The 288,358-nt window shown below is 35.9% G+C and overlaps 1 protein-coding gene across 1 annotated transcript; it reads left to right on the forward strand.

Annotated features, from left to right (window-relative positions):
• The first annotated feature begins 1,054 nt into the window (after positions 1 to 1,054).
• On the forward strand, positions 1,055 to 155,741 carry LOC149549878 (protein BREAST CANCER SUSCEPTIBILITY 2 homolog B-like). The gene is made up of 20 exons (XM_089793096.1): positions 1,055 to 1,348; positions 22,048 to 23,934; positions 24,177 to 25,275; positions 25,393 to 25,451; positions 25,579 to 25,697; positions 25,807 to 25,967; positions 103,352 to 103,474; positions 103,568 to 103,816; positions 103,890 to 103,971; positions 104,099 to 104,149; positions 104,251 to 104,326; positions 104,425 to 104,536; positions 104,663 to 104,734; positions 133,390 to 133,582; positions 133,730 to 134,094; positions 134,267 to 134,329; positions 134,520 to 134,721; positions 134,881 to 135,048; positions 135,147 to 135,500; positions 155,366 to 155,741. The coding sequence occupies exons 1-19, from the start codon at positions 1,183 to 1,185 to the stop codon at positions 135,198 to 135,200; spliced, it is 5,301 nt and encodes a 1,766-aa protein (XP_089649222.1). The 5' UTR covers positions 1,055 to 1,182; the 3' UTR covers positions 135,201 to 135,500; positions 155,366 to 155,741.
• Positions 155,742 to 288,358: the final 132,617 nt, after the last annotated feature.

A 288,358-nucleotide genomic window follows, 5' to 3' on the forward strand; every position in this document is an offset into this window, starting at 1 on the left:
AGAACAAAGGCTCCAAATTCACTATAATGTTACATGGGAAAGAAAAAATGTTGAAGTTTAGATTTCTTTATACCAAAGTATGTTATATATATTTTACTTTATCAACTAGCTAGAGGATTTTGATTCATTTAATTGGACAAATTGACAATTTGACTCAAGTGAGTTTGAGAAATGTTACATTTAAAATTTGTTCATGTTTAGTGATGAATGATTTTATTTTAAATTTCAAAAGATATTTTAGTAAAGTAAAATCTAGAGTTCCATGTTTGTAAGCTCATATTTTTAGGCGGAGAGTAATGTTTTAATTTAATTATTATAGTTAGGGTCAACGAAATAAATATTTTCTAAAATTTGGTAGTGTTACAAATTTTATAAATCTATTTTCTAATTTAAGATTGGCTTGTGGTTTTTGAAGTTTTTGGTTTCCCTTTCAAAAATAAGGGAAACAATTCCTAACCAATTGTGTCTCCAAAGATAGGATGCTCATTCATGTTTCCTAATATTTTCAAGTTTTATTTCCTTGGAGAACACATGAACCTACTACTAATTATCTGGTATGTAACGTGCCTTATCTATGCTTCGAACAATATGCATTCATGCACAGAAAGAGAGCTACATACATAATAAGGAAAACATCTCCTTTTCAAAAATTTCATATGTATCTATAGTTTTAGTACATTGTGACAAATAGTATGTATAATTCAATATAAATAGAGAGAGACGTCAACTTTTTATGATATAACTATACAAAATACTCAATCTTATTAGATTTCCACAATCCATTGGAAATCCATTGGAAATTATATACAAAATACTACCAATATACCCATTGCACCCCTCAATGGTAATAGTTATATAAATCACTACTACAAAAAATAACGGGAAAACTGTTTGAATTTTATTATGAACGTTAAAAGAGTGGCCCACCGTGGTCGATCTCGAGACACACAAATAAAAGCTATTTTATATCACATAAAGCAAACACGGTGCGTCATAATTCGAAATACGACTCATTCTTTTTCAGACTCCCGCCAGTGCTACGGTACATTTTTCATTTTACAAAACTAACCCTCTGCCTGCACACGCAGAGGGAGTCCGAGCCAGTGTGCGAAAACAATTTACCAAACATCTAAAGATCGATTCTAAAGGCCACAGTATGCCTAATTGGAATTCAGTACTAGAATGAGAGTAGCTAAGCAAGTGCCGACGTGGCGCGTGACCCCTGTAGAAGGGGAGAGTGGGAAGTGGAAGCTCGAGAGAGGACAAAATTTTGTCTCTAATAATGGCGGCCCCATTGCAGATGAGGATCAGAACAGCATGCCTTCCCTCGGTGAATTAATTGCTAAAGGTATGCTAAATGTTTCATGTCTTGTTTATTACTTGGAATTTGCTTTACAACTTTTTTTGGTTTACGCCGAGTCTTTTAGTGTTCATCCTTGTCAGATATTTAAAATCTGCAGGCAAAAATCTTTCCATTCTTGTTTATGTATGTATTTATGACAGAAGCTTGGGCAATTTACGTTTTCTTTATTTAATTTCTTTACATTTATTTATCTTATTTGCTGGCAAGTTCTTTTATGGTTGCCGAATCCATATGGTTTAGTTTTTTCAGATAATTCAAAAGGTGCAAACCGGAACAGTTATTTCAATGTTAATGAGCAGTATTTTTTAATGAATTGCACGAGATTGGCATATTCTTTAGATTTATCTCAGTACCACTAGTTAAGTTTTTCACTAATAGTCTTGCTGGTTAAAGGACGCAGAATTCTGCAAGAAGTTCAATGACAGTAAAATATCATCTCCGATATACTATTCCCCGGCGTTAAAATGGTTTACCTTAGGCATATCGTTAATGCTTTAAATAGGATAATTAAGTTATTCCAGTGTATGCGCATCATAATTTTTACCCGCAGGAATTCTCAAAGCATTTTTAGTTTGACTTTCGCGTAAAATATTGAGGTCGTATACCGTTTGCGATTTTAACATAAATTTGATTTTCCTCCTGTCCAACTTGTTTCCTCATAGTTTTTAGGCGTCACAAGGTTTTAGGGCTTGCAACTTCACCTCATAAATTTTTTCTGTTCATATAAATATAATAGGTTTTCAAACGTATTTGAATAATTGAATGAAGGAATTTTAATGATATCCATGAGACCCTGCGGTCTAAGAGACCAACAGACACAGATTAATCCTTTTTCAAATTCTTTTCAATGCTAATTATGGACTTCCACAGAAAGCAATTGCCCCACAGATTACCTGACATTCTTCTGAAAGGCCATGCCCGAAATCTTGTTGGTTGAAGTTCCCTACCAATGGACATGGTATAGGGTTTTGACAGAATTTAACAAGAGAGCTAGTTTCAGAGGAGAATTAAGACTGCAGTTTAAGTGATCCTGAAGCATCTGCTAGACGCTTGCTTACATCTAGTAAAAATGCAGAAAGAAGGATGGTGTACCAGAAATATAGCAGTAAATGGTCTATGTTCAAGCGATCTCTCAGAACAAAAGGATTCAGTTTTTGCCATCACTCAAAATTTGAGGCACTGGAGAAAGTTAGTTCTACTGGAAAAGCCAGTGCAGATGTTTTTAAGTATCCTGAAGAAGCTGGTGAATTTGTGGCAATGGTAAAAATTCTTCAATGTTGTTATATTATCCACATTTTAAAAAGAGCAAGATCTGGTCTTGTTGACAATCTTAGTTCAGACCTAATCGACAGTGAAAGTGTTGGCCCTCAGCAGAGTACTGAGAGGGTGGGGCTTGCTGCTGGAATTCCTTTAGCTATCTCAACCTCCTCTAGGAAAGCGCAGTCATCTTGTTATAATAGCCTTGCATCAGGAGAATTGGAATCACAAAGTATCCTAATGCCCTAGACTAAGAATGATACAAGAACAACATCTCAAACTACCGAAGTAGATTCAGTGGCAGTTCCATCATCTTTAGCACATGATATGAGAAATCATCTCAAACTACTAAAGGAGATTCAGTGGCAGTTTCATCATCTTCCATTAAGATGGCACAGTCTATTATTTGTGAACATCCTAGTGTGGACTTGTTTGAATCACATGACAAGTCTGTGCATCAAACAGGGAATCAGGACAGGAAAATATTAGACAAATATTGGTAAAATATTGGATGATTGTTAACAAAGAATGAATCTTTCTTCGACACTTTTTTAACAAGAAACATACAAATAATAGGAAAAATCTATTATACAGGATATTTACAATATCTAGATCACCATTGAAATAGAAATAGAATAACTTAGGAGATATTAATTTAATACCCTCCCTTAATGATCAATTTATCAATGACACCAAGCTGCCCGCTTAATTTGACAAACTTCTCTGGAAGTAGGGACTTGGTGAGTATATCAGCTGTCTGGTCAGCTGTAGGTACAAACTGCAAATCCATGGATCCATCTTTAACCTGTTAATGGATAAAATGACAATGAGTGTCAATATGCTTAGTGTCCTTATAGAAGACTGGATTTTTGGCAAGTTTGAGGACTCCTTGATTGTTGCAAAAGAGAGGTGAAGGGTCTACCTGAGGCATTGGATGTCGAAAAGCATCCTATGAAGCCAAACTACCTCACAATTAACTTTGACAGTTCCTCTATATTCAGCTTCTGTTTAGGAAAGAGATACAATCTGCTGCTTCTTACTGATCCAAGTAATATGTAATGTACCCAGCTCAAAGCAAGACAATTAACCACCGAAGAATGTATCACAATTGAGGGGCTTCATTGGTTCATGCACATACTATAGAAGGTTTGTTAAGGGATTTTCTTCATTAACCACTCCTTTGACAGATTTGACCAAGAAGGATGCCTTTGTTTAGATGGATGAGTCTCAAGGGATCATGGATCATGGATCATGGATCATCTTAAGAAGGTAATGAGTACTTGTCCTGTTTTGGCTTTACCATATTTTTCTAGGCCTTTTGTATTTGAATGTGATGCATCCGGTATTGGTATTTGTGCTGTTTTGATGCAAAACAAGCATCCCATTGCATAGGAGAGTAGAAAATTGAATATAGTGGAAAGGATGTTTTTTAGCAATGATAAGGAGATGTTGGCAATCATGGACACACTCGAGAAGTTTCACCAATATCTTGTGGGCACAAAATTCTCAGTGAAAGACCAATCATAGCAACCTCAAGTATTTCATGGAACAAAAAAGATTGAACGGAAGATAGCAGCGTTGGGTAAGCAAGTTGCAAGGGTATGATTTTGATATTGAATTTGTTAGAGGGGAAAATAATGTTGTTGCTGATGCATTATCTAGAGATCCTACACTTCCAAAACTTTCAGCCCCTTGGAAGGATCACATATTAGCAGAATATGCCAAAAATCAGCATGCTTGTGACGTTTTAGATGTTAAATAGATGATGAAAGGTATGAGGTGCTAAGACATCTTCTTTTACAAGGAACAAATCTATCTAACACCAGAAAGTGAATTCAAATACAAAATTCTTGTTTTGTTCACAATGACCAAATGGCTGGTCACCCTGGTTATTTGAAGACATACATATGTATTTATGAAAGAGTCTCATGGAAGAAAATGAAAGGTGATGGTCTTAAACATGTAAGAGAATGTGTTGAATGCTAAAGAAACAAGGCTGAAGCTTCTTTTCCAGCAGGGAACCATATTCAAGCTTTATAAGAGAAGTCATGCTCAAATGGGAAGTTGAAGAGTGAATTTTAAATCATCATTGATTTAGGGTTTGAACACATAATATACTTTCCATCAGTGTTTGAAGATGCAATGGTGATATACTTATAGAAGAAACTGATTGAAGTCCAAAAGAAAATAAAAGACACATGGGAATTTGATCTTGTTGAAAGTTATAGAGGGCTGGGCGACTTCTTAAAACATAAAGGTGGGGATTTCTCATGCATAATGTTAGCAATTTTTGGTGATATCTGGGGGCAAATTTGGAGAAATCAGAGACAAATCTTTGATTTTGTCTAATTATAACTGTTGTCACAAAAGCTTGCTCCCTTGCCTAAAGTTTTACCTAAAGGCATCCTTGTGAAGCATGGAAACAATCTCCAAGCTGTGGGACTTGAATTGCGAGATTGAGTCTCTGGAGAAGGCCGACTTCCTTACTATCAGAGTGCACCTAATTACTCTTTGAGAGGAAAAGGGAGAAGGAATCCATGAAAGCAAACTACCTAATCTAGTCTAAAGGGGCGATACACCAAAATAGTTTGTTCAATCTTATTTCTGCCTGACAATGCACTATTCATCAACATATAACCAAGATACACTGACTCAACCTTTGTTTCAATCCAACAGCCACAAATAGATTAGAAACCAAATGAAATGCTACAAGGAAGGAATTTCACTTTATAAAATCCGAGGCAAAATAGATACTGTTCTGCAAATTGAAGGATAGAAGACAAAACATCAACAAAGGCAAGGAAGTTCTACACTTTTATTAATGGGAGAATGAGGTAAGATAGAGAATACATTTATACATAGACAAAAGGAAAATTATAGTAGCAGAGCATAAAATGCAATACCAATCAATCAGAAAAAGGCCAACCCTAAGAAGGGTTACAAAATTTGCTTTTATAGTTCAAGCATAACTCAAATAGCTTCTACCCTAAGTCAAATCACAACAACTGCATTTAAGGTTGCAGAGAACAATCACTGCAAATTTGGGAAAGATTTGATCATAGCAAACATCTAGATGTAGGAAAATCATATCATTCCTCAAATAGAGCCTTGAGAAGACAGAAACGACGACCACTAATGTTTTAACTGAGTAGATCCGTAACCAGGCGGTGATGGGGTGTCCTTTTACATTTATCAGGCATAGAGAATGTTCACAAGTGGTTGTAGACGATCAAGAAGATCAAATTTGCCATTAAAGAGTTGTCTTTCTTTGTTCTCGACACCCCAAGTCAGCCTGTCATCAGTCAACTGGAGTCAATCCTCACGCTTCGCCACATAGTCCAACCATATTAAAACATTTTTCCACCTCATCCCAACATTCAAACTTATGTTGACCTGTGCCTTTGCCCTAGTCGCAACTTCGCCACCTTTCATTCTTAATTAACTGTTTAACCTTGTGAAACCGTGAACCCATCCAACTAATTGTTATCGCTGCTTCACAACTTGCTTTCTCTTCATTTCACTAATTGTTGCTACCCAACAACTACATGAATTTTGTCCTTCGCATCGTCACCGCGGTCTTCTTGGATAACATCAAATGTCAGTGACCTTGAGAAACTGTGATCATAATCGCCATTGCTCATTTGCCACCTTTTTTCTTCGAGTTTGCTTACCATTCCCTGCTGACTTTTCAACCTTCTTGGAGCATGGCAACGTGGCGACATTTGATTTGCTTTCCTCTATTCTGGCTTTACCACCTAGGCCCGTAAGGACACATGTCAACCTGTCATTATGTTACTATGACTAAAGATCTAGCAGTTTTTCTAGCGACATAACAACAACCCTTGATCTGTCTTCAATCTAACGGTGGAGAAAATACAAAACCTTGTGAACTACTTGGACACGTGTTGCATTGTCGCTATCTCGCTATGAATTTTCATCGTACAACTTTCCATAGTGACAAGGCGACAACCATTGATCTTGGAAGATTAGACGACCATTACAAAATGCCCTTTCTCTCATGTCTATACCTACAACGAATAGGAACCTGACAGTTGGAGCTTCATTTATGGCAGAAAACCTTTGGCAACTCCATGCATGGGCTGGTCCTGCCACTTCCACGTGTCAAACTGTTGTTATGTCGCTATGACTAAAGATCTTGCATCTTTTCATAGTGACAAAACGACAATCATTGATCATCTCCAAATCAATGACGAACAAGGGTACGTTAAGAAACTGGCCCACTTCAAAAGGTAGTGAATGGAATTTTGACAATTGTTACCTCGTCTGACAACTCCACCAGTTGCAAAGAAGAAAGGCCCACCTAGGACACGTGGCATGCTGTTGTTATGTCGCTATGAGTATTCTTTGTGCAGTTTCCATTAGCGACATAACGATGTCTTTTGATCTCATATCCGATTGATGGTGCTGGTTGAATATTTCAAGAACTTGGCTCAGTTGTAGAACGACTAATTAAACAAGAACACTTGTCGTCTTCTCTAACATCCTTACAAGCTGCAAAAGGAAGTGGCCCACAGGGATGTGTGGCACGTTGTCGTTATGTTGCTATGACTAAAGATCTTGTAACTTTTCATAGTGACAAAACGATAACCGTAGATCTATCTTCAACCCGTCAATGTTTCACTGACTATTGCGCATGACTTGAAACAGGAGACCCCACTCAAACGCATGTCATAATGTCATTATGTTGCTATGAAAATTTATTGTGCAACTTTCCATAGTGACAAAGTGACGTTCGTTGATCTCTTTAAATCGGATGGCTGAGAAGATGCGGGCCTGTCGAGGTGTTTATGACATGAAACAACTTGAAGACTTCAAATATAAAATGTAACCCAAGGTTTATATGTCCCTTATAACATTTGATCATTTGAATATTTGAAAATACGACCGTTGGCCATGCTTGACAGGCAAAACTCAAATTTTGGCGGGAGGGCAAAAATGGCTAACAATAACTTAAGATTTGCAAAGAGAAAGTGATCTGAGCATAGGAGACAAGGAAATTCAGATTTACAACTGACCAAAAGATAAAACTGGGCTAAAAATGAAGAAAAACAAAATTGAAGTGAACCAAAAGGAGAAATCTGAGCAGAAATTAGAAAAATCAAACCTTAGAAAGTTGAGAAATCTTAATCAAATAGAGGAAAAAGTTGATCATTTTGTGAGTTTAATGAGATTTCTCTTTTTGGTTTTGCAAGGTAAATATGAAGGAGATGTTTTAAGAGCAAAAAGATGACAAGGTCAAACTCAAAACTTCAAGTAGGAATATAGTTTGAGTTCAAGGGATACATTGAAGATGCAAATTGAAAGGTCAAGATCAAGATGGATAAATAATGAATTTGTAAGTTTAAAAGTGAAAGGAAATTATCAACTTGAATTTCCTCCGGAAATCCAAGTTCACTTTTAAAGATCTAGCTACATGAAGATTTCATCACCAAGAAGATAATGGCCAAGAAAATCAATTTGTCTCATACCAACAAGTGCAATGAGAAGATTCCCAAATTAAAGATGAAGGAAATTTTGTGAAGATGAAACAATTTGGGAATATGCCACCACAATCGAAGGCTTGATAATGTTGAGTATCAAGAGATATTTTTCTCATCACGAAATATTGATCAAGTCTACGAGATAAGGACGTTGAGGTGGTGCCCCCCTGTCTTCAAACTATCAAAAGGCTCCAATCACAGACATTCAAACACATTTAATCATATCATGCCAAGCGTAAATGTGAAAGGCATCTAGATCCTCTACCATATCTATTTCTCATTGGCTCTCCAAAGCATTGCAATTTTCCTATTGGCCCATTGGGTAGTATCTTCATGTAAATTGGATGACAATGGTGGCAACCCTAGTTTAGGTTTATAATGGATTAATCTTGGCCCTTAATCTTAAATCGATCTTAGCCCTTCATTGTAATTGAACAACTATAAAATTCCCAAGCCTTCTCATTAGTATCTTATTAATATTAGATTAGAGAGGAGAATAAATTAGAAGTAGAGTTGGGGGAGGAGACTTGTTGAAATTGTTGCCATCATGCTATCAAAGTAACTGTGGATTACTTGTGTTTCTTTGTAGGATTGTATGGTTTCTATGTTTCCTCAATTAGAATAGATTTTCATTTCGTGTTGTTTGCAAGTAAGTTTTAGTTTTAGTAAGTTCCAAGTGACGAAAGGGGGTAAAATTCAAATACAGATCAAAGAGAAGATGATAAAAAAAAGATGATGATTTTGCAACTGCAGATTCGTGAGAAAATCTAAAAAAATCAGACTAAGATTAGAGAGGATCATTGAAATAAAAGGGAGAAGTTAGAAGATAATGGAATCAATGAAGTTTAAGAGGTTCGTGTAGTCAATTGAATGGTAAGACAAACCCGAGAGGAGTTCAGAATCTGACCACCTCTCATAATTCATAATCTCTAGAGCTATCATAATTCTGCCCCAATCACCTTGCAAAATCCCAATTTACTTCAAATCTCCGCATCGAACATGATGGCTCTTCGATGAAGATTCTCAACTCCAAATTTGATAAAGTGATGAAAAAGAAGTTGAGGCAAAAGATGATGAAGTTTTAAGAGGAAAATGGTCAAGTTTTGAACAGGAAATAGACTGAAATGGAATTAATTTAGCCTTCAATCAGTTGAAACGAAATAGAAACCATAAGGTGGAGTTTTAGAGGGGGTTAAAAAAGCAGCACAAAATCAAAGAAATTCAGAAATTATCCTGACATAGGGGTTGAATCCGTCCTCTAGTCAGGATTCCTACTATGAAGACCCCTTGAATCTCCACCGTGACAGATTAGGATGACAAGTTTGGGGTGAGAAGATTGGATGCTGCCCCTACACAAAGCACAACATGAAAGGGACAATCTCAATTAAGGGGCAGAATCTGCTCCATTGTTGAGATTCTCAATTTTGACCAGTGCCTAATGTCCACTTAGAATTGATGGTAGGATAGTTATCAGATCAATGGCAGAGAATTCTCTTAGAAATCAGATCAATGGGTCGTCTATTTGGTGGTTTAGAACTTGCATTTCATCCTTGATGTGGGTTGGTCTCTTCTCAAGCATTAAATGTTTAATTTAAAATTGATTGATTGGCCAAAACCATGCTGGTCCCTAACTAAGAGTTGTCACCCTTTCATTCCAAATGCCCATATAAAGGGGGTGTTTTAGTTTCATTCTCACTGCTCAAGTTGTCATCTTCATAAGCATATCAAAGTTACAAAGAGGAGCAGCAAGTTTTATGACTAATGGGGGGTGATTTCAAGAAGAGTTTGAGAGGCAAAATTCACTGATTTCAGAATTGTAAGGTGCTGAAAACAGACAAAATCTGGGTAGAAACTAAAAATATCAGACCCTAGAGAATAAAAATTCAAAAGGGAATTCACAATCAACACCCAGATTTTTAAACATTCCTCAACAGTCAAGGAGGTTGAATTCATTCGAAAGGAAGACAATTAGATGTTGCGAATTCAGAAGGCCAAAGTCAAAGTCCAAATTTGGAGATATCAGATGCGTGTAAACAAGATAGATCCATTTAGATGCAACTTTAAATCAGGGTTATATTATTAATAAATAAAGAACTGTTTTTCTATGGCAATATTTTAATTTTGATTGTCATTACCATCTCGTGAACTTAACTATGAATGAGGGAGGGCTGAATTGAGTTTCACTCATTGGGGCAACTTAATAGATCACAACATATATGGTATGCAAATCCTCAATAATACGCCAAAAAATGGATGCTACATGATCAAGCTCAAAACTTCAAACAAGGAAGTTGTTTGAGATAAAGAGCAAGCTGAAGATGCTTGTGGGCAAGAAGAATAATGCTCAAAGTAAAAATATTCAAATCCAAGTACATTGAGTACCATCTCAAGTTCAAATCATGGCAATGAGAAAATTTCCAAGAACAAAGATGGAGGAAATTTGAGAAGATGAAACATTTGGGAATATGCCATCACAATTGGAGGCTTGATAATGTTGAGTATCAAGAGATATTTTCTCATCACCAAAGAATTGATTAAGTCTATGAGATAAGAATGCTGAGGTGGTGCCCACTTGTCTTCAACCAATTAGAAAATTCAAGTTACATGTGTCCAAGCACATTCAATATATTATGCCAAGTGCACATACTTTCTCACTGACTCTTAAATGCATATCAATTTTCTTATTGGCTCACAAGGTGGTGCCTTCATGTAATTGTATGATAGTGTGGCAACCTTACTTAGGGTTTGCAATGGGTAAATCTTGACCCTTGATCTTAAATTGATTTCATCCCTTCATTGTAATTGAAGAACTATAAGAGGCCAATGCCTCCTCATTTGTAATTCATAAGATTAGGAGATTAAAGTAGAGTAGGAGACTTGCTAAAATTATTGCCATAATGCTATCAAAGTAATTGTTGATTCATTATTGGTCTTTATGGTGGATTACTTGTGTTGCTTTCGAGTATTGCATGGTTTCTTCCATAGTTGGCATACTTGCCAATTAATGGCAGAGTAATAGAAACTCACAGAGTTTTTCTCAGTGGCGAGTAAATCAGACTAAAACTTGTTAGGAAAACTTGCCTGAAAATTGCTCACTTTTCCTAGAAAATTTAGTGAGTCCATGTCAAGTACTCGACCAGTGCTGTGCATAGCCACTTAAAGCAGGAAAACGGTACTCTCATTTCAGTTTTGTGTTTTTATTGCTTGTGTTTTGTAGTGAGGGAAGAATAAGCTTGCAAGCCATTAGTAGTTGATTGCAATTGATTAGAAGCTGTTCAAGCAGATTTCAAGTGGTTTTTGAAGAGAAATCACATTCCCTTGTAGGTTTTTTGATTTTTGTTTCTATGTTTATTTAAAACATTTTGTTTATTTTTTGTTGCATCCAGTTGAATATTAAATAATTCTTGAGTAGTTAGAAATGTTTTTGAATCATTAGAATAAGGTTAACCTATTTTGAATAAGTTTTGTTGAATCTTTCACTAGTTTTTTGCAAGAATATCTAGTTTTTTAAGCCCATGCAGGTTGTAGAGTTGGCTTGAAGTTGTGGCTAGTTCCTGATGGTCTCAGGTTTGACTTTGAGGCTTGGACTCACCAAATGGATCTCGCTTGCAGGCGGCTTGGTCCATTCCTAGGGATTATTCTCGCCCTTTTATGAGCCCCAGCTTGGCAATAAGTAAGACCAAGGTAAGGTGTAGCTAGTCACATGAGTAAAACATTTTGTCTCTTTACTTTCTATGTGTAGATCAACATTTTACCATTATATATATATGTGTATGTATTTATGTATATATATGGCATATCTAGAGAATGATTGGCCACTAGAACCATGCCCATTTGGATCTATAGTCACCCGTTCTAAAGGTTCTAGAGATAAGACATGAATGTACGCGGTACGACTATGAAGGACTAGAGCATGGGCAAGTGATTTGCATAAAATGTGAGAAAGTAATTCTTGGATGCATAAACCTCCTCAAATACAACCTTGTAGGCATTGATAAACACAATACTAAAAAAATGTGATAAAACCACAGAAGAGATAAAAAGATTTGTTAATGCCATAGTTGCATATGGGGAAGAGAAAAACTAGCAAGGGAGAGAGGGCAAGATTAGCTATGAGAGCAACGACGACTGAATCTCAAGGTGCTTCAATTAACATTGAAGACGAAGAGACATTTTAGAGCACAGTGAGCTCTCATCATAGCTTGTATATTTGCAAAACAAGCATCCTCGTTTACCACTTCAACTTCCTCTAGTAGAGTGCCTCCTGCTTCATCACCATCAGGGACACAACCTATAGGTTGTTATTTTGTGCCCAAGAACACACCTCCAACACAACCATCATTAGAGGCTATTGGATGGAATACGGACTTCAACAACATCCCAATGAATGTAGCAGAGTCTCCTTATTGGCTTAATTTGGTGACCACAATAACTGTTTCAGGAAGAGAGTACAAGATCCCTTCTCGCAAGGATATGGGTGGGAGGTTAGTGAATAGTCCACTTGGTCTCATTTTTAAATTTTAATTGTTTTTCTTGTTTATTGCATCAAAATTATGTGCTAAGGCCTAATTTCACATTGTTCTAGTAGGTTGCTCACAAATGTAGTTGATAGGGCAAAGGAAGTGGTGGAGTAAAAAATGGATCACAAAATTTATCTACAATCACCCTTGGCATTTGATGAGAGAGCACATTTGAAGGTCTCTTGAGATTCCCAAAATATGACTTTTAATTTTCAAATATAACTCTTCGTGTTTCCATGCCTCAATGCATATTGCAAGACAATTTAATATATATAATATTACAATAATAATTCATAAATCTCCTCTTCAGCTGAAGGTGACCATAACGGTATTAACACCCAGAGATAAAGATCTTTATCGCAGCTATGATCTCCAACACTCCCTCTTAGTGTAAGAGATCTTTGGTTAAATAGTCACATGAAGTTGCAACCAAAATGTCAATGATCAAAATCTAATCAAAATCACTCAACATGAAAACCCTGCAAGAAACACAACCAGCTTTTATCCTACAATATATGAATAGTATAAGGTGCTTCACATTTTTCACCTTATACAAAAAAGGCTGAAGGAAAGGCTATTATGACCATAGTCTTCGATAACCATTTTGCACAAATGACTGAGAAGATTGTGTAGGTAAATTAAAGGCTGAAATTTTTAATTATTCTTGATTCAAATCTCTTATTAATAATTTGTAGCTTACTAACTTCATTAATCAATCTTTTTATAATTATATTTTTCAATTATAGGTGTCCAAGCCCCTGGTTAGAGTTTTGTGCTTGGTTGATGGGGATCAAACCCTAATTGGGTATCTTTATGAGGCCATGGATAAGGCTAAAGAGTCTATGAAAAATTACAAGAGAGATAAATTCATATTTGATACCATTTGAAAAATTATCAGTAGAAGGTGGAGCAATCAATTCCACTAAGCCATTTATGTAGTAGGGTACTTCCTCAACCTTTGTTTCAATTCAATGATTCTTATTCATAACTTGATGGAAAGGTCATGGAGGGCCTCACTATATGCATTCAAAGGATGACAAATGATGACGTGGAAAGAGACCTCGTTGTGGCTGAATAACAAAAATATGTGGAAGCAAGGGGCAATTAATTCGCTTCAGAGCTGGCAAAGAGAGCAAGATGCACTCAAAACCCAATTAAAACATTTGTTATTTGGATTTTGAGGTTAAAAGTAATTGCCAAATTGCTAAATTTTGTTTTTGCTTTTTTCTTTGCTTTCTACCTTCTCAATATTTTTGTAGATGCTTGGTGGCAAAGTTGGGGTGAAAATACCCCTTATCTTAAAAAATTTACCATTAGAATCTTATGCTAGCCTTGTAGCTCATCTAATTGTGAGTGCAATCAGAACTTATTTGAGGTCATCCACACAAAGAAGAGAAACAAATTAGGCCAAAAATGCCTCAATGACCTTGTATTTTTGCAATACAATCTTCGGTTGCGCATAAGAAAGGCACAAGAAGCAACAATTGGTCCGACTGATTTGGACGATATAGATCCTTGCAGTGATTAGACATCACACGATCGTCCTCCATTATTTATAGAGGATGACATCATTGAATTGGAGAGAACAACTATGGAGGAGGGGTGGATTTGGTTTCACATTGGATGACATTGAGGAGGATAAGACAAATGAGGAGTCATTGCCATTTCTAGGAGGAGCTACATCTAGGATGAAGGATGGGCCACACATATCATTAGATATACCGAGCGAGGAAGCACAATCACACCCAACACAAGCTTCTAGGACTAGATCCTCTAGCTCTACTACTACCTCCCTTACTTTTTAGCATAGTAACATAAAGATGTGTCCCCCTCCCCCCCTTTTGCTCCACGTCTTGGGGATGAGGATGCATTGGGGACTCTCCCTCCCCATCCCTAGCGGTGCCACCAAATTCGGCCACCTCCGCCAAGGATAGGGGGACGTCCTAGTGTTGATTATTTGCTGATTCAACTATTTATGTACAGTGTTCAATATTCCAATTCAATGCAATGTTCAAGTATTTACTCTTTTACATATTTATATCTTATATTGCAATACATCTTTTCATAACTAGCATTTTAAGTACCATATGAATAGTATATACACCCCTGTCCCTTGCCACCGCTTCAACGCCTTCCCCAAGTTAAAGCCTCTTTGATCCCTCGTCTTGGAAACTTGTCCCTCCTTTTTGCCGTCCCTTCATCCCCCAAGGCTGTGTAACTTTTTTTTTACCACAAATGGTAAGACAATGTAGTTGTAATGATTTATCTAGTTTTAGTTTTACATAAACAATTTACTATTTGGCTTCTAGGCTTCCAACCATCAACATTCCTCACGAGAGTGCAATTTTGTACCCACTTTGCATATAAATATATCTAGACTCTACTTGTTTATTTTTTGTTCTCATGAATTGACTCAGTGGATGCATCTTCTCATTGAATTTTGCAAAAAACACATTTCTAATTAGATTTAAGCAAATTTTTCAATTCACAAGTTTTTTGCCGAGTTAAAAAAAAAAATTTGGTGGAGTTTTATTTCCAACTATGTTTTCTTCAATTTTTTACTTAGATTAGATTTCATTTCATGTTGAATAGAAGCAAGTGGTGGAAGATATTGTTGAATGGTGATTAGCGGTGGAGCTATTGTGTACACCTTATAGTATGTGCTGATTGTAAGTAATAGTGCAAGGTTAGTCTAAGCATAAATTGCAAGTGTTTAAACTCTATTGGAAATTTTCATTTAGATTGCGCCTTCGTAGGGTATTTGCATGAGTATTGACAATGTGAAATCTATTTTTGCATCCTTAGAAGATAATGCCCTCTTATGCTTAGTTGATATGACAAGGTAGGGACTAGTTAAGAGGATCACCCCATCATCAACAATATCTTACATAGAATATCTAAACCCTTTCTCTTTGCAAGTTATTTGTTTGATGAAGAGTTAAAGTCAAGTTGATAAACACTGATTTACCGACATAAATCCCTTTGTGATAATTAGCATATCACATCATAAAACTGAGTGAAGGCCACGATTAAGAAGGAACCTTGAGGTTGCCTCATTTGATCACACAATTTAGACACAATCTTTAGCATATGCGCATCCTTATTCAAGAGAGAGTTGTAGATGATGAAAATATTGTCATTGATGTCAAAGGCATTTAGGAGATAGATAGATATTGCCATTGATATTAGAGACGGACAAGATAACTAGTGCAAGTATCATCAATGTCAAAGTGAATTAATATACGAATCGATCGACTTCCTAATGATGAAATGGTAGTATTAAGAAGATAAAGCTATAGTGATCATGTCAACAACAAGATTCATACCTCTTATAAATATGGCATAAAGCGAAATGGATAAAAAGAAAGAAGTCTCCATTATAAATAAATACGTATTAAGAAAAGAAGAAAGCATTGAATATGGAAAGAAGCATTACGATATGAGACTTGACAACAGATGCATTAAACAAAATATATGGGAAGAAAGTTGAACATACCTTGGTATACATATTACCTTGGCAATATATAAAAGATGAATCATGATAAATCCCCATAAGGAGAACAAAAATTATATATGATGCATTTTGATAAAGACATTTGTCATGTCCCCACTCTAGCTCAGTCTAACAGAGACATGTGAGTCAGCTTATTATGGGGTCTTGTAGGCTGACAGGGTTGGATAGAGACCCAGTATGGTTATTCAGTGTTGGGGACTTGGTTTTCTGGTGGGTATTGATCAGTTGGGTGACGTTCCTTGTTTTTAGGAGGCAGTTCCTACATTTATGGGGTTCATTCCTACTTTTTAGGAGGTTCGATCGACTTCCCAATGATGAAATGGTAGTATTAAGAAGATAAAGCTATAGTGATCATGTCAACAACAAGATTCATACCTCTTATAAATATGGCATAAAGCAAAATGGATAAAAAGAAAGAAGTCTCTATTATAAATAAATACGTATTAAGAAAAGAAGAAAGCATTGAATATGGAAAGAAGCATTACGATATGAGACTTGACAACAGATGCATTAAACAAAATATATGGGAAGAAAGTTGAACATACCTTGGTATACATATTACCTTGGCAATATATAAAAGATGAATCATGATAAATCCCCATAAGGAGAACAAAAATTATATATGATGCATTTTGATAAAGACATTTGTCATGTCCCCACTCTAGCTCTGTCTAACAGAGACATGTGAGTCAGCTTATTATGGGGTCTTGTAGGCTGACAGGGTTGGATAGAGACCCAGTATGGTTATTTAGTGTTGGGGACTTGGTTTTCTGGTGGGTATTGATCAGTTGGGTGACGTTCCTTGTTTTTAGGAGGCAGTTCCTACATTTATGGGGTTCATTCCTACTTTTTAGGAGGTATGATCATGCCCAGGGTTGGGTTTCCATGAGATGACCCTTTGAGTTCAGTTTCAGAGGGATAGGGCTTGTTTCCTAAATTTTAGGAGCATCCCTAGATTTTAGGGATGAGACTGCCAGTGGATCCTTGATTTCCGACTTTAGTCACAGACAGGTGACAGGATGATTTTATGATTTGTGATGTCAGTTGGGCAGTTTGTGGCTATTTGGGTTATATTTTTAATATTTCCTAAGTTAGCGTTTAATATTTAAATAAGGCTACGTTAATAGCCATTTTGGAGTAATAAGGGAATTTTGGCCTCATCTGGATGCATATCCCATGTTATGATAGCTCGTTGGAAAGGTCTTGAAATTCTCTAAATCTTTCTCTTTGGTCTCAGGGCAATTCGGTGAGTGGATTTATTACTATGGTGGAAAAGGTCATTTTCTAGTGACATGGTCACTTTAAAATAAGATTTAATTCATTTTTATAGCCAACGCCAATTGGGGGTCACTTTAGGGTTCGAATTGCTTTGCAAGGGGTTATAAGGAGATGGGCGCCATTTCTCATGATTATGCATATTTTTCAAACACTTCTTTTCAGATTTGCTCTGCTTGAGCGATTTGCATTCTGGGATGCAAACCCCAGGGTAATTGCTGGCTGGGACGTAACCCTCAGCAGCATTGGGTATTTACTGGCTAGGACGTAACCCTCAACAGTATTTGGTCTTGGAATTATCAGTGGTATCAGCTGTTATCAGGGAAGGAGGACGCCATTTCAGCTTGGGTCTGCAGTATTGTTTAGCTGGGCACGATTATTGGTACATGGGAAAGTGAGCCTTGCAGCAGTAGCCGCCATTTGTAGCATTTTGAAATATAGAGAGTCGGATAATCAGCAGTAGACATTTGCATGTTCACAGTCCTTTCCATCAGCCAGTTTGGCGTCATTGTTAGGGAAAATGTACTGGATCCTTTATTTGGCTCTATAATTCAGAGATCTGCCTGGTGCGATTTGTATCAATTCTGATTTTGCTGCATATTGTTATTTATTTTCAAACTCTTTTCATATCATTTGCTCCTTCTCATTTCTATGTTGAATAATCATCAAAAACGCAAAAACAAACAAACTATTCTGCATTTCCGTCTAGTTCTGCAAGAAAACTTTAATAAACAAGAAAAAGAAAATTAAAAAGAAAAAATATAATGAAGCTACAGCAGATTAGCGGCAGAGATCCATCAGGGATCTTTCAACATTAGAGATGAAATTAATACAAAATATGATGGATATATTTAAGGGTGATCACATGCACCTATAGAGTTCTATTACAAAAGAAAAATATATATTGAATCAAAGAAATACATATGCCACGATAACATGATACAGAGGAAGAGTATTGCTACAAGCTGTTTCATATAGTAATAGCATAAATGTATCATCGACAAGAAGAAAATCTACAGCAGTGATTTATTAGAGAAGAGATGAGAGCGATATATTGTTCCAAGTCAGCATTTGAAATCCATATGATGCGCACGGCATATCACAAAGACAATAAAGTGACAGGGATGGAAGAAATGATAACATACGTATTAATGATTCTGTGGAAGTAATGTCTATGCTGCAACGAGTATACATGACAGACGACAATGATGCATTGAACAGAAGAGTCGGGTGTTTCCTGATAACTACAGGTCAAATAATATGCAGTGACTTATTTATCAAGATGGCCCATTGGAGGCATATTGGCAGCGACGATAGTCAAAGAATCAACAGCAAAATTAATACGTGGGTATCCAGTCAGATTGTAATCTGCCAAACATTGAATAATAACCAAGATCTGGTGTTGCATCTAAAGTATTAGAGAGATTATATATGATTATCATGAAGGATGAAAATAGAGAAGCGGTGAAAGACATAATACAAAACAAATGTAATAATAATGTTAATTAAAATCTGATTAACATTATTTATTGAAATTAATTAAAAGACCATCTCACAATGAGATGAGATATAGAAGAGGTTATTTTGAGAGAAAAGTGATGAATAAGAAAGTAGCTGCGTATATGAAGACTATCATTCTCTATATCAGATTAAGGGAAGGCTGTAAATGAAGATATTGTACTGGATTTAGAGAAGATATATGTAAGTGTGTGTGAAAAGAAAAGAAGAATATGTGAGTTGTGAAAGAAAGGGTGCAGTAAATAAGATACGAGTGTGTGATGTGGAATAAGATATTTAAAGTGAAGTGAATAAGAAGTCAGATACAAGGAGAATAAAGAAGTGGAGTGAAATAAAAGAAAAGAGATATAAAAGAAGATAAGAAGTGTGTGAAGCAGATAAGAAGTCAGAAGTGAGAAGAAGGGATAAGATAAAAGGAAGAAATATAAAAGGCATATATTCAGATTTTTAAATCTGATAAATAAATATACATATCTTTGTAAGGAAGAATATTTGTCTGACTTCAAGAAGAGAGAAGACTATATAAATTTATACGTAGAAAGAGTGTGAAATAAAAGCAACCATCATTAGTTGTAGTAAGCGACATCATCAAGGTGTAGAAGAAGTTCAAGTGCTGTGGGTTGGTGCTCACAAAGACAAGCAGAGGGAGTTTGTGCTTCTTGTAGGTTGGTGACAAAGTGTGGGAGTTGGAGCTTCTAGTGAGTCGGTGCTCATAAACATAGGGGTTGGAGTCTCTAGTAGGTCGTAGCCTACAAATTTGTGTAAAAAAACAAGTTTTTATAAAAGCAGTTATTTGCTGTGATTTTCTCCTGTATTGGGTTTCCACATAAATCGTTTCATTGTGTTGATGTGCATAATTATTGATTTCAGCATCTAAAGTTATTAAGGCAATTTGTTTGGATAAAAAGTTTAAAAGGACAACGTTGTTATTATATTGATTCACCCCCTCCCCCCCCCTCTCAGTATAATTGTGGGCTCTTCAGTAGATTTGGTGTTTCATCCTCAGATACTGAATATTTGATTCTGCATGTAGTGGAACAAAGCTCACATCAATACTGCCCTTAAGCACTTCCTAGGTGCCGGGTTTGTTGTGGGTTCTTCACAAAAGAACCCACAGAGAACCCAAGGACTGTAAGAAGAACCCAAGAAGAACCAAAATCAGAATCGAAAGCATACTTGAACTAGGATGGGCCTAAATAGTTGAAACTGATAGCATAGCAAAAATCTTATATTTGGGTCATGTTATCAGTGCTTAGGGCATTCAGGTACATCAAGAGCAGATACACACAATTATAGATTGGGCGTACCAAGGAGAGTCATAGAGTTATGGAGTTTTTCTGGGCTATGCTGATAGTACAAGTGTTTTATTAAGCTGTTTTCACAGTTATGGCCACCTCTAATAGACCTCACTAAGGATCTTTCAAGTGGACAGACCAGTCTCAATAGGCATTTGACAAATGTAAACAGGTGATAAACATTTGTCCCATGTTAACTCTACCAGTCTTCACAAAGTCTTTTGTGCTGTAATTTGATGCTTCAGGTGAGGGGATTGGGGCAAAATTGATGCTGAACAGCATTCTCATTGCCTATGAGAGCCAGAAGCTCAAAGACATAGAGAGGCTCTACTTCATCTAGGAGAAGGAAATGCTTGCCATCATGCATGTGCTGGCAAAATTTAGATGGTACTTGGTAGATGGGATATTTTTTTGGGGTCTAAAAAATGCTGGGTAGAAGACTAAAGTTCAATGTTAATTTCACTTCATGATGGGTTTCCAGATCAGTCCAAAGAATGGGCATGTTCTCAGTAATTGAACTAATCTTAAATTAGTTTACTATTTGAGAATTTGTTTTTACTTGGGAAACTAGGATTAGGAAGTGTTTGTCATGGTTAGAAAACCATTCAGTGTTTGACGCTCATTGAAAATTTACATGGAACAAATTTATTTTGATATACAAATTTTTCCATGGCCACAAACCGTAAGTCTTATGTGTCCAAATATGTATTGGTGCTTGCTTCTCCTTAAAACTCAACAAATCTGGGGCTTATTCAGACTGATCTATTGCAATCGAAAGGGCATGGACTCAAATTCTTCCATGAAAATCTTTTTGATAGAGAAATATTTAATAGAATCAAGTTTGAAGGCATCTGAAAGAACTGATTGAATATAAAACATTACATTAAGATTCAAGAACATCTGAGAAATCTTGCTAAGTCGAAATCTTCTGTGAAGGCTAATATAGAAGGGAAAATTTACTGTCTACTTTAGAGGTGTATATGTGTGCCTAATCCTTAAGCTCAAAACCTTAACTTGTGGATTGCCTGTGCAGGTGATGCAATTATGGCCCATTATTCTATTAATCCTTATATTTTGAATTTATGTTGTATATGTATCTTGTTTATGCTAAATCCTTGGGGGTTCAGGTTTGCTTGAAAATTAAAAATTTGTGGTGAAAATAATTACACCTTGAACTTTTTTTTATACTGTTTGTAGAAGTTAAAGAATTTTACTGTCTTTATTTTTCGTTTCTCATATGTTTTAGCTTATTTGCTTTTCAAAGATCTTATATGTTGCATTGCATCCATATGTTGTAGGGGTTCCAAATGATAAAAAAATTGTAAACTGAAAAATTATTTTGCTTTCAATGAGCTGTAAATTTCACAATGATTGCCTTAATCTGTAATCTGGAAATGATAAAATTTCTCGGGATTGTATCATGTAAATTTTTCCATATAAATGGGATCAACACTGTTATTTCTGGAATACACTGAAATGGAAGGTGAATGAAATAGGATAAAACACCATCGGTAACAGATATATAAATCTCATTATTTATTTGTAAAATTCACGAAGATTTTATTGGGTAATTTTTATCTATAAAAGAGGATGAAAGAACAGATTATATATGTGAAAATCTTAGGGTTTATATAATGCAGTTTTTCAACACAAAAATGAGGTCTTGTCAGTGCTTCCAATAATTGCTTAGATTTGATTATTTACATGTTCAATGCATTTATTAATGGGTTTTTGAGGTTACAAGATTTTGATATGTTGTAGAGTCCAACTCTGATAAACTTTCCTGTATCTATAATTTTGACAGGCTTTGAAACTTCTGTGAAGGAAACTAGATGTGACAAATATTCTTCAAAGGAAAGTAGATTGGATGGATCTTCATTGAAGGAAAATGGATGTGATGGATCTTTGCAGAGATCAATTACCTTGCAGATGACCTCAAATTCTGTTGACATACTACATTTAAATCCTTATCATTCAGAGTTCCTTGTCAATGGACATGATACAGAACACGAACAAGATTATTGTAGAAAATTTGTGGCAGGGCAGGATTCAAACCTTCAAGCCAGTAGTCCACAGATATCTGCTAGTACCTCACCCCCAATTTGTAACACTGCTGAAATAGGGAAGCTGGGCAAAAAATGTAGCAGGAAACAGGCAGTGTTCAAATCATCTTTTCACAATGAAGAGTTGAAATTTAGCAATTGCTCAAAACCTGATGTGTTGATTAAAGATAGGGCTCGTGGAAATTCTAGTGCAGACGGTTTGACTTCTTCAAAAGGAGCCAGTGATTTTACTGGAATGTTTAAGAAAGCTTCAGGAAAATCTGTCAGTATGTCGTCTTCGTCCTTGGAAAGAGCTAGGGCAGTTCTTGGCAAGGATTTTGGTTCAGAATTAAATGACCCTGGCTCTGCTGATATTTCACAGAATAGTGAAGTTAAGGGACTGTTACCGACTGCTTCCATAATCCCTCCAGCTGTTACAACCCCATCTATCAAGAAGGCACAGTCTCTTTGTTTTGAAGATGTTACATCTGAAGTGTTGGGATCCCACAGTATGCTAGTGCCTCAAACTACTGAAGGAGAAGATCCTGTAGTAGTTCCAACATCTTCTATCATGAGACTACAATCTGCTATTTGTGAACATCCTACTTTTGAGTCGATCAAATCACATGACATATCTGTTCCTCAAACAAGGAATAAGGATATGAAAATGTTTGGTGCTCCCAAAGAGAATCATGTGACAGTGTTGTTTTCTCCGAGTCAGACCACATCAAATTTTGAAGTTGGCAAAGGAAATCCTGTAAATGATTCCTCTTTGTCAATCCAGAGAGCAGGAAATAATTTGGAGGAAGACACGTCTTTCACATTTTCTGAATTGCATACTAGATCCAAGTCACAGACTGTAAATAAGGCAACTGCAATGTTTCAAACTGCTTCTGGGAATCCAGTGACAGTGCGTCCCTCATCCATCAAGAAAGCCCTTGCTATTTTTGGGAAGTCCTCAACAGCAGATTTACACGAGTCAGACACTGGATCCACTCCAGAGAAGGCTAACATAATGTACCAGACTACACCAGGAAATCCTGTGTCATTACAATCTTCAACTGATAAGAATGCAAAACATATGACTGGTAATGAACTTTCAGAAACTGTGGGTCATGTCAAACCAAAACTAGTTGTTAATACTTCTTCAGCAGTGTTTCAAACTTCCACAGGGAATTGTTCAAAGACATCTTTTACTGGTAAAAAAAAATCAGAGGCTAATCTCCAGAAGGCAAAGGATATCCAAACAGGGAACAATAATAATGAGAATGCTGTAGGTTCTAACAATGGAATTTGTCGAACATCTCTGATCTTTCAGACAGCAGCTGGAAAACCCGTGGCATTGTCAACATCTTCAGTGAACAGGGCCTTATCTCTTCTTGGTGATAATGACAATCTAGATGTCAATGGAGGCAATGTTATGACTGGAATTTTTGAAAACACTATAGAAAAGTCTGCAGAAGCACTATTTCTCTCTGATGAAGGAGGAGAGACTATTCTTGGAAAAGATAAAATGGATATAAGCCAGGGAAAGGATGGTGAAAAGAAACATGAACTCCAGTTGGGAAGTGGTGATCAACCTAGATCATGTGACAGTGACAACACTGCCTTTGAGTTTGCAAGGAATCCCACAAAGTTATCTTTATCAGGTATTCTCCTTGTCGTACAGGAAACGACAACTTTGAATAAATTTTCCTTAAGAACTTGTTACTTTTATGAATTGCTTTGTTTAATTTTCTTGCGAAGTGCATGGGGGAAAGGTGTTCAGCACTAAGGTTTTGACATGGTTATTTTAATGTCTAGGTAGATAGATTGAGAAACATGTACATTTTTCTTTAATTTCTCTCTATTCTAATTGATGAATATCCAATAATATATTGGCTGAGTGCAGGTGAAATTACAGAAGAAAGCAATTTTGCCGCTTGTAATACTCTTTGTCATCAGCCCTTATTTCATACAGGCACTGGGAAGCCTGTAAATATCTCAATGTCTGGTATCTCTAAAGCTAAGGCACTGCTAGAGGCTCAAGGCCCTGAAACTTCTATCAAAAATAAGGCTTATGAGATCCAAGAGAGTTTTGCTAATGCGCTTTCTGATTCAGCATTTGACCAATCGAACTTCTCATCTGACAGAGCACCTACAATCTCTGTCAACTGTCATGATATCTGCTTAGTAGGTAAGGTAGACTCTGGATCAAGTCAAATGCATCAATTTACATTTCAAACTGCAGCAGGTCGATCAGTCAATGTATCCACACATGCAATGAAACGAGCAATGGATCTTCTTGGGGATGAAGCAAACAATAGTGATGTGGGGATGAAGTCATCGGGTAGTGCAGAAAATAACACAGTTGTTTCTTGTGGACCACCTCCTTTACTATTCCAAACTGGAGCTGGGAGATCTGTTTCAATTTCTAGTGCTGCTATGAAACGAGCTAGAAATATTCTTGGTGAAATGAGTGATATATCCAATGCCGCAACTGATCAACAAAGATTGGGTGCAGGTGTTGTCAACTCCTCTGAAGATCCTACAAGATATTGCAATGGAGTCGTATCAAACAAACAAAGTGTTCCTTATCCCAATCATGCCTCCAGAGCCATTTCCTCGGAGATTAAGTTAAAAAGATCGAGTGCAGATTTTGATAATGCTTTTGCAGTTGTTTCTCCTCGAACTCCTAGACATTGCCAAGATGCTGTGTCAAACAAAGAAAATATTTTCTATGGAAATCAATTGTCCCATGCGACAACTGAAGCTTCAATTGGAGAGTTGATATTAGTTTCTGGGGACTCTAGAGCAAAGAAATTAGGCAAACGAAAAGTCTGCATGAGTCCGTTGGCTGAAATTTCCAATAAAAGCCCTATTTGTAATTATGATAATTATTCGCAACGACCAACTGCAACTCCTACTGTGCATAAGTCCTTGTCAGGAAGCAAGCGGGGATTGTTCCATTCAAAACATGTTACACCATTCAAACAGCCTCGCCGTTCTATGTATGCTGCTATGCAATATGCATCCTTTACATCTTAGTGTTTTTGAGTTAATGTAATTTATATTTTGAATATACGAGCTTTCTTATATCCAAGGCCCTAACTTCCTTTTCACGTCAGGTTCTTGACTCCTTTTGACAAAATGCCCAAACCTCTTGGTACAGAACCCAGCTTATCTGGTAAAGCCTTTTCTCACAAGTTAATAACTTTACCTTTTACATTTTATAATTTCAACACCATATGTATTTTATTTTCCATTCATTTAACAAGACTGATACATGTGGAAATCTCAATTTTGATATATAGTACAATCCTTCTCTGAGGGAACACCATGTGAAGTAAAGTTTCACTTTCGTTACCCACCATCCCAAAAGAGAAAGACAATACAAGAGTACTTTGGTGGTCCTCCACATCATCAACAAGCGGTATAGGAAATAAAAGCATGTCTTTGGCATCTTTGATATGCTGTCTTAAAGTTAGTTGTTTTTTGTTGTTTTGACAAAGTTAAAGTTTTAATTGATTTTCTGTTTGCAGTTGTGGCATTTGTCCGCTGAGATTCAGTCTATGACTGCGGATTCTGCTCAACATTACAGTTTCCATGCAAACTGTGGTTCAGGTTATGACAACTTCACAGCCAGGAACTTTTGGAAAATGCTGCTTGAATCAGGTGCTGATCCACGGAATGCTACCATTGAGTAAGTGTGCTTTGTTATATACCATATGTGTTGTCATTACTGATCAGAAATCATGCATTGTTATAGCTCCTGCGGTACCTGTGTCTTGACATCAATATGGACAAGCCTATGTTAAATGGTGTTTGACAGCAGTATGTTCAACTTATGTTGACTTCCTCTGAGCCAAGGAAATGTATGATGTATAAATTGGTCAAAACCCACATCACCAGTGGAAAATGCAATAATAATATTTCAAGAAAACTTTAAAAAGTAACACTCTGAACTGAGCTGTAACAAGGATGGAGATTATGGGAATACTGACCTAGATATGCAGAACTGTCAGGCTAACGACATGAGATAGCTAACTATAATATCAAATGCTACATCTTTTGCATATATAAAATATTTCTGGTGAACAGAATACGTAAAGCTGAATTATAGTACAATTTAGTTTTTAGATAATGAACTACTGGAGTTATATGCTATTGATGGCATATCTCTTGTGATTGTTCAGGGAAAACAGGAACTTATGATGTTTGCGACAAACCTAAAAGATTTACATGATATGATTTTTGTTTAATAATTTTAGTTTGTAAATTTGTAATAGGTGATTGTAGTTTGGAATAATTGCATAAGTTAAAACCTATGGTACTAGGTTCTTTGTATTTGATACATGCGTGGGTCTGTAACTGATCCTGGTACGATGCAGGTTTGTCCCTGGGTATGCACAAGGTGCTGTCTGTTTTCCTATATAAGTTATGCCTGTGTTACATGGGCATGTACTCCCAATTCTCAAACCTCTGTCATTGTCTCTTGAGGTGTTTCAAGGACGGGGAGATTAGGGGACATCCACTGGCTGTCCCTCACAAAGAAAATGGGGAAACATCCCTGAATGTCTCCCAAAATTCAAGGACGAGGAAATGTGTAGGGGATGCTTGGCCATCCTTGAGGCAACGTGGGAATTCTCAGATGTCCTTCAACTGTCACGAGGATGGCTAGGCCTCCCTGGAATTGAACTTTTATAATGTTTGAAAAATAAGTCGTTCATAACATTAAAAAAATGACAAACATATCATGATAGCATTATTGAATAAAAAATAAACTGTTAGATGTATCGTGACAACATTATAACAGCCAAAATAAATATATCATGACAACAATAGAACAAGTACATTAATCATGACAACAACGACAACAACAACAACTATGGCATAACAACAATAACTATATCATGATTCAGATTTGTAGTTAATGATATGAGTCATGGATGGATGTTGGTCATCAATATATCAAGTAGAAGGGGCTTTATCAACAAGATTTTTGACCTTAGTGAGTCGCAGCTCTTGCAAGTTGGCTGTTTGTTTAGTTGTGTTTGCTTGGTTCTGCATTTTTCTGTCGCATGTTCATCATGTCAAGTTTTTTTCTCTCTCTCCCGTGACCTTCCATTTCCTCTAGTTGCCCATGTTTGCTTTTGTGTTCAGTTTCATGTTTTTTCTCAATTGCATTCTCTTGTTGTTGGTTCTCACTTTCTAGTTGTGGATTTTTCTAGGGCTTTCAATTTTCTGGCCCCATTTTTGTGTCTTATAATTTGTATTGTTCTCTTGTTGGTGTGCAACTAGGTTTTTTTTTTTTTTTGGTGGGTTTTTGTCTATGTTCAAACTCTTTTATTGATTGGTCATTAAATTTTTATTTCTTACTCACTCGATGGCTTGACGTGTGTAAAGACAATTGATATTCTGTAATGAAAATAGAGTTACATTATAAAGGCAATTACATTCACATTTTTGTAAATGAAAAAAATGTAAACTAGTACTGAAAATAGAAACTAACTAAATTCTCCTGTATTCTGCTTCCTGTCCATGTGTCTGCACCTATCCCCAACTGAAGACATGCCTAGAAGTAGACTCTCTATCATCAATAGAGCCTAGCAAATGTGAGTTGTGAAACCAATAAGCCTAGGATCTTTGCTTCAGTTTTACAAAATGCCAAAGTCAAGAGTGCCCGTTGAATATTTCAGCACATGCTTTTCTGCAACCTAATGTTTAGCTTTTGGGGCTGTCATGAAGTGAGAGATGTAGCTTACAACACAACCGAGATCAGGTCTAGTGGCAGTGAGATGAATGAGGCTTTCAATTAGTTGCCTGAACGTTGATTCATTCACCACAATGAGTTCAATTTGGCTGATAGTTCAGCCCTTTCTCCATAGATGTAGATGTAGGTTTGCAATCATGCATTCAAAACTTATCCAACAAACTTTTGGCATACTTTGACTAAGAAATAAAAATGTGGCCATGTGTCTGCCAAACCTCTACACTGAGACAATAATGTGGAAGTCCCAAGTCTGTCATATTAATTGACTAGCTCAAATTTTGTTTGATTAGCTCGATCGAATGTGTTGCAATAATAGTGACGATTAGGACCATATATGACAAGAAGAGGAATATCATCACCAATGTTATTAACATACAAAATGGAAATGAAAGGACTCCTTTAAAATCTTTGATCAACTAAGTACTTTTCAATTTTATGTACCAAGCTCGGGGAGCTTGTTTGAGGCTATAGAGTGCTTCCATCAAGTGCTCAGTCCCGTATGATATCATGCTAAGTGAAACAAGAGCTGCCCCTGTTGAGGCTTTTGCTATGATTTGTCTCCTATGTTATCTTAAAAGAATCCAACAAATGGAAAATTGTAGATGGCCTATTTGACGATCTTTAATGATGTTTTATACACAAGGAAGAAGACGTGGATGCAACAAAACATCAAGTGGATGAGTAGATGGAACATTCATTTCAACATGTGTCCCACTAATAGCAAAGAAATTGAGGCCTTCATTTTGGATAAATTATATAAGAGGAATTGGGGTAAAGGCATAGGCAGTAAGAAAAAATACTATTTTAGTGAGTTTAATCCCACAACAAACTTCAAAAGCCTTACAATGGGGCTAACATTGCTTGGAAAGCTAAACTTCTTATTGCTCCGTTGAGGACTAACTCGCATCAGCTCTGCAGTGAGACCAAGTGTTGGAAAAGGCCTAAAGAGGCACGGGATAAACGGGTTTGTACCTTTTGCAATTCTGGAAATGTGGAAACTGAGCACCATTTCGTTGTTGATTGTGCTTCTTTTAAGGACAACAGGGTCAAATTCAGGGATTTTCTAACAAATTGTTCTTGGCATAACTTATTCAGCGAGGAGAGCATTGAGAAACTTGGGGTCCTTAGCGTCATTTTGTATAGGAAAAGACTTGATCTGCTGACAACAACAGGCTGTCCCATTGACTATGTTTAGTCTTGCAGACGTTAAGCTTTTCTTCTTCTTCTTGGTGTAAGTTATTGAGAATCTTAAAACTTGGAGGTTGTATCATATAGACTTCTTCCTGCAACTCACCATTGAGGAATGCACTCTTGACATCCATTTGATGGACTTTCCATCCAAACTGGATTGAAATAACAAGGATAAGCTGAATGGTGTTCATTTTGGCTATGAGAGAAAATGTCTCCTCATAGTTGACACCCTCTTTCTGTGAGAACCCTTTGGCTACTAGCTGAGCCTTGTTCTTATCAAGAGATCCATTAACCTTACACTTGACTTCATACACCCATTTGCACCCAATGGGTTTCTTCTTAGGTGGAAGATGGTACAATACCCAAGTGTTGTTCTTCAGAAGACGATACTGTCTAGCCTCTATGGCATGTTCTCACTTAGATAGTCCTTTAAACTCAAGATATGTTTGAGGCTCATAAATATTGTGAATGCTGGACATAAGAGCAAACTTAACTTTGTTTTGCTGCTTGCTCTTACATCAATGACAACCATATCAACTCCTCAATTACTCTAACAACTCATTTTACTCAATTTTGCAACATTGCCGAGACTAGTAAGTTTAGGCCAACATTCTTACAGCCCTCTATCTCTATGGAGTCAATGAGAATCCTGGAAATGAACTATGCATCTTTCACTTCCCCTTCACAGTCAACCACCCTCAAAAACATTACCCCTTTGGTGGACACCACAATAACATTGACCAATGGATGATTTTTGCAATCTTTCCATTCATTAGAAACAATAGATACACTTGTTTGAACCCAACTCTGATTGGTTTTAGCTGGGCCTCTACATATTTTCTCTTATTTGTAGTAAGGCGATACACCTTTTCAAATCCAGGACTTGTGTAACCAGGAGGTGCATTATTTATTGCTGACACCATTTCCCTCCATAATGGTGATCTCAGCAAGTCGAATGGAAAACCATTCACAAAGAGGCAACATGCAAATCTTTCCTCAGCAATATCTCTTGCTGCTTTTTTAAATGCCCTCTTTAATGGACCTCTCTTGCGGGTGGAGACTTATGGTTCTTCATCTTCATTTTCAGCAGAGGGCATGGGCGAGAAGGGATGTTTGGAGGCCATAATTGGTTGAGAGGGTGGTGTCATTGTTTTTTCCCCTGAACTCTACCACTTTTTTTTTTCCTTTTGGCAACCAATCTGTTTCTCGTTATAAGTGCTGCTATATGTGAGGTCCCATATAAGCTTGGAAATGGTGGAAAGGGTGCTGCGTTGGGTATGCAGTGAATTGTGTGTGCTCTACATACAAGGAAAAGGGAAAAATCAGGTCTGAACTGAGTTTTGGGCAGCAGAAAGTGGTATGGCAGTCATTATTCTTGAGCATTGTATGCTATTTCATTGTATCCATTGATGATTAATGACAAAACATATCAGACTTGGAATATGAGTTTACAATTTCCATTTACAATTTAATGGTTGCAAAATATTGTTTGTTTTAATTTATATTGCTACTATATGTTCAGTGTATTGGTTGGTTTGAAATGTCATGTTTATTTGCCAGAACAAGCAACAAAAAAACAAACAAACTGGTAGTACAAGGGCAACCATTACAGGAGTGTATAATTTGACTGTCTCTTCCTTCCAAGGGATTGCCCATTCTCTCTGTTCTTAAAATCAGAGATGTTCTTGTTAATGTAAGAGTGCTAAAGTTTGGAATGATTCTTGGGACAGGCTTCTGTTGTTAGAAAATAAGGTTTATATTCAATAATATAATTAGTTTGTAGTTAAGTTGGTTGGGTAGCTCGCTCCTATAAGTTAATACACAGAAACAATAAGGCTTTATAAATCATTTGGCAAACAATGTACAATCATCATTGTATGCAATGTCAATTTCAGTTGATTGCTTTTCCCCAATGTTTTGATCTTTAAACTACAATGCTCACCATTCTGACATTTTGAAAATGGGCCATGGAGAAGACATAATTTGTAGTTGATTACTTGCTGATCAGAAGAAAGTTTGTTTTGTTGGAGAGATATATGGCATTTTGATTTTTTTCAAAGAATAATTGCATCAATAATGTAGACAGTGAGAAAAAAATCAATGGTTTGTATATGTTGTGTGAACAACTGTGGAGAAACTATGCATTGCACATTGCACTAAAGGTTTATCTTTTATGAAGGCTTAGGAATTAGTGGGTTTGCAACAAGATGAAAACATGAAAGCTCAACAATCTCCAAACACATGAAACACCAAATGTACGCAGAAAATCTTGTGAAGGCAAAAATCAAATAGAAGATTACTCTGAAATATATAACTAGTTGTTAGGGTGACACGGGTTTGAGTTGACTTTTACAAAGAAAGGCTTATGGCCTAAAGAATTAAGGCTCACCTACAGAGGGATCACTGCCCAAACAAAGGATAAAAGAGAATAGGCAAACCATTGATGTGCAAAAGCAACTCAATCGATTGATTAGAAGATAGCTTTGGCTTGCCGCTTTTGGTATCTATCACATGAATATTTTACATTGCCCTTAAACATTCTTTATAACATTTCAAACATGCATGGAGACAAAATTTCATACATCCTCTTCGCATAGGTACCCACTTGCGCAAAACCCATACAAGTATACATGAACACCAGGCATCCTGTACATACTACAATGCTTGGACCTTTATTTTTAGCGATCTTTATTCATGAAGTGTACCACTGTCGGCCATGCTAGTAATCGAATACAATTTGAATTAGGTTGCCACTAAAAATTCTTGTTGTAATGTTCCCTTCTCCATGCTAGGCCTTCTGGCACCTTGTTGGTCTATCTTTCCATTTGGATAGGCTAACAACATTTATCTTAAGGATGCCAACAAGTCATAGGATTTTGTTTGGTTTAGTTGGGGAGATATTTAAGCTGTGGAGCTTCCTATAGTTAAGTCACTTATTTTATAAAGTTGATTTATAAAGTTACTTTATGACTTGAAGTCATTTTATAACAAAAGTAACTTAAGTGACTAAAAATAAGGTGCTTGCTCAGGATGCGGGTGATGAGAATGAACTTAAGGAGATGGATCTGGATAGGAACAAACAGGGGGAGCACGAGGACTACTTTGAGCATAACAAGGATGAGGATGACCAGGGGTTTCTCATTGATAACCCGGGGACAATGATGAAGGATATTGGTATCCTAAAACAATAAATGCAGTATATATGAAGGGACTTTGATCAGCTCAATAAGACGGCAAGCGGGGAGAGAACACTGGGTCAACACATTTATAGACTATCGGAGGTTATTGGCAATGCAAAAGAGATAAAGAATTTGATGAAGCGTGTGCCAACACTTGAAACCAAGAACATGAATTTAGATTAGTTAGGCAAAGTTCTTCAAAAAAGGATGGATGGTCTGGATACTAGAGTGAGTAACATGGAGAAAACAGTCAAGAAACTGGCAGATCAAAACTGCATTATTTTGAAGATTGTGGCGGACAACTTTAACACCCTGTTGAACAAGTTGGAGCAGAGTAAAGGCCAAGACTACCATGCTGTGAATGAGGACCAGGGCCCGAGCAAGTGCACAACGACTAATTCCAAGAAGAATGAAGGAGCGGAAGCAAAAAAGTTGGATGACATGAAAGCTTCTGCTGAAAATATTAACATCCTGGCAGACCAAGTAGTGGACCTTTTGAAGACTTTGTAGCTGTTTGGGGGCTGTTTTTTTGCTTTCCTTTTTTTTTTCATTTCATGCATAGTTGTTTTTTGGACTATCTGGCTCGTGCGATTTTAGTGGGATTCAGCCCTCACCCTATTCCGTTGTTGCATGTAATACTTCGCTCAGATCTAGCAAATCGGAGCATTATCTTCTGGCAATTTTTATTCGCATTTAAATCTCTATTATTGTGTGGTTTTCATCAGGATCTATTGTGTTTATGTATGAACAAGGGTGTATTCTATTTTGGTCCCCGATACCTATTCATGTAGCGTCCTGTCATTTTCCGTATTGCTCATACCTTGATTGTACGACCCTCATCCCTCCGTCATCCATATCATTTAACTTTGCATTATACGACTTATGCCCTTTTTGCCACTATACGGCCTTTTTTCTCACCCCTTACCTTCTTACTCCCTCCCTTTTCACCCACCATACGACCACCTTATCTTGTCCCACCGTATGACCATCCCTTCCATCGTACGACCCTCTCTTGACATTGTACGACCAAGTATTCCTCCCGTACAGTCACTTCTCCATTGGGTGACATAGACTAGATTGCCATATGGCCTTCTTGGCATCAGTACAACCTCTTTTGCATCCCATACGGCCTCTTGTGGCCGTCCGTACGAACTTTCCTAAGCAGATTTGTCTTTATATCGTTCATCATCCGTACTCTTCCACACAAGTAAACCATTTCATCCATTCATCTGATCATAAAAGAGGACTGGAACATTACAGTTGTATTAGAGCGTGTCAATCCTGCCAACCTGTGGACAGTGAATGAGAGTTTATAGCCGGAAGGGAAGGACACATTCCGTTGATCGAATTGCTGCTGAACAGGAACCAACCGCTGCCGAACTAGTGGCACTACTGAGGGAACTTGCCAGGAATCAGGCACAAATCACTGATACACAACGACTCATGGAAGAAACTCTCAAGAAGTTGGTGGAAAACAAAATATCCAGGGACCAAAATGGTCATAGCGCGGACTCGGTGTCGGGTAAATCAAACCCTCATCCAGCACGCTCTCGACCTTCCATGCTGACTTTTTCATCACGGACGGAGGCACAACACAGAGGAAAACAACCAACCTTCGAAGAGATGCAAGAACAACTGAGAGAAGACTGGAAGAATGCAAACCTTGAAAGAGATATATCCTACAAAGTTTACACGGATCTAAAAATGAGATATTCGGGAGGTGGAAATATAGGATACTTTAACGATGATCTTAGAAGAAAGTTGAATAAGGTAAATCTGTTTCCATTTGACGGATTCGGTTCTATATCTGCGCAAGCATGGGTAATGAAAGCCAATACCTACTTCTAGTTGAATCCTATGCCAGAGGAAGAAGCAATCAAATTTGCCGCGCTGCACTTGGAGGGAGTTGCGCATGAATGGTGGCACCACGACACCATCACATTATGGCATGATCAAATAAATACTTATGTAGAATTCATGGAGAAATTGATAGAACGATTTGATGGTAAAGATCCAGAGCTCAATTTCAAAGATTTGGCACAACTGAGACAAACTGGATTGGTCAATCAGTTCATTGTGGAATTTCAAAAACTCTCTGTTTTGGTCATGGACATTTACGAAAGGAGATGGGTAGTGCTCTTCATGGACGAACTGACAGAACCTCTGAATGGTTGGGTAAAGGGGTTCAATCTTGTCACCATGTCGGAAGCAATCAATAAAGCACGAAGTATGGCATTGTCTTCGACATCATCCTCTCGAAGTTACTCACATTCTAAATTGTTGACGTTTTCGAGGGACAAACCTCCGCCCAAGAAGCCGACGTTGAATGAAGCTACTAGACAGGAACTCCGAAGGAATAAATTGTGTTTCAATTGCAAGGGACCTTGGGAGCCTAGCCACCGATGCCTCAGGAAGGGGAAGATCCATTACATTGAGGTCGTGTCCGATGATGAGGACGAATAGGAAGAAATGTCGGCCAAAGATAACCAACCCCACAATGACACCAACATCAGTTTAAAACGTACGGAGAGAATTGCCGCTTTGGTACAACGTAGAGGAACCATTGCCTTGCCCGACAGCCCGAGGTGCATAGTTTTTTGTGTACGGGGTACCCTTCAAGGACAAAGGGTTACGGTGATGTTGGATAGCGGAGCTACTTTAAATTTCATAAACTCATCCTTGGTAAAATGAAGAAGTCTACCTACGAAGGCGCATGCAAGCTTTCAAGTCAAGGTCGTTGGAGGGACTTTCCTGCCTTGCACGCACTTTGTTCCTCAGTTGAGTATCACAATGGTGAATTACACGGTGACTGAGGACTTCTTCATAGTGGACTTGGCTGACATGGAAGTTATTCTTGGCATATAGTGGATGGAGACCTTTGATGAATACACTTAGAGTTTCAAACGGATGGACTTCATTTTTGTTGTTAACGGAAAGAAGGTTGTCCTCCGAGGAATGGCAAATGAAGGTTCGAAGGAAGTGTTTGCACATCGGATGGAGGCAATTTTTCAGCACGATGACGTTGCATGCGCTGTGCATTGTTTTATCTCGGCAAAACCTATAAAGGGGTGTCGAACACCTCCACAGGATGATGAACTTTAGGATGTTTTAAGTAGACATGATAAAGTTTTCATGGATATTCCTCTTGGCATACCACCTCATTGGGGGTTTGAACACTATCGAGTTGGAATCAAGAGCAAAGCCAATCATAACCACATCGTACCGCCACCCCACGAAATTCAAAGATGAGATCAAAAGGACGATTCAAGAATTGCTAGAGAGAGGATGGATCCGTCCCAGTTCTAGCCCATTCGCATCATCTGTGGTATTGGTCAAAAAGAAGGATTGGATGATGTGCATGTGTGTGGACTATCACGTGTTGAACAAAAAACAATAAAGAATAGATATCCCATTCCAAGGATAGATGAGTTGCTGGATGAATTGCATGGTGCGGTCTATTTTTCAAAAATAGATCTTTATTCCAGATACCATCAGATCCGCATAAGGGAAGAAGATGTGGAGAAGGCGGCTTTCCGTTGTCACTATGGACATTATGAGTTTTTGGTCATGCCGTTCGGATTTACCAATGCACTTGCTACATTTCAATCATGCATGAACGGCATCTTTAACAAGCAATTGCATAAGTATTTATTGGTATTCTTTGATGATCTTATTTATAGCAGGACATGGGAGGAGCATCTGAATGAAGTTCTAAGTATCATGAAAGAACACTCCTTGTTCGTCAAGTAGTCCAAATGTGAATTTGGTATGACAAAAATATTGTACTTGGGGCATGTTGTCAGTAAATACGGAGTTCAAGTGCATCAGGAGAAGATTCAGGCTATCCTCAACTGGCCTCCCCCAAAATCACTCATGGATTTGCGAGGATTTTTCGGACTGTGCAGTTACTACAGGAGGTTTGTTAAAGGATTCTCTCAGCTCAGTGCACCCTTAATGGATCTAACAAAGAAGGGGTCTTTCCAGTGGAATGAGAAGGCACAACTCACCTTTGATAGGCTGAAGGAGGCCATGAGCACTTGTCCTGTACTTGCACTACTTGATTTCACTCTACCGTTCATTTTGGAGTGCGACGCGTCTGGGGAAGGCATTGGAGCGGTACTAATGCAAGATAAACACCCCATCGCTTATGAGAGCAAGAAGCTTATGCCAACAGAACGCCTATATTCCATCCACGACAAAGAAATGTTGGCCATCGTTCATGCATTAACCAAGTTTTGACAATATCTGGTGGGTGCAAAGTTTGTTGTCCATACGGATCACAACTGTCTGAGATATTTTCTTGAGCAACGGGACTTGAACGAATGACAACAAAAATGGGTAAGCAAGGTTCAAGCTTTTGATTTTGACATTGAATATGTGAAAGGGAAAAACAATGTGGTTGTGGATGCCTTGTCCCAAAAACCCACCATCTGCTCATTAGACTAGATTTCCCCTGAATGGAAGACATATTTGTTAGTGGAATATTCCAAAAATACATTTGCCTGTGAAATAATGGATGGTCACACCCACGATGATTGGTACAGAGTGGTGGATGACATCATCTACTATAAAAATTGGATATATTTGGTGCCAAAATCCAAACTAAAGCAAAAAATCTTGAAGGAAGTACATGACTCACCCCTAGCTGGACACTGGGTTTCCTCAAAACTTACAAAAGTTTTCGAGAGAGGTTTTTATGGAAAGTACTTAAAGGGGATGTGTTGCAGTATGTAAGAGAGTGTATAGTCTGCTAGTAGAACAAGTCTGAACATACTCTACCTGTGGGCTGCTACAACCTTTGCCAATTCCCAAATGTAAGTGGGAAAGTATATCGATGGATTTCATAATAGGGTTTCCCAAGGTGAACGAAAAGGATTGTATTTTCGTGGTGGTTGACAGATTGACAAAGTATGCACATTTTTTCGCCATCCCCTTCGACCTACAGGCCGCACAAGTTGCTGATCTGTTCTTTAGAGAAGTCTTTCGTTTGCACGGGTTACGTCGAAACATCGTAAGTGATTGGGATGGACGATTCATTAATATCTTTTGGACATAACTGTTTCGGATGGCAGAGACAAAACTATGACCAAGTACAAGTTACCACTCGCAAAGAGATGAACAAACAAAGATTGTGAACAAATGGCTTGAAGGCTACCTTCAGAACTACGTTTCGGCACAACAGCGAGCGTGGGTAAAATGGATCCATTTGGGAGAATATTGCTACAATGCCACGTACCACATGTCCATCGAAATGGCACCCTTCAAAGCTCTGTACGAGTACGAACTCTTTTCCTTCATTGAGACAGTGCTAGGCGACAGTCGCGCACTAAGGGCGAGGGACTGGCTTCAAGAGGGACAAGACATTCTGAGATGCTTGAAGAAAAATCAACAGAGGGCACAAAATCAATAGAAGATGTACGCCGACAGACAGAAAATAGAGAGAAGTTTCGAACTGGGGTATTTGGTCTACCTCCGGCTCCAGCCATATCGACAATACTCACTAAGGGAAAAGGGAAAGGAGAAATTGAAACCTCGATTCTATGGCCCTTATCGTGTAACTCGCCGCATTGGTGAAGTTGCTTATGAGCTGGAACTTCCAGAGGTAGCTGTATTTATAATGTCTTCCATGTCTCTTGTCTGAAGAAAGTCGTAGGGCAAAACGTCACAGTTGTTACTGACCTTCTGCCACTCAATGAAGAAGGAAAGCTCATTTTGGAACCAGTCGAGATCCTTGAAGTACGTGAGAGGGCCCTGCAAAACCGCATTGTGAAGGAATACTTGGTACACTGGCGACACTTGCCGTTGGACGATGTGACGTGGGAGGGCGAGCACATTCTCCAACACCCGGCGTTGCATTTGCTTGAAGAAAAGCAAAATTTGGGACAGGACTGTAATGTTCCTATTATAAAATAAATAATAAATCAAACTTTTGTAACGGGCCAATTTATTTAATATATCTCGGACCCATTTTTACTTTTGTTTCCGTAGTCTGTGTCGCCGTCGGCTATCTTTTTACACCCTTGGAAAGTTTCCCAATGGGTATTTAAGCACGGTTTGTAGGGTGTAGTAGTTATGCTTTTTGGATTAATTTCTTTGTACTGCGAATTCCTGTTGGAGTTCAAGATTGTTTGCCATTTCGGAAGTGAAAGATCTTCCCTATTTGGCTTGTGCAGTTTTGGTGGGATTCAGCTCTCACCCTATTCCGTTGTTGCATGTAATACTTCGCTCAGATCTGGCAAATCGGAGCATTATCTTTTGGCAATTATTATTCACATTCAAATCTCTATTATTGTGTGGTTTTCATTAGGATCTATTGTGTTTGTGTATGAACAAGGGTGTATTCCATTTTGGTCCCCGATACCTATCCGTGTGGCTTCTTGTCATTTTCCATACTGCTCATACGTTGACTGTATGACCCTTATCGCTTTGCCATCCATATCATTTAATTTTGCATTGTATGGCTTATGTCCTTTTTGCCACTGTACGACCTTTTTCCTCACCCCTTACCTTCTTTACTCCCTCCCCTTTCACCCATCGTACGACTTGCTGTACGGCCACCTTGGTCTGTCCCACTATACGACACTCTCTTGACACTGTACGACCAAGTATTCCTCCCATACGATCACTTCTCCATTGGGTGGCATAGACTAGATTGTCGTACGGCCTTCCTGGCATTAGTACAACCTCTTTTGCATCCAGTACGGCCTCCTGTGGCTGTCCGTACAGACTTCCCTAAGCAGATTTGTATCCATATCGTTCATCATCCGTACTCTTCCGCACAAGTAAACCATTTCATCCATTCGTTTGATCATAAAAGAGGACTGGAACATTAAATCTTTGTTTGGTATTGTGAATCTTCAAAAGCATATAGAATCTACATTCTATGTCAAAAGAAAATTGAAATCAATAGGGACGTTTCTTTTGATGAAGATGTAGCTTGTAAGGAATCCAAAGAGTCTAACATGGAATTTGATAGAGAAGATTTTGATTATCTCCAAGACATAGATATGACTGATCCAGATTTACATTATGAAATTCTAAGGGAGAAGACAAATTTAGAGGACTCTGCTGATCCTGTTGATTTGGCTGATCCTATTGATACTTCTGCAGGTCCCAGTAATATTTCACCCAACAAGAAAAGACCATTGTGGGCTAGACACACTATGGAAGAGGTTGAACAATATGCAGCCGCTTGTGACACTTGCAAGTTATGCATCTTTGATGAGTCTCATTATTGCATCCGAGCCTTCTAATTTTGCAGAAGCCTCTAATCAACAGGTGTTGAAGGATCCTGTGATGGAGAAGTATCAATCCATCATAAAAAATGATGTGTAGGAGATTGTTCCTAGGCCCAAAGGTAAATCAATTATTTTTTCTAAATGGTTGTTAAAGATTAAACATGTAGCTTGTCATGTCCCCACTCTAGCTCAGTCTAACAGAGACATGTGAGTCAGCTTATTATGGGGTCTTGTAGGTTGACAGGGTTGGATAGAGACCCAGTATGGTTATTCAGTGTTGGGGACTTGGTTTTTTGGTGGGTATTGATCAGTTGGGTGACGTTCCTTGTTTTTAGGAGGCAGTTCCTACATTTATGGGGTTCATTCCTACTTTTTAGGAGGTATGATCATGCCCAGGGCTGGGTTTCCATGAGATGACCCTTTGGGTTCAGTTTCAGAGGGATAGGGCTTGTTTCCTAAATTTTAGGAGCATCCCTAGATTTTAGGGATGAGACTGCCAGTGGATCCTTGATTTCCGACTTCAGTCACAGATAGGTGACAGGATGATTTTATGGTTTGTGATGTCAGTTGGGCAATTTGTGGCTATTTGGGTTATATTTTTAATATTTCCTAAGTTAGCATTTAATATTTAAATAAGGCTAAGTTAATAGCCATTTTGGAGTAATAATGGAATTTTGGCCTCGTCTGGATGCGTATCCCATGTTATGATAGCTCGTTGGGAAGGTCTTGAAATTCTCTAAATCTTCCTCTTTGGTCTCAGGGCAATTCGGTGAGCGGATTTATTACTATGGTGGAAAAGGTCATTTTCTAGTGACATGGTCACTTTAAAATAAGATTTAATTCATTTTTTATAGCCAACGCCAATTGGGGGTCACTTTAGAGTTCGAATTACTTTGCAAGGGGTTATAAAGAAATGGGCGCCATTTCTCATGATTATGCATATTTTTCAAACACTTCTTTTCAGATTTGCTCTACTTGAGCGATTTGCATTCTGGGACGCAAACCCCAGGGTAATTGCTGGCTGGGACGTAACCCTGAGGAGCATTGGGTATTGGTTTGTCAGTAGTTTCAATAGTATTCAGGAGGAAGGTAGACGCCACTTCAGCTTGGGCCTACAGTTTGTTTTGTTGGGCATGTTCTTTGGCGTATGGGAGGTGAATTCTAGCAGCCGTACACTGCCATTTCTTGCAGCCGTACTCTGTCATTTGCAGCACTTGGATACATAGAAAAATCGGTTACTCAGCAGCAGATTTTTGCATCTTATCAGCCCGTTTTCATCAGCCAGTTGTGGCGTCATTGTTAGAGGAAATGTACTGGATCTTTTATTTGGCTCTATAATTCAAAGATCTGCCTGGTACGATTTGTATCAACTTTGACTTTACTGCATATTGTTATTTATTTTCAGACTCTTTTCTTGCCATTTGCTACTTCTCATTTCTATGTAGAATAATCGTCAAAAACACAAAAACAAACAAACTCTTCTGCATTTCCGTCTAGTTCTACAAGAAAACATTAATAAACAAGAAAAAAACAAAAAAATAAAATAAATCTACAGCAGAGATCCATCAGGGATCTTTCATAGCTGATGGAATTAGAGAAAAACATAATGTCAGATTTGTAGCATTAAATGTTTTTCATAAAAGGAAGATAGAGTATGTAGAGACACTTGCACGAATAGCTCGCCAGACATCCATCAGAGCCATCATAGCTATTGTAGCAATGAAGGGTTGTAAACCTCATCAAATGGATGTGCAAACAACCTTCTTAAATGGGATACTTGAAGAGGAAGTAAACATTGAGCAGCCATAAGGCTTTTTGATTCATGATAGGGAGTTGTTGATGTGAGTTTTGTTCCACTACAACATTCAAAATCAAATAATGTTTCGAGGAGAAACATCAAACACTCAATCCTCTCTTGATATAAGGTTATCTCTCATGCTAAGCTTGCAAAGTTAGATCATGAAATGATTTCAAGGTTCCTTCTTAATCTTGGGCTTCGCTTAGTTTTATGATGTGATATGCTAGTTATCATAAAGGGACTTATCCTATTCATTCAATGGACATCAACTCTTGCACTTTGTTGTGAGGTTTTCACACCATTGCCCCAAAATTTTTGAGGACCCCCTTTTCGGGCAAGCCTTGGCAATTTTTGCAGATTTTTTTGAATTTTTTGGTTGCCTTAGCAAAGTTTGGAGTGGTCCAGAGGTTTTTTTTTTGAATTGACAATTTACACCTTGGATGCCTTCAGGCTAGGAGAGGGATTTGATTTGTTTTCACCCGGTGCAAAACTTGATTTTTCGGAACATGTAATTTTATCCTTAGGCCAAACAGGTTTCAACAACAACATTTTTTCAATGGTTAAAACGATATTTGCTAGGATATAATGGCAAATTTTGGACTTAGATGGATTTTTTAAAATTTGATATAATTGTACAAGCTTGAGCATTTTCAAAATGAATTTGTTAGATTTAGTTATTTTGGAAATCTTGAAATTCAGTGAAAAGAAATGTTGATAGTGAAATTGGATTTAGAGTTTGAATTTCGATTGCCAGGAAAAGGATTTATTTTGTTAAAAAATTGAAAGTGTATTGCAAAATTGAAATTGGACTAAATTGTAAGATCTCATTAATTTGGTTGATGTTTTGCCTAGAAGATTTTAGAAATGTTAAAGGAAATTGGTAATTTGGAATTGAAAATTGATTTTGGCTTGCTAGATTCGATTTTAATGATATTTTAATTGCCAAAATGTTGTTAAATGAAAATGTTGACATCTTGCCTTGTTTTCCAGTTTGCAATTCTGGATCAAACTGGCAAATAAATGAGCCAATTTCAATATGGGGTTTAGTTATTTTCACGTTTTATTTAAAACTGGGCCATCTTTGGAGGTCTAACTTAAATTTTGTTTCCCTCTAGGCAGGTCGGCCCACTCTAGAAATCAATTGGAGAATATAAGAAGGGGCTTCCCCCCTCTTATTTCCTCATTCTTTCCCACTCTCTTCCTTGGTTGTCCGAATTTCACCTCTAGTTGGCCAAATTTTTTCTTGGTGACGATTGTTGGGGGCAAATTTTCCAGTTTTTTGAGTGCAAATTTCTCCTCTTTGGATGGGTGATTTCTGCCGTAAGGCTATTTGGAGGAGTAGATCCGAATTTCTGCCCTAAGGAGATTTTTTTTGGGGTCTGATTTTTCCTTCTTTGGCAGCGATTTCTCCTCCAACTATGGCGATTTTGTTTGGTGGAGAGGCAAGGCAATTTGAGATCTGATTTTTTGCATTTGAAGGCGAATTTGGGAAGTCGAAATTCTAATTTAGGGTAGATTTTGCAAGCAATTAATTTGCTAGGGCATCATATTTTGGAGGATTGAAATTCCTAAGATCAGATTTGAATTTTAAGAGTCTCAATTGTTGGTAGAAGGCAGATTTAAGATAAGATTCTCATTCATTTTTAGAGGTGAAGATTGGTTTTAAAGGCGGATTTTATTCCTTGTTCTTGCTTGGTTCATTTCTCTTAGCTTCTTCTTGCACTTTTCATCCACCACTTTATCATTTTCATTGATAGGCTGAAGTTGGGAGATATAAGTTTAGATTTCATGATATGATACTTGGAGAGGCAGAAATAAGCTAGACCACCCAAGGATTGAAGTTGAGAAATATAAGTGTAGTCCATCCTAAGGTAACGAAGAGACAGAAATAAGTGGTAGTCCCACCCCTAGGATTGAAGTTTGGAGATTGATAAGTGTAAAGATAGGATTTGGAGACGTAGAAATAAGCTAGATTCCATCGATAGAAAGAAGTTTGGAGATTGATAAGTGTAGTCCATATCATTTAGAACGAAGGGGCAAAAATAAGTGTTTAGGATGGTGGATGTTAGTGCAAGCAAGAACGCAAAGGGAACAGATACCAAAAAAGACAAGGAAGACATGATCCAGAAGACCACCTTTTTATCGAAAGTGAGACAAATAAGTAATACCAATATCGGCACGTTGAACATGGTATAGTTGAGGGATAGATTGAAGGAAGGACAATCGCCCATGGCGAATAAGATCTACAAGAGCCGAATTGTACATGCGGTGACTTTCCCTCCTACCTTGCCTTGTCTGGAATGGAGTGTGCATCCCAATTTGATGTTGTGACCAAGTCCATTTTTGATGAAGGGAAAAGAGTGTTGGCTAACATCAGCGGACAAGTGGTTGAAGAAGTCTTCAATATTCCCTAGCATAAAGGCATGACAGTGGTAATGATGAATCAAACAACCAAGTTCTTTCAGGGTAATCATGGGAATGGCTCAAGGTATGCAATTCGAGAACTGGATGTAATATTTTATTGATGAAATTGAAAATGGAAAGAGAAAATTTGATTGGGCTAGAATTATAAGTGAAAATTGTAATAACCTGTTTGGTTATAGCTGAATCAAGCATCAATTTCTTTCACATTTCAATGGTTTGACATTTTGTCAAACACTTGGCAAGCAACCCAATTACCACTGAATATATGATGTCTTAAATTTTCAAACACAATATCAGGATGTACAGGAAACTGATCACAAATTTATTTAATTTTCACTTTATAAGTTTTGCATAAATAAATACCAAATGCAAATAAACAATTTTGAAATGATTCACACCAGCTTTTGAATTCATTCACCAACAAACCATATAGCAGTATAATGAAAAGGGAATTTAATTGTTGGCTGATTATAAATCAGAATTTGAAGCTAGCCTGTTTACTTCCAAATTATGTAATATTAACAGAATTTTACAAATTAAGAACCTGGTCTTTGCTATAGAATGTAATTGCAAAGTCAAATTGAAAGCCGCTTGGTTCAATTTCAATTTGGCATTCACAATCTACCTTTACAAATGCTGCCCAAAACAAACTCCAATCTGCAGACTAAACCCTCATCCAACAATATCGAAATTATAATATTCAATTGTATAAATGCTCCTCAGCCACAGTTAATACAAAAAGAGGAGACGATAATAAAACTCAAAAGTTAACAATACCTCAGTTGTGGATTCTCAACATTAAATCTACGATACATCAGCTATAGATTCCAAACCCTTATACTTCAGCAAGGGCACAAACTTCAAACTTAAAAATTTCACAAAGACAACAAGAGCAAAATAAGATAATCCAATAATTGGATGCTTTGCTCATCAAATGAGCTCATATTTATAATCTCCAAATGGTACAAAGTTTCCCAAATGAACTTCACTTAAGAAGCTTCCCACACACAACATTAAAATATAATAAAGTGCCATTATAATTTGATTTATTCATTGCTTTTGGCTCCGAAAATGGCCATTTCCACCATAACTTAAAATTTTGACACGTAAGGCTACTGTTTTTTGTTCCCATGATTTAAAACTTTTCGTCTTGGTTCCAACGAGCTATGATACTGAGGTGACCAACCAACAACACTATCAAAAATAACAACCTCAGCATATTTGTATGAATAATAATAATTCACTCATCTTGCAAAAACAATTGAAGAAGCATCATAATCGAAATTTGACAACACCAAAGTGATCTTGGTGATGAAAGATGATGAATGAACCTCATGGGGTGACTTACTATAAATAGATGCTCCTTTCAAGATTCTTGTTGGAGGCCCGAAATAAAAATTGAGAGCATCCTCCAACTCCTTTGACTCAATTGAGCTCATCAGAACCAATAGATTGACTTACTATAAATAGTAAGTCCCTCAAACAGAGCCAAAACACACCATAGGCTACTGGAAAGCCTACAATCAAACAACTAAGATCCTCAAATCCTATTGTCAGTTCACGAGGGTTGCGATGATGAATTGACCTGGCCAATTTCAGGAACTTGCTAAAATTGGGGATATTACAAAAATTTAGAGTTGCAACCAAGGACAATACAAATTCAAAAGCAATTCTACATGGGATCCTATCTTTTCTATTTGATTGCAAGATTATATGAAAATCCTGGACTTAAGGCCTTAAGAGTGATTGGCAATGGGTTGGGGCAATGTTTGGTACATGAGTGTTATCCATAGCTTCATTTGCACAACACCAAAGATTACAAGATGTTTTATGACGCCTTTGCCATGAAGACGGTAAGGGTATTACAAGGGACACTTGCTAAGAGGCTCTCATCGGAAGTGGAAGCAAAAGTTAAGAAGTATGGGTGTTGATTCATTCAATTTACGCAATTCACATATATTAGAGTAGTAGGAAGTATAGTTTGTCCCAAGAGACTTCCAAGGTACAATGGAGTTGGCTAGTCAACTTGAGCATTTTGACAAGATGATGAAACTTAAAGGCGAGACAGGGATTACCTTCTCATTTGGAATAGGCAATGATACTTGCCCCAATCTTGTCACCTTTGCAGTTGCGAAGGAGTTAGAATGGTATAGAGCAAGACAAGGATTCGATCATAATGGTCTTATTAAGACATCTCATGAAAACACATTCAAACATATTCGTACTATAGAAGATTTTTGGGCGAATGCATAGGATGACTTTCACGTGAGGAAGCTAGCTTTCTCAAGATTGTCAGTGGGCATGATGAGGGCAATCAAATGGAGAGGCCTTGATATTCTTGATCAACTTGAAGATGATGGAAATGTGCTATAAGGGAAGATTATGATACAGTGGATTGAACGGAATTGGATCTAGGCAGTTACAAGGATAGTTGATCTAGACATTGAGTCATGGTACAATGAGAAGTTAAGACAATTACAAAGTCAGAAGGTATGCCTCACTTATGAAAAGATCAAACCAGAGGAAGAAGGTCCAACGAAGTTAGTTAGACAGAGTAGTAGCCAGCAACAAAGAGTAGTTAAGAGCAAGAAGAGAAATTTGGAGGTCGAGAAAAGTAAAAGAACATCAAGAACTTCCAGCAAAAAGACAAAATGCAACACCATCAAGGAAGAGCATAATTGAGGCTAGGAGTCAAGAGGTTAATACAAGTGGACAAAGGGTCTTGATAGAGGTGAGCTCTAATTCAGAATCAAGTGGTTACACTGACAGTACTGAATAATCTTCTCTTTTGGAGAACCAACATGGAGATGATATGACAGTCACTAGTGAAAAAGAGGATAGGCCAATTGATATTGAGGAAATAAGCTAGGCACCAGAGGTCGTTGGTGATGCTTTGCTAGTTGAATTGAATCTAGATTTGGGGAGATGCACTGCACCCCTATGGTTAAGGCAAATGCTTATGCCAAGAGGCGAGGTGGTGAATGTCCGAATAGTTGAATATATTCAAGGGTTAGTGGAAAAGGAAGATAGTGAGAAACATAAACAAATTGCAAGAACGGTGGCAAAGGTAATCAAGAGTGATGATGAGGGTCGACGAAAAGTTCAGATTGCTATACCAGGGTTAGCAAGGCAGTGGATGAGATTGTAGCCCAGGAGTATGAGATAGTAGAGCATAACTTGGGAAGAATCACAGATGACATGGAATGCGAGGAGATCCAGGAAGGCATGGTTTCAATTTGAGAAAGGTTGAGGAAGGCAAATGAAAGGAGTTTGAGGCCGAAAACATGTATTGGAGAGATTGCCAGCCTATCCAACAGTTGCATTAGGCAACCCTTCGGCAGGACAATGGGAGTAGCATAGAAGAGATATCGGCTTATTTACACAAAATCTAACATTGGATCAATGATATAATTCAAGATGGGCAAAATTTCTTGTCTTCCTTTATCTCGACATTTAGGTCATTGGTGGCTACTAGGGACAAATTCAGAACATTTGAAGTGGAGTGGAAGGATTTCCTTCCGGTTAAGGACTTAGCCATTCCTAGGCTACGAGCATTTATTGGGCTACTGGAGAGATATTTGGAAAGAACCAAGTTGGTGGATGAAGGAGGAATAAGTACAGTGGAGTCTTGGTATGTTGCTTTTGTTTACCACATAGGGTAAAAAGTTCAACACATGTATAAGACGATTCAATTCAGAATAGGTACTTTATTCATGTATGTACTTGCAGATTACAATCCGATTACAATGATCAATGATGATTACCACGATGATTCCAAAGTCCATCTCGGACGTGTACATATACCTTTCCGAAGGGGTGACTCAAGCGTCACGCGCCCGTTCGGATACTACTCTACCCGTCGGCTACACTATACATTTTACCGACAACATCATCCCCCCCAAAAGAAAAAGTCATCTCCGGGCGACAATACAACAAAATATCTTAGACAAATTAACAACAAAATACATTAACTGACTATCTACAACAAGATAGATCTGTTTCTGTCACATCACTTTCACATTCATCTCGTGCTTACACCAAACTGGTCTCCAAACCACGTTGCATCTGTAGCCTTTGCTAACACAATACTGTCTCCTTAGCTGACCTTGATAGCCACCCGTGTTGCTTTCTTTGTTTCCAACTCCTGGTTACACTGAGCCAAGTGTCACCGTACTGCCTTCAATTGGATGATCAGCTCCTCTCGAGCTCTCAATGCATCCACCAAGACGGCTTCACGCCCAAACACCTACTCCGAGTGCCACCTCAGACACACAGACACTTATGCCTACAGCAACAGCTCCAGGTCTCATCAACTAGTCACACTTCCCATGATTGATATCCGCAACGACTGGGGGTCCCAGCGGGGTCGAGGGGCAGTGCCCCCGCGGGGTCTTGGTGCGCTGCCCAACTGTTTAACGCATAGGGTAAAAAGTTCAACACATGTATAACATATTTCAATTCAGAATAGGTACTTTATTCATGTATGTACTTGCAGATTACAATCCGATTACAATGACTACAATGATCAATGATGATTACCACGATGATTCCAAAGTCCATCTCGGACGTGTACATATACCTTTCCGAAGGGGCGACTCAAGCGTCATGCGCCCATTCGGATACTACTCTACTCGTCAGCTACACTATACATTTTATCGACAACAGCCTTGACCATTAGATTGAGGATACTTGAAGAGATATGGAATGAGATTGCATAGCACAGCCCAGGCGTTGACACTTCCATTTCAACCATGATGAGCGATGTGGGGGCTACACTTGATTTTGAAGATATCAAAGAGGAGAACGTCAATGAGATAGAGTTTGGATCGAGATTGACCATTGCCTCCCTTAATGCCTTTATTGCATGTGCGAGAGAATATGAGAAGACACTGCAAGCAACGAGCAACATGATGAATACAACGGAGTTGAAGGTGAAGCATATACCTTGCCCTCCAATGAAGGAAGTCAGCGATATGCTAGCCAAGTTTATTGCCTTGGCTAAGAAGATGAAAGAAAAGGGTAGAGTTATATTAGAGGATCATTTGATGTGAGCCCAAGTGGCAAATTCTCCTTTCTTCTTGGATAGGATAGGTGTTTGATTCTGATTGGCTACTATTTTGGTGCCTTCTTATTGGTTGCCACTTTTTCTTTTTTTTCATTGGTCCATTGATGAGGTGGCATCTTCTCATTGGCTGATGGGATGGCAACCCTAATTAGGGTTTCTGGGATTTGATTTGGATCGTTGTTTTTGCCTCTTAATTTCTACTGTTGGTTGTAATTTTGGCCCCTATATAAGGCCATTTGCTTTCGTTTGTAAAGGGTTGAAGAAAATTGTTGCTTAAGATAATACCAAAATTGCTTCTTTATCATTGTTGTGACTTGCATGGTGATTAAGAACACTAGGTGTTATTGTATGCTTTCTACTTCCAATGGTTAGAGTTAAATTTCATTGAAGTTGTTAAAATAGATTTCATTTCAAGAAAGTTGTTAAGTAAGAGTAAGAATAGATGGAGAGTTGTCTGGTGATATTAGTGGATGTTTGATAGGGATCTATAAACTAGGCCACTAGCATCCTAGCTGTTGGTTAGGAAGCCTTGCGTGGTAATCTAGTCTTTTTCCCTTGAATCATTGCATCTATGGAGGTAGAGCCGCTGGTAAGCTTTCATCAGATTTGATCCCCGTCCATTTGCTAATCTTTCCATTCATAGGAGTAGAGGTAAATTAGCAAGTAGTTTAGTAGTTGGAGTTCATTCAAGAAGAAAGTTAGAAAGGTATAAGTCATTAGTGGACTTTCCCTCCATCATCACCATCAACATCATTTGGCGCTAGTATGCATTGCAAAGCTAGATTCATCACCATCACAACAAAAGTCCAACATCCTTGAAAGAACAACGTAAGCCTGCCTACATGATTAACTAGTAAATCACATTAATACAATTGAGTTAGTATCCATAGGTGTAAGGAACCTTGGAGTTTTTCTCATGTTCTTCATGAGTATTTACTTTTCAAGAGAGGGATTGAGTGTTTGATCTTCCATATCAAGTATTCAATTGCTATATGTTATGTAGTGGTACAAAACTGACATCAACACACTTCGAAAGATTTTTCTCTACAATGTGCAATGAAAATATATCTAACTTTTCCTCTTCAACCCCACCTTAAACTTCTAACCTTTATTTCTATTTCTACTTCTACTATGAATGCAAGGAATCATGGATGAACTTGGACTTTATTGGATGTAATCTTGCCAACAACTACACTCACTTAGTGGAGGCTTCTAAGGATATACTCAAATCAATATCTACCCTCTTCAATCCCATCAATGGATGCAAACTAAAGATTGGATATCAATTGAAGTTATATACATTCAATCATCGACTTACCATTGTAACATGCTATTTTCCCTTTGCTTTTTTAAAACTATAATTCAAGATACATCTCTATTCATAACAGAATGACAAAGTGATTGTTATAACATCTACTTCATTTGAAAGAGAAATTTGTAATTCATAATTAAAGAGATCAATAATGAACTAATCTAATTCACATGAAATACAATTATAACTTCCATATCTATTTCTTTTTCATTCCTAATAAAATCTTTCAAGTGATAACATAAGGAATGAACAAACTTAACTATCATGGTTACATAATATTATGTCAAATGATAAATGAAGAAAATACAAAAGAATCAAGTACCAGATATGAAGCAGTTAATGGTTACTGCATTGAGCAAGCCTGGGCATTTGGTGGAGAAGAGGAGCATTGCTGTGGGCTTAACCTCCCAACCACAAACCTTTATTTATCCCCGCACAATCTCATCTGAGAAAGGTCCTCTCTACCCTAGCGTTAGGCTTGGGGCACCACGGTCCTGCCACTTGAGCATCCTTGCGTTAGAGTGTCGACTAGACAACAAACGAGGCTGTGGATATCCTCCAGCAACCTACCCTCCATCAGCCAACACTCTGACCTCTAGTGATCGCAGTGACAAGCACTACACTAACCTACCTTGGCCAAAGATTTTAGTTCGCTACTAATTATGCTTGATATATTTGAGTGGGCTACTATATATTGGACAACCATGAGCACTCATTTATTTAATGCTGTTATATATAAGTACATTACTGATTTCGTCTTGTTTTTGCAATTGCTGGGATGTTCTCTCCTGACCATTCCGGTCCTTATGGGTGCTTCCTAGGAGATCCCTTCAGTAAACCTCTGTTCTGATATCAATTTACATTTCTAAATCCATATCATTATACATAAATTTTATTCATAGCATCAAATATTGTACTTATCTCAGAGGCATATTACCATCACCTTTGTACAAGAAAGGGTATTTTATCAAAATGTACAATAAGTACTTCGGTGCTTTGAAATATCATATCATACACAGATTTGTAAATAACATATGCATAGCGAATTACTTGCAGTAATACATTGACAACATATGAAGTTCACATCCATGATATCATCACTCGATCCTTTTGTTCTAGCATAAATACAGGAATAATGTAATGCATAACTTGCTAGAAAGAGGTGCGTTGCCTTGTGCGGGTATAAACTGTTATCCTCGTCTGGTAGATGAAAATGCAAATCTGCAATAGTGGATGCTAAGAAGGACTGGGCATGTTTGATACCACAACGCTTGGCTTCTAAAAGATATGGATCTCCCACACAATGCTAATTGCAATGCTTGCAATCTTTGGCTTATGATTATTGCTGCAAGAAAGGAATGAAATAGCAGAGGTAAAAACTGGAAGAAGAATGCTTACAAAGTTATGGTGAGAAGATATATAAAACAACTTGCAAATGCATGCTCAGTTACAAGAAGGGCCGAGGTGGGCGGACACATAGCCAGGCATCAGTTCCAAAAAGAATTACATTTCCATTGATTTAAAAATAAATAAACTCCATAGGCTGAAATATTTGAAAAGAGCATTTGAAAAATAAAAGCCCGATGGAAAGATAGGCAATCACTCAAATCGACTAGGAACAATAATAATGACAATTATTAAGGTTCTCCCTCCAAATAATTTTTAAAATATATGGGCATCATGGTATCAATGCCACCTCTATTTGTATGTACACATATTACATACATGTGTGCAAATTTTATTCATTTATTTCTTTTGTATCATCATATTGATTTACACACACATATACATGTATGTGCAAGTGTAGGTATCATGATATCACGATGTTGATAGATGAAGTATAATAGGAGGTTCTACAATGATCTCAGAAAAAAGGTAACAACTTATGTTTTAATTAAATGTTTAATGCTTCCATTTAATTGATAAGAGTTATGAATTGATTGGTTAGCTCTTGGTCATCCAAGATATACTCTTGCTTGCCTAGTCATTAAATCCTTAGCCAAGATGGTTAGAATCCATACCTGATGGCATGTCAGTGGACTTTTGGTTCCCTAACCCTAGCTCCCATTTTGGCAATACTTCCCCCCTCGTTGTGCTTTGCAACCAAGAAGAATTTCCACGATAATAACATATTTCTTAATATAAATCAACGTAACTATGCTAAAAATCATTTTTATAATCATCATAACGCCTAACCACCATTTCAAATAAGCAACTAACTTTTCCAACTTCCTTAAAATAATAAATATTTGTTTTTTGTTAAAAATTTGTAATGAACAACCATATTTCCATTTCACATGATCATAATATTATACTGATTTACTAGCCAACTAACTTCACATGAAGTACATAACAACTATATGTTTATTTAAATTAAGCAAAAATTTGAAATGTAACAACTACATAAGGCACTCTTACCATCAGCAAGAGGCTAGTGGCCTGGATTTATTTGAGTCAAAGAAGTAAACATCCACAATGACTTCCATCCAACTAAACTACCTCTAAACAACTTGAAATGAAATCCTAAATTAAGTGAGCAAATTTGGATTATCATGCAATAATGCAAACTTGATCACAACAATTCACCATGCAAGACACAACAATGAAAAGTAGAGCAAATTTAGCATCGCATTAGCAACAATTCTCCAACAATTCACTTTTACAAATGAGAGGAGCAATCCTCATATAGGGAGCTCAAATACAACGAACGACCAAGATTGATTTGAAATGAAGGGCCAAGATTAATCCATATCAGCCCTATTTAAGGAAACACAACCACCTGCTACAAATATTAAATGCCCACCCAATTCCAATGAAGCACCACCTTGTGGGCCAATGAAAAATTACACTCCCTTCATAGGCCAATGAGAAAATTCAAATCCATAACAACTTGATCAAGATGAATGACACGCGGACCAATGAGAAGAAACCCATGTAGACAATGCCACCTCATCACTTTGGGAAATGAGTTCCTTATCCTGCAAGATAAACAACCATTTGTAAATAAGTATCAATTTTTAAATAATAATTGCAATAAGACTTAGAAAATTATCACAAACTTCCCATTTTAATTTTCAATAAAAAAACAATTTAATGGGGTATTGTGAATTTGATTGGAAAATATTTAATTATTACCATTTTTGATTTATTTTCCATTATTTTAATTTCCCATTTGTTAAAACCAATGGCATTTGGATAATTTCAATGCAACAATGGATGAATTAATTAATTCATTGAAAATCAATCCATATTTTGCAAAATCAGGGTAAATCTAAAGCACATCTTAAATTAAAACCCATTTTTAAAATCATTTTCTCTCAATTTTTTTTTCCCTATTTTCTTAATTTTTAATTTTTAAGTTAAAACAAATGGGTCTTACCGCAATTCAAAATTAGTTTCTTTATAAAAAATGAATCCAAGGCATATTACTTCCCCCATGCTCATACAATACCATATATTTAAAAGCCACATGCATTTACAACAAACTTCTAGGCTCAACTTCCATTTCAAGGTTCAAAGATCATGTCTCTAAGATGAGACAAAATTAACATAGGTAGAAAATCAAGTTCCAACTCAAGATGAAACAACATATACTTGGGTGACGAAACATATCTTAGCCAAGCTGAGACAACTTTTACGTAGGTAGCGAAACATGTCTCAACCAAGCTGAGACAACATTTACTTGGGTAGCAAAACACATCTCGACTAAGCTGAGCTAACTTTTACTTAGGTAACAGAACACGTCTCAGCCAAGTTGGGACAATGTTTACTTAGGTAGTCAAATATGTCTCAGCCTAGTTGAGACAACTTTTACCTGGGCAGGGAAACACGTCTCAACCAAGCTGAGGCAATAGTTATTTGGGTAGTGAAACACGTTTCGGTCAAGCTGAGACAACTTTTACTTGGGTAGTGTAACATGTTTTGGCCAAGTTGAGACAACTTTTTCTTGGATAGTGAAACATGTCTAGACCTAGTCAAGAGAACATTTATTTGGGTAGTGAAATACGTCTCAACTCAAGGTAAATTTTATACCTAGCCAAATTTAGGTCTTCTTCTAGCACCACTCCCAATTTTGTTCCATCTCTCATACTTAGCCAAATCTCCATTTCAATCCAAACAAAAACCCATTCTCTTCAAATAGAACTCCAATGCCAAAAATTTATAACCCCACTACTACCACGACAACCTAAGCATAAAATGAAAGAGGGAATCCCCATTTGCAATGGGGTGATGGTGTAAATACCTCACAATAGGAGTCACATGTGTGCAAGCTGAAAAGACCTTGTATTGTCTTAAGCAAGCTTCCTGTACTTGGTATGAGAAAATTGATCACTATCTTTTGAGTTTGGGCTTCCAAAAGGATGATGTTTATTCAAATTTAGGTAAATGATGTTAAAGTGCTGGTTTTTGTGCTTTATGTTGATGATTTGTTCCTCACTGGGGACAGTGATCTCATTATCAAATTTAAGGAGTTAGCTTTTGAATTTGGAATGAAGGATCTTGGTTTATTGCATAACTTCCTTGGGCTAGAGGTGTGGCAAAGATCAAATCAAACTATATTGAGTCGGGGAAAATATGCTATTGATATTTTGAAGAGATTTGGCATGTTGTAAGCCTATGATGACTCCTTTGGTAGCAAATCTGATAAAGTTGCATGAGATTGCAACCACTTTAGATTTAGTTGGTCCTACGATGTATAGGGTGTAGTTGACTCTTTAATGTATCTTGTTAATAGAAAGGCTTGATATTTGTTATGCTGTAAGTAACTTAATACCTCGAGTCAGTTCTTGAGTGAACCAAGACAAAATCCACCTTGTGGAAGCCAAACACATTGAGATTTGTTTGTGGGTTTAAAATACTTTTCATGTGTAGGGATGAACTAGTTGGGGTTCTTTGATTCAAATTGCGTGCCTGACAAGAAGAGCACTTCAGGGTGTTATTTTAGGCTAGGTTGAACTATGATTTTCTTGTGTAGTAGGAATCAATCTTGTGTTGCTCATAGCACTATTGAAGAAAAGTAGGTTGCAACTTGTGTAGCCGCAAGATTTGTGTGGCTTTACAAGTTGTTAGATGGGTTGTTTGAGCAACCTTTGAAACCTTTAGGGATTTTGTGGGGAATCAAGTTTTAATGGTAGATCCAAACATGTGGAAATTAAATACCATTACTTGAGAGATATGGTTCAAAGGAAAGTAGTTGAGCTTAAGTACCTTAAAGGAGAAGACTGTGGACATTGTCACCAAGCCACTTTCGAGATAAGCTTGGTATTGTAGAGAATGATGCTCTTGTTGAGAGAGAGTCTCAACTTCAGTGGTTCTTTATATATGGTTATGAGTTCTTCTTTGCAAGAGAAGTTCGAGGTGCAATCAATTGTTAATGAGTTCTTATTAGCAAGAGAAGTTCGAGGTGAAATACCTTGTTAATTAGTTCTCTATGAGAGAAGCTCAAGGTGAAACCCCTTGTTTCACTTCTTGACAGGTCACCCATACTAGTACTACTCCAACACAAGCACACTTAATCATAAAGTTTACTCCAAGGTTAAGCCCACTTTTCTTACAATCCATTGCAAAACCTTAAACAAGTGTTTTGTGCCTTATGAACCATTCATTAGAGAGCCCCTTTAGTTCATCAAATTTTAAGTAAGATATATTTTCCACAAGTCAAATTGTGATATTGCTATCAACATACACAGTTGTGTAATTTTTGAGTTAAAACTCATTGCATCTAGGTAATGCTCTTAAAGGTGAAGTTTTGGAACTTCCTGGGAGGTCATTTATCCTAGTATTACAACTAAAGCATGCTTAATCATGGAGTTTCCTCCAAGGTTAAGGCCACTTTGCGAGCAACTCCATTTGCAAAACCTTTAGCAAGTGTTGTGCCTTATGAACTATTCATTCAAAGCCCCTTATCTCATCAATTGATAAATGGGAGGATTCATTTTCTAGAATTCTCTCAAGTTCCTTCTTATTATATATTTTCAATAAATAATTATATGCAAAGTTGACATGATATACACAGATGTGAAGTGATATATACACATGTATATACCAAGACAAATTTGTATATGTTGAACTTAGAGAATGAATTGCATGAACTTAATAATCTAATTTTGTGGAATGTTATAAATATCTAGCAATTTGATTAATTCTAAGAATTTATGTCATTATTAACAAGCCTAAAATGACTATAATGATCATTATAGGGTTCTTTATTTTCTCCAAACTTAATAAGGCAAAACTTTGTTACCTTGCTCTCTTAGTTTATATCAAAACAAATAAATATGGCAACTTTGTTGCAGTCTTCTATTGTTTCACACTCCAACAATTTTAATATTAGAAATTTATACAAGAAAAATCAATGTTAAAAGAACGAAAAGAACATTTTTTTTTTAGTTGCCCATCATTCATGCTACTTACCGACTCTGTAAAACTTTAGGACTTTGCAACACTTTTGACCCAACTTTTCTAGCCATGTCTTCAGCATTGCGTGTTGATTTTGTAGAGGATCACGTTACTTTACAAGATTTTCCTGCCAATATCGCGTTTAGAGTTTCTCCAAATTTTTACACTTTTTCATTGATTAACTGTTGCTTTTTGCTAATTATTCATCCGATAAATTGCAAAAAAAAAACATTGAAGTTTTTGACCAAAATTCTTTGATTTTTGGGGAATAAATCACTGCACATACCGACTCTTGATCAATCACATATAATCATTTTTTTTTCCCATTTTCTATCTATATGCTATTAATATATATTAATAGTCAATAATAGTTAAAATTTTGAAACTACTTTATAATATTAATTATAATTAGTAGGGGTTTGTTGCTTACCCGTTAAAGGGCAATTTACAATAGTGCATAATAATTATAATTTTACAAGTATATGATATTAATTGTATTGTTAATCTCATCAAATTCCAATGGAGAAGGTGTGCAAAGAGCACGAGTCATATTGAAGTATGATTTAAAGCAAACTCATTAGCTGCTTTGACACTCTCTCACATGCCATTGATCGTCCTGCTCCTGTAATTAGGGTTTTCGAGAGGTTGGAAAGAAAACTAAAGGGAAAAAAAAATACTATTTTTTACAATTTTTTTCCAACCCGCTTCCTTATTGACTTCACTTCCTCTTGGAATTGTTGGGAAGTGAGTGTTGAATGAGCATTTAGATGTTGTCATTGATGACAACTATATCATTTACATGGACACTTGGAGTGACAATTAGTTTTGGTGAAGTTTTGATCAAAGACGTCAACAGAGTTATCAGATATGTCTACAACTTTGGGAATATGATATGTAGTGTATATGCATTACTGATATGGTCTCTTGTGTTAATGTGATGGATAGTATATGTTTTGGTGATGCAAAGTATACCTAGTTCAGTATAGTAGTGTTATAAGACAAATTATGTGATAGGGCTTTTTGTCCAAGCAAATTGAATTGTTTGGGCAATTGAATTGCTTAGCAATAGAGGGACGACATCGAAGGTCTTATTAACTCTTGGATAACACGATTCTATTTTTGTATATAGGCATTTATGTGGACACGTTTGGTGAAGAGTTTTGGAAGTCGACAAAATTAATTATTCTCAAGGTTATAAAGGAAGGACTCATTTTGTGTGCGAGCATGGGATATATAATATGTGATATTTGTGATATATGATGTGTGAGCCTTGATGCTGGATCATAGCAGATGCGAGCCTCATTAGGACTAGGTGGACATTGTGATGTCATGTATAGTTCTATGTTATTGCAATACTTTCTTTGTAATTGGACAATGAGTCAAGAATGTAGATTTAACCTTTTTGCTCGAGCTAGTGTGCTCTCCTTTTTTGTTCTCAGTCCTAATAGGGTTGCAAACCTCTAACAATGTCTTGTCCTTTAACATGGACCAATGTACTAAATTCCATGTAACAACTTCTGTAATGTTCCCTTCTTGGGGCATTGAGAATGTAAGGCCAGACATATATAATATTAAATTTGGTAATTGAGAGCTTAGTGTAGAATTAAAGGGAGTTAAAAGGTGACAAAAGGGGAATAAGACGAAAGAGAGAAGAGCGGAGCTGAAGAGTCATTGTTGAGCATTAAAAGAGGAGGTCTCATTCATTTTCAGCTATGCATAGATTTGGAGTGTTTTCAGTTTTCCCTTGGGAAGTGGATGCTTGGTTTTCAATTTCATGATCCTGAGGACTAACAACTTTAGGTTCTTCTGGCGAATTAGACGCAAACTTGATTCAACCTTGTGGTGGATTCTCGACAGAGTTCCCATTGTGCATACAGATTCTTGCTTGGTGTTTCCAATCTCACTGTAATATTGTTTTTAAGATTGGGTTTATGCACGTTGTTATTGTATTGCTGATTTACAATACAATAACTAGTTTGAAGTTGTATCAAATTGAATATTTAATGAGCATTTATTAGTTCATTTCCTGGTTTAATTTGCATGAGTAATCTATTATATGCTGAAATCTGTTTATGAGAAAAAGTTGGTAGAATATCAGTTAGGGATATTTTAGTGGTATTAGAGCATTCAACCTGCAAACCAGTTGGCTATAATCTGAAAGGTTTGATCAGAGCTTGTGTATTCAGTCTCGAAGGTTTTTAAGATTTACATTTCATACCCAATTGCTAGACATAAGGTTTCATTGATATTTATTCCTTGGAAAATTGGACGCAGAGAAGTATATTGTCGGGCATATACTTATCAAGATTTATAATTGGCGATCAATTTTTGGTATTGGTTTATGTTTTTTTATTTGGGGGCCGTCTCTATTTTTTCTGAAACTAATTTTTTCTTTCTTTGCAAATGAAATATTGTGTTGTAGACGCAAGGATATCAAATTTTACCATGAACGATATATTTCATTCAAATATCAGGACCTCCTTTATGTGTGGTGGCGGTAAAAATGGCAATAATTATTATGATAAAGGGGAACTATAATCGACCCAATTAAAGTTGCTGATCTGCAACGTTATTGGCTCATTTTGCTGGATACAAATATTAAATTTATTGCAGGTTTCTTATTGTGGAAACAACAAAGACTTGTATTTATATAGATTCTTTGGAAAAAGATTATAGTTCTTGGTTTGATATTTGAAAGGCAACGATTTCCTTTGGAAGAAGACCATCATTGTGTAGGAGTTGATGAAATCCAACTCCACAGTCGCCAAGATCACCTGCAGTGCAAATAGCTTGCCAAAGAGAAACCTAAGGAGCAAGAGCTTGAAGGAAACAAAGCAAGAGAAAATATTTCACAATAGGAAAAATGAAATTGCTATGTGAATGGATGAATTTACAATGAGAGAGAGCCCGCTTATAAAGGCCTCAAGGAAGCTTGTAGAACAAGTTGGAAGGAGGTAGAAGATAAGGTTGACAACGAAGCACTCTTCCACAAAAAGGTGGAACATGCTAGAAGGGAACAAACTCCCGTGTTGTCAACAACTCATCACTACAACTATTAACTACTAAATATTAAATAAATGCATTAACCTAAGTAAGCTTAAGTAAATAGAATAAATAATAAATAATAAATTAATTATTTACTCCCTTAAGTGCAACTTAGGGGAATGCCTTAAGCTCATAAAAAACTAAGAGAAAATGCAGAATGGGTCCTGGCAACAAGACCATGTTAGGTACCCATGTACAATGCAAAGAAATGCAACCTCTGAAAATGGGGAAAGAGGGAAAACCTCATGGGAAAAACCCTCCCCCAAAAAGAGGTAAAAAACATGCTGAAAAAAAAATGAAGTGAAGGAAGGAAGGCCTCAACCAATCCCCCCAAGGAAAACTTCCGTCGGAAAAGAGTCAAGAGACCCGCTCAAAACCATAAGTACAACTAGCCCCCCCATGAGAGATACTAAAACCTCCCCAGAATAAGGGAGCCCTTGAAGGAGGGATCGAACTAATGTAACTCCAATGTGGAAGAAACAAGGGTACATAACAAGGGAATCCCTGAATGAGAGGCAAAACTGGAAAGCCTAGTTGTTGCCCAGAGGAGAATGTATGAAGAACCGGAAAGGGAATCCCCAAGGTAGGTGTGATGACACTGTCATGAATGTCCACTGTAGTATCTGCAACAAGTGCACCTAGAGTCTCAATGAATGAAGCTAGAGGATCAGGCAGAGCGGAAGAAGAATCCTGTAGAGGAGAAAAGTCCTCTATTGGATGTGGTGTCGCAGTCAAAATAGGGATCTCAAGAACAATACAAAGGTTCAAGTATCCTGACTGCACCACATGATGCTCCTGTGAAAGAGAAGTAGTGTGCTCCAACAATGGAGATGGTGGACCAAAGTGTGAGAAGGTGTAGAGATGAGTGGAAGGATCAATGGCCCCTGTAGCAATAAGACCTCCTGTTACACGATCCCGAATGAAGACTGAATCGACAGTGAACTCAACTGTCTTCCCTGATCCACTACGTGTAATCTGAGAAATTGAGCGAAGGTTTGCAGACAGAGATGGAACATACAACAAATCATTGAAGGTGCCATCCTAAATGTGAACTAAACCTTTCCCACAGACTGGTAGTGTAGTGTTATTCCCCATGAGAATATGAGGAATAGGAGAAGCCTCAAGAGTAGAGAAGACACCTTGAGAAGATGTCATATGGTGAGAAGCACCTAAATCTAGTATCCAAGGAACCTGTGAAGGAGATGTAATGGTAGCCAGTAGTGCATGACCCTTTCCAAGATCCGACGTAGATGGCGAAAATGTGGAAGAAGATTGAAAGGCAGACCCATGTGAGGTAGAAGAGGATGGAGAAGAAACAGTGTTCTTCTGAAGAAGAGCTTGCAAATCTGCAATTTGTTTCTCATAGCCATCAAATCTCTTCTGAAAACAATGTGCTAGATCATGAGATCCTTTCCCACAATAGGAACAGGTAGGAGTCTCAATCTTCTTAGAAGAAGATGATAAACCAGTAGAAGAGGGATCTGATATCTGCTTCAACTTCTGCTCCTGTGTATCCTTGACAAGCAATGCCTGTGACTGTGAACTTGAAAGTGAATCCATTTGATTGATCTTGGATTGTTCACGAGTTAATCGATCACAAAATATCTCAAATGAAGGCATCCTGTGTCTGTCACCCAATGCATCCATAGTGGAGTAGAAAGTAGAAGAGAAGATCTGATATTGTCCTCTCAACTTTGAGAGTATCAAAAAGATACACTTATCATCTGTCTTGGTTTTCCCACATTCCTACAAAAGTGTACGCAAAGATTTGAATTTCATCAAGAAGTCCTCAATGGTGGAAAAGCTATTAGGTGTCAAAGAAGTCAACTCTGCATCAAGTTGCAATGCCCGGAATTCATTCACTGTGCCAAACAAAGTCTGAAATTTGAGCCAATAAGCCTGAGGAGTGGTCAAACCATTTAAGTGAAATAGCAGATTGTCTGAAATGTTTAGTGCAATCAATCCCATGGCCTCATCCATTTTGTTCTTGTGTTGAAGAACCTCAAAAGCTCGTGTAAGAACAGGTTGATTCTCATCTAGACATGACCATAAGCCCCTTTATATGAGAAGCCGTGTCATTTGTGCCTTCCAGGTGTGATAGTTGTGTGGTGTACAACGGGTCACAGATGGATCCGCCATTGAGAGAAAGAAGAAGACAGAAGTAGAAGGGTCTTATTTTAAAGTAAATTACAGAAAAGAAAATGCCCTTCCACCCCCACAATGTATAAATTGGACACTCTTTACTTAGTGCGATTACAATAGCCAATTTAGGGCCTATTTCTGAAAGTAATATTTCTGTCCATAGAACCTATAATCTAATTGTAGGTTTGGAAAGTAAACAAAAAAATTGCACTTTAAAAAAAAATAGAACTTGATTATGTGTCTAGATGAGCCCGTACAAAGCATTTAAAGTGGCAAAAATTGGAATTTGTAAGTTGCAGAAAAATTCAAGAACAAAGATGTCAAACCACCTGCACCAATGTGTAGATCACGAAATTCTACCCAAAAAAAAAAAAATTGCTTGAAAAAATGAGTTCGTATGAGGGAGATATCGCTGTTTAAAAATCACCTATGTAGTTATTTTTTCTAAATCGCTGCCGTCACACCTTCAGAAAATAAAGAAAAAAGCCCAAAAAATATCAGATATGTTATGTCAAATCCTCTTTCTCATTTTTTTCCAAATACTGAAAAAAATGCTCTTCCTCCCGTTTGAAGAAAAAATCACAAACAAACTAGGGTTTATGTCTCCGAATCACGACTTCAGAAAAATCCTTCGAACAAGAAGTAGTAGGGAGGCTCTGATACCATGTAGGAGTTGATGAAATCCAACTCCGCAGTCACCAAGATCACCTGCAGTGCAAATAGTTTGCCAAAGAGAAACCTAAGGAGCAAGAGCTTGAAGGAAACAAATCAAGAGAAAATATTTCACAATAGGAAAAATGAAATTGCTATGTGAATGGATGAATTTACAATGAGAGAGACACCGCTTATAAAGGCCTCAAGGAAGTTTGTAGAACAAGTTGGAAGGAGGTAGAAGATAAGGTTGACAACTAAGCACTCTTCCACAAAAAAGTGGAACATGCTAGAAGGGAACAAACTCTCGTGTTGTCAACAACTCATCACTACAACTATTAACTACTAAATATTAAATAAATGCATTAACCTGAGTAAGCTTAAGTAAATAGAATAAATAATTAATAATTAATTAATTATTTACTCTAACACACTGAGCTGAGATGGAGGTTTACGACTTATGCAAGCAAAGGGTGAATAACTAGGGCCAAAGGCTCACCTAGCTATCCAAACCACCCTGCAAGAGTTAACACAATGGAAGGAAACAAAAAGAATAGCAACCAAAGGAGGAAGAAGAGTGAAATACTTTTATTGATTCATCAAAATGTCTTCATACATGCCCAGTTGTAAGGCCTTCTGAGTTACAACCAATTACAAATATATTTACATTCAAAGCTCCAACTGCAAATTTGCACGTTCAGTTCTGCTCTCTAATCTTCTTCCCAAAAACTTGCCCAACTCTAAGCCTAAACACTTTATATATACTTGCCAAAATGGCTTATAGATTATTCTAGAACATTGCATAGGAGGAAGGCCGACCCAACAATGGTCTGGACGCATCCCAAGAAAAGATCTTAACATAAATGTCACGATCAAAATAAATTCCGCAAGTTGGCTCGCAGAAATCATGTTCAAATGCTGACACTCGGTATACACTAGGTAATTCAGCACATGAAAAGTCACTTGGCATACACTGGGTAACTTGGCAAATGAAGAGTCACTTGGCATACACTGGGTAACTTGGTGAATGAAGAGTCACTTGGCATACACTAGGTAACTCGACGAATGAAGAGTCACTTGGCATACACTGGGTAACTTGGCAAATGAAGAGTCACTTGACATACACTGGGTGACTTGGCGAATGAAGAGTCATTTGGCATACACTAGGTAACTTGGCGAATGAAGAGTCACTTGGCATACACTGGGGCTACAGTAACTCTGCATCAACATGCAGAATGAACAAAATGAGTAGGATAACAAAGCAACCTAGGATGCTCTTGCATCAGACAACCGGGGTTGAAAGAAATGATTCTTCCGAATCATTGAGATGTCACAATCTGAGCGGAATCCAACTCAGGTTGAGAAATTAATGAAGCATCTTCAATAGGCTTGTTCTTCTACTTTACCAAATATTCATCGTAATCTTTTCCTCTTGTGCTCTTGCCAACTCTCTGATCCAATATTTGTTCAACTTCTTCAATCTGCTTCTTAGGATAATCTTCTAATACAACAACTTCATCATTTGGCTCATGATACTTATACAAATCAACAATATTGAATATAAGAGATATATCCATGTCATCAGGTAACTCAACTTCATAAGCATTACCACTGTCAAATTTCTTCAAGATCTTACAAGGTCCAAATTTCTTCATCTTCAGCTTACTGTATATTCCAATTGGGAATCTTCCTTTCTTTAGATGACCCATCACCTCATCACCAATTTGAAAATCACGGTGTCTTCTAGACCGATCAGCATTCTCCTTATACTTCTGATTATTTTGTTCCAACCTCAACTTCACTTCCTTATGCAAAGACTCCATGAAATTAGCAAATTCTTCTCCTGCAACGCTTTTCTTTTATTCACTAGCAACATCTCTCAAATCTGATATACCTCTACGATGCATTCCAGTAACAATCTCAAAAGGTGTCTTCTCTGTACTCCTATTCACAGAATTATTATATGCCAATTCAGCTTGTGCCAATACCATCTCCCAATTACTTGACTTATTTCCAATTAAACATCTTAGCAAATTGCCCAAGCTTCTATTCACAACCTCTGTCTATCCATTTGTCTGTGGATGGAATGTAGAACTAAATTTCAGCTCAGTACCCATTTTCTTCCACAAAGTCTTCCAAAAATAACCAACAAACTTATTGTCTCTGTCTGAAATAATACTTCTTGGTAATCCATGCAATTTCACAATCTCTTTAAAGAAAATTTCAGCAACATGCTCAACATCTGATGTCTTTTTACATGGTATGAAATGAGCCATTTTAGAAAATCTGTCCACTACAACAAATATGGAATCATACCCCTTCATTGTCTTAGGCAATCCAAGAACAAAATCCATACTGATGTCCGTCCAAGGTTTCTGAGGAACAATAATAGGTGTATACAAACTAGTATTTTGACTCACCCCTTTTGCAACTTGACAAACTCCACAACTCTTTACAAATTTTTGAACATCCTTATACATTTGTGGCCAATAATGCTTCTCTTTCAGCAAACTCAATGTCTTATCAATTCCAAAATGTCCAGCGAATCCACCACTATGCTTTTCCTTAATTAGATTCAATCTCATAGGACTTTTAGGAATACACAACTGAATACCTTTGAAGAACATACTTTCTTGAACATAGTTACACCGCCCTGGGAGACGGGGGGACGGGGGGACAAGTTTTCGAGACGGGGGGATAGAGGGGCTTTGATTTGGGGACGGCAGGGGGACGGCGGGGGGACGGCGACGGGGGATCGGGGGGTGGCAGAAGGAGTAGGGGTGTATATACTATACATATGGTATAGCATATACCATATCAACTAGAATATCATGATTCATGATCAAATGACAAACAAACAATGAACATTAAACATTGAACATCAGCAAATAATAAATATTAGTCTAAACTCAATATATCAGCCTTCAAATCAATAGTATGAGTATCTAAATTCTACTATCTAATAGTAATCAATGATCATATGAGTCATGACATAAAGATGATTACAATAAGTATCATGTGCCATGAATCATGATATCAAAATAAGTATATATTGCAAACAAAAACTACAAGTCTCCAAGAGTCCAAATCAAAATGTCAAATCAATGGAGACTCCTTGGCATCCCCCCACAATGAAGGAGACTTCTTGGCGTCCCCCCTCAATGAAGGAGACTCCTTGGCGTCCCCCCGCACCCCCACACTCGGAGACCTCTAGCCGTCTCGGAGATGTCTCCCCCGTCTTGGAGACCTCTAGCCGTCTCGGAGACGTCTCGCCGTCTCCGGCAGCGGTGGCGCTCTAAGTGGCGCCGCCCGAAATGCCGAGACGCCGTCCCCTCGTCCCGGGGACGTCCCCATCTCCGAAACGGCCTAATTTTGGGGGGGGGACGCGTCCCCGTGTTACACTGTTCTTGAATGAAATATTCATCATACTTACTTATGTGGTCTGTCAGATTTGGTGCTTTGCACTCTCTCCACGCCCCAGAAAAATCAGGATTAGCATCATACAACTCTTTCATTTCATCAAAACTAAGAACTTCAACCTTCATTTCAGTCAACCAAGAACGTCTTCTACTCAATGCATCAACAACTTTGTTATTAACTCCACTCTTATGTTTGATCACAAATGTAAAAGTTTGCAAGTACTCAACCCACTTTATATATCTCTGATTCAATTTATGTTGACTTTCCAAGTGTTGTAAAGCTTTATGATCAGTATACAACATAAACTCTTTAGGAATCAAATAATGTCTCCACTTCTTCAAGGCTTGAACAATAGCATAAAACTCTTGATCATACACAAAATATTTCTTTTTAGCATCATTCAACTTTTCACTAAAGAAAGCGATGGGTTTACCTTTTTGACTTAATAAAGCTCCTATTGCATTACCACTTGCATCACATTCAACTTGAAATACTTTGTTGAAATCAGGCAAAGCCAATACAGGTAATTCAACAACCTTTTGTTTCAAAGTCTCAAAACTCGTATTTGCTCTATGTGTCCACTTGAATTCTTTTTTATCTCCCCTCATTGTTTCAGTCATAGCATTACAAACAACACTGAAATTCTTTATAAACTTTCTATAAAAACTAGCCAAACCATGAAATTATCTTACCTCACCCACATTCTCAGGTGTAGGACATTCCAAAATTGATTTAACCTTCTCAGGATCCATCTTCAATCCATCAGCTGAAATCACAAATCCCAAATACACAATCTTCTCTTGCATAAAAGAACACTTTTTCAAATTAATTATCAATTTTTCCTCTTTCAACCTCTGCAATACTTGTTTAATATGCTCAAGATGTTCTTCCTTAGTCCTTCTGAATATCAAAATATCATCCAAATAATCAATCACAAACTTACCCAAGAATCTTTTTAGAACTTCATTCATCAACCTCATGAAAGTACTAGGTGCATTAGTCAAACCAAAAGGCATAACCAACCATTTATACAAACCGTCTTTTGTCTTGATAGCAGTCTTCCGTTCATCACCTTCTTTGATTCTGATCCGATGATAGCCACTCTTCAAATCAATCTTGGTAAAATACATTGCTCCACTTAGACAATCCATTATGTCATCCATCCTCGGCATAGGAAACTTATATTTCACTGTGATTTTGCTAATAGCTCTGGAATCAGTACACATTCTCCATTCTCTTTAGGTGCTAATATAGTAGGTACAACACATGGACTCAAGCTTTTTCTGATCAAACCTTTCTAAGCTCTTCATTCTCTGTAGGTGTCAATCTATATGGTGCTTTGTTTGGAAAACTAGGTTCAGAATCAGATCCATACAATGACTTATACTTCTTACTGGAGGTAAACCATCAGGAATATCATCAGCAATAATTTCTTTATACTCATTCAACAATTCTGTAATTTCTACTGGTATACGGCTATCACTATTTGTTATTACTCGGTCATTACTAGCTTCTGCTGCTCGTTCATTACTACCAACACTCGGTCCTATAGGAATTGTGGCAAAATAGGCTTGATTCTTTTTGATTTCCTTTTCAAATTGTTTCTCATTAACCATGCAAATTTTTACAGCAGTACAATTAACCTCATCTGGACTTTCGATCAAAGACATCAATGTTTGTTTCTTCCCCATTTACCCAAAGAGTATATTGATTCAATCTTCTATCATGTACAACATATCTATCATATTGCCAAGGTCTACCCAACAAAATATGACAACAATCCATAGGCATAATATCACACAAAAATTCATCAAAGTAATGTTCAATTTTGAACTTCACAAAGCATTGTTCACTTACCAATATCTTATGCTCTTCTTTGATCCATGAAACATGATAAGGTTTGGGATGTTTCAGCCTCTGCAACTTCAACTTGGTAATCAGCTCTTTTGATGCCAAATTTGTGGAACTTCCACTGTCAATGATCACTTTGCAACATTTTTCAGCCATCTTACATTTGGTCTTCAAAAGACTTATCCTTAAAATAGGTTCCTCATCACTTCCCTTATTACATAAGGTTCTTCTCACCATTAGATTTTCTCCAGCTTCAGGTCCACTTGGTGAACCGTCATCATCTTCTTGAATCACAATATTTTTGTTACCTTGCCTACTTTCAAAAGATTTACATTCAAAAGATCTATGTCCCTCTTTACCACATCTAAAACAATTACCATGAAATCCACCTCTAAAATATGAATTACCTCTTCCTTGGTAAGAATTAGTGCTTCTTCAATAAGAATTACCACTTTTCCGTTCAATCTTGCCTTTGTCATCATTCTTCCATTCAGATTTGCCTTTATCCTGCATAGAACTGTTAGATCTGCCACTTTCTCCATAAGAGCTACCTCTGCCTCTCTTTAATCTATCACCTCCACCTCTTTGTTTTTGTTCATGCTTCTTTGTCAAGATCTCCTCAGCTTTCAAGGCGTACTGGTATGCTTCTTCCACAGTTTCGAACTTCACAAAACTTATTTCATCTTGTATTCCAGATCTCAATCCATTAATGTACCTTGCAATTTTCTCAACATCATCATCCACATGTCCAAATTTGATGTCCAATCTATAGAATTCCTCGGTATATTCTTTCACAATCATATCCTTTTGTTTCAAATTTTGCATCTTTCTCAACAGGCTAATTTGGTAATCAACATGGAGGAATTTGTTCTTTACCTTGTTCACCATCTTTGGCCAAGTTCTGATTTTTTGCTTTCCTCTCCTTTGTCTATCAATTTGCAAGTGCTCCCACCATAGTGATGCATGACCTTTCAACCTAGTAACTGCAATATTCACCTTTCTATTATCAAGATTGTTTTCATACTCAAAGAACTTCTCCATATCAGATATCCAATCCGACACAACATTGGTATCCAATTTTCCATCATAAGGAACAACTTCTACAATAAGCGGACTATATTGAGGGGGGACACATGCCCAGCTGTAAGGCCTTTTGGGTTACGGCCAATTACAAATATATTCACATTCAAAGATCCAACTGCAAATTCACACTTTCAGTTGTGCTCTCTAATCTTCTTCCCAAAAACTTGCCTAACTCACTCTAAGCCTAAACACTCTATATATACTTGCCAAAATGGCTTATAGATTATTCTAGAACATTACATAGGAGGAAGGCCGACCCAACAAGGGTCTGGATGCATCCCAAGAAAAGATCTTAATATAAATGTTGCGATCAAAATAAATCCCGCAAGTCGGCTTGTAGAAATCACGTCGAAATGTTGACACTCGACATACACTGGGTAACTCGGCACATGAAGAGTCACTTGGCATACACTGGGTAACTCGGCAAATGAAGAGTCACTTGGCATACACTGGGTAACTCGGCGAATGAAGAGTCACTTGGCATACATTGGGTAACTAGGCACATGAAGAGTCACTTGGCATACACTGGGTAACTCGGCGAATGAAGAGTCACTTGGCATACACTGGGTAACTGGGCAAATGAAGAGTCACTTGGCATACATAGGGTAACTTGGTGAATGAAGAGTCACTTGGCATACACTGGGGCTACAGTAACTCGGCATCAACATGCATAATGAACAAAATGAGCAGGATAACAAGGCAACCCAGGATGCTTCTGCATCAATGACATAAATGATTTCATTTTGCTATTGTGGAAATCGTGGATTTTATTGAGGAGGCGCAGATTTTGTGAAAACCATGTTGCATGTTGAGGGGATTACAAGTGATGCAGAACAAACAATAAGAAAGAGGCAACATGATATCTATGTCTATCAGTCGTCATCTACAATCCATTATTTTTATTATTGTGTTTGGAAAGGTGGAAAGATTAGGGAAAATGGGAGCAAAATTGATACAAAATTCTAAGTTGCAAGAGTTACACTTTGAACCGGAGTTTGGCAGATTATCGGTCCTTTGGCATCATTGTTTGCATACAAAGACAAACATTACTAGCGTTTCAAGTTGGCATTGACTGACTACAATACATGTGGAATGAGATTTCCTATTATTCATTCAAGCGTGAGACAAATAAAACTTGGTAACAGTCCTTCCCTGTTGGATGCAATTTAGAGAGTACTATCATCCCTAAAGATGTATGTTTAAATGTAACAAGGAGAAATACTAGAATTGCCCAATTGATATTTTTGGGCATGCTTATTATTCCTTTCCACGGTCTTCACATTTTAAATTTTTTTGCTAGATATTATCAATAGCTCTGTGCAAGACATTACAACATGCATGAGTTGTAGATTGCCGTCCTTGAGTGGAAATTTATAGAGACTACTGCGGTAAAGGTTCTTGTAACATCCCGATTTCTCGAGTCTTAATTAACAAACAATATACTCAACGAAATACAATTATTACTTCAATTTCATAGGAAGACAGTTATAAGAGTCATGTTCATGGTAATGAGATTTACCTTTAAAATCAGTTAGACAAAATTTTCTAAAATAAGAACTTAAAATACCATTAATGATTTACTATAGAAACTAAAATCCACATACCGTGAAATTTGAACCAAGACACATTGTAGGGATGCTTCTGTAATCACCGAGATTAGTCCACAATAACCTCTATAACAATATCATATAACGACTTCCATCCAATACTACTAAATCAAAATCAAATGACAATTATTATTAAATACCACTATATAAAAATTAGGGCATCACATACCATGGTATTAATTAGGGCATCGATTACCATTGGATCATTTTGGGCTTCTGATACCATTATATCACTTAGGGCTTTTGATACCACTGATTCAATTTAGGGCTTCCAATACCATTGATTCAATTAGGGCTTCTGATACTATTGTATCATTTAGGGTTGCAGTTACCACTGAATCAATTAGGGCTTCAGATGCCACTGTATCATTCCTTTCCTTTCGATTACTTAACTATGGCAATAACTCAAGATTAGAAAATATGCTCATATTTGATGTTCATATAAACGAAAAACAATTCATAAATCTATCTCTCGCATGTAGGTGTAAAATATTTGTAACAATGAAATAACTCAATTAATCTTACCTTCTTGCATATACATCATAAAACTAAAATACCTGTTTTCGAAAACCAAAGGAATGTATAACTTATCTTTGTCTATTGTATGCCTGACAACTTTGGGAGTGTTGAAACATTGCCAGGGGCTTAACCACCCAACCTCGGACCTCAACTTTATCCCCACACAATCTCTAACGAGAAAGACCCTCCCTACTCGGAATAGATAGGGACCATCTTGTCATTAGCTGAGCAACTTGGTCCACAATAACATCTATAACAATATCATATAATGACTTCCATTCAATAATATTAAATCAAAATCAAATGACGATTATCATTAAATACCACTGTATAAAAATTAGGGCATCACATACCATGGTATTAATTAAGACATCGATTACCATTGGATCATTTAGGGCTTTTGATATCATTGTATCACTTAGGGCTTCTAATTCCACTGATTCAATTTAGGGCTTCCAATACCACTTATTCAATTAGGGGTTTCGATACCACTGTATCATTTAGGGTTCCAGTTACCATTGAATCAATTAGGGCTTCAGATACCACTATATCATTCCTTTCCTTCCGATTACTTAACTATGGCAATAACTCAAGATTAGAAAATATGCTCACATTTGATATTCATATAAATGAAAAGCAATTCATAAATCTATCTCTCGCATCTAGGTGTAAAATATTTGTAACAATGAAATAACTCATTTAATTTTACCTTCTTGCATATACATCATAAAAGTAAAATACTTGTTTTCGGAAACCAAAAGAATGTATAACTTATCTTTGTCTGCTATACGCCCGACAACTTTGGGAGAGGTGAAACATTGCTAGGGGCTTAACCACTCAACCTCAGCCCTTAGCTTTATCCCCACACTATCTCTAACGAGAAAGGCCCTCCCCACCCGAAATAGACATGGACCATCTTGTCATTAGCTGAGAAACCTGGTATCTAACCATACCCCTCGACTTGACAATTGGAGATTACATTAAACGGAATCATGCATGAGCTATTAAATAATTCATATTAAAATGATAAACATTAATATGTCATAACTGATTATTGTTTCATGTTATTTCAGATTCCTTTCTCTCACCTCATCACCAATTTCCTTGGCTACATAGCCAGACGAGTCCCAGGTGTTTGGAATTCTCAAAACAACCAATTTTGCCAATTATACAAGAAGATTACATGCAACCAGCATTTCACAATCTGTGATTACATGATTATGTTCTTTAAAGATCCCAGAATTTGATTGTTTAATTCTAATATCCATCGGTATAATGATTGTGGATCCATATTATGTTTTTCTTGGCTTCAACAGAAGATTCATAGTACTTGTCTTTATAAGAGTACATAAACATTTTATATTCACAGCCAATGCAGTGTGCCCGACCTGGGTCTATGGATTAGCAGGATTAAAATTGTTTTGTAAATTATTTACTGCTTCTTCTTGAGAGTGCTATCCCTTATCTCAAAGGTATATGTAAAGTACTTTTGTATAAGCCTGCACTAATATGACTTCCTTTTAAACAAAGTTCTGATATAAAATCTATATTCTATTATGGAATCAATATTTTGATTATAGAAACATGATCATTGATGTTGGTTCATTCATACATCCAGGTTTTTACAATTATCATAAGGTTATTTAATTAAGACCTTCCATGAATTCTATATTAAGTCGGAAGCCAACAGGAAGGTGTTATACTCTAGTCTCAATCTATTAATGTATAGCTAGCTATGGTTTTAACATTCAGACTAGGAAAGAAAAGGTTATGAATATGCAAACCCCTTTGCATTATTTCTAGCTTTATCAATATGTACTTGACAATAATCAATTACAGAGGAACTATGAATCACAAACGCATATGTCATATTTCTTATAGCTGATTAAGTTGGAAACCAATAGCAAGGTGTTATAATCTAGTCTCAATCTATTAATGTATAGCTGGCTATGGTTTTAACATTTAGACCAGGAAAGAAAAGGTTATGAATATGCAAACCCCTTTGCATTATTTCCAGCTCTATCAATATGTACTTGACAGTAATCAATTACAGAGGAACTATGAATCACAAACGCATGTCATACTTCTTATAGCTAACTACAATCGACACATGCACGGTAAGGAAGGAATTTCTATGAATTATGTTGGCGTTTAATCATGACCTGAGTTAAGATTGCAGTTGGTCTAGACGTGGCTCCTCCGTCCTTGGCCGGAACCCCTGATTGGCGAATTGCTTTACCCACTAGCTCTGAGACTTGATAAGTGTTGGTGGAGCTGGAGAAAACAGAATGATATGGGATCAGAAAAAATGGAAGTTCGACTAAGAAAAGACTCACGGCTTGAATGAAATCGTAGCAAACACAGAGAAAGGTCATTCTGTTGGGTTGATTCATGGCTTGCTATAAAGAATTGCCGAGACTCCTCGGCTTCCATCAGTTTTAAAAAGATTATAAAACCATTCGAGTTCCGAGTATTAAATCGTTGGAAAAAGAGGAAACAAAAAAGAAAGTTAAAAGAGAAGTTGAAAAGATTATAAGACAATTTGAATTGCCAAATATTAAATCAATTTATCATGCCAAGTGTTAATCGATTAAAAGAAAGAATATTAAAATGGAAAGAATAGAATTGGAAGATTATAGTTTGAATATTATTAAAATTCAAATGTTATTATATCAACTGTGAACTACCATTGTTACAAGTAAAGCATTGCACAAGCCGTCAAAATCCCAGCTGGAAGGATTATTTTTTAGGGAGTTTGTCTATTGGCCTTAAGTAAAAGGAGTTTGGATTTAGATATTCCTACTATGTAAATATATCTTTGCCACAGTGGGATGAATAAAGACGGTTGTTTGAACAAGCCAACCACTTGGTATTTTATGTCTTCATTTGGTGCATTTATATCATCCTTGGAAGCATGACGAAGACCAAAGAAAATATTTTCCAACCACTAGAAGGTCAACACAAAAGAAAAAGATTCCTATAGAATCGAAGGGCATTCATGGAACAAAGCAGTCAATTTTAGTATGAAATATGAGGGCTTACGGTTAGGGAGGTTACACAAAATCTTATAAATTAATAGTCAGGGAAACGACTCTTTTAGTCGCAACTTCTAGGGTGGTGCTACATTGTTGGCTTAAAGGAGGGATTGGAAAATTTTAAGCAATCCACCCATGACCTTGCCATTTTCCTTCGCGATTTGTCTCTTGCTCTCTCTTGCAACGATCGTCTTCATGGCTATCATTATTTCTTTATTCTCTTTCATTTGCTTGTCACGGCTCCTAGTTCTTTCTACTCTTTTGCGTGATCCTCTCCCCGATGATTATGTACCTTCTTTCGCTGTGGGTGGTCGTGACTGTTACTAGCTCGGTGTTCTCTCCAGTTGCAGGTTCTTCTTTTCCATGATTTCTCTCTGCCCTATCATGTTAGCTGTTTACAGAGGTTTAAGTGGGTGTGCTGCGACCTATGTTTGCTTCACAAAGTTATATGGGGTTTCCGAGCATCTTCTTGTTTTGCTGATTTTTTTCTTGCTATGAACAAGGGTTTGAGCGCTTCTTGTCTATGTTCTGTCATTTGCGATTTCAATTCCTTGTTGCTGCAACTAATGGCAACTGTAATTGGAGATACGTCACAACCTTTGATCTATTAGAGGCTCTCAGATCGGGTCTCTAAGCTAGAATCCGACAATTAGGAGCTTAGAGAACAAATCCAAATTCTAAATGAGGCCAACCTCAAGCTCAGACATGGTATAGGATCAAATACTTCTCAGATTAATCATTTCTCTAATACCTTCACTTCTAATACAGCAGGGTTAAAAATGAATCTGAAATCCATTATAGAACAGTTTTAGGGGCTAGATACAATAAAAATACAACAAACAGAAATGGCAGCAAAACACTCTTCTCTCATCTCAGAAACAAAACAAAAAGTTAAATCTTGGGCTTCTATCTACAATGCCTCAGCTGTTACTGCTCCTTCACCAAATTTGGATAAGATTGTGAAGGGGAAGATTGAGGATGAACGTGCGAGACATGCTCGTGAGCTTAATCTATGAGTCCGTGTTCTCCCTCCCACTTTCGATCCTCTCTTTGTTAGACACTCTTTCCTTATTGATCAGCTTGGTATCTCCGACATTGTATTGGACAACTGCTGGATTGGTCATGGTGACACCCCTTCCATTCGGTTTCTTAATTTATTTGATAAACTCCATGCTCTTAGAGCAAAGAGGAAGCTACTCTCTCTCTTCTAAGATATTTCTAGATGAAGATCTTATGAAGGCTTAGATGACAGAGTTGAAATATGCTCGTGGTATTGTTGTGGAAGCCAGACGTGCGGGTAAATGGGCAGTTATTAGGAATCTGAAGGCAGTTGTTCAGGATTCTCCACCCCTCCATTGGTTGGGAAGTGAGACAAGTTAAGACCAAATGACGGTCTCACTAGCAGTTTGACAAGAGGGAGACTCCCACTTGCTCTCTTCTTGTTAACTGCTGGAATGGTTATGGCTCTTTATGGTCATTACCCGTACTTCTGCATGATGCGGTGGGGTCCGTTGATATACTTGTCATCATTGAGACCAATGAGAGCCTTGCACGTGCTCTTTCGGGGTTTACAGGATATCCGTGGTTATCTGTTTGCAGAGAGGAAGTGCGTGCTTCTGGTGGGGTTTGTTGGTCTGGTGGTGTTGCTTGTTTGATCAGAGATTCTATTTTCAGTTGTGTTTCTATTGTCACTCAGATGCATTTGCCAGGTTCATGTGGGTCCGTATTGATCGTAAGTGTCACCAATAGAGAGATTTCTTTATTGCTGTCTGTTATTTCCCGCCAACTTCCTCCCATTATGCTATTCATGGTATCGAAGACAAAGACCATTTTGTTGACCTCAGTGAGTATTTCTTAGTTTGCTTCTTTGGGTGACCTCATCATTCTTAGGGATTTCAATGTGAGGACCAGAGAGCTTTAGACTTTGATTTTTGACTGTGGCTTTGATTCCATCTGTTCTATTGAGATTGATTTGACTACTATGGGACTCCAACGTGTTTCTAAGGATGTTCTTGGACTAGTGTCCTATTATGGTTGCCATCTTTTGGAGCTTTGTGATTCATCTGACCTTGTTATCTTGAACGGTCTCTCCTGCTTTATTGGATTTGAGATTTTTACCTGTTGGCCTAATTGTGGGGGTGCTAGTGTTGTTGACTATGCTCTCACCTCTCCCTCATTCATCTACTTCATTCATAGCTTCACCATCTTGTGCCTCCCTCTTGTTGACCATGCTCTCCTTAGTTTTCAGATTCGTGTTTCTGCACATTCTTCACCTTGCCTTCTATCACCTCATCTCGTCTCCTCTGCCTCTCGACCCCCCACTCACTTCTATTTCTTTGATGGTGACAGTGAGTTGTTTTCCTTCCATCTTTCCAAACTTCTTAGTCCTGATTGTTTTGTTGATTCCTGCAACGCGTCCTCCATGTTTGAGATGCTTTGTTTAGCCATTTGGAAGTCCGCCATCCTTTCCATGCCTCACCGTCCGTCTTTCTCCCTTCGTTGCAAGCATTGTAACACTTGCCCTATGAATCAATGGTTTGATGATGACTGTAAAGATTTTCATCACACTTTGCGTGTTGCTTTTGAGACTCACTCTCCTGACCTCGCTCACCTTTGGTTTACATATCTTCGCCTTCTTCGCTGCAAGAAACGTTCCTTTGTTGCCTCCTAGTGTAAATCCCTTTGTTCCATGTTGATCCATAATCCCTAGTTGTTCTGGTGCACACTTTCTCCTCACTGTACTCCTCCATCTTCCACTCTTAACTTTCGCTCCCTAACCTCTCACACCATGGCTCTTTATGATATTCCTGGACAACCTTCTATTCATCCCATTCCGCCTCCTTTCTCCCACTTGTTCACCCCTTCTCACATTTACGAGGACATTAGATCTATGAGATGCAGAAGAGTGGTAGCTGAGGAGGGGTTCTAGGCTAAACTTTTCAAGTTCGGTGCCTCCATTCTGGGCCTCTATCTCTTTATTCTCTTCAATAAGGTGATTTGTACTAGGTTTCCGGTTTCCTAGTCCATGCAATTGATTTACCCAATTCATAAGATCGGTTCTGTTTTTGACCTTGGGAATTATAGAACCATTATGATCGAACACACATTTGCCAAACTGTATGCCACAACCCTCAATGCTATGTTATCTAGAAAGCTTGACAGGAAAGGTTGCAATGCCAAAGGGCAGGTTGGTTTCTGAGCTGATTATCAGACCATGAATCAGATTTTCACTTTACGGGCTATTATTGAGCAAGCTAGACATAGATCGGAGAAAGTTTATTGCTGCTTTGTTGATTCTCGCAAAGCTTTTGACTCTATTCCTAGGATGGCTTTATTTTGGAGGCTTTGGGAGATTGGGATTTCTGAAATGTTACTTATTGCTATCATGAGATTATACGAGACTGTGGTGGGTAGATTCAGGACTCCTGATGGTTTCTCAGTTTTGATCCATAGCACCATTGGTGTTAAGTAGTGATGTCCTCTCTCCCCCACTTTGTTCGGTTTGTACATTGATGAGCTTGAGGGTTTTCTTTTAAAATCTTTGCTCTTGGGAGACAGTTGCTACTTATAAGCACTAGGTCTTGATCTCCATTCTTCCTTTTGTAGATGATGTGATTCTTCTTGCTTTTTCTCTAGAGAGTTTACAAAGATTCCTAGATGGTTTGGCTTCATTTTGCATTCAGAGATAGCTTGCAGTTAACCTAGGTAAGACTTGTGCTATGGTCTTTAATTGCCTTATGACCTCTCATCTTCACTTCTATTTTCAGGGACAGGAGATTCAGATTACTTCGTCTTACATGTATCTTGGAGTGAAGTTTTCTGGGCCCCGCTTCAGTTTGACGCTGGCTATTTAGTCTAGAGTTAGTAAGGGTATGGGTTCTCTTGCTATGCTTGAGAAAAAGTGTTTCAGACACCATTTTGAGGACACCTCATCCAAGCTATCCCTCTTGGATTCCTTGGTTCGGCTGACTGTTCTTTATGGTTTTGTGGTTTTGGGGCCTTCTCTTCTAAGTTTTGATTGGGCCTTGATCGAGACGGTTCAAACTTTGCTTCTTCGATGCATCATTAGATGTTATAGGTTCACTCCTCATACTATTATTTTTGCCGAGTTTGGTGTTCATCCTTTCTGTCTTGCAGCCATTTTTGATTTGATTTGGTTCCTTCATCGCCTACGTGGTTTTGCGGATTTTGTTGGTGAGCGTGATAGATACTTCTATTTGGCCTATTGCTCTTCTGTTGCTATTGCGAGTTTTGATACTAGCTCTCACGCTCATTGTTGGTATGCTCAGGCATCTTCTCTGCTCAGCTCGATTGGTATTGATATTGATCGTCTTCCTCCTTATTAGTTCTCACTGAATGCTCTTGCTCATCTCCTCCCATCTCAGCAGTAGTTGAATGAGCATGTCAGACTTGATATTTACAGATAGTTTATTACCGCTACCTGGACCAACCCTCATGGTGGTTTATGCCCAAGGATGGCCTTCTATGTAGAGCATTTTCTAGAGATTAGGGATGGGATTATTGTTCGTCCTAGTTATCTTTCTTGACTGTGGTGTTATGCCTTGCGTATCTCTCTGAGGTCATTCAAAGTTGGTTTTCATCTTCTTCATGCTTAGATAGATCATCATATTGACAGAGAGGAACGTATTTGTAAGTTGTGTACTCTTAATGAGATTGATATGCAGACTCACTTATCTTTCGATGCGCTATCTTTTATGAGATCAGAGGGAGATTCCATTGTTTCTTCTGCGACTGCTATTCTCTCTCAACCTTCTTCTGTTATTGTGACCAGCAATGTCTTGCTCTTTATCTTCAAGAAGCTACTTTGCTCCGTGCTTGTACTTTATAGTCTACTTGCTCACCGACATACCTCTGATCAACTCATTACTGCCTTTTTCACACTCTTATCTCCTTTGCGGGGTGTGAAAAGGTCATCTAGTTTTTCCAACTCTACTTGCCACTCTATATCAGTTAGGCCCCGCAACGGTTATTTACGTTAGCAACATCCTTCCACGAGTTCATTGAGACGGTCTAGGGCTCGTATCTACTCACTGTCTTATCCTTCTGTGACTGCTTTCCTTTTGCCAAGGAAAGACTCCTAGTCTTCGCCTTGGCCGCTCTCTCTCTCTCTCTCTTTTCTTGTTTCTTGTTTCGCTTTTCTCAGACACCGTTTGGTGCTCTTGTTGTTGTTAGACTCTTGGTTGTAGCTCTTAGTCCCATTGAATACAAAAGGAAGAGCTTATTCAAAAAAAACGTGAGTGAAGAAAACTCTTCCAGAGCAGGGACAGGCAACATTCTCACCTACAACCATATTAAATGAATTTTGGAATTGCTACTATGTGCTTAACGATGTAGAATTGAGATGTTACCAGGAAACAAAATTTGCAATGGTTATCTATTGTAATCTCCATAAAATTTAGAATGTTTCTAATATTTAGTTTTTTAGTTTCTAGAATAGAATTTTTCTATTATCAACGATTGTTTCCTAAGGAAACATCATTCAGTCTCTTGTATAATTTGATCTCTTGATTGCTGTTAATATCAAACAAATATTTACCAATTACTTCATAATATGGTATTAGAGCCAATACTCTAGTTTTTTTTCAAAAATAATTAGAAATTTTTGGTTGAAATTATTTGCCTTTTATATTTGAATTATTTTCATATTTGCTTCCAAAACCTTTGGTTCGACTAGAGTTTTTTGCCAAAAAAAAAAAAATCGTGCCATTTTGTCTGTAACTCGGGCGATGTTTTCCGCTTTGCGAACTCGTGCCCTTTTATTTGCAACTAGCACAACTAAATCCTTTGAAAATTGTGGGTTATCCTTTGTTGTTCACGTGGAGGTCTATTTTTGCCACACGTGTCCAGATTTCTCTGAAAATTGCACCACTGTTTTGTGGCTCATTTTTTCATTTAAAAAAAAAAGTGGTTGTTTTTTGTCTATTTAGTGGCGCCTAGATTTTTTACCAACCTCTGCTATTTATTCGCGTATAGATTTTGCAATTTTCTCTACAAATTTGCCATCTTTCTAAGCTATTTTGTAGCTAGGGCTGTTTTTGTTCAAAACCCTAAATTTCTGTACTAGATCAGTTTTATTTTTATAGCTTCTTGGTGGATTTTTCAAGAGCTCAATTATGTTTGTTTTTTCTGGGTGCCTTTATTTACGATCTAGTAGATTCAAAATTTGACAATATATTCCTTTTGGGTTTTTTGAACTCTCTTAGGTACCTCTTTATTTTTTTGGGTCTTTTTTTTATGCCTCGAAGTATGTGTCATCACAGTTCACTGAAAATGTGCTATGGCATCTTTGACTAATATTTTGCTCGAGGGAAATCAGAAGTTCAATAGTTGCAATTATGGCATGTGGAAACAACTGATGCTAACCATCTTTGAATATCGCGACAACAATAAGGTGCTTTTGGTTCACAATAGTCTTCTCAGCAGAGGTCCTGCTCTAGCTTCAGAAGGCTCTAGGAAAAAGAACATTCAATGCAACTATTACCACAAATATGGGCACATGAAACTTAGCTGCCCTATCTAAGCAATCTGGTTCGCAGCTCACAATGAACAATGCGGAGCACTCTGAGTAGACATAATTTGCCTTTTACGCTTTTTGACAGTTTCGTGCCCTAGATAGATTAACTATTAAGGGAGGGTATTACGATAATAGATAGTTTCTATTATCTCTATTTAGTATCTAATGGTTATCTATTGTAATCTCTTGTAAATATCAGAATGTTTCTAATATTTAGGTTTTTGTTTCTAGAATAAAATGTTTCTATTCTTTACACGATTGTTTCCTAAGGAAACATCGTTCAATATAAATTGATCTCTTGATCACTGTTAATATTAAGAAAATATTTATCAATTACTTTGTAATAACATGGTATCAGAAAAGGTTGATGGGATTTCATAAAATTTGGCAAATTTTTTAAGAAAAATTCGAGTGTCTTTTAATTTGAATTTTTTTCTTTCAGAAATTTGCTTTTCGATTTAAAATAAATAAATTGTTAGAGGTATTTTATAAAACTTTTGTGGTTCATCTTCGAGGATTTTTTGTTAGAAATCGCAAGCTTGGTTAAGGGCTCGCGATTTCTTGGTTATAGTAGAAGTCTCTGATTTATGAGGATTGCATGTACTTGCATGTGTTGGTTTATCATGCAAAATCTTGTGTTTTGCCGGCTTTAAATTTTTTGATGTGTTTTCATAAATTTTTCTCTTAAAAAATTTCTGATGAGTTTTCATAATTTTTTCCTTAGATGATTTCTTATGGATTTTTATAATTTTTCCCTAAAAAGTTTCGGATTTTGTAATTTGCAAAGTTGTGTGGGATTATAATTTTTTCCCCAAAAATTATATGGTGGGTTTTACCATTTTTTCCTATAAAAATGAAGCTTTGTATTGTATGGTTTTGATCAATTTCACCTCAAAAATGTCGTTCGGTTTTTCCAAAATTTCTCTTAGAATATTGCACCTTTTTGCAATCTGTTCTAGGGTATCATGCTCATCTGCAAAGTTTGGAGGGTTTGTCGATTTTTCCTCAACATCGTGCTAGCGATTCTCAGTGTTTATCTTGACCTCTAGGGAAGAGCAGCTTCGTTATCCAACATTAGATTGGATGTTTTATGATGATTTTTGATCAGATATTTTGCTGATTCTAGGAGGGCTTGTGGCAGACTCATCTCAGTGGCAGGCTCTTGTCTCATTTTGCAAAGCATTCTGAAGAAGGGGACACCCTTCTCTGTTCTTTAATGGATGAATTTTGGCTTTCTAGTTATTAACATTTTGCAGATATAGAGAGGGCCTCAACAATAGCAAAATGTTTTGAAGCATTTGGGACCAAAAGACATCAGTTAGACAATGACATTAACGGAGGTTATTAGAATATTTTAATGTTTTTTTAATAATCATCTTAGTTAAGTCTTAAGTCTATTAAGTAGTTTTTATTTTCGTCTTTAGTTCATGATTGTTTCTCTTAGAAACATTGTCTTTGTAAGCCTATATAATTAGTTTGCATCTCCTCTGTTTAATACAACTGCGACAACATTGATCTACCATCACAAGGAGCAACATTACTTTTTGTTATGTTATTGAATTTTTGACTTTTGGTCGTTGGGACTACATGCTAGACTGAATACCAATAGTTTTAGGAAAGATTTTTAGTCAAGATTTAATTCCTGAGAATTAGTTACAGTCTGATCAGGAAGTAATTTAATAGATGCCTTGAAAGGAAGAGGGTGTTGCCATGGGAAAAACATGTGGTTTTGAAGGAGTCAACAAGATCTTATTAAATTACAACAACAATTATCTCAAGACTCACAACTTGAAGTAAAAACAGAGGTACTTGATATGTATGATGAGTTTAAAAAATTCCCTCCACAGATTTAGAAAGAATTACCCTTCATGGATTATGCGGACATTCATCCAAAGCTGCAAATCAAGAGTGATGTAGAAAAATAGAAATATTATTATTTAGCCCAGGTTCTCCTTGCAAAAAACAGGCGCAAAAATTCATATGACAATAATCAGCTTGCTAGTGATCTAGAAAAGGAAGAGCAACTCACTCACGATCATGTGAAAGGTGTTAAACATGGTAAAAATCTATTGACAGGTAGTATGGAGGTAGAGGGCTCTTGTGGGGCCACCGACAATAGTGCTCTTGATGAGCATGTTGATAACAAATTGGAGAAGATTGTCCAAACAACCAATGACGAGGACTCAACATTTCTTCTGACTGCTGATTCAGACCTACTGGCCTCTACATATGGTACAAGTTCTTGTGAAAAATTTATTTCTGAATATGATGTTGCCCCTAAGTCGTTCTCACATTGGAGTATAAAAGAGGATGTTGAGGATATGGATATGTATGATGAAAGTACAAGGATCAATGGTTTCCAATCAGCCCAGGGGAATAAGATGGAAGGACTCGTCAACAAAGGTGAGGTGCATTCCAAACTTTTTATTGGTTATTTGCAGATCCATATTGGCGAGGAGGGAAACTCCTTTGAAGATACTAAAGATGATCGTATTGTTGTCCCACTTGCGTTACATGGAGAAGGCATGACTCCAGCCATAGAAACAATTATGGTGATTGTGTTGCTCCAACAGTTGAGGATAAATCAGAAAATGTGTCACATGACAGCCCTTACCTTGTAGATGAATTTGGAATACAACCTTTATCATCGCAATATTTGAAGTAAAGATTGCTGGTTACGGAGGAGAGGGTTGTACAAGTTTTAACAAGGGTAAATGATTCTCACAAATACATTGAAGATCTTATGTGGAAAACTAAAATGGACAAGAGGCAAATTGGGACTCTGTGTGGGATAGCTAGTACTCCATTGCACACAATCAAGGACGCTTTTGAAAGGTTGAAATTAGATTATTTACATGTTTTGAGGTAAGGATCTTGCTATCAAGTTTGCGGAAGATAAGGAAAAAGAGGTTGATGAGCTTTATCTTCAACTAAGTAGGGCACATCACTCTTTATCAGGCTGAAAACCAGACTTCTACTGTAGCCATTCACAAGGAAGATGAACTTAAAGATAAAACTATGGAGATGGCACAAATTGTTGAAGGAATCAATGCCATTTGTGGGCATGAAAACAAGAACAATGTATCCACCATTCTCCATCATGTCGAGGTACATTTTGCTAATGAAGACTGCAAGAACCAACAAAGTGTCAATACATAAGCTCTGATTTTTACAACAACAGTAATATGATCTCACCAGATCATGAAGTAGAAGATGAACCAAGTGACTTTACTTAAAAAACTATGTGTGAAGATGATCATTTTGTTGATGAAGATGTTGTTTTTAGTAGTTCAAAGTATTCCTTAGTGTGCCTTAAGGGTTTTTACAGCTTACTTAGAGATTTATCACCACGTTCTTATCATATGGTAGCTGCCTACTTATTGATTGGTGATATTATCCTTCTGCATACTCCAGTTATCAGTGGCTGTCCTGCTTGGGCTATCTCTACATTTTCAGATTTGGTTTGGCCTACAGGGGATAGTGAGTTGCATACCAATGAGTGGGAACTACACATGTTGCAATATATTCTTTATGAGATGTTTACCTTTCTGGTTCAGCTGCATATTGGTGACAGTATTGACATTCTTGATGTTGATTCAAGTTAGGGAAGCAAAATCTTGAGGCATAATGAGTTGGTTCCCTTACACTTGGGCAGTATGTTGAGCTAGTTGATTGAGGAGGTTGGTGACTCACTGATCATCTATTTCTACACCCAGGATTGTGTTGATAGGCTGGTTTGGGATCCAAGTGCTAGCAACGTGCTTGATTTGCATTATGTGGATTGTGTTGTGATACTACACAGTTTGAGATTTGATGTAGTTATGATTAGAGTCTCTATCTAGGAATTCTATTGATTGTAGAGATGCATTTAGACACTCTACTCTACCATGTGATAGGCTATGTTTTCAGGTTTGGCTAAAGAGCTACTTGCAAATTTGTATGGGATCTTGGTTCCGATTGTTTGAGGGCAAGCAATCTCAAGGAGTAATGACTGCAATGTCTCCTTTTTGGGGCATTGAGAAATGTCAGGCCGAACATATATAATATTAAATTTGGTAATTGAGAGCTTAATGTAGATTAAAAATGGGCCAATTTAATACTATTAAAGGAAGTTAAAAGCTAAGTTACTGATGTGTTTGGGAACAAGGGGGATGCGGATGCGTTCTGGTGCATGAATGCGGGGGATGCTGCTAGGAATCACACCTTTCTCTTGTGGATGCGTGCGAGGTGCTTGGAAGAGCATCCTGAGAGCATCGGTTGAGCATCCAGGTGCATCCCGTGAGCATCTAGATGGTTTGAGCGGCCAGTCACTTAAGTGACCAAGTAAAACATGTGTGTTACCAATTTAACATGCCTCTTAAATTGTTATGTTTTACGCTAAACTAAATATGTTCTATCTGCTGACTAAGTATGTTTAGCTGCTGAGAATATACAGTACAGAACGAAAAGAGTGCAGTAAGCAAAGTACAAGAATCATAAAGAAGAGAATTGATCACTTTTTCAGGATACAAGTGCTAAAAATAATACTTTTTATTCAAGTATTCAATTTTTTTTTTTTTTTTTACAAAGTGTTCATGCTTACACAGTACTTGAATACAATGCATTCAGATATTACTAGTGCTTTCAGCTCCTAACATAAATATCTGAATTAAACACATTGTACAAAACAGAAAAGTACTTAAAAGGAGATAAAAGGAAAGGCATCTATTGCCTGAATGGAAGGTTTCTTGCCGAAGGGCTGATCCTGCATCTCCATCTGGGAGTAAACCTGCAAAAAATGAACAAAGAAATGGGTCAGTTCATATGAACTGAGCAATGGAAAACTTTCCTATCATCTATACTCTATTGTTTCTACAACATGGTGATTCAGATATCTATGCTAAAAGGCAAGAAGGCAAGAAAAATCCGATGGAAGATAAAATATGTTTTTTACTAATGAGTTTGTTCCATATGCAGATACAGGTATGAAGACTTGAGGCTATAGAAGGATCATGCTAGTTACATGCATAAAGCCTTTTGGCTGAGTTTATCTGGGCAAAGATAGAAGATATTGGGGAGACTGTTGAGGGGGTATACATAAGTTTCAGGTATGGGACCTTCCGGTTAAACCAATGTAGCTGATTAAAGGCATTGAGGAGATCATTGAAAGGACGTGCATTAGTTACAAGCATGAAACTTTCTGGTCAAATCAAGGAGGGGCGAAGACAAAGGACGAGAGGAGACTGTCGAGGGTGCATACATAAGTTTCAGGTATGGGACCTTCCGGTCGAATCATGGAGGACATGTAAAGTTGAAAGTCTTAGGCTAAAGAAATTTCAAATATTTCTGCAATTATATTTCAGCATATATCAAGAAAGTACGGATGCAATCAGTGACAAGGTTAGTCAGAACTAATTATCAGTGCCAAATCAATAGAAAAAGAGGAAAATCTGCTATAGGACAATATAAATGTATATAAATAGGGGCATCAACATCAAGAAGATCATTAATGCATACTGGTAGAGACATTACGGTAACAGAAAACAGAATTTGGGTGGAAAAAACTTTATTTTCGTGCTGCAATTCTTTCTTAATATATGATATATCAATGAATAGAACAAGGAGTATCAGCAATTTGAGCTTTCCATGAGAAGTTAATCACAAAGGATCACTTGTATCTAATGTCATATTCGAGCAAAAAGACAAATAAAAGGAGAGAATCTCATCATACAAGTCTGCGAGTGCATAAGGTAAAATTTTAAAAATCTGATATGTATATAGATAACAAACCAAGAAGAGTGCCACAGTCATAAGGATGCAGCAACCAAGGAAGTTGAATTTTTTTAAAAAACAAGCACATTACAGCAGGTTTATCATCCAGGTCAGAAAATCAGTTATTATTCAGCCTAACCAGCATTCAATCTCAGACAGGTAATAAGGAAGGAAAATAGCAGCGAGTAAAGATCTAAACCAGTTTACCAAAAAAGAGGAAAATGAAGCCATTAAAGAGAAGAGAGACACAACAGGGGTGTTCATATAGTGTGATGACTTGTTTTTTTTTCCAAGAATGGCAAACTTGAAGAAAGGTAAAGAAAATCTCGTGCAAATCCGTGAAAAATATATACAATGTTCATATGAAGATTTGGGAATTTTATTTTATATCTCTCCATATTCATAAGACCCACGAAATAAGGTTTTCATAGATCACAGCTAGCAGATAAACAATTTAATGAGCAACATTGTGCATATTCAGCAGAAGGAAACCCTTATTTGGCAAAAAATCATTCAAATATACAAATCCAGGTACAGATTTAGTGGTATTACCTCATGTTTTTAACAAATGCATAAAAGAAATTGTGAAAGGAAGAAGGCTGTCATATACTTACAGCCAGCACATGGAGAAGAAACCTTTATAAATAGTGAAGAAATAGTGCCCAGATATATAAATCAGAACTGAAGAGCTTAACTCATACAGCTCACAGCCATGAAGGAGCGCCCAGCAAGAAAAAATGGCATCCAAGGAATGATGGCCAGCCAGCACGTGGAGCTCATGCATGGAAGGCTTCATATCCAACAACGAAGCAATGAAGCCGTTCATGTCCATACAACCCAGCAAATAAAACTCATGGCTGGAAGGAAAAAACCAAAGAAATACGTCCATGGCTAACAAGAAATAGCCTCTATCAGTAAAAAACATGGTCCGAGCTCCAACAAGAAGAAAAAGCGAGCTCACGCAATGAATGCCCGGTCAAAAGAATACTGGTGCCATGACAAAAAACGCCTAGAATCTACATCAAATATGGCGTCACAGCAAGCCATCCAACAACTAAAATCCGCTGCCCAAAGAAAAAAACATGGAGTCCTCAGCAAATATTACAAGAACCCACAGCCAAAGAAGCAAAATATGGTGTCCAAAGCCCACCAGTAAGAAGAAAATCGCAGCAAAACTTCCTTCATACAGCTAGGGTTTTGAAACCCTCTATGCAAGCACTCTCCCTTTGTGTGAAGGACAACTGAAGACTAGATTTACTTGTCTTTTGCCTTTCATTTTTAGTCTTTCATACTTTCGACCTTTTGTTATATTGCATAAGTATTTCGGGTCCGTATTTGGACTTAGATATTTTGAAAATTCTTAAAATATAAGTTTTATATGCATGTTTTATATAATGCCAAATATCATTGATATGACAAGAAGGCATATAAAACTTATATTTTAAAAAACTCCATCCTTTGATTTAGGCCTTATATTAATAAATATATTTTATAAATATTATATATGTTAAATGAGTTCAATATTATAATCATTTAATATAAATAATATTTGTAAAATATATTTAATAAATTCCCTTTATTATATTTAATACTAACATGTTTATCAAAAATAAAATAAAATAAAAATAATAAACACGTTAATATTAAATATAATAAAAAGTAACTCTTAATTGTAAAATTAATAAATCAAGTGGTTGTAAATATAAAACCATTGATTTTATTAATTATTTAAAGGGAATTAAGGGAGTTAGTGTTTTTTTTTTATGCCTATATGCAAGGAGGGAAGGTTGGAAAGATATTTTTGGAACAAAGAAGTTCAGTTCTAGTTTCACATGTAGATTTATGGATTATTTGATGATATTTTTAGCAGTTTATGGGGTAGTTGAGATCACTTATGCATACAGTTCAGATTGAGGGCTTATTTTATGAATATATTGCATAATTAGGAGCAGTTTTACATGCTATTTTTGTGGGTTACTGAATGCATCCGAGTTTGATCTTTTGTGCATGATTTTGGAGAGCTAGAGGCAATTTTTGAGTTATCCATCAGTTGGGCAGGTGGTTGAGTGCAGTTTTCAGAGGCTCCTTCATAGTTTTCATCATTTTTTTGATTATCTTGCCTAGGCACGATTTTGGAATCCGAGTTAGGGTTTATTTTCTATATATTGTACTTTCACCTCATTATGAAGGACCTTCTTTTGGATTCAGATTTTTGCACATTGCAAATTTTGAATTGTTTGTAAGGGCATTTGTAGCAGAGATTATTTTTCTAGCATTGATTATAGAGATTCAGTGGTTCCTTCTCATAGATTCTTGTGCAATTTTGTGAATTTCTTACTTTAATGTTGTGTTCGCCTTCATTTTAGTTACGTTCCTAGTTGCAGATTTGAATCGTGATACATGTGATTGCAGGTCTATGTTTGTGATTATTGTTTTCTTGCAAAAAATTGGTGAAACTTAGGTATCCCTTTCAAAGCAAGAGGTTCCAATCCTTACATAGAAACACTTTTGTGATTATATGATTGTCTGAGTATTGTGAATCAATTGTCTTTTCGTAGTTTGCGCTGAAGTGGTCAAAGTTACATTCAAAACCATTGGTGTATCACCTCATTTAGATTAGTTTTTTCATTATTCATTCGTTCATTTCTTACTCTTATCTCGAGTATAATTTAGGATTAGGTGATCACAATTTAGGAACTGGCCTAGCTTCTGGAGATTCTTCTCTCATTTTAGGACAAACCACCAGTCGAGAGAGTTTCCATTGTTTCAGCAGGATAGCTAGATTTTACATCTTGCTATAGGCGCAATCCTGATTGACAACAATGTTCTTAATAGGATTTTTTAAAATATTTTTTTCTCCTATTTGCTTCACAATCCTAAAATGGCCCTAAAATAGGTCATTATTGCCCATTATTTCCATTTTCTTTGCAACTGGGTTCTCTTCTCATTTGGTCTCTATTGTCGCATTTTGAAAGCAAGGTCATTAGTTTTGAAGAGGATCATTCATATGGTCTCTATTGAGCTTCCACAAAGGACGATTAAGCACCTAAGGTAAGCATTTGATCCATTTCATGAGTTTTTTTAGTGATTTTTTTTAGATCTTCATGATTTTTTTTAGTATTTTAGTATTGTATATTTGCACTTGTATGTTTCATGTTCATAGTTTTTTTAAACATTTCTGAGTTAATTTTTTTCTATTTTCTTATTAGATTCATAATTTCTATTGTGCAAGAATGGCTACTACTGATAGTCAAAGTTCAGCAGTAGGACAAGCTGAACAGAGTGATAACTTCAATATTGATGTGGCATCTCCATTATGGAGACACACCACAAGATCATCACAGGTTTTTAGAGGTGGGTCATACATTTGGAAATGTAATGTATGTCATAGTAGACCATTTGACAACTCATATTCTTGGGTCAAAGCTCATTTTATGGGTCCTATTGGTAAAAGAATAACATTGTGCAGGAAAGTAAAGATGGAAAAAGGTTGAGTGATGCACAATTAGCCGGATTCATAAAAGAACAAGAGGTTGCTTATCGTTTAGTGAGTAAATAAAAAAAAAGTTTGTGCAAACCTTCATCTTCAGAGAGCAAAGTGAATGTGTCCATCGATCATGTTGCATCCTCCAAACATCCATTCTTGGAAGTGGGAGAGGAGGATGATGAAGTAGAAGTTATTACTTGCAAAAGAGGTCAATTGGATCAAGCATTCAAAATGAAGGCAAGAGATATTGCTGAGGAAGCAATTGCATGTTGCCTTTATGCCAATGGTCTTCCTTTCAATTTGATAAGATCACCATATTGGAAGGAAATGGTTGCAACCATATTTAGAGCACCAACTGATTACATTAGCCCTAGGTTTGAAAAGGTGCGTACCACTCTTTTGCAAAAAGAAAAGATTTTTATAGACAAAGCTCTTCAACCAATTAGGACATCTTGGAAAACTTCTGGCATAACTATTGTGTTTAATAGATGGAAAGACACAAGAAATTGACCATTGATAAATGTGATTTCAATGTCTCCCAAAGGGGCAATGTTTTTGAGGGCTATTGATTGTGAAGGACAAGTTAAGTATTCACAATTCATTTCTAGAATTCTCATTGAGGTAATAGAGACGGTGGGTAGTGAGAATGTGGTCCAGGTGGTCACGGATAATGCCACGAATTGTAGGGGGGCAGATGCTTTTCTCGAGTCTTGATACAACCATATTTTTTGGACACCATGCACTGTATACTCTCTAAACTTCGTCATGCAATAAATTGGCACCCAAATCGATTGGGTGAAGCAAATATACCAAGAGGGAGAGGAGATGCACGTGTTTGTGAAAAACCACCAAATGTCACAATCTATATTCAAATCATTCTCCAAGTTGGAGTTGTTGAAGGTAGATTCAAAATTGTAATTACTTAGTTTCATTTATTTATTTATTTTGAATAAGTTTTATCTTCATTTAATTATTAAATTTCTTGTTTATAACTTCGTTTTATATTTGTTGTCATATTGTCAACTTGCTTATAGGTTGCTAAGATTAGATTTGCATCTCATACTGTTGTTCTGAAATGAATCCTCAAGGTGGAATTAACATTGGGCCAAATGGTTATTTGTAACCAATGGGCTATATGGAAGGCTTCAAATTCAAAGAGAGCCTTAAAGGTTAGGGGTATAATCTTGGATGAGCATTAGTGGGCTCGATTGCAATTTGTATTGGATTTCACTGAGACTATCATGACTATGCTACGCTTTGCCGATATAAATGCACTTTGCTTGGGGGATGTGTACGATGGCATGGACACTATGGTAGAAAAGGTAAAGCTTTCTATTCAAGCACATGAGACTAACCCCACAAAATGTGAAGCCTTGTGCAAAAGGTGGAGGATATCATTCATCATCGGTGGGAGAGGATGACCACCCCATTGCACCTCCTTGCATATGCCTTATCTCCATGGTACTATAGCCAAGAAATACTTGCTATATCGGATAGAATTGCATCATATGCGGATGAAGAAGTTGCTACTAGGTGCTACGCTGCATTTGTGAGACTCTTCCGAGATGATGAAATGCACAAAAAGATGAGGCTAGAGTTTGTCTTATTTGCTTTAGGATCAAAACTCACTCCATATGCAATAAAGGACCAAAATGACATGGGAGCTATCACATGATGGTACATGTATGGTCAACCATTCAAGCATCTATAACCTCTTGCAATCAAGATCCTCTCACAAGTAAGTTTTCATTTATTTATTTATTTAGTAATTGTATTCTACACTTTAGTGTTTATCATTCTCTAATTTGCTTTTTATTTGTACGTTTAATTTTAATTTTTTATGAACACTATTCAGGTTGCAAGTTCTTTTGCTGCTAAATGGAATTGGAGTACATACTCCTATATTCATTCAGTGAAGCACAATCGGTTGGGCTAAAAGAGAGCTGATATCTTGGTTTATATACATACCAACTTGCGTCTTTTGTCACGTAAGGAGGATGGATACAAGGAAGTGTCAACCGAGCTTTGGAATGTAGCCCTTGATTGTGCAAACTTGGATGCAACACTTTAGGATCTTACTGTGATGACAGATGATGATGTTGATAACATCAAAGCACGTGCATCTAGCACAATTGGAACCATGCATGGTTCAAATGAACTTGCAAGTGTTGCAGTTGGAGGAGATGATGAGAATGTGGATTTTTTTGAGAATCCTTATGATTCTAAATGATTGAATGTGATTTGTGAATCTTGAACCTTGACTCTTGATTGATCAACATTGAACCATGAACTATGTTTTGATTTTGTAATTCGAATTGCATTGGAATTTTGAACTCGAGTAATTTACTAATTAGACATACTATTATTTCAATTTGATTGTGATAATGATTCAATGAATGGTTTATTTTTGTATATTTCTTGTATTTCTTTGCATACATAAATTATAGTTGACAACTTTATATATATATATATATATATATATATATATATATATATATATATATATATATATATATATATATATATATATGGACGCACCCAAGCGCATTCAAAATCCCCCATGGACGCACCCAAGCGCATTCAAAATCCCCCCAAAAAATTTGCCAATCCAAACATCAGCACCCCACACCCACATCAGCATTAGAACCAACATCAATAACTTAGGTTAAAAGGTGACAAAAGGGGAATTAGACGAAAGAGAGAAGAGTGGAGTTGAAGAGTCATTGTTGAGCATTAAAAGAGGAGGTTGTTCATTTTTAGCTATGCTTAGATTTGGAGTGTTTCCAGTTTTCCCTTGAGGAAGTGGGAGCTTGGCTTTTAGTTTCATGATCCCAAGGACGAACACCTTTAGATTCTTCTTGCAAATCGGACATTAACCCAACTCAGCCTTGTGGTGGAATGAAGATGGAGTTCACATTGCTCATACAGGTTCTTGCTTGGTGTTTCCAATCTGACTGTAATACTTTTTTAGGATTGGGTTTATGCATGTTGTTATTGTATTGCTGATTTATAATACAATAACTAGTTTGAAGTTGTATCAAATTGAATATTTAATGAGCATTTATCAGTTCATTTTTTGGTTTATATTACAGGTTTAATTTGCACGAGTTATCTATTATATGCTGAAATTTTTGTATGAGAAAAGGTTGGTAGAATATTGGCTAGGGATATTACAACTCCTAACAAGGTTAGATCTCCTAACAAAGATATTTTCAGATTAGTATATCTCCTACTTAACAAAGATATTTTCAGATTAGTATACCATCTTGTGGGTATCATCCCCACCAGGTTTTCTCTTGGCCAGGGTTTCCTTGATGTTTACCATACTGGTAAAAGAATCAACGCATACACAATGGAACAGAATAGCAGAATTATATTCGCACATGCCAGACATACATTATGCTTGATAAGATTAATGATAGAAGATAGCAGATTGAAGATTGATCCCCCTTTACAATGATCCCCGACGGGATATAAATACTACCACCGAACCTTCCCGAAGGAGTCTGTCGGCCACAACATTACATCTGCTACAAACTATTTACCGATGACGTCGGCTACAGAATACAGGAATACCGCCGACCATCACCCCGTCGGCTGCAAAATACAAAACACTGACGACAATCATTCCGTCGGCTACAGAAACACCGCCGAAACCATCCAGTCGGCTGACACCATCCCCCTCAAAAAGAAAAGTCGTCTCCTGACAACTAACAAAATATTTTCGTCCCGTGCCTGTAGCCTTTGCTAACACAACACTGCCTCCTTAATGAAGCTGACCTTGATAGCCACCTGTGTTGCTTACTTTGTTTTCAACTCCTCGGTACCTTGAGCCAAGTGTTGCTGCAGTGCTTCCAGTTGGATGATCAGCTCCTCTCGAGCTCTCTACGCATCCACCAAGATAGCCTCTCGGCCAACACCTACTCCCAGTGCCTCTGGTACACAGACAGTCCATGCTTGCAGCAACTTCAACTCTTCTCAACTGGTCAGACTCCCATGACTAATATCCGCAACGACTGGGGGTCCAGGGGGCAACGCCAAGACCAAATTAGCACTCTGAAACCCACACAAAACTGCACGGAACACACCATTTCTGTCATTTTTTGCCGATTCTGCACTCTTTCTGGCAGCCACTGATGCTTCCCCTTCCCTTTGGCATCATCTGCTACTCATTCCGAACAACTTGAATGTCATCGTTTTTTTTTTTTAAATTTTTTTTAATTTGTATAGCTCCTCCATACACCTTCCCGGCACTTCGAATCTCCAGCTCAAACACGCACTCCTAGGGCCACAGAGCAACTCTTGCGGACTGCAACTTAAGGCAATGAAGGCGAAGGAAAACACCAAATATGTCGATCCAATTCTGCCAATGATCGATTCAGATTAAATTGAAAGCGGATGAAAGGCATATTCCTCGCTTGGCCACAAGTCACGTGTTCGAATTCTGATTTCCCCCATCCAAATCACCTCAAACCCTTCAATACTAACGGCACAAACCACGACAGAACCTAGCACCCCTGCGATCTTAAAAAAAATGGAATTCCAAATGCTGAGATTTACAAGTTCTTGTCGCACTGTCGCAAGATGAATTCGCAAGTCTTTCAGGAACAGATCTTCGACAGAAGAGGCACAATTTGGCTTTGAATCGATGCTGCCAAAGGCCAAATCGAATTGGTGTTCAAAATCCCCTTCGGATTCGCTGAGTATATAACACAGTCTTACATAGTTTCCGCGGACAAAACAATCGCGGACATGTTATATAGCGTGAAAAAAATGACCCCCGCAGATTAGTTCCTGCGGACTACTTGCTGGAGGTTTGAGACAAGCCGCGGGGAAAAGCTTCCAATTTTTTTTTTTGTTTTAAATATTTTTACAAAAAAGGAAAACAACATCTCAATTTTGCCTCCAGGCGTCGCCATTTTGCAATGACGAGGGAGTCAGCTAGCCATTCTGCAACAGCGACGGATTCCTAGCACCATATATTTGCAATTTAAATCCGTTGACTACCGGAGGCACCTCTTGCTCGTCCAATGTCTCCAATTTTATTGATCCATTGTTGCCGACCTTTTGGATCTGATATGGTCCAACCCATCTGGCCTTAAATTTTTTCAATTTGACTTCATTCCGACCGTCGTACTTGAGTACCAACTGCCCTGGCGGAAACTTGTTGAGTTTGAGATGTTTGTTATGCCAGGCCTTACGTTTGTTCTGTGTTACCTCCGTTGCCCATTGTGCCTGCGGTTGTCGCACATCTAGCTTATTTCCTTGTTGTCGGCACCCTTCAACCAATTTTATGGTGCGATGCATTCTTTTCTTCTTGTGCGGTTCGTTCACCGTGTACCGGACGATGGAATTTTTCTTTTTTCTGGGTCTGTATTGTATGTCCTTCCCTTCTTCAGCCATAACCTCCTTTGTGTCATCTGCTTCTCCATATTCCTCCGGACACTCATTTTCCTCCTTTTTCTCACCTTCATCGACCCTTAGCATATTACAACTCGAAAACAATTCGTAGTCTTCTATTTGCCAGTGGAAAAGGCCATTCATCGAGTCCAGGTCGTCGTCATTCGATCCTCCGTCAAGTCTCAATACTCCTCCTTCGTCTGGTTCCATTCTTCTCTTTCCTTCGTCATCACTCTCGCCTTCACTTTCCGAATCTGACGATGCTGCCTCCTCGCCGACCATTTGTGTGTGCAGGTCAATTGTGAATCTTTTGCCTCCGCCCTCCATTGACAGGGTATTTCGTTTCCAATCATGTTTTACTTTTGCTTGCACCAACCAATCTCGTCCCAAAATAGCATTATATCCTTTTCTTTTCAATGGAATAACCACAAAATCCAATAAAAATGGTTGCGTTCCAATAGTTACCGGTTGCGCTTTCAAGATTCCCAACGGTTTGATTCCGTGTTGGTCTGCCGTGAGCAACTGGAATGCAGGTGGCCATAAGGTCGGCTTTCCCAACTTCTTCCAGGTATCCTCCGGTAACACATTCACACCGAACCCTCCGTCGACAATTGTGTCTGTCAGAACCTTTCCCAAAATTCCCATCTCGACGATCGCCGGATGCCTTCCCGTCGTGAGAGCCAGAAGCATAGGGTCTATTGCCGTCGTTGCACTACTGTCCCTTCCTGTGTCCTTCGTTGCTTTCGGAAATGGTGCATGATTTAGAATGGCTGTCCGTAACTGGGGCATTGTGAGGTCACTTATCTTGACTGGTACCTCCGTTTGTAAGATTTGTCGTACGATGTTTTGTTCTGCGAAGTTCCTTGCCAAGGTGCTAGTGATGTCCTTCAACTGAGATGTCTCCGTCGACGATGCCTTTGCAATTTCTGCCTGCGCTTCCCCCGATTTTCTCTTTTCCTCCGCTTGCCTCCGTGTAATTGCCAGAACCTCGTCTACATCCGTGTCGACAGTGATCAAGTTTACTCCAGACTTTGGACACTTGGAATCTTCGTGATCGTCAAGTCCGCACCATCTGCACAGTAGTTTGGGTGTGTTTGCCGTTGTACAATCCCACGCAAAATGACCCCACAAATTGCATGCTCGACATTGAACGATCGGTCGTCCGTTTGCATCATACTAGGTTCGACCTCGGCTCCCATTATTATTGGTATTGTTTGCATTGTTGTTATTTTGCCCTCTGCTATTATTCCTGTATCCTCCGGATGTGGCACCTGCGCTATTTGTATTTCCGCTACTGCCCGACGGAGAAGCCTCTTGTTTAAGAAACACCTGTGGAGATCCTCTTGTCTTCATGTTAAAGGGGCACTCTTTTGTCGAATGGCCCATGATCTGACAAATGTCACAAAATTGGTTCTTTGGACACGATCCTTTAGTATGATTGTCGGTCTTACACTCCGTGCACCATAGCTCACTACCTTTTGGCTCCTTCTGAATGTTTTTAAACTCCATCATGCGGATTATATCCTTTTGTAGGGCACGAACTTTCTTACTGCTGCCTTCATCGTCGTTGCTATCGTCTCCGGCAGGCTCGTTGTCGTCAGAATCAGATGAGCTAGTTTTCTTCTTCTTTGTCTTCTGCTCACTTTCGAGGTCCAGTGCTCTGTTATAAGCGTCCGCGTATGATGACTGTGGCACAATTTTCATTTTCCTTCGCAACTTTGAGCGGAGGCCTTCCACGAACCATCTTTTCTAAAGTCTGTCCGTCGGCTTGCTTTCCATTTTGTTTATTAAGTCTTTTAATCTCTTGGCGTAGATGCAGACAGTCTCATTCTTCCCTTGCTTGGTATTGAAAATCTCTGCTATGATTTCATTATCATCCCGCAACAGTTTAAATTCTGCTAGGAACTCCTTTTTAATGTTATCCCAGCTATTTAGCTTTTGTGGATCCATATCTGAAGACCAATCAATCACTACCCCTCGTAGGGTTGCCGAAAATTGCCTCATCCAGTCATCTTCATCAGTTATCCCATTTCCCTTTCAGATCGTTTCACATGTTTTGCAATGTCGAATGGGATCAGCCGTACCATCGCCATTGAACTTCAGCAGTTTTTCTTTGGGTCCTACCATCACTCCTAGATTTTGTGCACGAGTGTTGTTTGTTCCTGCAACACTGGCACTGTTCACTCCCGCACCGGCGGTCTGCACTCCCACATTGGCGATCTGAACTCCCACATCGGAGGTCTGAACTCCCACACCAGAGGTCTGCACTCCTACACTGGCGGTTTGAACTCCCATATCGGAGGTCTGCACTCCCATACCGACGGTCTGAACTCCCACACCGGAGGTTGGAACTCGCACACCAGAGGTGTCAACAGCTGCGAACCTTGGTGAAGCAGAAGGATCTTCTGAAGTTGTCTCCCGTGGAAGTGTATCTTGGACGAAGATGTCACTCTAGGCTCGTGCTCCCTCGGCACTCCGAGCCGTGCGAGTCGATGCTCTTCCGTCTGAAATCTCTTCCCTTGGCGAACACAAATTCAAGAACGCCTCCTGTGCTTCTTCCACCAACTCCACCCGCTGTCGAGTCTCCTCCAGTGATTCCTCCGCGCTTCGGTTTCCGTCGGCAATCTTCTGGAATCTCCTCTGGTGCTCTGCCTGCTGTGCCAGAATTAATTTAGCTCTACTTGCGCGAATCTCATCTTTATCCTTCACTGTGTTCTTATTTTTATTCAACAGATTTGGCATTTAATTTCCATCCGCCTGCTTGCGTACCAGGTCCATCAGGCAACGGCGCCAAATGTTTACCGTACTGGTAAAGGAATCAACGCATACACAATGGAATAGAATAGCAGAATTATATTCGCACATGCCAGACATACATTATGCTTGATAAAATTAATGATAGAAGATAGCAGATTGAAGATCGATCCTCCTTTACAATGATCCCCGACGGGATATAAATACTACCGTCGAACCTTCCCGAAGGAGTCCGTTGGCCACAACATTACATCCGCTACAAGCTATTTACCGACAACGTCGGCTACAGAATACAGGAATACCGCCGACCGTCACCCCGTCGGCTATAGAATACAAAACATCGACAGCAATCATTCCGTCGGCTACAAAAACACTGCCGGAACCATCCAGTCGGCTGACACTTGAGAACAAACTCATGGTGTTATGAATTCTCTTTTGATGTGTGCTTTACTTCTATGCATTGTGATTTGTGGATGCTTATGGTTAATTTGTAAAGTACTGAATTGGTTTAAAAGTGCTGCAACACTTATTCACCCGTCTTATTATTGCCCTATCCTGATAGGAATCAACCCTATTTCTGAGTGATTTATCAATTTTATGAGTTTTTGTAGGGTTTTGTAGGTTTTTGCAGTGATTTTTTACAAAGTTTTGCCATCTTTCAGAAATTTTATTATGATCTTAATGTGCTTTAAATGCAAAAAAAGTTATTGAAAATGGAGTCAACAATTTTTTCATAAATCGGAAAATTTTAAGGGAAAAAATCAGCTAGCTTTGGGATTCAGGATTAATCAGGCATAATGGGCATTGTTTGCAGATTTACACTTCTATGCTTCAAACATGAAACACTTTCTGCCATACTTATCTCTCAAAGACTTCAACTTAATTTATAAACATTTATGTAAATACTCAGATATATCATTCTAAAAATGCACTAGACTTCTCAAAGATATTCCGTCATGCAGTTTGCATGCAAACTAACTGCTGCTTTAAGTATGCTGGTGGTTATTACAATCTCAGTAAGAAAATTCAGTCACTAGTGACAATTTTGAAACATAGACAAAATCTCAAATGGTGATTAATGTAGTGTTCAGCTTACTAACCAGGTCGTTGACATAGACCAGAACTCTATTAGATGGTTAGGCTACTTCCAAATTAGTCTTGAGGCCTTCATAAGAATGTCTTCAATGCCCAACAATGTAGAGGAATTACCCAACACAAGGCACTCATCTCTCCACAAACTGACCACTAATTTATGGTTGCACAGATCTCCAAACAACATGATCACAAATGTGAATCACTAGGAACTTTGTGGGTTGTGGCTGAGAATGCAAATCCTCATTTGTATCCCTTATAGATCTTGTTACTTGTGCTGCAAAACTAAGTACCTGAGAACTGTAGCTGGATGTATCACTGCTCTTCAAATGACTGTAGTCTCTGCTATACAAGAAATCCAACTTAAAGTTTGATTCCAATGGTAGACTCTAAAATGAATCTACTTGAAAGAAGGTCGGGCTTTGCATCCAACCTTCAGCTTACTGATCATTTTTGTCATTAAAAATCAGTCACTGACTTTCAGCGACAAGAGGAAATGGCTTCATAAAATATTCTCATAACATATCTCAAGTGAAAGGATAGTCTTGCTTATATAGCTTCTTTCGTTAGTGAATGCTTGTACTTTTAGCAATGTGGGATAAAACATTCTTTACTTTAATTTCCTCCTTACGAAGTAGCTTCTCAAACAAGTTGGAAAGCTTTAATAACTAAAGTGACTTTAAATTTGAACTTTATTACAATCACTTGTGAATTCAGTTAATAATATGCACTTGGTAATTAATTATTATCGAAGTATAAATTTAATAATAATTAGAATATTATAGCTCCATTTTTAAGCATCACAAATCAATTCTGACTTCACTAGGAGGTAGCCGACTGTATTCACTACTAATTGGGTTGTCTTACCATAAACAGAAAGTGTCCATCTCTATCAACCCTTGAATTATTATAAATATTAAACTCTTGAATCTCATCAAACCAAAGGTGCCAAAGATCATCGCTACAATTGAGGCCAAACTCAACCAATCAAAGAGCAATATTGAATACTTTTATTTGTAATCCAAAAGGGGAAAAGACTTACGTTTTTCCAATTAGTACCCTCTAACCATTTAATTTAGCATACAAGGGCCAATGATAGGCTAAGCCAAAACTTTGATGCTTGCAAAGTAGGGACTTTACATCTTTCCCTTGGGAATGTACTCTCATCAAATGTATAACCCAAGTGTGATTGTAGATGTATTTCGTGATCCTCCTTGCATCCTCTACAACTGGTGTCACCCAGTTTAGTTTGCCTATGTGCTCCAAAAGAAGGTCAAGGATATGTGTTGCATAAGGTGCCCAAAAAAGTGTCTTGTATTGGAGGATTCTACCGACTACCACATATGCTGCTACATTATCAATTATTATTTGTACCACATTTTCGGTTCCCACCTCCATGACAACATACTTCAACATTAAAGTTGAAGTTTCAACATTTTTTATTTTGTTGGATTCATCCACCCATTTCAAGATATCAACATTATTTTTATAACCAAAAAATGAATGATGGTGTGGTTTTTGCCATCCATACACTCATTGGGAAGAATAGTACAACCATATTTTTCCCTTGTTTTCTCTTTCACCATTTATCTTGTTTTATCAACCGCATTCACAAACAACCTGAAAATATGACATGAACTTAAGTACACAATAAAAATAGTAATTACTATAAATCAAATAAAAAAAAACGTAAATTTGGTCTAAATTTTAAATTTGACATAAGTTATCAAAAGTAAAACTTAAAATAATTGGACTAACCTCCCACTCAAGTGTTTTTAATAATACACCTTGTAGCCTTTTCCCAAAATTATGAAACACTGAAACCAAATTATGCCAATAATGATTGTCGGCCATATCGAAAGGGATTTTGTCAAAGCACGATAAATTGGAAAATGCAATGTTTTCTTGTTGATGCACCTCCCTATTCCTCGTAATTGCCCACAATGATGGTTGTTCTCTAGGTGTGTTTTTGTGCACAAAATAATCACTTAGCGCTAGTGGCATTGATCATGGTGCTCAACTTGAAGTAGTTGAAGTAGTGGCCAAGGTCGTTAGGTATCCTTTATGAATAGGATTTAATAATAAATAAAATAAAAACAAATAAATAAATTACAAGAGACAAAATTGCAAAGAGTATGTTCCCTTTTTAAAATAAGATTTAATATTAAAAATAAATATATTAAAATATAACTAAAATCTAAATTAAAATCTAAAATAATTAAATTAAAGTATAATTGATATATAAAATAAATATAAATAAAATCTAAACTAAAATATAAAAGAATTATATTTAAAATAATTAAGTATAAAACAATTGTAAATAAAATTTAACTTAAAATATTTAAAAATAAAATAAAAATATAATTAAGTTTAATAAGTGGTCAAAAGGCATGAAACGAAAAGATGTGATTCCCTCAAAAATGAGATATAAAATGAAGAATATTATTTTATTTGGAGGGGGAAGAAAAGAGAGGAAAAGGAACATACATCAAGAGAGTAGTATATAGAGAAAGGATATGTCTCTTCCCATTAAGATGCAATCATCGAATTCAAGGATATTTAAGGAGGATTGAAATCATTTCCAATGAGGGAATAAGAGAAGAATATATATTTTGGATACTCTTCATGGAAGAAATAAGAAAGGAACAAGAAATTATAATTTGATAATAAATTTATTTATGGTAAATATATATATGTATATATGTGTGTATGTCTATAATATATATATCAAAGTAACAAGAATCGGAATTGGCAAGGCTGAATCGAATTGTGAATCGGCCATGAATCGCAATTGAATCGGCTACAAATCGACAAATTTAAATAACCCTTAAAATTTAGTGAGTAACTTATTTCATAAACTCTTTATCGCTGATTCGATTCACCGATTCACAAAAAATCCTTTGGCTTGAATTGAATCGCTGAATCGCACGAATCGCCGTGATTCTCGGAACTATGATATATATATATATATATATATATATATATATATATATATATATATATATATATATATATATATATATATATATATATATATATATATGTAATGGAAAACTATGTTTACCTAATCATGTTTCTTTCATGAATACCTTTGGAAGGATAGATTGGTTGGTATAGGGAGAGATGGGTAAATTCATCCCAAATTAGGTGACTTCCAAGAGTTTTTTTTGATAGGTATTCATGAAACCCTTGGGCCAAGTGGTAATATTGATAGACGTTCATGAAACCCTTGGGCTTAATTGTGGAGGTCGTTTCAAGCATCTTATAGCAATATATCCCCATCCTCTATTATGGGTAAATAAAGAAGTAAGGGATATGTTCAATATAGCATTTACAATTTGTTTGTATTATGGGTAAATCAACTCTTTCTTAGTCAAACTTAAGTACATAATTGCATAGTAATAGATAATTATACATATTAAACAGAAAATCTCTAGTAGGAATCATTACAAAGATGATGGTAGATATGTGGATAGGTGGGCCAAGAAGAGAGCCTGCTATGCTCTAAAGTACTTCTTCTACTTGAAAATTGATTTGAGCACCATGAGATTCAGCTATGGATGTTCTCATGGCTAGAACCTACTTGGAAATCCAATTTTGCTTTGAAATCCACTCTAAATCCACTCAATTTTCTGGAAATGATCTTGGAGAAGGTTGGGAAACTGTTTTTTTCTCATGAGGAGCGGAAGGGAGAAAACAAAATGAAATAAAAATGCCCTTTTTGCTGTCTCCGACCTTTTCTGTTGTTGTCCGTGATTTTTTGTCTCGGACTCACCAAGTTTTTTTCAAAAGCTTGTGTAATACTTGATGAGTTTTTCAGAAGTAGTGCATCTATGGTACAAACAAACAATTGCAATTTTATATTGCTGCTGTTATTGTGCTCTTCATCAAATAGTAGAAATCTCTCTCTCTACACACAGACACACATAATATTTATTCCATTCCCCTTGGATCCCCTCAAAAACCCCCTGGACTGCTTTACCCAAACATGTACCCTGCCATCCATCCAATCCCAAATTGAAAACAGTGTGGAACATAGGTAATGCCATTGAAGCAATCTTGATGTCAATGTGTAGGACTTGCTTTGTGCTTTGAATAAAAAAACATTTAATTTCCTTTTGTTGAAAAATCTGACTTATCAAATGATATTTTTTCTTGAATTTTATTATAGCGAAGTTATACATGGATTTTTTTACCAAGCACTCTAATATTTGAAACTGTTAGATTTGCAATCTTTTATACATTGATACTATTTCAAACAACAGCCATTTAGACGTAACAAATTTATTTTGGTAGTTCTTTCTCATATTCATGTTTATTCTAAAATTTTGTCTAGGTGGGTGGAGAACCATTACAAATGGATAGTTTGGAAGCTGGCTTGCATTGAAAGAAGCTACGCAAGACAAGCTGCAGGGAAATTCTTAACCTTGCAAAATGTTCTTGAAGAGTTGAAGTACAGGTAAACCCATTTTTTCAGTTAATAGATGATTAGTAGTATCATGTATCTTAGATTACGGGATACTTTGGAATGAATTCTTGTTACGTTCTGTAGATATGAAAGAGAAGTAAACCGTGGACATCGTTCTCCGCTCAAGAAAATTGTTGAAGGAGATGCAGTAGCTGCAGGCATGATGGTTCTTTGTGTTTCAGCAATACGTGTATGGCCCCATCAAGAACACAATGAACCATGTCCAGTGAAGGGTTCAATGGAGGTTTCCAAGGAGTCAGAGAATCACACTAGTAATGGCATTTCAAAGCCATCTGGTGATAATTTGGGAAAGATAGAATTAACTGATGGATGGTACGCAAACATTGCTGCTTAAGATTTTGCAGTTGATCAGATTATTAAAAATCTCATTGCTTACATTGTTCAGGTACCGTCTGAATGCAATTTTGGATGAACCGCTTTGCAAACAACTCTTCCATAGAAAATTATTTATTGGGCAGAAACTCCGGGTACAGTGGTCAGGATTATCAGACTAAGGAGTTTAATGAGTTTGTTAGAATTTAAGCTAGACATACTATATTAATTTTCCTTCCTTACGTCTTGGTCTTTTATTACTGATGTTTTCTTGCCTTTTAGATCTGTGGTGCAAGCTTGCATGGTTGGGTTGGACCATTGTCTCCCCTGGAGGTAAAGAAAAATTCTCACTTGCTTCAATGATGCAAGACAAGTGATCTGCTATGCTATGATTGAAGAAAGTGGCACTTATGTCTTGTGGTTTTTTATTACAGGCATTTCGAACAGTCTCATTAGTACTGCATGCAAATGGAACATACAGGGCCCATTGGGCTGAACGCTTGAGCTTCTGTAAGAAATGTTTGAACAATGCAAACCATAATTTTTGATTTAATTCTTCAATTTGATTTCTTTCTTGCATAATCTGAATTCTAAGGTTTTGTTTCTAGGCCAAGGCCTTCCTATGCCCCTGGCTTTTAGGTGCATTAAAGAAGGTGGAGGTGCTGTTCCCAGGACACTTGTTGGAATTACACGCATTTATCCAACTCTATATAAAGAGAGGTCTTGATATTAATGTTTCAATGCTTCATTTTTTGATACTTTTTTTTGGCAATATATTCTATTGTAATTTAGAAGTTAATTAAGTAATTCTATTTCTATAATTTTTGAAGATTCATTCTATTGCAGGCTTGCCAATCGAGCATATATTATAAGGTCTGAACGAGCTGAAGACAAGACATTGCATTTGTACAATGAAAGGTGACCGGGTTTTCTTCTAAACTGTACAATATGACAGTCTTTATGTACTCAGTGAGATCTCACATGGAAGAATCTACCCAATAATCAAAGTAATATTCAAAGCTCCCGCTCAATTTATATCTAACAGAGGAGAACACAAGATGCACACATGATTTTACATGCAAACCCTTGAGGGAGAAAACCACAGAAAAATATTGTTTTCATAAAGAACTTCTTACTATTTGGTAGGCACCAACCCAGAGGAGACACCAATCCCCCAATGAGGACCAACTCAGCAAGAGACTTCAATCTTGAGTAAGAGGTTCCAAACTCAGATCTCGCAAGTTAGAAGGCCCCAACTTTAAAAATGCAAAGTGTATATTATGTAAGTTGATCTGCCCTAGATCCCCTTCATGGTCTTCAACAAAATCTATCTTGAACTTTTGAAAACTCCATGCAGATCAGCAACGATCCTTTTCAAAAGATGTTTTCAAATCTGGAATGTACCTTTACAAATATTTTGTGCCAATTGTGCTCAATCTTAACAACATACACTCACTGAGCTCTCTAAATCTGCTCATCTGTATGTCTGATTCTCCTTCATAGATCTTTTCTCTTACTCTATATCTCTGCTGCAAATCTGCTCCTGGAAGAGGAAGGATGCGCTAATTGAATAGATGATCAAATGATCTCAAAACAACCTTTATTTATAAATTATAATCCATGAAGCTTTCATTTCACCTAATTGTCATAACCCTTGGATCATGTTGGCCAGCAATGAACAACTTTGTTTTTATTTATTTAATATATTCGGCCAAAGATGGGTGCACATCTTCCCTAGGTCTGCCAGATCAACTAATGATTATTTTTATATTGCATTTAATCATTCTTCAATAGAAAACTTGCCTAGAAGGATGTCTCTCGTGGGAATGTATAAAAATAATTTATAATCTTTTTTGCAAACCTTTTCCTTTGGGTTGGTTTTTGAAGGGCAATCATATGCTGTAATACGTATTAATTTATTTTCTTGAAGGGAGATCCATGACTAACTCGCACATCAATGGCAAAATAAATCAGAATTTATTTGGTTGTAGCTTTCCTTCTTGGTTTTCAGCTCCATCTTATGCTTCATATCTTGGTGTATTTGTTACATCCCAAATTTTTGATCTTTTAAAATAATCTTATAGCTGTTGTAATGGTTAGTTAAAAACTCTCAGATGTCATGATCTTGTGATATGGAAGTTATGGTTAATCAGTTTGATTTATGTGAAAATAACTTGCTAGTTGTTTATTGTCATTTCAACTAAAAATGAATGCTTATATTTTAAGAAAAATGTTAGTGGTGGTTGGCTGTTTTGACAATTATCAGTTATTGTGTTTTCTTGGTATTTAGATTTAAAATGGAGGAGCATGTTATTATTGTGGAAATATGCATTTTGTTTGTAGGAGCATACGGAGGGGGAAGCATTGGTAAATGGTATTTAAGGAATGGGGCACCAATTTAGTCCCTCGTCAGACCATCAGGTTTGAGTTCTAACTATGTTGGTGAAGGATTTAACGACTAGGCAATAGGGTATACCTTGGGCAATCATGAGCTACCCGATTGATTCCTAAAACAAGAGAAACATTAAACATCTAATAACATGAGAGAAACTATTATCTTCTTTTATTTTGAGACCATGGAGCAGTCCTTAGATGTAACAAAATATATATAGATTGACATCATGTTTTTTTTGCTAACATCTACGATTTGCACTTACATGTATAAATACATATATGCTTGCATGCACGATTATTATATTGATAAAAAGAAATTATATGTGCTCTCATAATTACACACACACACACACACACACACATATATAAAACAAGACTTGTCGTGAGTCGGGCAAGTCGGCAAGTTGAGTTAGCCCAGCCAAGTCAAAATGTCGTCGGTAGAAATTGTGTATTAGCCGACGGGTCCCTTCGGAAAGGAAATTGTGTATCAGCCGATGGGTCCCTTCGGAAAGGAAATTGTGTATCAGTTGACGGGTCCCTTCGGAAAGGAAATTGTGTATCAGCCGACGGATCCCTTCGGAAAGGTTTTTATGTAACGACATGTATGTGGCCAACGGACTTCTTCGGGAAAATTCTTCGGAAAGTATTTATAACCCCTTTGGGAAGCATTGTATTCATCTTATCGTCAGATCTTATCATGAAAGCATAATGTAATGTTTGAGCATATGTGAATAATAATAAGAGTTCTGCTATTCGTGCTCGTGTCCATTATCCGTGTGCAATTCTTAATTAACCTATGCGGTAAACATTTGGCGCCGTTGCCCGATGGACCTGGTACGCAAGCAGGCGGATATGAATTAAATGCCGAATCAATTGAACAAAGATAAAAGTAAGCTGAAGGAAAAAGATGACATACGCGTTGCGCAGGAAAATTTAATTTTGACTCAGCAGACAGAGCGTCAAAGGAGATTTCAGAAGATTGCCGATGAAAACAAGAGCGCGGAAGGATTGTTGAAGGAGACTCGACAGCGGCTCGTTTTGGTGGAAGAAGTGAGGGAGGAGTTTCTGAACTTGCATACGCCACGGGAAGAGAATCCTGACGGAAGGAGATCGACTCGCACGGCTTGGAGTACCGAAGGAGCACGAGCGTGGAGTGACCTCTTCGTCCGCGATATGCTTCTGAAACAAACAGCTTCGGTTGACAAAACCTCTTCTTCACCAAACAGCGCGGAAGTCGAAAATAGCGCGGGTGTAGAAAACAGCGTAGGTGTCCAGAATAGCGCAGGTGTGCAGAACAGCGCGGGTGTTGGAAACAGGGCGGGTGTGCAGAACAACACGAGTGTCCAGAACAGCGCAGGTGTGCAGAACAGTGCGGGTGTCCAGAATAGCGCGGGTGTCCAGAACAACGCGCGTGTTGGAAACAGTGCGGGTGTGCAGAACAGTGCGGGTGTTCAAAACAACGCGGGTGTGTAAAATAGTGCGGGAGCTCAGAACAACGCGGGTGCTCAAAACAGTGCGGGTGTTGGAAACAACACGGGTGTGTAGAACAGCGCGGGAGCTCAGAATAGCGCGGGAGTGCAAAACAGCGCAGGTACACAACAAAAACCCCAACATACAGTGATAATGGCAGGTCCGAAGGAAAAGTTGCCTAAATTTGATGGTGATGAAGCAGCTGATCCCATTCGACATTGTAGAACATGTGAAACCATCTAGAGGGCAAATGGCATAACAGATACAAATGAATGGATCCGACAATTTCCCGCAACTTTACGGGGTGTTGCGATTGATTGGTTTACTGATACTGATCCACAAAAGTTAAACAGTTGGGATAACATTAAGAAGGAGTTCATCGCAGAATTTCAACTTCTGCGTGACGATAATGAAATTGTAGTGGAGATATTCAATACCAAACAAAAGAAGAATGAAACAGTACGGGTCTTCGCTAGGAGGTTGAAGGACTTAATCAGTAAAATGGAGAATAAACTGGTAGATGGGCTCCAAAAAAGATTGTTCATTGAAGGCCTTCACCCGAAGTTGCGGAAAAAGATGAAGATCGTGCCACCATCGACATATACTGAAGCATACAATCGGGCATTGAACCTTGAAAGTGAACAGAAGACAAAGAAGAAGAAGAAGACCAGCTCATCCAATTCAGATGACGACGAGCCTTTGGGAGAAGATAGCAGCGACGATGAAGGCAGCAGCAAGAAAGTCCGTGCTTTTCAGAAGGACATGCTTCGGATGATGAGGGAGTTCAAAAACATGAACAAGGAGACTAAGGGCAACGACCTATGGTGCACGGAGTGCAAAAAAGAAGGCCATACGAAGGGATCATGCCCGAAAGATCAATTTTGTGAGATTTGCCAGATTATGGGACACTCGGTAAAGAAATGCCCTTTCAACTTGAAAACAAGAACACCGCAGCAAGTGTTCCTGACACAGGAGGCATCCTTGTCAGGAGGGAATGGGAACACCAGTACGGAAGGTGCCACATCGGGCGGATACAGAAACAACCGGCACGGTCAAAATAACAACAATAGCAGCAACAACAATACAGGCGGAAGGAGTCGAATTCAGTATGATGTGAATGGTTGACCGATTGTTCAATGCCGCGCATGCAATCTGTGGGGTCACTTCGCCCGAGAGTGTGCAACGGCGAACACACCGAAGTTGTTATGTAGATGGTGTGGACTTGGTGATCATGAAGATGCTAGGTGCCCGTAGTCCGGAGTAAACTTGATTATTGTTGGGATGGATGAGGAAGAAGTTCTGGCAATCACTTGGAAGCAAGCGAAAGTGTACCCCGACCCAGCGGGAGAAAAGAAGAGATTGGAGGAAGCACGGGCAAAGATCCAAAAAGCAACACAAGCAGAAACAACACACCTGAAGGACACGCCGAGTACCTCCGTACGGAACTGCGCAGAACAGAACATTGTATGGCAAATATTGCATGCCGAGATACCCATCAGGATAAGTGATCTGTTGCTCACTATGCCTCAGCTCCGATCGTCACTCACAAATATTGTTCCCACTGCTCAACTACCAGAAGAATATGGAAGGAAGCAGGAAAGTGGAGCAAGTACAACGGGCAAAAAGGAGAAGGAAAGTGGCGCAAGTGCAGGAGACCCGATGCTGTTAGCTCTTTCATCTGGACGCTATTCGGCGGTTGTTGAAATGGGCATTCTCGGGACTGTGCTAACGGACACGATCGTGGACGGAGGATCCGGTGTCAATGTGCTGCCAGAGGATACTTGGAAAAAGTTGGGACAACCGACATTATGGCCACCTACCTTCCAGTTGTTAACAGCCGATCAACATGGAATCAAGCCATTGGGAGTACTCACAGTGCAACCAGTGACGATTGGAACACAACCGTTCCTGTTGGACTTTGTCGTGATCCCACTGAAGCGGAAAGGATATGATGCCATTCTGGGTCGAGGGTGGTTGATACAAGCCAAGGCAAAACACGATTGGAAGAAAAATACTTTATCACTTGAAAGCAAAGGCTGGAAGTATGTCATCGATCTACACACTCAGATGGTTGGAGAAGAAGCTCTATCGTCGGATTCCGAAGGAGAAGATGATGAGAGGAGGCAGAGTATGGAACCCGATCAGGAGGGAGTCCTACGATTGGAAGGAGATGATGATCTGGATTTAGTAAATGGTCTTTACCACTGGCAGATAGAGGATTACGAGCTCTTTCGAAGTTGTAATATGCTAAGGATCGACGAAGGTAAAAAAGAAGGAAATGAATGTCCGAAGGAACACAGAGAAGTTGAAGGAGGAAATGAATGTCTGAAGGAACACAGAGAAGCCGAAGGAGGAAATGAATGTCCGAAGGAACACAGAGAAGCCGATGGAGGAAATGAATGTCTGAAGGAACATGGAGAAGCCGAAGGAGGAAATGAATGTTTGAAGCAACACAGAAAAGCCGAAGAAGGAAACGCGGGTATGACTAAAGCTGAAGGATAGAACATATAGTACGAACCCAAAAGAAGGAAAGATTCTACTGTATGACTGCGCTAGAAGAAAGTATTACGTCGAACCACAAATATAGCAAAAAGGTACCAGCAACAAGGAAGACACACGATACGGTCTGCACAGGCAACAAAGAGGAAGGGTTCAATAAAAGTTGTAGCAGTACAGAATGAATGTGTTATTGAGTACAGAATGAATGTGTTATTGACGGACAAAAGGGGCAGCTAACGGAGTCCATGGTAGCGAGCTTCGGGAACAAACTGGGCAATATGGAGATGACATAGAACAGGCGTAGCAGGTTTCAACTTGGACAGTGGGTGTTGAAGTATGACGACCGGAATGAGATCAAACCAGGCAAGTTCAAAGTTAAGTGGGTTGGGCCGTATTAGATCCGGGAAGTAGGGGACAATGGAGCAATAGAATTATGGACTTTAGATGGACAGGAAGTGCCTCAGGCAGTGAATGGCTTGAAGCTGAAGGTATACCACGGTCGGAAGTCTTCTGCATCAGAGAATGGCCTTCGGGCGACCCCTTCGTTGTTGCAGACCGACGATGCCGACGGGCGACTCCTTCGTCGTTGCAAACTGACGACGTCGACGGGCAAAGGGAAAATTAACTTTCCTATTGAGAACAAAAAAAAATTTTAAAAAAAAAAAAAAAAGAGAAAGAGAGAGAGAAGTATCGTACGGTTTTCAGGGAAAAGTACCATACAGAAAAGTGTCGTACGGCTTCCATATGTACCATACGGATTTCATAGTTGAAGGGAAGAATACCATACGGCTTCCATATTTACCGTACGGTTTCATATTTGAAGGGAAAAGTGTTGTACGGTTTCCATTTCTGAAGAAAAAGGTAGCACAGTACGGTTTTTCATATTTGAAGGTGTATGGTTTTGCTGTAGTACGGTTTTTAATACAATGTACAGATTTTAGTTGAAGATTGGTGTACGGTTTTAGGTGTAGTACGGTTTTTTAAAATGAGGTACGGTTTTTTAAGAGATAATTGTTGTAATTGGGACTACCGTACGGATTGTAATAGCTTGAGAATGTATGGACTTTTGCACTGTATGGATTTCCATCATTCCTGCCGTACGGATTCAGAGAGGGAAACTGTTGTATAGATTTGTGGTCTTTTGGTGATACGGCTTTGTTATTTGATTTTCCTTCTAAAGAGTACGCATTTTCAATCTCCTCTTGCATGTACGGATTGTGAAAATCATTTCAAGGGTTGCAATTTACCATACGCGTTTGAAAGAAATCTCCACTGTATGAATTTTCAGTATAATATGGTGTACGGGTTTTGCATAAATGATAAATATGGCGTACGACTTCTACCTGTTATTGCATTCACACTTTGGAGGACGTTATAGGATATTGCATAAGGAAGGAGTCAATACAGTGGCAGGATGTATGGTGTAGCTGTACATTGGTAGCACAGAAGGGTGATAGGAGGTTTTCTGCTAAAAAAAAAAAAAAAAAAGTCGACAAATCAAGAATCAGAATGAGTATCAGATGATGCCATAGGGAAGGGGAAGCATTAGCGATTGCCAGAAAGAGTGTAGAATCGGCAAGAAATGACAGAAATGGTGTGTTCCGTGCAGTTTTGTGTGGCGTTGCCCCCTGGACCCCCAATCGTTGCTGATATCAGTCGTGGGAGTTTGACCAGTGGAGAAGACTTGGAGCTGCTGTAGGCATGGAGTGTCTATGTACCAGAGGCACTGCGAGTAGGTGTTGGCCGTGAGGCTGTCTTGGTGGATGCATAGAGAGCTCGGGAGGAGTTGATCATCCAGTTGAAGGCAGTACAGCGACACTTGGTTCAGTGTACCCGGAATTGGAAGGCAGAAAGCGGCACAAGTGGCTATCAGGGTTAGATGTCAGATTGGCTAAGGTGACAATGTTGAAGACTAGTTAGTCAGTCAATGTATTTTGGTTGTTGATTTGTCTCAGAGATTTTGTAATAGTCGTTAGGAGACAACTTTTCTTTTTAGGGGGATGATGTCGTCGGTAGAAATTTTGTATCAGCCAACGGGTCCCTTCGGAAAGGGAATTGTGTATCAGCCGACGAGTCCCTTCGGAAAGGAAATTATGTATCAGTCGACGGGTCCCTTCGAAAAGGTTTTTATGTAACGACATGTATGTGGCCGACGGACTCCTTCGGGAAAGTTCTTCGGAAAGTATTTATAACCCCTTCGGGAAGCATTGTATTCATCTTATCATCAGATCTTATCATGAAAGCATAATGTAATGTTTGAGCATATGCGAATAATAATAAGAGTTCTGCTGTTTGTGCTCGTGTCCATTATTTGTGTGCAATTCTTAATTAACCTATGCGGTAAACACAAGATAACCGTGACCTTGGCTGAGCGGGTCAACTGGGTTGACTTGCTTGACTCGGTTGACTCGGCTGACTCATTTGACTCGGCTGATTGACTCGACTGATTCATCTGACTCGGCTGATTTTTAATTTTTGTTTTCAAAATTTATTTAATACATCTAAAATTTACCTTTGTACTTATGTATGTGGTCAAATAATCTTCTATTTCATGATTTTTGTGTCTTTAAGCTTTACTCAATAATGGGTGCATGGAACTTCTTTAAATCTTAGAAAATCTCTAAATTTCAAGGGTTTTGTCGCTTTGCCGAGTTATTGCCGAGTCATAGGCGAGTCCGAGCCGGATCACGAATCGAGTTACCCTTGTTTAGTCCAGGTCGGGTCCGAGTCTCATTACTCTGATATATATATATATAACCTTGAGAATACAATCTTTAAGTCTTTGTTTTGGCCCCATGACGATGAGCAATTGCCACCTTTCATATCGGCCTTTATTCTTTTAAAATTTTTAAAATGTTTTGAGGAGCTCTTGTAACCAAAGTTGGTCTTTCTTGGCTCCTTCTTTGTAACCAATGGAGCATGCGGAGTATCTAATTCACATTCTGCGGCTAAAGAGAGAGCTTTTGGGTGATGCCTTTTATTTTGGCATATGTCTCTCTGAACTTAGCAGCAAGTGATCATCCTTTATGCCAACTCTTTTTGAAGACTCAATATCATTCTTGTTACATATCACGATACTGTAACTGCAGTATCAGTCACACATTATCAGCAGTATCAGAAGCTCTTTCACGTGTTGATATTGCATTGTCAGACCCGACAACAGATCTTCACCATCATATTTTCAGGTCATGAAAATCTTTACTTAAGTATCCTTCCATATTCATTTATGCTATGTCTTTTTCAAATGATCCTTTTTGATCTTCCATTAAGGAAATGAGGGAATGAATGCTATGTTAATTCATATCCACGATCACGGATGAGCATATTAGCTGTAACCAAGAATCAAGAGTGTATTGAATTCTGAAAACACAAGAATTGTTTCCATCTTATTTTGTTTCTTTTATTATCCATGCGTATCAGGTGCTAGTACAGACCCACACAATCTTGTTTGGAATCAACTCCGTTTTTGTCATTAAACATCCACTTGTAAAATGCATAATCATGTATGATTTATATAGAGAAGGTTCCTTTATTTTTCATGTGGCATAAGTCTTATTTATGCAGAGGTATTATCCATATACTGACTACTGACTAAGATAGAATAAGGTTGGTGTTGATAAATTTCTAATTGTTAAAACTGAGTGCATATACTAGAAACTCTCCCAGGATGCACCCAAGACCAGCAGAGTCAACATAAATGGGTGAAGAGGAGAGGTATCCCTGCAAGAATAAATTGAATGTTAGTAACTGGAGTAAATGAACACTTAAAACTGTTAGACCAAGTCAGCTCATGGATTGTCCAAAGTATATTCTATTGTCAAGTCGAGCGGTGGTGATCAGGTTATTCTTTTGCCCATCTAAATCCTTGGCCAAGGTAGATTAGAGTCTTGTTTGCGACAATTGATCACTGGAGGTCTGGTTGCTAGCCAACAGAGGGGAGGTTGATGGAGAAACTCCACAGCCTTGTCCGTTGCTTCGTCGACACTAACATTGGAATGCTCAATTGGCAGGACTAAGGTGCTCCAAGCCTAACCCCGAGGTAGAGAGGGCCTTTCTAGTATGAGATTTTGTGGGGATATGACAAGGCTCGTGGTTGGGAGGTTAAGCCTATGTCAATGCTTCTCTTCACCAAATGTCGAGGCTTGCACAACATATCAATAGTTATTTCGATGCATGTATGAATTCTTAATCTTTTGCTTGTACATGCTTTATGTGTTACTTTGAAATGTATAATTGTATATATGGTTTATTAATAAATTTCTTTCAAGTGTAATTATGGAAGTTGGTTATGGAAGTTATATTAGTTTCTTTCATACAAATTTGATATAGGCATTGCTTAATTTCTGATTACTTATTCTTGTCTAATAAATTCAGTTGATAGTTTTCTCTCTATATGAAGTAACATATACAACTACCTTATGTCATTCTATTATGAAAGTCAGTTATAATCTTAGAATATGTTCTCTAATTTCAGCTTAGTAAAATGGTATGTTACATATTGCTTAGACAGTTGTGGATTCATTGCCACTGCAATGCTTAGTACTTTCATTATCATTTGTTTTTTCATTTTTTCCAAGAGTATGTTTGGCTTTGCTTTGGGTTTCCATTGCCTAGTTATAAGCATCAACATATGATGATGAAGGTGTCATTTTTGTTTTAATGCATAGCGAGGGGATCAACCCTGCAACAAACCATTTTTCCTTCTGACAGTCAACTGGTTGGTTCTCTAATTTGACCAGCAACTCTTTGACCCTACGATTGTAATCTCATACATTATGATGCTTCCCTTGTTTAATGTTGTAAATTTTGACCGCAATCTTGTTGTCATCTCTCAATAGTTTGTTCAAATGTATTTTTTGGAGCTTCCCAAGAGTCTATAAATTCCTCATGTAACTTTGTGAACTAGTCAACATGCATTCTCTTTAATGTTGGACAAAAACTTTTAGCCAATAATCTTTTCCCTCTTAACCACTTTCTATCCAGAGAGTTTTGCACATCTTGTAGTGCCTTACCGGGTCCTATTGTTGTGTATTTTACGATCTACCAACATTAGAATAAAATTTTGAGATATTCTATCTTGCCTTGATCAAAATCATGTGTATGCTTATATCGTGAAAGATTATTCAGTTGACTCCAAGGTTCCTTTTATGTCAATTCTTGACTTTGGATAAGCTCAACGGTTGATGTGATATACTCGTATCACGAGGGGCCTCATGTTATATTCCTCAAGTCGATTTCAAACATTATTGGCTACGAGAGCTTTCAAATGATATTGCAATAAGAGTACTTTTTGAGTTTTCTACAAATATGCAGAAAGTAAAAGAGAGTAGGGTTGAGGAATTCTATTCTACTCCAAAGAATTCGAAAAATGATCATTTCTACGTTGAAGTCTGCCAAACTTTATCTCACCAAATTTAACAACTATGCAAAGTTGGTGCACTCTTCAAGGGTTGTGAAAAGGATTATCATATCCTGATGAATATTGTCATAACAAACAATACATATGAAAGGTAGAAGTAAAGAATGCACAAATGGGCTTAGAACCATCCTTATATTGTGCTTAAAAATCACTAGAGAACAAAAGGTATGAGAAAAGTGGCTTCACGACAACAATATTTTTAATCACATTCATCGAAGTACTTGAAAGAAAATTTTAAACTAAATGAGGGAACAAAGAGAACATGGAAGCACCAAGATGCATAAAAAAATCACCAAATTTCAATGATAACTTTATTATCTCAATAGCTCATAGAAACAATCTCGTGAACTCCATCCCTTACAAATGAGAAATGAGAACTTTATATAGGTCCCCAATTACAATGAGTGGCTCACTGAAACAAAATCAATGGCCCAGAATGTGCTACCTCATCTCTAATTAGGGTAAGAACAAGGAAAGATAATCTACAACTAATGCTTGGGTTCACACGAGCCAATCAAGAGAAAACCACTTAGTAGAGGGTAATAAAAGCCCACTTTGCTAGTCTATTCAGTAGGAGAGTGGGGTGAAATGAATGCCTGCTATGCATTAAATACTCCGTTGCCAATTTAGCCTATACCTGATTATGTTCCTTGAATGCACAAATCTAGACAACACTACCTTAAACTCATCTATGGTGAGACTTTGTACTAATTCTTGCTTGATCTCTTGAACAAGAATTTTTTGTTCACACTAGCTTAAACTGTTCTCTCAATTTGGAATTGAGTCTTCAGCTGTGTGCATAACAATTGAGAATATGAAAAAGCCCTCAAATTCACCCTTCATGAAGAAATTTAATTGCAAAAACTCCTCAAGTTTGCATCTTAGGTTATCCATAGTTACATCATTCTTGGTTAGTCTTGGTGTTAATAAAGTTACAACGGTGTTGGGGATTCTTTGCTAAATATTTTTGACAAGCTTTCTCAACCAAGTGGATTCCTCATTGAAATTTCCAAACATTTCCTTTTCCATGATTACTGTGTTGTACTAGTTAGTGAAATTATATGCTTCCCCTTCTCTTTTCACTCCACCATCGATCAACATCTGCCTGGGTGTTACTATGAAAACTTGCAATTGTGAGATTACTTCATCTTGATAAATATGCTCATCATCCCACAACTCATCTATGCATTGTATCTAGGAAAGGATGGTCAATACCCTTTTGTATATTTGTACTAGGTCCTCATCAAGTCTGTTTTCTTCCTTCTAGATGTCCTCTATCCAAGCCTCTATAGTTTGAGAAATCTGCCTCATTCTCTCAATACCTTCCACCGAATCAATTGGAAGAACTGTAGAAGGAACAAAAGCATGACCTTCTCTCACTAGATGGGATAAGTTGTTTAGATATTCACACAAAACCCTATTCTTTCTTTTCACCTTGTGGTATTTTTCCTCCAACTTCCTCATCTTCTCCTTCATTGCTTGCGCAAAATCTTCAAGTTCTTCAATGACTTGCTCCCTCAAGGCATGTCCTAGATTCAGTTCTATCCTGATGTTACAATATTCTTCTTGACGACATATTGTCATATTTATAATTATCTGGTTTTATTCAACCAAAGGATTCTTCGATGTCCAATATATTTATATTGTTATTATATTGTTGAGATATAATTTCTAGTTCAATGTAATATCCCTTAGATATTTGTTTGGTTTTCCTGCTTCTACCTTCTGCATTTGCAATGGTGTTAGTACTCAAGTAGAGATATGAATCAAAATATAACATTATTTAACAATTAAAGAATAACCTAAGTTCCTAATCTCAATTACTTTCCCTTCTTAACGAGAGGCTGTGATTAGATACTTAGTTACTAAGGGAGGGTTCTCCATAGCTTTTGCCTTTCTAGGAAAATTCTCCACTAAGTATCATCTCCTCACTATACCTTTCCTTGTTAAGACCTATGGATAATCGTTTCGGATTTACCCATCCTTCCTATAAGATTTATCAATCTAGGCCTTATGGATAACCTCAATGGGTAAATCCATTGTTTCATATGCATATGCTTGTATTTTCTAGTATACTGACCTTCAAAGATATGATCTCTGCCTTAATCCTGATTCTTTGTTTGGATTTTGAGTTTTCTAATCTTTCTATGTCAATATGATCCCTAGTCCAATGTATGTCAGATTGGGACCTATTAATTTACAATGTATTCTAACTTTATGGTTAGTTCTCTTGGTTCTGAAATATAGCAACTGATAAACACTTTTATCTCTTTTGCGGTTATGTGGATGTTGTAGTGGCAGAATGGATCACTACGTTAAAAGTAAACTTTTCTTTCTTGGCTAAGGATGACTATGACTGCAATAGTCGTTACTTGATGTGGTGCACTTGTCAAGGATGAGGTAGTGTCGTGATTACTCCCTTGCTCGACTCCAATCGTATCTTCCTACTAGTGCTTGGCGGGTGTGATGTTTGGTCTTGATTAGTTTGCTGACTCTTCAACGATTGGTGAATATGCTCGGATTCACCTTTGGTTATTACTTTTGAGTTGTCCCTTCCTATTATGCTCGTCAGAGATTGGACAGAGGTTGGGCCTTGGTTGTTATAGCAGAAGATTGATGGCTTGGCAACGTTTGCTTAGACTGTGATAATATGAATTGTTTCTTCCTCCGACACGTCGTATGCTCTGCTTCCCTTCCTATGCTATGGCGTATGCTCTGATTTTACTCTTTGATACTTGGTCTGTCATGTTTTCTTCTACTTTCCATGCCCTTTCTTCACTCGTGAAGGCTATTTTATATGTGGCCCAGGGTGTATATGAAAAGCTACGATAGTTGATCGAGCTCCTTTATTAAAACTTAGGTTCGAATAACCATTATATTTGGCCTTAAACAATTGGAATTTGCCTTATTATATGATTATTACATTTAGCCTTTTAAATAATAATTATGTTTGCCTATTTATAATAACCACCTTTTGTCTTAAAATAATAACTATGATTGCCTTAAGAAATATTAATTAAAATTAATCATGATTACTTTATTGTTTTTAATGTTAAAATGAATGGAATAATTAATTATCTAAAATTGATTCAAGATATTAATGATAAAATATAGTTTCTAAATACAACATTCTATTTATCATCCTTGACTAGTTTTTTGAGGGGTTATCACATTCAAGTATTTGTCAATAGATGGAAACTCCTTAAGCAATATTGACTTTCCTCATGAGAGAGACTAAGAGATGTGTCTGCCACATTTACTAAGAATGGTTTTACCCATAGTTTGCAAACTCTGTGAGTACTCTCCAAGTTGCCAAATACTCTATTTTTTGGCTGGGCAAGTTTTCACATGCAAAAAAAGCATGGGTAAAAATATCAACCAAGGTAAAACTCTGGTTAGAATAACACATGTTTTTGCTATTAAACCGTGCATTCTCTTTCGAGATGTCAACTTTCAAATAATACATTATGTCATTGATTGAAAAAAAAGGTCTATTCAAGATATTTTGAAGTACTTAAGCTGCCAAGTTTCTGTTGAGTATTTGCCAAGTTGAAAATTTTGTGCTTGCTGACTACTCTCCAATTCTGGGTCTGCAAACTATGGTTTTAACAATACCAGATTCCTAATAAGCAAGCTGATATTTGATTGTACATAATCATATGAGATATGCTCAATCCTAAAAAGTTATTCAGATTTATACCAGGTTCAAAAGGACACTTAGATCCATATCAGAAAACAAATACATGAAGATATACATATTCATAACAGAGTGAATTCTCAAATGGTATACTGAAATTAGTAAATTACAGATTCATAGAATTACGGACAATGACGAGAAATACATAATTTACCATGATGAAAGGATTCCTAATAGTTATGTGTGACGTAAGTTTATACTTTTCTTTTGGCATTTCCCGACCTTAGGGATTCACCACCCTAAATAGAAAATATTTTGCCTAACAATCATATGCCATGTGATCATATACCTAACCTCTAGGTTGATCACGATTTACCTTGATAAACATTCTGTTATGGTTCAGATTAGTTAGCATACTATCCTACCTCAGACATAGAAAGCACTAATCTCTACCCAAGATTAATTAGTATTAAAGATTGGTTGTAATTGAATCACAAAGAAAACTAGATTATCCCAGTCCAGACTTATCTATAGATAAATTACCGACAAAGTTTAGATTAATACAAGACTGTCCAACATGCAGAAATTCAATAGATATTAACTGACAAGAACATTATTCTAATTATTGGTTAAGAGGTCTCATCCTCATGTGGTATTGATGATTCAATATACCTGAGATTATAGGAATATTTCCAGGGTTCCTTGCTTGATGAAAATGATGATCATGCAACATAGAATAATTCAAACTAAGCCTTATTCAAACACAGCATAGTGACTCTTTTCCAAGAACTGATTCATTGGTATGAATATGTTATTGCTTGAGTATGCACAGCAGTATATCATTACAATGATGGATATGATTGCATGGTCACAAATGTAAATCAGTGCCTAGATTGGAATGCAACTAGAATGGCATTTCTAGTATGGTTCAATCAACTAAATATGAACCAGTGCAACCTCAACATGATGATGATTGGAACAACAAGTAGACATGATTCTTATCTCAGAGACAGTGCGACATATATTCAAGCCTGAATATATCTCATAATGCAGAAAAGAGATCACTGAGATATTCCATGATTAACTGTCATATTGCATAAAAAAAATGGAAAATCCTACTTGATTATCTTGAGGTCAGTTCTACACTTGGTGCGTTGATCCAGAAAAAGTACTGTAAACCAAAGCTGTGATGATTACTTCACAATGAAATTCGAAGACAGCATATTCAGAGTTTTCAAGATGCTAGCAGCCAATGAATCAAATGAGCTGTTGAGCCAAGAAAAGGGAGGCTGGATCACAATTTGTAACTCCTTGCCATTGCATGGCAAGAGTAGTTACTTAGCCACACAAGAAGCAAGTACCAGTAAGAATACTTGATAAAATATAAACCTCAAGTTTGGTTTGACTATTAATGCTAAATATAATATTAATAATAATATTGGGGTAGACTCCCTTCTTACTGCAGGTGGCTTCAATAGGAATTTAATTGAAATTACAAATGGACGGTTCTTAGTCAATTCCTCTTTTTTCAAGAGTGATTTGCAAACAAATTCAACTTTCCAACTTAACAAAAAATGCCTATTGCTACGATGATAGTGGTGGCTCAGTAATTGACGTATGGACAACTCTTCAGACGGCAATTTGCTGTTTTATTTTGGTAGACTAAGAATAGGAACCCAAAACCTCTTGCGATTAGTTTGAACTAGGGAACAATTGGAACAACTAGTAAGGTACAAACTTTCTTACTAATTATGTTTAAACTAGAATAAAACACCTCAAAGTCTTCAATTCTCAGTGTTGCAGCCATTATTTAACTATATCAATCTCGTCTCTTAAATCACAACGTCTTTAGGAAACTAAATTGAATGCCCAAATGATTCACACAAGGAAGCTAAAGTTGAATTCAAGTAAGATTAACTAATGCAACATAAGAATACATTAATCAATCTCAAGATCTAAAACACAAAGTTTGAAAAATCTTGCTTCTTTTATTCAATCTAGAAAAATGCAACATGAAACTCAAAGCCTTCAAGATACAAGATATCCAAGCATAACTTTCTTGCCCAAAACCAAAGATGATTATTTATAATGAGCTCCCTCCTTATATAGGAAAAGAGGAGAGAAAAAGGTAGAGAGAAAAGGGGAAACCCTCAACCACCTTGACTTATTCTCTGAAAAAATAACTTACTTTGACTTATTCAATGCTACAAGGCCTAAAGCACTTGCAACCTGATTACATGGCAGTACTATACAGGTACATTTTTCCTTGTATTTATAATGTGTTCATGCCTTGCATGTAATCTTTGACAAAAACTACTAAAAGAAGTTAAGTTTACATGACACTTGGGAGGTCCATTGCACTTGGGAGCTATCTTCAAAGAGAGTTAATGAAGGTCTTGAACCTATTGAGAGTTTCATGTACAATAGCTAGACCTGTCATTCTTGTGTCTGTGCAATAATAATTGTTTTACAAATTGTGTACGCCCTTAGAGATAAGCTTGTTGCACTCTCTTATACTCTTTTGAAGATTTCTCAACATCTTATAGTCTATCAGCTTGTCAATAGCTGTTGGCGAATCATCACTACAAACTCTATCATTATTGCTTCTTCACCCGTCAATTCACCGTCCTCAGTAGCTAATTTGAGCGTCAACTCTTGAAAGCCTTCCTTGATCACGTGTTCTTGTTTGTTACACAAGTCAGCTGCTGCCCCTAGTTCTGTTATCAACCCTTGGATAATGTTGCTTGTTTGCCATTAGATACAAGTAATCATGTTACATGTGCAGTGAAGGAATGACATTATACTCTCGAAGTAATGCAGATCAACATTTGGCACAAAATCTCCTCGGTTGGCTTGTAAGCTGAAGGCTCAACTACCTCAACATATTTGACTCTTTTCTCTTCCAACACAATCCTAGAAACTGCCTTTGCTTTATTAATTCTTAAAGTCCTTGAGTGGAATCTCTTCTTTCTTCCTCTTTTCTGTAATAGAATAATAGGAGTCAACAATGGAGGTAAGGAGAAAGAGGATGACCCTGATGTTGATGTTGTTGCTAATGTAATTACTATCTCCACTTGTGCAACAATGGTGATTATAGTAGGGGCCTCTGTTTGTAACTTGTATGGCTATTTGTGGCTATAGCAGGGGCCTCTATTTGTAATCTTGGCCATGAATTGCTCAAACGATGCAGTGGTAGTATTTGACAATGTTAGGAGGTGGTTTTGACATGGAGGGAAAAGTAGAGTATGCACCAAACACATTCTCTAAATTTCCATATTGATCCTCCAATTTAAATACAAGAGTAGCCAAGGAGATGGCTTGGCGGGTGTAATCACAAAAGGATCCACAAAAGGAACATGCACTGTGGAGAATGAATCCAAGTCTGTATCCAAGAAAGAGTTGGGAGACTCATTTGACACTGGTGTGAAATTTTAGAATGTTGTCATGATTGATGTGTCTATGGAGCGATGCACCTCAGGAATAGGTTTTGAATGCATCTCATCATCGCTAGACTTGACATGTATCCTTTCAAGATCCACAACCTTGACTTTAAGAACCTTGACTGTGGGCTTGCCTCCATTTATGATAAGCTTCAAAATGTATGGAGCTAGTGCCTTAGTGTAGAACTACCATATTATCCTTTTCCCCTAATTTTTGATCTTTGGCCTCTCGAAGCCGTAGGATCAAAGCATTTGCCTGACTTGATCTTTATGCATTTTAGACCCCTCCACTTTAACAAGAAGTGTGTGTTAGTAAGGATGGGCTGAAATCTATCCCAGATGGACATGCTTTCCTTGATTGACCATAGAGGCGACAAATTGGGCAAGTTCTCAACTTTTGTCTTCTGTACTTGGGATCTAGAATATGTCTGTCATCTTCAACTCCATCAAGAATCTCCAATAAGTTGAAGTTTACAATTTGTTTTAGAGTCAACTGACGATAGTCCATTTTTCCTAACGTCAGCCTCTGTGCACAAATCAATCCAAAGGTCCTCAAGGTGGTGTACTTGCAAAAACTGTCTCCTCATGTTGTCATTCACACCCCTCCAGTTAAAGAAACTCCTAGCCGTGAACTTCTTTAGAGTGATCAGTTGAAGTTCATACTCCATGTTCTTCATGTTTAGAATTGTACCCAACGAATTCCCACCAATTTTAAGTGGATTTCATGAGGAAGTCCCCACTTGGCTTATCCAACGTGGACTGATATGCTTGTATCGCTATGAGTTGCTTTGGCACTCCATGAAAATGATTTTATCGGTAAGATTTCGCGGCAAGGTATATGGCTCACCTTGGAAATAACCAATTCTTAAGAGGGTATGTGAAGTTGGGGGATTGTAGGAAGAGGCGGCCATATTCATTTACCTTATTGCAAGCCTAATTAGAAACATGCTTCTTAGGAAGCTCTTTATCAAAGAAGCACATGTAGTGCCCATAGAATGCATCCTGCCTAGCTGTAATGTGCTCAACTAAATCTCAGAGGCAACTACTCAGAGTTCTCGACACATGCACAAGTGACCTACCTCCCTTGGTCGAGAAGCCAAAAATGATCCAAGGGCAGCAATAATGTATACGAAGTACAAGTTCATATGGAATGTACAAGTGGAGGAAACTTGAGATATTTGCTCACACAAGATGTCACTAATCATCTTTTCTAAAAATATTTTCTGTTTGGACCTGATTGTTAGAGAGATGAACTTGTATAACCAAGGCTCGAAGGTGTTGGATTCCCCTAGGCCCTGCTATCATGCTAAGCAATGTAATGATATCATTGATCTCTTCTTTGAACCCCGAGCTCAATTAATGTAGAGACCAATAATTGTAATCAGTCATTTGCATTTTCATTATAATACAATGTTTAGATTTTTTCAAGACATTTGCAAGCATTTCTATTGTTACCAATTGTGGTTAAGCATATTAGAAGCAATCTGCAAGATATCCGTTTGTGTAAAGTATATTATAAGGACAAAAATCATAAATATTACGCAGATTAATGCCATTGAGGCCAAGAAAATTATGGAATTTGAGAGATTATAAAAGAATAAACAAAGAGCCTCATCCCACAGCTTTTCAGAACAATGATACTCTTATTTTTTGTGATAACTAGGCTCTGATACCATGTTAACTAGGCTCTTGGTATAGAGGCCAAGTTGGTATGACAGAGCTTTTGAGCTCTGTCATACCAAGTTGACCTCCTTGAAATTTGAACATATTTATACCAATGTGAAAGATTGAATATCTCTCACCCAAATAATTGCAACCCTTTGGAGGATCTTTCACCACCTCAGTTATGCTTATCAATAGGAGTGATCATTCCCAATGACTAATGATGTAACTTTGTAGAAAGCCTTGGCTCCACAAATGAACATATCGAAGCAATTTTCAAGAACTCGATGATCAAAATCTTAATTGTCCCCCCTATTTATTCTTTTTCTCGAAGAGGAGGTGGATGCTTCAAGAAGCTTCTAGGAACATTGAGGAGGTGGATCTTTGAAGAAGCTTCTAGAGACATGAGGAGGTGGGTCCTTCAAGAAGCTTCTAGAAACATTAGGAGAAGCTTCTAGGCACATGAGGAGGTAGATCCTTCAAGAATCGTCTAGAAACATAAGAAGCTTCTAGGGACATAAGAAGCTTTTAAAGACATGAGGGGGTGGGTCATTAAAGAAGCTTCTAGAAACATAAGAAGCTTCTAGGAACATGAGGAGGTGGATCCTTCAAGAAGCTTCTAGAAACATAAGAATCTTCTAGAGACATTTTATTTTGTTGTTTTAACAATAATTAAATGTAAGGTTATCTTTTAATATTCATATAATTGATAACCTTATAAGTAATTGATTTCTCCCTTGTTTCTCCTCTTAGCCTTTAGCGGATGAAAGGCTAACAATTCCATTGAGATGCTACAAAGATGGGGACATTACAATTTGTTTATAAGCTTGCAATTATTTTGATTGTCTTTCAATCCCTTGTTTCAAGGATGCATTTGTGGTTTCGTATGAAGGGCTCTTGAACATTTGGGATTGGGATCTCTATTATTATTGCTGAACGTGCCAGTGAGGTCCATTTTCAAGAAGTGGTGGAATAGTCCTGCTGCTTCACAAATTATGAGACTTCCTCTTGGATTGGGTGTCTAGATGTGGATTGTGAAGCGGGTTTTGTGAGATTGAACCTCTTGCTGAAGACTTACTTGCCTATGGTGTTTGCTGCAACCTTCAGGTTGAGCTCTTAGAAATTTACATCTTCTCTTTTGACTTTGAGGATGTAAGTTGTGCGTTCCATGAGGGGTACTTGATTGGCTTCAACTTAGTTGGTGCAGAGATTGTTGTTCGCATGGCTCTCTCTTGCAATCTGTGAAATGATGGTGGACGTTTTGTGTAGGAATTTTGAAGCATGCAGATGGAGCAAAAGATCAAAAGATAAGTCATGTCTTTCATCATGAGTGTGTCGAACCCGTCTGTCTCTACAAAATTTAATTTGTTTGAAATCGAGAGAAGGAAAGTTTTATTTTTTTATTTTTCTGTTATATAGTGTAGGTGTTTCCGGGAATTTGAATTTTCAGTGAGCACAGTGATTGAATGTCCAAATTGATTGTCTAAAGAAAATTGATAGTCGACTATCGGATGTCGCTGTGAGTGGTGTTTGGGTTGTTGAAAGCTACGAAGTCACTTTTTTAGTAAGCTTTTTGTTTGATGACATCGCCTAGCCCATGACTTGTTCAAGTATGGTTTGTTCGATTGTTGGGAGTCCATTGATTTTTAAGCTATTCTTAAATTCATTAGTAATTGCTAACTCTTCGATGTCATTTCTTTCACTTGAAGATTGTGTTAAGCAGTTATGTGTTGCATCAATTTTGTGTTTGAATTTATCATCTCGGTAGTTTTCACTCTGATATCAATTGTATTGAGAGTTGTAACGGAATTGCCTTGCATGTCATCAATAGAGGATTCCTTGCCAACTCTTCGTAACTCTCGATAATTCTTTTCACAACTACATTCTTTCGGAGGGATAGAAGTCTGGTTGATTGCGGATTGCATGTTGACGAGAGAGATACCTTATGAGCCTTCAAAAGTTAACAATAGAATAATTATTGCTGGTTATTGCAGAAAGGGCCAGCGTTTTGCAGGCACACCCTCAAACAAAGCATCTTTTAGGGAAATTTGAAATTCAAGGGAAGAGGAAAAATTGAAGCAGAGCGAATGCAATTTTTGTGTTGCCAGGTTTGTTGTCTCAAACCACAACAAAGATTGCCAATATTTGTTGGTAGAAGCTGCAGTTAGGGAGTCACAATTTGTTTGTGAGAAGAAATTTGATCAATAGGTTCCTATTTGGTTTGGAAATAGGAATACGTCTAGCTATGCAAGAAGTCTAGCTTTCTTCAGTCATTCTGCAATTCAAATCCATGCAATGGCATAACAAGAGTATGATTTCACCTTGAATGATGGTCATCGTGTTAACGTTGTGTTTTTTCTTCTACTGAAGTATGTCTTTGAGATTCATCAGATGATTGAAGAAAGCTTTTAGAAGCTCAACGAGTGCATGTTCAAGGAAATCCTGCCAGACTTCTATCAATGTCATTTTCTTGGAAGCCCATTATGGAGTGATTGGTGATGAGTTTGTGATTAAAACATGCATCTAACCAGAGTGGAAAATCTATTGATTTTAGGTTTGCAAACTTCCTCCAAAAGGAGATTTTGGGCATTTGTGTCTTGTTGTTTAAGCACCATCGCATATCTCACACAGAGGTGAAGGAGGTTGGTAAGGAACATCTTTGGCATGAGTGTAATCTGTCCAAAGGAGACACTTTTTTTTATGCAATTGCATCTATGGTCGGGTTGTGCTTAGCAAGTGCGAAGACATTGCTTTTCATCTCTAATTTTGATAGTATTCTGAGGAAAATAGAAGAAAACATGTTCTATCCTAAAAGGTTGGTAAGGAACATCTTTAGCACGAATGTAATCTGTCCAAAGATGACACTTTTTTTTATGCAATTGAACCTATGGTCGGGTTGTGCTCAGCAAGTGCGAAGACATTTCTTTTCATCTCTAATTTTGATAGTGTTCCGAGGAAAATAGAAGAAAACATGTTCTATCCTAATAGTTTTGGACAATTTTTTAATTGCTGCGAGAAATCCTTAGAAACGATGGCTGCAATATCAACATTAGGAAAGATTCTCTGTTTTGTTTCTTCTCCTTATATAGATTTTAACCGTCCTATGACATTAAGGGGTAAATTAAGTGAAATATAGTGTTCTGTAGGGGTTCTCTCTTTCTATAATTATGGATGGAGTTCCATAGTTATCATTTTCTTATATTATCAGTGGCATCTTTTGCAAATTTCAGATTAATCAAGAAGCCATATTAGTGCTTAGTAATTACTTGCTATAGAAGCCATAGATCCTAGCTTACTTGAATTGTTTCAGATTGGCTTTATATACATATATATCTTTTATTGAATTTGAATCTTAAACCATCTGAGATAGATCACTGGATTGAATTGTTTATTATAAATTATTAATGATGGTTAAGATGTATCACTTTGCTAAATAACAAAGGGACAGTGGATGCATGTTTGGGCATACATTCTCTCGAAAGCAAATGAATTCAAAATCACAAGCAGGGAGTTCTTCTTGAACTATTTAATCTGATCAACATCAGGACGTATCAAAGGGAAATTATCAACAAAGCACAATGCTAGTGTTGAAACTCTTAGACAAGAGCTTTGTTCATTACATCCAAATGTCTCTCAAACTGTGGTTCTTGAGCACGAAGTATGCCATGTAAAAGGGATAATTCACGATTGATCAAGAAACAAACATGGAAACAAATGTATGCATCTACTTCATGTGTGTGAAATGAATAGGAAAGTACATTGGGTCTGAGTATTATAGTTCTTATGGTTTTGAGTATTGAGGATGCATGAGATTACCTATTGCTTTTTTTCTTCATTACCTTGCCATGAGCTTTACTATCTTGGTTTAAAGCTTCTCGAGTCTTTGTTCTAGGCATACTGGGTCTATTTTTGGTGCAATAACTAGAGTATATGGCATGGTTAGCTTCAGTCTGTTTCCTTAGTACATGCAAAATCCTCACCGATTTAAGCGACTTTTGGTAGCAAGGATCTCACAAAGATTGACAGACGAGTTTTTGTAATTTAATCTCTTTCCACATAATTTTACAGGGTTTGAGATTTAGATACCTTTAATTCACATTTTTTAACTTAGGATTATAGTTATTTATTCTAAGCACATTTTCTTGCATGTTCTTTATAATAATATGAATTCTACTTATATTTTAGCATCTTCTAAAACTTGATTGCCATGATATAGTTATCTATGCCTTATGCATTCAAAGATATTGCATTTGTTTCAGTTATGTTGGTTTTGTGATTTCATTAGTTATGACTAGTGTTTCTCCTGTTGGAGGATGAAGTGTGTAGTAACATTGAATGATTTTCTCTTTTGAGAATATAGCAAAGGCTCAACAAACATTATTCTGTTTATATCGTATCAAGGATAGTCAACTTTGAGATTGTATTTGTTTGTGAGTATTATAGTACCTGTTATCATTGATTCTAATTCGAAGAATCATATATTTTGTATCATGTGGATGCTAACATGACCTTGTGCAGAAGTCTGTGATTTGACTAGCAGGTGATTCCTGGAAGATTTCGGTTCTCATTTTTCTTTATGGTAACACCTTCATTGAGTAATACATTTTGTCCAACAAGGTTAATGATTATCATATGAATGCTGGTCTGTACTTATTCAAATATTGTGTATATGTGTTGAGATTAGACTTCAAAGAGATGAGTTTTCTATGATGTTTGCATATCGTTGGAAATAGCATATATCTTTTCATTGATCTCTATGATAAATGGATCATATGAATCTCTCTGGGTTGCAGGATGCAATGGGATGGCGAGAGATTATGCAATGTTGTTTGCAGTCTTGATACTAAATTGGTGGCACATTATTAAAAGAGGAAGATCATAATTAGAGAGAGACAATACAGCCTTAGAGGGAGGTTATGTGACAAAGGGAGATGTCCAATCCTTTGCAAATTTATGCAATAGTCAACTATCTTATTGTAGTGGTTAAAGTTGTCTTTGCTAAGAAGAAGTCTCTATTAAGAAAAAATCTCAGTTATTAATGCATTCTTCTCTAGGAGAAGTTTGAGCTGAAAGCCCTTGTTCCACCCTCTGCGAGTAGGTATGGTGGACCACCCTGTGCGAGTAGGCGTGAAAATACACTCTTCTCTAGGAGAAGTTTGAGGTGAAAGCCCTAGGGTGGATCACCCTTTGTGAGTAGGTATGGTGGATCACCCTCTGTGAGTAGGCATGGTTGAAAGGCATTCTTCTCTGGGGGAAGTTTGAGGTGAAAGCCCTTGTTCCACCCTCTGTGAGTAGGTATGGAGGATCACCCTCTGCAAGTAGGCATGTTGAAAGTCATATGTGTGACTACATTTTTGTGTGCTTATGAAGTAATTATGGGGAATTATGTTATGCTGAGATAACATGTTTATGTGATGTGAGTTCATCATTGACATCTTTGGTTGCAGCTATGTGTGCCTCCATAGGTACAATAGAGATCTATATCTCTAATCTTATGAAATAAAAATATAATGTAATGTCCATTATGGTCACCTTCGGCTGAAAGAGATATTTTTGATAATATGTAAGATAATATCATATAAAAAGACGTGTCATACATCATGCATATGGAAATATGCAGTTTTGTATATTTTGAAATTTGAAATGTCTTACATTTGAGAGTTGAAGAGACCTTTGTGTGTAATATGAATAGTCAAAATGCAATCTATTTATGTGATTGCTCAGTTTATTGCAAGTCTTGTACTTCAATATTTTCTTTATCAATAAAAGATATATTTTTCTGGTGTGGCTGGGTTTTTCCCTCTAGTTGGAAGGTTTTCCCAGAATAAATCACTTGTGCCTTTCTCTATTTTCTTGTTGCTGTTTATCTTTCTGGGAAAATCTTAACAAAAATGACCCATACAGGTTTTTCCACTGTACGTGCATAAAATAAAATGACAGTGTTTTGATAAAAACAGGTTTTAGAAACTTTAATACAAGTTAGAATGTTCAAAATGGGCTTTGTATTAGAGATTCCATATGATACAAAGGCATTTAAAATGTGTAAGTGATATAAAAACCACCACCTTAAATATTGAGAGTCAAAACGACATCAAAAATGTGATTTTAAGTATACATGCTAATATCATAACACATTTTGGATCATTCTTTGCATACGTTTGGATGCTTATCAAAACATGTAATTAATTTGAAAATCACTACCTTTGACTTCAACCAGATTTTAAATGCAAAACACATACATATTAATATTTTTTTATATATTTGTAGCATGTGTATGCAATGAGATGAAAAATCACCACTTTCAGACTAATTACGGACTGTTTGGAGCTCATTGTAGGTTTTAGACACTTTTAAAACACATTTAATGCCTTCATAAATTGCCATCATGGGACTTAGAAGATGGAATACATATTCAAGTTTGAATTAAGATATGTGATTGCTTAGAAAAATGCCACCATTACAAGAAACCATTTAGAAGAGAAGGCATGTATTTAGAGGAAGGTAACGAGAATCGGAATCCTATTGGAATCAGCACGGCCGAATCAAATTGTGAATCGAGGGTGAATTGCTGGTGAATTGGCGATGAATCGGCAAATTTGAAAAACCATTTAAATGTAGAGATTTTAACAATTTAAGATTTATTTCATGCACCCTTTATTGAATATAACTTAAACACACTATAACATCATCAAATAGAAGTTGAAACTTAACATATATAAACATGGAAGTTTGTGTTTACCACATGGGGTAAAGAGTTTTTATAAGACAGCTTCACATCCAACACCTACTCCAAGTGCTTCAAAGCATATCACCCCTCTCGAAAGGCTTGCTTTGTTGTTCTCTCCACCACAGACACTCCATGCCTGCAACAGCTTCAGGTCTCATCAACTGGTCAAACTTCCCACGATTGATAACCGCAGCGACTGGGGGTCTAGGTAGCAACGCCCCCAGTGGGGTCGAGGGGAAGTGCCCTTGCCGCCAAGACCAAATTAGCGCTTTGAAACCCACACAAAACTACATGGAACACAGTGTTTTTGTGATTTTCTTCTAATCCCACACTCGTTTTGGGAACCGCTGATGTTTTACTACCTGATTATGTCTTTCCCTTCCCTTGGGCATCGTCCATTATGCATTCTAAACATTTTTTATTTGTCGTCGTTTATTTTATTTTATTTTTTATAACCTATGGTTCTTCTTTTCTCTTCTCCTCTCTTCTAGTCATTCTTAACAATTAGAAGGCCCTTTAGGGTTATAACAAAGAGGAAAGGTAAAATAGAAAGCAAAAAACATAAGTGATTTTATTATTATTTCCAACTAAACATGTTTGCTGCTGCCAGCCGATTTTTGGCGATTTCTAATGGCGATTCAGGCGATTTTTTGAGTGAATCGCCGATACATGTGATTCACCCGATGAAATCGCCGATCACGATTTTCCACACCAAAAAAATCAGCGTGCATGAATCTGATCGCTGAATCGGCGATTTACGCGATTTCAGTGTGATTCTCGTTACTATGATTCAGAGTTTAAAAGCCCACCGTTACCTCAAAAACTCATTTAAAGTTCATATTTCCTCATGCAAACATACAAAAGTGAAGTTTTATTTCCATTTCACGTATAAATACTCCCAACTTGTTATGCAATGGTTAATGAAAAGTCCACTTAGGCGAGATTTTAATTAAAGAATAATGATTTGCAGTTAGGCCAAAAAAACTTACCTGCTGAATGCTTAATTCTTTAATATCTTTTGACAGGCAACTCCGATTGAAACCTAAGATAGCTAAAAACAAGCAAAATTGAAAATGAAATATTCCTAGGGTGAAAACAAAATTAAAAATAAACCACACAACCGAGAAAATCATGAAAAGACTTGAAGGTTGCCAAAAATCAAGTTTTTGCAGTCAGAATAAAAACTCGTTCTGGCAATCAAAATTGTGATAAGTTTGATGGAAACTTTTAAAAATGATGTTCAAAGGACATCAGATCTAGGACAATTCAAGGGATAATGAATTGCCTTCATAACACATCATTCAAAGCACCAAAACTCAGAGGAAATACCTTTGAATTCATCAGAAAATTGCATAGGACTGCCTCAATTTTGTGATGTCAAAATGAGGACAACAATAGAATACAACTATATACATGTGTCTGCATATGGTTTTATAATTAGAATGCATACATTTTATGATGATTGGCATGCATGTATACATTAATTTATATCTTTATGAGTATTTGTATATGATCATGTGTGTAGGTGTGTGTGACTGAACAAATATGAACAATGAGTATACCATGGTTGTTTCTCTAAATCGACAGGGAAGGATCTAATGCACTTAAATAAATTTAAGGATCAATATCTCTTTATTAGACTCAAGATTAGAAAAGACAGCCAACTCGAAATAGCTAAGACAACAATCCAACTCAAGACCTAATGACTAGATGTTCAGTTATGGTTTCTGCTCGGATGGCATTTCCAATCTTCACCATGTGTCCACGTTCTGTCAGTCCAGTGACACTCTTCTCCTGCTGGCAGGATTGATCTTCTCCTGCATCCAGAAACAAGGAAGGATTAGTCACCTTCATCACCATAACATTGTAAGCAATAAACCATTTATAACTTTGTAAAACACATTTATGAATAAAATCCCAGGGGTAAATAATTGACTAGAATTAGATATTCCACTGTCAACATAAATGAAAACCTGATGATACTAATCACAATTCTCTTTTTAAATAAATGAAATTGACATATGTATCTTCATATTTAACATAATACAGTTATTACAATTATTAAAAAGGTCCTAAGGGAAATAATGTATCAATGGTGCAACACTTTTATAATCTTAGATTGTCCTCTACCACTGTTGACATCAACAATGAAATCTTTCCCTTCAGTTCATATGATGTGATTTGACTTATACTACGTTATGCATTTGAAAACTATGGGTGTATCTTCTATATATCAATGTGAAGATTAATTCAATGCCTTTTTTATTATACATAATTTGTTTTCTTGTAAGATAACAATTAATTGTTTAGACTTTGCCTCTTCAGGCGCATAAACATTGTGGAGGATGTTATGTTGAAAGCAGAGAAAGAGAATTTCCATTCATCTCTTGATTCAAACAAGGATGAGGGAGCGCACCTTTATAGTGTTCTGGAAAATGCTTGCGAACCAGAATTGATAATGGCGGATATGACTTCAGCGCAACTTGCCGCTTTTGCAGCGTATAAGTCTAAACAAGAGGTTAATTTTAAAAAAAATGCCAACTTGTCTGATTAAAACCTGACAATTGGACAATGTGGAGATTATAAATGATAGGTCAAGTTTTTGACATTTCATGGAATTTGGAGAGCATTGCATCTGAAATTGTAAAGGTATTTGTTTTGTCAGGCAATTAGGCAGGTTTCCATAGAGAAGCACATTCAAGAAGCCCTGGAGAATGCTGATTTGAACTTGAGAAAAGTTACTCCATTTATGAAAGTAAGGATAGTTGGTCTGGCACGCAAATGCTCGATGGAAATAAAGGAAAAAGAAGAAAAAAGAGGCCTGGTAAAACAGGAAGGCTTGGTCACAATTTGGCAACCAACAGAAAATCATGTTCTCAACCTTGAGGAAGGGGGCATCTACTGTGTTTCTGGCCTTGTTCCATTGGGTGGCAAATTGGGTGATAGCTACAGTAGGAATATACTTCAATTTCAAGCAAATAGGTCAACAGTATGGCATCGAATTCCACAATCAGCATGTCATAACTTTGAGTGTGTTCAATCTCTTGTCTCCAAGTTGTAGTTTGTGCAAAAATCCAAAATTATTTACTTTAGGAGCTCAATCTTTTATAAGAAGTAAGCATAATTGTTTTGCATTAACTATCTATCATATTGACTTTGAGTCTAAAGTTTGGTGATCTGGGTTAATTTTCTTTCCCTGTAGATTTCTGTACAACCCAAGGAGTGCAGTGCAACTTTCGGACTTAGGAAAAGTTCCTCTGTGCAGGTTCATCTGCTATTTCTTATATAGGATTTCCATCCCATTTTCTGGTCATTGCTTTTTGATCATTTATTGTGTTTTATTTATTTACACTTGCTATTCTTATGTAAGGTTTTAGGGATTTCCTGCTCAGAGGTTTATTAATGATCATAATTCATTTGATTTTAAACTGTATCGTAAATATGTTGATTTGCAGTGAGTTTGATGTTGCTGTTTTTGTTCTACACATCGGAGAACCATCTATGTATGGTTTGCGAAAAAGGCAGTGGTTATTTGCTTCTGATGGTTCGGTACAGTTAGAGTGTGGCAAAAAACAATCAGAGATCATTCTTGCTATTGAATTTTCATTACCATGTGATTCATTTATTGCCCTTGATCCCTCTCTTGCAGGATCCACAGTAAGGGTTATTCATTTTAAAATTTAAATTTAGATTTGTACCACTAAATAATTCAACATTTTTTTAATATTTACTAGTCTGTAAGCACTGAAACCTTGGAGAAGTCCTTGCTGCATTATCAATTTGGTTGATCCTTTTCTTGTTGATTTCCTATGGAAGGTGGGCTTATGTAATTTGGTGAAACAAAAACGGGATCAGAAAAACAGTCTTTGGGTTGCGGAAATGACAGAGATTTCCACATATTCTGTAAATTTTAACGCTCATAATTTTCGTCATTTAAAAGCTGCAGCAGATTTGACAGATAAGTGGGCTAAAGTCTCGATGCATGTGAGAATTACTATTCACCTCTTATGCAGCTGTTTTGATAGCATTTGCATGGCTGTGAGCTAACTGTGCTGCATGATTTTTATATGTGATGCATGCAGGCAGTAGAGAACCTCTGTGAGAGGGTTTCCAATATAATTAAGAATGCAATGTGAATCACTCAACTGGAGATAGGATATTAAATGATTGTGTATTCCCTACTTTTGTCCGGGAGGCAGTTTTCTCTAGAACACATACGGGAAAATAATATCCATTTGGTTGGAAAATTTCATTTGCAGAATATATATTGGTATCTGCGATGCATTCCACAATTTCACAGATGATGATATTTGGATTTTGAGTTGTACTGGGCGAGAGCAGCTCTTTTGATAACATACCATGTCTGCTACTCTCTTCCATCATCCAAGCGTTACTGTCTCACATGATCATCTCTAAGACTTGTGGGACTCATTTTGGTAAGTATAACTGCATGCATTAGTAATATGATAATTATTGCTTGTATTTTTCCCTTTTTTTAATGTAGAACCTTATAGCATGTTTTAATAATGGGCTGGTTATATCATTGTTTGTCAGATATGTATGGATTTTATTTAGTGCAAGTATTTTATCTTTGGAGACATAGAAGGACATTTCAAAATATGTAGAATAGAAGAGTACCTATATATGGATATTTATTTTGGTATGCATGTAAACTAAAGAACTTGATAGGATACATCAACTAGGCATGTTATGTACATTACAAGCAGTTTCCAGTGATCCATATAACTATGGTTCTATGGACCTAGTAGTCCGTTGCAATTCTGGGAATTAAATAAAGACCATGAAATGAAAGGGGAAATTTATAATGAGACAAATCACTTAGCAAGAATTTCATTGTAAGAAAATATATTCTAGGAGTTATTGTTTTATGATGCATGATATGTCCTCATTTGGTTAAGCCATGAAGAAATGATACTTTGACAAGCTCTTCTTTTTTTGAACCTACAAGTAAATGGAACCTGTGTTGCCTACTCAAGACATGAATATAAATTTGAAAAAATGATAAAAATATCCTCAACTAATGTGCACTAATCTTCAAAAATATCATTGTGTATTTAGTCACTCATGGTCAAATTTAATTACTAGACTAGCTGAAAAAAGTTCTAAGAAAAAGTCTCATAATATCTGCCATTATGTCAGAAAGGAAAATCAGCTTTACATGTGAAAGATCGCCAACCAGTCTTTTGTGCGAAAATTCTGACGTGTTTTCTAATGACTTTGGCTGGTAATTTGGAAAGTGTCCAACTTTTTATTTGGTTTTTGCTATATGTTCTTTTTTTTGTTTTTCTGATTTTACGAGATTCTTATAATGCTGATTGCAAATATATAAAACTACTAAAGCTGATAAAAGCTAATTAATGCTGGAACTAATGAATCACTCAACTCCTCCATAATATAGCAAATAAAATCTGTAATGTCTCCATTTTTGTGAGCATCAACTTCGAGAGGTTTAGCCTATTTTCTTACCTTAATATGCTAATGGAATTGTTCAGAGGGTCCAGATTGGGCATCACAAAGCTTTTCAGGTAGCAGTTCTCAGCCTTTGTCTCGAGATCTTATTTATATTCTGCAGCTAAGCTATTCAATGGTTTTTGACTATGTTTTGAGGTACTTACTATTAATAGTAAGTGATTGTTTGAGAGGGACCTTTAATATATTATGATGGGTACCATGGTTGACCTCTAGGTTCAGACAGGATGGATAGATGATGAGTTATTAAGGAGATATTAAAGTTTATAATAGCATAAATGGTATTATCAATTGATGGTTATATTATAAAGTTATTATTTAATTTTATAAAGTGACTTTAAGTGTGGGCCATTGTATATTATTAAAAGTTACGCCTTTATCACATAATAACTTATGGTTGACAACAAGAGCAATTATAAAGGTTATTTAATGAAGGGGCCAAATGACTTAGTCATGTGCATTTAAATGTAACTTATTGAAGGGATGCCTCTTTATTATTAATTCCCTAAGTCAATGTGGGCACATGAAAAACAAACATTTAATGAATTAAATAAAAATGAAGCAGAGTCTTTTTCATTGAGTAATATAAAGGGAGTTATAATTTAATTATGAATGCAATCTCCATCAAAAGCAAGTATATTTTCAACTTATGTGAGTAGTGAAGCAAAAGATACTTGATCAACTTGTTATGGAGACAATTAAAAGCCAAAAGCCAAAAAAATTGAACCATTCTATGATATTGCTTTTTGTTGATTGTGTGAAAGGAGTTTGTTCAAGGGTTTGCAACAGTGTTTGGTCTGAGGAATTCTGAACTTCTCCAGTTATTGGCACTTTCAATTTGTGAGCTATCTAGTGAACTTGTGCAATGGTGATGACTTTATATAAGAAGCCATGATTGTTCTTAAAGATGAGAGGTTGGGATTTGATATCATAATTTGCTATCAGTTCTCAGTTTGCAGAGTTTGAATACTCTTCAATTAATACAAATCGTAACCTTCAAAGTTAATGTTTGAAGTTACTAAGGCTGCCACATGGAAAAAGAAAGCCATGTGAGTCACCAGCAGGTGACGTTAGTGCTAAAGAAGGCTTTTTTTGGATTTTCATTCTACATTGGTTCAATAAATAAAGGTGCCATGGATTCCTAGCCTCCAAGTTTCATCAGTGCTTCAAATTGGCCCATAAATTCATAGCTGCAGAAATTTCTAGGTTTTAAAATTGCAAATAAGCTATTTGTCCACGCATTTGATTATCATTGTATACATTTCAACTTCTTGAATCGCAATAAGAGAAATGCTTGTGAATAGTTTGCAGCAGTGAGTTTGTATGCAAACTGTATGGCGAAATGCCTTGGAATAGTTGGCAAATTTTCAGAATAATATAAGTACCAAGTATTTGACAAAATGCCATGCTGAATATTAAGATAATTTGAATGATATTACATAGCTGTTTGTAAGTCTATCTCATTCAAAAATCAGATGGTGAAACCAATATGCATGCAAAGTGTTTGAGAAATTGTCAAACATCCATAATTGAAGTTATAACCCATTGGGTTTATTACAAAAAAACCCAAAACCTGAATTTTATTCTTCCAAGAATGAAGTCAGGATACCTTTTCTCCAGTTTGTATGGATCAGATCTGTATATCAGCAATTCATAGGACATTGAAATTACAAACAATGTTGATATCCCTGCGCTAACTCCTCTGCTGATGCAATCCACAAATATTTATTATGTTTTGGTGCTGACTGGTGCCTCTAATGCTGATTTTATTGACTGAATGAGACTATGTGGCCAGCTAAGTGTAGAATAAGATTGAAAGGTACGGTTAGCCAAAATGAAATGTGTAGCACTCAAATCAATGTCTCTCAACCTCTGATCTGAATTGGAACTCAATATCAGCTCAAACCCTAGTCCGCAACAATAATTTATGATCTGCAACCCTGATAAAGAATTGGACCACTTCTTCACGCAAATCTCAACATTCTCTAAAAGAATCCAATGCCCATGTACTCTAACAACTGATGAATTAAAAAATCACAATCTACAGGCAAGCTGGGGGGAGGTCTAGCCTGACAACATCAAGAGTTTTCGCTGTTGAAGCTTCAATCTGCTGAAAACCTTGATCAGAGAGCTCTCTCCACAATATGCAATCAAAATAATAAACGTGGATAATGGAAATGAGCCTCCTAAACTTCTTCTATTCTTCCTGAAGAAAAATTGACAACCATTATAGTTTTCTCATTTTATTTAATTGACTTTTAAAACTTTAATAAAATAATTGCCTCATAAAAAATTGACCACCAAAGGCATTATTTACCATTATTATAATTCGTGCCCTTTTATTTGAAATAACTTGCATTCATAATGTTGGTGTTTGGTAGCTTCAGTTGGATAAATCTATGAGACTAAACTATTGAATACACACACACACACATATACATACATACATACATACATACATACATACATACATATATATAGATATAAAATTAAAATTGTCATTATATTAATTAATAGACATGTGCCATGAAGGGACATGTAATGTCTACATTTTTAGTAAGTTCTTGCACTTGGTTTGGTCAATTCACCATTGCGACCCTCGTGAGCTAACAATGGGATTTGAGGGTCTCAACTGTGGGGTTAATAGGCTTTCTAGCAGCCTATGATGTGTTTTGGTTCCGTTTGAGGGGCTTACTATTTATAGTAAGTCGATTGTTGGTCCGGATGAGCTCACTTGAGTTAGAGGAATTGTTTGATGCTCTTAGTTTTTATTTCGAGCTTCTGGTTTGGACTCCAAGAATCTTAAGGGATCGTCTATTTATAGTAAGTCACCCCGTTAGGTTCCTTCATCGCCTTTCTTCATCAAGATCACTTTGGTGTCGTCATATTTTGATTCTGATGCTTCTTCAGTTGTTTTTGCAAGACGAGTGAATTATTATTATTCTTCATCTAAATATGTTAAGGTTGCTATTTTTGTTGGTGTTATATGTTGAACACCTCAATATAATAGCTCATTGGAACCGGGTTGAAAAGTTTTAAATAGTTGGCACAAAAACCAGTGGCCTTCGGAGTCAGAATATTATGTTATGGTGGAAAAGGTTATTGTTGGGAGCCAAAGCAATTAATAAACTATATTATAATGGCACTTTATTATATTTTAATGTTGTGTTGAGGAAGCTTCTTAAGTGGAGTTCGTTAGGGAAACTTGTGCCATTTGGAGATTATAAATATGAGCCCATTTGAAGCATCCGATTAAATATTATTTGTTCTTTGTTGTCTTTGTGACACTTTTGAAGCTCTCAAATTTCGTGCCCTTACTGAAGTATAAGGGTTTGGGATCTACAACTGAAGTATTATAAATTCAATTCTAAGAATTATTCTGAGATAGCTTGGCAAATTGTGCTGAGGTATACAATTTGTCATTTCTCCTACTGTATTAATTGTTGTTAAGAAGTTTAATTTCTCTTGTTGTTGGAGGTTGCTCTGGAATTTGTGAAGGGATTCACTAGAATTGTTATATCAAATTGTGTATTGGTTAATTTGGAGTTGGTTGAGCGCCTATTTATATCTATTGTTTGGAGTTATTTTTTATCTGCACTTTGGGAATAGCGTCTTCCATATTTGTAGCTACATTTGTTTGTTGAAGAATTCTTTTGCTGCTGATAGTTATCATTTCAAAGGGTTTCAAGGCATGTTTTACTTGTAAGCTCATGGATTGTAACTTCTAATTTTTCTCGGTATTGTTGATTTAAATGATAGGAGATATTTTATCAATTGGGTTGTTGGTATTATGTGATAATACTTAGTGTCTAAGTTGATATAAAAATTTGGAATTTTCAGCTGTATTCTCCCTATGTAATTTCCAAATATTTGACTTGAAATTATTATTGCAGTGTCTTCTATTTTGCTGCTATATTGTTTTATCAAAAAATTGCAAAACCTCAAAAACAAAAAAAATAAACCAATTCTTCAACACAGATTGTTTGAGAACCAACAAGGCTCATTACAGGACATGTCTCTTCTTAGTGTTGGGGTCCTTTGATGTCTACCGGAGGCCTTCTTTGTGGAGTCTTCTCAGTGCACCCGAGCTACTTCAGTTGTCTATAGTCCCTTTTCCCTTGTTTCTTGTCAGTGGTGGTGGCCTGTGGTTATTGTTGGTTGTGCTATTGTGTGTGTTTTCTCAGCTGCACCATGGTTGCTAGTCTTGATGTATCGTCAATCCACTGTAACATCTTGGTCCAGATGTTCATTGGTTTCTCTATGAACAATATAATCAACAATAAAACTTGGCAAGTAGTTTCCAACAAGATCGTTAGCCAGTAGAAATTCCAAATAGAAATTTTATCAATTTATCTCAAAAACAACATTCAAAATTCGGATAGAAGCAAAATGGAAAACAATGCTATAATACGACCAGCAACTTTTCCATATGAATAAAACCTATTATTCCACAATAACATCCAATGTGTCGAACATATAACTTGAACTACAAACCAAAAAGGTAAAACCAACAACTCTAGACTTCCCCTAAATACATTATTGCATTATACATCAGCAATACAATAACTAGGAACTATAAATCCAATCTTAAACACAGTTCTACGGTCAGATTGGAAAACTAAAGAGAAGAACCTGTAAGCACAACCGAGACACCTGAAATGATATCTCCCCTGACAATGGGTTTTCGTCCACTACCTGCTTGCACGAGTGGCTATGTCCTCACACTGGCTGAAAGCTGAAGCTTTCTGAAAACTCTCACAAGAGAGAACTGGAAATCTAAATAGTAAATTAAGCATACTCCTCCATGAGTCTTTCCCCTTTTTAACACAAAATTGAGACCCTTCGACTTCCCTCTGGCCGTCGTCTTATTCCTCCTTGTCCTCATGTGACCACATGGAATATTAATTTGTCCTTTAATAATAAATCTCCAGCTTATTTAATATTGCAAATTCAGTTCTTCTTAATAATTCTAATGTCCCCAAAGAAGGGACATTACACCCACCCTTCTCTCACCTCTCAGAGACTTTTTGATCGGCTGATCAGGATCGAGGTTGAGAATCTACAACTCAGAGACAGTCCAATCTCTCTTAGAATCGATTGCTGAACTCAAAATTCTAATAGATTCTAACGCTGCAATCTTGGATAGTTTTTCAACTACTTTCATTGCTGAAACAACAAGCTTCAAGTTTAATGTGGACTCTGTTATTGGGTAGCTCGAGGAGATTGACTCCATCAAGGAGAGAAGCTGAAATTGTGGCTAGGTATTCCTCTCAGCTGATTGAAACTAAGCACAAGGTTAATTCATGGGCCTTGTATTCGGAATAAAGTAACTATTGTGTTTAGTACTTGTTAAAGTTTGGTTGGGCTGGGTAGTTAGGAGGTGAGGGAATGTGTTGGTTGGTTTTCCCAACCAACCGACCTTCTATAAGTACTTGGAATATTATCAATGTACTCATGATATTTTTGGTGTTAATAAATAAACCATTTCCTCGCCTACTAGTATTGTGGTATTATAGGTACATTCTATGTTTTACTTTATGTGTATCTCAATTGCATTATTCTGAATGATTGGCATATCTCTGTGAACTTGAGTCATATTTCCACTCTACATTTTTGGCGCTATTGCCTAAGTTCGAACTTGGAGGTCAGCAGGATGGAGTAATGGGAAGGCCCTTTGTACTGCTCATCCAAGTAACAAATGGTGATGGAGAAGAGGAGGAAATAACCAGTGAAGATTAGTTGACACGTGATTTGATGGCAGCCTGGGAAGTTGCGGTCGATGTACGTACGAAGGGATGCTCGTGAGAGAACGGTCCCTGAAGGTAAAGTACGCATTGAATTGTTTTCAGCCATTCGGATTTGATCAATACAAATATTGTAGGATATATAATCTTTCCTATATTTGTAGCTGTTTTATCCATATTAAGGTTAAATTATTACAGACTGATTTGAATATGCAAAAGTGAATCAATTCGTGGCATTGTAATAATCAAGTCATTAACATATATAATAACATCAATATCATTAAGTTGTATGTAAAGAATATACGTTTGACTCTATTACCCATTAAGATTTGGCACTGGTCATTTATCCGTTCATAAATCCTTAGACTTATGCGCTGGTAGTCTTTTAACTCTTTTCTTATGAAGAAAATTAGATCATATTTATAACAGTAATTTGTTTTAAATCTTTTTCTTTTCAGCAACATATAAACATCTTAAATAAAGTAATTGAAGTTTGAAGATAAATAATTCAGCACATTTCCTTGATACTTGCCAATTGAGGAATTTATTTTCTTGAATTTGCTATAATACATCTTGCATCCGAGTTTTGGATTTGGTTAAACAAGCCTTGGTCTAGCGGAACCTAAAGCGCAAAGGATTTGATCCTGTCACGTTGGCCAAAATCAGTTAGATACCCAACATCGAGCGGGCAAAGCTCATAGGTTTCTAATCTGTGATTTTGATAACCAACAGTACCGACCTACGATATCTTCCTTGTAGATTCTCAATGCATCATTTGAGGCTACATTCATTGTGTGTTTTATGAACAAAGGAGTGTCAGCTGACTGGATGGTCCTGGCGGTGTTTCTGTAGCTAACGGAATGATTATCGTCGATGTTTTGTATTTTGTAGCCAATGGGTAAATAGTTTGTAGCGGACATAATGTTTGTGGCCGACGGACTCCTTCGGGAAGGTTTAGTAGATAGTATTTAATAATTTATATCCCATCTGGGATCATTGTAAATCATCTTCTATCATTAATCTTATCGAGCATAATGTATGTCTGGCATGTGTGAATATAATTTTGCTATTTTGTTCCATTGTGTATGTGTTGATTCCTTTACCAGTACGATAAACATTTGGCGCCGTTGCCCGATGGACCTGGTATGCAGGCAGGCGGATGGAAATTAAATGCTGAATCTGTTGAATAAAAATAAGAACACGGTGAAGGATAAAGATGAGATTCGCGCAGCTCAAGCTAATTTAATTCTGGCACAGCAGGCAGAGCACCAGAGGAGATTCTAGAGGATTGCCGACGGAAACCGAAGCACGGAGGAATTGCTGGAGGAGACTCGACAGTGGGTGGAGTTGGTGGAAGAAGCACAGGAGGCGTTCTTGAATTTGTGTTCGCTAAGGGAAGAGAATTTAGACGGAAGAGCATCGACTCACACGGCTCGGAGATGATAATGAAATCATAGCAGAGATTTTCAATACCAAGCAAGGGAAGAATGAGACTGTCCGCATCTACGCTAGGAGATTAAAAGACTTAATAAACAAAATGGAAAGCAAGCCGACAGACGAACTTCAGAAAAGATGGTTCGTGGAAGGCCTCCGCTCGAAGTTGCGGAGGAAAATGAAAATTGTGCCACCGTCATCATATGCGGATGCTTATAACTGAGCACTGGACCTCGTAAGTAAGCAGAAGAGAAAGAAGAAGACTGGCTCCTCTGATTCTGATGACGACGAGCCTGCCAAAGATGATAGCAGTGACGATGAAGGCAGTAGCAAGAACGTTTGTGCCCTACAGAAGGATATGATCCGCATGATGAAGGAGTTTAAAAACATGCAGAAGGAGCCAAAAGGTAGTGAACTATGGTGCATGGAGTGTAAGACTGATGGTCATACTAAAGGATCGTGTCCAAAGAACCAATTTTGTGACATTTGTCAGATCATGGGCCATTTGACAAAAGAGTGCTCCTTTAACATGAAGACAAGAGGATCTCCGTAGGTGTTTCTTACACAGGAGGCTTCCCCGTTGGACAGTAGTGGAAATACAAATAGTGTAGGTGCCACATCCGGAGGATACAAGAATAATAGTAGAGGGCAAAATAACAACAATGCAAACAATAACAATAATAATGGGAGCCGAGGTCGAACCTAGTATGATGCAAACGGAAGGTCGATCATTCAATGCCGGGCATGTAATTTGTGGGCTCATTTTGCGCGGGATTGTACAGCGGCAAATACACAAATTATTATGCAGATGGTGCGGACCCGGCGACCATGAGGATACCAAGTGCCCAAAGTCTAGAGTAAACTTGATCACTGTCGGCACGGATGTAGAGGAGGTTCTGGCAATTACACGGAGGCAAGCGGAGGAAAAGAGAAAATTGGAGGAAGCGCTGGCGGAGATTGGGAAGGCATCATCGGCGGGGACATCTCAGTTGAAGGACATCACTGACACCTTGGCAAGGAACTTCGCAGAACAAAACATTGTACGACAGATCTTACAAACGGAGGTATCGGTCAAGATAAGTGACCTCTTCACAATGCCCCAGTTACGGACGGCCATTTTGAACCATACACCATTTTCAAAAGCAACGGAGGACACAGGAAGGGACAATATTGCAACGGCGGTAACAGACCCTATGCTTCTGGCTCTCATGACGGGAAGGCATCCGGCGGTTGTCGAGATGGGAATTTTGAGAAAGGTTCTGACAAACACAATTGTCGACGGAGGGTTCGACGTGAATGTGTTACCGGAGGATACTTGGAAGAAGTTGGGAAAGCCGACCTTATGGCCACCTGCATTCCAGTTGCTCACGGCAGACCAACACAGAATCAAACCGTTGGGAATCTTGAAGGCGCAATCGGTAACTATTGGAATGCAACCATTTTTATTGGAATTTGTCATTATTTCATTGAAAAGAAAAGGATATGATGCTATTTTGGGACGGGATTGGTTGGTGCAAGCAAAAATAAAACATGATTGGAAACAAAATACCCTATCAATGGAGGGCGGAGGCAAAAGATTCACAATTGACCTACACACGCAAATGGTCGGCGAGGAGGCAGCATTGTCAGATTCTGAAAGTGAAAGCGAAAGTGATGACGAAGGAAAGAGGAGAATGGAACTAGACGAAGGAGTATTGAGACTTGATGGAGGATCGAATGATGACGACCTAAACTCGGTGAATGGCCTTTACCACTGGCAGATAGAAGACTACGAATTGTTTCCGAGTTGTAATATGCTAAGAGTCGACGAAGGTGAGAAAAAAGAGGAAAATGAGTGTCTGAAGGAATACAGAGCAGCGGAAGAAGGAAAGGTGGTTACACCTGAAGCTGAGGGGAAGAACATACAGTCCAAACTCAGAAAAAAGAAAGATCTCACCGTCCGGTACACAATGAACAGACTGCATAGGAAGAAAAGAATGCATCGTACCATAAAATTACTTGAAGGTTACCGACGGCAAGGAAATAAGCTAGATGCGCGATGACCGCAGGCACAGTGGGCGATGGAGGTGACACAGAACAGGCATAAGGCGTGGCATGACAAACTCAACAGGTTTCAGTTGTGGCAGTTGGTACTCAGGTACGACGATCGGAATGAAAGCAAACAGGAAAGGTTTAAGGCAAGATGGGTTGGACCATATTAGATCTGGGAGGTCGGCGACAATCGGGACGTTGGACGGGCTATAGAATGATCAGATGATTCCCTTGCCATCGTTGTTGCAGAATGGTGATGCGTGGAGGCAAAATTGAGGTGCTGTTTTTTAAATTTTATTTTTGTCAAAAAAAAAAAAAGAAGAACAAAAACAAATTGGAAAAAAAAGAAAAAAAAGGGGGAGCTCTGCGGGAAGGGGAAAAAGTCCTGTGGGAAGAGTCTGTTAGTGGGTGAAAAAGCCTCGCGGGCAGAGTCTATTCGTGGGTGAAAAAGTCTAGTGGGCAGAGTCTGTCTGCAGGTGAAAAAAGCCTCGTGGGCAGAGTCTGTCCGCGGGTAAAAAGAAGCCGTTGTGTGGGTTCCGGGTGAAAAAGAAGCCCTGCGGGCAGTCTGTCCGCGGGCAGAAAACAAAATAAATCCCGCGCACTTCAACCTCCAATTTATCAGCTGCAGAGTTCAGTTTTATTCCTTTCCTTTTGCAAGTGGTCGCGGATTTCAATCTTGCTAAAAGCAGTAGATTGTCGTAAGAACAGTGGGTGTTGGATGCATTAGTGTTGTCCTCCCTTTGCCTGCACTCGGGTTTCTTTCAATTACCGCAGCCTGTCTGGAGGTCCTCTTCCCGTTGGGTATTCACGCGCCTTGCGAAGATCTCTTTCCAGTCTGCGGATGGGTGAATGTTCACGGTTTCAATTGTTGTAAGTTTTTGAGAAAAAGAAATATTAAGCCAGAGGTATTGTTGGGGTTCCGCACAGAACATGGCCGCGGAAAACAAAAGCATTGGAAGGAGGAACTTGTAGAGAGTCAAAACAGCAACAGACAAACAGAAGCAAGAGGGTTTGCAAAAAAAAAAAAAAACGACGAAGATTGATGCAGTTCAGAATGAGTAATGGAGGATGCCAACGGGAAGGGGAAGTATCAGGGGTTGCCAGAAAGAGTGTAGAATCGGCAGAAAATGGCAAAAACAGTGTGTTCCATGCAGTTTTGTGTGGGTTTCGGAGTACTAATTTGGTCTTGGCAGCCCCGCGAGGTTGTTGCCCCTGGACCCCCAGTCGTTGCGGATATCAATCGTGGGAGTCTGACCAATTGAGAAGACTTGAAGCTGCTGCAGAGCGTGTGTGTACTAAAGGCACGAGGCACTGGGAGTAGGTGTTGGCTGAGAGGCTGTCTTGGTGGATGCATAGAGAGCTCGGGAGGAGTGGGTCATCTAGAAGGTAGTACAGCGACACTTAGCTTAGTGGACCCAGTGTTGGAAGTAGAGAAAGCAGCACGGGTGGCTATCAAGGTCAACTTGAGGAGACAGTATTGTGTTAGCAGAGGCTACAGATGTAACGGGATGAATGTGGAAGTGATATGACAGAAGTAGATTTTTCTTGTTGTAGTCACTGTGATAATATATTTTGTTTGTTAATTTGTCTCAGATATTTTGTAATTGTCGTCCGAAGACGACTTTTCTTTTTAGTGGGGATGGTGTCAGCCGATTGGATGGTCCCAGCGGTGTTTCTGTAGCCGACGGAATGATTGTCGTCGGTGTTTTGTATTTTGTAGCCGACGGGTAAATAGTTTGTAGCGGACATAATGTTTGTGGCCGACGGACTCCTTCAGGAAGGTTCGGCGGATAGTATTTATATCCCGTTTGGGATCATTGTAAATCATCTTCTATCATTAATCTTATCAAGCATAATGTATGTCTGGCATGTGCGAATATAATTCTGCTATTCTGTTCCATTGTGTATGCATTGATTCCTTTACTAGTACGTTAAACAAGGAGTGTCAATCCGATGAGAAGATTACTCATTAAATGTGAATGCCCTTATTAGGTTTTCTCTATGGCCATTGCATCTGTTGTTTACTTATGATTTGCAACTCCTCTCACGAAATCCATTAACATTTATAACCCGATATCTATTAGGCTCCATAATTCTTTATTGTATATGCTCTATTTATCTCTAGAACATGTTGGATCTATATCAAATCTTCTATAGTTTTCACTATTGTGAGGTCGACTGTGGTACCGACAATGATTATGGGAGCATGTAGTATGTTCTGCCATTGGTTTTGCAACTATAATTGTGCCTATATTGGAATGATGACCGTAGGCTAGTTAATCAATTTCATAATGATATCTGCATTGTCTATGCATTTGTTTCTCTACCTCATCAACTTTGATCGTCATAAGGGTCAATATAATACATATTGGGGCCAAATGGATCATCTCGGAATGGGCAAGAGTTACAGCTATGAGATTTTACTATTATGTACTACGTTGCACATAGTAGAGACATCGGTCCCTTTGCATATCGACATTTTGTTGAACAGTTCAGAGTCTTTGGACACATTCTCGTGTTGTCTGCTAGCTATCGAGCAAGAAGTGAATTGGGGGCCATGTCGATGACCGGGCTTGACAATCATATGATTGTCGATTTTAACGAGATCCGTTAAACTACCGTCTCTATATCTTTACAGCTAGATGTTTGAGAGTATTTTCATCATCCACGTGCATAGATTATCTAGTCCAATTTCTTTCATCTATCAAGCCCTTTCTTGTACTCACAACTGCTCACAAAATACTGATCAAATCTTATTCCAATGAGTTAGAACGTGAATTCCAACTGTGTAAGTGTCAATGGCCCATCATTATTGGAAGGCCAATAATTGACATATATGTTCTTATTGCTTCAAGAATTTCCTCAACATTACATTCCGAGAAAGTCAAGCCATTAGGAATTCAGTCAAACAAATCTCACTCATTTTCTACACTCCCATGTATTAGGTTCAAGTAAACAATGTGATTGCCTAGCTTGGGAACGAATTCAAAATGCTTAATTGAGCATAGAAAAGCCGATGTAGAGATCGATATCGCTCGCTTCTCTCACAAGGTCGACCAAATCTGCATTGTCCCCATAATCCGATGTTCATATCCTCTTTATATAGATCCTTAACTATAATAGATGACTTCATAATGCATTATAATGTCCTTTTTCTATATGTCTATCGAGTTAGATTTTATTAACCATAGGCTATTCCTTTCTTTTGAAGAGACATGCAAGCTTTCCTCGAGCACTCGATCTTCGATATGAATCAGTTGGAAATATATTATTCATATCTTCAAGTTAATTTCTTTATGTGTCCACCTTTGGACTTTGAGTTTGAACTTGAATCACCTTATAACTGCAAATCTACACTTTAGACCTTATAGAGTGAACTTGATTTGATTACGACCTAGGATTTAGGCAATTATATACTAGTGAAAAATTGCAGTATAAGTGTACAAATGCTTAATGTCTAATGTTTAACTAAACATACATTAAACATTAAGAATGACAGGAACTAGAAGAAAGGTAATTACAGAGAACTGATTATTCTGAAACCTTCGATGTGCTAGTGCAATGTGTTAAAACACTGACTCTATGCCAATTTACTTAACAACTTCGATTTAGTTCAATGCGGAATAAAGAACTTAATGATAGTTAAGTAAAACTTAAAGCACATTAACACACGAAACAAAGAAAGAGAGAGAGAACCGATTTGATTTTGGAGTTCATCCGGCTAGGCGGACTATGTCTCTTGGTCTAACTCAACTGAGTGACTGATGTATAAAACGATGCTCTGAAAGTTGATTACAATGTGCTACAGTTCACCCACAAAGTCGCTACACAAATCCTGACTCGAAACCATCTTGTAACAAGCTCCCAAGGCGCAAGATCGATTACTGAAGAGCCGGGAAGACTTTGCCTAAAAGGGCTTAACTGCAGACTTAGAACATCAACATCATGGAGTGGCTCTCAAAAATTCGCTCCAAATATCTCCTCTAGAATTCTCTCCTTCGGAATGTCGTCGGGATGCTCAGGAAACCGGAATGGGTGTCTTCTAAGCAAAAGTATACAAAGAAATGTGCCAAAATTGGACTAAGACAAATTGTTTTAAATATAGGGCTTATTAATTAACCCCATATCCGAAATGCCCCTTTGGCTATTTTACAAATTCGGCTTAAAACCAAATTGGGGTATAAAATCCCAACCATATAACAAAACCCTTATTTAGAAGAGGTTGGCGGGTTTGTTAAGGTTTAAGAAAAACCTTTCCTATAGTTATCTTAAGTGTCGAATGTGGTGCAACGGCAACGGCAATTTTGCACGCCCGACCGATCGGGGTTCAAATCCCGCTGGCGGCCTTTTAGCAAAGGAAATCGGCGCAGACAAAGGTCAAATAAAAATTGCGCACTATACATTTTGAAGCGCTGATATAGCGCAATGGTCAAGGTTAATTTTGGGTGGCCGGTGGTTAGGGGTTCCACCACCGCTGGCCACCTCCTCATGCACCATTTGTGCATAGTTAATAGTTATAACTATTATTACTCGCTATATTTAATAAAGCACTACATGGTGCAATGGTGGAGCGCAAAACTTGGTAAAGGGAGGTTGTGAGGTCAAATCCCATAACAACCCAAATTTTGCTTCAACTACCTAACATGTCCTGACCTTGTCACGTGTCCATTTCCTATTGGTTGAGAATAATGTCATGCTATGCCACGTGTTAAATGATGATTGATGGAGGCTACCATGTCACTTTCTTTGCTACATCATAACGCTGATGTCATCACTAACTGTACATGCCACATGTCATTTTAAGCTGCCATGTCACCATGCTGACATCATCGTACGAACATGCCACGTCGCTGGTTAACCCTTTTCCTGGGCATCTTTGACTGTTCATAACTCCTGCATATGAACTCCGTTTTCAGTGCAACAAACGTCATTGGAATCATGGTGATGAGACCTTCGAATTCATGTCATTTTTATCCAACTCAGAGATGGTGAAATTTTCATGCCTATTTTTGGTCAATCCTTGATTTGCCTATTTGACCACAACTTTGACCGAGCATATCTTTCGCATACGAGCTCCAATTTTGATGAAACGAACATTTTCAGAAAGCTCTTGACGAACCCTTCAGTTTGACGCCAACTTTGACTTTTTTGGGAAGTTTGAATTTTTGCTTGTTTAACGGCCTCTGTACCCGAGTTTGACCCAACTTTGACTAGCCATAACTTGAGCATACAGACTCCTTTTTCACCTGTTCAAGTTGTGTTGGGTCCAAAATTTCAAGTACTTTAATCTGATGCCGATTGTTAGAGTTTTGAGGATACTTCAAATTTTGACGAAAAATATCCCCCGGATCAGAACTTTTGAACTCAAAGCTCGAACTTTGATTTTGTGAGTCTAGCTTTGAATTTCAAACCATGAACTTGAGGTTCGCGGTTCAAGTTCAGCCATCCCCTCTAATGCATCTTCTTCACCAAAACATGACATTGATTATTAACCTAAAACCAATGTAACACGCTTAAAGAAATTGAGAGTGTTTCCTCTTGGGACTTGATTTTAAAAGTTTAAAAGTTGGGTGACAAAGGCACGCCGACATAGGTAAAGACAAGTTTAGTTGCCTTTGATAGAGGAATCTAAAGATAATTATTGGAGTATGATTAGAGTATGTTTTGTTGAAGGAAATTAGTTCATTAGGGATTTGAAGAAGGAAAATATGTGTTTTGCCTTGATTCCTAGGAAGTCAGAAATGAAAGATGAGAATGAATAAACACTTGAAATTGAAGCATTGTTGTCAGATTTCCATGTCATTATTTCTGACAATGTACGTGATGGATTACCACAAGTTGGGAGTATCAATCATTGTATGGATTTTATACCTTGAGCTAGTTTGCCTAACACAACACCACATAGATTGACACATGAAGAAAATGAAGAATTGAATAGACAAGTTCAAGAATTGTTGTAGAAAAATTTGATAAGAGAAAGTTCGAGTCCTTGTGCAGTACCTACAATATTGACATGTAAGAAGATTAGAGAATGAAGAATGTGCACTGATTCTAGAGCTATAAATAACATCACACTGAAATATAGGTTTCCATTTCCTAGGATGGATGATATCATGGATTGTTTGAGTGGAGTATAATATTTATCAAGATTGATTTGAAGAGTGGTTATCATAAGATCAGAATCAAAGGAGATGAGTGGAAGGCTGCTTTCAAGACTAACGCTGATTTGTATGAATGGTTGGTTATGTGTTTTGGTTTAACTAATGCACCTAGTACTTTCATGAGACTAATGAATGAAGTTCTAAATAAATTCTTGGGTAAGTTCGTGATTGTTTACTTTGATGATATTCTGATATTCGATGTTTATATTATAATGAAATAGTTAATTTTCGATTCAATGGATTTATAATTCATTAAGCTCGCTATTGGCTGACCTGTTTAGAGGCTTGTCATTTTGTTTTCTAATTGCAAATCGATCTTTGAGAGGCCTCTGAACTGAATCCAAGAATTTGGGAAGAGATCTTTGTGTTATTGGGCGTAAGCCCCAAACTTTGGCAGAAATCAGCTATCACATAGGCTCCAATTCAAATCCTTGGGCAGAAAAATGCATGCGCTTGGGCTCCATTAACTTAATTTGAGTGGAATTGAGGACTATTTGGGGTTGTTTTCAAGTTTGGGCAGAATTTGTGCTTGGTGTGGACTTGAAGCCCCAAAATGCCATCGAATGTAGTCGGATGAATTGTAACCATTGGCCAACCATTTCTGATATTCTCCTTTGTGATGAATTCGTCAGCAAATAAAGATATATTTTAATCCAGTATCTGGTACACACTGCTGTATTTATTACTATTCCATGAATGTAATTAACTAGGTATTGCTGTAAACAATAGCCTACTAATCAACAAGACTTGAGGTGACCTGTATGTTGAAGGAACTCCAGTAGTTTCCTTTTTTCTGTGTTGTTCTCTGTGTCTCTGCTGTTTGTTTTCTTGTTGGTAAGCTGTTGGGGTTGCTGCTGGTTTACTGATGATTTCTCTTTAGGTGGCATTTTGTTTTTAAGGATTTCAAGATCCTTTCAAAACCTACTTTACTTTTAATAGAAAAAAGTACACACTATTTTAGTACGTATCCATCAATTAATTTAATTTGCAGGCAGGCCTTGCATTTCCTTTTTCATCTGGCTCCTTAGTTTATAATTTTTTGATGCTAAAGCTTTTGATTTCAACCTGTGCCTTTTGTCATTCGAATTCACAAAATTATTGCCTTCATCTACAAACTTACCTTTATGCTGCCCACTTAATACAGACTATGCTATAGAAAATAAATGCTTGTGGCCTTTTAGATTTAGCAATGGTCTCTGTGATTCATGCTACAATCTTGCTTCAATACCAATCGTTACAGTCAGAGAGCACTCTATCTTTGGTCAGTTTATTTAAGGATCCAACGATCTGTAAAATAGAATATATACATAGAGACGTGTTTTTATGCATAGACACGGGGATTATGATAAGTAAAGTTATATTTTGAAGACAGACCCTCCATAATGAATGCATAATAGTGATCTCTTAATAAAGAAGGTGTTGAGTTTTATAGCAGCGAGAAAGATCTGTACCTGAAATGGGCCAATAAATTTGTCTCAGAAGAGGATTCTTTCCTTCTATGTTGCCAGTTCTCAGTTTGTGTTAGCATTTCTGTGTTTGTTGCAGCAGTTCAACATAATATGTTTTTTCTGTGAATGGAGAGTTGTCGTGCCTTTGTTATTCTTGGCATATTTGATGATATGAGCACATAATTTGTTATGTCCCAGTAACCATGTTTACTTGGTGTCATATGTGCTGGCAGCATGCATGCAGACCCTGCTGCCGTGTTCTTCCTCATTCATCAGTTTATTTTCTTCATGTATTATAATTGCTCAAGATAACGTTTGCTGTTTCATTCCCTTTGTTTGTTGCTAGTAAAGTTTCTAGTCTGCAAAACAAAGATTTGAAGCAGCATAAATTATTATTCATATTTCTGTACCTGTGATTATCAGGCGATGCAGTGAAATCGTGTGGTTTTAGTCTTTTTTCGTAAGCTCATATAATATTTTATATGTTTGAAACTTTGAAGGCTCTGATCTTCTTTGAGTAAGTTTTGTGCACATATATAGTGTTCTGAGGTTGTAATAGCTCCAATCTTTGTTGTGTAATTCAGAATTTAGCAGTTGGGCTTACATATTATTGAGTCCTGTGTTTCGGCAGACACACACACACAGACATATATTATTAGCGGCAATATATTTGCACTTATTATTGAGTAAACATAAAAATATTGAAGACTTCAAAGGGAGCAGAGATTTATTTGTAATCTGATATTGAAGAGTTCAATAAAAGATCTGATTTTGGTGGGCTGTATTGTTTTGCTCATCTAGGAGTGTTTTTCCCAGGATAATTGTTTTGTGTTGTTTGTTTGCTTTCCATTGAATTTGTGTTATTTCTGGTTCTATTTCTAACCGAAGGTAGAGGAAGTAAAAGTTGACAACAATCAATTTATGAGCCTTTTCTTTCAAGAAAGGAACTATTTATAGAAGACAAATATAAAAGATAAAATGAAGGTGAACCTTGAGCAAGGATTAAGTTAAAAATAAACAAATTTACCAGTTGTGACATTTCTTTTGCTTTTCTGTAAGCTCAGCTATGTGTTTGTGATACCTCTGAATACCTTAGATTGCTGCATCTTCATTTTACCATATTCAATCTTATTAAAGAATAATCGCAACAAACTAGGGTATTATTAAATAAAAATCATGTTCATTTCTTGTGATATTATGATTCAAATGAAGCTACCATAAGTACTTGTGTCTGTAATTTTGAAATTTGAAAGGTAATGACACGCTTCAAGACCTAAAGAGAAGCAATTAGCCATCATCTTTACATGCATCTTGGAACATATTTTGAATCTTTTATGTGCAACTCCAGTTGGATAGTTTGGTTATTTTGGTAATCAAAACAAGAGGCAGGTCATGATTATAATGATACTTAGGACTCGGGAGTTTTACTAGAAAAAACAGGTGTTGTTTCGCATGTTTAATAGATTTTTCATCTTTCTGCTCTACACGATATCTATGTAGTGTAGTAGGATTTTTTATTGGACCATCATCCCATATAGAGCTTCCTAAATATAAGTATCCTTTGGATATGACAATAGATTCTCTTCACTAATAAACTTCTCGAGTCCATAAGAAGTCTCAAGAGTGATGAGTTCTTGTCCAGCAGTGGTTTAAAATTCAGCTTCTCATGCTTACAGAATTTGATCTCTTTTGCTCATGTGAGATTCTGTGGGTATTTCACCTGGGATATAAAGATATTTTACACTAACCTTACAGGTACCCATGAATCGTGATTAAGAGGCATAGGCTATAACTATGAAATCATATTTAGTGGCATTTCTTAGTGAACTGGGACACCATCGGTTGATTTACGATAATGTTTTAAGCCATCTTAGTACTATTCATTTGAAAATATGGCAGCTTCTATTATGGATATTTACATGTTACTGGGGCAGTGTCTTTATATTCTTGCATTGATTCTCAAGTTGATTCAAACTGATTTTATTTGTTTCAGAGAGATGGCGCAGCATATTTGGAAGGAACTTGGCAAAGCTGGAAAGCAATGAAATATTGCAGTGCTGCACATTCAAGTTAAAATTGGAGCAATGCACGAGTGTATCCATACAAAATATGTTGAGTATATTCATTGAGCTTATCTTGTAAACTGGTCCTTCGGAAAAAGTAATCATTGAGTTGCAAGTGGTTTTTTACAAACAGTTTTCCTGCAAGGTATCTTCTGTTAAGAGGTCTAAATGGGTTCTCATATATGTTTGTATCTGGAACATTAAAAAAAAATTAAAAAAATCCAAATGGTTTACTACATCTCAAAGGTGTAAGCCGTTGAATCTTTTGCTTAATCTAAAAACTTTCTTACATTTCCCTACAACAAATTGAATTTCATAATGTTCATCAGGTAGAGCCATGCATCTAAACGTTCATGTTCAATGCTTATGATAATCACTTTGATTTATTCCATGCATATAAGTTCACATTTTAATGATGAAAAATAAAACATCTTAGAAAGCAAACTGATACAACATCTCATATTTTTTGAAGCTGTGAACTTTATTTATCGAGTGTTTATTATGCTTCACACATGTCGTGAAACTAACCAAAAAAAATATTCGAAGCCCAGTCTAGTGAACATAGATACAAATGCAGAAAACATGAAATGAAGAGGTTCACGGGAGGCAACCATTGCCTGGAATGATTGGCCATGTTGCTGGTCGTTTGTGCACTTTGCATTCCTGCTATCCCATTTTTCCTTGTCCCATGCCAGATCCTATAAGAGAAACAAAAGAGAGTTACATCTAAGCAATGGCTAGCTGACTCACATCCTACCCCACACATGCATCCATATTCCTAGACCCCAAATCATGATCTATTTTTCTAACTAGTTGGTTTCTGGTGCAACAAAAAGGAATTAATGACACAAGGATGTAGAATGTGGCTTCCACAAGGGTTTGAGCTTAGCGTGTCATTGATCAACATATATAAGACATAAGCAAGAGAGATATAAATATCAAAGGGACATGCATTACGTATGAAACTTTTAATTTATGTCACCCAACATAAAGACATAAAGAGAATAAGCATTAAAGGGACAAGCTATTTTGCTTGAAATCTTTTGTTTCAATCATCATAAATGCAAGTGATCAATAGGAAGGAAACAAACTAAAGATGCTACAAAACTCAAAGAGTATGAGGAGCTCTATTATAGTCAAACAAATGCAACATGGAGAGTAAGATATTAGAGTGGATGTCAAAGTGTTGTAAAAGGGTACCATGCCAAACATGATGAATGATAAACACTATTCAAGCAAAGGTGTTAAGTGAATGTTAGCAAAAGGTAACATTTGCATGGTATCAAAAGTTATGGTAAATGCCAAATCCATGATGATGCAGAAGTATGATGATATGTGTTGTGGATATGGTTTAAGTGGAAGTCAAAGCATGAACATTCAATATGTCAGCACTAGAACATGACGACAGATGGTGTTGAAAAGGCCGCCATCAACACAATTTAAACATTAAAGTAACCTTAGGCATATATATGTAACCTATAACAAAGGAAAGAAGAGCAAAAGAAAGTGCATAACAATGAGTATTTGGTTGCAACTGAAGCATACTTCAATAAAAGATGCAAAAAATTGAATCCTATCCGAACATTATAGATAATAGTGATCAAGTTGGCATTATAACATGGTCATCAAAAAGAGCAGTGAACATTTATTGAATTAAGACATAATCCCAACCATAACAACATTTTCCCCTACCACAATAACATGTTGACAGAGCTAGATGTATCCAATTATCTCATTAAATCTTTTTTTTTTAAAACAACAAAAACGACAAGGGAAAAGAGGAGATGATTTTGGTGACATGAAAACATCAAAATATACCCTCGATAGTAAAGGAGGTTGTATGAATGTTTTAAGGTCACATTGTGAGTTAAACTAGTGGGAGTAGGGTCCCTATAATAGTTGTGAGCATTAAAGAGACCCAGATTAGGAGAAATCTTTCATTATTGAAGAAACCTATTGAATAAATGGTCATAATGAGCTCAAGAGAAAGCATCTTTGGGTTATGTAATAGATAAAGGTATTCTTTAAACAATGAAACCAAGGGATTGCTACGGAAACAAACAAGGGCTAGAATTTTCTATAAGCAAAAGCAAAACCATCGTGACATCTAGAACAAAAATTTAGGCTGTGATAAATAGCTGCCCTATGAAGTTTCAAGCAAAAAATCTGTAGTCAAAATGAGGAAGAATGCTTACCAACAAAGAATTGATCGTCTATAGTAGGAAGATGGAAATTCATAGTAAACAGAGGAGTTGCAATTTCAAATAGCAAAATGCAATACAATTCACAAGGACAAAAGAAAAATAATTGAACAAGGAAAAACCATCCAACTGGTTTTAGTTTGTGTAAGCAAAAATAATGGAACTTGCAAGCAACGACCCTAGACTTATTTATAGAATGTGAAACAAAACTTATTTGTAAAAGAGGCCATGTAATTTTTTGTAACAAGGTAACACATAAAATGCCATATAAAAGAATGAAGCCCCTTTGTGAGGCGACGCTAAGAGAAGCACGGTTCACAACCAAAGTGAAATGAAAGTATTAGAATTTTCCTACAAAAAAATGTCATCTTAAACAAGGGTGTGAATGGGTGCTACTAGAAACAATTTTTTTTGGGGGTCATAGTAGCAAAAACAAATATCCATATTAGCTTAAGGAAAGATCCAGGTCAAGCAAAATGAGATAGCATAGCAAGGAATAAAGGGAAGCAAAACCTCATGCTTGCTTTGATAGAATGAAAATAAGCTATTTAGATGAAATACATAACTATTGTTTGCAAGGAGTCAACTTGAAAAGATTGGTGCTAGACCTTGTAGTAAGGATGTATAGCTAGGTTGGGTTTCATTAGAAAAAGGAAGCTCATGTTATTTACGAGTAAAACCTAGATGGAAAATGACAGAGCTATGCGGGTCCCTAGTCATTTGCGGCACAAATTTTCTTCAAAAGATGGTATCTTAGCTAAATATATAATAATCATGCAAACAACAGATTTTATATAGGCAAAATTATCAAAGCAATAATTCTCCATGTATTGATTGCAAATGATAGAAGTTGGGCGAGTTGCACCACAAAGAGGTTTAAACTGCATATGTATGCATCTATTATGGTTAATTCAAAATCTGAACACAATCTTGTATGAAAACGTGCAAAAAATGAAGGAAACTAGAGTAACAAGATGAACATTGACAAATGTCAACATAGATTTATAATTTTGTTCTTATTCTTTTGTTGATATTGTTACATCTACATGGGTAAAATCCTTATTAAAATAGGGTTGTTCAAGCTGCAAAAATGCCATCAGGACAAGGGAGAGATCACAAAATATGCTTGGTGATATATGAAGAGGTACATCCATCAGGCATGAGCTTTATCAAATTGAAATAGTTGTGAAACGCTGAGGGAAGCACAATGGGAAAGAACATGGAGACCTTTATCAACAATGGATGCCAAAGTTACAGTGTGTCTGCAAAAATCGTAGGATTGGTTGCACTTGCATTTGTCTTCAACATTCCAGAAGATTAAAGAAGCAATGAATGTGTTTTGAGTATAGGGTTATGTTATTATACCTATTAAACCATTTTATCAAAGTCTTTGGAGTCTGAGAACAATTCTTTATGTGATCTATTTCCTTTTCACAAAAGTATTGTAGGTTTGGTTTAAGTATTTTTTAATCACTTGCTATTGACTTTCATATTTGCATGTCTATAACGTAAAATAGAATTATTGAATGATAGTTATATAAACCATTTTCTAATCCTATTACCTAAATGCAAATATTTATGACTTTTTTCTTAAGTTGTATCTTGTTTTCACCTCATTATACCATGATATTATTGGCTTTTAAGTCAAAGGTGACATGTGTCATAGAGATTGAGCCTAAAGGATAAATCAATCATTATTTGTTGACCAAATGTTTGAATCAATTTGCTGACATATGGATCTTTTAGGAGTTGAGGGAATCTAGCTAGAAGTTAAGATCAATTTTTGACTTTGCCTTGTCATTTGAAGGGTCTTTATTGCTGGTTATAGCTTTTTGTGGACAGTTTTTGATGAGTAATAGGGCGTCAATGACTTGGTGGAGCTTAGAGAATGGTTAGACTTCATTTTTATTGTTTCTAGACTCTCTTTTGCTGGCTATTGTTTTGGATCCGACCCCAAGAGGTTTAGAGTTGTACTTAAGTGTATTTTTGACTCATTATTCAAGAGTTCTGATTATTGATGGAAGTGGACTTAGTGATTTCGGCTATCCTTTGTTTTTTTCCTAATTTTTTGTATAATTCAATGATTTGGAGGTGAATACATTGCATCCATATCATTTGCAGAAATTGATTTTGTCCTAATTATTATGGTTTAGTGTGCTTTCAGTGATTGATCAGGTGAAGATTGGAAGTTTTGTCAAAACCTTCTTTTTTAGCCTTTGTCTTGTGTCTTTTACATCCTTCTTTAAGTGATCATTGGGTAGGTTATTAACCATATTACCTTGAGTGTTTAGGTGTTGTTTTCTGTGAAAATTACCTTTCCTCTTCAATAGTTGTCATTTTCAACTTGTTAATGGAATATTTAAGCACCAATGGTTCATAATAGGTTGTGATAGTTAGAATAAATAGTCCACCAATATAATAGAGAGGGGGTGGGGGGAGGGGGTGAACCAATTATACAACTATTATTACAATTATCAACCTTATTAATTCTTAACCATATGAGTAATATAATCAACAACCATAACAAGATACTCATGCACAATAATACCATATATGTTAACTAGGGAAACCCTTGATTAGAGGGAAAACCTCGGTTGGGATGGTACCCATAAGATGTACTAATATAAATATTTCTTGTTAGAGGATGGACACTGTTAGGAGTCTATAAAAAACATTTAGTACATATTAGTCCCTTTTAGGAGATTCCAACCTTGTTAGGAGTTGTAGAAGGCAAATGGACCAACAGTCAAAGCATCTTTAGGGGCAAGATCAATGAACTCACTATCCAAATGATCTCTGTAATGTTCCTTATAGAAAAATAGAATTGAACTGTACTTACTCTTGCTCTGTCCGATCAACTGGTTGCTTTGCTTCTTCAGATCTAGATACCATATCACCAACTTTGCATCTAATAATCCCTTGATCCCTTATTCACATTTACGAAAACACTCTGCTCTTGTTCACACTTATTAGCACTCCATTTGCATCAACACACTTTTCACACTTCACAATTAAGGAAACTACTTTCCTTTATATCGTGTCCTTAAAACAATTCCCTGAGTCGGCCTTGAGGCTTTCCTAATTAATTATAATAAAACTACATTAAGATAACTAAATTTAATTATAATAAAACTACATTAAGATAACTAAATATTTCGCAACCTCATAAGACTGTCAGCTCACTGTCTTTGCAACTTTTCACACTTGTGACTTTGGACTTGTGCACTCGCTAACATCATCATTAGAATGCTTTTTGTCACTATCTAACCTCATATAACCCGATCTTATCTTTGTTAGGAGATACGACCCAATCAACAAAAACTACTCAACATATACTTTGTCACTATACCTCTTCTTTGTAAATCAACCATATCTTTGACATGTCTTCGACTTAATGCACATTTGACCGCAACATCAAGACATAGTGTAGAACATGTTCTTAACTGCACTTCACTTGAACATCAACTCTCTATCTGTATGACCACAATCTATGTTTGCTACTTTGTTTGTGTTTACAGAAACCACACTATGTTGTCATCAATGACAAACATAGTTATGAATGCAACATGTCAATCATGAAACATACTCACCAATGCTTAGCATACTTCCCCAAAGGAATATCGTCAACATTCATGCTAACAATATTCCCCTTTGGCATTGATGGCAACATAGATAAAAAACATCTAGGTTCCAAGAACACCAAACAACACTCTTGTTGTTTCTGTTCTCATCTTATCAAATCCTTTGGAATACTGCTTTGTTATGCATCTCTTGGGATTGGCATAAGTTGTTCACACACTAAACAACTCTTAGCTTCTCCCCCATTCAATGTTAATCTTAATTGACATTACTCTATACTTATCTTCCCCTTTGGCATTAATAACTCTTCATGTTGTGTATCTCACCCATAGAGATATTCCTTCTTGTTTACATGAATCTCTCAAAATATCCCTAAAAGATATGCTCATCTCTCCATTAGGAATTCTTCTTTTATACATCTCCCTCATTGGTATACATATAGATGTTTTTCATGTACATATCTCCTCAATTGATATCAATGACAAAGGCTTCATTATTTCAATCATCTGTGCCAAGTCTTCAACCGACTCAAGCGTCCAAAGACTTTGCTCAAGACCAATTACTAAGAGTCCTAGATGATACTGTTCATGTAGACATCTCCCTCATACAAGAAGCATCAACATTCAGTTTAGTCAAACAATAGTGCTCTGTACCATTGGACTAATGCAATCTTTGCATCATTTACTCTAAAGTAGGCAAGGCATAACCCCCCAAAGACATAACATACCAGTATTAGCTCTCAAGAGTATACCTAAGTTTACTAGTGAAACTTATATTTCCCTCTTAGAACATATTCAAGAGGTTGCAAATTTTTGTAATATACATGGAATATCTGAAGGTGATGTGGCACTTAGGCTTCTAGTCTCATCCATGAGAGGAAAAACACTACAATGGTAGAGAGGGTTGCCTCATAACTTTGTAATAGATTGAGATGGGTTACGAGCAGCCCAGTGCAAACATTTTGAGGATAAGAGTGACTATATTTCACTTTTAGAGCAGTCGACTACTATAAAGAGAGCCCCCCATGAATGCATGACTAATTTTAATGATACATTTCAAAAGATATGGGATAGAATACCCACTATAGTGAAGCCTACCCATAGTAATGCATTCTTACATTACCTCAGAGCTTTTAACAGTGATATTGCCACTATAATCCAAACTATGGGAGGAGATAAATTACCTTATGCTTATGAAATAGAAATACAAGAAGAAAACATATTGATACAAGGAGAAAAGTTAGCACCAAGGCCTCCTATGCCCTTCTTCCCTGATATCTCAAATCACCAACAAAACCATAGCCCTTACTCCCATACCTTCCATATCATAACCCCTTGCTCTATCACCTTAAGCTTCCATATCTTCAAATGGAATGGATGAAACTAAGGAGATGATATAGTCTATGATGTTGAACATAGATGAGAGAAGAAGTTTGAAGATAGCTTCTATATGAAGCAAAAGGTGAGTAACAAAGTGGTGACTTTGGAGAGATAGCAAGCTTAGGGTTATAAGGCTCCTCAACTACAATATCAAAATCCAGGCAATGATAGGCCTCAAAATCATAATCATGGGTGTGCTCCTTTTGATCAAAGTAAGCAGAGAAATCATGCTTCTACTTCAAATACAAATCAAAGTAGGGCCTTATTCCCTCAAAACAATATGGCTAAAGATCAAGATTTTTGTCCCTATGGAAATTACTCCTATACATATTTTATGTCTCAAAAGGTTGAATCCTATTTAGCCTTGACCACTCAAGAGCCTATAGTGGGGCAATCATACAAGGAGAACCAATATAAGGATGCCTCACATTTGCAACAACAAGGTGATTTCTCCTTCATGAATCACCAAGTAGAGGAACATTGTAATGTAAACTAGACTTCTATTGCTCACAACACTAGGAGCAAGAGAAAAGTTGTTGAAGATGCCCCTACTTCTCCTAATCAGGTTTCAACATCAGATGCAATACCTTGTGTACAAGCAAAAAATGATTGATCCAATGCTCCTCAATAACAAAGATAGAATAATAGCAAAGGAGATGTGAATAACCCTGAAGTTATTCCATATCCACCTCTTATACATGCAACTCCCAAGGCTTCTACCAAAGCACCTAATGTCTTATTCAGTGTGCTAGAGTAGATGAAGAAGACAAATGTGAATATTTCCATGTGAGATTTTGTTGCTAATATACCTATCCAAAAGAAGTTAGTACAGCAAGAATCGGAGAGCATTGAACCAAAGGATCAGCCATTAAGCATGGAGAGTGCCACAAGTCTTGAATAACTAGTAAAGGAGGTAGAAAAAAGTAAAAAAGTTAGATCTCCTCCATTCTATGTTTCTCTTATTATAGGGGATAAGTTAGTCTACAATTACATGATTGATTTAGGGGCTAGCAGCTTAGTGATGCCTAAGTGTGTTGTTGATGCTTTAGAGATGAAATATGAGCCCATTGTTAGGGTTGTATTATAGTTGGATGGTAGCATTGTCAAGACTATAGGGATCCTTAGGGATGTTGAAATAGCCCTACATGGAGAGATAAAAAGCTTAGGGTAATAAGGCTCCTCAACTACAATATCAAAATCTAGGCAATGGTAGGCCTCGAAATCATAATCATGGGCATGCTCCTTTTGATCAAAGTAGGCAGAGAAATTGTGCTTCTACTTCAAATACAAATCAAAGTAGGGCCTTATTCCCTCAAAACAATATGGCTAAAGATCAAGATTTTTGTCCCTATGGAAATTACTCCTATATATATTGTATATCTCAAAAGGTTGAATCCTATTTAGCCTTGACCACTCAAGGGCCTATAGTGGGTCAATCATACAAGGAGAGCCAATATAAGGATGCCTCACATTTACAACAACAAGGTGATTTCTCCTTCATGAATCACCAAGTAGAGGAACATTTTAATGTAAACTAGGATTCTATTGCTCACAACACTAGGAGAAAGAGAAGAGTTGTTGAAGATGCCCCTTCTTCTCCTAATCAAGCTTTAACATCAGATGCAAGACCTTGTGTACAAGCAAAAAATGATTGATCCAATGCTCCTTAATAACAAAGATAGAATAATAGTAGAGGAGATGTGAAAAACCCTAAAGTTATTCCATATTCACCTCTTATACATGCAACTCCCAAGGCTTCTACCAAAGCACCTAATGTCTTATTCAGTGTGCTAGAGTAGATGAAGAAGACAAATGTGAATATTTCCATGTGAGATGTTGTTGCTACTATACCTATCTAGAAGAAGTTAGTGCAACAAGAATTGGAGAGCATTGAATCAAAGGATCAACCATTAAGCATGGAGACTGCCACAAGTCTTGAACAACCAGTAAAGGAGGTAGAAAAAAGTAAAAAGATTAGATCTCCTCCATTCTATGTTTCTCTTATTATAGGGGATAAGTTAGTCAAAAATTACATGATTGATTTAGGGGCTAGCAGTTTAGTGATGCCTAAGTGTGTTGTTGATGCTTTAGATGAAATATGAGCCCATTGTTATGGTTGTATTATAGTTGGATGGTAGTATTGTCAAGACTGTAGGGGTCCTTAGGGATGTTGAAATGGCCCTACATGTAAACCTTGGTTTTACTATAGTCCAAGATATATCAGTTATCGAGATCAAGCCACACTTTTCCATTTGTCTCTTAAGAGATTTCAATGCCCAAATAGGTGGTTACATATCCTCTAATTGGTCATATATGTTTTTTAGAACAAGATATAGAACCAAAGATTCTATCACACACCAAGATTCATTTGCTAGTGTCTCATGCCAGTATGAAGGAATTCCTTTTGAGCAAGGATATTAATGAGAAAAGAGCAAGTTGGATCACCAAGGTGATGGAGTATGATATGGATATTTTGATTACCAAGTTGTTAAGAGGAAAAGGATTGTGCAACTAGATGGTCTAATCTCAAGAATTAGATGAGAAGGTTGCTATGGTATTGATAGAACAACAAGAAATAAGAAATGATAATCCAAGGTGCTATGCCCTTAATATTGGTGTATATAGGGTTATTAATAGTCAATTTTTGGCTTTCATAATCCTTAATTAAGACATATTATCATTATTATATTATTATTTAGGTAGGTAGGTAGGCCTAGGTGTTGTGTATGATTGTGTCTATTCAACCTAATCATAATTAGGTATATAAAGGAGGTTATGAGTCTTATTTCATCATCATATTGTGGAGTGTGTTCTCATTGGAGAAATTTGGAGGTTTCCCCCTCAAATTGGCCTATTACTCTCAGTTATTATCAAGTATTTATATAATATTTCATATTATTTCTTCTATTGTACAAGTTATTTCATTACAAGTGGTATCAAAGCATGATCTTGGCACATAGAGGCAAGATTTTTTTCTCAACATTGGGGCAATTTTGGGTAGAGCATAACTTTTAGATTTTGGTAAATTTTTCAAATTTTTATAAAGGGTTTTTTAAGACCATATTAAAGAAGATATAGTCCAAAATTTATAGGAATTGGAGCAAATTTGAGGAAATTATTGCAGAATTACTATTTCTACACAATTTATTAAGATCTCCATATTTCTCACATCCTGTTGAATTAGAGTATAACTTGTATTGGGTTTTTTAATACATAGTAGAGGAGCCTAAATTTCAAAGCTTGGAGAAATTGGAAAAAAAAAAGAAAAGATATTGCAAAATTAGGAAAATTCTCTCTCAAGATAGTAAATTTGCTAATTTTTTGGGGATTTTTTTTTTCTGAGTAAGGGTATCTTGGTCCTAGTAAGTTACAATAAAAAATAAATAAATCAATCAAATAAATTACATTTCATTTGTGTAATTTATTTCAAAAATATTGGTTTCTATCATGACAGGGCCTTCAACAAGAGGCCAAAAGAAAGCTACAACATTGAGGAAATCCTCTAATCAAGATTGGAAAGTAGCAGAGGATAGTAATTCCAATGACAAAATTAGTAAGTTCAAGGAAAAGGTTAAGAGGGATATGTGTGACCTACAAGGAGATATATCAAATATACAAAGCATGTTAAGCACCTATATGAATGAAACAAGGAAGGAGCTCTCATGAAATCAAGGTGAAACCTTCAAATCGACTAATAATGACACAAATTTTATTAATCCTATAGGATCTAGGATTTTTTTTTCCAAAGGTGGATATGCACAAATTTGATGGCAAGGATCCTCTAACATGGATAAATCAAATGGGGAATTTTTTTGAAGTACATCAAATCCAATATGGACAAAAGGTCATGATGGCTTCCTTATATCTAGAACCAAATCAATTCATTTGGTATCATTGGCTTTGTACTCATAGGAGGAAAAAGGGTCTCATTGTATCATGGTCAATTTTTATAGAACTCCAATCATAATATAACAATAGTGTGATAGAAAACTTCTTTAGCCAACTTGCTAAGCTTCAACAAATAGGATCAATTAAGGATTATATTCAAAACTTCTAAAATCTATCCTCAAGAGTGGATAAAATTATAGAGGAGAACTTGAATGATTTATTCTTGGGTGGTCTCAAGGATCACATTCATCATGAGGCATGCATGTTTTTTCCTAGCTCAGTAAATGAATCTTTTATATTGGTTTGCAAGGTAGAGGAGACGTTCTTGATTTCTAGAAAGCAAGGGGCTAATGTGACAAGAGAAAAAGGATATTCAACACATTCTCTTCCTCAACCTACTAGGTTGACTCCACAATAAATTGAGGAGAAAAGAGAAAAAGGGTTTTGTTTTAATTGTGATAGAAAATATAGTCGAGGACATAAATGTAGTGAAAAGAAACTATTCTATATTTAAGGTCCAAGTGAGGAAGAAGAGGATGAGCCCATATTAGAGGAGGATAGGGAGTCAGGTGAGGAATAACATGATTCTCAACCAATCATTTCTTGTCATGCACTTTTAGTTTTTAGTGTACCACAAATTCTCAAGGTAGTGGGTTTCTTAAATAAGTAGAAAGTAATAGTGTTGATTGACTCAGCTAGTAGTCATAATTTCATCAACAAAAAGTTGGAAAATTTTCTAAATTGTTTTATATATTTAGTCCCAGAGTTTCAAGTTTTGATTGTAGATGGGGGCATAGTTAGTTGTTCAAGGAATTTTCATAGCATCAAATTGTCCATGGGAGATTATCAACTTGATACCCCAATATATGCAATATCCATGGGTGCAATGGATATTATTTTGGGAGTACAATGGCTTACTACATTGGGAACAATTGAGATGAACTTCCAAGAACTATTCATGCAATTTCAATCAAAAGGAAAGGTAGTGGAGCTAAGGAGATTGAAGGCAAAATCCCCAAAAATGGTAAGCTCTCATCAAATGCAAAATCTTCTTAAGAAAGGTGTAGATGGATTTGTGGCCCAACTATGTTCATTAGAAGTCTCTTAATCTAATGCTCTTACTCATCTAGATTTACAAGCAATAATTGATCATCACTCAGTGATTCTTGGAGATTTTCCTAAAGGAATTCCTCCTAAAAGGGATCATGACCATGCCATAAAACTAGTTCTAGGGATCCAACTACCAAACATCAAGCCTTATAGGTACCCATACATACAAAAAAGTGAGATAGAAAAAAATGTTGAGGAAATGCTAGAGCTAGGAATTATTAGGCATAGCCAAAGTGCTTGCTCCTCACCTATTGTGATGGTACATAAGAAGGATAAAACTTTGGCACATGTGTCCAAATTATAGAGTGCTAAACAAGTACACCATTAAAGGTAAGTTTTTGATTCTAGTCATCGATGATCTTCTAGATGAATTAAATGGAGCTATGTAGTTTACCAAATTAGATCTCAGATCTGGTTATCACCAAATTTGGATTAAGGAGGAATATATTTGTAAGACAACATTTCAAACTCATGAGGGTCATTATGAATTTTTGGTGATGCCATTCAGTCTTACTAATGTACCATCTACATTCCAAAGTTTGATGAATTCCATTTTTAAGAAGTTATTGAGAAAGTTTGTGTTAGTGTTTTTTTATGATAAATTAATTTATAGCAAGACTTGGGAAGAAAATTTGCAGCATGTAGATCAAGTATTACAATTACTCAAAGATCATCAACTCTATGATAAGACATCTAAGTATGTGTTTGGTCTTAAGGAGGTGGAGTATTTGGGACACATAGTTTCACATGAAGGACTAAAGTTGGGCCCTAACAAAATTAAGGCTATCATGGAATGGTCTATTCCAAAAACTATTAAGAATTTGAGGGGTTTCTTGGGATTGACAAGATACAATAGAAGATTTGTGAATAAGTATGGTTGTATAGTAGCACCCCTTACAACTCTATTGAAGAAGGATTCTTTTCATTAGAATGAATTTGCTAATGTATCGTTTGAGCAATTAAAGAAGGCTATGTGTACAACTCTAGTGCTTGCCACTCTAGACTTCACCAAGGAATTCATTATGGAATGTGATGCTTCTAGAAATGGGATAGGAACAATTCTAATGCAAGAAGGTTGACCAAGTTCTTTTGAGAGTTGTCAATTAAAAGGTAGAAATCAACTGAAATCTATTTACGACAAGGAAACACTAGCAATCCTTCATGCAATTAAAAATGGAGGTCTTAGTTAATGGATTGACACTTCAAGGTTAAGACAGATCATGATAGCCTAAAATATTTTTTGCAATAAATACTATCCTTAGAAAAGAAACAAAAATGGGTCACTAAGATGTTGGGATATGACTTTGAAATTGTATACAAGAAATGGAAGGAAAATATTGTGGTTGATGCACTTTCTAGGAAGGATGAAAAAGATGAAGCCGTATTGTGCCCTTTCAATATTACAATAAAATTGGGTGGTAGAAGCCAAAGAAGAGTGGGAAAATGATGTTGCAAAAATTAATCTCATCTAGAAAATAAAAAGTGACCCTAGCAGTTCATATAAGTTTTGTTTAAAGGGGGGTATTCTTCAGTATAAAGAGTGCTTGTATCTCTGCAAGAATTCCACTCTTAAACACAAGATTCTCAAAGAACTACATGAGTTCCCAATTGGTGTTCATTCAATATTTTTGAAGACATATCATGGGGTCAAGAAAGATTTTTGTTGGGAAGGGCTAAAAGGTGACGTTCAAAAATTTGTGGCTGAATGTTTGGTTTGTCAAAGAAATAAGGGGGAAACAATTAAGACTCTCTTGTAGGCTTTATCTATTCCTAGCCAAAGTTGGGAGAGGTATCCATGAACTTCATCATAGGGCTTCCCAAATCTAAAGGTCATAATGTCATCGTGGTAGTAGTTGATCACCTCACTAAATATGCACATTTGATTGCATTATCAATCCTTTTACAACAAGTATAGTAGTGAAAGTTTTCTTGGAGAATATTCAAAAGCTACGTCGTAAACCTAAGGTTATTGTTAGTGATCATGATCTTATCTTTACTATTCACTTTTGGATAGATTTATTCTCATGTTTGGGTACTCAATTGGCTCATAGTTCTTCATACCATCCTCAATTAGATGGGCAAACTAAGGTTGTTAATAAATTTTTGGAAGGATATCTACATTGTTTCACTTTAGAAAAGAAATCTCAATGGGTAGATTGGATACCTGTTGTAGAATGGTGGTACAATACTTCTTTTTATAGCTCATCAAAAATGTCTTCATTTTTGGCACTTTATGGATATCATCCTCCTTCCATCACATCATAATTAAAGGTGTCACAAAGAGTTCAAGCAGTAGAGGACCACTTGCTTCATCAACAATAGGTACTTTCAAGACTCAAGGAGAATTTAGCTATGGCACAAAATTGAATGAAACAACAAGCAGACCAACATTGTAGTGAAAGAAAATTTGAAGTTGGGGACTAGGTCTTCTTGAGATTGTAGCCTTATAAAAAAATATCAATGAAGCAAAGAAAAAAGAATAATAATTTGTCTCGAAGATATTATGGACCATACCAAATCATGCAAAAGATTGGTAGTGTTTCCTGCAAGCTTTAGTTGCCACCAACAACAAAGATACATCCAATCTTTCATGTTTCTTGTTTGAAGAAGGTAATTGGGTAGAATATTCCTACTCAAATAGTACTACCAAAACCTGAAGAAGAACAAAAATTGATTTTGGAACCAGAGTGCATTCTTCAAAAATGTACAAAGAAGTTGAGAAATAGAACCCTGACTCAGAATCTCATCCAATGGAAAAACTTACTAGTTGAAGAGGTCACATGGGAGGATGAGGAGTTCATTTAAAAGAATCCAAACTTGGTTAGCATTAAGGACAATGCTTCTTTCAAGAGAGGGTTCATGCTATGCCCTTAATATTGGTGTATATAGGGTATGAATAGTCAATTTGTGGCTATCTTAATCCTTAATTAATTCATGTTATCATTATTATATCATTATTTAGGTAGGTAGGTTGGCCTAGGTGTTATGTAGGGTTGTGTCTATTCAACCTAATTGTAATTAGGTATATATAGGAGGTTGTGAAGCTTGTTTCATCATCATATTGTGAAGTGTGTTCTCATTGGAGATATTTGGAGGTTGTGCCCTTGAAGTGACCTATTAATCTTAGTTATTATCAAGCATTTATATAATATTTCATATTATTTCTTCTATTGTGCAAGTTATTTCATTACACAAGGAGTTGGATATATGACATTATGACCTTCTTATTAGGAAATGGATATCCTTGGGGATTGGATAAGGAAAAAAGAAGATAGTTTAGATTGTAATCCATTCCTTATGCCATTTTTGATGGTATCCTATTTGGGAAGGAATTCAATAGACCTTTGTTAAGGTGCATTAGTGCAAATCACACTGATAGAATGATTAAAGAGCTTCACGATGGTCCTAATGGTGGACACTTTTTAGCAAGAATAACTACTATGAAGATAATGAGGGCATGATATTATTGGTCATCCTTGTTCAATGATTGCCATAGGTATATTAGAAAATGTGAAAATGTGTTTTATTTTCAAGCAGAGGCTTGTCACCCTTCCACTTCATCCTATCCAAGTTGATAAACCCTTTTCTTAGTGGGGATTAGATTTCATAGGCCCCATTAATCCTCCTTCTAGCTCTGGTCTTAAATGGATTCCAACTACTACAAACTACTTTACTAGGTGGATAGAGGCAATTTCATTAAAAGATGCTACTGAGATTTTAGTTGTTGAATTCTTAGATGTAATTGTTACAAGGTTTGGTGCCCCTTCCACCATAATTTTATAAAATGAAAAATCATTTTTTGGAGCTCAGATTTTTCCATGGGCAGTAGATCATGGCACATACTTGATAATTTCTTCTAATTACTACCCCCAAGGTAATATCTTGGTGGATTCCTCTAATAAGAATTTGATTTGAATCATAAAAAGGACTATAGAAGATAACCAAAGGTGTTGACCTCAAAAGTAAAGAACAACCCTTTAGGCTGATAGAATTACACCTAAAAGCGTTATTGGAAACTCACCTTTCATGTTGGTATATGGCAAGGAAGCAAAGCTTCCTATCTCATTGGAGTTTCCATCCCTAGAATTAGCCCATCAATTGGAACTAACTAAAAATGATGCTATGACTATAATAATAGCAAAGTTGATGGAGCTAAAGGAGAAAAGACACCAGGCCATGGACACCTTGGAGACACATCAACAACAAATGAAGAAGAGTTTTGATAAGAAGGTTAAATTTAGATTTTTTAGAGAGGGTGATCTTGTGCTGAAATGGGATGCAGACAAGGAAAAATCAAGGAGATGCTCAAAATTTGATGCACTATAGAGTAATCCCTATGTGATTATCAATTGCAAGCAAGAAAATGCTTTCCAATTAAGCAGGCCTAATGGTGAAATCTTGCCTATTCTAGTCAATGGAATATACCTCAAGCCCTATTTATGATAGAAATAAATGTTTCATGTACATAGTAGGTTGGGTTGCTTTCACTTCTTCCCTATTTTCCAAGAAGTGTTGGGCACAGGTTTTCTCTCTATGAGATAGCTAGATTTTGAAGTCTTGCAGAGCTTGTAGAGTGGTGTTTTCCTGTTTATAGTTGTAGAGAGCCATTTTAAGGTTTTACTGGGCATGTTTCTATGATTTTAGGGTTTACTATATGAATCTTCATGATTAATCTGACTCTATTTCCCAATGGATGTACATGCTACTAGTCCATACATAGTAGGCTTGCATCCCCTCTGAGTTGCCAAAATTGTTGGCTGATTTCACCCTCCCACCAAAATGGAAATATTTGAATTTAAAAAATATAATGTTCATATATTTGAATATTCAAATTAGGGCATGGAAATAATTTTTTATGACCTTAGGTTATATCTTTTCCTAAGTAATTTCATAGTTTAAACTTTTCACAGGCCTATGTTTCATCTACCGTCTGATTTAGATGGATCGAGGGTTGTTGATTTGTCACTATTAGAAACTACAATCTTTTATGTTATAGCAAAAAAAGTGAAATGTTTCCATATAGCTCCATGGGCCCATTTCCTTGGTTGGTGTAGTCATTAGTTGATCCAACTTCTATATTATCGTATCAAGATCATCTGAGGGTTATCACTTTCTCAAGATATGAGGACTTTAAATTATGTGAGAAAGTGAGTGATCAACATGTGGAAAGTGGGTCATGTTTCTCTTGTGGGCCATGGGTGAAGTGGACAAAGTGTTAGATGAGCCAGTGTGAGGCCATATTTCCTATTGGTTGTTGTGCTACCAAGATTAATACATTTTTGGGGCCGTCAGATTTGATATGATCCATGGTCCTTACTTTGTCACTTTGTAAAGATGCAAGGCAATTATGTCATGCGATAAAGTAAGAGGTTGACACATATATACAGCAGGCCAAGTTTGGAAGGTAACAACTATAGTCACATCACAGTTAAGGTTAACAGTGTTGTGTGTAATTGTAGATAAGTTTTAAGGGTAGTGTGGTTAGTTGGTTAAAGTGGTCAAACCCATGAATACCTCATAAGGTGGAAAAAAGAAATAGCCTGGTTGGTCCAAATGGCTCATCTTGGGTACTTGATTAGGTTGACCTATTGACTTTGTTGATTCATGAACCAAGAATGAAGAAAGGTAGGGTTTCTCATGTGATCTGATCTTCTGATCAATCCCAACCACTCCAAAGTTAATTTTGTGCTATAAACAATGTAGGGGCATCCCTTCCACTCCCTGATAGTCTATTTTGAGGGTTCTAGCATTGATTGACATCATCTTTCACTTTAGGATTTAATCCAATTAGGGTTTCCATGATTTTTACATCTCTGCAAGTGTACTAGATCAAATCTTTTTTTTAGATTTCCTTGATTGTTCTCTAAGGTACTTAATGGTAGTGGTTGAGGTTGGCTTCTAGGAGAAGATATTTCAATTATGTCTAAGCTATAAAGGTAGTTTTTTTAATATTTGTAAGGGTGGAGTTTTTCTCTACTTGTCTAGCATTGTATCCCATGCTACTATAATTTCATGTGCCTCTGAGCCATTATAATTCTCTACTGGGTCTCCTTTATCCATTAAAACATTGTGCAAGACTTCTTTGCCTCTCTTTAATGTTCTTGTCTATATTCTGCAACTATATGATTGTATCTATTTTAACATTTGAATGATATTAAGTGAAGTTTCTCCCTATAGAATCCTTATGTTGTTTGATCTACATGTGGTTGCTAAATTAAGAAAGGTCTGAATCTATATTCTTTGAGATTATAGTTGGTTAACTATGCATTCTTGGATAGAGATAAGGTCAAACACTCTATTTTGGTGCATCACCTCCTTAAGATTAGGCTAATGATTCTCTACATGCCTTCTCCCCTTTTTTTCTCCAAGAGTAATTAGGTTCATCCTAATAGTAACAAAAGTTGGCCTTCTCCTACAACTCAACCTCATAGTTCAAGTCCTACAACTTGGAGGTTGTTTCCATGTTTCACAAGGTTTTCCTTAGTTAAAAACTTTGGAAAAGGGTGCAAACTTTTCTGAAAATAATAACATGTAGTAGAAGTAAATCTAACACTGAAGAATATCATATCAATGTTGGCGCAATTACATTTAACATTTAATCAAATATGTTAAGTCATATCCTTCACTTGCTACAAAAACCTAAATGAAATCATCTGAGATAAATCTTCTTGTGTCTTTTGTGTGTGTGTGTGTGTGTGTGTGTGTGTGTGTGTGTGTGTGTGTGTGTGTGTGTGTGCGTGTGCGCGTGCATGTGTGTGTGAGTGTGTGTGTGTGAATTATTAAAATTTACCTCAATGATGGATTGAAGAGCTTAAGTACATGAATGTATATCTCCTCCTCTTTGGAAAACTCTATCGTCTCCAATAAATAAAGAAGCTAGATTTGGGAGAGGAAATGTGTGATGAATTCTTGGATAGAAAATAAAGTCTTGATTTCTTTCTTGAAAATTGCTTGAAATCTCCTTGAATGCACTTGCATGATTTCTTTAGGGTATAATTTCTTATAAATTTATGGATAGAGAATGGATTTATCATAGAACTTGTCAATGATAAAATGAAATGAGAATGTCTCCTTTTATACTAATTTCAAACATCAAAATCAAAAGGGTTGACTACACAAGGTATAAAAAGGATAATATTTTGAATTTAGCTTGAGAACCAATGGAAACTAGCCTCTTGGATAAGGGGCATCCTCAACCTTTACCCTAGATAAGGGTCAATCATGTTCCCTACCTAGAGGTGCAAAATCTTGGGTAGAAGCCTTAGATCCAAGAAATAATTTGGGGTCAAGGGAACCATAATGAGACATGTGAAAAAATTAGATTAAAATGCATTTAAATCATGATTTTTGTGAATGGATGAATAAATAGGAAGTTGTTAATAAAAATGAATGCCAAATTCAAGTTTTGAGAAAGATTAAAAGAAGAAAAAGGACCTTGATTTAGATAATAAAATTCAATAGGAGATATTAATGTACTAAACCACAATAAGGATGGCTAAAAATGTCTTACAAAGTGAGTGTACACTTTTTAAGATGGTACAATTATTTTCCTTCACATATGAACAACATCTCTATTTTTTTAATTGTCAACTTCCATAAGGGTGTGTATACTCTCTTAAGTTGGGAAGTCTTAAAAAACATTGTTACACAACTATCAACTCGGTACAATAATTTATAACTTTCTAATTTAAGGAATCATTTGACTACGCTTCACTAATTTTATTTTATTTTAGATTCATATTTTCTCTCAATACACAATTAACCAATCTCAATTACCAAAACTCACATCAATGGGCCATATTATAAAAAAGGATCCACATTTAACATGGTTGATATTTTATTGACACTTACTGAGACCTTTCCCATGGTTTGTCAACTGTGTAATGACCCTTGACACTTCTTATCATTGAAAATTCATTTCTTTAATCCTTTGTTACTTGTGTTAGCCCTTAGTTCCCCAATCTCACTTATCATTGTGGGTATTTATTGCACATGCCACCTATATTTCCATTACAATATTGACACAAATGCAATATCTTTTATGAATTATCAAGTGTTCCTCATTAATAATTTCATGTGGATAATAGAGTATAGAAATGTACTTGGATAGTTTTTATAAACAAACAAAAATACATTTTGTTGTCTTAATTTGATTCACTTCCTACTTTTTAATCTTGATTAGTCCTTGATTCCCCAACCTCATTTATCACTACCAATATTCATTGCACAAATGACTACCTTTTCTAGTATCATTTCTTTCCACAAATGGTTACATTTTCTTTTGGTAATGTCAGCTCACGTAATTATAATTTTTATCATCTAATATTTTTAGCCATATTTTTATCAATCCCACCTTTCAAGATATGTATACAATTAAATATCATTAATTGGGTCATCAAAAATTCACATCATTGAAAATTTATTTCTTTAATGCTTTGTGACCTGGGTTAGTCCTCAATTCTCCAACCTCATTTATCATTGTAGATATTGACAAAATATATTGCCTATCTTTTCCTTACAATACCACTACCTTGATGGTAATGTGTAGGCCATATTAGATTGACACAAACTCTAATATTTTCTATGAATTGCCAAGTGTGCCTCACTAATAATTTGACATGGAGAATATAGCATAGAAATGTACCTAGATAGTTTTTATAGACAAATAAATAAATAAATTATTGTCTAAATTTGATTTACTTCTTGCAATCTTAATCATTATTATCACTTGCTTCCCTAACCTTGTTTCACTACTAATATACATTGCACAAACCAAATACCATTTTTGGTATCACCTCTTTCCAAAAAAATGTTGCAATTGATTTAAATAATTTCAACCCAACTAAATATTTTTTTTACCATTTTCTACTATTAGCCATATTGTTGTCAATTGAAACTTTCAAGATATGTATACAATTAAATATCATTACCTATATTATTTATGTATGATAAAAAATGGTGCTCAATGGTAAATCTCCACTTTCTATTTAAATTGGAATATCAAAATCCAACCCTTAGACCAAATATGATTTGCACAGACGAAAAGGATGAAGGGATACAAATGCAAGATTTAACTAATTGGTGAATTTGGGTATTCCCTACTTAGATAGAAGTGTATGACATAAAAGAATATTGTAAAAGGTATATGCTATGAATAAATAAAAATGAGTACTTACAATATGTAATATTAGATGTAATGCATGAAAAGAGTACTAAAATGGGATGAGAATGAAGATGCACTCACATTGAGGGCTAGTAGAGACCACAGCTTTGAATTTGTAAAAACCTTGTCAAAACATGTTAGAACTCAAAATTGATTTGGATATGAGGTTTTGAAGATTACATATGTCAAATATCAAAATCTCTAAGCTCTAGGAATAAGTCAAAACAAGTTCAACATATTCCAAGTATAGTTCAAAATAGGTTTGACCTATACCTAGAAGGGCTAAAATTGAAGGTCTCTAGTCTAAAACTATTTTTTTTGGTCAGTAATAATATTTATTTTATTAATATAATTTAAAAATTACATCTTTGCATCTCAAAAGTTTAAACTACTATCAATCATTCCTTACTTGTCTACAACATAGTCTACCATCTTTAATAAATTACCTCCATACTCTGCTTCTACATTGCATTACAACTAATTTTAAAACTACCAAATCTATCTAGTCTATATCTATTAACCTTTAACCTAATTCAAAAACCACTACCATATATATACATTTAAACATTATCTATCAACATAGGGGTAGAAACTTATGGACCAAAAATCCCTAATTGTTCATGCTAACATTCAAAAAAATATCACCATATGTGCATCAAAAACACCATTCTTGAAATGTGTTCATCGTTCATCCTAGAACCACCTCATTCTTTGTCATCATCATTTTTCATCATTCCAAGTCTCTCCTTATGCATTACATTCTTCCTCTTCTCCAAGCATTACAAAAAAATGGTCAAAACCACCAATATATCCAAAAAATCATCTTCGTTCATCATCTAAATTTATAATTACAAAAAATATTGGGTGCAATCCAATTTTCTTGTTTACCAATGTGCTCAAAATATTTTCCTTGAGCACTTCTTCCTTGTTGTAGCACTTGGACATTAAAGATTGGCACCACTGCTCATTTTTTTGATTCTCACCATGAAAATTCCACTTTAACCCTTTTCCATACAACAACAACATTCAATTGATATTAAAATTTGTCTACTCACCCCCACCAAAGGAAAAAGGGTACCATTCCAAAAAAATCTGATCTTCAAGGTGTTCAAAATACTCTATGTAGTCTGAGCCAACTCCTAAGACTGCCCACTCCAATATTGAAAAAAACCCATCAAGCAAGTCCTCCTCAAATAGGGAAGTCACCACTCACTTCACCTCTAATTAATATGTTTTCCACATAAGCCCACTAATGTCATAAACCATCGACCTTTAATTCAATCAAATAAATGAACCCTTAATCCATTATTAAACAAAGGACATCATCAAAGGTTAGAGTTGATAGATAAAACTAAGTATTCCAAAAAAAATTCTCTTTCATGAGTTAATGACAATGTATTCTTTGTAATCAAATCAACTTCCACATTTCCTTCTCTCAAAATGTGACTTATCTTAAAATTGTTGAACAATCCAAGAATCTTTGTTACATTATATACAAAAGATAGCATATGCCAAGCATGAGATTTGTTAGAGAAAAAGGTTAATTTAATTTCATTAATTAAATTATCTTTTCTTCCTTCTTAAGATTTCACTTTATGCACTTATGCATTCTCATTTAATAATTAATTAGTAATTATTAAATAGCATTTACCTTTTAGGTTACCCTTTTTGAGTTTTGATCTCCTCCTGTAAGGATAGATCGTTTGTAATTATCTTGCATCTTTTCTTTTTTGGAATACATTTGCATATTTTTTTAGAGAAAACCCTTGCCTCCTCTTGTATTTTTCTTCTCTATGATAGGTTTTTACATGCAGGTATTTGAGGGCTTCATGGATTTGTTTTGTGTATTGCTCAAATACTTCATGACATCATAGCTAGATCTATTGTATCTTGTTTAGTATTTGAAGAAAAAGGAGAAAAAGGGTTTGATATAACAGATCCAACATTTTTAAGGCATTTTTGGAGGTTCGATAGTGGTGATTTAGAAAAAATAATTACATACATGATTTTCAAACAACAATATCTCACTCATACGGACTCCTTTTTCTGAACATTTTTTTTGTTTTGTTTTGGGGTAGAATTTCATGATTAACACATTGGTACAAGTTGTTTGTGATTTCTATTTCTGATTTTTCTTGAATATCACAAGTCTTAATTTTTACAACTTCAAAGGCTTCGTTCAAGATAATATGGACACATATTCAGGAGCTATTTTTTTTAAAAGTAAATGATTTATTGTCTACTTTCTAGATCTTGTATCAGCTTGGAATAATATTGAGTGGACATAGTACTTTCAGCATTTGGTTATTTTTTGGCCTACAAAAATAGTATTTATGATTCATATCTGAAGTTTTTTTGCTCTTCTCTCATTTACACATTCCTTCTAGTAGTTTGGTTTCAGTGTTTTAAATTGTGGGGGGTGTTTTGTCATATTGTTTATGTTATTTACTTATGTAAACTAGAACTACATTCAAAAATAATTCAACACCTTCTAAAACAATGGCTGAGACATCTTCTTGTCTAAAACTTCTGACCCCTCATAATTATCACACATGGAAGACCTTGATGACATGACTTCTCTAGTCAAAAGGGTTGTGGTCTTGTTTAGATGCAGTGTAGCTAGTTTACAGAGGCTTTTTAAGGTCAAGCAACATAAGAACATGATGGATGAGGCAATAAGATTGATTCCTTTCTAGGTCTTTGATAGTCTTCAATTCCATCTTAATGGGTGCAATACCCCTCTATTTATGTAGACCAAGCTTGAAGGCTTGTTTGGTATAGTTAATGAGTTTAGGAGACTTCAGATTGAGGTAGACCTTACCTCACTTATACCAAATTATTTTCCCTCCATTGAGGACTTCTTGATGAAATTCAAGCAACTAAGATCTTTATTGTAGGGTTATGGGAAAATGAAGATTGACATTGAGTGTATCTACCTAATTCTTTCTAAGCTTCATGGAAATTTAAAAAAAAAATCTTCTACCTTCTATTCCACCAAAGATGCTTTGGGTAATAGATTTACCATCTCATCCTTCAAGGTTTTTTGTGATCAGCTAACTTGAGAGAAAGCTAAGCTCTCTCAATTGGATTCTCTCACAGGGTCACATGCATTGGTAGGTTGGCCATCTTTAAGGATGAAGGAGAAGACTCAAAAATCTCATTCTACAAAGTCTCTGATTAATTCTAGAACTCGTAGTTCATCTAGGCCACCTCCTCCTAAAGGGGGTAAATCAAATCTAGAAAGATTGAAATGTGCTTATTTTAATAAGCCTAATCATGATAAGTCACATTTCTATGAGAAGAAGTTAGATGGCTATGCCAAATAGGTTTTTGGTTTGAAAGCTCTCCTTCAGAAGAGCAACATTGAAATTCATTTTACTTCACATAGACCTTCTTCATTGTCATCATTTTAGTTAGATGGTAAAGATATGGGAAAGGGTCATGCACTATGTGCAACTACTATCCCCCATTCTTCTAGTTGGTTAGTAGATTCAGGTACTTCACACCATGACATCTTCTAAGGATTTGATCACTTCTTTTAAGGCTTCTCCTACTCCACACATTTTGATGGGGAATAACACTATTATGACTATATGTGGGAAAGGTTCTATTGACATTAATGATGGTACATTTCATGATGTACTTTGTGTTCCATCTTTTTCCTCTAACCTTCTCTCTGTTTATCAGATTACACATAATGGGATATGGAAGATAGTTGAGTTTGCATAGGATTCAATCATGCACATCAAAAATAGTGAGACAATTAATATTATTGCTATAGGGTTTGTTGATCATGCTTCCCACCTATATTCCTTCTCACATTTTTGTCCACCATCTCCACTATCAGAGACTCGCTCTCTTTTTTCAAGAGAGTTTACTAAGGTCAAGTCAAGTCACTTAAATTTATGTGTTGTCCCTGAGAGAAATTTTGTGTCTTCTACACCTCCACCTCCTATTTAGTTCCATCTCTTACATAGGATTACTTTTCAGCATTGCCTATTATTGCAGCTCTAGTCATTGAGCAACCTCCTATAGTTTTTGAGGATATATCAAAGGGCACACATCTCCTCTCAAATGGCAGATTCAACACACCTATTATTCCACCTCCATTGGAGTATCCTTTAGGATTCTCATGCTTTCTCCTTTTAGCATTAGCTAGGACTTCCAATTTTACCTTACATGCATGGGTTTTATCATCTTTGTCCACTGCCTTTATTTCCTTCATATTGGAGCCACATTGGTTTGTTCATCGACATAGGAGTTCTACCATTTTAGGGGGGTTTTGGAGTCTCAAGCTTCTATCATGGAGGCTTTCATTATACTTATGGTCCAAATAGATTCTCTTGAGATGTTTCATTTGTGCATTATTTTCTATCTCTTTTTGAAGTAGAGATTTTCCCATTGGGTTTTCTCTATTTCTCTGTTTCATAGAGATTTGATTGTGATTGGGTACCTCATCAGGCCTTGTTGTTAGAACCCAATTTTTCTTTCCCCATTGCATTATGGTTTCCTTGCTCTTTCTGCATTATTTGTACCTATATTAGTGTTCATCTTAAGGGGGGTGTTAGAAAAAAATTTAATTTAATTTCATTAATTAAATTACCTTTTGCCCCTTCTTAAGATTTCACTTTATGCACTTATGCATTCTTCTTCTTTTTTTAAAGAGGGGTAAACACTTTGACCTGGAGCTATGAACCTGTGAGGTCACAAATAGGGGACCTCATCCCCATTGGATTTGAACCTTGATGGCAAGGATAAAAACTTAACAACTTAACCATCACAACATGCCACTATTGGCATGCACTTATGCATTCTCATTTAATAATTAATTAGTAATTATTAAATAACATTTACCTTTTAGGTTACCCTTTTACCTTTTAGGTTATCCTTTTCAGGTTTCAATCTCCTACTATAAGGATAGATAATTTTTAATTATCTTGCATCTTTTCTTTTTTTGAGAATACATTTGCATATTTGTTAGAGCAAACCCTTGCCACCTCTTGTCTTTTTCTTCTCTATGACAGGTTGTTACATATAGGTATTCAAGGGCTTTGTATATTTATTTTCATATTGCTCATATCCTTCAATATTTACCATGTTTAATTGTGTTAGTTATTATTCTTGAATCACCTTCTAGATGCACATTTTCCAAATTTAAAGATCTACATAGTCTAACAACCAACAAAGTTGCTAGAGCCTCGACTACATTATTCATTCAATAAGGTAATTTATTTATGGATTTTTCAAGAATAGCCCTTTTTACATCTCAAACAATGTCCCTCACTCTAGAGGGTCCAAGATTATCAATTATGGCCCCATCAAAGTTAACTTTAATCCATTTGCACTCTAGTGGCCACCAACAAACTTTACTTCTATCTATTTTTTGAGCCCCATCTATCATCACTCTTTTGAAACTATATTTTCCCACATAGTAAATAGAGTGGGTGAATTGATAATTGTCAAAGCCCCATTCATAACCTCCATAATAGCATGATCAATCCTCCAATTAATTCTATTAAGAGTCTCAAACTTCTATTGAAAAATCCTTCGATTTATTTCCTTCCACACCTCCCATATAATAAGAGATGGAAAAAATATCCATAGTTTGGCAAAGGTTGATTGTATCTTCATGATGAGCCATCCATTAAAAACATCAAATAGCTTAATTTGAAATGGACCTGTCCAATGCAATTTTGCTTGATATGACCTCGAAAAGATTTTGTAACTTGCCAGTTTTAACAATGGATGATCCACATATTGACAAGACTTCGTACACATAACATATATCATAGGTCCTATAAAACCATTATTTTTCCTTCTTTTTCATATTAAAATTTTGTCTTGAATTTTTAGTCAAATAAAGGCTCCATCTTTAGACAAACAATGTTGGTCCTAGCATAATTGATGAGGCCATTCTACCAAAGGCTAGTCATTTTTTAAGGTTGAATAGCCTAGATTCACATAATATTTCCTAATTTTCATAGCATACCATATCATTTTTTCATTTTTGTTACTAATATTTATAGGCCTTTGTGAAAAAATATGGCTCAAGCATAATTTTTGGTAATCATCCAAGTTTAAATCTCTAAAATCTCTCCAAGATTTATGCATTCCAATAGGTGTGGATGTGTCTATCACATATCACACAACCTATCACCCCAAAAATTCTCAACAATCTCCATAATAATATTATATTCATATTTATCTACTAGGACTAGAAATCCATTCCAAAAGTCTTCCTAAAATGATATGTTTTTACCATTGCCAACTTGCCATGAAATATGATTGGTTTTCATCTGTGTGTAGTCTAAAATAAAATTCCATGAAGAAGATCTATTTGAGGGATATTTAACTATAAATATATGATTATCCTTTGTAGATTCAAGATACTTATCCTTTAAAATTATTACCCAAAAATGATTAGGATAAGTAAAGATTCTCCATACTGATATCACACCTAATGTCATGTTCATGTGTTGCCAACTTCTAACCCCCCCACCTCCAAAATTATTTGGCTTACAAATATTTTTCCAAGATACCAAGAGAATATTTCCTTCTTCTTTATTCTCATTCCAAATTAACTTCCTCATTAAGAATTCAATATATCTCAAGACCTTTATAGGGATTTTGAGGCAACTCATAGAGTACACTACTATTGTTGAAATAGAAAATTACAACATAAGAATCATCCCTACATAAGAGATTTGTTTCCCTTTTCACCCCTCTAATTTATTTACAAAAATATCAATGAGACCTCTCCATACTTCAAAGCACCTTCAAATAGTGGAATCCCCAAATACTTACCTGAGGGTTTACCCACTTTTATACCAAGAATTCTATTAATATCTCTTTGAACCAAATAAGATGTGATGAAGAATAAAACTTCAAATGTCATCCAATTGATGTGTTGTCATGTGGCCTTAGTGTAATCCTCCAAAGTCTTCTTTATAACTCTTTCTTCTCTAAGTGTGGCTTCCCCCATTAGATAGGTGTCATCTAAAAAATTTAAGTGAGTAATTGGGTCAATGCCCGCAACCATCTTTATCCCTTTCTATCATCTCGAACAAACTATAGCTTTAATAAATCTACTTAAGACTCTAGCAAGAATTATAAAGAGAAAGGGAGAAAGGGGGTCACCCTAATAGATCCCCATCGTAGCTTCAAAGAAATCTTGTGGGATTCCATTTACTATGATTGAGAATCTAGAAGTGAAAATATAGCTCCTAATCTATTTAATCAAATCCACCTTAAACCAACCCGTTATAACACTTCTAGAAGGAATTTTCTATTAAAATTGTCATATGATTTCTTGATGTCTAATATAATTATCATTTTATTGGCTTTTGCAAACCAAACTATATGAATAGCTTTTTGGGAATGATCTCACCTTAAAAAATTGACATGTCTATAGAAAACCCACTCTACTCCATAGAAATAATATATGGAAACACCTTTTAAGTCAATTTGCAATGACTTTAGCAATCACCATATAAATCACATTACAAAGAGCTATCGGCCTATATAAATCAAGATTTTGTGAGTTCTCTTTTTTTAGATTAAGGAAATGAAGATATTGTTGAGATTCTTATGTATAAAACCCCTAGCTCTTTACTCCTCCACTACTTTCCAAAGTTTATCTCCCAAAAAAAAACTCTAAGCATGTTGGAAGAAAAATCAACGGAAACCATCCAACCCTGGTGCATTATTCCCTCCCTCCATGATGAAAAGAGATTTTTTAACCTCTAATTTAGGAATAGGTTTCATGAGCATGAAATTTTGTTCATTTGAAATACATTTGGGTATAAGGATTAGCAAGGTATTACTATTTCATATCATATCCACATCCTTAACATATAAAGAGGAAAAATAACCAAGAACTTCTCCATTAATATCATTTGACCCAACCAACAAATTTCTAAAACATCTTTGATTGAAAAAAAAAAAAACTTATTTTGAGCCCTTCTTTCCTTAGCTAGGTTATGAAAGGACTTAGTGTTTCTATCACCATCTTCCAACCATGTCTCTCTAGATTTCTACCTCCAAAAGGTTTCTTCCCTTGCCAAAATTTTAGAATACATCTCTCAAAGTTCCTTTTCCTTAAGAAAACCATCCTCCCTCATCTCACTTTCAATAACTTTATAATTTAAGAATTCAATTTTTAATTCTAGTTTGAATTTTTCAGCAACATTTTTTAGTTCCTCATAGTTCCAAAACTTTAACTACTCTTTTAGATATTGTAATTTTTTGAAGAAAAGGAAAGTGTGATTATCTATCCTAGCTACACATTGTTCCACAATAAAGCTACCAAGTCCCAAAATATTTCCACATGAGACCACATAATTTTGAATCAAAAGGGAGCCTTTGTTGGGGACATGTCCTTATTGATTGTCAATATGATACCAAGGGTATATTTGAAGTATACTAATTATAGCTATCCTACTTCTAACATGGCAATATAATTTTACTTAATATAGAAAAGGAGTAGGATCACAAGTTAACTTTCTGAAGTTTTATGAACCTCTACATGTCAACTAGCCCTCTATGTGGGGCCTCTACATGTATCTCAATATGGATTTGGATTTGAAACAACAAGATCATTTGTTGTAGGTGGTGCTTGCTTGGCCCAGTGCACCTATCTTTCCATCCTTTCTAGATGGAGATACTATATATCCATCCATAGCATTAAGGGATTTAGCATATCACAAAGTAGATCTTATAAGGGGTGAGAAGGTTTAGCCCAGTGCAGAAAGAGTAGTTGTTGAATAGTACAGCCATAGAATAGAATAGTATGGGCATCTTCTCTATAGTCTAGTTAAATGATCCATCTAGTAGAATGAATCAAATAGTTTCAATATTGGTGGGAGTGTGAGGGAAATTTGGAATAGGGAAGCTAGCCTACTCTATCTCCACCCATTCTACCTCTTAGGTGCATGCAGAGGTAGATTAATTGTGGTGTAGGTCAGAACGGTTTGATTTTCATTGAGGGTGTGCATCCTGGCATATGCCCTACCATTCTAAGATGATTTTTAGATCTTAACATAGGGGAAATTATAACAGTTATGGTAGTCTTCATTATAGTTCACCACCTTCCTATGCTGACATTAGGCTTTGGATGGTGCAGATTCTTGCACTTTTTTCTAGAATTACTAGCCTATAATTAGTCAGGCTAAGGAAATCTATATATGTGAATATAATAGTTGATATATTTTATTATCTTTCCCCATCTATTGATTGATCAAGAGAAGGATGTTTCTATCCCCATGGAGAGCATAAAAGCATGAAATGCCTATGTTGGAAATATAAGAGGAGTAACTAAGAAGGAGGGGTGAATCAGTTACTAAAAAAATAAATTCTAGATCTCTTAGATGTTAATACAAAATAATATCTAAAACTAAATCATGTTGATGCTCAGTGAATACACTAAAAATGTTGTAACTTAGTAAATACTAAGAATGCTTGACAAACACTTAAAATGAAAATCTTAAGATGTTATCTTTGATTAATTATTACTTTAACTTAGTTGCAAACACATAAAAGAAATAGCATGAACACATTTGACACAAAGATTTAATGTAGAAACCCAATTTGGGAAAACCCACCAATTGCAACTAGTTACTATTTTTCACTCTTTTAAAGTGAGTCTTGTTCAGAGCCAACCCTGTTAAAGGTTACAAAACAAATTGTTAGGTGTGACCCTATTAGAGGATTTAATCACCCTATTAGGAGTGGCCTTGCTAGAGGTCTTTGAAAACTTCAATAGAAATGCCACCTTGTTAGAGGATTTACAAATAGCTATTAATCCAACTCTGTTAAGAGATTTAGATCACTTCTACAATGGTTAGAGAGTAACAATGACATGACCTAATTTGGATACAACTAAAATTTTTATTATAGATCTTAGTTCTGGCTTGTACACTTGATCCTTCCTAATCGAATATATCTTTTTATCTTCTCAAGGATATTTTTCTTATCCTTCTAATTTGCTTCCTTTTAGCATCATTAGATCTTCAAATGTCTTCCATGCACTCACACACACTTCACACCTTCTAACCTTCAACTTGAAATTTTATTCATATCTTTCATATTGTCAAGTCAGCTCAAATACAACTTAGAATAATTAATATTCATCTTCTCAATTAGCTAGCACCAACAGATAAATCAATTGAACTCAATATGTCAAAACAAGAAAATCCTTTGTTAGCTAACCCTACTCGGTAGACACTAACTCAGAAATAATTTTTCTATGTTAACCAAGTGAACTCAGTCAACACTGTCGACTCTCAAAGTTCCTTTGGTAACCAAGTGAGCTCAGTTCACACTAATTCCATCCAAAATTTTCTTCATTAACCAAGTAAGCTTGGTTAACACTCATCTTCTGTAGACTTTCCTTTAATGCCTAAGTGAACTTGGTAGACACTGATTTCAAAACTCGACAAACTCTAGAATGCTTGATATTCATAGAGAACTGTCTTCAATGCCTAAATGAGCTCAACTTACACTAACTAGTGATGATATGACATTTTGTGTAACATCAAAGACAATACATAATTAATCAATTGTTTCCACAATCTCCCTCTTTGGCATTGATGGAAACACAACATGTCATAATACAATGAAGTTTTGGAGCAAGAATAAAGTAAGGAACATATCCTTAGTTTTATTCTAATTCTCATCCATTAGAACTCCCTCTATCAGTGTGAACTCTTTATGCCTTCAATTTCTCCCTCTATTAGAAAACTTATGTTTACTAGAACTTCTTCTAATAGAAAACTCTTCCTTTGATATCAAACCAAGTTCATTCTCCCTCTATGACAACTCTTTCTTTTTATAAAATTTCTTTAATAGAAAAATTCTCCACAAAATTTCTATGAGATATTATAGAAAACTTCTCCCTCTTTGACATCTCATGCCAAATACAATAATTAGTTAATATCAATGTACCTCAAGTACTAATTTATTTTCAATATGCCCTTGTCAATATTGCAACAAATAAATGATCTTCAACATGCTTTGATTGATGCATCACTAAAATTTATTTAGTGATCTTTAAATAGGGGAATGGCCCCTATCTTACCTCTTAGATACATAAATGCATCCTTAGGTAATGGCTTTGTGAATATGCGTGCAATTTGTTCTTTTGTATTCACATGTTCCAATCTAACTTCTTTATCTTATACCAATTCTTTCAAGAAATGATATTTTATAGCAATGTGCTTTGTTTTGATATGCATCACTAGATTCTTTGATATATTTATTGCACTGGTGTTATCACAGAATATAACTACTAGATCCTTGATCTCTATCTTCATACCTATCATTAGTTGTTTGGACCAAACAATATTAGAGCAATTGACTACTGCTACCACATATTTTGTCTTTGTTGTGGACTAAGAGATACAATTTTGTTTCTTGCTTGTCCAAGGCACTAGTATTTTACCAAGAAAGAATGCTCCACCATTAGTTCTTTTTCTATCATCAATACTTCTTTTCCAATCAACATCTATGAATAGTTTTAAATATAAATTTCCTCCTATTTTTTCCCATATCCTATATTCTTTAGTACCTTTTAGATATTTAATGATTATTTTGACTGCCATCATGTGATTTTCTTTGAGATTTGCTAAGAATCTTGCCACCATGTTGATTACTAATGCAATATCAGGCCTTGTGTGTACTACATACTACAATTTTCCAATCATTGATTTGTATGTGGTCTGATCTACCTCTTTAGAATCATCATTTTTGGAAAGTTCATGTCTAGTAGACATAGGGCTTCCAACTGGTCTTGAGTCTTCCATTCCAAATTTCTTTAGTATATCCTTGATATATTTAGATTGAGAAATGTAGATACCATCTTTCTTTTGTTGAATCTACAATGCAACAAAGAATTTTATCTCACCAAACATAGACATCTCAAATTCTTTGCTCATTTCTTCTAAAAATGCCTTGCACAAATCATCATTTCCTATGAATAAAGTATCATCAACAAATATTTCTACCAACACAATCCTTTTGTTTGGTCCTTCTTTGATATATAGACTATTTTTATCATTTGTTCTTTGAAAACCAATTTGTATCAAGTATTTGTGAAGTCTTTTATACCAAGCTCTAGAAGCTTTCTTGAGACCATATAATGCCTTGCGTAATTTGCAAATTGTGTTCTTTTTGCTAGGATTTACAAAACCTATAGGTTGTTCAATGTAGACTTCCTCATCAATAACTTCATTCAAGAATGCATATTTTACATCCATTTGATAAACTTTAAATCTTTTGTGAGTTGCATATGCTAGTAAAGTTCTAACACCTCCTAGTCTTACAACACGAGAAAAAGTTTCACCATAATCAATACATTCTTCTTAAGAATAGCCTTTATATATCAACCTTGCTTTTTTTTTTAAAAACTCTTCCATCTTCATTCATCTTGTTTTTGAATACCTAGTTTATGCCAATTACATTTTTATCCTTGGGTCTAGGAACAAGAGTCCAAGTTTCATTCTTCTCTATCTGTTCTATTTCTTCATTCATCACTTCAATCCAAAATTCATTCTCCAAAGCATCTTTAACATTTCTAGGTTCAAATTCAGCAAGTAAACATGTATCTTTGAATTTGTTTAGTGTCATCGTTTCATCTAATTTGTCCCCAATGATCTAATTAGGTGCATGATGCCTTCCGACGTATCTTGCTTATATAGGTTCTTTGGATTTGGAATGAGTTTCACTAATTTCATTATGAACTTTAGTATCAAGCTCGAGTCCCACTATTTATGACTCAAGCCCATCATACTCAATTTTCTCTTGTAGTAGTTCAATAGCTTCTAACTATGACTTAGGTCCTTCAGATTGTGACTCAGGTTGCACTATTTGCAATTCAATAGCTATTGGAGATTTTGGGGACTCAAGAGGTGACGCCTTCTGTCTACTAGATAGATGTAGTTGGGTATCAAGTTCATGGTAAAAAAATCTTCTATAATCCTTAGGCTCTTTGATGCTTTCTTCTTCACTCTTTTCTACAAACTCATAAATTCTCACATGTGCACTTTCTATGATTTTATGAGTAGACAAATTCAAACACTTGTATGCTTTAGTTCTATAGGAAAATGCCTTCATCACCTTTGACATCAAATTTTCCTTTCCTATATTCCTTCAAGATATAACATTTAATACCAAATACTTTAAAGTAACTTACATTAGGCTTGTCATACCATAGTTCATAAGGAGTTTGATTTGAGGCTTTCTTCATATGTGCTCTATACAAAGTATGAACTGCAGTGTTGATAGCTTCCTTCCAGTATTTGATTGCAACATTTTTCTCTATCATCAATGTTCTTGCACAATCCATGATGGATTTGTTCATTCTTTTAGCTATACCATTCTGTTGGGGTGTACTAGGAGCTGGTACTTGTCTTTTGATTCCTTTTTCAACGTAGAATTCATTGGAGATGAATTTTCCACCTTTGTCTAATCTCAAACATTTCAAATTCTTTCTAGTTTCTTTTTCTACTCTTGCCAAATACCAATTGAATTTTTGAAAGGCTTTTGGTTTTTCTTTTATTGTAATCATCATTCTAGAATAGTCATCAACAAAAAGAAATTAAAAAAATTGTCCTCTATAATTCTATATTCCAATAGGTTCATATAAGTTTGTATGCACAAGCTCTAAGACTTCTTCAGAATGATAGTTCTTGCTTTTGAAGCTAGTCTTTCCCATCTTACCAATTTGATAATATTTGCATAGACCCATATTAGGTTTCATCAAGCTAGGAATACCTCTTACTCTTCTATGTTTCCTTATCTTGACTAGGTTATCAAAGTTTCATGACATAATCTTTTGTGCCATAACCAACTTTCTTCTACTTGAGCAATAAAACATGAACTTTTACTGAGATATAGATAGAATAGGTTACCTTTTCTTTGTTTGCTAGATCTAACTAGATTTCCTTTTCCATTCACTAGTTTGGCCTTCCCATCCATAAATTCTACCTTCAATCCAATGTTATTCAACTGTGCCACACTTCGTAGATTGTGTTTTGTTTCTTTAACCCAATAAGAATTATTAGATATAAGTTCTTTGATCAAAGAGATGCATCCTTTTCCTTTTATGCAAAAGGTTCATTATTTCCAAATATTACACTACCACCATCATAATATTCCATATGATCAAATTTTGTTTTATCTCTAATCATATGATGTGAGCATCCACTATTAATAATCCATGTATTATTTTTGCTAACATGAAGATAAGTTCCCTCTTATCTCCATTATTAAATTTATCTTTTATAGGAATATATACCATTTCATCTTCAATATTATCAAAATCTTTAGCCATTAAACAAGATTTCTTACCTCTATCCTTGTAGTTCTTGAATTATTTCTTTCCTTTTGTACATGTTTCTTTTCTTTTCATCCTTGTTTTCTCTATGTGGACACCTAGCAGCAATGTGACCAATTTCTTCATAAGAAAAATAGATTAGAGGAATCTTACCTTTGTACTTTCCTCTTTCTTTGGAATATTTCTTTGCAAGTAGGGCTTCAATAACTTCAAGATCACTATCACAAATTTCTTTTGTTTCTCCTTCACTTCTTGATTAATTGGCCTTTAATTTTTTACCCTTTTTCTTGAGTGAGAGTTTGGCTTCAAATGCAGATTCGATACCTTTGGAGCTAGGAACATAGTTATCATGGTTATCTAATCAATCTTCCAACTAGAGCATCCAAAGTTATGTTGTTATTTGGATAACATCTCATCTCTTGAATATTTGACACTCTAATTGCATAAATAGGAAGAAGGGTTCTGATTACCTTGCTTACAACTTTTTTTCATCAATGTCTCCTTCAAATGCTTTGATTTTGCTCACACTTGCTTTGATTCCTTCCACATATTTTGTAATGTTTTCATCTTCTCTCATTTTCATATGATCAAATTGTCCTCTAAGATTTTTTGCTTTGGTTCTTCTTACATTTTCATCTCCTCCATAGATGTCTTTCAGTTTGATCCACATTACATGAGTTGATTTGCAGTCTTTTACTTCATCAAATTCAGCATAACTAAGAGCAGATGCAATATCAATCATCATGATATTATGATTTTTCTTTTCAGCAATGTTTTCAATTAATAATGTTCTAGTAGGAGTCATGTAGTCTGTATCAAGATACTTACAACCTAAATCATTGGTAGTTACCAGATGTAATCTCATAAGTCCTTACCATGCTACAAAGTTGTCTTGGTTCAACCTAGGAATCTCTCTTCTATAAGACATCTTGATCTTTAGCTTAGGTCCTTGAAATCTTCTCTACAAGCACCAAAAGCTCTAATACCAATTATTGGAAATATATGAGGAGTAACTAAGAGGGGAGGGGTGAATTAGTTACTAGAAATATAAATCCCAAATCCCTTAGATGTCAGTACAAAATAATCTCTAAAACTAAATTATGTTGATGCTCGGTAAATATACTGAAAATGTTGTAACTCAGTAAATATTGAGAATGCTCAACAAACACTTAACATGAAAATCTTAAGATGTTATATGTGGTTTCTTCTTACTTTATTTTATTTGCAAACACATAAAAGAAATAGCATAAACACATTTGACACCAAGATTTAACATGGAACTCCAATTTGGGAAAAACCACCAATTGTAACTAGTTACTATTTTTCACTCTTCTAAAGTGAGACCTATTAGGAGCCAACCCTATTAAAGGTTACAAAACACACTATTAGGTTTGATCCTGTTAGAGGATTTAATCATCCTGCTAGGAGTGGCATTTTTACAGGTCTATAGACACTTTAATAGAAATACCACCTTGTTAGAGGATTTACAAATAGCTATTAAGCTAAATCTGTTAAGATATTTAGATCATTGCTACAATGGTTAGAGAGTAACAATGAAATAACCTAATTTGGATGCAACTAAATTTCTAATTATAGATCTTAGTTCTAGCTTGTATACTTGATCCTGTAGACACCTAAAATTGTCCAAATCCCTGTTTCATCACCAATTAAATAAATATTTATTATTTATTTAATTACCTTATCATTTAGGGGCGGGTGCCCTAGCTCGATTGGCTAAATCTTCCCTGTTGCAGGGGGTTAGTCACAGGTTCTAGTCTCCCCCATCCCCATGGTAATGGTGGGCATGTCATGTCAGCGCTATCAATCACGTTAAAAAGTTTACCCGACACACTACAGTTTATAGGGGGGGTTGTGCTGCACCCTATTCCTATAGTCTAAACAAAAAAAATTACCTTATCATTTAATTAAATAAATTTACATTTATTTAATTATATTCCCCTTTCCTTGATTTAAATAAACTAAGGTTTATTTAAATCCTAGCCTTTCCACTTGCATGCTAACCCATTCTCTTTAATTAAGTACTTCATTTACTTAATTAATCCTTGCCTAAATCCCACTTGGAATTAAATATTTAATTTAATTCTTTTTGATCACATGGCTCCTACCTTTAACTCTCAGCTAACCTCACTATCCTACCTAACCCACCTTTTTTAAACCTACCCACTTCCTTAATCATGCTTTCTTTTCCTAATCACCTAGCTAATTACCTTTTAATCCTAAGTGTGTGCTCACACATGTGTGAGGGATGTTCACACTTTCCTCATCCCTCATGTCTTCCATGCCTCTTGCACACTTGTCCTCTTGCATGAGGGTCAAGGTGTCTCACACATGTGTGAGAAGCCATGCCTTCTCACACCTCTTGCACACTTGTCCTCTTGCATGAGAATTAAGTTGTCTCACACATGTGTGAGAAGCCATGCTTCTCACACCTCTTTATCATGTCACCATCAAAGGTTGCTCACACATGTGTGAGCATATTGCCCCCTTTTAATGGTCAAAACCCTAATCCACTTGGAGTCTACTTGGTCTCCACCTCATTGACACCTCATTGATCTTGAGAGATTCTAGCCCTTAATCTTGCCTTCAATCTTAGCCATCCATTGCATCTCTTTTCCTATAAAAGGAGAGCCCTCTCCTCATGTTCCACAAGCACTATCTACCCCATTGTTATGCTACAAGAATTATGAGCAACCACATCCCATAAGCAAGGAAATCATCTACACTTGATGGTTTCATGAGGTTTGCATAGTGATATTTTGAATGGTTTTATGCTCTTTTTTGTTTCATGTTGTTTATTTACATTTTTCATATTTTGAGGTTTGCATAATCATGTAGGAATAGATATTAGTTGCTTAGCTTTTATTCCTTGGTTACATTTTTATGCAATACAGATCCTTCCTGATCAAATATATCTTTTTAGCTTCTCAATGATATTTTTTTTATCCTTCTAATTTGCTTCCTCTTAGCATCATTAGATCTTCAAATGTCTTCCATGCACTCACACACACTTCACACTTTCTAACCCTCAACTTGAAATTTTATTTATATCTTTCATATTGTCAAGTTAGCTCAAATACAACTTAGAATAATTAATATTCATCTTCTCGGTCAGCTAGAACCAACAAATAAATCAATTGAACTCAATATTCCAAAACAAGAAAATCCTTTGTTAGCTAACCCTACTTAGTAGACACTAACTCAGAAACAATTTTTCTATGTTAACCAAGTAAACTTAGTTAACATTGCATACTTGCAAAGTTCCTTTGGTAACCAAGTGATTTCAATTAACATTGATTCCATCCAACATTTTCTTTATTAACTGAGTGAGCTTGATTAACACTCATCCTGCACAAACTTTCCTTTGATGCTCAAGTGAACTTGGTAGACATTGACTTTTGAACTAGGCAAACCCTAGAATGCTCAATAGTCACAGAGAACTATCTTTAATGCTTGAGTGAGCTCGATTTACACTAACTAGTGATGATATGGCATTTTGTGTAACATCAAAGATAATACACAATTAATTAATTATTTCAACAACCTGTGTATTAATTAATTAACACCTATGCTACACACTATGTCAATTAGGGATGTAACTCATAGTTACTCATTAAACCCAATAGAATATGACTGACTCACAACTATAAGGATCACCCATAGCAATAGTGTGGTTGCAACTAGCTTATAATACTACTATGGATTGTACGACTATGAACCACATAAGATAGAGCAACAAAGACATGGGGATCTCACCTAGTCTTTGACCCATCTCTGATATCTTCTGGTGAGTAGATATACAACCAATCCAACCTCCTAAATTTAATTGAATGCCCAAATAACCAATCATGTTACATAACTAGTACTCAACCTGACAACCATACTATATGAGCCTTTTCATAGTATTCACCCACTAGGACATGCATCTAGCACTCGATTAGCATGAGCATACCTCCATGTGCATGAATTCACAAGCCCTTCCCCTTCCCCTTCCCCTGCATGTCAAGGCCCCCTTTCATATTAGTTTCACCCATTAAATAGTAGGGGCCCACCCACATAGTTATGAACTCCTGTATTTAGGTAATAATAAGTCTATGCATCATCTTTTTCCTCTACTTATAGGTTTATGCCCCCACTATTGCCCCCTCCTATTACTATGCCTTTGTGACCTATGCCTTTGTCTTTCTATTTTGAAAAATGTCTCCATGTATCCTAGTAGTAGATCCTTTACCTTAGGCCCTTTCAACACTAGCGGTAGATATGAATCAAACTATCTCATGATGTTCTAAGCCCAACTAACATACCACTTTCATCAAGATTTCTTATCGATGAAGTTGTTTGGTGCCTTGATGTTGACTCATCATATCCCAAGGTTGAAGAAGATCCCAAGGGTTTGATTGTTCACCAATGAAAGTGGTATTTGAGTTGGGTTTAAAACGTCATTTGGGAGTTCTTATTAATGAATTTTTTGGGTACTTTGATGTCAACTCATCACATCCTAGGGTTGAGGAAGGTCCCAAGGGTTTGGTTGTTCACCAATGAAAGTGGTACATGATTTAGTTTAGAAAATTGTGAAGTAGTTCATTTCCTATCTACCACTGGTGTTGAAAGGAGAACTATGAGGAGCCAACCCTAATACAAGAAAGTTGGGTTGGGTTGGGTTCCATCTACTTGAGATGTGATGCACCCTAACCCATGGGTATTAATCATTCATTAAATAGATATTCTGTAAAACACTACATGTAGATCCCTTAACCCTCTTGAATGAACTGTATATGGATATAGATGTTCATTGGTGCATGCACAAGGCTAAGTGGCTAGAGGAACTAAACTACATGAGCTTCTTCATTTAGGTGGGCATCCAAGTGGGGTTGGCCAAACATAATTCCTTTGATCTGAATCCTTAGCTAGCCTCATGCATGCAAAGTTTTGATTGCACTACTCTCTCCCTAGTATTAAATTTTGAACCAACACTGGGAGAAAAGGTAGAGATAGGTGTAGGAATAGAGGAAAATAATTTTCACCAGAAGAGCCATAGTCTTCCTAACCTATAAGTTATGTTCACTACATTGGTACAACTATAGAATAGTGGCAACCTTGGCATGTCCTCATTCTATAGAATAGTAGGAGCCACCACAAGAATACCCACCCAATTCTAGATATATAGTTTTCAACCACAAAAATTAAATAATTATTTATTCATTCTTGTTACTCATATGAAAGGATCAAATATTTCTCCCCACTATTTATTAGGGTACTATCAAACCCATAGAAATGATTTCCCATAGAATAGTAGGGGCACACCAGGTGATTTCTAGTTTATTAGATGATTAGTTGAGGCTAGTACAACTAGACTTCCCAACTCACCCCTGGTCATGAGCCTAATGATTTGACCAATTACTCTACCTTGCTCTCTTCTACATATAGATAGTTGGCTAGACCCCCTACTCATGGCCTTGGAAGTTGGTTAGGGTTTAAGTAGCTAAGAACAAACCAAAAAAGAATACTCTAATTGGTGCTACACTTAGAAGCATGCCCAAGTAGAATTAGTTATGTCGTGCCACCAATTTTTCCTATGGTGGATGGTTAAGTGGGGGATTCTATTGGGGGATATGGATGGAAGAGTCCCATTAGAATAGTAGGGTTGGAAGGAACAAAGTAAACAAGTAGGCCCCTCAATAATATAAAAGAAGACACCCCCTACAGGCCCCCCCTTCAATTTATAGGGCATGCCCCCAAACATATCCCTATATTTTAAGGGTTGGGGCCCTACTATTTCAAATGAATAGGGAATGGGAAGATGAGGTATAACCTATATATTTTTACATCCTTCTTTGCAGCACGATGGCACTTCTACATGTATGCATCAAAACTATCCCCTATTGTTCTATTGTTCAACACAATTAAGTTGTCCCTATCTATGTTTTTTGGGTGCTGGGAAGAAAGGTGGTAAAGCACCCCCTTTATATTATTGTAAATTCTCCAATAATTTTCAAGTAGCTAAATGCTATTTTATGGATGAAAAGAGGGAAATTTATAAATTTGATTCATGCAGAAATATAATTTTCAATTTGAATTTATACTTTTCCCTATCCATTTCTTTTGAAAAAACATTCTCTAGGAAATGCACACCCCTACAATCACTAGACCTATATTAAAACCACAAGAGAACTAGTTCCAATAGGGATGGGTTGGGACATCCACTACTCTTTCCATCCCAAGTAGAATAGTATTATTGAATTGAAATAAAAGACTTATAGAAGGGAAATATGATTTTGATAAGATTTGATAAGATTCCTTTCCCACCCCCTTACCCCGCACACCCCTTCCCCTTCCTTGGTTGGGGTAGGGGTTGTTAGAGTAAATAATTATTATTTACCCTTTTACTTAAGTTTACTTAGTTAAATGCATTTATTTATTAGTTGTAGTCTAGGATTTTTTGACAACATAGGAGTTTGTTCCTATCTAAGTCATACTTATCTTCTCACCTTGATCAAGGATATCTCACCTTTTGTAGATGTATGTTTAGTTGTCATACTTATCTCCTAGCACTTTCTAGCTTGTTCTACAAGCTTCCTAGAAGCCTTTATAAACAAGCTCTCCCTTTTCATTTTTGTACAACAATTTCATTTTCTCATTGTTGCAATATAATTTCTCTTTGTTGCTTCAAGCTCATGTTCCTTCCTTCTTTGGTTTCTCTTCACCAAGTTATTTTCATGTAGGTGATCTTGGCACACTATGAAGTTGGTTTTAATTAACTTCTACATAGTATCACAACCTTTCTCCTACTTCCTAGTTCAAAGGATTTTTGAATTCGTGATTCAGAGATACAAACCCTAGTTTGTTTATATTTTTTCTTCAATCAGGAGGAAGTGAAATTTTTTGAGAAACTTTGGGCCTAAATAGATGCAACTATTGAGTTTAGAAGGCTAGTTACAATCAAGATTCACATAAAATTTTCCATTTTTGGCTTCCATAGCATCTAGCAATTTTTTTAGCCCCCCCAAAGAGGTTGTACAAACTGTATAGACATTTTTTGGAAAAAAAAAAAAGTACCATTGTGGCACCACCACCACACCACCCTCATGGCATAGCAAATGGTTGTGCCACTATAGAGACACTATGGTGCCACCCACCTGCAGCTACTGCTCCATGGCTACTACTGTGCTACTCGCTCCCCACCCACTACCACAGTACCACCAGCATTCTCCACTCGGCCACCACCTCCATTAGTAGCACCACGACTAAAATAGTTAGCCCTACTTACATCACTTGTTGGCCTACTTACATCATTTCCTAGCTGACATCATCACCCCCAGCCACTTTTTTGATGTCACTTTTTGATAGGGTGACATCATATTCTAGTTGTTGATGGACCAGTATTCAAGTGGCTGGAATTTTTTTTTATGATGTCCTCTTGATAGTTGTACAACTGTCAAATTTTTTTTTGTGTCTATAAATTTCCAATGAGCTTGTCTTTTTTAGCAGTAGTTGGTTTTTTGGCCATAACTTGAGCATACGGAGGTATTTTTCTAATCTGAAAGAAGCACTAGAAAGCTAGTTTAGAGATGGAGACAATGATTTGGTTTCTTTTCATTCTAAGTTTTTTTGAGCTCCCATTTTTGTCATTGAAGTAGAGGCTTCTATTTCCTCCTCTACATCTAGAATCCAAGTTATTTTCTCAATTTTTATGCTTTTCATAGTTGTTTTCTTTAGTATTTGAGGGATATATTTATTATTTATGGGGGGAGATTTTCTTTTCTATAATTTACTTCAGAATAAGACCCTTCTACTTCTATCTTCTTCTCTCAATGTTAGATCCTTTTGTGACCCAGCTCACGCCACACAACTATCACACCTGGAAAGCACAAATGACTAGGCTTCTCATGTCACAAGGCCTATGGTCATGTCTAGATGAGAACCAATCTATTCTGCAATGCCCCTTTGAGGTTCTTCAATATAGAAACAAAATGGATGAGGTCATGAGATTGGTTGCAATAAAAATTTCAAATAGTCTACTATTTCACTTGGATGGTTTGATCATATGAAAAAATCTTTGAAGTTGCTCACTTCACTTGCTCCTTGTACTACCTCACAGATTGTTGATGGGAACTCATCACAACTTTTAGTTATGGGTTCTAGTTCTATTGCACTAGCTAGGGGCTCTCTTTAGGATGTTATTTGCGTCCTTGATATATCAATGAACCTATTATCCATCTATCAAATTTTCCACCCTAGCTCTGGTAAGGTAGTTGAGTTCTCACCACATGATGTGGTTCTCTGGGACTTACATGATTCTGAGATGATTATGGCTACTAGGAGTGTTGACTCTGCATCTGACCTCTATAGATTTGATGGATTTGAGTCTTCTAATGATATAGGTTTATGTCTTTTTGCACATGTAGATTTAGTAAGAAAACATTGGCATGAGCCTTTTGTCCATCTCAATTACAAATATCTTCAGTAGATGAGCACACAACCAGTAGTTTTTGGGCTTCCCCAAATTTCTTGTATAGATGGTGTTTGCCAAGGTTGTGCACTTAGCAAGCAACATAGATATCCTTTTCAACATGGATGAGCCACTCATGCTTTGGTGCCTTTGGAGTTGATTTATAGTGACCTCATGTCATTTCCTACTCCTTCTTTTTCAAGTGCTAGATATGTGCCTACATTCATTGATGACTTTTTTAGATGCACATGGGTGTACTTTTTGAAGTACAAGTCTAATGTCTTTGATTCATTTTGAGTCTTCAAGACATTTGTAGAGAAGTAGTCTTGTCTTTCTATTTGGCAGATACACACAGACAATGGGGGGGAGTACATGGCCAAGCTTTCAAGGAATTTTTCTCTAAATATGGTCTTTAGCATCAATTTTTAGTACCCTACACTCCTCAAATAAATGGTGTGGCTGAGAGAAAGAGCTAAACACTTTAGGAGATAGCTAATTGTATAATTTAGTCCAGGTCCATGGATTCATGTTTTTGGGCAAAGGCAGTCAATTATGCCAATTATATTCAGAATTGGACACCTCACAAGGTATTTCAACATATGACTCCTAAGGAGGCTTGGTATCATGTCAAGCCTGATGTATCATCATTTTGAGTTTTTGGGAGTGCAGGATGGGCATTTGTACTTGATGCTCAGAGGAAATCAATGGAATAGAAGAGCTAACCACTCATTTTTGTTGGCTTCTATGAGGATATTACAGGTTGTTTGATCCTAATTCCAGAGAGGTCCCATTTCAACAGGATGTCCATTTTGATGAGAGCCCTCTTGTAGTTCATACCTCACCTCCAGTGTCTACTTCACCTCCCACTACTCCCTCCTCTTTTCCAATTTTTTTTACAGATGATGATGATGATGATCTTGGTGATCCCCATTTACCTCCACCATAGGATCCTCCCCAGATGCCTAAATGGGCTTGAGCTATAGTTGACACTGCAGAATCTCTATCTGGTGACCCTTCCACTTCCCATCGCACTCGTTCTCATATTGTGGGTTCTAGTCTTCTTAGCCATGCTATTGTGATGATACTTAAACATTTTTAGAAGTAGTGGGACATTTTGAATTGGACAGTGCAATGGAGGAGGAATATTCTTTTTTGATGAAGAATTATACTTGGGATCTTTGTACTCTTCCTAAGGGAAGAAATCTAGTGCAATGAAAATGGATCTATCGTAGTAAGTAAAATGTTGATGATAAGCACAAGGCTCATCTTATTGTGAAGGTTTTTTCATAGGTTGAGGGTATTGACTACACCGAGACATTTGCCCCTGTCGCCAAGATGAACTCTATCTATCTTGTCTTATCCCTCACAGCTTCACAAGGATGGCCTATTTTTTAGATGGATGTGAAGAGTGCCTTCCTACATGGTGATATCATTGAGGATATTTACACAGAGCAGCCTCTGGGATTTGTGTAGGATTCCTCCTTGATTTGTAGACTTTGATGCCCATTATATGGTCTCAAATAGGCCCCTCGGGTGTGGTATGAGAAGATGGACTCTTTTTTTCTTTCTATAGGCTTCACTCACTATTATTCTGATCCTACAGTGTACATTCAGCATCTTGGAGATGAGATCTTGATTCTTTTCCTATATTTTGATGATCTTATCCTCATGGGTAGCTTAACCTCTATGCTTTAGGATGTTAAGTGTGCATTGATGGACCAGTTTGAGATGATTGATCTTGGTTTGCTACACTATTTTCTTAGTCTCCACATTGTTCAATCTTCTATTGGGATTTTTGTTTATCAGCAGAAGTATGCTCTTGACATGCTTTGATGCTTTGACATGCTTGATTGCAAGCTTGATCCAACACCTTTTTAGTTGGGTGTCACCTTTTCTACCTCCTATTCTTCATCTTCCATGGATGCTACTTTGTATTGGTAGTTGGTTAGTAGCTTATTGTACCTGACACACACTCATCCTAATCTCTCCTTTGCAGTTGGCTTTGTCTCTAAATTTTCTCAAGACCCTCATGAGAGTCACTAACAAGCTACTAGGTGTATTTTGAGATACATTTAGGGCACACTCATGTATGGCATTCATTACACCAAGGGGACTCCTCACATTGTTGGCTACACTGACTCAAATTTTGTTGGTGATGTCGATGATCAGAAGTCTACTTCTGGCTTTGTGTTTTGTCTTGGCTCTGGTCCTATCACATGGTTGTGCAAGAAGTAGCATGCTTGTATATTTTCATCTACAAAGGTTGAGTACCAGGCCATACTACTTTCTATTCAGGAGGCTTTATGGCTTTGGTAGTTGATGATTAAGTTTGGTTTTCCTCTAGATTGTCCCATTGTTTTTTGGTTCAATAATTAGAGTGTCATTCACATTTCTCACAATCCAACGGAGCATCAATGTACCAAGCACATTGAGTTACATATGCACTTCATCCGTTAGCTAATTTAGGAAGGTGTTATTGCATTGGAGTACATTCCTACAAATGTGTGGATTGCTAACATCTTCACTAAACCTTTCGCATCACCACACTATCTTCAATTGCAATCTATGCTTGGGGTTATGGAAGTTTCCCTTGGGGGGTCTTTTTGAGGCCTTCCTTCCTTCATCTTTTTTTAGCATGTTTGTAATTACCTCTTTTTGGGGGAGGTTTTTTCCCATGTGGTTTTCTCTCTTTCCCCATTTTTAGAGGTTGCATTTCTTTGCATTTATTCATGGGTACCTAACATGGCTTAGTTGTTGGGACCCATTTTTCATTTCATCTTAGCTTTTGTAAGCTTAAATGCATTCCCTTGAGTTGCACTTAAGTGGGGGTGTTAGAGTAAATAATTATTATTTACCGTTTTACTTAAGTTTACTTAGTTAAATGCATTTATTTATTAGTTGTAGTCTAGGATTTTTTGACAACATGGGAGTTTGTTCCTATCTAAGTCATACTTATCTTCTCACCTTGATCGAGGATATCCAACCTTTTATGGATTTATGCTTGGTTTTCATACCTATCTCCTAGCACTTTCTAGCTTGTTCTACAAGATTCCTAGAGGCCTTTATAAATAGGCTCTCCCTTTGCATTTTTTTTACAACAATTTCATTTTCTCATTGTTGTAATATAATTTCTCTTTGTTGCTTCAAGCTCTTGTTCCTTCCTTCTTTAATTTCTCTTCAGTAAGTTATTTACATGCAGGTGATCTTCACACATTGTGAAGTTGGCTTTCATCAACTTCTATAGGGGTGGGAGGAGGAGGGCCCCTACCCCTCATCTCTCTTCTAGTGTCACAAGGTGGATTGAATAGCAGTAGCGTGTAGTTGACTCAATACTTAGACCTGCTCATTCAAAAAAGAAAGGCTACTCTCTCTAGAAAGATTCTTAATTAGATTTGGAATGATTGTTCATGAAATTGGCATTCCATATATGGATAAATGAACCCTAAAAAAAGAGGATAAATTGAAAAATAGTTGCTATGCTAAAACTAGGTGCAAAAAACCAATCAAACTAACCTAATGGATGGATCAAGAATACGGAAACAAAAATACATATCGAAGTAGAGAATGAAATTGCATTATTAGGTCATAATTTCAAAGATCAAGCAAGTTCAAATTGGCATAACATAAATCCTATTAGACTAAAATCACCATGAAGAGAAATAAAAGTCCATAGACCATCTAATTGACACCAGTGAGTAAAATCTCCTTGTGCTTCAAGATGCCATAATAGAAAAGAGCTATTGGTTGACCTCACCCCCATTCCAAAAAAGGATTCTCAAAGAGAATATACTAGTGAAATAACATGTACCCATCTATCCCAATTAGAGTAGTTCTTGATCAATCTAACATAGGGTTCCATTAGAGCCCTAAGGGGCCGATCAATCCAACATAGTGGCATGCCACTTAAGACTCCTTTGTTAGTTGAGTTTCTCCTCTACACCACTCTTTTTAGTTCCTTGGTGTAAAGACAGTTGGACACCTTTTATAAAGCATTTCTCTAGCCACCCACATAATCTCCTCAAAATAGTGATGTCAGTGCATGTATGTAGAGCTTTATCTTCCTTTTCCATAGAATAGTAGGGGTTTCCATGGCATCATCCTACTTTCATAGGCATGCTTCTAAGGAATTGACATGATCAAATGGCTATGGATATCTTATGAATGTAACTACAATTTTTCCCTGTAGATTTGAAGGTGTCCTATGGAAAACTAAAGGATATGTAGGGCTTGCTTCTTTGGTGGTGATTTTGCACAACAAAGGTGAGAGTTAAGCCAAGGAAAAGAGCACTTGGAGAAGAAACCTAAGGACCATATTTTTCTTCTCCAATTTGAGTTATATCCAAGTCCTAAACAAATTTGAGAACATATTCCACAAAATTTTGAGCTTCATTTGGAACAATTTGTGGGCCTTGAATAGCTAGACTAGTTGTTACTAAAATAGAGGCCCCATCTCCCTTCATCTATATAGAAGGTTAACAAGAAGGTGGAAGAGTATGCCCTACTCAAGAGTCTCTCTTAGACATACGCAATAATAGATAGCCCTATAATAATGATTACTATTTTTTATTCTACAGGGGTAAAGGGCACTCTACCCTACTCAATAATCTCTCTCGAACATATGCAGATAGATGATAGCCCTACAATAATCATTACTATTTTTTATCCTAGGGGGTAAAGAGCCCTCTTCCCTACTCAAGAGTCTCTCTTGGACTTACGCAAATAGAAAATAGCCCTACAATAATCATTACTATTTTTTATTTTAAAGGGTAAAGGGCTCATTGCCCCTACTTAACAACACCATGGGAACCCGAGCAAAGCAAGGTAGTATTTGATTGGATTCTCCCATATCTATCACTTCAAAATTTTTTTATCCAGGTAATAAGAAAGATAGGCCCCTTTCAATTTTGAGGCAGCCCTACAATTTATAGGGGCGGGGCTTGATCCCTTTCCCAAGGGCAAAATAAAGAAATCTAGATAATCAACTCACATTGTGGAAGGACAAGGAGAGAGAAAGGTCCTCTAAGGAAATTAACTCCCACCTGCAACCTCTAGCTAGCTTCAACATGGCAGGGTGAGCAAGACATATCTAGCTATTCTAAGGTAGGCACATAACCTCAATGCAGCTGAGGAAACCACAACAAGGAAAGCATTTATAGCCTAAAAGCAATAATTTGTTTGGGGGCATGCCCTACCCTATAAATTAGCCCACCCATTTTTTTATAGGTTAGGGGGGAAGTATACATATGTACATAATTAGAAGATTCTCTAAATAGAGTAAATACAAGGGATAGGTAAAGACTAGTTGGGAAGTGATTTGGTCTTTTGATGGGTAAGATTTTTGCCTAGAAAATATAATTATGCTTGCTCCAATCACCACCTAGAAAGAAATGGTCCAATTTTTGTGCTATATTGAGAAGCCTAGCTTTCCTATTATTCCAAGGAAAGTCATCATTTCTCACATTGACTTCCAATGACCCATTCAAATTAACAAAATCCACAAAAATCCTTTAACTTTGTCCCATTGATCCTTTACCACCCATCTTATCTTTTGGAGACAAAATAACATTGAAGGCCTTCCAAGTAAAAAGAGGCCCTCAAATTGGTTGTTAAGAGTACCTAGTAAAGTCTCCCATATAAATTTCTTTTGAGTTAGATTATTAGGTCCATAAAAATTAATTTAAAATTTTTTATCCTTCAATTGACATGAAAAGAGTTCAATGAGAAATCAATTGCTTCCATTTGACAAAACATTAACCTACACCAATGCCATTTTTCAATGAATCGCCAATCCTCTAGAGGCCTCCTTTGCCTCCAAAAAGGAATAAAGCCATTGAGGAAACGACCTACTAAAGAGATCACAACTGGCACCACTAAGCTTTATTTCTTGCAAAAAAATTAAATTTGACCTCACCTAATCAAGATATAATTTGATCGTATGGATTTTATTAGGGGGATTGCAGCCCTTGACATTATAAGATAAGTCCTTCATGGCTATCAAAAAAAAATTGAGTTTATTGTACAAACAACCAATTCCAATTTCATCTTAATTATTTTGTGACCTTTCCCCTATTTTCTACCTCCTTTAGGTTTTTTTTTGAAATTAAAAGTGACCAAGACAAGGGGGTTGGCCCTTACAAAAAAACTGGTAAACAACACACTACAAGAAAACACCTATAGAATTAACAAGGTGCCACCTAGATACATAGACAAATATAGCCTAAAAGCACCAGTAAAAGAAAGAAAAAAACTAATAGAAGTCTATCATAAACTAACCAAGTGAATTTTAGAATCATCTAACCAAACATAGTAACCTATAACCATAGAGCTTAAACACACAATAAAGTTCCAAATAACATTTGTTGGCTTAATCAGGCCAACCCAAGTTTTAGTAACAACAGTAAGCCAACAACTATGTTGTAGCAGAAAATAAACAAAAACTAGGAACCTTAAGTCCCTCAAAACCATTCAATTTTTTTCTTTTTCTTTTCCTTTCCCAAATAGAAGGAAACAGATCAAGTCATCAGCAAGGAACTTGTAGATATCTTCCTTGTCCATCCCCAAATCATCCTTCTCCAATGCCAGCAATTGGAGGGTGGTAGCCACTGCATGTGTGACCTTTAGTGAAAATTTAGAGAAAGAATGAAATCCCTCCTCTAAGGTTCTGACTCTTTTTTCAAGCAATGTAGTCATTTCATTATGTTGCTCCTCTTTTATATTCCCTCCCTTATCATCCTTACCAAGTCCCTCTTTGGTCTTTGTCGAATGAGATCCATCTGGCCTTCAAGCGTAAGATACTTTATAATCATAGGCATATGTCATCCCATGAAGTTGAAAGCTTGTCCCTTCTGAATCCTCCCCTATACCTTACTGGTTCTTCATTCTCCTCAAAAAAGTTACTCATACTAGCCTCATCCATAGTTTTTGTGACCTTCCACCATTTTTTCCCCCTCATAGACAGCCCAATCACCATTGCAATCACTTCCTCATTAACTTGGAAGGAAAATGCCATTTATTATGACCTTGCATTCAGTCCAATTGTTCACAAATTGGAGTGCACAATTTTCATCATATCCCACCATCACCTACATATAGGGAAGAAATCCCCCCTCCTTCAATAAAAACTAGGTTGTCATTCTGTCTTTACAATTTTCAATCTTCGACGGTTCCAATCTATTCAAATATCCACCCATCTCCTCCTCACTAGTTTCGGATCCTCCCTCCTCAATAATTTTCATTTGAATTTCCTTATCATTGGGATTCTTTAAAAAGTTTATCATGAAAAACACAGCAATCCTACAATTATCTCCAATAGGGGTTTTAATCATCTCCTAAACCAGTTTTTGGGTTGTTTCAAAATCCCAATCAAAATTATGATGGGATTCACATGTACTCAACATTATTATTTTCACATCCCTTTATGCACTGGTAGCCTTGGTACTAAGAACTTTTGTACTTTCGAAGAGAGAGTAATTCAAATTTTACCTTACGTTACCATTATGGAAAAGTAACTGCCACCTCAAATCACCCCTATTTATTATCCAATTAGTACGGTACCATTTTATCAACTTCCCCTTAAACTTTTCATCAAAATTAGTACATTTCATCTTCCCAAGTATAATGTTGCCAAAATTGGCACTGACCATTATTTTCCAAATCATGTTTAATTTTTGTTCCCCACCTTTTCCTTGCCGAGCAAGGCCTTCATTTCCTCCTTCAAATTTTCTAAGTTTCTCCAGCATGTCAAATTTCTTAATTCAAAACCCATGGTAATAGCAACATCTGCCACCCTATTTCCTTCTCTATAAATACATTGTAACTGGACTTTTTCCACCCTATCTATAATATATCTAATGTCCATGATAACATTTTTGATGTTCTAACCAGGTTTAGCGACTCCCTTCACCAAATCAATGATTAATTTGGAATCTCCTTCTATTGTTATTTCCTTTATCTACATTTCCCTTACCAATTGCAAGCCCCAAAGCAAAGCCATTGCTTCAGCCAAATTATTACTTCTTGCTCCAACATTCCCAGAATAACCTTGTAGCACATCTCCATTTCTATATCTTAGCACACCACCCACTGCCCCTATACCCCCTTTTGCAGCACCATCAAAATTTAGCTTGAGCTAAGTAAGGGTTGGTGGTTCCCATTTTTTTTCTATCTCTTTAAGACTTTAGAGTTATCAAAATGATTGAAGCCCTCCTAGATACCCCATCCCTCAACTATTTGTCTTTCTTTTCCACTTGGTTCTTCCTTTGGTATCTTGCATTTAGCAGTCATTATATTTTCCTTTAATAATTTCTTCATGATACCCATGACTACCCCCTCTAGTTTCTCCTCCTCTTGAAAGATTTTGTTGTTTCTTTATTTCCAAATGTGCCAGCAAATATAAGAAGAAATAACTTTCCATATAAGTATTAGTTTAGGATGATAGAAGGGACAATCCCAATTTTCCACAAATTGACTTAAACTATCCTTCAACACCCAACATAATCCTAGTTTCCCCCAAACCAACTCCCATATCGTTAAAGTCTACAGGCATTTAAGAAATAGATGGGGGATACTCTCCTCTTCTCTTTTGTAGAGATAACATCTATTTGGTACCAAAAAACCCCTTTTTTCAGATTGTCCAATATTAAAATTTTGATATGTTGACAGTCCACCAAAAAAAAAAATTTGGGGAGGAGATTGCTTATCCAAACTTTACTCCATATAAGGAGGTGCAAATCTTTACTCCATAGATGTCTGTAAGCTAATTTGACTATAAAGTTGCCACTAGGTGTTAAGTCCCATACCACTTTATCCTCTTGAATTAGAATTGGGATTCTTTGTGCTTCCATAAAAACTTCCAATTCTTTAAGGAGTTGAATATCCTTCTGTGAATACATGTTATTTTTAAATTTCTTTCACCTTCTTCCTTGATCAATATAATCCACCACACATTATCCTATCACCTCCTTCAATTTGTCCATTAGTCCTCTAAATTTGTTGTAAACTAGTGGTTTGCCTCCCATCTAGCTATCTTCCTAGAACCTTATTCTATGCCCTTTACCCAAAATCCATCTTACCCCCTGCCTTAGAAGCCCTTTACTTCTAATAATATTCATCCATATTTTGGAACCTCCCAAAAGATCATTATTAACCAGATTATGTAAGAATAGGGAGTTTCAGATATATTTAGCTTTCACGATATTACACCAATCAAAATTAACTTCTCCCAATCTCCATCCAACTTTTTCAAGGAGGGCCTTATTTAGGTCATGGAGTCTTCTAACCCCCAATCCATCCCTTTCCTTCAGTTTACAAGCCTCCTCCCAACTAACCAAGTTTAATTTTTTCTTATTTTCCATTCCTGACCATAGAAATTTCCTCTATATTTTTTCTATTTTGTCAGCCATATTCTAATTAATCTTAAAAAGGGATGGAAAATAAATTAGAATACCCTGGAGGGCCGCAAAGAGTAGCTATAATTTACTTGCATTATTCAAAATCTTCCCCTTTCATCCTGCTAGCTTCCTTTGGGTTCTTTCAACAATAGTGTTCTAAAATTCATTAGTCACCTCCCTAGTGGTTAGTGGTAGTCCAAGATATATATTTGGCAGGTTGGATGACTAACAACCTAATATGTTCCTTATCCTCCTCTACAAATTAGCCTCAATATTGAAGAAGTAAAGTTTACTCTTCGAGTAGTTTATTTGCTACCATGAGCTTTCTTCATAGTTCTTAAGTATACTTGTCCAAGCCTTAGCTTCCATAATAGAGGATTCCCCAAACAAAAATGTGTCATCAACAAATTGTTGTAACACCTCAGTATTAGCAATAGTTGTAAGTTTTATTCCTTTCACATATCCTGTGTTAACCAATTTAGAAAATTATCTCCCCAACACCTCTGCCACCATAATAAAAAGATAAGGAGATAGTGGATCACCCTATCTTAGTCCTCTTTCTATAGAAAAATTACCCCAAGGAAACCCATTTAGAAGGATAGCATATTGAACTATCCCTACCATCATCTTAATTAGGTTTATAACTCTATCATTAAACCCTACTCTTCCAAGCACATCATAAAGGAAATCTCACTTTACCTTATCATATGCCTTAGATATATCTAGCTTAAAAGCCATACTAGGTTTTTTTAATTTTTTCCATAGAATGTATTATTTCATGTGTATTAATCATTGCATCAAGGATTTGTCTACCCAACACAAACCCTTTCTGTGGTGTTCCTATAATACCTTCTAGGAAAGGCTTAATTCTATTGACCAATACTTTTGCAAATATCTTATACATTGTGTTATAGAGGCTTATCAGTCTAAAATCTAGTAGATTTATTGGTGTTGGGATCTTGGGAACCAAGGAAATAAAGTTTTTATTTATCCTTTTTAACATCTTCCTTGTTTTGAAGAAATCTATAGTAGCCCATATCAATTCACCCTTGATGACTTCCCAAAAATGTTGGAAAAACATAGGGGGGAAGCCATGAAGACCCGGGGCCTTAAAGGCTTTCATTGAGAACATAGCCCTTTTCACTTCCTCTTCTGTGATGTTACCTAAAATGTAATTATTTTCCACATCTTCGAGCACCTATGGGATTGTATTTTATCAAACTTCTTTTGATAACCCGATTTCCTATATTGTTATCCTTCTTATAGGCCTTGCAAAAATATTCAACCGCATGTCTCTCCATCTCCTCTTGCTCCTTATATTCTTTTCCCCCTTCTCCTTCCAACCTATTTATCATATTTATTTTTTTATGATTGGAAGCATACCTATGGAAGAATGTAGTGTTCCTATCTCCCTCAATTAGCCATTGAATCCTCGATCTCTACTTCCAATAAATTTCCTCTCTTAAAATGATATCCTTCCATTTTTTCTATAATCCTCCTCCTCCTGAGTAATAGGCTCCAAATTATGATCCTCTACAATCTTTTTTTGTAACTTTTTAAGTTTTTTCTCCACTTCCCCTCTAATTTTAAACAAATCAGCAAAGGAATTCTTAGCCCAACCTTTCACATTCCTCCTAATATTGTCTAACTTCTACGTTAATCTATGCATTGCAGTACCATCAATTTTTATATTCCACCATTCTTGGATACAATCTCTAAATTTTTAGTGGGACTACCACATAATTTCATATCTAAAGGTTTTTGGTCCTCCTCTTAAACCATCCTGCCAATGAAACATTAGAGGGGAGTGATCTAAGACAACTCTTGTGAGATTCTCTAGATGAGAATTACCCAGTCTGTCCCAATTCCCTGACATCATTAATCTATCCAATCTTACTTGGATCAGCTCTCTTCCTTTTCTATTGTTAGTCCACATGAATGGGTTCCCTATCAAATTAACATCAATAAAATCTATTCTACCCATGAAATCATGAAGATCTTGCAAACTTTCAGGGTTGTCTCTATTTCCCCCTAGTTTTTTTGAGTGATAGAGAGGGGCATTAAAATATCCCATACACATTAATTGTTCATCTTTCATGGTATTTATTATCCTTTCCAGCCTTCCATAGGTTTCCTTCCTCTCCATTTTGTTGTTAGAATAATAAATGTTAATAAGCCCCCATCTTTGGTTACTAGTTTGGAACTTCATAATTATAAAAAAATTGTCCTTCCATATTTCAGCACCAATCATAGAACATAGGTTCTACATGGTAGAAATACCTCTGAAGGCTCCCTCAGCAACCATATGTACAAAGGCAGCTCCTAGCCAGACATGACTAACTAGTCTAACAAAATTAGCACTAGAGATTTTCATTTCCTGGATTAACACACAGTCCACTTTTTCCTGAAATATATATTGTTTTAGAGCATATTGCTTCTAGGGGTTATTTAACCCCCTTAGATTCCAAGAGAGGAATTTCATTTCTTACCTCTTATCATAGTCTCTAGTGTAAGTTGCTTACCACTGACCACGTCCCTTGCTACTTGTTTTGTATTGGTTGCTCTACTAGATGGTCTTCCCACTATTCCACATGTTCCTACATCTAGTTTCTTTAACCCCCTTTTGTTTCTTTTCAGCACTCCCCAATTTCCATTCTCACTCTCTTTTAATGAGGTGGGGCTTAGGTCCTTTTTGTCTCTCTCCAAACTTGCCATAACCTTGGCAGCAATCTCTATAGGGGAGGCATTTATCACTTGTAGAGGAGTGCACATCTATTCCTGGGTACCATAGTCTACACCAATATGTTCCTATGAGCACATATCCCCCAGACTTGCTAGTGAACTAGGAAGGGAGTGGTTTTCCACTATTTCACCCTCTTCCATAGTTTCTCCTCCCTTAAGCCCCCCTGTGGTAAACTAATTAATTCCTCTATCTCACGTCTAAATGGGTATACTTCCATTTCTTTATTTTCTTCTAAAACTTCCCTTACTTTAGGTAAACTCTGCCCCTCAACTCTCTTGACCAAGGTATCCTGAATCATGTTATCCTCTATATTTTGGACATCAGCTCCCTCCTCCTCAAGTCTTGAGGCATTCAAAAGTTCCCCCACAGTCTCTTCAACTATACCGAGGGATCCAACCTTTTATTTTGCTTTCTGCGATTGGACATTATAGTCAACTATAAGATGTCTGAATTGCCCACATTTCTGACAAAAAATCCCAACATTCTCATACTCTATGGGTTGATACTTCTCTTGTCACTCAATTTTAAGGGTAACTATAGTTGGGAGAGCTTGATTCAATGTCACATTCACATAGAATCTAACATACACCAGCCTAGATTTTTGCATTGTCAATTTGTCCATACCCACAAAGTGGCCAAAGGAATTTCTTATCCACCTTAGTATTTTTTCATCCCAAAATTCAAGTGATAAACCAAGTAGCCTAACCCAGATAGGAGCTAGCTTATTGAGTTTGACACTAGCACCAAAGCTTGGGTGCCACTTTGTTAATGCAAGACAGTGTTTCCCATAATACCAAGTACCTAAAAGTATAAACTTCAAATCCTCCTCAGTAGAGAATTTAAAATAGAAGAGGCCACTCAGCATAGAAAAAATATCAACACTACCCATGATCTTCCATTTTTGGATAACCCACTTGCACACCATCTCAATCATGGGTCTAAAGGCCACAAATCTCCCTACTACACAAAATTTTAAACCACAGGCAACACAGTCTACCCAATCATCTAGGAGGGAGATCACTAGTCCATTGGCATCATGGGCAATTCCAAGTTCCTGCTTGGAAACATTAACCACTTGGGATCCCACAAGAGCATTCTTCCAACCTCCCAGGTTCCCATTTATCATCTCCTGGCTAGTTACCATTGGGTAGCCCATTGAGACCCCATTCTCCAAAAGTTTTGGGTCAAAAATATTCCTTCCCACCTCCTCCATAGATCCATACCCATTAGTTATGCCCTCCAAATTTATGTGCAAGGTTAACACAATCTGTAGATTAGGACAAGGTGGAGGGTCCAGATACTCAGGGCCTACCATGGAAAAACTTGGTTTCAAAATTCAAGCTTCAAAAGAGCAGCAACTTGTAGAGCTTGTAGTATTGCTTCCGTATGTTAAAACTAGACAATTCCTTTAGGTTTGTTAACAGTAGAAGGGGTCTGACCTATAGTTCTTGGCTCCATAATTTCTAACTCATCATTGCAACCTTGTAGATCTTTCTTACCATTCTTATCAAATAAATTACTCAGAGTCAAAATCTGGGCTATTTTTTCTTTTATCTTTTAGGCCACACATAGAGTTCTCCAAATCCCTAATGTGGGAGATTTGAATATCCTTGAAAACTATGTCATTTTTATCCTCATTTGAACCTTCTATGTTTATAAGGGATTTTGAAGACTTAACATAGTTACCTTTAGAAGGAACGGTTCAAACATCTCTCTTGTTGATTTCTTCTAGATTTTGAGTTGGTTTCATTGAGTCAATAATGATAGAAGGAAAAATAATTGGACTTGCATGATCCGCCTTGGCCCTACAATCTAAAGACCCTCCCTTTCCTCCAATGTTACTTGTAATATCTAAAGGGGAGGCATGAACCTATTGAAAATCTCTATAGAAAGAAAAAGGGAATTCCTTGACCATTTGGGTAGACAAAGATTGTTCTCTATGAACTATTTTTATCTCTACACTTTCTCCTAGAAAAGAAACAATACAATGTCTATTAGAGATAAAATCAGAGCTTTCAAGGTCAATTACACATTTCTTTTTCAAAGCCATTATTTACTCATCTTGCAAAGAGATGTGGTATGTCATTCTATAGTGTTTTATTAGGGTTTTAACTACATTTAGGCCAACCTCAAAATCCAAACCTTTTCCTTTGTTTGAACAGGGTAATGCCCTACTTCCCTCTACATCCATAATCAACTTTTTTCTCTATTCCCCCTTGTCTTCCCTAGCACCACTTGATTAGGAAGCTTATCACTTTCCTAAACTTTAACCAAAATTCTTGGATAAATAGAGAAATTGACTTGATCTACCATCTCTTTTGAGGTCATAAAGGATCTAAAGGAATCACCAAAACTTATTAGGGTTTCCATATCCTAATATTCAAAAGGTATATTTTGAAGATTAAACCACACCCCAATCTCCTAGACTTTCTCTTTTTTAGGGTCAAAGTTTGGGATCTAGTCATGAATGTAAACTCCGCAATCATAAATCATAAAAGGAACTTTGTCTAAGATCCATAAATTATCTTATTTTGTAGGGAAAATAACCAAGTAGAATCCATTCACCATTTTTCTTAGCTCAATTCCATTCCCTTTATGAGTCCTACACCAATCTTGGATTTTGCTAATCAAAGGTCATTTGCCTACCCTTTTTTTAAAAAGGGGCTACATCTTCAAAAATGGAAATAGATTCTATCCATTATCTATTGTTAGTCAAAATTGATGAAGCCCTAACATGGTGTACATTTCCTCTTACCTCATTTTGAGTTGTTGGAGTAAAAAAAAAAATAGCCTCTAGAACTTGTGTTTGATCTACTTAAAACTAAAGTTGTTGTCAAAGTGAAAAAACCCATTATTGGAGTGGTGGTCACTACCCCATTTCTTCCACATCCAACCATCCCTTCCTACATTGAAACCCCTCTTTGACAATGAACTATTTCTATGAAAGGGTTACCCTCCTTCTTGTATGTGTTGAAACTTTTTAGGATTCATTTATTAAACAATCATCTTTGAGTAAATTGCCTAGATCATGTATGCCACTTATTGAGATTCTTTTTGTCCCTATTTGTAAAGAATTGCATGTGATCACCATTATTCTAGGGTTTTTGACCCTATGTGCCTCCTACCATAAGGACCTATGGAAAAGCCATTTTTTAAAATGATAGAAAAATGTCATAATTATTTTATGGGAAATGATTTTGATAAATAAAATGTTGGAAAGTTAATCTGAAATATTAATTTATAATCCCTTCTCAGGCATTAAAATTTTTGCATAACAATGTTATTCATTAAGTAGAAGAGTGTGACTATTTTTTATATCATGAGAAATTTGCTCATATAAAAAAAATTAGCCTCTTGCTCAAGCAATTTAATCTACTCTACAACTCTCCAAGTTAGTTCACTATAATATACAACCATTATTATATCCATAAATTTGTATATCCAAGTTTGTAACTATGTAAATGTGTACTTAGACACAAGATAGAAAGATAAAATGTTATGGGAAGGGGCTAGTCATGGTCAAGCCCTTATTTTAGAACTAACCTTGAATTGAAATAAAATAAATGTTATCATGTAGTAGAGATTAAATATGATAATATAATATGCCATACAATGTAGATGTAAATGTTCTTAGGATGTGATCAAGTATGTTAATGTCATAGCTTTTGACTCTAAACCAGTTTATATATATATATATATATATATATATATATATATATATATATATATATGAAATATTAGTGTCTTGCCACTTTCACCAAAAAAAGCTTTTGACTCAACACAAAAATTAAAAGGAAATCATGTAAGACAAAACCTCGTGTAGTAGATGTATTAGTTTGCCTCGATATTAAATTGAAGAAGAAGAAATTGAAGACTTCAATGGATGACTATAGATCTCCTCCCTTGATGACCAACTCTGTTGTTTCCTATGGATAAAGAAGATAGATTTATGGAAGGAAGTGCATTAATGCTTGAAATATAATATATGCATGTCTTTAATGCATGTTTGATTTCTTTCTTGAACTTGTAATCAACCAAAAATGGTCTAGTAAACTATAAGCCCCCTTTTCAACATTTTAAATCTCTATGCTAGACTACACCTTATGCTTAATCAATTTTGCATATTTATCAATCTCTAATCTTTAATCAAATATATTCAATTATAAACTTATGTTTGACCATCTTATTCTAATTTTTTATTTAATTAGAAGAACAGGATCCCTTTTAATTAAATAAAACCCCATTATTCTATGTGTGCACATGAAAAATTAGCTTCTAATTTAAAAATAAAAGAAAAGGCATTTTCTTCTACACTTTGAATGCACAATTTCTAAGGCAATGGAACCTCTTTTGTCTCTTATTCTCCTCCACACATATTTTTCCTCTTAAACATAACTATTCATCTTACTTCTTGAGATTCTTGTACACCAAAGTCAACATGAGGATTATTCTCCACCACAAATTTTTCCTCTTAATCTCTCACTATCATTTTCTCTTTAAAAGGAGGCTCTCTCCTCACTCTCTCATATACTTGGAGTTCATGCTAGTGTTATGTTGTCATTTTTTTTTCTTCAATTATTGATCACTTGAGAACTCTTGCATTTATACTAGTTTAGTCTTCATAGTAGCTTAATCTTGCATTGTTAGAGGAGCTTTACTTTCTTGTTCTTAGCTTTAGATTTTACTTTCCTTGTAGGTAGATTAGAATTTCTTTCATTTTCCTTATATTGTATTTACTTTTCTTGTACTTACATCTCATCTTAGCTTTGCTTTACATTCTCATTCTAGATTTCATTTGAATTGGCATACTTTCTTGATTATTGGGTACTAGCATCATTGCTCTTATCTTTGAATATGTTTTTATATGATGTAGCTTAAAAGGGTCTCCTTCTGAGGTTTATTTGAGAACCCTCTTCATATTATATTTTCTTATTTTCCCTTGCACATCATAGATAGGAAGTTATAAGTCACCATTCAAGGTTCATAGTCCATTGGATCCCTTGGATAGAATGTCTTAGAGAAGTGTGTCACATTTTTGGCATACATTTTGGCTGCTTTGATCAAAACCTAGTAATTAGGCACCTTGATAGAAAAAATAAAGAGAAATAAAGTTTTCCTATGGTGAAAACCACTTATTGTGGCACCTTCAGTAAGTACCATGATGAAAACTTGGCCGACAAGAATCATGTGTAATTCTTCCATCATCCAACTAGATGGACCAGTTTCACCTATGATCTTGATAATATTGTGTTATTCATGAGCATTGGCTATCTTATCCATCAGTTCCCTACAACTATCCTTCTTATCTCAAATCATTCACTCATAGCCTCTATATTGAGCTTTATCCTTATTATTCTATATTATTACTATACTATCTATTTAAATCCTTGGTCTTTATCACAATGAAGAATGAAACATGGTTCTCATAAGCCTCTTGACATAAGAGTGGACTATATTATTTCATTACATCAAGTTATTACCCTATATTTTATCTTTCTCATTAGCTTCCATTTATTTTCTAAAACATGCTTCGTATGGCCATTTTCCCTAGCTTGGGTAATCTTGAGGAGAGAGTTCTTAAGGATCACATCCTGCTTCATACTCCTTATCTATACATCTTATCTACTAGCTTGCTAATCCATTATGTGCTACACCTTGCTAGAAATTAGTTAAAAATAATTTGACCTTGCTTGAGAGCTAGTAATCTCTAATCTTAGGATCCAAAAAATCAAAAATGAACCTAAAAAAATCCAAAAAATAGTAATATAAGATCTTGAAAAAAATCCTAACAAGCATAAATGTCCTGAAAAAAAATATTATCATAGTAAATACCAAGCAATAGGTACTTTGATGCATCACCAAAACAAAATCAAATATCAAAAAATACAAAAACATCATAAAAAGTCCTGAAAGAAAAACCAAAAAAAAAAAAATCCTGGTGAAAATCTAGAAACAAGTGCTACTTGAGACCTATGCTCTTACATCTATCATCTTATCCCTTTGCACTCTAAGCCTTTTCACTTTCACATCTTTCATTTGTCTCCTAGGTCTCAATTTTGATCTTTGTCTAGCTCTAGGGGGCATGAATCATATCCTACTTTGGTCTCTTATGTGTGTTGGTGGTGTTTCTTGGTGACTCTCCCCAAACAATGTTTCTCAACACTTTCCTTGATATTAAGTTGTTTTTAATACTTATTAGATATATTATCTTGAGTCAATGCCTTGCATATATTCTAAGATTGTACAAATTTTTTGTTGATATCTCTAACTATTGTTGTCTACTAATGTCATACACTAGGCAAAGTCAGATGGTCATCACTACAATCGAGATACTCTATATAGGATGAGTCATGTAAAGACTTATGTATAAATATGTATATACTAAGTTCTATAGGAGTCAAGAAAGTCTTTGGTCATCGAATATTTCTAATATAAGCCTAGTCTAATGATTATCGAGCTACTCGAGCATACTAAAGTTGAGTTACATATAAGGTACCAAGAATAGTAAAGACCAACATGGACAAGATATTTAATAATTGTAGATTTTTTTATAGAGGTTATTAAATTTTTTATAATGTGGATCACATATCTCTATGTTCTATATTGAACTAATTAGATGAAGAGGCAAAACAAGGAAGCATCTAGAAAACTCTTTACAAAATCTTTAAATAGAGTAGATCTAACCTAATTTTAATAGTATGGTGATTAGAAAGAGAAAACAAGATATTTGTGTGAGCATAGAGAAGATTAAGTGTGATAGTGTGAACATTGTAGAAGAGGTAAAGAGGTCAGCTATTGTAGAGTAAGAGAGGTGACCTAATCAAGTAGTGAAGGATAGTAAATTTTTATCATATAAGAGATTGCATCAAACTAAATAGAGGAGATCGAACATCAGTTTATCAAAGAAAATCAAGGATTAGGTAGTAAATTAGTTTTAATAGATTGAGTTGATGATAATCTCTTAACAGAGTGGTCTTAATAGATCTTAGTAAATCTCCTAACAAATTCCTTAATTTTTTGTAATTGAAAAACCATCTTGTTGGAAATACAATAAGGAAAGTAAACTCTAAGGGGGGGTGAATCAGTACTTAAAAATTTAGCCATTAAAACATTCACCACACATCCATCTCATAATTTTCATGTAAATTGAAATACCAAACTAAAAATATTCATCCATAGCATGAAAACAAATAAACATTCAACACATATAACACAAGATATTTGGTTACCTAGAAACCCTCCAATGAGAAGGTAAAACTGAGGTGGGGTTGACACCCACAAATCTTTACTACTTTCCTCTATTCTCTCTAATTGATTTTGCAATTAAATCCTTTGTCACAACTCCTTAGTCACCATGAATACTTTGTTTGCACATATAAACTTCTCTCTTCACTAATAAACTCTTTAGGGTTTTCCTTCCTTAAGAAGACCTAGGTGACCTAAGGTTAGGTAGGAATCAAGAATTTTGATTCACCCATTTTGTCACTTAATTCATCCCTTTATCTGATTGGTTGCATGTACTACATAGGGATCCTCAATATAGATTCATTCTTATCATCTAAAATCACAAAATAATCCTTGAGTTAGCCCAAATATGGTTTACATAGGAGTTTGTGCAATTACAAACAACTATGTCAAAAATTGTTTACTCAACACTTGAAGCCTCTAATGCTTGACATCCACTATATCTTCAATGTTGTAACATGGCCTCTAAATGACTTGGCATCAACTGTTCACTCAGAATTTGAATCACTTAGCATGTATTAACTTGCTCATCACTAGAGCGACTTGGCACTAACTATCTACTTGACACATATTGGTGCTCAATACATACTATATATCTTTCTTGGCATGTATTATCTAACAACTTATGCTCAGCATACACTCCTTACTTGGCATGCACTAAGTATTGTTAAGTAATGACTTAATTTTATTGTCACTCATGTGTCAAAACCAAAATGAGATCAACTAACATGGTAAGACCTAATAATCTTAATGGCTTTTAACAAGGTAGATCCTCATAGGGTAGATGATTGGATATGGTCAAACATTTAACCCTAATAGGTTAACTTTATTACTATGTGTTAGGATTAAGCCATAGATAGAAATAACAATTACATGCAAATATAGCCAATATTAAAAAATAATAGATCACATAGAAAAGAACACAAGACATCAAGATTTAACATGGTTCACCCAATTGCTAGGCTACATCAACCAAATACCAAGTTTGATATTATTACAATCCAGTGATTACAATCTGTAATCCCTTACAGCTCAATACCATCACAATAACCAATTTTTGCATCACCACTATGAAACAATCCCTAACCCTAATCCCTTTTATAAAATTATTTTTACCACTTTAGGTTTATAATTAATAATTACATGTCATCCCAAAATTTTGATAAAATAGGGCCCCAAAGAATTTATGAAGTATGTATGGTACTTTCCTAATTAGTCACCACAAACTAACAATCTCCCACTTGGGGGCTACTCGGGTTGCACACTAGACAACAATCTCCCACTTTGAGACTAGTCGAGTAGTTATGTCACCACTCCATGAGGCTCCCACTAGATCAAACTACCCTAGACTCTGTTGTTCTTTTATTTATGTTTAGCCTAGAAGACCAATTAAAGTTGAAGAGGAGTTCAACTTTTTCCTTGTTACTACCTTTGTAAACATATCTATTAGATTGTCATTTGTATGTATCTTAGCCAGCTTTAATTGTCCATCCTCCAAAACTGACTGACTGAAATGGTACTACAACTATATGTGTTTGGTCTTTGAATGTAGAGTTGAATTCTTTGAAAGATGAATGGCACTCTGACTATCTATAAACAAATAATTATCCTTCTGAGGGTGTCCCAATTCTTCCAAGAAGAACTAAAGCCAAATCATCTCCTTGGTTGCCTCTATAGCAGCTACAAACTCTGCCTCTATAGTGGATAAAACATTAACCTTCTATAACCTAGAAACCTAGCTCATAGTTGCCCCACCAACAATAAAGACATAACCTATAGTACCCTATCTGGTATTAATATCCCCTACCAAATTTGAGTCAACATAGCCATGTAAATTAGTAGTAGAGCCCCCAAAGTATAAACACTTATTGGATGTTCCTCTTAGATATCTGAGAATCCATTTAACTACATTCCAATGCTCAATTCTTGGATAACTTATACACCTACTCACAACTCCCACTACATGTGCAATATCTAGCTTGGTGCATACCATAGCATACATCAAGCTTCCTACAACTGAAGCATAGGTACCTTAGACATCTTACCCTCCTCTTCTTGTGTCTTGGGACACATCTCCTTAGTCAACTTCAAATGACCAAGTAAAGGTGTGCAGACAGCTTTAGCATTCTCCATAGAGAAATGTTGCAACACTTTCTCAACATAATCAACCTAAGATAGTGTCAATATTATTTTCTTCCTATCTCTATAAACCTTCATACCAAGTAATTTTTTTGCTTCTTCCAAATCCTTCATAGAAAATGCATGTGCTAATTGGCATTTCAGCCCCTTAATATGATCCATTTTAGACCCAACTACAAGCATATCATCAACATATAAACATAAAATAATGTAGCTATCATCATCCAACCTCTTAAAATAAACAAAATGATCTAAATGACACCTATTGTATACATGCTCATGCATAAAAGTCTCAAATTTCAAATACCATTGTCAAGGTGCTTGCTTCAAGCCATATAAACTTTTCTTCAATTTTCACACTAAGGTCTCCTTAGCTTTGACCTCAAAACCCTATGGCTGAGCCATATATCTCTTCATCCAAATCACCATGAAGGAAGGTTGTTTTAACATCAAGCTGCTCTAAATGCAAATCTTCAGTACCCACAAGACTTAAAATAGTATGGATAGAAGTCATCTTAATAACAGGAGAAAATATTTCATCAAAATCAATACCCTTTTGCTATGAAAATCCTTTTACAAATAATCTAGCTTTAAATCTTTTCTTACCTCCATCCTCTTCTTTTAACCTATAAACCCACTTATTCTATAAAGCTCTTTTACCTATAGGCAACTTGCACAAATTCCATGTTTTATTTTTCAAAAAAGAATCCATTTCATCTTTCATTGTAGACTCCCACTGAATCTTAGTATCCACCTACATAGCTTCATCATAACATTTAGGCTCACCAGCATCAGTAAGTAAAATTGAATACAAAGAGGGAGAGAATCATTCTAGAAGTCTAATTTTTCTTGTTTACTATCTAACATTCACGGATGTGTGTTGTATTTCTTGTTGTAGTTGTTGCACATCATGAGGAATGGTTGGAACATCAACTTTTGGAATATCATACAACACTACATAATCATCTTCTTTCCTCTCATGTTGCTGCAATAGATCTTTGTACAACACTTTCTCATTGAATATAACATCTCTATTTCTTACAATTTTATGATTTTCAAAATCTCAAAGCCTATAACCAAATTCATTAATGCCATATCCAAAAAAATACATTTCTTTGACTTAGCTTCTAGCTTGGTTCTATTTTTAGAATCTATGTGAGCAAATGCTTAACAACTAAAGGTCTTAAGAAAAGAATAACTCACCTTCTTACCATTCCATGCTTCCTCTAGAATACCATAGCCCAAAGGAGTAGAGGGACCTCTATTAATCAAATATATAGTAGTATTGATAGCCTCTGCCAACATGTGTAAGGGTAACCCATCATGCAACCTTATGCTCCTTGCATGCTCCATTATAGTCCTATTCATGCATTTAGCCACTCCATTTTTCTGTAGAGTTCTTGGAATAGTTTTTTGTCTACAAATACCATTAGTGGAGCAATAATCTTCAAATTCATGACTGAAATACTCACCACCATTATCAGATCTAAGACATTTTATTTTTTTACCAATCTCATTTTCAATCAAGCATTTCCATTTCTCAAAAGTTTGAAATACATTAGATTTATGTCTAAGTAAGTAAACCCATACTTTTCTAGTTGCATCATCAATGAATGTAACATAGTAATGAGAGCCACTAAGGGAAGATACCTGAGCTGGTCTCCATACATCTATATGGACAAGCTCTAATTTCTCCTTTTTATTTTCTTTCCCAGTCTACACAAAACTCACTCTCTTTTGTTTCCCATACACACAATTTTCATAGAAATCCATATTGACACATTTTAGAACTGGTAAGATTTTCTTTGAATGAAGTACTTTCATACCTTTCTCACTCATGTGCCCAAGTCTATTGTTCCACAGTGTTGTATCAGAATCTACAACAACTATTTGTTCTCCTTGCTCAACTACAGTAATTGTTCCTAAACATTCATTTTTTTTTGAAACAATTAAAGTAGAAGGAACAATATGACCTATACAAAGATATAAGGTGCCTACTTTCACACATTTTTTCTACTACAAGGGAACCTGTTGAAACCTTCCAATTTTTATCATTAAAAGTAACTACACTATCCTCATCACCGAGTTGTCCTACTGAAATTAAATTCCTACTCAACCTTGAAACGTGTCTTACCTCATGTAGTAGCCAATGATTCCCATTCTACAACTTAATCTTAATTTTTCCCTTTCCAACAATCTGACAGGGTTCATTATCCCCCAAATAAACAAGTCCAAAATCCCCTTGGACATAATCAATGAAATAACCTCTATGAGGTGTAGCATAAAATGAAGCACCAAAATCTAAAACCCATGAATCATCAACACTTTCTAAAGATAGAAGCAAAGCATCCTCTTCGAATTTGTTACTTACCACATTTGCCTCCTTGTCTCCATCTAGTTTATCTCCTTCATTTTTCTTTCAATTCCAAAAATCTTTCTTTTTATGCTTTGGTTTCCCATAGTACCAATAGTCATTTGGTCCTCTTTATTGAGACATCCTCCCATTTGACTTTCCTCTTGATTTTCCTCAATTTCCAGAATTACTTCCTCTCTCAGTCATTATGCCTCTACTTTGTGCATTCATAGCACTTCCTGATGTAGATCCACCTGAGGTTTTCCTATGAGTTTCTTCACTCAAAACAACACTGATCACATCATCATATTTTAGGGTACTAGATCCAAGAATAGAATTACTCACAACCATTACCAAGCCATTCCAGCTTTTAGGCAAAGAACAAAAAATCAAGAGAGCCCTAATTTCTTCATCAAAATTGATACCCATAGAAGAAAACTAACTAGTAATAGTATTAAACTCATTTAAATGATCTACAATAGATCCACCTTCTGTTATTTTCATATTAAATAAATGCTTCATGAGAAATACCTTGTTTGAATCAGAGGGATTTTCATATAGTTTCACTAGGGTTTGCATCAAATCTTCTATTGTCTTCACTTTTGTAATATTAAATGCCACTGATGGTGCTAGACATAGTGCCTTTTTGTCCAAAAGATCTTATTTTTCATGTGACATAGATCCCTGATTCTTGGCTTTGCCTTCCAACAGCTTCTATAAATCCTTTTGATAAAGATAGTCTTCTATTTGCATCTTCGATAACTAGAAGTTATGCCCATTAAACCTATCAACCCTCAGCTTTCCCTCATCTACCATTGCTCCCACTCAACCATGAGACTTTCCTACATAGGATAACTAGAAAAAAAACCTCACTCTGATACCACTTGTTAGGATTAAGCCATGGACAGAAATAATAATTACATGCAAATATAACCAATATCAGAAAATAATAGATCACATAGAAAAGAACATAAGAGACCAAGGTTTAATGTGGTTCACCCAGTCCCTAGGTTTCATCCACCAAATAGCAAGTTTAATATTATTATGATCTAGTGATTACAACCTGATTACAATCTATAATCCCTTATAGCTCAATACTGCCACAAGAACCAATTTTTTCATCACCACTATGAAATAATCCTTAACCCTAAACCCTTTTATACAAGTATTTTTACCACTTTATGGTTATAATTAATAATTACATGTTGGCTCAAAATCTCAATAAAATAGGGTCACAAAGACTTTATGAAGTATGTACAGTACTTTCCTGATCAGTCGCCACAAACTAACAATCTCCCACTTGGGGACTGATCAAGCTCCACTCTAAACAACACTATGGTAGTGAAGATTTTTGGGTGTCATCCCCACCCTAATTTTACCTTCGCCTTGGAGGGTTTCTAGATAACCAAATTTTGTGGTGTGTGTTTATATTTCATGCATATGTTTGACAGATTAGATCAATATGTTATTACAAATTGATTTTATAAGCTATGCATGCATGAGGCATTAGATATGAGATGGTAAATGTGTTGAATTGTTAAAAAGGTTGACCCCCTAGTATCTTGGTTTCTAATTAAGAGTGTGGTTCTCTTGAAAAGTTTAACATCTTGGAGATTAAATCTTGGAGAAGAAGGCTTAAAAATTGGAAAAAGTTATTGACTATAAGGTGATTGACATACAACTCATACAAAATAAAATTGAAACAAGACAAGAAATAAAGAAATCCCTAAAAAGGAGGAAGGAGTTGGTCATTATACAAAATGAGTTTAATTGTGAAGAAGTTGAAACTGAAGGACTATTTGGAATGGGAAGTTCAAGTGAGAATGATATTGTAACTATAGATCTACTAAAAAATAATATAATCCTGAATGAAGAAGTTGGAGGACTAAAAAGGGAACATGAAATTCAATCAACAAGGCTATGTGAAGTAATCAATAAAAAGAAGAAATTTGAAAACGAAAAGGTTGTCGTTGAAGAAGATAAAAGGAAAATGGAAAATAAAATTGAATAAAGGATATATGATGTACAAAATCTTACCAACACTTAACTGGACATGATAAATCAACTAATTCTTGTGAATCAAAATTTGAACAAAAAGGATGTGGAAATAGTAGATCTAAGATCACAAAATGACTTTTTAAAGCATCAACTAAAAACTAAAAAAGAACTTGTGGAAAGATTCAACAAACCTAATGAAGCAATAAAATACTTTGAAGAACTAATGAGATTATCTGGCAGCACTTTTGGATCAGGACATTCATCTACCAAACAAGGAGAATCATGCAAGAGTGGAGAATTGAGGAATGAAAAATCAAAAGGCAAACCAACATGTTATCATTGTGGAAAACTTGGCCATAATACAAAAATTTGTAGAAGTAAAAATGATATGCAAAACCCTAAACCTAAGTTTACTTGTTATTTCTTTTATTCCAAGAAACAAGGAAATCAAATACACAAGTGTAGATCAAGAATGAAGCATGTATCTACTACACCTAAATTTGAAGGCTATTGTAACAATTGTTAAAAGTATGGACATAGAGCATATGAATGTAGATCATAGACAAAACCCTATTGGACCAATCAAAGGCATAATTATGCACCTAATAACGTATGTTCAAAATGTCACAAGTTTGAACATTCAAGAAAATACTAAAGAACTCAAGTACCAATAGAAAATCACAATAATACTAAGGGTAAAGGAAAAGTGGACATTCAAACAAAGGAAGATATGAAATAGATGTGGAAGAAAAAGGTAGAAGATGGAATTAGTAGAGTTGAGGTCACCCAATTCAATGGAGAAGGTGATCATATCATCTCAAAATAATCAAGAAAGGTATGTTAGGAACTAAATATTTAATGATATATTATACATCAGTTCCAAACATAATAAATGTGCTAAAGATCATATTTGCATAAGTAAAGATGCATAAGAATATATCTATGAAAGTTTTAGTACAAAAGAATCACTTATACAAATAGTGTCAAACATCAGTAAAATTATCTATATTGATTGAGCATTGCAATAGGACTTAGTACTTCAAATGATAAACTAATGTATAGGTTGAGTTAGATGGAAGAGATTGAGCTGTATAATGAAGACCTAGTTCAAAGGAACAATATTGATTGAGATAGCTAGCTTACACCTACCTGAGGACACAACATTAATGGAGACGCTAAATCAAGTAGAACAAAGTATATATATAGAGATCTAAAGATATTATTTCATACCTTGCATATAGATTTTGAGAACATAGAGCAATTTGGGCAATTTACATAGAGATCCTAAGGCAATTTAAGAGAAAATCTAAGGCAAAATCTTGATCAAGTGAAGATTTAAGTGGTGTTGAGTTATCTAGAAAGAAGAATTTTTCAACCCTAGCAAATAAATATGGAAGCTTCATTATCCATAGGAAATATCCAAGGAATAGAGGTTAGTAACATTCAATTGGTAAGGAGTGACACATGTCCTCCACCTAAATTTCATGTTATTTCTAAGATCATGACAAAAGGTAACTTAATGGGTGCATTATCTTTGATACCACCTAAATTAATAATGATACATGATATATGAAGTTCTACATGTACAAGATTGGGGAAGCAAGTGACTACGAGATTTGAGAGAATTACGATAAAATATGTGATGAAGGAGTTCTAAAGGAGGAATTCAAAATTATTGAGAGGAAAGGGTTGACTCATGCCCTAAAATTTTCAAGGAATTTCAAGATGAAATGGATCAAGGTTGTACTAAGAAGGATCCATGATATAAAATTTTGGCTACATAATGGACTAGTTGAGATAACCAAGAAGATTGTTCACAAGGTTACTAGTTATCCCAGGAGCTGAGTGGAATGGACGAGGGTTGTCCATTTCAAACATTTCTAATCCACAAATTAAATTTTTAGTGAAATTAATTTCTCAAAAACTCTATCAAGCAAATAGATTGAATAGTATTGATGCAAGAGCATCTTGAGTTGCCTTGTAATCCTATGCTTTGTTCATTTTGCTAGTTGTTATTGAGTGATCCTTTGGTTGCCAAGTGATTCCTTTGGTAATTGAGTGACCTTTTGGTTGTCGAGTGATTCCTTTGGTTACTAAGTGACCCTATGGTTGTTGAGCATTGTAGGATGTTGAGTTTGTAGCTAATGTTGAGTGACTCTTTGGATGTTGAGATCATGTGATTGTTGAGTGCCAGTGTTTTGTAAAGTCTTCATTTGCCGAGTTATCTGTGTCTAGTTCTAGTTTAGACCAACTTTGCTTGTATTAAATTTCATTATAGGTAGTTAATATTTGATGTGAGTTGACTTGTGGTTGTGCATGCATTTAATGTAAGGTTTAGTTTTGTGATAGGCTAACTTTTGGCCACACAAGTATTTAAGGAAGTCTAGGATTGAGTTTTAGGTAGAATAAAGGGGATTGAAAGGACGTGATATGTGTCTAGATGTGCAAACTTCAAGTTAGATCATGAATCTAAAAGTTGTATTTTGTAATTGGTCATAACCTAGAAGGCCCCATAGCTGGTCATAACATCTTTTTCTCTCTCCTTGGCATTTTTCTTGTGTTGTATTTTCTACTATGTTAACTCTTGTAGGGTGGTTTAGATAGCTGCATGTACCTTTGGCCCTAACTCTTCACCCCTTTTTGCACCAAGTGGTATCAAAGCTACAAGTTCATCCTTATGATGATTTGATTGTGTAGAACCCTAAGTGAATTGGATTGTAGGGTTGTAAATCTATGGTTTTGACCTATAACTTGCAAAGGTTTACAATCTTGCAGGAACCTAATTTGTAAAGATGGTTTGAGGTAGAGGAAATGTTGATAATGCAATATTAGATACATTAAGAAAAATCATAGGTAGATTAGATGCTATGGAGATAGCCTGGAGGAGAGGAGCACATCTTGATGATGTAAGTGATGATGAAGTAGTAGCACCAAAATGTAATCTAGAACCTAAAGAAGACCAAGATGAAGCAAGATTGTTGATAGTATTGTCTAGAGAAAATTCAAAACCTACTATAGAAGTTGTTCCTTATGATGAAAAATTGGACACCAATGTTATGTTGTATTGGATCTTTGAAATGGAGAAGTTCTTTGAGTATGAAAACACCCCTGATAATAGGAAAGTGAAAATTCTAGTTACTAGGTTGAAAGGAGATGCCTCACTGTGGTGGGAGCATTTGCAAACTAATAGACAAAGGAGAGGAAAGGAAAAGATCAGAACTTGGGTGAAGATGGTGAAGAAAGTGAAAAACAAAATCCTCCCTATTGATTACCAAGTTAGATTATTAAGAAATATGCAAAATTTGAGACAAAGAGACATGAGTGTGAAGGAATATACTGAGGAATTTTATAGATTGGACATTAGATCTAGACATGTGGATGATAATGTTGAGAAAATTGCAAGGTACATAAATGGGTTGAGATCTAGAATTCAAGATGAAATAATTTTTTTGAAATTAGAAAGTGTGGAGGAAGCATACCAATATGCCTTGAAGGTTGAGGAGATCTTGACAAAGAAGCATGAACAAAGACAAAGAGGCGGAGGTGGTAGATTCCAGAAAGGTGGAGGTAGATCTTATGGAGAAGGTGGTAGATCTAACAATTTTATGCAAGATAAGGGAAAATATGAATGGAAAAGTAATGATAAAGATGAGACTGAGTGGAAAGGTACAGGTTCTTACCAAGGAAGAGGTAATTCTTATTCTAGAGGTAGTTTTCATGGTAATTGTTTTAGATGTGGTAAAGAGGGGCATAGATCTTTTGAATGTAGATCCTCTAAAAGTGGGCAAGGTAACAGAAATGTTGTGATTCAAGGAGATAATGAGGGTTCGTCGAGTGGACCTTAGGCTAGAAAAATTTTGATGGTGAGAAGAACCTTGTGTAATAAGGGAAGTGATGAGGAACCTATTTTAAGAAGAAGTCTTTCTAAGACAAGATGTAAGATGCTAGAAAATGTTGCAAGGTGATCATTGATAGTGAAAGTTCTACAAAATTGGCATTAGAAGAGCTAGTTACAAAGTTGTAGTTGTAGTGGCTAAAGCATCCTGAACCCTATGATGTCTCATGGATCAAAGATGAGCATAAGATATTGGTAAGTGAACAATGTATTGTGAAGTTCAAGATAGGGCATTACTTTGATGAAGTTTTGTGTGATATTATGCTAATGGATTGTTGTCATATTTTGTTGGGTAGACCTTGGCAATATGATAGATATGCTATACATGATGGAAGATTGAATCAATATAATCTTTAGGTGAATGGGAAGAACTAAATATTGCTACCTTTGATTGAAAGTCTAGATGAGGTTAATTGTAATACTATGAGAATTTGCATGGTTAATGGGAAACAATTCAAAAAAGAAATGAAAAAGAACCAAGTTTGTTTTGCTATACTTCCTAGAGGACCGAGTTTTGGTAGTAATGACTAAGTGATAGCAAAAACTAGTAATGATCGAGTGATAGTAGAAACTGGTAGAAGCCAAGTACTGGAAGAAATTACAAAATTTTTGAATGAGTATAAAGAGATTGTTGTTAAGGATGTTCCTGATGGTTTACCACTAGTAAGCAGTATAGGTCATTGTATGGATCTAGTTCATAGAGCAATTTTGCCAAAAAAAGAACCATATAGATTGACACCTATAGGGAATGAAGAACTTAATAGAAAAGTGTATGAGTTGTTGGAGATAGGTTTGATCAGAGAAATTTTGAGTCCATGTGTTGTACCTGTTGTATTAGCACCTAAGAAGAATGGAGAATGGAGAATGTGTACTAATTCTATAGCTATTAACAGATCGCAGTGAAATATAGGTTTCCTATGCCAAGAATGGATGACATAATGGATTGTTTAAATGGAGAAAAGTATTTTGCAAAGATTGATTTGAAGAATGGCTACAATGACATCAAAATCAAAGAAGGTGATGAATGGAAGATTGCTTTCAAGACAAGAGATGGTTTGTATGAATGGTTGGTTATGCCTTTTGGTTTGACTAATGCACCTAGTACTTTCATGAGGTTGATGAATGAAGTTCTAAAAAGATTCTTGGGTAAGTTCATGATTGTTTATTTGGATGATATTCTGATATTCAACAAGACTAAGGAAGAACATCTTGAGCATATTAGACAAGTATTACAGAGATTGAAAGAGGATAAATTGATGATTAATTTGAAGTATTCTTTTATTCAAGAGGAGATTATGTATTTGGGATTTTTGATTTCATCTAATGGTTTGAAAATGGATACTGATAAGGTAAAAGCAATTTTAGAATGGCCTACACCTAAGAATGTGGGTGAGGTAAGATCATTTCATGGTTTGGCTAGTTTTCACAAGAAGTTCATAAGAGATTTCAATTTTGTTTGTAATGATATGACTAAGAAAATGAGGGGAGATAAAAAGGAATTCAAGTGGACACATGGAGCTGATAAGAGTTTTCAGACTTTGAAATAAAAGTTGCTAAGTTTCCTATATTGGCTTTGCCTGATTTTAATAAGGTATTTCAAGTTGAATGTGATGCAAGTGGTAGTGCAATAGGAGTTGTACTAAGTCAAGAAGGTAAACCTATTGCTTTCTTTAGTGAAAAGTTGAATGATGCTAAAAGGAAGTATTTTTTGTATGATCAAGAGTTTTATGCTACTGTTCAAGCATTGAAGAAGTGGATACATTATTTGATTCTAAATGAGTTTGTGTTGTATATTGGTCATAAAGCTTCACAATACTTAGAAAGTCAACATAAATTGAATCAGAGTCATATGAAGTGGGTTGAGTACTTGTAGAGTTTCACATTTATTATCAAGCATAAGACTAAAATCACTAATAGAGTTGTTGATGCATTGAGTAGAAGATGCTCTTTATTTACTACGATGAAGGTTGAAGTTCTAAGTTTTGATGAAATGAAAGAGTTGTATGATACTGATCCTAATTTTTCTAAGGCATGGAGAGAGTGTAGAGCACCAAATCTAATAGATCACATAAGTCAATATGATGAATATTTCATTCAAGAAAGTATGTTGTACAGAGGTATTCAATTGTGTATTCCTAGAAGTTCTATGAGAGTTAATTTGATTAAGGAAAAGCATAGTGGTGGGTTGGCTAGACATTTTGGAATTGATAAAACATTGAGTTTGTTGAAGGAGGAGCATTATTGGCCACAAATGTATAAGGATTTTCAAAAAAATTTGAAGAGTTGGGGAGTTTGTCAAGTTGTAAAAAGAGTAAGTCAGAATACTAGTTTGTATACACCTATTGTTGTTCTTGAGATACCTTGGAGTGACATCAGTATGGATTTTTTTCTTGGATTGCCTAAAATAGTAAAGGGTTATGATTCTATATTTTTTGTTATGGATATATTTTCTAAAATGACTCATTTCATACCATGTCAAAAGAAATCAGATGTTGAGCATGTTGCAGCATCTTGCTGAACTTTTCTTTAAAGAGATTGTGAGATTACATGGATTACCAAGAAGTATTATTTCTAACAAAGATAGTAAGTTTGTTGGTTATTTTTGGAAGACTTTGTGGAAGAAGATGGGTATTGATTTAAAGTTTATTTCTACATTCCATCCATAAATAGATGGACAGACAAAGGTTGTGAATAGAAACTCGGGTAATTTGTTAAGATGTTTAGTTGGAGACAAGCCAAGTAATTAGGAGATGGTATTGGCATTGTAGACACCTAAAAACTTTTAGAAAATAAAGTTTTTTTATTTTCTGAAAAATTCCTGATGACATCATCATTTATTAATAAATAAATAAATTAATTAATTAATTAATTTTTATGCCATTAAATCCCTTTATCTTAATTAAAAATATTTAATTAAGGAATCCCTCCCAAAAATGTTTAAATCTTATTTAAATATTATTTCTTTATTTATTAATTATTTAATTAATAAATTGACCAAAAAAACCAAAATAAATAAAAAATTTATTTTTTGCCCAAAACTTGGCCAATTTCCTCAAGACCACTAACCTCTTCCAAAATCCTCTAATCCTTCTTTAATTTTGATTAAAGGCTAATCCCATCATTTCCTACCCCTAATCCCAACTCAAAATATTTAATTAAGATTAAATATTAATCCTCATGTTTATTAAATTTTTTTTAATAAATATCTCCTCAACCCAAACTCTTGAAATAAATAAAACTTTATTTATTTTCTAAAAATCTAATTTATCCTCATCCTAAGAAGTTCTAGACTCTTCTAGAAAGTCTTCATCCTCATCCTAGGAAATTCTAGACTATTCTAGAAAGTCTTTATCCTCATCCAAAGTCTAGACTCTTCTAGAAGATGTCTTTAAACATAATCCTAATCCTTTTCTAACCTTGTCACATTCCCTAAAAATGGGTTAAGACTTACTAACCCAAGCCAAAGTTAACAAATATCTCCTCCTTCACCCACCCTCATTAAATGCCATCCACTTGCCTATCCCTAAGCTAATCCTAAACCATCCTAATCCATCCTCTAATCATTTGCACAAGCCTAAGCAATCTTAAAACCCTCCTAATCAAGCTCAAGTCGAAATTTCTCTCATCTCTCTCAAAATATCTCAACCATAAAACTTTATGAAGCCCACTAGGTCATAAATGACTCTTCCAAGCCCTTTTATTGCTCTTACAAGCCATTATGAGGGTCTTTATGAAGATTTTATCCCTTGAGCCTCTTTTGTTGACTCATCCTTCCCCTTTCCTCCATCCTCTCACCCTGTGACATGTGTCACTCTTTGATTGGCTGTAAGGAAGCACAATCCGTGTGCTCTCCTCTCATGCAATCTAAGCCCTCCATGAGCTTTTCTCCATACTTGCATCTTAGCCCTCAATCCCTCAAGCCTCTTGCCTATAAATTGGATCCTTCCCCTTTGCAAAAGAACACAATCCATGAAGTAAAGTCATAATGCCATTTTGAGAAGCCATTTTACATCAAAACCATACACTCACACCCAAATTTCAACTCCATTTGAAGCCCTTTTTGAAGCATAAAATCTTGAGCATACATCCTATCTATTTAGACAAAGCTACTCAACAAGAGAGCTTCTCATTGAGAGAGCCCATTAATGGCTCATATTCTCAATTAAGATCTCATCTTAGTCTATCTTGAAGTTTATGAATTTTTTTTAGTTTGTAGAAGCTTTATTTCAATTTGGTTTCTATTAGCATACTAACATTGCTCATATACATTTTGGCATGCCCGGTGGGACCCCGCATGGGTCATCTTCATTAGCTTTTTTAGTCAAGTTTTGTATGTCATTTGCTAATTTTGGCTAATTTTGCTTGTTTTTGTGATTGGTAGGATTGTATAAATTGGTTTTGTAGGTCAACATGAGCATGAAGAAGACAAATGAACTCATAGTCTATCTCATAGTATTTGCAGATTTTTCAAGCTTATAGGTGGACAAAACACTTGGAATTCTTCTTCCTCTTCTTGTCTATATTCTTCTTATTCCATCTACTTCTTCTTTTTCTTCTTCTTGTGGGAGATCTTGGCCATTTTTTTTAAGGAAGCAAAATCATACACACTTCTTTTTAGTGCTTAAAATGAGCCCCCAAATCATACATAAATCCATTAAAAAATTAAAAATTTGCAAAAAAGAAAAAATCTTTTAACAAGTGAAACTAAACCAATCCAATCATTTGCATCCTTGCAACATCAAGGTATTAGATGCATTCATGCAAAGTTAGGAACGCTTCATTTTTGGGAATTTAAAAAGAACTTCAAGTTTCCATTTCAAAAGGTTCAAAATCAACACTAAGTGCACACTAAAATCTAAATCAAACTCAAAGCATCAATCAAGGATAAAATGAACCTAATTTGCAAATATTTTAAAGTTCTTTTAAAAATCTCATGAAAACTAGTAGTCTCAAATGGTTGCCAAAAATTGTCCTAAAAGCTTTGTTATTTGTTCCAAACAAATGTCTTGTTGCAAAATCTTGAATGTTTCTTAAGTTTTTCATGCATTAAAACAATCTAGGAATACCATTTTTGGGCTTAAAATATGCAAACTAGAACACAAAATCTTGAATGAAAACCAAAGTCCAAAGAGTCATATTCACTTTTGAGTCCAAAACAATCTTAAATGATCTAAGGTTAAAAAAAAGCACTTCAAAGTTCTTAAAACAACACACAAAATCTCAATCTTGAATGCTCAAAGAAAAAAACTTGAATGTTTAATCACTTGTCTTTGAATGCATGTTGCTAAAATCACTCTTGAGTGCCATGGATTAAAATCAAGTTCATTTTTTTTATGAATGCATGATTAAAACAAAAAATCCAATCTTGAATGCCATAGATCAAATAATCATCTTTTGGTGCATAAAAAGAATCCACATTTTTGAAATCTTCTAAGTTATAAAAACTAATAAAGACGCTTTGAGTAAGTTTGTAGTTGGACTCACCCTCTTTAATCACCCATCAATTTAACCATTGGTTGCAATCTCAGCGCCATCTATGGGGATGGGTCTACCTAAGAGGGTTTTAAGTGCTCCACAAAGATGAAACTCCACTCACTTGGGTCTTTAGTGGTTTTTCTAAGTTAGAACATTCTTTGAATGCACATTAATCTCACTCACACTTCATTTGGGCATAAAAATTTGACAAATCTTGACGTGGAGGGCCTCCAGGCACACGCTTGAAATCGAATCTCACACATCTTTGTTTTGGGCTTAAAAACAAAATCACACCAACTCTTGAATGCCTTAAAAAAAATTAATCGATACTTGACGTGGAGGGCCTCCGGGCGCGCGAGTTTACTTTTTTGTTGACCCTAACTCTTCTTCTTGTATTCATTCTTCACTCAATTTTTCTTTGTTGGCACATTTGAAAGTTGGAATTGAACATTGTCTCTTAAACATGAGTGCTTGCAAAGTCTAAATCAGCACACATAAGAGTCGGTAAAAAGAACAAGCGTGTTTTTTAGCCCAAGGTCATCCAAGTCTTCTCTCCCCTTATCATCTTTTGAGGCCATCTTGGGTGCATAAGATTAGGATCCAAAACCTTGTTTCTTTTTAAGAGGCCTGCTTGGGGATTTCATCACCCCTTGGATGACCTCAACTCCAGCGTTCTGATGGAGTATAAGAATCGGGAGGTGAATCGAAAGACACCTCTCTTGGAGTCAAGATTTTGTCACTCAGGCTAAGCCTCAAGGAACTTTATACCCTTGAGAAGTGAAAGAGGAGAAGTGGGTTACCGCTCCTCTCAGTTGTGTGACATCTTTTTGGTTTCATCTACAGATTTGGGCCTCATGTACCTTGTGTATATCAAGGACTCCCTAGCTATAACAAATTTCATCATTGTAGAAAACTTCCTAGGATGTTGGTGTGTTTGATGTGCTTGCTCCAAAATTTTGTCTGCTTGTTTGTTCATAGCTTTTGAATGAATGTTTGCCAACTTTGGTCAAAATCCCAAAAAAGCAAAAATCTCTCAGCTCAAGGCATACTTAGCGTAGTCACTGCCTCATCAGAAAATCATCCAAGCTCCCCCGCTGCAACCAAATCTATCTAGTTCCTTGCTTTAGAAAAATCCCAAATCCAAAGTCCCTCCAAATCATCCCCCCCATCCAGCTAGCAACCCAATCCAAAATCACACCCAAGCCTTTAGAGAGTTGTTGTCATTATGCTAGAATTTTCTATCCAATCAATCCAACCAATCCACCAGCCTCACCAAGGTTATCCCTTTGACAGAGCTTTGTCTAGGGTAATCTAGCTTTGTCACTTGTTATCCCTCATCACCTTGAGCTAAAGGTTGGGATCCACAAGTGGTCAATCTCGTGTCATGACCATAGGATCATTAGTCTATCCTTAAGTTGACACAATCTCCACCAATCCAGTGCATAGGAAAGAAAAACTCACTTTTTGACAGCATGCCCTTGAAGTCTTCCATCCATAGGAAAGCCAAAAATCTCTAGCCAATCCTCCTTAGGTTTGTCATGCAGCTTTGACTCTCCCTAGGAAATCTTTCATCAGCCAATCCAAAATCTAGGCTTAATCCAAATCCAACCATGAGCTTCCGTGTTCATCCATATGCAAGACATTATCCCCTTCCAACTCATCATCAAAACATGAAATCCCAAACCTATCATGATGTGTTTGGTTGTATTGTCCTTTCTCCCACTACATCCTATTCCAATGATGATGAAAATCTTGTTGACTATGACGGATATCTTGAGAGCCTTAGACGCCTTCCACCAACCATCCCCCAAAATCCAAGAGTTATTCCAAACTATCTAGTCATGCCATCTGATATCCCAGCTTCTCCTCCATCACCCAATCAACCAAGCTTCCAATCTTCCACCCTCATCACACCAGCTATTCCTATCAATCCACCACCTCCACCTCCAACACACGAGTCTCCAAGGAATCTCCTAGAGGAAATACAAGAAAAGCCGCCTCCAACAGTCGATAAGACATGTCATCTAATCCAACCATGTGAAGTAGTTAGTGATGAAGCTTCCCCATCTATAATATCACCCCCATCTCCCATAGCCATCATCCCCATACCATCCATCAAATTGCTTAAAATCCTTCCACTTCCCGCAAGCATCAAATTCCCACCACCCATCGAATCGCTCCAAATCCCATCCACATCTCCTCCTCTAAGCATTACCCAAATCCCATATAATGAACCTCATGCATCCACTCCCATCCATTCCTATCAAGATCTTGTCCAAAAGAATGTTGAAATATCCTTCGACAAAAAAGCAGATCCTGCTATCCCACTTATTCCCCTACATGATCCACTTTTACCATCCCCTCCATATCTAAATCCTACCATCTTACTTCATCTCAAGATCCCTTTCCCTCATCCCACCCAACTCAAGATCCTATCCTCCCATCTCCTCTGCTTCATGATCATACATCTCCCATAATCCATGATGATAGGTCCATCGAAAAAGAACTAATTATCATATCCGAAGCTCCAACTCCTTCAGCTAGTAATGGACTCACATCTTGTGTTCCAAATAATGAACATCATATTGAAAAAAGAAATGAAAATGTATTTCTAGATGTTGGTATCCCCGCTATTCCTACATGGTCCCAAGTCCTTCCATCTCCACCCCAAAGTTCCCATCCATCTTATTTCGCATCTATTTTGGGCCCTCATCCTACTCCTTATCTCCAACCCTCCATTTTGGGTCCATATATCCCTTATCTAAATCCCACACCCTTTCCATCCATTTTGGGTCCTTACATACCTAATATGAATCCTTTATCCCCTCCATCTATTTTGGGACCTACACCTTCCCCGTTTCCATCTATTTTGGGCCCATATCCTTCCTTCCCTCCATCCATTTTGGGCAATTATATCCATCCATATCCTATGTTCCAATCTATCCTTCCATCCCCTCAAATCCACCAGCTAGATCATCAAAGGCACTCACCCTTGAATCCCTTCCAACCTTTAAACCCTATCACTCCATCAATTATCCCTCCATCTCCTCCATGCTCTTGTTCCCATCCAATGGCTAATAGAAGCATATTGGATGCCAAAATACAAAAGCATAAATCCAAAAATCCACAAAAATCCAAGTCTCAACATGTCCCTTCTAAAATACATGTTCAAAACAAGAAACATTTAATCCCAATCAAAGAAAAAGTCAAGAGGCCACAAAAGCCCAAGCTAAAAAAGTCAAAAATCATGTGGATACCCAAGATGCTCATAAAAGAAATGCATCTCAAAGAAAAATCTCAATTGGCATCCATTCATGCTACTCAAAAAGCCTCATCCATCCATCCTTCATCCAAATCCCCATATAAGCATCCTTCATCCCCCCAATCCACTTTTAGTCCATATGCTTCTTATCCTAAATTTCTCATCCTCCATCTTCCAACTCTACTTTTAGTCCTTATCTTTCTCTTCCTCCATTTTCTCCTCAACCTCACTCAAAACCATCTTTCCCAGTACTTTATCACCTCTCAAGGTGTGTACCAATGATGATCTTTCCATTTGCCTCATCCATTTACCTACAAGCCTTATGTCTTCGCATCCATTATCTGTCAAACTCCCACCCACCATTCCACTTGTTCAATCCAATCCTTTTTCATCCATCCTACCAACATCTATGAGCCAAAAATAGCTGAAGAAAGCCAAAATCATTCCAGCTAAGTTGAAAGTCAAAAAGTCAAAAATAAAAATAAAAAAATAAAGCATCCACTGGTGAAAACTTGGCAATTCAAGCGCCTTGGACAAGTACCATGATGAAAACTTGGCAAACAAGCGTCATGCATAATCCTGCCATCCCCAGCTTAGCCTATCACCCTCATGCTTTTGGTCATCTCTTGACATCCAACTCCATCTTCCAATCTATCCACCTATTCTCCACCCTCCATCTTCCATCTCAAACCATCCACTTATCTCCTGCAGCTTCAGCCAATCATCCCAGCTATCATCCATCTCCCTAGCACCTTTCGCTTTTCCATCCTAGCTTGAATCCTATCAAATCCATCGTAAGACCTCCTTCCACATGTCATCTTCTGAATGGGGGCATTGTATTCCTTAGAGATCTTGTCTTGTCCATCCTCCCTTGTCATTAGTATCCCGCTCTAGGCTATCCTCATGCAAATCCAATGTCATCCTCTCATTAGCCATTCACTCTAGTGCCATCTATCCGTTCAGCTACCACCAACCTTAGCATTGTCCCCATCATCATCATTGGATGCATCTTGTCAAATCCATATCTTTCGTTATCACCTCATCCTTAGCTTCTGCCTCTTGCACCAAATTGAGCCATCTTGCTATCCTCTCATCCTGAGCTTTTTATCCATCTGTATCATACCTATCATTGGTCTGTTAGCTTGTACCATATCTTGATTAGCCCTCTTGTAAATATCTTGGTCCGTCAGCTTGTATATCCTCTTTAGCTTAGTACCATTGTATCTATCCAGCTTTTGTGTTAGTTCCTCCTTGATCAACATCTTGCACAAATTGCACATCTTAGTTAGCTATCCCAATGCATCCTTTAGCTAGATCTCCTGTCACCAAAGTGTTATCCTTCTTAGTTCAGCTTGCTAGACGCATCACTCATCCAGATCCACCAGCTTAGGTGCTCTCTGATAGATCTTTGTAGGATATAGTTTTCTTCATGTCTGATCTTGGTCTGTTAGTACCTCGTCCTACCCATCTCGTTGGCAAACGGTTCTCTTTTGGATTTTCACTTTCTTTTGATTTGGACTCTTCCTTGTTGGGTCTTGAAATATCTTTTCCAAGCAATCTCCTTGTTCCCTCCTCAAGGTTGCCACAATCTCCCATATCATGGTATACTGCGAATGGGGCAATCAGAGCGTAAGGTCTTGATCATGTCTTTTGTTTGTTTTTCTTTTTTGCTTGTGGGTTACCCAGTGTCGGTTCCACGCTGCTTCCTTGAGGAATCATGTGTGATGCTGGGGCAATCCTTGCGTGTTTGTTTTTAGTCAGTTCATCAGTCCTCTGGACAGTTGGTGAAAAGGCCTTGATGTTCTTGGTAACCTTGGAAATTAACCAACAATCCTATAGCAAATCTAGTGCTCAACTACATGGTGGTACTTCTCTTTGAAGTATCCCCCCACTCAAAAAGCTTCAATGGTTTTCCTTCATCTCCATTATCCCCCATCCATATCCAGCATCCATCTCTCCTACCCGAGCTTATGCATCAGTATCTCTTTGAATTACTCCTCACCTTTAGCTTTAGGGATCCACAATCCTAGTCTTAGGGATCCACCAATCCAAATCAATCCACCAAGCCTCATCTTTCGAGATCCACAATCCTAGTCCTAGGGATCTCCAAAACCCATCTTTCACCAATCTGACTCTTTGAAATCCTATTGCATCAGCTTTATAATCCCTTCATCCATCTCTCTATCCTAGATTCCTTTTTATAGCGCTCCACTCCTTCATCCTCTGCAATCCCTGAGATCTTAAGCTTGCTTCCTCTTGTGCCTCTGATTCTCCTTTATCATTCTCCCATAGTGAGAGTTTGAGTTAACTAAACCTCTTCTCTTAAGCCAATCTGAGTCTTCTTGCTCATATTGGATTCTTGTACTTTTCAAGAAGTCGTCGAGCTTCGCTTTCTCTCCCCACCGCCTTCTTGAGGGGGCATCTTGCAGTCCATTCTCTCCTCTTCTGCTCTAGCCTTGGGCATTTTATTTTCTTATCTTTGATGGCATGCCACTTGTAGCATCACATCAAAGAGGGGCAAAATGTAGACACCTAAAAACTTTTAGAAAATAAAGTATTTTTATTTTCTGAAAAATTCCTGATGACATCATCATTTATTAATAAATTAATTAATTAGTTAATTAATTAATTTGTATGCCATTAAATCCTTTTATCTTAATTTAAAATATTTAATTAAGGAATCCCTCCCAAAAATATTTAAATCTTATTTAAATATTATTTCTTTATTTATTAATTATTTAATTAATAAATTGACCAAAAAACCCAAAATAAATAAAAAATTTATTTTTTGCCCAAAACTTGGCCAATTTCCTCAAGACCACTAACCTCTTCCAAAATCCTCTAATCCTTCTTTAATTTTGATTAAAGGCTAATCCCATCATTTCCTACCCCTAATCTCAACTCAAAATATTTAATTAAGATTAAATATTAATCCTCATGTTTATTGAAAAAGTTTTAATAAATATCTCCTAAACCCAAACCCTTGAAATAAATAAAACTTTATTTATTTCCTAAAAATCTAATTTATCCTCATCCTAAGAAGTTCTAGACTCTTCTAGAAAGTCTTCATCCTCATCCTAGAAAATTCTAGACTATTCTAGAAAGTCTTTATCCTCATCCAAAGTCTAGACTCTTCTAGAATATTTCTTTAAACCTAATCCTAATCCTCTCCTAACCTTGTCACATTCCCTAAAAATGGGCTAAGACTTACTAACCCAAGCCAAAGTTAACAAATATCTCCTCCTTCACCCACCCTCATTAAATGCCATCCACTTGCCTATCCCTAAGCTAATCCTAAACCATCCTAATCCATCCTCTAATCATTTGCACAAGCCTAAGCAAGCTTAAAACCCTCCTAATCAAGCTCAAGTCGAAATTGCTCTCATCTCCCTCAAAATATCTCAACCATAAAACTTTATGAAGCCCACTAGGTCATAAATGACTCTTCCAAGCCCTTTTATTGCTCTTACAAGCCATTATGAGGGTCTTTATGAAGATTTTATCCCTTGAGCCTCCTTTGTTGACTCATCCTTCCCCTTTCCTCCATCCTCTCACCCTGTGACATGTGTCACTCTTTGATTGGCTGTAAGAAAGCACATTTCATGTGCTCTCCTCTCATGTAATTTGAGCCCTCCATGAGCTTTTCCCCATACTTTCATCTTAGCCCTCAATCCATCAAGCCTCTTGCCTATAAATTGGATCTTTCCCCTTTGCAAAAGAACACAATCCATGAAGTAAAGTCATAATGCCATTTTGAGAAGCCATTTTACATCAAAACCATACACTCACACCCAAATTTCAACTCCATTTGAAGCCCTTTTTGAAGCATAAAAGCTTGAACATACATCCTATCTATTTAGACAAAGCTACTCAACAAGAGAGCTTCTCATTGAGAGATCCCATTAATGGCTCATATTCTCAATTAAGAGCTCATCTTGGTCTATCTTGAAGTTTATGAATTTTGTTTAGTTTGTAGAAGCTTTATTTAAATTTGGTTTCTATTAGCATAATAACATTTCTCATATACAGGCACAAGCTAAATTTTCATATAATAATTACATGAATAAGAGTCTAGGGAAGACACCTTTTGAGATTTTTATTTGAATATAGCCTAGAGGAGCATTAGATTTGAGGGATTTTGCTGGTGAAGAAAAGAAAAGTGTTGCAAGGGAAGCATTTGCTGATTTTATGGAGTCTTTGCATAAGGAAGTGAAGTTGAGGTTGGAACAAAGTAATCAAAAGTACAAGGAGAATGTTGATAACTCTAGAAGACATCATGATTTTGAAGTTGGTTATGAGGTGATGGTTCATTTGAAGAAAGGAATATTTCCTGTTGGAACATACAATAAGCTAAAGATGAAGAAGTTTGGACCTTGTAAAATCTTGAAGAACTTTGACAGTGGTAATACTTATGAAGTTGAGTTACCTGATGACATGGATATATCTCCTATATTTAATGTTGCTAATTTATATAAGTATCATGAGTCAGATGATGAATTTGTTATATTAGATGATTATCCTAAGAAGCAAAATGAAGAAGTTGAACAGATATTGGATTAGAGTGTTGGCAAGAGTACAAGAGGAAAAGATTACTATGAATATTTGGTGAAATGAAAGAATAGACCAATTAAAGATGATACATGAATTTCTTAGTCTGAGTTGGATTCAGCTCGAGTTGTGACACTTGCATGATTCAAGAGAATCATTTCTCCAACCCTAGCTATCTGATGCAAGAGCATCTTGGGTTTCCTTGCAATCCTATGATTTGTTCACTCTACTAGTTTCTATCAAGTGATCCTTTGGTTGTCAAGTGATTTCTTTAGTTGTTGAGTGACCCTTTGGTTACCGAGTGATTCCTTTTGTTTCTGAGTGACCTTTTTTTTATTGAGCATTAGAGGATTTTGAATTCATAGTTAATATCGAGTGACTCTTTGGATGCTAAGCTTGTGTGATTGCCAAGTGCCAGTGTCAGTGTTTTGTGAAGTCTTCATTTGTCAAGTTATTTGTATCTGGTTCTAGTTTGTGTTGACCTTGCTTGTATTTAATTTCATTATAGATAGTTAATATCTGATGTGATTTGACTTGTGGTTGTGCATGCATTTAATGTAAGATTTAATTTTGTGATAGGCCAACTTATGGCCACACAATTATTTAAGGAAGTCTTGGATTGAGTTTTAGGTAGAATGAAGGGGATCAAAAGGAGGCAATATATGTCTAGATGTGCAAACTTGAAGTTAGATAGTGAATCTAAAAGTTTTATTTTGTAATTGGTTGTAACCCAGAAGGCCTTACAGTTGGGCATGTATGCTGATAAATATATAAACATCTTTTTCTCTCTCTTTTTTATTGTTCTTGTGTTGCATTTCCCGCTATGTTAACTCTTGCAAGGTGGTTTAGATAACTAGGTGTGTCTTTGGCCCTAGCTCTTCACCTCTCTCTCCACCATGTATATCATGTATGGCAGTGGATCAAGCATGCAAGCATGTCATGAAAGATAATGAATATGATCTTGTAGAGTTTCAAAAACTTCAATTGGTAGAAAACTTGATATCTATAAGGAAGGAAAAGAATTCTACATGTAATTTTGGATCACTCATTATTTGTATTTTCTTTTACATTCAGAAGTACTTTCCTGGTATTGGCAATATTATTTGGGAACAAGAAAAATTGTGGAGAAGAAAAATCAATTAATACACAATTCAATCAGGAGAGAAGTTTGAAAATACCATGGATACATACTTTGAGGAATTCAAACAAAGAATGAAGATAAGGACAATAATACCAAGAGTTAGTAATGAAAAATTACAATGATGTATGCTTCTTAGTGGACATAGATAAAACATTTGTGTAGTTAGTAAATTCGAGGAAAGCATGGCTAACAACATTCAATTATGAAATTGATAGTGAGATTGTAAATGCAAATATTGTTGCATTATTAAAAGGAGATTAATACTGAAGTAGAATCTTTTGGAAAATGTGAAGAACTTAAGGAAAGAATCACTAGTAATATCAAAATAGATTCTAAGGAGAAGAAAATAAATAAAATGATTTAATACCTAGAGGCAAAGCTAAGCACCTAAGGAAATAGCAAGGAACCTCTACAAATTACACAAGGTCTTGGAGAAGATGAAGAAAAAGGTAGTGGTGATGAGGAAGAGGAAGAAGAAAAAGAAGAAGGAATTAATGGTAAAGCCCTATTTATTGTCACGCCACCTAGCATAAAGGCTAAATAAACTACAAAGAAGCCAGCAATGACACCCCTCTCTCCTCCACCAACAACCAAACTAAGGACCGGTGCAATTGTAGCTAGCATCAAGAAATCTATAAAGCAAGGAGTAGTGGAGACTACTAAGTCAAGTAGATCAAGAATAAAGAGGGAAATATCTCAAGCCCCTACTAGTAAAATAAAGGGAAGAAGATTGATTAAGGGACCAGCCATAAGAAGAACAAAAACTATTGATGAGGTATGTATTGAGATACAAGGTTCTTCTTTTATCTAGTTTTGATATGTGAAATATAATATAGTAGAGGATGAGAACAAATCTTAAATTGAAGAATCCATGGTGGATATGATGGTGAGTCAGAAGTTGGTTGCTTCTACATTGGAATACAAAACTCCATTAGATTTGTATAGCAGACTTGACAGAAGGTGGAAATAGGTAGTTAAATAAGAGAAAAACATTAGACATGGCACATTAGCCAAAGTCATGTTTGATCTATCACAAGAGAGAAAAGAAACATTTTTGGAGAAGTATAGGAGCTGATTTATTTCTAGGTTCAAAATTTTTATCTTATTGAAAAATAAGATTGAAGTTGAACTTCAACAAAATGAGTTACTTTGGAAAATATAATTTTTTCTTTTGGATTTGATTATGTTTTTTTTTTTAGCATCAACATTTCATATCGCACTCTGTAATCCATCATCAGGATGAAAGAATGTAAGAATTGGGAAAGTATTTTTGGTCTCACAACTAAAGAAGTAATGCAAGAGAAAGACATTTAGACAGTAACTATTTAAGATGATAAAAGTGAAGAAATGAGTTCTGGTGTATCGAGTCCCCAAGGAAGCATCTCACCTATTCATGTTGACACCCCTGAAACTCTAGTTACTAAAAAAGAGAAGCCCTCATATGCAAATAAGGAGGAGCAAGAGGTAGAAAAAAATAATAAGGACACAAGTGTAGACATTTCTACCAAAGGTCAAGAAGTACCAAGTGCGTCAGAACCTCACATTGATGAGAATAAGGAGGAAAATAAAATTGTTCCAAGTACTACTATTATTGTCTCTAGAACTAATGTACAAGCAAGACCAATTGGTGATACCCCCTCACCATCCCCTAAAGTAGTGTCAAGTAGCAGCACTTCATCCCTTAGCAAAAGGAAGGCAATAAAGGACTACTCTCCAAATATTGAAGTTAGTCGAGATGAAGTTATTGAGATGCCACAATTGGATTTGGCAAATCTCACTCTTAAAAAAACAATTTTGTTGCAAGAAATTTTGGCTAAAAAGAAGAAACAAGAAGATATGAGAAGAGAATATCAACAAATTCAAGTATTACATGTTGTTAAGAACTTTTTTGTAGAGGCATTTGATATTTAAAAAATTGATGGGAAAGCCCCAATCATTTCCCAGTTTGTAACTATTGTTGAACAAATAAATGTTGGAGATATATAAATAAATGAGAAGCTGATGGATTGGTCAGCTAAGAATTTTGAGAATAAGGTTGTGGAGAAATTTTCAACAAACATTGTCAAGCAAAAAGTACAATTGCAAGAATGTGTACACAATAAAGCATATTAAGGCTAATATGTAGAGAACAAGTAGCATTATTTCATAGTCTGCTGAATCCAGCTCTCAACATTATAATAATTTATTGAATGGTCAAGGAAAATTGGTCTAGCTTTAGGAATTTGATAGTAGCATGAGATCAAAATTTATCTCCATTCAATCCATGTTGATACCTCATCTTGATGTTATTCAACAAGAGTTGAAATCAGCACAATATCTTATTAATGAATATCATAATCTTTTAGTTGTTGAAAGTTTGATTATTTTGAAATCTAGATTGGAGTTGCAAAATAACATTTTGGAATTAGTAAGAACCACTTGGGATCATGCACTTTTTATCATCAACCAAGTTCACAAATCATTTATTGAAAAATATGGTTTGATTCTGCTCATTCAACCCCAACATCATACATAAGTGATAAAAACAAGGGGGAATGTAATGATGATTACATATTTTGAATGGAGGAAATGAAATGTAATGAAAAAATGGAATGTAATTGTAAGAAATGATAATGTTGAGCAAGGAACGAGAAACAATCCAAGTAAGTTAAGTGTGAAACAATGTTACCATAAGATAAGCAACTCCAAGAGCATACACCAAGATGGTTCAACAATGGAGACAAGGATTTATAAGGGGAAAGCAAAGAAAACCCCTTGTGAGTATTATGAATGAAGGAAAATGCCTAGAGAAGAGAGAGAGAGTGTGTTGGAGCAAAAGTAGCTCAATACAATAACATCAAGTGCTAAGAGTGAGTTGTAGTTATAAAGAAAGAAGGAGGAGCATCTCTTATATAGAGATGAGAGAGGAGTTGCATTTGTAACTCCTATTTCTATGAATGCCACATTCATAATAGGTGTGTGCAAAGTTTCACAATCCTCTTAAGGAGGATAAACCAAATAAAGAAATAAACAAGAGTTGTCCTTACATGTGGAATAAAGGACAAACAATGACATGTCCTCCACATGTGTACAAATGGACAAACTACATGTAGGGACCCTTGGAATATCCCAATTAAAATATATATCCAAGGAAAGATTAACCTTTCTAACACCCCCCCTTAATCTTTACTTGGGGAGTTTACTTCAACGGGTTGTAAACCCAAATTTTTACAATGGAACTGAAATCTCTCTTTAGAAAGTGGTTTGGTTAAAATATCAGCCACTTGATCTTCTCCTTTACAATAAAGAAGAATAATTTGATTGTCTTCAACTTGTTCTCGAATGAAGTGATGTTGAAGTGAAATATGTTTGGTGCGTGCATGATAAACTGGATTCTTTGCCAAGGCAATAGCACTTTGATTGTCACAATGTATAGGTGTAGGTGATTTTTGAGGTAGACCCAAATCGTCAAGAAGTCTTCGAATCCACAAAGCTTCCTTAGCTGCATTGGTACAACCTTTGTATTCAGCTTTAGTTGAGCATAGGGAAATAGGGTGTTCTTTTTTGCTTTTCCAAGAAATTGGACCTGAACCAACAAAGAAAAAATAACCACAAGTGGATTTCCCATCATTGGGATCTCCACCTAGATCAGAATCAGTATAGCCATGTAAAATAAATTCAGAGTTTGCATCATAAAATCAGCCCATATTAATAGTTCCTTTAATGTACCTTAAAATTTGTTTAGCAACTTTAAAATGAGTTTGTTGAGGTTTAGACATAAATCGAGAAACTAGACCAACACTATAAGCAATATCAGGTCTAGTAAGAGTTAAATAATTTAAACTTCCTACTAACTGTCTATACAAAGTTTCATCAACAAAAGGAGTATTCATATCATTCATTAATTTAGTTCCTAATTCACATGGAATTGAAACATGGTTAGAGTCATTCATCTTAAATTTGTCTAAAAGATCATAAGCATACTTGCTTTGAGAAACAAAGATACCGTTAGGAGTTTGAAAATTTTGCATACCTAAGAAATAATGTAAGATACCTAAATCTGTCATTTGAAATTTCTGTTTAAGTTGGAATTTAATATCAGAAATCAAAATGTCTGAACTAGAAGTGAGAATTAGATCATCTACATAAACAATAACAATGATAATATCATCGTTAGTATGTTTAATATACAAATTAGAATCATTTTTGCTTCGAGTAAAACCTTGAGAAATGAAGAAAGAATTAATTTTAGAATACCATTCTCTAGGTGATTGTTTAAGACTATAAATAGATTTGTTCAATTTGCAAACCAGATTTTCACTACCTTTCTTAACAAATCTAGGAGGTTGAACCATATAGATTTCTTCATGTAAATCACCATTTAAGAAGGTAGTTTTAACATCCATTTGATGAATGGGCCAATTCATTTTAGATGCTAAAGCAAGAACTAATTTGATAGTAGGCATTTTAGCAACAGGTGCAAAAGTTTCATTATAGTCTAAGCCTTCAATTTGGGAAAAACCTCTAGCAACTAGTCTAGCTTTAAATTTACTAATTTCATTATTAGTATTCAATTTGGTTTTGTATAACCATTTACATGAAACTAGATTTTTTCCAGGAGGTAATTTAACTAAGTCCCAAGTTTGATTAGCAAGTAAAGAATCATATTCCTCTTGCATGGCTTTCTTCCAATGAGGTTGGGAGTTAGCTTGATCAAAAGACTTACGATCGTTAGAATTCATAATAGTAGTCATCAAAGCATAATTACAATAATTAATCCTTCTATGTTTAATTCCACCAGATTTAGAAATATAATCATCAGCTTCATTGATGAGGTTTTGAGCCCATTTAGGTTTACGTTTAGTTGTAATGGAATGATCACTAGAGGAAGAATCATGAGTAATAAAAGTATCATTAGTATGTACTTGAGTATCATGAGATGTAGGAGTAGAAATAATCGGTGGTACTTGATTAAGAGAAAGAGTAGGGTTAAGAGAAGGAGGTTGGTCCTCCACCAGCACAATTTTAGTGCCATTGAATTTTTCATCCTATGTAGTAGAGGAATCATGAACTCCATTTTCTGCAATACAAACATCTCTAGCAATTTGAACTTTGTTAGTAGTGGAATCATAAACACGATAACCCTTAATGTTTTCATCATAGCCAACAAACATATAAGGAGATGACTTAGCATCTAATTTATGCCTTTTCTGTTTAGGCGTATGAACATAAGCAATAGAACCAAATATTCGTAAATGATGTAAATTCGGTTTCCTACCAGACCAAGCCTCTTCTGGAGTGATAGCCTTGAGAGCTTTGGTAGGAGTCCGATTAAGAATATAAGTTGCACAAAACATGGCTTCGGCCCAAAATTTATAATGCAAATTCTTAGCATGCAACATGCTTCTAGCCATTTCAACAATGGTCCGATGCTTTCTTTCGGCCACACCATTTTTTTGTGGTGTATAAGGAATAGTAAGCTCGTGCTTAATTCCACATGATTTCAAATAAGAATGAAAAGCATTATTCACATATTCCTTACCATTATCAGTTCTAAGAATTTTAAGTTTATACCCAGATTGCCTTTCAACATATAACTGAAATTCAATGAATATATCAAGAACTTGATCCTTGCTATGCAAAAAATAGATCCAAGTTCATCTAGAAAAATCATCAACAAAGGTAAGTGCATACCAAGAACCTTGGATGGAGGTATTCTCCATGGGGCCCAAAAGATCACTATGGACAAGATGCAACTTATGAGTTGCTCGCCATGATTTTCCACTTGGAAAGGGCTCCCTATGCATCTTACCACTCATACAACCTGTACAAGCAATCTTGGAAGGAATAATGTGAGGCAAGCCATCAACCATATTATGCTTTTGCATGAAAGTAATATAATCGGAATTTAAATGAACAAGTCTTTCATGCCATATATTGAAATCAATAGAAGTATGTAAAGAATATCGTGAACTAGCAAATTCATGCAATTTAAACAAATTTTCATTATCCATTTTAGCATGAGCAATCACTTTGAGAGTTTGAGGATCTATGATATAACATGTATCTTTGTAGAATTCAACTTTATAGTTCTGACATAGTTGTGAAATAGAAAGCAGATTAGTTTTCAAGTCAGGTACATATAAAACATCATGCAATTTACCATTAGGAATAGTAACATCACCTAGTCCTTCAACTTTACGAGTTTGATTATTAGCTAACTAAATAGGAATGTTAGCAATATCAGGTTGTAAAGAATCAAAGATTTCTTTATGAGAAGTGACATGTTGTGATGCACCACTATCAACAATCCATTATAAAGGTCTACAAAGATTAAAGCTACAAGTAAAAGCATGATGAGGATTAGAACTAGTCAAGTTACCTTTTTTATGGTTTGAGGTTTGATGATTGTTACTATGATTCATAGGTTTTTTATCATTTTGCTTTTTAAAACAATTATTGACAAGATGACCATCTTTGCCACAATAAGAACAATGAGGTTTGGAACTGGAATGATTCCTTTGATTATTAGTATTATGAGTATTATTAGGATGATTGGTATTATTATTATATTTGGCATGAAATTTATTGTTGGAGTTATTTGAATTAGAATTATATTGTTTGTAATTATTATTATTGGAACGAAAATTATTAGTTGAATTTCTAGACACAAATGCATGTTCAGTTGATTTGAGGGTACCAAACTGAATTAGCTTAGCTTCTTCTTGTCTTAATAAAGTTTGAAAAATAACATAAGTTAACTGAGAAGTTAAAGTAGGAATAGCAAGCTGTGCATGAATATTAGTTATAAACTGTTGAAACTGTCTAGGAAGACATTTTTTAAGAATAAGATGAATTAAACGAATGTCCTCTAATTGAACACCTAAAGCCATAATTTGACTTTTAAGAGAATCAAATTTTAAGAGGAATTCATCCATACTTTTAAAATCTGCATACCTGAGATCTTCGAGTTGATCTTGCAATTGTATTTTGCGGTATTCATCGCCACTGTCATACTTGGTTTTCAAGATGGACCATGCATCATGAGCTTTAGAACAGTGAGCAATTAAAACATATAAGTTTGGAATAATGGAAATACCAATTAACCCTAAAGCTTCTTCGTTTTTAGCTTTCCAAGTATCTTTCTCGTCTTGAGGAGCCGCTGAACCGGGTTCAAGAGAAGGGTCAGTGGCTATTTCGAAGAGATGTTTAAAATGAAAAATAAATGAGATATGAGTTTTCCAAGAATGATAATTAGAATAATTAAGTTTGATTTCTGGAATTAATGTTGACATGATTAAGAAAAAAATTCTTCTCTTTTTTTTTTTGAAAAAAAACTTAATTTGAAAATTAGATGAATGGAAAAAATTGTTAAATGAAAAAAAAAATTTATTTTATGTTTTTTTATTTTTTTTTTATTTTTTTTTTTAATAAAAAAGTTAAGAAGATATCTTTTTTTTGTTTTTGAATTAATATTTTTATTTGTTTTTAAAAAAATAAAGAAGAAAAATGTGATAAAAATGTTATAAAAGTTTAGGTTTTAATAAATAAAACAAGTTTTTGCTTATTTTAAAAGGGTGGGCGGTGGAAAAAAGGCAGGGTTTGGAGAATTTAAAAAATGAAGATAAGGATGCAGGCTCTGCCCGCGCGGGCGACGGTTGCCGCGTGGCCGAGATGCGGGCCGCGCCAAGAAGCGGTGGAAGAGGGTTTATATGGTGTGGGCAGCCGTGAATAGGGCGAGTTGCAGGTTTTAGGCTGCGATAACGAAGTGGCAAGTCAGCCGCGGCATTGCAAATTGGTGGTGTGCGTGGCGGCGCGAGTGGCTCGCGATGGCGAGTGGGTTTCCTTGCGGCGGCGCGGCGGCTCTACAAACTGCGGCGGCGGCGTGGCAGCTCTACAAACTGCAGTCAGCGGTGGTTGCGCGCAGCGGCGCGGGGGTGGCTGCAGTGGGCAGCAGTTGCGTGCGGAGGCGCAGGGGTGGCGCGCGGTCGGCGCGGCCGCCCAAAACAATTAAAGATTTTTATTATTTTTTTATTTTTTAAAAAATGCAATGATAATGCAATGTAAGAAATTGAATTTTGAAGAACATATAACAAAAACCCAATATATAGGAATTTTTTTTTTTTTTTTAAATGAAGTAAGAAATAATAGAGAGTTATATAAAACTTTAATAATGTAATACTTGTTGTTTTGGCGGCATGCCGTCCAAAACAACAACAAAAAAATGAATTTTACCAAGAAAACCCTTTGGCGGCAAGCCTTCCAAAGAGGGTTAGTAAAAAATATGAAACTTTACAAGAAAACCCTTTGGCGGCAAGCCTTCCAAAGAGGGTTAGTTAAAAAAATATGAAACCTGCATGCACAAGATTAGTTAAAAAGAGCTAAAATCACAACACAAACTTCTTCTCTCAATAACGTCTCCAAATAAGGTGTGCTCCAATGAATGGAAACCTTCACCACAAAACTTAAAATAAGGATTAGATAACCAAGCTCTGATACCATATAAGAAATGATAATGTTGAGCAAGGAATGAGAAACAATCCAAGTAAGTTAAGTGTGAAACAATGTTACCATAAGATAAGCAACTCCAAGAGCATACACCAAGATGGTTCAACAATGGAGACAAGGATTTATAAGGGGAAAGCAAAGAAAACCCCTTGTGAGTATTATGAATGAAGGCAAATGCCTAGAGAAGAGAGAGAGAGAGTGTTGGAGCAAAAGTAGCTCAATACAATAACATCAAGTGCTAAGAGTGAGTTGTAGTTATAAAGAAAGAAGGAGGAGCATCTCTTATATAGAGATGAGAGAGGAGTTGCATTTGTAACTCCTATTTCTATGAATGCCACATTCATAATAGGTGTGTGCAAAGTGTCACAATCCTCTTAAGGAGGATAAACTAAATAAAGAAATAAACAAGAGTTGTCCTTACATGTGGAATAAAGGACAAACAATGACATGTCCTCCACATGTGTACAAATGGACAAACTACATGTAGGGACCCTTGGAATATCCCAATTAAAATATATATCCAAGGAAAGATTAACCTTTCTAATAGTAATGATATGTAATGATTATTACACGATCAAAAGAGTCAAAATGAATCAACATTCGAGAGATTAGAGTTTAGAATTCAAAAGGCAAACAGGGTATGATACTAAAACAATTAGACTACTTAGAGTCATGTGTATATATTATTTGTTATTTGTTTATTTGGCATAAGTAAAAATTTATAGCTCTATAAGAACTAAGTCATAGGATTAGGGGGAGTTCTCACATTATCATTATAACAATGTAACCATGACAAAGTGTTTTTTCCACTAATGTCAAAGGGGTAGATTATGTATATCTAGATAACTAGTGTTGTGTATTAGTGTTAAACACTTCATCATAGACTAGGTAGAGCCAGATGGTCATCACTACAATCGAGCTACTCTATATAGGTTGAGTCATGTAAAGACTTATGTATAAACATGTATATATCAAACTTTACAAGAATCGAGGAAGTTTTTGGTGGTTGAGTATTTCTAATATAAGTCAAGTCTAATGATTATCAAGGACACTGAAGTACAGTAATATAGAAGGTGTTGAGCATAGTAAAGATCGATTGTTATCCACATATACAATGAATGTTAAGTATCAAAGATAGTTAGTGCAAAGAAATGCAGAACTAACATTCAAGTTAGGAATGATATAAACTTTGAGGTAAACCATTTTAGGCCAACATAGACAAGATATTTAACACTTGTAGAATTTTTTACAAAGGTTAGTATGCATTTTATAATGTGGATCATAGATCCCTATGTTCTATGATGAACCAATTAGATGAAGAGGTGAAAAAAGAAAGCATCTATAAACCTCTTTAAAAAATATTCAAATTGAGAAGATCTAACCTAATTTTAATATATGGTGATGAGAAAGAGTGAAAAAGATATGTGTGTGATCACAGAGAAGATTAAGTCTGATAGTGTGATCATTGCAAAAGAGGCAAAGAGGTCAATTATTGCAAAGTAAGAGAAGTGACCTAATCATGAAGTGAAAGACAATAAATTTTTATTAGATAAGAGATTAGATCAGACTAAATAGAGGAGATCCAACATCATCTTATCAGAGCAAATTGAGGCTCAAGTACTGAATCAGTTTTAACAGATTGAGACAGGGATAATCTCTTAACAATGTGGTCTTAACAGATCTTATTAAATCTCCTAATAGAGTCCTTAATTTTTTGTAAGTGTAAAATCTTTTAATAGGGTAAGACCAAATAGTTTTAATGGCTTTTAAGAGGGAAGACTCCTCATAGGGTAGATCATTATGGAAACATTATAACCCTAACAGGTTAACTTATTTTTTGCATTAGTAAAAATTTGTGGGTGTCATGTAATCCCTACCCCTAGTTTATTTTTCATGTTCTATTGCCAAAATCTTGTAGGCCAGTTTTATGATTATATTTATGATTAGTGGTACTTTGTTATCGAATTTGATTAGATGTTATTTTAGACTCGGTTTATATATGTGATGAGTTACTTAGTTATTTCATTTGTTCATGATTATTTCAATGATCATGCATGTATATCATATAGTGATTTCATTTATTTCATGATGATAGTTAGATAGATGATTTATAGGCAGTTTCTGTGATTGCTTACCTCATACTTGCATGTGTATGGTGTACTTGTATGTTTTACTTTATGTATGGCTTTTTTGATATGGTTAAGGGAGGGAGTCATAGTCACCTACTAGTTGGGATCTACACGATGCAGCATTCCCCATCATTGCCTATTTAGTTTAGATTATAATTGTATGTACATGCTCATCAGATTGTAGGTATTGGGCACCAACTTCCCTGAATTGCTAGGATGAGCATGCCCTATCACAATATCTCAATGGTAAAAAAGGGGAGAAAATTCATGAGTCCAAATCCTAACCCTAAGCCAATTGTCCTAGAAAATAGAACAAGTATCTAAGTTATTTACCCATCCGAATTTGTTAAGTGATGTGAATTTGTGATGTTGACCCTAGAGTTTGAATCTGTGTTTTGTCTTTCAATTGGGTTTTTGTATTTAGTTTTGTGGTTTTGTTGTGTTTTCCAGTGATCATAAAATCAAATTAAAAATAATTTAATGATTTAATTTAATGAAAATTTTATAAGAAAAAATTATATTTAATTAATTATGAAATTAATTAAATAAAAGAATTAAATTTAAGGATTTAATCAAAGTTCTAATTTTGTTGTAATTATACTTATTTAATTTAATAATAATTTATTTAGGAGTTTCATTTTTATAATAAACTCTAAATATTATTATTAGTTAAATTAATAAATATTTAATTAAAGATGTCTTGTGATTTAATAAGAGAGTGAAAGAATTAATTTAACAAAGTTTATTTTAATTAAATTGTCAAAAAGTTGCACTTAAATTAAAATATAATAAAATATTAAAGAAAAAGGTTTCGCGTGATTGCAAAACTGAAACCCTGATTGGAGAAAGCTCTTTATTAAGAAATTAGAGCTCATTTCTCCACACATAGATTTGGAGGAGCCAATTTCCAAGAAGAAGGTTTTCAAAAGAAATGGAATTTGCTTGCAAGCTCTATTCATCTATTGTTTAGCATCAAATCCAGGTACGATCTTGTGGGTTTTTCATAGAAGTATCTTTCATTGAAATATTTATCTTCTCCGTGTCTGAATGGAATTGTTTTCATAATTTAATTGGATTGAAACCCTTGTTTGTAAATTTTGTTGTTCTTCATTTCCTAAATATTTGTAAATGAATTTAAAATTGGAAACCCTTGTTTTGTAAGTTTAGAGAATTGTAATTTATAAATTACAATATGGATAAGGTTTAGAAAAGAAATCAAAATTTGATATGCAAAATTTGATTGTTGTTCGTATTTTTCCTATTAGATCTATCACAGTAATTTATTTATTTTTAAATATTAATAAAAATTACCATAGTCTATAATTTTACTATAATATTTTTATCACATATTAAAAATTGGAAAATCGTGAAAAGGTGTTTTAATGGGGGGACTTTCATTTTTTATGTTTTTTTATATTAAAAAATTAAAATATATATAATAAAATTTGGGTGGGGTCACCAACCCCCCACCCACCTGTAGCTGCCTTCATACTACCACACAATAGCTATTGTTGTCATAGCAATAGGTACTGTCGTATGGCAATATGTTGAGGTTGTGGTAGCGGCGACACTATCATGGCAACATGTCATTGACCAGTGGGCCTAAAATGCTTTATTATATGTTGTTTATTTTTTAATTTAATATAATAATTTTTTTTAAATACAGTTTATTTTGATTAAAATTTAATTAATTAAATTAAAATGTATTGTTATATTAAATAATTAATATGATATTATTATTATTAGTAATTTTGATTATTAATAAATCAAAATTATATTCTTAATAGTTAACATTTATTATTTTAATAATTAATAATAATTGTTTAATTTTGATAATATGTATTTAAAATTATATTTTAGTTAGTAAATTACAAGTTGCTTGGAAATGGTTTTTTGTCTTAAACCAATAGGTTATAATTGGATTAAGTATTGTTAAATCTAATATTGATTTAATTTAATGATCATTGTGAACTTTTAGGAATATGATTTTAATGGAATATAAGACTTGAACCCTAGTTGTAATCGAAAACCCTATTAACTGTAATACTTGAAAACGAAAATGAAAACTTGAAATCCAATAGTGAAAATTGAACTTTTGTGTTTTCAAAACTTATTAAGTTATGAAAGTTACATTATTTTGTACTTTATGTGATGTGTGGTTTATTAGTGTTGGGTTTGGGTTTGACTTGGTACTTTGATCAATCAGGATATTTACCAGATGCTTAGAGGTTTTTTTTCTATGATGATGTTATGTATATGATCTTTTATACCCAACCATGGTGATGTGCCACATGTTTTCTATGATGAGATTTGATCAGTGCTTTCTATTTGCTTGTTTAGGACTGAGGTGATTATTGTATTTTATCTTTAAGTGCTTTCTAGTTGCTTGTAAAGGACTAAGGTGAATATAATGTTTGGTCTTTAGGTGCTTTCTAGTTTCTTGTAAAGGATTGAGGTGAATACTATGTTTTATCTATAGGTGATTTCTAGTTGCTTGTAAAGGACTAAAGTGAAAATAGTGATTTTATGAGTTGTACTTTTTATGAGCTTGCAAGGGGTAATCTATGTGTATGTTGGGAAGTGGCTTACAATGGAGTTTGGAGCCCTAAAGTGGTTGCCTAGGTAACCCATTGTAGGTTATTTTAATAAGTGATAACATTTCATTAAATAAGAGTAAAATGAATTAATAAGAGTCATTATTTTTCCTCGCCCATGCCTTGAGTGCTAGTATAGGCTAGGATGGGAGTAGAGAGGATGCTTGGTTGCAACCTTGCTTTGTTAGTATGCCTTGTCTATAAGAAAGGATGTTGGTCCCTATTGTGGTTTCACAATGTACATCCTATTTCTCCTAGAAATGGGGACCCCTTAGTAAATTGTTTTTCTCCCATACCCCTAGTCTAGGGCCTGGGTCATTTTGGAACTCTACCTAGATGTTGGGTCCAACCTTTGTCTCTAACTAAAAATAATTAGGTGTCAGAACTGAAAAAAATTAGAAGATTTTAAGTTTTTTTAGTGCACAAATGTGCACTTTCACACTAGCGCACATGCTGATGGGGACACAACCCAAGAACAGAATGGACACAACAGAAAAGGGAAATTATATTAACTGAGAAAATAAGCTAGTAGAAATAGTACAGAGAAAATAAACTTTAGAACATGCCCTAAGGGCTTACAATAGCATAAATCTGGAGAATATTTCTCCTTTTAGCACCTCCTCTCAAACTCCACTCCAAACTGCCTTTTACAATGCCAAAAATCTCCTTAAATAGACCCCGAAGGGTTAAGGACTAGGAGTACATTCTAGAAAGTGCTAGTAGGCATCCACTGAAAAAATAGAAGGTTCCAGAAGCTACGTTAGAAGTTAGTGCAAATCTAGAAGAATCCAGAAACGGTAGCCGAACTTTTGGGAGGCATAACTTTTGAACCGTAGCTCCGATTGACGAACCGTTTACATTTTCAAAAAGCTCTCGAAGTGCTCTATAGCCCTATGGACTAGCTTCACTCATCCCCCATTTTTTGACCCTTTTCAAGGTCATTTAATGCCCCAAACCTGACTTTGAAGCATTCTTAGGAGGTCTCCAAAACCCGAAAAACTGCAATAACTTTCAAACCGTGGGGCCTTTTGACCTGATTCTTTTTTTGGAATGCTCTAAATCACAATTACATTCATCTGGCCAATTCACACCTTCTAGGTCACCAAAATGATGGCCAAATTGCATGCTCCTATTTTTTTGAGATTTTCAAACACACTGATAGTGGAACTGTCAGAGTTGGAACCTTTATTTGACCCAAATGGGTATCCAAAAATGTAAAGACATGAAACAGAAACTAAGTCTAAGTACATTTTTTTGGGTGACACAGGATTGCCCTTATACCTCTGGATGCTCCTGCATCAGACACCCAGGGTAGACTGAAAAGTGACCCTGTCACTTTATGGATGGTAGAGGAAATCCCAAATGGGAAACCTCAGCTGCTGAAATCCAAGTTGAGTCCTCGATTGGACATCCTTTCCATTTGACCAAATACTCTTCATACTGCCTGTTTTTGGTACTCCTACCCACACGATGATCTAGAATGTCTTCTATATCCTCCTTCTTAGAAGCAGGAATTGGACATGGCTCTAAAACCAGCTCCTCATCTACACCATCATCATGATACTCTGCTAAATCTGCAATGTTGAAAATGGGAGAAATGTGAATACCATCTAGCAACTCCACCTCATATGCATTTCCTGAGTCATGTTTCTTCAAAACTTTGCAGGGGCCAAATTTCTTCATTTTCAGCTTGTTGTAAGTACCAACTGAAAATCTTTCTTTTCCTAAGTGCACCATGACTAGATCCCCTACTTGGAATTCCTTATGTATTCTCCTTTGATCAGCCCTAGCTTTATACTCTTGATTCATCTTGATAATGTATGCTTGAACCTCCTCATGTAGACGCTTGATGTGTTCAGCAAATTCCTCAGCTTCAGCACTTGTCTTCTCCCCTTGTTCTATCTTCCTCAATTCTGGTGCAGTCCTTGGGCTATTCCTATATACAATTTGAAATGGTGATTTTCCAGTACTCCTATTTACAGAGTTATTATAAGAAAACTCTGCCTGTGGTAGAATCAAATCCCATCCCTTGGGCTTATCTACAACTAAACATCTCAGAAAATTTCCCAGACTTCTATTTACCACTTTTGTTTGGCCATCAGTCTATGAGTGATGCATGGAACTGAATTTCAAGTCTTTTCTCAACTTCTTCCACAATGTCCTCCAAAAATACCCCACAAATTTAGTATCTCTGTCAGAAACTATACTCCTTGGAAGACCATGTAGTCTTACCACCTCTTTGAAAAACAAGTCTACAATATGGACTGCATCATGAGTTTTGTGGCATGGAATAAAATGTGCCATTTTGGAGAACCTATCAACCACCACAAATACTGAGTCATTACCCCTTTGTGTCCTTGGCAATCCAAGAACAAAATCCATACATATGTCCTCCCATGGCCTTGATGGAATAGGCAATGGCTGATATAGGCCAGTATTTTGACTAAACCCCTTGGCAACTTGACAAACCTGGCAACTCTGTACAAACTTCTTCACATCCTGTGTAATTTGAGGCCAAAAATAATGTTCTCTAAGAATGGAAATGGTCTTATCCCGACCAAAATGTCCTGCCATCCCTCCACTGTGTTTCTCCTTAATCACATTTTCCCTCATGGAACTCCTTGGAATGCACAATTGACTACCTTTGAACAACATGCCATCCTGAATCAAATAGTCTAACCACTTGGTTCTATCTACAACAATAGGTTCTTTACAAGCTTTCCATGCTTCAACAAAATCAGGATCCTCGGGGTACAAATTCTTGAGTTCATCAAACCCAACTACTTCAACCTGCATTGTTGTAAGCAACAACTGTCTCCTACTTAGTGCATCTGCAACCCTGTTAGATTTTCCACTTCTATGCTTCAACACAAATGTATAACTCTACAAGAATTCTACCCACTTCATATGCCTCTGATTCAATTTACCTTGGCTATTTAGGTACTATAATGCCTGATGATCAGTATACAAAACAAATTCCTTTGGCAATAAATAGTGCCTCCATTTCTTTAAGGCCTAAACTATTGCATAGAACTCATGATCATAAACATAATACTTCTTCTTTGCATCATTCAATTTCTCACTAAAATATGCAATAGGCTTACCTCCTTGGCTTAATATAGCCCCAATAGCACTGCCACTAGCATCACAATCCACCTGGAACACTTTTCTAAAATTTGGAAGTGCCAACACAAGCTGTTCTGTCACCTTCTTCTTCAGCAATTCAAAACTTCTCGCAGCTGTTGTAGTCCATTTGAACTATTTTCTATCCCCTCTTATTGTATCAGTTAGGGGTGCACATATGCCACTGAAATTCTTAATAAACTTCCTATAAAAACTAACTAGACCATGAAATGATCTTACCTCAGTAGTAGTCCTTGGAGTAGGCCATTCCAAGATGGCTTTTACCTTCTCTGGATCCATTTTGAGACCTTCAGGTGATATAACAAACCCCAAATAGACTAACTCCCTTTTTTCAAAGACACACTTCTTTAGATTAATTAACAGTTTCTCTTCCCTTAGCCTTTCAAGGACACTACAAATATGCAGTAAATGTTCTTCCAAAGTCTTGCTGAAAATTAAAATATCATCCAAATAGACAATAACAAATTTTCCCAAGAACTTCTTAAGTACCTCATTCATGAGCCGCAAGAAGGTGCTTGGGGCGTTCGTCAATCCAAAGGGCATGACTAACCACTCATAAAGACCCTCCTTGGTCTTGAAGGCTATTTTCCACTCATCTCCTCGAATCTGTATCTGATGATAGCCACTCTTTAGATCTATCTTTGTGAAGTACTAAGCTCCACTCAAGCAATCCATAAGATCATCCATCCTTGGTAAAGGAAACTGGTACTTGATGGTTATCCTATTTATAGTTCAAGAATTTGTACACATCCTCCACTCTCCATCCTTCTTTGGTGCGACAACTGCAGGTACTGCGCATGGACTCAGGCTCTCTCCAATCAAGCCCTTCCTCAGCAACTCTTGAACCTATCTATTTAGCTCCTTTGTTTCAGTAGGAGTCATCCTGTGAGCAGCCTTGTTAGGCAAACTAGCTCCTGGAATCAGATCTATCTGATGACTGATTTGCCTTACTGGTGGCAATCCATCTGGAACATTATCAAAGATAATATCTCCAAATTCCCCTAGTAAATCTGAAACTTCAAATGGTATTTCACTACTACCTTCTTTATCTTTCCTAGGAATCAAAGCATAGCACATATGCTGATGTTTCATGCCATCTAAAAACTTCCTTCCATCAACAAGAGAAATCCTAGCACTGCTACATACCTTTTCACCTTCCTTTTTCATGGGCTTCAATTTGTGGCGAACTCCATCCTTTGTCAGAGAGTATGTGTTTGCATGTCCATCATGTATTGCATGTCTATCAAACTGCCATGGTCTACCCAATAATAGATGGCAAACATCCATCGAAATAACATCACAGAGAACTTCATCATGGTAACTCCCAATTTTGAATTTTACTAAACATTGTTCACTTACCAGGACCTTATGATCATCGTTTACCCAAGAAATCTGATAGGGTTGGGGATGTTTCTCCCTCTTGAGCTTTAGCTTAGAGACCATCTCTTCTGATACCAAGTTATCAATGCTACCACCATCAATGATCACATCACAACATTTATCCTCACACTTGCATCTGGTATGGAACAAACTCCTCCGCTGTCCTGGTTCATTTTCACCACTTAGTAGGACTCTTTCATTTACCAAGGTCTCTCCTCTTTCTGCATCCTCTGAATGTGATGATTGTGCATCCTCATCCACATGAGCAACCCTAGCTTGGCCCTCAGCTCTCCTATCTGTCCTTCCTTGTCATTGAGGGCATTCAAAGGCATGATGACCTTCTTCATTGCAATGGAAATAGGTACCACGGAAGCCTCCTCTTCCTTGTCCACATCCTCTACCTCTTCCTCTTTGATTTCCAAAGTCTTGATCATGGGAGCAGTTGAAACCCTCATTCCTCTGGTTTCTGCTAGTACCCACATCTTCATTTTTCTTTTGGGTTTCATTGCGGCCTCCAGATGATCTACCACTTCCCCTTCCTCCTTGACCGCGCTCTCTTTGTCTTCCTTCAAACCATTTATTCAGCTTCTCTTCAACTCATAGGGAAAACTGGTATGCCTCTTCAACGCTGGTCATTCTTACCAGACTTAATTACTCCTAGATGCTAGGTCGCAACCCACTGATATAACGAGCAACCTTCTCCTTATTTGTTTCTGCATGCCCCGCTCTAATCAAGAGTCGTTAAAACTCCTTTGTATATTCTTGGACTGATCTTCCTACTTGCTTTAACCCATGCATCTTCTTAAATAGATCAAGCTCGTAGTCCACAGGAATGAACTGCTTCTTCAATTTGTCCACCATGCGATCCCATCTTGTGATCTTCTCCTTTCCTCTTCTAAGTCTTTCCAATTGAACCTCTTGCCACCAGATTTTGGCATGGCCTTTTAGTTTGGCCTTTGCAAACTTAACCCTATCTAGGTCCCTTATATCCTCATACTCAAAGTATTCTTCCAGTTCATTGATCCAATCGATCAACTCATCTGGTTTCAAATTTTCTGAAAATATACCCACTTCAATTGTAGGTCTTTTCCCAAACTTAGTAATGGCCCTAAAAAGCCTTTCTCTATAGGATTCAGAACTTCCTCGTCAACTTCCTCTTCTAGTCCCATTACTTCCTCTTCATTGTCATCCTCACTATTGTCACCTGTGGCAACATTTGCTCCTCTATGAAGCTCCTCTTGCAATGCTTGTACCTACCTCTGGAGGGCTCTAACCTCCTCAGGATCAATAGCTCTAGCCCTTCCACCATGCTCTCTTTGTGGAGGCATCTTCTAACTCGAACCCACAACCACATAGTCCTGGTGCAAACTGCCTCACAGTCGGCGCTCTGTCTACACACTCAGGAAAACCCGCTCTGATACCACTTGATGGGGACACAACCCAAGAACAAAATGGACACAACAAAAAAGGGAAGTTATATTAACTAAGAAAATAAGCTAGTACAAATAGTACAGAGAAAATAAACTTTAGAACATGCCCTAAGGACTTACAATAGCATAAATTTGGAGAATATTTCTCCTTTTAGAACCTCCTCTCAAACTCCACTCCAAACTGCCTTTTACAATGCCAGAAATCTCCTTAAATAGACCCCGAAGGCTTAAGGACTAGGAGTACATTCTAGAAAGTGCTAGTAGGTATCCACCGACAAAATAGAAGGTTCCAGAAGCTATGTTAGAAGTCGGTGCAAATCTAGAAGAATCCAGAAACGGTAGCCGAACTTCTGGGAGGCATAACTTTTGAACCGTAGCTCCGATTGACGAACCGTTTACATTTTTGAAAAGCTCTCGAAGCGCTCTATAGCCCTATGGACTAGCTTCACTCATCCCCCATTTTTTGACCCTTTCTGAGGTCATTTAATGCCCCAAACCTGAATTTGAAGCATTCTTAGGAGGTCTCCAAAACCCAAAAAACTGCAATAACTTTCAAACCATGGGGCCTTTTGACTTGATTCTTTTTCTGGAATGCTCTAAATCACAATTACATTCATCTAGCCAATTCACACCTTCTAGGTCACCAAAATGATGGCCAAATTGCATGCTCCTATTTTTTCAGGATTTTCAAACACACTGATAGTGGAACTATGAGAGTTGGAACCTTTATTTGACCCAAATGGGTATCCAAAAATGTAAAGACATGAAACAGAAACTAAGTCTATGTACATTTTTTTGGGTGACACAGGATTGCCCTTATACCTTTGGATGCTCCTGCATCACATGCGCACCTATCCAAGGTGTACAGGTGCACTGAATGTGCAAGTGCATGCTTATTTCCCTTTAGAGATATGCACATGTATAAGTGTGAGCTTCCAAAGGGTGTCCACTAGGTCTAGCCTATATAAGCCTAGGACCCCTCCACCCTTCTTCATTTTTCTTGACGCCTCCTCTGCTACCACACATCTACATCCTTAAAGGTGCACTTCAACCTGCACATAACACAAAAAATACAAGCATATTAGACTCAACCAAAAGTATGTACATGCATCCCTCCTCAAGATGTGTAGGTGCACACCTTTGTTCATTAAAACTCAAACAACAAAAACCTAAGGAAACTAAGTTGAAAGGTGTGCATGTGCACACATATTCAAGGTGCACACATGCACACCTTTTTCATTTAACTTGACTTAAGAAAAAAACCTAAAGGAAAGGTGTGCATGTGCACACCTCCCCAAGGTGCGCACATGCACAACTTTTCAAAATTGTAAGGCACAACATAAGAGTGTGCACATACACACCCCAGTAAGGTGCACAGGTGTACACCCTTTTTTTCACTTAGAAGCTAAAAGAAACTCTAAGTCCCCCCTTTGCACATGCACACATAGTTTTTTACTTTTTTTTGTTTTGGGCTAGGTTTTTTAACAATTAGAGTTTGTTTTGGGTGATATTTTTTAGCTCTCCAGACTAATGTCTTTCTTGTGTGTAGATAAAATAGAATCTTCATCATCCTCACTGATAGAAAAGATGGCTCCCAAACCTATAGTGTTCAAATATCAAGATACACCAAATAAATCCCATTTTCAAGATGGACACTCTGAAATCATAGATGCCAAGCTAGGACATATCGATTGGAACACATTTCGTACTATTTTCAACAAGTCCAAAGAGAGATCTACAATGGTGTTAGAACTTATCAAATTAGGGTTAGTTAATGTGGCATCAAATATTACATCTATTCAGTCTTCTAAACTCATCATGGTATTGGTAGAAAACTATGTTATTGAAGAAAAGGTTGTCAAGAGTGTCATGGGAAAATAGTTTGAGACCTCCAACCTTGAAACACAAAGGTGTTTCAGCTACCTAGAGTTGACCAGTGTTTACAAATATCCTATGAGGGAGAAAAAAGATGGTACTAAGATAATGAGAAGGAGGCTAGAGAGATAATCCAATCCTCATTTTTTATTGATAAAACACCGGTGGGCTACACAGTCAGAAAGATAGACATAACTCAAGGTTATATGAAGGATGGCATTGGATATGTTATAGTGCTTTTGAGAAGATTCATGGGCTTCTCGACGGCTAGACATCTTAATATACAAATGGTCCATTTCATTGAAACCATCAAAACACCTATTGATTAGGCCACCATGGTTAGTGATAACTTGGATGAGTAGTTGGTTGGAGTCAAGACCAACCCCAAGTTCTATATGACATCATATTTGGTGTACTTATTGGTGGCAAGTACAATAGACTACATAGGACTTTACAAAAAGGGAAGCAAGCAAGATGAAAATTCTTGGCCCTATATGGTATATCCTTAGCTAGTAAAGAAGAAGCTCTCAAATTAGAGAAGAGAATATAGGATAGGGAATTACGGTTTCATATTTACAATCATCTAATTTATAGAGGGTGATTATGCTAAAAGTATATCAGTAGAGGCCACAGCAAGGATCATAGAAATTGGTGCCTACTACATTCAATTCAAAACATTCACATACCTAAGGGTAGTAGGTACACAAGTAAACTCAAAGAATCTCCCAAGATATCCATCAGATAGACTCATTTTGTTGGAGATTTCTAGGCAGCTCACATCTGCATATGATAGAGTGAGGATATAGCACAAGAAGGCATGGTGTGGCCAATAACCATAGGTGCATTTGAGGTCAAGTAGAAATAGGATATAATGAATTTTGATTCATAATGGGATCAATACCCCTTGGAAGAGTACAACTCCCCTCGCTTATATTTTGATAATATTGGGATGGTACAACATTTGGCAGGGAAGTAGTTAGTACATGAAGATGCACTAGAGGATCACTGAATGAATGTCATATGATGAGCCTATAAAATTTCATTTTTGTATTCAAATACTATAACAATTTACCCCATGGTTTCAATATATTCCCAAGCCATTTCCATTCATTAACATGATTTATGAAGCATTAACTATGATAAATGATTTATTGATTAGCATTTGTATGTGTAGCTAGTTAATGCTAAATTGTAATGATTTATTATGATAAGGGGTTATTATTGAAGTATAATTATCTTGAGGTGATTAAAAAAAAAAAAATTAAGGTATTTGATTCATTCATGCAATTGGGAAGAAGGAGAAGCAAGTTGACACTTGTCAATAATAAGCAATTGCAAGAAATGCAAAAAAAGTCAAAAGTCAGTTTTAGTAAAATAAACATATCTCTCTCAATTCTTAATGAAATTGATAATTTCTTAAGAATTTAGAAAGATGAAAACAATTTGCACAAAAAAAAAAAATTTGATTTAGTTCAAAATAGTTAATGAAGCACTATGGATCAAAAGTTGACTGAGTAAAAGGTGGCTTTTTAGGCAACTGAAAACCACTTTCAATAAAATGATCATAACTTCCATGTTTCTTATTGAAATAAAAAAATTCAAAATCATATGGAAAGATAAAAGGAGAAAATTAATCTGGTTAAAGGGTTCAATCTTATTCATAATAATAAAGAAGAATCATGCATTTGAGTGGACTACTAAAAAGGTGGAACAGAAAATCAGCACACTTAGTCATTAATTTTTTAATAAGTCTCTTCCTTTGTTAAAGGAATGATAAGATACTTGTTAGAATATTTTTAGAGAGTCAATAAGCTTATATATTCAATATTTTAATCAATTATTTGATATGTAGACATAAATAGAGATATAGATGGATTAGATCAATAACTTGGTTCTAAAAACACAATTCATGGATTGGACATCCAAAATGAGTGTTTATCTTTCTTATGGAGAAGAATCATTTAAATTGTCAACCCAATGATGTATACTTGAAAAAATTATGCAAATTATATGCACCATTAAAATCTCTAAGCCATTCTATCATTACAGAACATAAACTATAACAATGCTGGAAATAAATCTAAGTGCATAGTAATAGTTGCAGGAAACTACAAGAAACTACACAGTACTGGTTGTAGGAACTGTATATTATCTAATCTTTCTATATATGTTTGCATATTAAATGTTTGATTACAATATCAAATAGATAAGATTATTGACTCTCTAAAAACATTCTAACAATTATCTCATCGTTCCTTTAAAAAAGGGAGAGACTTATTACAAAACCAATGACTAAGTGTGCTGATTTTTTGTTCCACCTTTTCAGCCATCCAGTCAAATGCATGATGTTCCTCTATTATTATGAATTAAATTAAAACATTTAACCATGTTAATATCCTCCTTTTTATCTTTCCATATCATTTTTAAAATTTTGATTTCAATAAGAAACATGGATGTTATGATCATTTTATTGGAAGTGTTTTTCTGGTGCCTAAAAATGTGCCACCTTTTACTTAGTCAACTTCTTATCTATAGTGCTCATTAACTATTTTAAAATAATTCAACACTCAAAAGGGTTTGTAAACATTTTTTTCATCTTTCTAAATCCATAATCCATTATTAATTTTGTTAATAATTGAGATAGATATGCCTATATTATTGAAACTAACTTTTGAGTTTTTCTACATTTCCTACAATTGTTGATTATTGACAAGTGTCAACTTGCTTCTCCTTCTTCCCAGCTACATGAATGACTCAAACAACTCACAAATAATATTTTAATAACCTCAATATAATTAGACTTCAATAATAACCACTTATCATAATAAATCATCATAATTTAACATTAACTAGCTACACATACAAATGCTAATCAATAAATCACTTATCATAATTAATGCTTCATAAATCAAGTTAATGTATGGAAATGGTCTGGGAATATATTAAAACCATGTGGTAAAGTGTTATAATAGATCAATATAAATATGAAATTCTATAGGCTTATCATTCCCCCTAGTTGAAATCTTGTTTTTCCTCAAGAAAAGTATAGGCATTAGATAGTCATGAAAGCTATTATCATTCCATAATATTTTTTCCCTCTCTTATCTGCATATTTTTCACCAAGAATATAATAGGTAGCCTAAAAATATGCATGAAAGGTCATCCTCTAATGGTCTACTAAAATAACACAAGGCACACATATGTTCCCCCAGCTAAAAGGTTGTTTATCCTCAAATAGTAATGTATGTATAGGGGTAGCAAAAAATCACGTATGAAGCATATAATTACAATAATGATAATTGAGAAACAAAATGCAATGCATAGATAATCAATTACTAAAAAAGATAAATATAAATAAATAGAAATCATAAACATAGTACCATTTGTGTTGTTGTGAGAAACTTCAAACTTTACAAATAGTTCAAACTACAGGTCCCTTTATTTTTCAGTATTCAGGTCCCTCTAAGAGTGGCATATTTAATGTCAAGAGACATAGATCTATCTTCATGCTTTCTACAAGTTGTCTTTTGAATCACATAGTACTTTTTTCAAAATGATTTTTTAGTCACATAGGAGTTGCTATAGGATTATCTATTAAATAAAAGAGTAGTGGCTGCAAGACTAATTGTTAAAACTAGACAGTAGTTAATGCAAGACTAATTGTTACAACATGAAACCTATAGATAATACCAGCCAGATGCCATCATTGAAGAGACATTCTTGACATCATAAAGACTCAACTACTCAATGGAACTTTTGGGAAATGTATGCAAATACTTTCTTACACAATTAGAAAAATGATTTGATATATCACCAACCAACTAGCTATAAACTCCTCCAAAATAGTCATTGAGACAAGAAGAACAAGAAAACAAACTAAACTAGACAACTACTAACTCTAAGACACTTTGTAAGAACACTTATTTAATGAAAAACCTACCCTTACCTATCATAACCTACGCTAACTAGATTACATGACCTACTCAAATAAAACCATTAACTAGTTTTTTGAAGTATCTTCCTCTTCTCAAAATCTTCCAATGCTTCACATGCTTATGAGCAATTGGAAATAGTTGCAACATTAATAGAAACTTCACAAACAATAATACTTTTGAAAATACATCAAAAAACTCACGTATAACTTCATGTTGACAATATATATTGCTATATTGAAGTGCATAAGTAAGCTAAAATGTTTCCACTTTAGGTGTAGCTACATATGTAGCTTTGTCTTTTGTTGCAACCATGGCTTGTGATAACATCTTTTCCTTCATATGAATTAGATATATAATAGGACACCCTCATGAAAGATCAAATTTTTAACCCTCCTTGTTGGCTTTGTGTAGATGAGCCACTTATTTATTGTAGCTCTCTTCTTCAAGTAAGAGTTCTATTTTGATATCACATTCATCTTCAACAACAACCTTGTGTATGGAAATTTCTTCATTTTGCAAAACAAGGTTGTTTTCATTTTCCTCCCCATAAATCAACACTCTGTCATCAATATGTGAACAAAAATCTTCTACGATGCTAGAGAACATGTCTTAATTGATTTCCAAACTTGATGAAAATGATATTGGCTCTTCATTCTTATTCTCCATGGACTCACAATCCATGTTGCATTGCTGCAAACTTTTCTAATTCTAAGTTCTTTGAATAAAAACTAAGATTCTAAAAAAATTACAAAAATTTGCTAGAAACTTAGACTTTCATAGCTTTACCTATCCCTAGAAATAGTGCCAAAAATGTTGGTTTCCCAATTATATCCATAACTTGGTTCTAAAAACACAACTCATGGATTAGACATCCACAATGAGTAGTTATCTTTCTTATAGAGAAGAATCATTTAAATTGTCAACCTGAAGACATATACTTGAAACAAGTCTGCAAAGTATATGCACCATTAAACTCTCTAATCTATTTTATCATTTCAAAACATAAACTATAACAATGCTAGAAATAAATCTAAGTACACAGTAATGGTTACGAAAAACTACAAGAAACTGCACAATAATAGTTGTAGGAACTGTATATTATCTAATCTATCTATATCTCTATATATTTTTGCATATCAAATGCTTGAATACAATCTCAAATATATAAAATTATTGACTCTCTAACAAACTTCTAACATGTGTCTCATCATTCATTTAAAAAAGAAAGAGACTTATTACAAAGCTAATGACTAAGTGTGCTGATTTTTTGTTCCACCTTTTCAGCAGTCCACTCAAATGCATGATACTCTTTTATTATTACAAATTAGATCAAACCCTTTAACTAGGTCAATCTTGTCCTTTTTATCTTTCCATGTCATTTTTAAAATTTATACTTTAATAAGAAATGTGGAAGTTATGATGATTTTATTGAAAGTGGTTTTTTGCTGCCTAAAAATGTACCACCTTTTACTTAGTCAAATTTTGATTTTCATTGCTCATTAACTATTTTGAACTAACTCAAATGCTCAAAAGGGTTTGTGACCCTTTTTTTCAACTTTCTAAATCCATAAGCCATTCTTAATTTCATTAAGAATTGAGAGAGATATTCCTATTTTACTGAAACTAACTTTTGACTTTTTTTGCATTTCCTGCAATTGTTGATTATTGACAAGTGTCAACTTGCTTCTCCTTCTTCCCAACTGCATAAATGACTCAAATACCTCACAAAAAAAAAATTAATCACCTCAAGATAATTATACTTCAATAATAACCATTTATCATAATAAATCATCATAATTTAGCATTAACTACCTATACATGCAAATGCTAATCAATAAATCATTTATCATAGTTAATGCTTCATAAATCAAGTTCATGTATGGAGATGGCTTGGGAATATATTGAAACCATGAGGTAAAGTTTTATAGTAGATGAATATAAATATGAAATTTTATAGGTTCATCACCATAGATGACTATGATGTTTGAATTAGAGACTATTGTAGGATGACTCTATATTTAGCAAAAAAGGTGCTTAAGATGAAGATCCCTCTTAAGGCTATCAATAAAGACATAGAAGATGTCTTACATCCACTATACAATAGGGATAAGATATATGAAAAGCCTATAATGAATTCAAAAATTGGCAGGGATGAGAATGTAGACATTAACAATAAAGCCTAGTATATTGTCCCAGTTGACAAGGGAATGGAACAAGAAACCATTCAAACTTGATCCAGTTCCATAGGTACGCCATAGCAAGGCCTATGAAAGGAAAAGTTGTAAAACTTATAGTGCCAACTTTCCTAGCTCAATCCCTAGTAAGACTAGAAATGGTTTATCGACATGAGTAGGGAATTGAGTATTTCAAGGAAGATAAAGGAGTTAAAAGGAGGAGATCTCCGACAAAATGCCACAAACAAGTGACTCGGGTGCAAGTACCACAAAAAATACAATAGAATCCTAAAAAATCACAACCTCAAGATGAGTAATAGGCTCAAGCCCAAGAGGTTAAGAAAATAGCTCTCCTAGAATAGGAATGGGAGGGACTAAGAGAAGAAGACAAAAGGGTGCCACTGGAAGAGAAAGAAGAGGAAGAAGCCTCCCCCTTGGCTCCTAAGAAAGCCAAGGTTTAATTAACTATGGAAGGCTCACGTAGGAGAAAATTGAAGAAAAAGAATACACCTCCTTCACAGGTGCTTGAAACCATTCTCAAAGTGAAAGAGGAAGAAGAGGAGGAAAAAATTGATAGTGTTCCCTTGAGTCATAGGACTCGCTTAGCCAAGGCCTTGGAAGAGGAAAGAAGAAGGAGTTCCACTCTAGTGCCACCATCTGATCTAAAAGAACTTGTTCAGGTTACAACTTCCAAAGATTAGCAGCAACAATAGATCATAGATATGGAGGGTCATCTGATTGGTGTCTTTGATCCACCAAATTTTAATTTCATGCCAGTAGGCACCTAGACGATGGGGGAGAAGATAATGGATACTCCTACAAGTCATCCCCTAGGAAATGACTAGAATCAAATAATGCATCTACCTCAAGGAATTTTGGGCGTACCCTCACAACCATCTTAGGATCTATCATTTATGGACAAAGGATCTATGACACCACTGTAATACCCCAAAATTAGCTCATTGTCATTATACCAATTCTGGTCTGTTTCTGATAATTTCTAAGTCCTATTCTAATAGGCAATTCTCATTCTACTATTCGCTACTTGACTTAATTGTCAAATGCAGAAAACCCTAATCTACATTCATCATATTTCTTATTTAATTCCTATAGTACGCACTCATATTAGTTGCATTAAACCTGCTTGATTTAATTATAATTTAATTATTAAGTATTTATACTTTAATTAAATTATAATTATATCCTAAGGCTAATGTACTATGGAATTAAATTTATTTAATTTAATAAATACGCCTATCTTGATTAATTAAATGTAATTATTTAATTAAATGGGAAAGGTATTTCTAATTAATTAAACAAAATTATTTAATTAAATGGAGTACTTACTTCTAATTAATTAAACAAAGTTATTTAATTAAATGGGAAGCCATTCCTAATTAATTAAATAAAGTTATTTAATTAAATAAGAAAAGTGTCTCTAATTAATTAAAGATTATTTAATTAAATAGAAAAAGTAATTATGAGAGCATATCTCATTTTATTAAATTAAATATCTCAACAAAATCTCTCTTCAGTTCAAAAAAGGGAAATTTCCAGTTCACTATTGATCAAAAATGAGTTAAATTAGTTAACTCCTTTTTCTACTCAAATTGAATTAGTTAACTCCTTATTTTACTCAAATTAAATCTATTAACTCCCTTTAATTTGGGAATCTCCCTTTATGACTGAACTTCACCTTTAATCCTGATTGTTGATTGAAATCAATCTCAACCGTTGATGGATTCTAGGAAAGTCTATTTAAGAGACCCTCATCTCTTCATTTTGAGAGGATGAATTTGGAGAATTTGCATCGAATTGCTGCTGGAATTCATACTCACATTTGCTCATATTTTTACATACATCTTGCATTGTTAGTTTAAATTCATCTAGCTTAATACTGCATACATTTTTAGTTTAATGTCTTTTATTTCTTAGATTAATTGCTTGTACTTCATCTAGATTACTTGCATATTCATATAGCATAAATTACATTCAAATCCTTCATTCTTACAGGGTCTGGTTGCTTGCACCTTGATTCTGAGGATATTAACAGGCAAAATCCCTTTAGATAGAAGGCAATAGGTCGCTTTGTAGGCTGATTTTCGGATGAACAATCTAATGTTCATCTCAGGATGAATTCGCATAAAATGACCATGTTGAAGTGTGTGTGTTAGTAGAGGCCACATATTCATGCATACAACCACTTCCTTTGACTACTGAAGTAGAAGAACAAGCACCAGAAGAAGATGAACCTCAAAAAATGCAAGCCGATGAAGTAACAAAGGAGGGGGAAATATAGGAAGAACTCCAAAAAACTCCTCATGATACCGAGGCTAGGACCTTAGTCCAAGTAGACACACAGAGTTAAATTGGTGATCTTTCTCAATGGGAAAAGACTCTAGAAAGGACTAACAAGGGAAATGGACCTATAATGAAAATTCCCTCTTTAGTCAAATATATGTATCCAATGGGCACTACACCCGCTTGGCTAAAGAGGGAGGTAATGGTTTGACACAAGAGGTAGCTGAATGTAACTACTCAAGAGGGAATGGAGGAGCTAGTAAATGCCATCAAGAAGCTTGAGCTACCTACAAGTGATGCATGACCATTGGCCTTCATTATGAAGAACCAAGATTAGGACTTGCTTGCATACATAGTCATGTTGACACAAAAGATTTGACTCCCAAAGACTAATATTAGATTAAGGAAGTCTTGTTAGGGATGCCCACAATGGATACTGCCAAAGTACTAATTACTATAAGTGTGAAAGAGGTGTTCAAAAATAGGGATAGAAATGAGTCATAATTGGTGATGTTGTAGAAACAAAACAATATCATGAGAGGCTATCTGCATGGAATAGTGGGCCCAATAGACCTGGATCATTCAAAGATCACTCTTTTTGCAGCACTAGAGAGAAAGGAAAAGGGGACGATATAGATGGATCCATTTTTGGGGGCATGGCAGCAATGGCATGAAAATTTTGTGGAAAAGGGCATACAAATAATATAGGGTAATTTGAACCTATTACATTACATTCAGTCAAGTGTAGATAAACTAGTGTTTATAGTGAACCAATATTTTGGGTTAATGGACAAGTTACAAACCTAGGAAAAATACCTATAGATCTTGATAGCAATCAAAGGTCAAAGGTATCATACACTCATGGAGGTGTATACAATGGAAGAGCTTGATAACCTCAAAGATTGGATTGAGAAGATAGTTGCCAACAATAAGGTCATGGAAGGACTTCATGAAGATATTCAAAGGTTAAGAGACTAGACTCAAGAGCAGATTTTGGAAGTAGAAAAGTACTATGACATTGTTTCCCTTGAGATTTTTGAAGATGAGTTAAAAATAAAGCTCAACTCAGTGCAATTAGTTGTCCAAAAATTTTGAAGAACTTTCGAGGATGCTTCATCTGTTGAAGATATTAGGCAAGCATTTAAGAATGAAGACATGTTGTTGGAATTGTACACTAAACTAGAGGGTCTTTTAGAGACACATATGGAGGTTAGTAACTATCGACAGACAATTAAAGATAAGTACAAAGTTTTGGATTTGTCAGAAGCTTCCCAAGTAGAAGTGATTATAGAGAAATTCAAGAGAAATCATTCGAACATCACTCTGGTATAAAGGGGTACAAAACCCAAAAGCTAGAAATTCATTTTTGACACTTCAAAAAAAATTAGATTTTTTGAACCTATCCTGAAGATGCCCAGGTGCGCAAGGTGCACAAGGTGCGCTATTCACAAAGGTGCATCGACAATTTTGAATGCCAATAGTTAACTACTAGTTCCTAATTTAGAGCCTTCCATGCACCAAAAATGCATTCTAACGACATTTCAACTCCTAGAAACACCTAGAGAAGGTCAAGCTTCCTTTTTTAGAGCTTCCAGTGACTCTTAGATCTTCTTGCAACTTCCTTCTTCTTATCTACTTCTTCTTTCTTTCTTTAAGTCATGTAAAGGTTCATGCACCCATTAATTGATGTAACCAAGGGTGGAGACCTACTTAGAAAGTCTTTTTATATATAACTAGATTTTTTTTATTAGTTTTAAGCATATGTCCAATTATAAGAGCTCTCTTTCTCAACCCAAAAAGAGGAGATGACTTCTTATAAATACATAGATGTAATATGTATTCCATGCCATTATTTTGATGCAATAATATATGCTATTGGTGCTCTCATTCTAAGTGTAGTTATTCTTGTTGGAGTGTGTTATTTTTGTGAATGCTTGTTAATGAATAATAATGGAGCTAATGGGTTTTTTTTGTTGATTGATTGTGCAATCTCTTAGTTCTATTATTTTCCATGTGTTAAAAAATTTTCTTGACATACCAAATTGGAGAAAAGATCACCTATTGTTAATGCATAGCTTCTTGTCTCACATGAGCACACATTCTATGGCCTTGCAAATTGATGAGAAGTGAAACATCTTTCATTTTTTACTAAGTTATCATCGATGATTGCATCAGTGGAATTGAGGAAACACTGAGAAGTGAAAAAGCTTTTGGTTTTTTACTAAGTTCCCATAGACGATTGGATCAATGGAATTGAGGAAATGTTGCTCCTATTTTCATTGACTTCCTACCTGATCTTTTCAACTATTTAACTCACAAATGTGTTGTTACCATGGTTTATGTCCATTAGGAATTTCCCTTTCAAGTTATTTTCTTTAATCTCTCATTAGCTTATCTTTTTTTTTTTTTTCTAAGACTTGGTTAAATTAGGAATTCATATAGTTGCATTGATAAATTGCATCATCATAAAATAAAAAATACCAAAATTATATCTCTGTTGTGGTTACTTTTTAAAACAACAGGTCCAACATCTTATCTGAATTGGTTTGAACCAATAAATGCCTCCTTGTGATCAAATACATTTATCTTAAATTGAGTAGATTCTAGTAGGTTGCAAGATCACTTGGAACCTTGGAGTTGATCCTAGATTAGTTTTTCAAGAGAGGAGTTTGAAAGGATTCATGTCATTAAGCATTATGTAAAATGATAGCTCAACAATGTTGCATAGAGACACTAGGGGGCTAGAGTCTAGAGAGGATTCTAGGATAACATTAGATCTATCTCATGCAATGAAACTTACCCACTTGCGTAGTAGATTTCCTATGTGTCTTTTTTGCCTTTGAGATTAGATGACACTTGTGTCTCGGTACCCTTTGAGATAGATTACTATCATATTTTCCTTGACCTAGATAATTGTTATGACCTGTAGATTGATATCCACTTGAGACATGAGACTAGCTCCTTAGTAAAATGGGAGTGAGCCATTTAGGTTCCACAAGGTTGGGTGGTAGTGTATTTTTGTTATACCATTGACATATGATAGCTGGATGTTGATGTTGGGGGTGCTTGTGCAGTTATTTCTTTCTTTCTGATCTTGTATTTTTGTTGCATAGTATTATTTTGTTGTACTATATTTAATTATTAGAGATCCTATGAGGCGATGTATTTTATCCTTGATGTAAATTCTTTGAGCTTCTCATACATTATGACTTGTACAGTGAATGATTATGCATTCTAATTTTGCTAAGTGACATCTTATGTAATTATATATTATTGAATTGGAATTGTACTTGTAATTATTCTTTGATGTAAATTTTTTGTATATCAAATTTAGTAACAATAAAACTTATTTATATATGTGATTCAATGTCATGGTATCCTTAGGAGATGTGATCTATTTATGATTATTGTATGTATGTGAGTTATTTCTTCCACTATTTTATCTCTTGTTGTTGTTATCTTTTTTTTTTAATGTTTGGAAAACTTAGTGAAACTTTAGGTTAATTTCTTTTAGGTTCCCTAGTGGGGCATTACATCTAGTATCAAAGCTCGAGTTTCTACATTGGGAGTTATGGGTATATTGGAATGCCACTAGTTGTCAACTAGTCAAAATGAAATGAAACTTAAATAGTTTTATGTATCTTTTACAATTTGAACACTTGAAACTTCAGACTTGATTTCTTGAAACATAGAAAAAGAAAAACTTGAATAACTCTTGAGTTGGATTTCAAACATTTTTTCTTATGATTGTGGCTTATGGTGTGTTGGTTAACAGTTTGTCCTCCTATTAGATTTGACAATCTTGACTCTTTGATACCCAACGCTTAGAAAGACAAAGGATGTTTACCAACAACTATGTCAATGTATATACTTTATCACTGCCCTCTAAATTGATTAGGTACAGCTTCCTATGACTTGCAATTATATGTAATGAATATGTTTTTTATGAGATTAGAAATATTGACATTATAAGCTCTTAACCTAATAGCAGTAAAGGATAACCAAATTTTTTGTAGGTACAAAAAACTTAGGCAGGATGTATATGAATAATCTATCACACTCAATGGAATAATTGCAATATATTATCTTGATGTCTTATGACTTTTAAATCCATTCTACATGCAAATTACTCATCTAAATACAGAAGTAAGAAAGAAAGGATTATACATATGAGGACAAGTGGAATTGCTTTGGCTATTAGCCTTGACTGAAATGGAATTCAACAAGTGTCCAATAGATTTGAATACATTATCCTTTAATTCCCAATGAAATATCTAACATGTATGAAACTATCAAGAGAAGAAATAGAACCATATATGAAGCAACAAATAGAATTGTTGTATTGCAATTATCAAAATGAAGTTGAATCCATCTAATTATTTACAAGATCATACACAATTGTATTTCAACTCTAAGTGCAAAGATATCTAATGCATCGACTACAAAATATAAAAAGAAAATACTATAAATGGAATTATAGAATCATTCCCTCTCAAGTTTTCCAACCCTTCCATTATCAAATGGGGTTACTTTTATAGTTTATTGTCATTTCTTAATTCTGATAGAGCAACAATCATATGAATAGAAAAGAACAAAATATAAAATTATCAATCTACATCATGATACGAGCACATGATATCTCTTCTACTAATAATTATGAATCCATGATATTCCTAAAAAATGACCAACGATTGTTATTCCACATGTGATCTTAGAAAATTCTATAGAAAATGGTTTATTCTTCATCTTTTGTTGTTTCATGCCAAACCCATGTATTTCATATTCTAATGGTCACTACATTTTCCAATTCCCATTGTTGATCTCAAGTTGATAGTTGAGATTAAAATGTTACAAATTTCATTATAACTTCCTATGTGGGTCCCTTTGTAATGTCTTCTTGTCGCTTTGTTGCATAGAATAATGATCGAGCAACTTCACATAGCAAGATAGTGACATCTATGGATCCCTTTCTAATCTGATGATCATAACAAAATGATGTTAGGTCTCTTTATTTTGCAGTGTGGGTCCCTCTTTCCAACAAGGCACACTATGGAAAATAGTTGGTACCATTCCATTGCTTGGAGAATCTAACATTGACTTTCTTTCCTTCATGGCACTTAGTGACTAGATGCTAACCGTGCTTCATGAAATGTGTCTTCATGTCACATTGTCACATAAATTAACAAACAACCATCTTTATATAGTGATATTATGACCTCTATAGATCTTCTTTGATCTGACAGTTGAAGGCATCTAACTTTTGTTTAATATTTTGATTGGGACCCAATATGATAGGTAAGTATCTAACTTCCAACTAGCCAATAGAAATTTGTTCTTTCATTCAATTGACTTTCAACTTTTTCACGTATATGTGCAAATCAAATATTAACCATCAATTTTATTTTCAAAAGGAGTCATATCACCTTTCACTTGTTTCCTTCACCATTTCTACATTTTGAACATCCATTCCATATTTAATCTAACTAAGCTTAGTTCTAAACTATTCTCATGATTTGTATATTTTCTTTGTATATATTTATGAAAATTCATCCTTCTCTAGATATATATCTTTGACCATGGAGTTAGAGACTTTTAGAGATGAAGAAATGCTTTCATAGAGAACTACTTCTCAACATGATTAGGAACAAAGAATATGAATCATTAGAAACATCCAAACCTTCTTCTCATTAGAAAAAGTTCATAACAAAACCCTCCCAAAACCTAATCACCTAGCCATGGACTAGAAATTTTCTCAAATGATTTTCCAAGATGAGAAGAAAGGCCATCCTATGGTAAATCTATACTCGGACTCAATACATTGACACTTGAATTAACTGTAAACCCTAAAGAAAAAATATATGGACTAAAATTTAGGCAACAGCTATCTCTGACTGGGGATTTAAGCATGATAATGCTTGAAAGAATCCAATCATACTCTAGTTTCACACAAAGGATGATAACTTGGAAACAAAAAGAATAGGCTAAACTAATAAAGCAGCAATGAAATACCTAAGGAAAACAAGCAACTAAACTAAGAAAATAGAAAGAAAGGAAAACCTACCTATCTAGCTACTATGCATGTGTTACCTACTTTCAACTTTTTGTTTGATACAACTTCAGATCCTACCTATCATAAGAACATGGTAGGGTTTCCCCTATGGGATATGCCAACTTGAAGGAATTATTTTGATTCATTTGAATAATCTTAAAAGGCCCTTTCCACAAGGATTGAAACTTGGAATGCATACCTCTTTGATCATGTCTCTTATCCCATAACAACACTAAATCACCTTCCATAAACTTTCTAGGCCTTTCCCTTTTATCAAACAATTTCTTTATCCTTCCTTGATGTTCAATAATTTTGTCAACCATCTCTTCTCTTTCTTCTTACAATTTGGTGAGATACATGATTCTCTTCTTTAATCCATCTTTAAAAACACTTTCTTCAATGATATTCTTTAATTTACATGCAACAAGTTTTAAAGGTAATGGAAAATTAGCTTCCACTCCATAGACTAATTCAAATGGTGAAATACCTATAGCTCTTTTAGGTGTAGTCCTATCAACCCATAAAGCATCATGAATCTTTTTGTGCCAACCTTTTTTATTATCTAAGACCAATTTCTTCAAAATATTAATTAGGTTCTTATTACTGGACTCAACCTATCAATTTCTTTGAGAGAAATAATCAAAGGAATAACCAACTTGAATACTATTATCATAGAAAAATTTTAATGATTTCTAAAGAGGAAAAGTATGATGTATTATCCATTACCAATTTCATAGGAACTCCAAACCTTACTAGAATATTTTCTTTAATAAATTCACATACCACTTGTGAGGAAGTTTTCTTCATTGACTTTGCCTCTAACCATTTGTTGAAATCATTTGTGGCAGTGAGTATGTATGTATGTCCTTGACTAGAGGAAGGATTAATTGGGCCTATAAAATCTTAACCCCATTGATGGAAAGGAGCTTTAATTACTATTGGCCAAAGAGGTAAGGTAGCTAGCTAAAGGTTACTAGTAAACATCTTGCATTTTTCATAATTAGCCACCCACTTATATGCATCTTTAAACATACCTGGCCAATAATAACATTGTCTCAAAATTTTGAATACAGTGACAATGCTAGAAAAATGTCAACTACATGCTTCATCATGAAAATATCTTAACAACTTCACCTAATGTTCCTTATCGACACATATTAGAATTGTTCCATCAATAGCTCTCTTATACAAGACATCATCATGAATTACATATTTCAAGGCTTTAGTTTTTAGATCTCTCCTTTTCTTAGTAGTCAATCCATCAAGGCATTCACTATATGTCAAAAAATAAGCAATGTTTGAGAACCAAGGATCCTAAAGACTTACCATAAGAACTTTTGGCATATCTTCTTCTTTGAATTGTTGGTTCTTTTCCAAGGCTTTACAAAATGCATTCCCTCTTACAAGTTTAGTTGGCTTAATCTCTATATCATATTCTTGAACTTTGGCTATCCACACTCCTCTATTATTGCAACCAACATCTTATTGTGTCAAAATACTTTTCACTGCAGGATCTGGCTTGAGGGCTCTCACCATTGCATATGCATGTTTTTTCATTTAAGAGTATCTCAGTTCTTGATTTTTTAATGGTATACTCATGAAAGCTATTGAAACTTGTATTCTCTCTTTATTTTCTTGCATCAATATAGCTGAAATAGTATGCTCTAAAGCATAATAGTAGATGATGAACTCTTTGGTGTAGTTAGGATGAACAAGCATAGGAAGTTTGGCAATGGCATCCTTGATATCTTCAAAGGTCTTTTTCCCAACATCACTCCATTTGAAAGTTGTATTTCCTTTTATCATTTCAACTATACATTTAACTATTTCAGAGAAATCAAGAACAAATATTCTCAAGAAATTTACCTAGCCAAAGAAAGACATCACTCTAGTTTTACTCAATGGTAGACTTAATTTTTTAATAGCTTTGACCCTATTTGGATCAATCTTCATTTCTTGAGATACAATATGACCAAGCAACTAGCCTTTTGTAACACAAAATACTGATTTCTTTGGGTTTAGGGAGATACCATGCTCTTTACATCTTTGTAACACCTTTTCTAGATCCCTAATATAATATTTTCTCTTCTTGGAAAAGACTATCAAATCATCAAGATATATGACGATAATTCTATCTTTCAAACCTTTAAAAGTCAAATTCATTCCATGTCGAAAAGTTGCTAATACATTGATTAAGCCAAAAGGCATTCTATTTTATGTAAATGTGCCCCATGGTGTGGTAAATGTAGCCTTGAACTAATCTACTTCATTTACCTGAATTTGATTGTATCCTAAAAATCCATCCAACATGGACATCATCTCTGATCCTGCAACAATCTATAAAAGATGATCCATATTAGGGAGAGAAAATTTATCCTTCAATGAGGCTTGACTTAAGTTTCTAAAATCTACACAAATTCTTATTTCTCCATTATTTTTCCTCACTGGTACAATATTAGCACCCAAGTAGAATGATGAATAGGGTATATAATCCTAGCCTGCAACATTTTGTCAATTTCATTGGAGATTGTCCCTTCAACTATTGGATAATAATTCCTCTACTTCTACCTAAATGGTGTTGCATCTAGTTTAAGAGAGATTTCATGTTTGAACCTCCCACCCATGAAATTCTTTAGGTCTTCATAACTCCAAGAAAAGACATCCTAAAATTCAATAAGTAATTTCTTGATCTCTATCCTCTCTTCTAGTGTGCAACATTTTCCTAAGTTTATCATCTTAGGGTTAATTTTTTTCCCTATGTTGATTCCATCATATTCACCACATGTCTTTCGCTTATTATCTCTTTCTCTCTTTATATATGCATCATGTCTATCAAAGAGTTTCTCTAAAGGATTAAATGAGGTGAAATCTTATTACCTTTCAATTGAAATACACTAGATCCTATCTTCTTTTCATTTCCTTCCACTGAATCATTACCTTTTGCATTATTGCTTCCTTCAAACTAAAAAAATTCAAAAGGACCTTCCCCTTCAATGAATTTGATTATTTTTTATCATCTTTGAATACCTACCATGACTCCTCATTATCAAGGAAATTAGGTCAGAATAGAACTTCTACTTTATAGGTTTGGTTTTTGAAATCAAGGTGTGGTAAGAGAAATGATGCAAAGACTACCAAATAATTGGCTCTTGAATTAAATTCTCTAAGTATTGATGTAATTGAGAAGGCATAAAAACCCTCAATTTCATCACACACCTTACCATGGTAATTTCTCAATCTTGAATTCTTCACTACATATTGATTTCTAACTTGTCTTACTACCAACTCTGCATCTCCTTGTGCTTTAAGCATCTTGACTCTCTTTTTTTTTGCTGCCATTATACCAAGAAGGAGAGCTTCATATTCTATAGTATTTTTATTTATTTTTAAATCCAACTTATAAGAAAAACAAGTCATTTCTCCACCAAGTGATATCAACACCACACCTACATCTGAACCAGCATTTGCACAACTGCTATAAAATTCCAAGGTCCACAATTGATCACATTTATTTGGTTTTGATTCTTCTAAGATCTCTGGGGTGCTAGAGAAAAACATATAATTGCCAAACTATATTTCATGATACAAGGTCTAAGATCTAGGAACATCTGATTTCAAAACAGTGAATTTTGCTTTCTCTTCCAATTCTAGCTTCACCTTTTTGTCTCCAACTTTTATAATGGCACTAGACCAATATAATTTTATTTCTTCCCACATATCTTTTCAAACACTTCTACTCAAGATCATTCTATAGCTTGCAGGGATATCTACTACTAGAATAGTAAGTTTCAATCTCTTAGAGGGGTGAGCAACAAGGGCAACTTGAGCATCTTTAATATGTCCTAGTCATGGCACTTTTTTGGCATCCATTAAGTAGTATCTACCAAAAAATTTAATAAACGGGAGTCCTAAATCTTTTCCAACATAAGTAGGAATCACATTAGTAGAAGCTCCTAAATCTATGATGCAATTACTCAATCTATTTCATTGATGAACAAAGAAATATTAAAAGGATCTGGCTTTTGATTTGGGCAGGTAGCTAAACAATAGATTCTTCTTCTTGAAATAGTCTAGGAAATGAAAAATATTCATTATCAAAAGAAGCTCCACTACTACTAGCCTTATTATGATGTTCAACATTGGCATTAATATTAACATGATCTATCTCTTTACTATTCCAATGCTCAACTAATCATTTCAATTGATCAAAGTTAGATTTAAAATAATCCAATGGAGATATCTTTTTTTTTTAATTCTTCTAAATATTGTACTATGTCAAAGGAATTCAAAAACTTATTTTTGTACTCCTTTTTTTAAGATGAAGTTACTATGCCACTATCTTTATCAAATTTATTTGATGGTACATTATTCTTGACAAGAACTGCATTGTTCTGATTTCTATTTTTCTAACCTCTAGTCATTACTATTAACTGAGGTCCTTCTAGAATAGTAAAAAAATCACCTCCTATTTTTGAATCTGATTCATACTTTAAGAAATAATTTTTAGAGTTGCCACAAGGATCATGATCATCCTCAATTTTAAGATATTCAATCATTTGTTCTTTTTTATCCACCATCTATCTATGTCTAATCATATCAGTACATGTATCTCCATCATGATCTACTCTTAAGTGAAAAATGTTGGAAATTTGATTGAAAAGCTCATTGTTGAAGATCAAAGAGGGAGATTGTTGCAAAGAAGGAAGCTTCTTGTTAAAATAATGTTTTCAATAATTGTTTTTTCATTGATGTCAAACTTGCTATTTGTAGGAATTACATTTTCTTATAAGATCCAAGTACTATTACTTAGTTGATTAATGAAGAGGATTTGATAAACAAGATGTAACAAGAGTACCTAAGGGAAAGGTTGAGTTATGATGTTGTAATGAAGTGCAAGGAGTAGTTAAGACAATGGTTAAATGATGTATTGATAACATACTCAAGGATATAGAGGATGATCACACTTAGAAACATTGGAGGAAGAAATTGCAACAAGGTTGACAGCAAAGCTTAAACTAAGATCATTAGTAGGTGTCAAGAAACTTAGTTGAAGCCAAGTAAATTCTTAGTTGGAGCTGACTAACAAGAAGTTCTAGTATGTGTCAAGTGATCTTCAAGTGTCGAGTGAAGTTTAGGTGTTGAGCATCAGAAAATCTTAGATGGTGCCGAGTGAACTTTAAGTTCTGAGCATTAGGAAAAATATAATTGATGTCGAGTAACACAGTATGTGTCGAGTACCAATATTTCAATAGTGCCAAGATACTACATTATTTCAAATGATGAAAATTTTCCAAATTTGAGCTGATAGAGAGGTTACTTTGAATTTTGTGAACTAGTTGGAAGATAAGGATGATGAGCTGGTGGCACAGAATTCTATGTAAACCATTTTTAGGTGAATTCAAGAGGATTATTCAAGAAGTTTTTAGAGGAAACAAAATATGGGTTAGGTGCAATGAATCCTACCTAATCCATAAAAATTAAAATTAAAGAATGGAAGAATCAAGTGAGAAAAGGAACTCTAAAATTTCTATTTAATGAGTCATAGACCAAGAAGCAAATGTTGTTGATGATGCTACTACCAAAGAGCCAAATTGTGAAGTAGTTAGAAGGGTGTCAAGGAGAAGACATCTAGGAGAAGGAAGAGCATAGAGGCTCTACTTCTACAAGTGGTCATGAAGAGATGATTGCACTGGTACATTGAGCATGAAGACTCAAGGAGATTAAGCTTGAAAGGAGACCAAGCTATCAGAGTTGTAGAGATTGAAGGCCAAGCAATGCTATGAGATGAGAAGTGATCTAAGATCTGCAAGTTAAGTTGTATGGTGTAGTTAGGTTAAAGATTTTCTAATACTCTCTAGCAATTGTATTAGATATTAAAATCTTATGGACTTAGGTTGGTTTAATAGTCATTTGTAAATCTTTTAACAAAGGCGGCATTCCAAGTGAATGTTTTAAAGTCCTCTAACCAAGCCCACTTCTAATAGGGTGGTTAAATCCTCTAACATGGTCACATTTAACAATGTGTTGTAAGCCTTTAATAGGGTAGCCCTTTCACAGGGCATCACTTCAGAAGAGTGAGAATTGAGTAGCATGTTACTGGTGATTTTTTCCAAATTAGGTTTCCACATAAATCATTGTGTTATGTGTTGATTTCTTATGTGTTATGTTTGCATGTTGATTTACTACAACTTGCTAGTTAGAAAAGTTAAAGCTTGGATGAATAAATGGTTGAATGGGCTCACTATACTTAGTGAAAAGTTTGAATAGGGCATTTGGACCTTGAATAACTGATTGAAACACCCCCCCTAGAGTTATTCTAAAGCATTCTTAACAAAAAATACACATATTTTATCTTTTTGGAATAGGTTCAATTGCTAATATTTGTTAAATAGGTGGCATTTTAAAAGCTTTACCTCCATTTAGATTTCTATAACCTTCCTGATGAGGTTGATAAGCAAGGCTACTAATTTGTTTTTTTGATGAAATGAGCTCATTACACAATTTTTGAAGCATGGCTTCTATAGTAATTAGAAGTACTAGTTGTATTGCTCACATTTCTAGATTGAAACTCTCTTCTCCACTTACTAGAGGCTATCATGTCATCCTCCATCTCTATAGCTAGTGTTTGAGTAGTTTTCAAGTTGGCTAAATTTTCTCTTCCAATTTGGTATCCTAGTTCAAGTGGCATTGAGCTAATGTAGAAATTTTTCTTATTATCATCAGTAGGTTCACTTGCAACAAGAATTATTTTGAGAAGTTTATTGAATTTTGCATTAAAATCTCTCATAGAAACTAAGGTTTCTTTCTTTAATTGTGTCAATTGTAATAACAAGGTTTGTGCATCTTCTATGCTTTTGTATCTTTCCACAAACCTTTGTTTCTATTGGATATAATTGTTCATTTGTGTGTTGTCTTTGATGTTACACAAATGTTATATTAGTTATCAATCAAAGTCTACTAAGCTTAGTTGGTTAGCAAGGCAAAAGATAGCATCTACCGAGCATTCTCAGACTTTACCTTGTGCAAATAGTTGTTATTGAGCTTTCAAGGTTAGCAAAGAAATTTCAGTGTCTACCGAGCTTACTTAGTCATCAAAGAAAAACATGGCAAAAAATAGTTCTTACTGAGCTCTCATGGTCAGCAAAGGAGATTCAGTTCTTACCAAGTTCACTCAGCAGCCAAAGGATTTTGCAAAATTTGTAGTATTAGCCGAGTTGAGATGGTTAGCTCAGGAAATTATTTTTGGAATAGTGTTTATCAAGTAGGGTTGGCCAATGAAGGATTTCATTATTTTGGAAAACAAAGTTTATTTGTTTAATCTAATATTTGTATTTGACTAATGTATGATTTATTGGTAAATATAACTTGTAATTGAGCCGACTTGACAATTTGTAATGTATAAATAAAAGTTCAAGTTGTGGATTCTAATAGGAAGGAATGAGTATGCAATGAGTTGATTGTGTGAAGAGATAGTGTAAGCAAATTTTGAAGAAGGATCAGATATCTTGAGGAGAAGTAGAGTTGTATTTGATCAATAAGGATCTATTGAAGCAAAGCAAAGCAAAGCAGAGATCTGTATCAGCAAAGTTCAAGTGCATCTCATTTAGGTCACTTATTGTTACTTCCTCACCATTGTAACAATATTTCTTAAATCTCTTAACAAAGTTGGTTTAACAGCCATTTTTTAAATCCTCTAACAAGGTGGACAATTTAGTTGAATTCTTCTAAAGACCTCTAGCAAGGCCACTCCTAGCAGGGTGATTAAATCCTCTAATAGGGTCACACCTAATAGTGTGTTTTGTAACCTTTTATAGGGTTGGCTTCTAATAGGGCTCACTTCAAAAGAGTGAAAATTGGTAGCTAGCTACTTGGTAGTTTTTTCCATATTGGGTTTCTAAGTTAAATATGGTGTCTCTTGTGCTCATGTTATTTATTTTTGCATGCATGTTAATAATTATGAATGCTTAAAGATTAATAACAAGTTAATCTACCAAGTTATAACATTTTTGTGAATGTTTACCGAGTGACAACAGTAAGTAACTTGTTTGACATCTAAGGGATCTATAGATTTGTTTTTTTGGTAACTGATTCACCCCCCCTCTTAGTTACTCCATCTATAATTCCAAAAATTGGTATCAAAGCTTTTGGTGCTTGTAGGAAAAGATTTCAAGGATCTAAGCTCAAGATCAATATGTCTTAGAAGAGGGAAATTCCAAGACTTAGCAGGGACAACTTCCTAGCATGGCAGGGATTGATGAGACTTCATCTGGCTTCTATTGGAGATACAAGACTAAAATATCTAGATGAAGCATATGTAGAACCTACTGGCACGTTATCTATCAATGATATTGCTAAAAAGAAGACTCACAATGACATGATGATAGATATTGCATTTTCCCTAAGTTATAAAGAATTTGATGATATCAAGGATTACAAAATTTCTTTTGCAATGTGGAACAAGCTAAAGGAAATCTATGGAGGAGATGATAATATTAGAAGAGCCAAAGTAGAAATTTTAAGAGGTCAATTTGATCAGATGAGGATGAGAGAGGATGAAAACATAGCAAAATATGTTGAAAGAGTTAAAGCAAGTGTCAGTGCAATCAAAGCATCTAGAGGAGATATCAAGGAGGAAATAGTTATAAGTAAAGTTCTCAAAACACTACTTCCCATTTATGCAATCAGAGTTTTTGCAATTCAAGAAAGAAGATGTGAAGCAAATCATAAGATAAATTTAGAAGCCATAGTTGGAAGATTGACTACATTCAAGCTAGATAACTATGATAATTATATTCTAGCTGCCAAGAACATTGAATCAGCATTTGAATCCAAGCTTTCACTCAAGGAGAAAGGCAAGAAGATAAATGATCCTCAGTTAGATAGTGAAGAAGGATCATAACAAAGTTCTAATAGTGATCTTGAGGTGGTTGAAGCTCTACTAGCAAGGAAATATTCAAGAGGCAAAGGGAAATACAAAGGTAAGGTTCCTCTAATCTATTTTTCTTGTGAAGAAATTGGACATATTGCTGCTAGGTGCCCAAATAAGTAGAATAAGGATGAGAAGAAAGGTCACAAGTGCAATGGAAAGAAAGACTTCAAATCATTCAAGGACAAAGGTAAG

This window comes from Cupressus sempervirens, chromosome 7 (assembly GCF_028749045.1).
Source record: "Cupressus sempervirens isolate cs-2001-9-10 chromosome 7, ASM2874904v1, whole genome shotgun sequence".
Classification (NCBI taxonomy): Eukaryota; Viridiplantae; Streptophyta; class Pinopsida; order Cupressales; family Cupressaceae; genus Cupressus; species Cupressus sempervirens.

Coding starts and splice junctions, on each gene's coding strand:
- LOC149549878 (XM_089793096.1), top strand. CDS start 1,183: ATGAGAGTAGCTAAGCAAGTGCCGACGTGGCGCGTGACCCCTGTAGAA. Junction 104,327..104,424: donor GGCTGAACGCTTGAGCTTCT/GTAAGAAATGTT, acceptor TTTTGTTTCTAG/GCCAAGGCCTTCCTATGCCC. Junction 104,735..133,389: donor TTGCATTTGTACAATGAAAG/GTGACCGGGTTT, acceptor TTGCCTCTTCAG/GCGCATAAACATTGTGGAGG.